The following is a 280,481-nucleotide window of genomic DNA, read 5'->3' on the forward strand; positions in this document are numbered from 1 at the left end:
AGCTCGAAATTCGCCGTCCAACCACGATGAGCAGCAAGCCAGCAGCAGCCTTGGACAGCCTCGGGCCGACGACGTAGAAGTCCAGCGAGGGCCGTAAGTGGCGCGAGCTCGGGCAGGCAAGGCGACGTACAAGGAGCGGCGCCTTCTCGGCGGCTGCGATGGCTTTTCCCCCCGATATCGGACATTTGTAGCTGCTGCGAGGGCCAAAATTCGAGTGTCGCTCGCACTTGCAGCCACTGCCGCTAGCGCCTACGAAGAGTACAGCTCGAATGAATTGCGGCGGCGTCGGCGGCGGCGGCGGACAAACAAAGCTAGCCTCGGCGGTTGCAGTAGCGACGCGTGTGCCCCACCACTGGACCGCTCGTAAGGCATGCGCTCGCTCTCATCTATGCACAACGGCGTGGCGGAAAATCCAATAGGGAAAGAAGCCCCTATGCAAACATCGACGCTAACGCCGTCGGCCTACACCGCTTCGCTCGTAGCAACACTTAACTGCATCGGTGCAGCCCGGACTAGTGCAAACGAGACCCATGCGCGCCTCTCTGTTCATCGAGTACGCCTAAGTTTCGGCATCGCATATTTTAATCCGAGAAGTCCGAATTGGCGTCTTCGCGTCGTTTCCGATAAAATGACAGTTTATGGCAGGCAGGAAACCATAAGAAACGGCAAAACGGCAAAAACATGTCCTTAACACTCTCCTCGTGGAACTCCCTTTATATTGCAACAATTCGCACGAAAGTTAGCTGGCGCAACAATAATTGAAGCAATTTGGCGCGCATATCACTCTACTCGCTTCGTTCGGTGCTTATCACGTCAGTCGACTTGCCAGCAGCAGTGCCTAAATGCCTAGCGACACGTCTAACTCGGCAAGATTTCTCGTCGGCGCTGGCGCCAAGTTGAGCACGTCGGAAACCCGATTTCGTTCAGTGGCGCTACGCTGATCAGACTTTCACTTGGCTGAAATCTCCCTCTGCGCGCGTAACTTTGCGCCCGCCAACTCGAGCTCCGCCGGGCCGCGCGTTTAGTCTTTAGATACAGCTGGCGAAAAGCACGCAACACACCTGCAGGGGATCCAGCCGCGAACACGTGTCGCGGAAAGCCGGTGCTACGAGCGTCGTCGCCTCGAAACATTGAAACTAGCCGCCGAGTGGCAAATCGCAGCAGAGCTCGAGAGCAGGTATTTCGGCGCGGCGGGCTCGACTATTCAATCCGCTTCGCGACGCTCCATCGGGTGGCTGCGGAACGCGCAACCGGCTTTCAACAAGCACCGAAAGCACCTAACGGCAGCGAGGCACTGCCGCCGCTTGACTGCGATTAATCGCGCGAGGAGGCGTCTCCAGTTCAGGCCGCAAAGCGCATTACTCACCCCAATCCTCGGCTACCATCAGTCGTTGAGCAAGCTTCCCCTCGAGACGCGCCCCTCTCTCCGAGATGATCCTCTGTTGGAGTTCGATCGGAACGGCATCCCGCGGGCGCCTCCGATATCCGTGTAGCCCGCTGCGCCGACGTCTTTCCGTCGCAGACGCGAAACAGCGAGTCTCCGGACGCTCGAAAATGCCCTTGCGCCCCTTGCGGCCCTCCCGCCGCGTCGAGCTTTTCGCTGTCCGCGTTGGCGCGTCGTCCTCGGACGACCGCGATTGGACTTGTGCTCAGTGGTGGTCGTGACCACGAGACTCTTTTCACGAGCCTACCGAGGCGCCGCTATCCCGTTGCTCGTCCGAGCTGTCCTTTTCAGCGAGCAACGATGTTTTCAAAGTGACTCTTCTGTGGCGAATCGAGCGCGCGGGAGCTTCGGAGTGTCGCAAATTGGATTCAATGGAAATACTCGACCCGACTGATCGGTAGTCCGACAGCCCGAGCAGCTGCTGCTTACTTTGCGACGCTCAGCGTACTTTGCTCTTCTCTCACGCTTGCCTGGGCTACACCGCTGAAGGACGAGGAGGGACGAGGAGGGACGCGGAGGCGTTCGCGCCTGATGCTCGTTTATGCATGCTCGTGCGGCTTCGTTTCGTAGAGGGCGAGTAGAGCTTGCAGCGAAAATATCGACTCGAACGAAAAGCATCTCGACTCGCCGAGCGTTTGTTCCACGTTTAAACGGCGAGATATCGACTGGAAGGCCGAGGATGCGCCTGGTGCTCCGTAAGCCCAATTTAATCAATTGCAGTAACGAGCTGTAACGGCTGCCAGTACTAAAACCAACGACGCCCGTAAAAGCCGTAAAAGCGATTGCCGTTTGCCGGGAATCGTCGTTCGGTAGCCGTGCAGTCTTTCCTGCTCCGCGTTTCGACAACGAGCGCCAGCGATACGGCAACTACGGTAACGTCGCGTTTCCGCGCCAACGAACGCACACGCGCCACTGTCGACTCTCGAACTTGTCCTCGCGTCGAGATGCGCGCAGTACGAGAAAACTGGGCGGCTTTCTTGCTGCGTGTCTTTTCGATCTGCTGGATTTGGAGAACGCTTTCTTCCGGAATCGCCATCCATCGTTCGATTCGGCCCGAGAAGCCAGCCGATTTGCAGTCGTAAGCTGCGAGCTCGCGGTGCCCTGTACAGGAACGATACGTCGACGCTCTGATCCACGGCGAAATCGGCCAAGCGAGAATAACAAGCCAGTCGAGCGGTCCTTCGCGCGCGTCCCAGTCCTAAGCTGGAAAAGGCGTCGCGCGTACGTTCCCTTGCTGGCAAGTGGAAGCTACCCGAGCCTATGGAATATCGGACGAGGATAGTCCCACGGATCGCTTTTTTCTCCATTCTTCCGTTTTCGCGCAAGATGAAGAAAAAGTGTAAACAGCATCGGAAGCCAATTGGAAAATCGGATTGGCGCGTGCCGCTCTGGAGTCGCGAGGTTTCGTCCGCCACCTGTCAACGAATCTCTCGAGGCGCTTGCTTTCCAGACGCTCCGCCGTGCGCGTGGTCGTTGCAAGCTTGCTGCTAGTGGAGCCCGCGCTGCAAAGACGCTACTCCAAAACAGGCGGATGCTCGCGGGCGCGCGTGCCGCGCTGGCTGGCTTGCGGCCGGTTATCGTGGTCGTGGCTGGACTTACCGGAGGGGAGCGCGCGTGCGAGCAGAACAGCGAATCCGGTGGCGAGCAGCATGATGGCACCGGGACTTGCAGCAGGGCACTGGCGGCTGTCGAGTTTGCGCGCAGCAGCTGCGCCGCGCCGCGAGTCGAGCTTTCGGCTGCGCGAACGCCGCGGCGCCGCGTCGCTACGGCGGCTAGGTGCGCCTGCTCGTTGGCCACCGCACGGCCACGCTCTTCTCCGGCGTCTCTGTCGTCGCTGACGGCAAATTTTCGACGGAGTACGGCGCGGCGAGAAAGAGGACAATCTCGCCAGTTACCGCCAATTCCACGCGATGCACAGCTCGTGCGGATGTTCAGCCGCCACGCAATGCCCAATGCCAGTAACCTCCGTCTAGCAATCAAGTTCGAGACGTAGTCTATGTCTCTTTGCGAAGAGCAGCTGCTCGCTCGCGGCTGGAGATTGCGCTTGAACGACTCGTCGCCATTCGGTTTTCACGTTCGACACTGGAGCCAATCCCCACTGTGACAGCCTCGCTCGCAGTGAAAAGAGCTTCCGAGCTCCAAACGATGGGTTTGTTTCGGCTAGCTTGGAAGAAGAAAGAGCGGCCCGGCAATGATACACCGTTATCGACTCGAGCTGTCGATGACGAAAGTCGAAGAGAGATCGCTACAATAACAGCGGCACGGCACGAGTGATAAGTGCCTGACCTATCCATCCGACCCCTGGCCTCTGTTTACGTTTACGCGTGCCGTCGCAAGTGCAGCGGTGCGAGCTCGAGCCCGCAGTGCACAACCGACGGCTGGATTGCCCTTGCATTTACTTTCCTTTTCCGAAAGGAGGCGTGGATAAGAGAGACGAGGCCAGGCTTAGCGGCGGTCGAGCGGCAGCCGCCGCGCAACGCCATTAGATTCCATCCTCCAGTTTCGTACCGGCGAATCAGTCGGTCGGTCAGTCAGTCAGTCAGTCAGTCAGAGCACGAGAAGATCGACGATGATGGGCCCAGCCAACAGCAGGCAGCAGCCGCTGAGCAACTCGTCTCCCGACCAGGTAGTGCTTCTTTCTTCTTCCCTCGGTCCGCGTCCTGACTCCGCTGACCTGCACTCCGCCATCGACGACTCGTTGGGTTGTTGCATATGTGCTCTACCCCAAAGCCATCGACGATCGCTTGCTTTTGTTGTCAGCTCGTCGCGTGAGTTAACGATTATCGGCGTTATCAACGCCAGATAAACGGCGCGCAGCTTCCGAAAGAATTTGATCGTTGCGGGTTCGCTATTAGCTCGCGTGCCGATTTGAGCACGCTCGTCTGCGAAGGGGCTTCATTATCATAGCTTTCGAGATTCTTCCAATAGCGCGTTGCTTACGTACCGCGAAAACCAGTTTGCACGGCGCGTGCAGCGTGTTTGTCAGAAAAATCTGAAGCCGGTTCGAAAATGGAAAAACTTCGGCTGGCTAAGAGGAGACTTCTTTATCGAGTTATTTTTAGAGGCTACAGCGACGATCGCTTTGTTATTGGAAACGCGAAAGACCAATAATTTTTATCAAGCTCGCGTTTGCGTAATTACTCGTGATAGATGGATTGTATAATAATGAGGAGAAAACGTTGCACGCACGTACATTACACAAATGCCACTGGCAAATAAAAAAGAAAATATCCGATGGACGAAGCCAACGGCGGACGAATTGCCCAAGAGCGAGAGTGTTTGCGTACAAGATTCGATTCCTGAGGCGCTTCGATCCTTCGATTCAATTTCCGTGTTCTCGAGCGTCGTCCTCGCCGCGGCCCCCTTTCCGCCTGCTACGTGCCGCCCTTTGCCTGCTGCGTTACTCTCGACCAAGCGGACAGGCAGGATTTCATCGGTCAGCTGTTCGCGCGCCTTCGGCGACGCACTCCCGGGCGCCGATCGATCGTTCAATCTGCCTGCCTCTTCGGCCTCTTTCCTCCTAGATGAAAGAAAGCCTGTCATCCTTGACGGCGTTACTCTCGAACGCTGCTTTGCAGCTGGCAATGCTCTTCGGCTAGCGCTCTCGACATTTTTGACGCGTCGTTAGGACAATCGCTGTTTTTCACAGTCCGCCGACTTAGATGCTTGCTTGCCGACTCTTGGCAGAGATAACAGAGATGCAATTGCAAAAACGCAACGAATCATCGAAGGAGAACAACAAGCGAGAAAGTCAGTCGAGGCGCGAGGTAGCGATCGGCCGGATCAGGCGAGCGCTCTGATGCTGCGGGAACGCTGGCGCTGCCGGAGGAAGGAGAAGGCCGGAAGGGAAGGGCGCGGAGCGCCAGAGTGGCTTCAAGTATGTATAAGAACTCGAGCTGCCTCGATAACCTCTTCGTAATCAGTGCGATTTACGAGAGCCGAACCGAGCGCCCGATTCAACGCATCGCCACGATTTTCCGTTTTCCCATGACATTGCTCCGAGACATCAGACCGTCAGTCTGTTCGGTGCTCCCGTATCAAGACTATCAAGACTATCAAGACTATCAAGACTTTCACGCAAATTAGACGAGATGATGAGCCTCGACGTGAGAGATCTGCTTCGCGAGTTAAAAGTGAGCAACTCTTACGGGATTTTTCTTCCTTGACTTTTGCAGCCAAAACTCATGAGCGGCGGCAATTACATCAAAGAGGGCACGGATTCGTCCAAGAGCACCTGCTTGATTTTCTCTCCCAAGGAGCAGGACGAAATTGGCGCGCTCACGCGTTACCTCCTACTCTTCGCCGTGAGTATTCAGCGATTGAGCGGTCACTCCATAACTCGGGCTAACGACGGTAGAACGCTAGCGAACCACTCTGATCGCAGAAATACGACATTAACCTGCTGCACATCGAGTCGAGAAGCAGCTTGCGCCAAGCCGACGGCTACGAGTTTTTCGTGGAATGCGCTCCTGGAGGCGACTTGGGCTCTGCTATCAAAGAACTGCAACGGCAGTGCGGCTACTTCTCGATAATCTCGAGGTCGGTGCGGTTGCCGGTTGCAATGATTAATTGCGATTGAGTCGCGACTAGAGCGGGGGACGACGACTGTTGCAGAAATTACCGGGACAATCTGGGAACAGTGCCGTGGTTTCCCCGCAGGATCCGCGACCTCGACAAGTTCGCCAACCAGATCCTGTCGTACGGCGCCGAGCTGGACGCGGACCATCCGGGCTTCACCGACCCGACTTACCGCGCAAGGCGCAAGTATTTCGCGGACATCGCTTACCACTACAAATAGTAATGACGCTCCCTCGTGTCTCGTGTCCGCGCCTCGCTCGGTCTGAGAACTCCGCGTGTTGCAGCGGCCAGCCGATCCCCAGAGTGGAGTACACCGAGGAGGAGACGAGAACCTGGGGCGCGGTGTTCGACAAGCTGACCGAGCTGTACCCCAGGTACGCCTGCAGGGAGCACAACCACGTGTTCCCGCTGCTCATCGAGAACTGCGGCTACAGGCGGGACAACGTACCGCAGCTCGAGGACATTTCCAACTTCCTGAAAGGTAGCGCACGATGCACGCGAGCGGGCGCGTACGCTATCTTTCGGGAGCCGAGCCGCTGAGGCACTGGCCGACGTTGCAGACTGCACGGGCTTCACGCTGCGCCCGGTGGCCGGGCTGCTGTCGTCGCGCGACTTCCTGGCCGGGCTGGCCTTCCGCGTGTTCCACAGCACGCAGTACATCAGGCACAGCAGCAGGCCCCTGTACACGCCGGAGCCCGACGTCTGCCACGAGGTGCTCGGCCACGTGCCGCTGTTCGCCGACCCGGCGTTCGCGCAGTTCTCGCAGGTCATAGGCCTGGCCTCGCTCGGCGCGCCCGACGAGTACATCGAGAAGCTCGCCACGGTGAGTCTCGCCCGTGAGTGTCTCGCCCCCCCTCGCCCCCCGCTCTGACAGCAGCCTCTCGCTCGGCACAGTGCTTCTGGTTCACCGTGGAGTTCGGCCTGTGTCGGCAGAACGGCGAGCTCAAGGCTTACGGCGCGGGCCTGCTCTCGTCCTTCGGCGAGCTCGAGTACAGTCTCAGCGGCAAGCCCGAGCTGCGACCCTTCGAGCCGGCCACCACGGCTCTGCAGAAGTACCCGATCACCGAGTACCAGCCGGTCTACTTCGTCGCGGAGGACTTTGAGGATGCCAAGGAAAAGATGATGTGAGTTCAGCTGAGGCCCTCTGGCCGCTCGGACCCGGTCTCGGCTAGTTCCTCGTTCCTTGTTCTTTCGCGATAGGTCGTTCCACCGATCCATCGTGCATCGCTATCCACTTTCCTCTTGCTCCAACATCTCCATTATTCACTCGTTTGTCCCTCTTTCAGAAAATTCGCCGAAACTATACCACGAAACTTTGGCGTGAGATACGACCCCTATACCCAATCAATCAGCATTATCGACAGTAAATATCAGATTGAAGAACTCGTAACAAATGTCAATCGAGAGGTGCAAATCTTAATGGACGCCTTGAAGAAGCTGAAAAATTGAGGCAGTGCTATAACATTGATGAAAAGTCTTGTCCAAAAATTACCTCTAATCTTTCAACTCATTATCGTTACTTTTAAGCCTTTTCTGGGATTACATGTGTCATGTTTCTCGCAACACTCATGCCAATATTTTCAAAGCTCCGCTGCTTTCTCAGCGAGATTGTCGTATTTATACGACTATTCGAAGAAAAGTGGGCTAATGATCGATCCATTTTATTTAGACAGCATTTTTATTCAGAATAATTACAAATAAACAATTTGGAGATACGCTCTTTTTGCATTTTTAATATGATAAATAAAGTAATATTAACATCTATCGTTGACTCGAATTGCAATGACGTTTTCTTAATAAGACGCATATTCAGAACCTCATAACCCGATCGTTAAAAATTAAAGCCTTACGGATTAACCGTACTCACTATATACCTTAGTCTACGATATTATATACATATCATCAGTGACATTCACGCATGTTCAAGTACGTTAAAATATTTTATTTTAATTTATATATCATGTGAATAACAAAATATATTATACATTTGGACTGTTTAAAAGTAAATTTACCCTGTGTAGCTTACAATTTTACACTTTTTACAATTTTTCATCGATTGGGCATTGAACTATTGCAATCGAAACGCTGATTAGGTTTTATTTCTGAGAATTTCATTACGTGATTGGATAGTTGATACCCTGCTCTTAACGTGTCAAATATAAAATTGCTATTTCATTATCCAACTAATTTTATGCATTCATACAAAGCGATATTTTGGTACAATCAGTATGCTTTTACTAGTTTTATAAGGAATATCTTTATACTTTACGTTACTTCGCGGTATTTTCTTGGTAAACATAATCTTCTCTTATTTATTCCTGTAAAACATAATACATTTTGCGCAGCTTGTCTTCAAACAGTCTATTTACTTAAGATCTCACCAGCGAAAGACTATTCCTCAAAATTTCATTTGAAGACGTAATAAAGCCAAAAGCTTTGTAACCATTAAAGTCGTGGATGGTTCTCAAATTATTCAGATGACCAATTTTTTTCTAGATATATTCATTCAAAATATAGAAAAAGAATTTTTGTTTGCGTTTTCTTATCGATTATCCAAAAATATAAAATTTTATATTATCTTAAAATAAAAAACAGTTGAAAAATTAATTCTACTACATTTTATCGGTAATTTTTAGACTGAAATCCTCTGAAATGCCAATTATATCATTAGTATACACCAGTCGTACTTAGATAAGTTATACTTAAAAATCTGTTACTTTTGAATCATGAAAGGCACTGCGATATCATCGTATTTGCTAGAGTTCAAATGTGAGTAGTAAAATATGTTCATGTAACCGGCTTCTCGCTCTGCACTTGGACTTGAATCAATTATGAGTAAGATCTGTCAATCAAATCTTACAGTGCCTTCATTCGGGAAAAACTTAATTTTTAAATTTGATCTTGAGTATGGTATCGATAACAATCGCACAGTGCATTCAAAGAATAAATTGGCATGGGTCAATTAATTTACTTTAATTCACATAGAAAAACTATATCAATATGCTTAAGAATAGTTCTTTTGTCTACACTCCTCATGTACACTATTAAGCTCGATCAAAATCAATTATCACAATTATTATAATTACTAATATTTCTTTGTTTTATTCTTATCCAAAGTATCCAAATTTTCGTAACTTGAATTACAGAAAATTTTCCTTTAATTCGATTTATTTGTTTTCCTTCAACTACGTCAATAGATAGGTAATATACGTTTATAATTCGACGAAAGTATATTATGAAGTTCATGATATTTTAATGACATTCTCGAAAGAGATGATAAATCACGAGAAAATCACAAAATCTCAAGCACCGTCCATTGATTCTGTCCACTCCATTTCGAATTGAAAATGTCAGTTTGTAGAACTTGCAACACGGCATGATTTAAATGCCTTCTGTTGCGTCTTTAGGATAGGTGTGTTATTTAAAACGTTTTTTGAAATGAAAAGAATTGTATGATGTAATATAAACTTAAACTTAAAATTTATTATTTCAAGACTAATTTATGAGTGATTTAATAATGTAATAAGGGATGAGTGGATTCGTCAATAATAAAAAACGTTATTTGTATAAGAAATTATTTTATTTTATTTCTCAATAATTGGAAACATTACAAAAGATAGAATTTTTATTATTCTTGGTATCCATATTAATAGAATTTGATTGTTGCAATTGATGATCGACTAACCAATCCTATGAAATGAAATGCTTGCATATTTTTTTTAAGAGTATAGCTTATTACATACACGTTTTATTTTTTCATCATATAAATTTTTATAAAGGTCAAGTTTAGGTAGAGACTCATTTTAATTTACTTCAGTTGTGAAGAATATTTATAGAAATACTTTTTCACAGCTGTAATTAATGTTTAATGAAACAAACCCATTGAAGTCATGAATACTGATGACGTTTTATCGATCGCACATAGTTTCAAAAGACTTGTTAATCAAGCCTTATAATTTCAGCTATCAAAAAATTTTTATGGAATCTAACTCAATTGTTGGTCACTGTTTCAGTTGATGTAGATGCAAATGCTATGTCATATTTATGCATAGTAATTATGTTTTGTCATGTAGATTGGGCAAGTGGAACTTCGAAAAAACAGCATTTCTATCTACCTTCACTGAGACAGTGATAGCTGTGATTAATGCTCAATGAGAAAGTCTTTTCAAGCCAATTCCACCATCTAATAATTTGTTTATTTCCTCTTCTTTACTTACTTCATTGAGTCCAAACTTCTACATCCGCATAGATAATATCCTAAAAACAACCACAAATTATGAAATTCTTTTAGTAACTTCAAATGTGATAAAATAAATAACACTTATCTGAATACAGTATTGCAGTGATGATTCATAATTGAATTTCTTTTTTATTTATTTTATTTAATTTGTTCTTATACTGACTTGATTTAACACAATGCAGTACACTATTGAAAACTTGGTTGTGTTAACATACCTACGCAGGAAAAGACATATTTACAAGCTGATATTTTCAATTTGAAATGGGGTGGACAGAATCAATCTCTAGAAACTGTATGAGCGAATTTGATGTGCGACGAGCCTAATCGAATGTCGCCATGCGCACTCGACCAGTTGTCGAGCATTCCGGGAGATTTGAAGGGAAAAGCGATTAAAAGAAGGCGAAGGCGCGTAGTTAAAACTTGTCATTTAATGATATTTACAAAAGTTTACAAGTACAGTTCGGGCCGCCAGAGATTAGGGCAAAGAACATGTATTTGAGATTACTTTTACAGAAAAAGGCGCGAAGCGAAACCGTTAGCCAGCAAGGCTTGCTGACTTAGAAATGACTTTTGAAAATAGAGGAATAATTGAAGTCGAATGTCTTATTTATACATGTCTTGGGACTACAGCCTGCTTCCTAGCTCGTTTGCAAGATGACTGAGGAGTGGCGCCGTCTGGTGCTGGCTGCACACATCGAGGTGGTGCTGCCATGTAATTTAAAACACACGCAATATGAACACGAACCATGGAGACGTATACAGTCTCCATATACGAACACACGAACACGAACACACACACACACATACACACACACACACACTCGCGCGCGCGCATGAGCATATACAGTTTAATCGATAAAAACATAAAACTCACACACGTGTTATGTGCACTGTTATTTGCACGTATGTTTAAATTTTACACACTTTTCTTACATTGGTAACTTGATAATCTAACCAACTAACTAAACCTATAATTAAATTCTATTCTGCACTGTAGTTTCGTTTGATTTTTACCTGTGAGTGTTAATGACAAAAGACATCTATTACCATCACTCAAAAGTTTTTAAATCTTATTTTGAGTGACGTAAGCATTTGCTTAATCATGTATATACGATTCAAAATCCTCCATAGTTTCTAAAGTTTCACACTGATATCCATGTTTCTTATTAGTATTTCTTTTTGCAACTGTGTAACTATATTAATATAATTTAGTTCACGAGTGAAAGAACTGTGATTATAAATTAAAATATTAGGGAACATTCATACTTTGGAATCAATTGCTACTTGATCTTTGCTGTTGGTTGGGAGGTTCGATGTTTGTGTAAAGTAGATCATTCGGTTGGCACATTTGGAAAGTGATTAAATCTGAAGTTTGCTCTTCAGGTTGTTGCTGATTTTGCTGTTGAGTTAGCTGCGGATGATTTTGGAATTGCTGTTGAGGAGTCATCATCTGAACAACATTACCGTGAGACGCCATTGGAGGTGCTGTAACGGTGTTGACCGGCAATGGGTGGGGAAAAAGTTCCGAGGATACAATGTTGACGGGGAGCGTAATTGGAACTGGAAATGTACTAACTCCTGGAACGCTCTGGTGAGAAGTATTTAGGCATCGTGTTGTTTGTTGACATAAATTAGCATTGTATGAAACCCCTACCTGAAAACCAAATTTATATCATTTAATACAAATGATCTTTTGAAAAGTAATGTAGATTAAAAATTAAATGATTTTGTTTACATTTAATAGTGGAGAAAAAATGCCATATCTTGCTATCAGCAATTGCTCTGATACTCTTCGCAATTCTTCCTGCTGATGGACGATTAGTTGCTGCAATTCTTCATGTTTACGTTGAAGCTCATCTTGAATCTGATTCTGGGTTGGAGTCATTACCAATGTTTGCTGATGAAGTAGCTACAACAGAATTATTCTCGTTCTTATAACTATTTCACTTAAACGTATAATATGCCATAAGAAATTGTGATATGCTCAATGCAAGTATGATTATTACATGTATTTGATGCAAAATCGAATATTAAATTTTACATTTGCAGTATTGAATACCTAAATAAATTAACTGTTTATCGTTGCAATTATAAGAATTTGTTGATATTAAACGTGTATTCATTGAATTATTTGAGTTTTGAAAGGCAATAGAATTAAGTCAACTATTAGCTTCAAATTACTAAATAAAACATACACGGGACCGATTAAAGTGGATATTATATGCAAAAAACTGGATTAGGAAAAATCAAAAAGAATTAACCAGTGATGGAGGAATTGAGTTTTTATTCCCACTTTCAAGTCAATGAATATAGTCTTTATACTCTTCAGTTGTAAGTAAAATAAATTATGTTACAAATAAAAAAAAAAATCCGGAACCCAAATTACTTGCTTGGCGGAAAATGTGCGCTCAAAGTCGCGCTTTTCACACCTTCTTTCGAAAAATACGATAACTGATATGTTCGGGAAAGAGATTCTCGTCTTGTATGCATTTCCACCATTGTTTTGCTCGAGCTTAAACCTCACACAAGACAACAATCTACTTTCCCGTACTAGTCAGTTAATGTACTATTTTCTCACAATTTGATCGTACATATCATTTACTTAAAATAAGTCCAGCCCAATGTCAACCTACTATGCGCAAACTGCTGTAATTTTTGTTAAGAATGAGTTTATTAATGTACAAGGACTCATTCGATAGTCAAACTGAAAAATAAGAGTACAGTTGATTTAATGGTAGCCAGTCTAAGCCAGTCTAAGCCAGTCTATATTTAGAAATTTTTGGATAGTTTGAAAACTGATATTTACCTACAAAACATTTGATGAACTGAAAAATTCGCTCGTTTATGTGCAAATAGATTACTGTACAATGAATCCGGCTGTCAGAAATTATTTAATGGACAGAAAGATTACCGTTTAATATCACAAACATAATACCACAGCGCTGTACTGTAATATCACACGTGAATTCAAAATTCAAGCATAGTCTCTTATAGGGTATTAAGTCCCTACCTTAAAGAAAGTTAAATTATCTCAATAAATTCTTTGACTAATAAAATTGTAAGCTTCAAATAGCGATGAATATAATAACGATGTATTGTTTAATGAGAGACTTGAAGAGGGGTTTTCAGCATGATATGTGGAAAATAGTAATTAAGTTGAGAGTCGCTAAATGAGAAAAAACTATTAGTAGTGTAATACAAGAAAAAATAATTAATTTTACTCCCTTAATGCATGATTTACTATTATGTTGTGTGGATCAAGTGAATTATGTACTAAATAGATAGGAGAAAATGTAAATAAATTGACGGTTCAAACCTCTGTAGTCTGCAATGGGGATATCAATGCTGGATCAGTGGTTCCTGTATAGGCTCCAGCAACAATTGTTTCCATGGGCACAGTTGAATATTGCGTAGGTTCCAGAAAGTCTGTACAATGCTGTTGTTCAACCTTCATTTTTTGGGACATTCGTTGTTGTTGCGGCGACTGCTGTTGTTGTTGTTGTTGTGATTGTGGCTGCTGCTGTGGCTGAGGTTGGTAAGGTGACTGTGTTTGTTGTTGTTGCTGCGAGTCTACAGATCTACCGTTGCTATTTGATATAATTGGTTTCGAACTTGTTGAGCTATTGGCCGATGCGGCCTTATTCCCTGTAGCTAACAGTGGCGTTTGCTGAAATGAACGCGAGCTCTGAGAGCAAGCAGATACGGACGTTGTATCCGATTCATTACCGTGGCGAAGACGGGATCGCGCTTGCACTGATCGTGACGTTTTTGATGATTTTGATGACCAAGAAGGCGTTCTAATGTGAATCGACGTGTTCTATAATTACATATTTTTCTTTAAAAAACTTATCGTTAAATTTGGTATTTTGATAAGCAAATATAATCAAGCAATTCTTACCTGTGGTTTCTTATTCGATGACATTACGTCGTCTTGTGTTTTTGAATTTGAGAATTCATCATCACCACTTCTCATCTGTTTCACTACATCAACATAACTTACTACGTGATGCGTGCAAACAATAAATTCTGGTTTCGAGTTCCACTGATTGTACGTTATATAAAAGCGGGTCTGCAACCAAATCCATTGCTGACCTTTGGTTAGAAACCTATAGTGGCAAGATGTACCTTCTCCCTTTTTCATCACTGCAATATTTGTTAAGAAAATAATACAGTAATCAAGTATGGTTATCAATTTATTGTTCAGATAACAAAAACTTACAAGATTCATGGCACGTTACAACTTTATCGAGATCGTCTACGTGATAGTAGTCATATCCAGATGTGCCTAAAACTTCAAAGGGTAAGTATCCTATTATTGGTGGAGCCCTATGGTCCAAAAACAAAAATTTCCATTCCAAGCTGTGCCTAGATGTGAATTCTGTCTTTGTATTATCCACAACAGACATTTCTCGTATTAATTGCGGCATTTGCAATCGTCCCGTGCACACGAAAACCGTTCTAGAAATCGTAAAATTAGTATTACCAATTCATTAATGTCTTGAGAAAAATTGATATACGATTTAAGTAGTTTACTTAGTTTCACCAGAGATACCACTGCTGAATCTATTTGAAATAATACTATCGGTATCTGTGTCATTGTCTGTTCCTAACAATCCGAAACAGGTAATTTTCAATAATAACATCGTTACTAAATAAAGTCAACGTTGAGTATATTTAAAAAATCGCAAAATAATCAACTGTAAACTTACGGAAATAACCAACAAATTGGACAAGTTCGTAAATTGGCTCCTCTCGGAAATCGAAACCACCTCTTTTAATATGGCATGTGAATGATACTTGGTGCTCTATAAAAATAATCAAGTCATTATTGAAATCGATTGATATAATCATGTTTGAAAGTTTGTAGAAAAATGATTTTTCAACTTTGAAAGAATTTTGTTATTAAAAAAGGAATACGATCTGATTCAAAAATACATTTCTTCTTTATCAAGAGAACATCTATCTATATATACCAAAAAGACTTATTACAAAATAAATCTTTTTATATACAAACCTTTATTAATACTATTTTGATCTCTGGTATTATTTGAATTCGCTAAAATATTATATAATTGGGACTGATCTTCTTGAAAGGCAATTTCATAAATAGTAGAATTCATTAGTTCACTTGGAAGATACCCTAAAAGTGAAGTTACGCTTTCGGAAGCATAATAAATTCGTCCAGACGATGAGAAAACTATGATAAATCCATCCAGTGCCTAAAAGTGAGAAATAAATAAATAGAACATAGGTAGCAATGTTCTACATAAGATATTCTAGCGTTCCTTACTTCTAAAGTTAAGTGGGTAAATTCTTCATTTGATAAAAACGAAGGCTTCCAATCTTCTTGTATTTCGTGAGCTCTTGATCTGATCGCCAGTTCTACAAAGTCAAAATTGATTATTAATATACAATTGGTTAGCTATATATTAACTTTAATAAATAGCACAGACCATTGTGGTTTTTAAGAAAAAGTATGGTTGATTTGAGGACTGTAGATTTATCCATTTTTCTTGTATTTGTGCTAACCATACTGCCCAGTTCATTAACTAACATATTGAATTGGTCTCTTCGTTTCTTTTCACTCAAATTTCGTGATTTCCTGCAAAATAAGTGGATTAATAGATTTTTAACAATGTTACACAAATAAAGCATAAACGAACCTTTTTGTATCATCTTTTTCATCATTGTCGTCATCCATAGTTTCGCTGAAAACCGACAAACTTAATGATTATTATTAAAACTGCTTTGACGAGTGGAAAATAGTCAATGCAATAAAGCCCGTAAGGGAGTGTGAATGTTATTGAGGATCGAACGTTCGTATCGGTAGCACTGGTCAGGTAAAAATGTACTAGGTATTGTGTGAGCATTCTGATTTTGCACAAAAGTACTGATGAACTTTGCGAGACGCTGAGCAAAAAGCCGACAATCGACTGTGTAAAATGTACGTTTGCGCAAGCGAACAAGGTTAAATTGGACAATAGCGAGTAGCACCAGCTGTGATATATCGAAGGTATGTAAGCACGATCGATATGGCAGGTAATCGGGACGGGCCCTGACGGAGATGGGAGTTGGTGTCTGGTACAGGCGAGAGGTCACGGTCAGGGAAGAGTAGAGCGGTTAGCCGGATTGTGGCAAAGACTTACTCGGACTGGCGAGTGGAGCTCCGGTTTCTGATGTAGCTCGCCATTGCGTTGCTGGTTGTGCGTCGAGGAGCGGCTGTGGGCAGTGAGTCGTGGAACGGCTACGATTCGCGGAGGCGCGAGCGAGCGCGACCTCGGACGGGCAGAGAAATGCGCCGCAATGCACTGTTCAACGAGCCGAGGATCAGCAACGAGGACGCACTCACGCTTCACTGCTGATGCTGCTAAGATCGGTCACTCGCTGCCATTTCCAAAGCGGCAAACGGCAGTCGGCGAGCAGTCGACACTGTCGGTAGGTTGTCAAAACGACTACCTGGCAGGGAAGCACTGCATCATGGTACCGCGTTGCGTCTCGCCTCTTCTGCTCCGACTCGTCTGCGCGATACCCGAGCGCGACGCGATCACGTCCACGGGAGCACTGCGCAAGCGCACTCGACCGGATTTACATGCGCGCGCAGTGCAGACGCAAGCGACACGAAGAATCGTAATTGTATTGCCGCCGACTGCGATGACGAAGCGAACGACTGCCAAACCAAAGCTCATACGCTCATACCTGAACGACCTGATCGCGCGTTTGACCGCCACAAGCGCTACCTGTACGAGCTTCCAGCATCGTTCTGTTCGCCTCAGGTTTGGTCGTGGCTAAGCTTACAAAAAGTCTTTGCAATGCATTTGTTTGATCGTTGTATTTCGTGAACTCGTAGAATTTTGTATGAAAGTTGTCAACAAATAGAAAGCGAACAAGTGCTTGTACGAAAGATTTAGATGGCGCAGCGTGCATGCTTATCGGAGCTTTTTGCGGGCCGCTGGCTTGTCGATGCAAGGCGGCGCGTACTTGTGCAGCTTTTTGAGAGGCTTACGATCGCCTATGTCGCTCATGTCCGCTTGTACGCTTGAGCTTTTCGTAGCATTCGCCAGGCGCTGACATTCGGAAAGTTTTCTCGCCACCTCGTTGCTTGCCTCCAGGTATCTTTTCATCAAAAACGACATTCCACTCTCGTCCGAGTCGTCGCTTCTATCGTCATTCCTCGCACTTTTCCAGGCATTGCTCAGGCTTTTGTGGCCTTTGCGCGCCGATTCCGACGCCTTTTTGCCTTTGCCGACTGGACCGAGTGGAGCTTGCGCTTTAACCTTGCTATCGCCAAATGCGTGACTGGAGCGCTTACAGAAGCTACTTTTCGGACTCTCGATCATCATGCTTTTACTTTTCGGTAGCTCGTCCGGGACCTCGTTGTCGTCCAAGTCAGATTGAACAATTGCCGATTTGAAAAATGCCTTGGGTAATAATAATTCTGTTTTCTCTCGATCTTCATTGACGAACTTGTACTTACTCATGGCCTTCGTGTGAGTGTTTGGCTTGTTGGTGGGCGTCTCCTTGATGGACTTGAAACCCCGACAAGCTTGTATAGCAATATTTTTGTCAGCGAACTTTTCACAATTGGCGAAGATCGACGACTTCTCATCGGACATGCTCTTTCCAGACCTTGACAAACTCAATGTTTGCCCTTGCACTTGGCTGCCGGTTTTCGCGAGCGGTTTCAATGGTTGTTGGCCTTTCCTCGGATTGCTGCTCGTGGTCTGTCGTGTTCTCGCCACAGGTGTCACGTGCTCTTGCCTTTGCGTTTGTGCCTCGGTTATAGTAACACTGGCCGAGCGTCTGACTCGATCATTTTTGCTTGTCGTAGTTTGATGACGTTTCGCGCTGCCGTCTATGAATTTGATGCTCTTCTTCGCTGTAGATCTGACCTGATGATCTTGCACGAGCTTCTTGAATCCCCTGTTTGCAGCCACTGCTTTGTCCATCTCGGAAAAGTCGGACGAAGCTTTCGATTGTTTGTACAGTATTTCCCAAATAGGATCTCTGTCGAATACCTGTTGGATTCGCAAAGACGCCCCGATTACTTTCTGTAATGTATTGGACTGTTGGAAACGTTTGTCACACAGCGCACCTGCGAACTAACAGTCGACGTACGCAGTAGTTCACTGATATCTTTGTAATTCAAATACGTTACTAATTTTTCGAGGATTTCTTTGGGAAGGGTCAACAGAGTGCTGGGTCCGCTCGATGCAGCTAGTTCTAGATATCTCAGTACATTGGCGCCTTCAAGTTATTCAAAGAATTCGTTAAAGCATATCGTCAAAATGGTTGCTTACGCCGCTTTACCAAACACATGCTCGATTAGCTCCTTCGCTGTTTTTTCTTTGCTCAACTCGGAAAATTTGATAACGCGCACTATTGGAGATAAGTGTGGTCCATGAGATATTTTCCACTGATACAAAGTAACCTACAATTGCCAAAATTCATGTTTTTCTGGTAGAAACGTCACGATCGATAAAAACAAATGGCCATGGAGAGCAACGTACTTGATTGGCGAACACCTTTATTCCATAGTAATCTCGACTTGGACTAGGGGCAATTGAATATTTTTCAAAGAAAGGCAAATCAGCGCTCATGCTACTCTAATATTGAAAATCCGCCGGGCTGTAATAATAAACGTGAAGTACGCCGAGGGCTCATTGCGACTATTACGACATTTGCAACGAGCAATTTCATCGATAGGGGACAAGGATTTATTAATTTTCAACGACAACTCCAATTTCTCAGTCGATTTCTCAAGTTTATTTGTAATAAATTCGATATGAAGCAATGAGATAAATATAGAAAAGTTAAAGTAAAAATGGAAAATCGAATGTTACATTCGTTATAGAGTCGCGTTCGTAAGAATATTACAAGATAGGCTACACAGTAATATCACAATGTATGATTTACAAACTTTTGTAAAAGGGGATGGAAGAAAATAAAATAGAAAAAGAAAAATCAATGAAAATATGCCTCTAAGTGAAGGCGTTTTTACGAGGCCGCAAAAACTAAAATTTAGCTAGAAAATACAATATAAAAAACAATAATAAACATCGATCATGAACAATCATTCGGCCTTCTTCCAATCGAATTTTCGTAACATAAGTGGTTTTTCGTAGATAATCTAAAAGTAGGAATTACAAGATAATATTTATCTAGCACAATTCAACGTTTCTTATGCAAAAATTATTTTTCAAAATGTTACATTCATTGCGTATGAATATAATCGCGTTTTTCTCTTTTTGTCTCTTGCTTTTCGACGTTAAAGAAATGACAGCAATTTTCAAGAAGCGCAAACACAGCAAATGTTTTACAAAATCTCGATGGTTCAATAAAATGAAGCTCACAATTAAGTCAACAAGTTTAGTATACGATTTGAAGTTACAACGCCGAATGTGCCGCAGATAATAATAATAGTAATAATGATGATGGTAATGATGATGATGATGATGATAAGAATAAGAATAAAAATTATAATAGTTGTGTTAATAATAATAATAATAATAGTAATAATAATAATAATAATAATGATAATGAGGATGACGACGACGACGACGATTGGAAAAAAGCAATTAGAATGGAAATAAGCTTTGAAAACACGTGGCTATCAAAGTCTCTTACGTATTCCTTATTGAATATTTGATTGCACGATTGATATGACATTCTGGGATTTAAAAGTCTCAAGATATTCGATGGGCATGTGAAGTCGAGTGATGGAAATAAATTACTATGCGCTAGCGTATATTGAGTCTTACAGACAATGGAACAACATAAAGAGGTTCGACTTACATTATTTTCTCTTTAATATTAGCGTAAAAAAATATGAGGAGTTGAAGCGATCAAGCTATTCATCTACATATATCTCTCTCGCGATTTCAGTCGAAGAAATGTCCTTATAGAGAAACAGTAGATGGAAAGGAGACGATACAATCACAATTGCAAAGCATTAGCTTGCTTCTCCTTACATCTTGTATCACGAAAATTACAAGAGCGAGTAGAAAAACGAACTAGTTATTATGTATGTATCAAGTTTAAAATGTATAAGCTTGCCTATCGCAGCTCAACGCTCGCAACGCCCGCAACGCCCGCCTTGGGGCACATTTATCGATTGATCAGTCGAATCGCACCATTTTCATGGCCGATCGTCATCTACTTAATTCTGTACAATTTCAATTTACGTGATCATAGATTAACGACCTTCCCGACAATTATTGCAATCCGATGAAAGGTGTTCTACTCTATACAATTGGACCGTGATTCTTGTATTGATTTTCCTTGAAATATAAATGCGCCTCTACTTCTAGATACTTGCAACGAAAATTGATGCATGTAAAAAAATATATGGATCGATATCGGTATGTCTTTGTCGCCACTCTCTCGACTTTTAGACAGAAATGTCTAGAAGAATTTTCATGGAAAAACATAGTACTTAGACAGGCTCGCGCGCACGCATACAGACACATATCTAGTCGCAGGAAAGTACGCTGGGTAAAGGCATGCAGTCTTATTTTCTATACAATCTGCCGAAATATTCGGTCGACGTTTGACAATTACAATGCTAACAAATACAAGGCTGACTGAGCTTTTCACATTGTCGTCAATTTAGCCTGCACTCTCCAACTTTCACCATTGTTAATTTACAAAATCAGGCGATTTTTCTTACAAATATGGAATACCTATAGATGTGGTGCGCCGGGTTGTTCATGTTGACGCTAAAACACCGACGTGAAACAGTTGTGGATTTGTAGCCGAATGGGCTGCGGGGCAACATTACAAGAAAATAGACGTAAGCTCAGCAATCGAGAGTAGTAGAACAAGTAGTTCCAATCGAAACGTTGCGTAAAACACAGCGAACATGTGCAAGAAAAGTTTGCATCAATGGTGGAAGAACCGAGTTGTTTTATTGCGATGATACTCAGGCCTAACGATCAGAGAGTAAGTATTGAGCAAGGCCCATCCGCAGAGCTGGTCTCGGTGCGCTCGGATATGTTTCATTCGGATGGATTCGTCAGCGTCACGTCATGTTATTGCAGTGCCTTCGGTATCCGACTGCCAGCTACGCCTCATCGGCGCACTCTCGAGTCAAAACTCTGCGTCGGCCGAGAATTCACTTGGCATCAGGTATATCCGAACAACGGTGGGCGACTGTACAGTAGACGAGAAAGCAAGGGTGGCTGTTTGCCCGGCACTTGGGAAGAGAAAAGAAGAGGTGTAGAGGGAGGGAGAGAGAGAGAGAGAGAGAGAGAGAGAGAGATAGGCGGACAGGGAACGGAAACGAAGATCGCGAACGTAGCTATGGTCTCGGGCTCAGACTTGTGTCTCACTAGAAGTTGCGCAGCAGCGGCTCGGTGGAGCGCTCGACGGCGCTGGCGCAGCTGCTGGCCCCGCTGGCCGAACCCCCGGCCGACTGGTGCTGGTGGTGGTGGTGATGGTGGTGGTGGTGGTGGTGGTGGTGGTGGCGGTGGTGCTGCTGCTGCTGCTCCTGCTGCTGCTGTTGCTGCGGCGGCTGTTGCTGCTGCTGCTGCTGCTGCCGGCGCTGCTCCATGTGCTCGAGAGTCTTGTCGATGGCGCGCAGCCGCTTCTCCAGACTGGTCGTGCCGAGGATGCCGATCTGCAGCTGCGGGCTGAGCGGCAGTATGGCCAGCAGCCACCAGGCCCACGAGGGTCCGTCCACCAGCCGCAGCCAGTCGTCCTCCAGCTCGGGCATCTCGCCGAAGACGCGTCGGATCTCGGAGCGCTGCGACCAGGCGACCGTCGCCCACCAGCGCCTGCTTTTGGCGCGCACCCTGTTGTGCAGCTCGACCAGGCCGAGCGCGCGCTCCGGCGCGGGCGGGCTGTCGCGCAGCAGCTCCACCCGGGCCGTGTCGTAGCCGTCCCGCTCGCCGCCCGACAGCACCCGGAACCTGCGCGCGCCCACGCTGCTCAGTATGCTGCAGCCGTCCTTGAGCAGCACCCTGTCCCGCACCTCCAGCATGGTGCCGAACTCGGCGTACCTGCGACAAGCGTCGGGCCGCGGTCAGTCGACTGGGCGCGAGCCGCCTGAGCGCGCAACCATCGCGAACCCACCTCTTGTGCCCGACGGCGCCCGGGCTGGTGCTGGCCGCGATGCCGAACTGGCGCACGCCGCTCTCCAGGCAGCGGCGCACCATCAACCGGTACCTGGGCTCGTAGACGAACAGCGGGCAGGCGACGCGGGGGAAGGCCGTCGTGCACACGAACACGGCGACGCTCTCGCCGCCGGGCGGGCCGCCGGCGCCGGCGAGGCCGCCCGCCGGGCCGAGCTCCGGCTGGACGAGCTCGAGCCGGTAGCCGGCCGCGCGAGCCGCGTACTCCTTCGGGGCCGCGTACTTGAGCGCCCGCTCCACGAACTCCGTGACCGTCTTCTGGCTGCTCGCCAGGTACTGCAAGCGGAAGCGCGGGCGCAAGGCCTGTCAGCTGGACCGCCGTCGCGCGGTGGCCGGAGCTACTCACGTCGGCGAGCGAGGTGACGCAGAGCGGGCAGGCCGACGAGTAGTCGAGGCAGCGGTCCAGGCACACCCAGCAGTAGGTGTGCCCGCACGGCGTCGTCACCGGCCTCCAGAGCAGCCGACAGCACAAGATGCACTCCAGGTCGCTGGCCGCCGTGCCGCCGTTCGCCGGGGGCAGCAGCACCTCCGCCGGCCTGGCTTCGAGTCCTTGAACGGCGAGCGGTTCGATCGCGATTAGTAGTTCCGCGAGCGGGCCCCGGGCGCCGAAGCGGTAGGCGGCCAGAGGCCAGTGTCGGTCGAAAATCGAGCTTACTCTTGAGCTTGTCCACCTCCTGGAAGATCCTGTCCAGCGTGGCGTACAGCTTGGAGTTGTCCTGCGGCGCGGCGCTGCACAGCAGCCTCCGGCAGATGGACTAGAAAGCAATGAGTGGCCGTTGCGTTTGACTGCCGTCGGAGCTCGTCGGGCCGCCTGGGAGAACCTTATTACCTGGGAGAAGTCCTCCTCGCCGCCGCTGCTGTTGTCTTCGCAGTCGGAAGTGTTGAACGCGTTGCCGGCGCCGACGGCGCCCACGCCGACCGAGGCGTTCCGGCGCTGGCGCCGGCTCGAGCTCATCAGCGGCAGCAGTATGTGACGCCGGTTCCGCCTCATGCGCGCCTCGGCCAGGTCGTAAGGCGTGCGGAAGCTCGCGCCGCTCTGCCGGCGAACGTTGCTCAGCAGCACGCGGTGCAGCACCTGAATGCAGAGGGCGGGGGTCGGCGTGGCGTGAGAGCGGAGCCGGCACCGGGAAACCGGCGCGGCGGCTCGGCACTCACCCTCGTCAGCTCGTGCCGGACGGCCTGCGGGTTCCTGCCGATGGCCGCGCTCGTGCAGAGCGCCACGAGCGCCTCCTCGCTCCTCATTAGCGCGGACAGAGCCAGGCCCCGCTGGTAGTGGCCCTGTCGGACGAAAGAGGATGCGGGACAGTGCTGAGTGCGCGCGGGCGGCCACGACGCCAGCGACTTACCTTGGCCCAGTCCGGTCGCATGCGCACGGCGTGGTCGGCGTCCGCCAGGGAGGCCTGCGGCCGGTTCAGCAGCAGCAGCGCGTGGGCCCGGCTGCACAGGTGGAGAGGGCTGCTCGGCGCTGCAACATCGACGGCGACGGCGCGCCACGGTGAGCGTTGGCGAGAGCGAGCGCGCGCGCGCACTTGTTGGATTTCGGGGGCGCTCGCGGGTCAGCTTCGCGAGCCGTTGCGCAACGCTGCGAGAGCGCGAGGCCCGCCGGATGGGCTACTGCTGGATGGCGCCCCGGTTCGCGGCGCGTTACGAAATCTGGCGCTATTCCGGGACTGCGGCCGACGGCAGCCGACTCCGCGCCACCGGGCCGAGCCGTGCTGCCGCGGAAAGCGAGCCGTGAATGAACGACTGCGGATCGCCGCGGCGCAATGTCATTGCCTCCGACCGACTTCCCTCGGCCACGCGGAGGCGCCCGACTCGCGTGTTTACGTAACGCGCGGGCTACGCGGGAGCAGGCGGCTTTTCGGCCGATCGATTTCTTCGCCCGCGGAAAGCCCCTCTGCTCCGCGCAGTCGAGGCTCGCGCAGTACTCCGAACGCGCGCGATCGGGCAAAGACGCAGCAGCGTGGCGCTCGGCAGCGGCGAGACGCCCGAGGATCAGCGGCAGTCTCGGCAGTCCGTCGAACGAGCACTGCGATCGTCGGGCGCCGCAGCGGCGACAACCGCGAGCCGAAGAGATCGCGCGGCAACGTCCGGCGTGGCGCGCCGACGCGGCCTCAGGGTGTCAGTAGGCCGGCCGCGGCGGCCCCGTCGACTCGCCGCCCGTGCTCCGTAGCAGGTGGCGCTGAGCCGCGCGACGCCGCCACGGATCGATAGCGCATCCGCGGGCTCGGCTCCGCGCGCACGGGGCTCGGGCGCGACGCGGCCACCGGGCCGGCAGCGGCGAATGGCGGCGCGTGCGGCGGCCGCGACCGCTCGATGCGAGCGTGCGTGGAGGTGCGCGCGCTGGCCGGGTGACCGACCTTTACGTAACTGGCGCGCCGCGCTCGCCGACGTAGACGCATCCGAGCCGCGGGCGGCGTTCTTCTCGGCGCGCTTTCCGGCGAGCGCCGACGAGAGCCCGAGGACCGACGGAAACGCCGCCTCGGCGAAGGGTCGAACGCGTCTAAAAATAATTGGGGCGCAGCTGCGGTCGGCCAGTCGCTCTCGGGCGCTTGCCCTCTCGCGAGGCGCGAGGACCCGAGCGCTCGGCCGAACGACGAGCCGGCCTCGCGTCCGTGCGCGGCGCGCTCGGGCTGAGTCAGCGCTCCTACGTAAGCCCGTGCGCGCCCGATAACGCTTGATTCTTGGCCGCTCGCTCCGCATCGATATCTCGCTTCTTTCTGGTTTCAGGCGCAGATCGCGGCGCTGCTATTTTTAGCTGAAAGCCGCTCATTGTTTGGGGCGTCGCGGAATATTCGATTGGCGCGGAGCGCGAGAAAGCCGAGCGCCCGGAAAAAGCCACGAGAAACGCTGGCGATGCAAAAAATAATCGGAATACTCGCACTCGGCGGGCTATCGCTGGCTTTATTTAATTTCGCCCAGGCCGCAGCACAGCAAGTCTGAGAGGGACTGAGCCTATATTTAAACGCGCGAGGCCAACAACAAATTAATACGTTTTTTTCCGAGAATTCAATTCGCCTCGTATCGTACGCGCGCTGCAGATACGCTGCCGCGCTACTTGTCTGCAGCGTTATCGCAAGTGTTTATTCAGCAATTCGATATTGCTCGCTCCAGCTTGCTCCGTGCGTCGCCATCGCCGCGAGCGCTTCCCGGAAAAGCTCCGGCCTCCTGCTCGTCGCGCGCCGCCTCTTCGCGCAGCCAGCGCGTCTGCTGATCATTTTGCTCTTTGATTACGAATCAATTATCTCCGCAAGAGTTTAGCATCATCGCTGCAATTATCGGAGCGCGGAGTTCGTAAAATATGACGTCGCAGCGGAGACTTATCGGATTGTTGTGATTCTAGGCTGCACGTGACGGCCAGCGAAATTATCTTTGCGTAAACGGTCAGCTTTCGCGCTGCGATAAAGCTCGCCATCTGTCATTGTACACCTCTCGTTGAGCTCTCGTGTACGATCCCCAGATTCTCACCCACTCGTTCGCTCGCGTTGTCTCTTCCTTTGCGCCAGCCGTTCGGCGATTCAGCGACACGGCGACTCGGCAGCGCGGCGGCGCGGCGGCGCGGCGGCGCGGCGGCGCGGCAGCGCGGCGATCTTCTGGAGCCCCAACGACTCGTTACGTAAATATGGATAGCAACTTTCGCTCTATTGGCTGCGTTTAAACCGTTTGCGGCGAGTTTGAAAAATGGCGCCACGTAATACGTGTACGCTGCCCGAGCATTACGTCGACATTATATCATTTGGACGATCGTTAGAGGAGTAAATTGATGGGCAGAGGAGTCGCCAACGGCCGAGCGAACGTGGGAAGCGGCGCGACGCCCACGAGGCACGGCTGGCCGGAGCATGCGCAGCTCGCGATCGCCGGCTGCAACGGCACGAAAGAGCACTCGCTCGAGCGTCGGCCGAGAGGAGCGCTCATCGGCGCTGGCGGCGGCATCGTTCACGGTGCTTTTCACGGTCAAGTACCCCGGCTTCGCAACACGGCACTCGGCTGCGCGCTTCCGTTCGATAGTTTGCTGACCTACTCTCCCCCATCCCCACCCGGGCAGCTCTAGCCTTTTCAGCGAGCGAGCCGCGCCGCGCTCGGCCGCTCCTCTCCTCGCGCCTCCGCCCCTCGGCGGGCCGCGCGCTCGGGTTCCGCCGCTGGTTCCGCCGCGGCGGCGGAAGGACCGAGCTTCTCCGGCGGCGCGCGCTCGGGCGCCTGGTCGCGCCTGGTCGCGACTGGCCGCGACTGGCCGCGACTGGCCGCGTTGCGCAAGCGGAAAAATGCCGCGACGAAAGCCGAGGTCTCGCTCGCTAATCGCGGCCAGACTCGGAGCGTGCGCTCGGCTGGATGGTAATTGCGCGCGCGCGCGCGCGACCGAACGGGGGCACGGCGCGCCGCCGAGCACGCGGAGGCGAAAGAAGCCGTGGGCCAGCGACGAGGACCGAGTGGAGAGGGCGGCGACGCGACGATGGCGACGTTTGCCGCGCGTCCTTACGTAAGCGGCTGCTTATGACGTAACGAGCGGAAAGGTCGGGCGCGAGTCCGCAGCCACAGGCGTCCTGCGATCAGCGAGCGCCACGCTCCTTTGTGCGGCTGCTCGCGCGGCGACGTCGACCTCTCCCGCCGGATTTCGACCGAAAGATTTCAAGTTCGGCTTGCGTAACGGCCGCCTGGCCGCGACTCGCCGCTCCTGCCACTCTCGCGACCGTTGGCGCCCGCGTGCGCCGATTCGCGCGCGATTACGTAAAGCTCGGCCGGCGGCCACTCGCGAAGATGCGGAGATCGCGCGAGGGCGAGCAGTCAGCGGCTAATAAAGCGCTGGCGGCGTTAGATAATGCCGAGCCACTCTCGGGGCTGCCCCCACTCCGCTCCTCCGGCGCGCTCGCTCCGACTGGCGTGTGGCCGTGTGGCGGCGGTGTCAACGTAACCATTTATATAAATGCGCAGTTGCGTAACGGCAAGGCGAGAGGCGCTCGCGCGCCAGCGATCGCGGCGGCCGCTTGGACGCGTGGAACGTGCGGCTGGATCGAGGCCCGGGCTCGCTCGCGCCGCCGTCGCCGCCGCCGTCGCCGCCGCCGCCGCGTGCGCCGGCACACGAGTCGCCGGGCCACGTGGCCGAGCGCGCCGGCCGGCGGCTTTGCCGACCGACCCTGCCTCGACTCTCGCTCCGGAGGCTGCCGCCGGCCGGCAGCTGGTCCGCAACGTGCTCCGGCAGGCCGGAGGGTCCGCGCGAGGGAGAGCCGCGGCTCGGGCTGCAGGGTTCCGGACGCCCGCGGACGGCGGAGAGCGAGAGCCAACCGCTGCGCGCGGAGCGGCCAAGCGAGCCCCGAGCCGTTGCAGGATTGCGCGAGAAGGCGACGTTCGCTCGGCTTCGCGGCTAAGAATCGGCTGCAAGCTTGCCGCTCGCCGCTGTGTCTTTCGCGCGGGCAACGTCGACAGGCCGGCCGTGCACGTGTTGCAGCGAGCGATAATTCGCTTGCCAGAGCCACTGCTCAGAACTACGCTTCGCGTTCGGCTGAGCGACTGATACGATTGTTACATAATGCGCCTAAATATTACGCAACGCTACGCGCCGATCGGTCGGAGCACGTCGTACGAGACTGGAGTAGCGAACGAACCCGAGTAATCCTGCTGAAAGACAGCTGCGCGAAAATGGGCCCTCGGCGAGCGCTGACAACTGCGAAAGTCGAGCGTTGGCGAGCGCGTTCGTCGGGTGCAAAGTCGGCGATACGAAATATTGGCTTCGGTCGAACGGTCGCGGAGAGCTGAAATTTGCACGAGCCGAGTCTGCCACGATAGCAAAACAAAGCGAAAGAAAGCGAAGCGGGCCTTGCGCAAGCGATCTCGCGTTAACTCGGGTCAACGCGCAATGGGAAGGGCGAGCCTCTTGTTGCTCCGTTTCGCAAAGACGAGCGAGCGCGCGCCCGAGCGCCGATGCTCTGGCACCTTGACACCAATCCTCTCCTCCGATCTTCGAGGCTCCCCGAGGCTCCCCGAGGCTCCCCGAGGCTCCCCGAGGCGAGCCGAGGCTCCCCGAGACGAGCCGAGCCGAGCCGCGGATCAATTTCAATTTCGGTTTCGTACGCTGATTACGTAACCGGGGCGTGCCCGCGGCACAGCCGGCCGCCGCGGTATCGCCAGTCAACCGGCCGACCGACTGGTCGTCCGCGGACGATGCGCTCGCGGTCAATGAGCGACTGCGTCGAGGTCCGCGAAGCCACGGGCCGACGCGCGCTCGGCGCATCTTTTGCCCCCAGTCCCCGATCTATTTCGAGATTACAGCCTAGCCGAGATCCTCGCCTTCGCACCGACGCGCGACAATCGAACTGCTTGCCTGCGCGATCGGGACCGCAGTGTCTGTCGCTCGAACCTTCCAGCGAGCATATCTCGCGGCCAAAATATTTACCCGGCCAGCGAGCTACGTAAACACAGAAAAGACTGTTTTCTGTTTATCGAGCAACGCTTCTCGAGCAAACAGCAGCCGGAACGCCTTGTTAGCGTTACGTCATTATTGAGACGACATTCAAAGTCGATGATAGGCACTGATGTCATGGTGACGCTCGAGTGCAAGGTGAAAGTCCACGCGTCCGCGAGCGCGCAGGCTAGAGGCTACAGGTAGTTTGCATACCGTTCGAGCGGCAAGGGGAGCTTTGGCAGCGGAATGTCGCTTTCAGCCAGCGCCGCTCGTCGGAAGAACGGCTCGCTCGGCGACGACGCTTCGACGGTCTTGCTGGCCAGGAAGTGCGCGCGTCCGCTCGGCCGAGCAGCACGCGTGGACAAGCCACTCTCTCTCTCTCTCTCTCTCTCTCTCTCTTCCTCGCCTTGGCCTACACTCGCACTCGCGACTGGCCTTGGCACTTTTCCCGCGCGCACCCGACTCGGGCTCGCTGCGCTTGGTCCTGACTGTCGCCCGGCCACGGCGCGCCTCCTTCCCTCCCGACGCACTGGCCGGTTCGCGCAGCGAGGACGCGGATCTCAGCACCGGCCGGCACGACAAGACCAGAAGACGTTTGCTCGCGACAGCCGAACCGAAAGGTGCCAGCCCGTCGGAGCCGAAGGCCTACTCGACCGCCAGAATTTCGCAGTTAATTAGTTAAACAGCTGTTGTTCTCGGCACTCCACTGACTGCCCGCAACGCCGGTCCCGACACCTTATCGTATTACAAGGGCTAGTCTATGTATCGAGTCGTACTCGACTTGTTGTTTGTCGAGTCCAAGCTGCACGATTAAGGAAAGCTCGAAGCTGCTCAAATGCAACGAATGCACGTCCGAATGACGCTCGGCTGCGAATGGTTGCGAGATCGGCGACTGCAGGCCAGTCGAGCCAGCCGATGGCGCCTCCACGTGACACTGTTGCAGAAGTCAGCCCGAAAGCTCCGCGTATTTACGTAAGGTACAATAGACGGCATCTTGGCTGGCAGGCGTTACGTCACGGAGACGGCCAGGCCGTTTAACCTACAAACTGTAGGTAGCGCAGTTGCAACGCAGGCGCGAAAACAGAGGTACGAGCCCCTGCAACGAGCGGCGATCGTTTACGCAAGTGCAATTTGAGCCAAGTCGCGCGTAAACCTAACATAGAAACTCGGCTAGAACGTATTTATCTAATCGTGGAGTTGCATCACGAAAACTGGCCGAATGAGATTCAGCCGGCACTCGGCCGTGTTCCGTTTGCCCGTAGACTCGTGACGTACGGGCGTCGTCCCAGGAATCCGTCGATCAGTCGCAAAGCCGATCGGAGCGCTCGTCGGCGAACGGAATCTCGACGACCACTTCCACCGGCGGACACCGACAGCCGAGGGATTCCAACGGAGAGCTCGCGAGAGGCCACCAGTCGGCTCTTTGTTGCGAGCGAGTGCAAGAGCCGCCTATCTCGAGAATCTCGCTCCTCGGCTCGAGCCGCGTGCAGGCTGCTCGTTCGGAATAGCAGCCGGTCGTTACGTAACGCGCGCTCGAGCCGACACTCTCTCGCAGACTGGCCGTGAACTTAGCGCGCGCGCGCTCGCTCTCTCTCTCTCTCTCTCTCTCTCTCTCTCGCTCTCCTGCTCTGCTCGGCCTGCCGCGTCCTGTTCTCGAGCCTCTTTGTACGACGGCGGCGCCATTTCCGCGCGGCCGGCGCAGCGGCTTTGGATGCGGCAGTCCGCGCTGCCGCCCGCGGGCTTTGCCCTGGCTTTGCCCTGGCGTCGACCTGTCGCGAGAGGCGGCTCCGCGCGAGGCGCTAATGGCCGGTCGAGCGAGGAGGGCAGAGTGCCGCGCGAGCCCGCCGCTCCGACCTTGAGACTTTTAGCGGCGGAGCAGTTCGTCGACCCGCGCGCTGCGGCTGCGAGGCAAGGTCGCCGGCGGCGCTGGGCCGCCGCGTCGCTCCCGAGCGACGGCCGAGGACTCGGTCCAGCGCTAGGCGGAGAGCGGCGCCGCCGGCGATCGCTTAAAAATAGCGGCCACGGCCGGGAGCTGCCTGCTGCACCCAATAGCGCCGCGCGTCTGGGAATCCGGACAAAGGAGTCGGGCGACGCATCCCGCCGAGCAAAACAAAGGAAGCGGACCAGCGGAGAGCGAGCGAACGCAAACTAACGGCGCCGCGCGACTTTGGGCTCGAAGCCGGCGCTGTGCGATTGGGGCCGAGCGTTCATCGATCGTGCATCTCCGGGCAAAGATGGCGTTTTGAGCCAGTGGCCAGTGCCGGCGACGAGAACGGACGCGGATAAAGCCTCCACCGCCGCAGCGGCAAGCGACGAGCGAATTGGGCGCAGCTGCGCCTCCGCGACAGCTGACGCTCGACGCGCGTTACGAGCGATCGCTTCGTCGTTCCGTGTTGCGGCTTATCGAGCTGCGTCACGTCAGCGAAAACATCGGGCCACGGCGCAGCGCGCATCCGCGCATCCGCGCATCCGCGCGTCCGCGCGCCAGCTAGCTCGAGGCGCCCCGGGCACTCGGCTCGCGAGCAGCCTGTCGCGCTGCCACCGGACGCATGACTTGTTGCATAAGGAAGGCCGGCGCTGGCGCGCTGGCGCGCTCGCGCGGCGCGCCGAGGGGCGAACGGCGGGAAGACCGCAACCACTTGCGCCGACGGGCGTTGCGTAACGGGGCGCACTACTCACCCAGTTGCACGGCCAGGTCGTATCTGTCGAGGGCCTGGCTGAGCAGGCCCTTCTTGAGCAGCGCGTCCGCCTCCTGTCTGGCGGCACTGGCTTCGGCCTCCCTCGGCCACCACTTCTCCACGAGCCTGCGCACCAGCACGTTGCTCTCGGGCGGCGGCTGCTGCTGCTGCTGCTGCTGCTGCTGCTGGTGGTCCCGCTGGCCGCACACCCGGCAGCCGGCGTCCTCGAGGCAGGCCCGGCAGAAGGTGTGGCCGCAGTTGAGCGTGACCGGCAGGCACAGGGCCCCCTCGCAGGCCGGGCAGGCGAACGACTGCCACGGGGGCGGGCTGCGCGCGGCGGGTGCGCCGAGCACGCCGAGCTCCTCGAGCAGCGCGTTGGCGAGGTGGCGCAGCTTGTCGGGCGGGCCGCTGCCGAGGGCCAGGCAGCGCGAGTAGACGTCGACGGCCTCGCGCAGCCGGCCGCAGCGGGCCAGCGAGTCGCCGTAGCCGAACAGCACCTCGAGGTTGGGACTCTGCTGCTTGAGGCAGCGCTCGTACATCTCCACGGCCAGCCGGTAGTTGCGCGAGGCGAAGGCCTCCTTCGCCACGTCCGTCATCTCCGCGGCCTCTGGCTGCGCCGCTCCTGGCTACAGCCGCGACTCGACGTCGAAGTCCGCGCCGTAGAACTCGGTGTTGGACTTGCGGCTGGAGCTGCTAGGCATGTCTCCGAACGTGGGCCATCGAGCGGCGGCCGCGACGAGTCGGGCTCAGCGGCGGCCGGAGCGCGCACAGCTCGCGCACTGCACTGACATCCGACGAACTGCACTGGAGCGTGGAGCGCTGACTGCGCGTGTGCCGAGACGCCGAGGCGTGAAGCACGCGGTGGGGCCGGTGCGCAGCTGTGCGGCGCGGTCCGCTCGCAGCGCTGAGGTTGGCCGTCGACTGACTCGGCGGCCCGAGCGCCGCGAGCGGGAGCGGAGCGCGCTGGCGGCGCGGCCGTGCGCCGTTCGATCGGCGCGCCGCGGCTGCCTCGCCGCGCGCACTACTACGCCGCGCGGCCGAGTTGCCGTGGCGTCGCTGGCTTGGGTCGCGTGTCCGCGAATGCACCAGCCGGCGCTTGGCGCCCCGCGAGCCGCGCTTTCCTCTCCGAAAGCTCGGAGCCGCCCTTCCGACACCCGAGCGAACTCGGGCTCGGGCTGCGCGCTCTCGCGCTCTCGATCGCCGGCCCAGCCACCAGCGGTTCGCTCGAATTTCATCCGTCGACGACCGTTGCTAATAGATCTTGTTCCACAAGGAAGGGTGCGAGCGCTTTTGTCTTACTTTCATTTGACCCGCTAGACGAATACCAAAAGGAATTTCACGTGACTTTGTTAGATTGGGCTTCTACGAGAGAAAAGTACCGAAAGAGGAGATGCATATACGAAATTTTAATTTGCATCGCTGCGAAAAATGAAACAACCGGATGGTCGACGAAGCGTGGTTGGATAATACATTATCAATTCTCTATTTAGGTCCTGTTTGTTAACTGTAGCATGGTTATGCAATTCGAGCGTCTTTGTACTTGAACAGCAGCATGCCTAATTGGTGGATGAAATTATCAGTGAGCATGAAAGAAAGTGAATATGCCGGTGAAGAAAGCAAACGGCGACAGCCTTTGAGGGATTTACATCTGGTTTGGACGGGCCAGATGTGGGACGGATCGCGACCGAAGCAGTGTCGCAGCGTCGAACGATGCGTCGCTACACGCCTGGTCCGCTATACGAAGACGAAGATGGCGAGAGTCCAGCAGGAGTTGGACCGCCGATGCTTTAACGTTGAGCTGTATGCGCATTTATCTGGTGCGCGGTTACATAAACTGTTTGCGCGCAGTCTCGCGAACTGCAAGCGCTACTCGTACGAACTGCGAGCTACGTGCCTATATACGGCTATCTGTGGCTGCTCGTATGAGGCTGGATGAGCGTATGCGCACCGATCGCAAAATACGTACACGCTGTTGATCAGTGCGACGCGCGTCCGGGCAAAAGCGCGTCGTTACGTAAGAGCGCGCAAGCTCGCACAAGTGCGCACTTGCGCCCCGCCGCGCTTCGACTCCTTTTTGGCACTTATTCCATGCTGGCATCGCGCGAGCGCACGCAGACGATGACTATTGGTGAGCTGCTATGGGCCAGTTGACGCGTGCCTCGTAATCCCACCAAATGTTTATAATTGGCTTGGTGGAAGAGAAATAGGGGCAGGGGGGCTACGCTGCACCCGATTTCGCCGATTGGTCCGATCGTCTTTGGTCGATCGAATTTGGTCGAGTGAACGGCTGGATTGCTGGATCGCTGTACGAACATGTTGCCGAGGAACGAAATCGAACGCCCGGCAAAAGAGTGTAGCGATGGATAAAGATTGGTCCGAAGCGGATTCGGCGCCACGAGGAACGAGAAGTCTTCGGCCTCGGAGAGGACCAGAATGCCCAGTAACTCTATTCCAGTCGGAAAGGCGAGACCTTGAGTCCGGTGCCTCAGACGTGGACAAGAGCACGTCACGACGTTATCTCGTTATCAGAACTGGGCTGCTTAAGGCAAAGTTTCACAAAAACGAGGTTGATGTTAGATCGGTATTGGGGGAAAGAGCGAAGGAAAAAAGAGAAGGTAATTGTTGCTGAAATGCGACAACGGTTATGTAACTGTGATTCTGTTCGCCACGAGCCGAGCACTAACCCGTCCGATTTCGCAAGCGCTTACCTGAGGACGAATCCTCGTGGCGCTTGGCGTTCTCGACGGGTCCGTTTGTGCCGCTCGCGGACTGTCGGAGTGCAATTGGGGCGCGCAGTGAGCCCGGGCTAATCGGCCGGCTGGAGGCCAAGTGCGCGGCTCGACGGAGGCTGCCCAGCCGAACGAGCAGCGCGCACATGGCGGTCTATCAAGCGAGCCCGACTCGGGCGGTTGCGTAACGCAGCGTTACAAGATTCGGCCGAATATCGCGCGCGCGGCGGCGGCGGCGGCGGCGACGGCGGCTCGCGGACGCCCGGCCGCTTACGCAACTATTACCGATTCCTGCAAATAAGCCTCGTATCTGGGCTCTGCTCGTGGGCAATCAGCGCGCCTCTCTATACCTACACCGAGACTCGCGTGATCGCTAAAAATAAGGCGGCCCAACGCTAACGCTGTTTAGCAGCACAATGTTGCTCTTCCCCTTCTTAATCTCGGCCTTTATATAATCGAGCAATGCATCGCAGATAGCTACATTCCTTCGCTTTCCGCTCCGCACTCGCTCGGCCTCCTCCAATCTATTTATTGATTTTTACATTGACGCCACCGCCAGTCGACGCTGTCCGCTAATATTCCGATCGATCGACCTGCGCCATCTCCTGCAGATTGTTCAACCCAGTGGGATTCAGTCTCTTGTTTTAGATCGACGAAAATAGCCCAAACCGAACGACTTTCACACGACGAACGCTTAGATAAACTTTATTTCCTTTACACGAACCCAAGAAATGGGCCGTATTTATGTATTTCATGGCACGCATGCTACGACGTTGATAACGTGCCAGTCCACTTGTCTATGTTCATTTGTCACGTTATACCGATGCACACGGCTATACAAACACACGTTACGTACTTATATAATGCATTTTGCAGCGTTCAAGTCATGAGACAAAGTTTAAAGTCAAGCAACTGTAGCGGAGCCAAGATCTATTATGTATTTAGTAGAGATGAGTATATTTGCACAGTTTATGCTTATATAATGTTCGATATTACAAAGCCAATAATTGTAGGAAAAAGTAGGTAAAGATAGAGCCGAGAGAGACGATTCCAAAGCTCATTCGTTTGAAGAACGTTAGATTAGTGGAAAATCGCTGTCCGATTGGAATAGGGCCAGCCGCGATATGCAAAGCGTAAGAGCACAGGAGAGCGTGGGGCATCCCTCGGCGACTGCAGCAGAAGCGTTCAGCGGAAGCACGTTCTCTTTGCTCGAGCGAGGCTCAAGTGCGCATTAATTACTAACGCACTCGCAGAGACCGACTAAACACTATCGATTGCCGGGCTATTGGCTGGAATATGGGGGTGGCTCGGCCAGGAGAACCAACAGACCGAGAGTCTTCTAGTCTGTGCGCGCGCCGCGTTAAGGTGAGCTCGAAGCTCGCAGCGATGAAGCCACTTTAGCATTGTGCTTTTTACATAACGAGTCATTTGCCTCGCTAATTCGCCAGCGACCGACAGAACGCCGACTATCGAGCAGGATCTTTCCTCGACGCCAGAAGGGCCAAACGGAGCGCCCTTTCCAATTCTGGAAGAGTTTCGATTCGACCGTTCGACGAGGCTAATCCGGCGCAATTCAGCTGTCCCCGGTGCTCGCGGGCACCAACCGGGCACCAGCTTCGCTTGGAAGATGTCGAAGGCCGGCTTCCGCGAGAGTAGTCTCGATCGACCAACGAGACCGAAGGTCAGGTTACGTGAAGATCGGCGTACAAGCGGACGCCGTCACGAGTATATCAAGGCAAGACTGACTCGAGCGTAAAAATAGCAATTGTTTCGACATTTGGCTGGCAAATAATTCGGAACGGGCATGGACAGTGCGCCATCGGTGAGCGAGCTCGTGGCCACGTGTGTCGCGGCGGAGGGCCGACTGCAGCGAGGCAGGGGGCATCGCCGGCGCACCGCGAGCACGTGCGCGACCAACTTTACATAAGCGGCGTAAGTGTGCGGTTCGCACTCGTCGATAAGCACAGCTAGGTACAAGACGTTACGACGCGCGACGCCGCCAGCACACGCAGATACGGAGCAGATTGCACGCGCGCACCTTATATAATCGAAGACTACGCACGCTCCGCGAGTCCGCCGCGACGCTCGACGCTCGACGCTCGACGCTCGGCGTTCTCGTACGATCCACCAATTCGAACGTTTCCGCTTTGCGCCTGCTTGATTTCACCCAGTGCTAGGCTCGCATCTCGCACCAGCCATCTCTTCTTCGGCCGAATCACGAGCCCACCCAATGCAGCGCGGCTGGCCTGCTGCAATTAGCCGCGAGTCAGCTTGACATTTGAATCGATACCGAGGACAAACGCTCGATTGCGACGTAAAGAACCAAAGTCAATTCGATTTGCGCAGGTTTCTCCTGCGTCATTCGGGCTTGCGTAATTGACAAGCCTACTTGAATGGGTCCGAGGTGTGACTATCGTTGCGCTTATCTTACAAGTCGTGCGGGCCGACAAATGGGCGCACATCCACGGGTTGCTCGCCGAATCGATGATCCATTAGGCGGCACGTCCACGCGAGCGAGGGGATAGCCATAAGGACGGGCGCGAGTCCCCGTGCGGGTGCGCCCCGGCGGCAGTCCTTTCGGATTCGCAATAGGCTGGAGTGCGCCGTCGGCGGGCTTCGCGGACGATTGCGTGGCTGTTGCGCCAAAGGAAACGAGATTTCGCAATGTGCGCGCCGTTAGTAGCACTCGTCGGCGAGTTTTTGGGTTGCGATAATAGTCGAGTAAGCGCGCGCTCTTGGCGCAACTCTCCTGCGACTCTCCTGTGGCTCTCCTGCGTCTCTCTCCTGGCTGTGGCTGCCTGCAGTCCAATCGTTGTCGGACGCGGGCACGACGGAGACGATGCGGGGCTGCGTGCGCACGGCTGCCGGCAGACTCGGGTTGTGCGTTGCGAAAGGTCGCCGCGGACCGGCAACAGGCGCCCGAGAACAGGACCCGCCTCCAAATTGGACGCTAATAGGCGCCGCGAGCGCTTACGTAACGGCCTGTGTGCGAAATCGAAAGAATCTCGCCGTTGCCAATTCTACGGATCTTGCGGTTCGCCACTCGACTCGCGCCCTTCGACGGCAGGCTGGCGCCTCGTTGCTGTGCACATCCGATGTAGGGCAGACAAGTACCGACGAAGGTACGTAAGTGCAGCGTTGCGCTTGCACGTTCAATGAAAATCCGCGTTACGTCACGAGTAGCAGAGCGACGGCGGCGGCGTAACCAGTTATCACGCGACCAGCAGAGTGTGAGGTCACAGCTATTACTCCACGCAACGAGTGCAGTAACGTGAGATAACAGTGATCTAATCGGATAATTATTATCGCGGAGAGAAGAGACGACGAGTGTCGGATGGATCTGCGCGGAGTGCCGAAAGCACGCAGCCGTCGTGGTCGCCACTCGCGCCAGCTCTACTCGCGGCTCGACCAAAAGAGAAAGAAACAGACCGAGCGGCCCGACTTTGTGCAGACTCGCCGCCGAGAGTGGGAGAGTAAGGCATCGCCGGCTTATGTAATGCAAAGCAGGTCACGGCCATCCGAAAAATCGCGCACGCTTATATACCTTTCCCCCGTCGCGTCGCCGCGTCACTGCGCGTCACTGGCGTCGCAGCTCCGCCGCGCAGCCGCGCAGCCGCGCAGCCGCGCAGCCTCACACGTAGGTACGACGCGTTTATGAAATCTTCGCTCGGGCGACTTGTCTGTAGCCGCACTGCTCGGCGTCCGCTTACCCGGTGAGCCTTACTCAACCACTCTCTCCACATCACCTGCGCTGTCATTCCGCTAACTTGATTCTCCTAGGCAAATAATCGTTTCAGCCATTCACTGCCATTCACTGCCATTCGCTGTCTCGCATCGTCTTATGCTTTGATTTGCAGTCTAACTTTGAAATCTTCGCGAGCACCATTCTCATCGAGTTAAACGCGCGTAACACGTGAACGTGCAATCGCGTCTACTTCGTACGTAACCTTTGATTACCAAATTGGAACCATTCATCGGATGCTACGGTCTTTTTAGATGGTATCAATTATTAATATCTATTGAAAGCAAGTGGAAGAGGCCAATGTATTCAGTGAAAATACATGGTGTGAAGCCGTTTACAACTGAACCTGAAACCAGCTGTCCGTTAGTTGGGCAGATAATGTTCAACCCCTCTCTTTCTCTGCTTTGCCCATCTAAATAAACGTTGCACGGCAATAAGTTGTACTTGAATATTGGAAAGCAATTTCTTTTGGTTTCACGAGCTCACGAGCTATTAAAATGCGTATTATACTTGTCTCGTATCTCAATTTCAGCAGCTGTAGAGCAGCCGCGACTTGAGCAAATTGTCAAGCGTGAAAACCGAGTGATCCGTCTATTGTCCGTCATTTTCTTAAAATGTACAATGATTAAGTTCAAATGATTCGTAAGTTTGCTCGTGTCCTCGCGTACGAGGCTAGAAACGCAACTGGTGCGAAGGCGGCCGCGGCGTTGCTCGCGAATGGAAAGCGAAAATGGAAGTGAAACGGACGAAGAGGCAAGGCGTGCGCAGGTGCAGTGCACGACACGCCGTGAGTCCAACGGATGCGGTAACAGCCGATTAAACAATAAAAAGGTGCAGCTGTTGGTACATTGATCTGCCGAATCGCTCGCACTGCGTATCGTTGCTCGTTGAAGCTTGCGCAAGGCGCGCAGCCAACTCGGCAGCGGCCCGACAGCACGCAAGCTTTCGCGCGAACTTCCAGCGTCGGCCGGGGAGCGAGTGAAGGGGCTGACGAAAGCGCGCACGCGGCCGGCCTGCCGATCGAGCGCCCTTGCGAAACGCGCCAGAGCTGTTGCAGCTACACGCCAAAGAACAATCGCCGGGGAAGCTGCTTGAGCGTAGAGCGTAGCGTTGGACGCGCTCTCTCGCAGCGGCTTTCGCCATCGATGCCGAGTGTCTTTATTCGCCCACTCGCCAACTTGCACCAACTTCGCTCTCGCGCGCAGCCTTTCGTCGGCCCAGCTCCGTTCGCATTTCCACCGGGGCAAGCGGCAAAAAGCGACACGAGCAAGAGACAAGCAGCGGACCGATGCCGAATGGCCAGGGATGAACGGAGTGCTTACGTAATGAGGCTGCTCTCCGTGGCTGACCGTGAATCTATCGATTTCCGACGGCACGCTGCGCCGCCGCGTCGCCGCGCCGCCGCGCCGCCGCTGCCTCTATACGTTCACCGCGAAAGCGCGCGCCTTCCTTCGCAGCCGGCTCCTGTCGGCGCGGCGCCCCGCTGCCTCCTCGACTCGCGGGTCTTTCGGCCAGCGTTCGGCGTTTCCGCCCGGCTGCTCCGCTTACTTGGCATGCAATCCGATCGACTCGCCGCTGTCGCCTAGCTCTATCGCTCTAGCGGATCGATCCGGTGCTGCCATTGTTGCACGTCAGTATAGCCGCAGTGTGACTTGAACGTGTGGCGTTGAAAATCAGCCTTTTCTACGGTAGCAGTGACTGCTCTTTACAATGATAATGGTACATCGCGATAGGCACGGCGTCACATTAGCGCCAGCGAGCGCCAACAATGCCATACTTGACGCTCCGGTCTATCCGTGACCGCAGGTGGATCAGTTCTGCGTCGTCGAAACTGTATGAACTACCGAAGGCACGCGTGATTATTGGCTTTCAGCGAGCCAGCGGTATAATTTTGAGCAAATGGCTCGATCCGAGGCTTCGCGTGGCTCAACAGCCCAACTGGCATTGCACAATACCTACTGTCGCTGCTCAGGTGATTGAGCTGATTCGAAATTTGACAAGTCATCAGGATTGGACCATGTGAAAAAATCCAACTGAGATAAGTTTCAACGATGGAAGTTGGTCCAAGCTACGTTCATTTGGACGGCTCTCATCAGAGTTATGACGACGGCTCATCGTAACTTCAAAGAAAGAGAGCGACTATTGACTTTTGACGAGATGTTAGATAATAGCTTGGATCGCGGGGACAAACTAGCGCCACATGCTTTCTGCATCGTTGCGCAAATGCGATCATTAAACGTATCGGAATTACGTGATCGAGACTTGGCGCGGTACCTGAAATCCGATGGAGACTTTGTCGTCGCTTTGATGAAAATAGTTGCCGCGCAAGAATTGCGCTTACATCTTTGCTTGCCTCATTGCCATTTGCATGTTATGAAGTATCTTGGGCATTTCGAGAAAGCATGAATTCTTACGAGCATCGACTTGACGAAAGACGCGCTGATGCGATCGAATTTCCTAGATCGGCCACGAGTTGCAAGATTGGCATGAAGTTGCCAATTCTGGATTTGCAGCGATCCAGCGCTGCTCAATGATCCATGCTGGCAACGAACGGCTCGAATCTGGCTTGTCTCGATGCCTCCTACGCTATGCATCCGTTGCAGGCGCACCTGGCGAGTGCGAATCGAATGGCAAGTTGATAATGTTGGCGTTGAGCGTGCCATGTGCTGTCGGCGCGTCGCGCGCTCGTGAAATAATAGCAACGATTGAGAAGCATTCTATCGTTTTTGCCTATGACGTTAGTTAGAGCTTATGTAAGTGCGGTTCATAACAATGCGCTGCGAGCTCTGAAAATCAAGCGCGTTTACGTGACGTAGCGGCCACTATTTCTCTTATCCAAGCGTGATTAATTTCATAGGTCAACGATACTTCTTGGACAGAGTGCGAGCAGAGTGGGATGGGAGTCGAGCGGTGCAAAAAAATGCCGCGATTACGTTGGTGCGTTAGCGTGGCGGCTGAACGGCATAGCGGCACAGTTACAAGAGTTTGCGCCATTTCCACCTATATATACCACATAATGCGCGCTCGCTAAAAATCGGCAGCGCGAAATGAAAGTATATCTCGCACAGGGCGCAGCTCGGCGCAGACTCAACGCGTAGCTTACGTAAGGAAGACAAGTAGGAGGCACAAAAGTAGCGTGCTCGAAGCGCGTCGCGCCGTTGTCGCCAAGTCCTCGGATCCGGCGCGCATCCGAGCCGAGCAGGCCGACGAGGCCTCGCCGAGCGCAAAGTCCCGATTTTACCCGAGGAGTTTGCGATGCGCCTGCCGATCGATCGGCTCGATCGGCGCAGTTGTCGACGCGCCAGCGCAGTTGTCGATTGCACAAGCGCTCTCGTAAACATCGCCGCGAACAATGGATCATGAGCGACGCGCCGTAGCCGGTTTCGGAGCTGGGCGTCTCGTCTCTCCCTCTCTCTCTCACAGAGCAGAGGGCCGCCTTCGCGCGTGTGGCCCGGCTGTGTCGTCGCTTCGGCTGCTGCTGCCGCTGCGCTGCTCCTAAGCTTATGCAAGCGTTACATACATTTGGTTACATTACTCTTTGATTACGTAATTCCCTGCCAAGATTATGAGAAGCCGCGAAGCGATGCTACAGCAGCAACTTTGTCTATTGTTGTATATATGTGGCGCCGAACGATGCTACCATGCTGCCGCGATCCGGCGACGTCGTCTTTGTCTCGAGCTTCAATCGACGTTCCAAAAGCTAGCGCTTCGCCAAGACTCGACGGCGGGCGACTCACCGTCGTAAGTGAAAATGCGCTAATTACCTGGCCTCTAATACCAGCCAATCGATCCGATACACGCGCTACTAGCAATGTGCCAAAACATAAACGACATTGCATTGCGTGCAAACGTTCTAGTGCCATCTAACCGTACCCCGTTGTTATTCTCATCTTCACCCGTTTTCGAATCACCACCGGAGTCATTGTCATAAGACTCGGCACAGTTAATCAATTCTATGTATCGACAGTACTAGCTACACCAATTAGTAACGAAATACTATGTAAGCTCGATACAGAAGTATTGTACAAGATTGAATTTCGCTTGCTCAACAGTTAAGTCATTCCGAGTCCTAAAAAAAGTTTACGTCATAGGACACATAACATTCAGTCACATTCACGTCAAGTTCACAATTTACATAATCTAGAAATTTGCGTGTGAATATTGAGTCAATTTATCTAAAAAGCAAGACATATACAGTAAAACTTGGCTCAATGTTTCGTTTGGCTAAACGTTAGCTCAATCCACTCTGCAATAACAATTGTTGTAAATTATAGGAGATATCGTTAAGATTGAAAAAAAATTACCACTCTAATACTATTGTTATGTTCGTATTATAAAAACAGTTGTAAAATATTTTTGTAAAAGAAGTGTGTTTGGAAGGAGCGCCTAGAGGCATAAAGCTTAGTGCTGACGAAATATGAAATTTCGGAGAGGCCAGAGTAAACAGCAAAAACAGCAACTTGCCAATAACAATAAAGATTGAAGAAAATGCTTACGAGACACTTAACACGTCGGAGCTCATACACATGTAATACATCCTCCGTTATGGCCCGAAGCGCGGCGAGTTGCGCCTGAATTACGTAATATATGTAGCATATGCCCTGCCGTTGTATTCCCCCTTCCCCCCACGTCGCGTTTACGTAATATGACGACGAAGTAGCTTGTCCTGCTTTGGCCTATGAGCATCCCTTTTGGCTCGGAAAATTGGAAACTGCCGCTTCTCCATCATCGTTGCTCGCAAATACAAACAAAATGGACTTGAAAAGAAATAAGGAAAAATAAAAATAATAGAAAAAGGGGCAGTCAGAAAGTAATTTCAAAGCTAATGAAAGGCTCATAGGGCTTTCACAGAGACTGCAATTCAATGTCGGTATTCGGAATAAGAGTATAAGTAATGAAGTGCAAGTGCGGAATCACGGAGTGCGGATTGCGGGCAGCCGGCAGGTGGCTGAACCGTTTGAAATTGGTGACTACTGACATCTGGGAACCATATCGCCAACTATTCGTCACTGAAGTTCCGACCGAGATAACGTTGATTTCTATTTGGGTATTCTAGCGTAATAGCGATTTCTCATAATCAGTCGGTGGTGCAGATCGAGCTCGCAAAACTCAACGATTTATAGCCGATACAAGTAGTTTGGCTACCAAAATGCAGCAAGGACCGATAGTATAGCAGGTAAATGACACTTCCAGTGGCTACGCAGAAATATTCGAACTGCTGTGGGAACAGCTGGCTACCGTAAAAATCAAGCAACAGTTGGGGGCGCGCGTAATAGTCAAGTGGTGTGAATTAGGGTCCAAATGTTGCCAGGCTGCGGCCTGCTGAGAATAATCAGTAATCAGTAATCACTAATCACTATCTCTCTGCTGCTGCTGAGTAGCGACTGCCGATAGTGGCCCGTCAGATGGCAGCAGGATCACGGCTCCCTAGCGCCGAGCCGATTCGATTGTGCCGCTCGTGGCTCGTTGTCGTTAGCTCGCTCTCCACCAGACCTCGTCGGATTTGGCTCGCTGGTCCGCAGCTCTGGTGCCGCTACCACTGGCGATTGCTCGGCCAAGTGAGATCCGATGACCGGCAACAGAAGGTCGCGACTGCTATTCCCGTGTGCACCGCGACTATCTGCTGCACAGCTCCGGTCCTGCCAGCGGAGACCAAACGGAGGCAGAAGCGCGCCCCTTTCTCCTGCACGCGCGCGAGAGCGTGCCGCGGGTGTCGGCTTCCGGCGAGCCGCACGCCGCCGCCGGCAGCCGGGGAGAGGGGATCAGGGTAGCGAGAAGTAGGCTGAGCCTCGCCGGCACGAGGTGTGCTCCTGGCTGCGGCCGAGCGGCGCGGCGCATCACCGGAACGAGGCCGCGTCCGCGTCAGTCTGGCCCCCGCGCCGCCCACGCGCACGTCGCCGCGGAGCACGTGCCTCTGGTCAGCCTTCTCGTAGGCAGCGCGGGCAGTGGTGGTGGCGCTAGGGCGCAGCCTCGGCCGCTCGGCGCGCCCCGAGCCCGCGATCGAGCCGGCAGCCGACCAGGCAACCTCTGCCACGGAGATGAGAAGTGTGCCGCGCACGTGTCGAGGGTAGCGAGGCCAAGCTGTTTGCGCTCTCGGCTCGCCGGTTTGTCTGCTGTCTGTGGCGGCGCACGCTCTTCTCCGCTCGAGTTGGTCTCGTTAGCGCCAGTCGTTCGATGTAAGTGTCAAATCTGTTTTGAATGCGCGGAGCGTAGGGACGATCAGCCGGCGTTGGTCGGCTAACCGAATTCTAATAACGGCTCGGCGAGCTCCGACTGTGCTTGGCTTCGAAATTGGCATTGTCGGCGGTCGGAGATAGATGCCCCCAAAGACAGGCGCCATTCGGATCGCTGATAGTCGATAGATAGTCGATAGTCGAGTTGAAGCACGGGCGGCGAACTTGTGCGTTGGCAATCGGCTCGAGTATTTTCGGCCCACTCGGCCTCCTCTTCTTATTGTGCTTTTCCTCCCTTTGCCCCGGTCTGCCGCCGTCCTCATCACCATCTCGACACAACTTTTCCAGACTTTGCTATAACTTGGCGAATCGGGAAAGTTGGCAACTTCGCGCGACAACGCAAATGCTCAATTTCGCATCCACCTTTGCAACGTACACGAACCTTTGAACCGCGACGCTCGAGAAAGCTCAAACGTCGTCTCGGCAATCCACTTAGAAATTTCAACTTGCTGATTTCATTGTGCATTGAGCCACGATTCTCGCTATTTTCACATTTTTCACATTCCACTTGTACACACATTTGACTATGCGAGCAAATTTAGCGGCCCGCGCGTCTTTTTGCAATTTCGGCTTTCGTTATTTTTCATCTGCGAGTTGCAGTAATTGCGCTGATAAGCTAAACACATTATTATCAATGACTTGGTAATTCGACGCTCGAATTTACTGTTTACTTCAATCTTGTCATTTTGAACTTCGTAAGATGTATTAATTTTTTAAATACTCCAACATTTCCTTTACCATTTGTGCGTTTGTATCTGTGGGATCCTCAGATTTTTAATTACTGTTGTTGGTATTTATCAATTGTGAGCGTTTAATTCACGTTCGGAGTACTTTGGAGTATTCAAAGTTATGTGTAAGCATTCTCAAAAATATAACATTATCGAATTTTCACGAAAATTTTGTGAAAATTATAGTGTATCTAAATCGATTTAAAAACTGTACTTCCTTTTGGCTAGAACAATTTAATATGGTTCTCAGCGTTTATGAATTGGATTAATGAATACATTAAATCACGACCTTCTTTAATTCGAGTTGATAGTTGTATTTGGTGAATTCGAAAACTACATATTTATTCGGCTTCGCTTTTTTCAAAAATTCCTATAGGTAGTGGAAAGCTAACATTTTGATAATTCACAAATGCTTTTACTTTTTTTATGCCAGATTTCAATTCTGAAACTAATAGTTGCAACATATGATACATTTCTATATTTTTTTTTTGGAGTGGTAGTTGGTCATCGGCTTACGATCACATATATGTAACAAACAAGAGCTTGGTATTGAATAAAATATAGATCGATAAAAGAATTTGTCTGTTATTTAGCCAAAATTGATGAACATTATTAATTATCAACTATAAGGCAATGACTTCAAATTGCAATTATTTAGATTTTTTCTATAAAAGATGAATTGGCGATCCTTTGATTATCTGAATTGCTCCGTCAACTATCACCGCTCTAAGCAAATTGCGATTTGATGGCCTATTCCTTTAAGATTTACACCCGCGACTTGGAAAATATCAAAAAATATTTACATAAGCAGAGCAATATAAACGTTTGATATAAGTTAACTATTTGTTCATTAGTTGTTGCTACTTAGCTGTGAGAAACAAAATTTTGCAACTTTTGTATCCGAGTTCGTTTCGTACAGATATCGATTCTACACGATTTGATTCCAGAAAAATCTTTTTATTTTGTTCATTTAACATAGCTCTTTGTTTCTTTAACTGAAAAGAGAAAATAATGCTTAGAAAAGAAGATACTATGACGTCGACTTTAACGATACGTTTGATTAGGCTATTATTGGTGTGTACTCTCATGCAGAAAAACCGGGACCAGCGTGGGCTTGTTGTTATTAAAGGATCAGAAAGCCTGACCGGAAAAGTTAGCATAGATGTAGCCCTATCCCAGACACTTACAGAACCAATGTGGCATACAATTAGGATATCAATGGGATAGATTGTTCGTTCGCAAATGAAAGAGCAGAAAAGAGGAAAGGAAGTATCGATAAAAAGAAACTTGCTTTTATTGCGCCAGAGAGGCTGTTCCTTCTTACACGAAGCTTCAAATAAATTATTAGAAGTATCGAAAACTAACGGACTTCCCTTCGAGAATGCGAAAGGTGACATTCCGTAGATTCGGTCAGACAATGCTTGGCCTTTTATTATAGTGCTAGGTCCCATGAAATCATCCTTTCGTTTTTGGTTAAAATAACGGCAATGTTCGGAAATACACGTAGCGGTGAGAAGATCGCTTGATAATTGTCCGAAAGTGCGATCGGCTTCAAGTTATTTCGAACATTTGAAATGTTGCCCATTGACCGATACCAATTAAGCTTCTATCATACGTAAGTAATGTAAAGTGGTTTTAAAATCAATTCAATCTCTGTGATGTTAGTACATCGATTTGAGTCGGACACGGACAATTTGGACTATTCCTCGACAGTTTTCTTCACAAAAAAAAATACTTTAATAAAGAAATCCCAATCTTCTTCGCACTGCGTTATGTTATTTCTCATCACATTTATACTACGGCAGATGGTATTGGTGGTGAACGACATTGATACTTATTATGCTACGAGTCGCTGTAGATTGAAACAATTCATCGGATACGGTCGATCAGACTTTGAGCTAATCGGTACCTATACATCTACTAAATATTAATAAGGGTCAATAAATCGCGGAATTTCATGTTCTGTTTGATATCGGTAGGCTTAAAAACAGTTATAACTTGGATTTGTTCGAAGCAACTTGGCAACCTATTTGAAAGAGTGATACAACAGTTGGTTCGTTATGTAGTTGTGGGCTGCGAACTCGAGGAGCTTGCGCTGCTCAACAGTCTATTGCTACGTGCATTAATGCACAGATTCTGCGATCGATTCTGCGCTAATGCTGAACAATTTATAAAGCATCTCCGACTTTGGGCAATAGCTGCGGCAGCTAGCACTGTTCCCCGAGGGAACAGCCACTGATTGACGGGCACGCGAATAGACTTGCAGACTCTCACTCGATATGTCTATTTGTATTAGCATTGCGCCGGATTAAGGTGGCATCGAGATCGAGAGACAGGGAGCGCGAATCCGCGAGGCAAGTTTCGTTGGTAAAGCGAACGTTTGCTTATTAATAATGCTTATTAATGGCTACAGCCAACGAGAGAATCAGTTTGAAATGAAAGAGAGCAATAAAGGAAGTATGCATATTGCAGGTCTGGCGGAGCAAACTGAGCAATGACAACGGATTCAAGTGGAAGATCCCGCGAAATGTGCAGTTGACAACAATGCCGAGAGCGTGAAGAACACATTGGGCATCCGAGCTTGCCGATGCTGGAAGTGGCTTAGCAAGCAAGCTAACCATGAGCGAGCCGGATCCCTGTCTGCCCATGGTGTTGCCACCGAGGTATCGGCTGCGAGACCTCATCCTCGGCGACTACGCCTTCAATGATGACGGCGAACGGTAAGTACGCTTCGACGTTATGGCTTGCATCGAGCGCGCATAGCTCGCAATAGGCGTGTCAATAAACCCCAAAGCCTTGCCAACAACTAATTAACGCAAATCGTAAAATTTGAAAAGAGCCCAAAAATTAATACTGTCTATTAATTGTCTCGTGAACAAAATGAAAAAGCTCTCTCTCCGATGCTCTCTAGTCTCGGATGCATCGTATGCTCCTCCGGGTTTTTCGCGAAGTAAATGCAGAATGGAGACGAGAGTGCGAGAGCCGAGATTCAAATTGCTTAGTCACGTGTAAGTGGGTCGGACTGCTACTGCATAGATTGTGTCGGCACAAAAAAATTTTGCAGCTTCAAAAGAGGCTTTTCCAATGAAGCTCCTCTATGAATTCAGACACAGGCCTCGATGACGAACCTCTTATATTGATTATCGAATTGCACTTTGCAATCTAATCGCTAAGTACATTTGTTAAACTCGTCGTCCCTAGTAAGTAATAGCGGATTCAACTAGCGCGCACAGATAGTGTTGATTTTCTACTCGATTAGCCGAGACTGCAATGAATAATGAAGCTCGCCCAAGAGGTTTGCGCTATGGAAATGAGCCTCTAGCTGATACCGCCTGTTCTCCGCTTACCGATCGAAGACTCGTGACTCTTGCTCTCGAATATTTTCATCGCCGTAACAAGAACGCAGCCTCGACTCTTTATACTATCTTTCAATACTAGCCAATTGTGCAAGGATATAATTTTCACTGAGAATCCAGTTTGACTGCGCACCTATGTATAGCTTAGCTTCAATTATTAAGTGCCGCAATGGAATGAACGTTGAGAAATTATCAAATATCATTTCCGCATTCGAGCAGCAATAAAACGCATAGTAGTCTAAAATACTGCAGCTTTATATTCGAACAGTAATAATCATTTGCACTATTTGTCTAAGTGTGGACGATAGATGGGAAAACAGAAAAGATGTCGAGGATGTTTCAACGAGTCATCGACGCTACGAAATTTGATAATCAACTCATAGCAAGTCGTATTACTGCCAGCCACTTTGTGCATTGCGCACCGTGGTAAATATGATTTTAATCATAAACTGTCGAACGCAGCTGCTGGCTATCCACTTTTAGATTGTTAACGTCGCGTTATGTAATTTACAAATGTTCTTATCGTCAAGTAGGATGTCGAGGAAAAATCTATAGCGAATATTCGCTGTGACTCAAAGATATTTCATGTTCACTGGAAGCAAAAACTCGGTAGCGCACTCGCATTAAATTTAACGGGTTAAGAAATTGACTAATCAAAGTATTATATTACGAGTAATTTATCCAATGCAAACTAAAGCTACTTTTAGATAGGCCAGCTGATGGAGATGCAGTGTATCGATCAGTTGTATATCAAGCAGACCTCTTCAGACGTGCGTTACAACTTATTGCCAAAAGTTTAGACTGAGCTTATTTGTTATTTTAGGCTGCCGATTAGGCTGCAATATTTATTTACAGCGCTTGAATTAACTTTTATAAATTAACATCCAGGTTTGGTAGGTCGATTAGATTGATTAGATTGGTATTGTATGCAACGGTTTTTTAAAATATCGCGCTTTTCGAAATTCTCGAATGAAACCATGTAACAGTTATTAGTTTTGCTTGTACTGGCAAAAATCATCTCTTCAAATGTATTCGATTATTTTCAATATTGGTAGATTTCTGATAATTGACAAATGTTTCATCGATTCTTAACTAATTCCGTTCAACGGAATCGGAAGCATCGACTATGGATTTCTTTTAATTTGAAGGCCTTTTTTCTTGACTGCAAAAACTTAAAGCCTTACATTGCAAGTGATGGTTTTAAAAGTTAATGAGGGCTTTCTCGAAAATAAAGCTTATTTGATTTTCGAATAAGTTAAAACACAAAACACAAAATAGAGCTGCCTTCAGTTTCAAAATATTCATAACTAAAAGCTTTTGCTCTAATTTCATTTTTATTAGGCGTTTAAGAATAATAAATCGTCTCTTAACGTATATCTCATTGACGTTATGCCAGATTTTCTTTCAAGTATAACTGAACCAAGTCGAGTAATTTAGAATCGTATTTGATATGATTACTGATAACTGAATTTTGCTTGAATATTTAGAAGATCAGTTGACTATCGATGGCAAACAGCATTTATCATGGTCTGAAACTGAACGAGAATTTATAAAATAGTCTCTAAATAAATTTGAAATTCTCATATTGGATTGTATTAATTTAAATAAACACTCTCAATGATACGAAATGAACGGATACTGAAAAGTAAGGATAAGAGTTGAACCTATCAATTCATTCATTGACCACTCGCGCGCAAACTTTGAGGCATATTTTAATGAACGTACAAAGATCACGGAAACATCAACTTAAATATCGACTCGTATTTGAAGAAATCAGCCTGTGCATGCCGTGTACGAAGTATAGGATTATATTTGATTAAGCGATAATTTGGCGACTTTTGGCTAATATCAATTAGAGCCCGGAATGGTAAACTGAAATTTCATTAGCATCATGAAAATGAGCGGAAGAATATTGAAGTGGTTGCTGTATTTAAATGAGAAAACGGAAAATTGGAATTCCGATGCGGTGACGCGCGCTCGCGTGCTCGTCAAACCGTGGCAGTGTTAGTGAACAAGCCTAACGTTTGGTCATACGCAGCTGACGTCCACTTGATAATTCATGCAAGCGGCAGCTTGCACCGTACAATCGGATGGTTTTTACCGAATTGATAAAATTGTCTTTAGGTTGTTTTTCACGCGTGAAAGGACTCACGGAAGGCGGAAGGGGAAGAAGCGCCCCTTGGGCTTGCACTTGACACGAATAATATCGAGCGGTCTTTCTATTTTTGCTCTCGCGCCCAGCACCAGCCGGACAGATTAGACTTAACTCGGGATCGTAGACCAGCTTCAAAGAAGACGAGACGAGGTTCGTGCGATCGATTACTAATGCTGGGAGCGTGCCATTCATTATTCATTAACTGCTCGACTAATTGGTCAATTGGCCTTGCGCTGCATTATTCCACGTCGGCCGTTGCTGCACCACCATTTTAATACATTCTTCGACTCTTCATTACACCTATTACTGCTGATTATCTGACGATTTACTCTCGTACACGATGATGCGACTCTCGAAGGGCAAACGCCAGCTATTTATCACCGTTAAGAGTACGAGTATCGATTGAAGCGTTCAACTGATGTCCCTCAACTTCCCATACGGGCCAAAGTTTGATCGTTTCCACAATCTCTTGCTTGACAGCCCTATCGCTAAATGGTAGTTAGTCTTCAACAAGTATATCCGATCTTCCATTATTCCCGTTCACACGTATCCACGTAAAACCTGTTCTAGCCGGCTTTTATCATACTTTCATATGCAAATTCAAAATGGCAAATGCTGCAAATTGGACTGGTTGTTTGTCGGGCGAGTTTGCGAGGCTAACTTCCAACGTTATTTTCAGTGAGATTAACCATTCATTCAGTAATGCTCAAGAGTTTTGCTTTTTGCATGCGGATACAGCCAGATTATTAGCGAGGTGAACGTAGCTGATTAATTCAAAGAAAATGAAAGAGTCGGAGAATATTGCGGAGAAATTAGAAACAGAGAGAATATAAGGTAAACGAAAATTGGAAAGTCGAAAGTTTACATCTGGTTAACGGCGTTGCGTACTCCGAATAAAGTCTTTCTATTAGCGATAATGAGAAGAAAAGATGAAAAAATGTAGTGAAAGAAGCACGAACGTTTCGATAACGAACTTCATTTCCAGATTACTGTAGTACATGGCTATGCTATTTCACATAGTATTCTCAACGATACCTTGTTGTTCGTGTGATTTTTCTGAGCAATAAATGCGCTACCAGCCAGTTACAGTACTAATTGTCAATTGGCAATATTCAAATAACGGTTGTTGTTAAATAGTTGTCAAATAAATGATCTACTAGCCCCGCCGAGTAGAAAATTCGTGGGACTTCCTCTAATGCGCTCTCGGCCTCACTCCTTTTAGGGGTGGGTTTGCTTACTTGGACCATCGTTATAGCCCCTGTCGAGCGCTCCTTTTCATCGGTAGATTCACCGTCGACAGACTTATTGAATCGTCATCAGCCTTAATAGTGGATTTTAATGTCGTATCACAGGTCAAATCGAGAGCCCACCAAGGGCTATCCTGCTTTCGTTTCTTATTTTGCTGTAGAAATCAGTAACAGATAATCACACTTTACTTTCGCACTAATCGATTATTAAGACAGAGTTTCGTTTTGAAAAATGATAAAAGTGAATCGTTTAACCAGTTTTAATAGCTGTAAAGAATGTATGAAAACCTCTCGCCATTGATTTAGATAAAAAAAGTTGTTCGAGTAACTGTCGAGGTGTGAAAACTCACTTATTTAATTTTCGAAAAGCTCTTGGAAAAAATCTGTGGGTACAATACTTTCGACGGCTGAGTGCTCGATATTGGATAGAGCGATAAAAGCTGTACCGAACGGTAGGTAGTCGTTGAAAAAGCACTCAATACTACCCTAATTTTAGAGTAACAACTTTCGAAAATATTATTCTACAGTGAATAATGGCTAATCTGTAAGTTATGGGATCAACAATATATTCGTATTTTCCCAGAGTCAAGTTTCATTCGAATGCACTTAAAAATAATAAAAATTGGATATTAACTTGATAACGTAATGTCAATCTTTAATTAATATTTATCAGTAAGTATTCCTATTAGCTTATCTAGCATTTATAATAAATACCATGTTGCTTTCTGAAATTTTATTCCGAAACTTTCATCTGCAGGTGATTTAGTAAAAGATAAAGTATGATAGCGTTATGATTACCTAAACTTTTCTTACAGTTAGCGATACTTGATGAATGGAAAGAAACTTAGAATCGAAGGGATCTTCGGTATTGTTTCCTGAAATTTAAGAATAACTATAGAAATAGTACGAAGGACAAGCTGGATTATTAATATTCGAGGCAACCGGGAAGAGCAGCTCGACCGTGACTGTTACTTTTGGAAGTGAGAAGGTGAAAATCAGGAGGAATAAACTTGAAAAATTATCAATGGGGACTTGGAATGGGTTCGAACGAGGAGTGGTGAACGAAGCGTCGAAAGCACTGTTGCAAATCCAAGTTGTCCGACAATCCAATAAGGATATTAGGCTCAAATGCATAATGGAAGTTAGTGATTATAGCGATAAGAAAAGAGCTCTCGGAAGAAGGCTACTGTTACTGATCCGCAAAATGGTTAGGGCGCACAGCTGCGCTGATGAGGTATTTTGGCCAACCGACCGATCGACCGATCGATCGTTGTCCCGTCCACAGCGCAGCATGCTGAGAGCGAAGCTGGCTGCTGACGCTGCATCGCCATCAGTCTGCATTACCGAGCGAGAGGCGGCCTCTCGACTGCCACCTGCCCGCAGATACGCCGTGGCTTGATCTCGGCCGCGGGGCGCCATGCCGCCGACCGCGCGTCTCTCCCGACACTCCCGATCTTCCGCGCGGTGCTGTGCTCCGAGCTCCGGCTCATAGAGCGCGCTCGCCTGCAACTCGGAGCTTGCGGCTCCCTAGCCTGTCGTCTTTCTTTGGCCCTCTCGTTCAGCTCGAGCGCTCTCTTCGAGCACTGCCCTCCGATCGATTTTCATGCTCGCGGCGAAACAGGCCGTGAACGAGTGTCGAGCGGTCGACTCCGATTACCGCGGGCGCACTCGGAGAATTCGGGTTTTGCGCTTGTGCGCGCCGCTAGCAGAGGAGGAGAGGAGGGATGCGCGCTCCTCGCCATCCCGCGAACCAAGCCAGCGTCGGCTGGTCCACGGCTCGGCGAGCAGAGGCCACGCAACAAGCTCCCGGCTTCCGCGCGCCCGTGCGCAGGCTCGCGCTCGCAGGTCGTCCGAGTGGGCGTACGAGCGAGTGCCGCGGCGAGGAGCAGCCCGCGGTCGGTCGCCTTGGCTACGCGTGCAGCCGCGCGCACGTGCCCGCGGGCCGAGGGACGGGGGGCGCGCCTCGGCGCCAAGGCCTGGGCGCGAGCGCGGCAGCGCCAGCGGGAGGGACGGGGAGGGACGGGGAGGGACGGGGAGGGACGGAGAGGGTCGGGGGGCGAGTGCCGCAGTAGGCTACACGGCCCGCAGGCCAGCGCCAGCGCCCTCGCTGCGAAAACCGCGCGCGCGCTCCTACTCTCGCTTCCACTCGACGTACCTGCGCCCTGCTGCAGCCGCTCGCTCTTCCTCTCCTCAGTGCTTTCACGTGTTCGCGCGCGCTCCCGCCTCGACTCCCGCGGAGGACTCGCCCGTGCGTCCAGCCAGCCGTCCAGTTGGCGGCGCAGCGCGGACGAGTCGAGGGAAGACGCCGCTGATCGCCGAGCCAGCCTCGCCTGCTTGCGCGGCGACGGGCGTTTGGCGCGCTGGCGCGCTGGCGCGTTGGCGCGATCGATCGCCTGGCAGCTCCGCTCGACGGGCCCACTGATCGGGCCGGGCGCCGACCGGACGCGAGACCGGCGGACGAGTGCGGACCGACCGACGGCGGCGCGGGGCTGCCCGATGGGCGGGCTCGGCCCCGACCTTCGGCTCCGCGCGATCCGCCTGCGGGCGGTGCGGCGGACGGCGGACCGTCCGCGTTAGCCGGCAGGCACGCGCGTGCCGTGATGCAGTTCGAGCCCCGGGCGTCGCGGCGGCGCGAGGAGGCTCGCGCGCTCGTCGAATCCGCGGAGCGACGCGCGGACGAGTGGGTGCTGGCCGCGGGCCGGCGCCGGAGGCGCGCACCCAGTGTGGCAGGCTGCTCCGCGCACACGCACCGCCGGGCGGCCGCAGTCCTCGCGCGAACGCCTCGCGACGAGTAGCCCTCGAGCCCCGCTCGGCGCTGCGATCCACAGTGATATCGGGCATGCGAACTTGAGTGGCGACGCTGGCGCTCACTTCGCACCGCTGTCCCGGATATCGATTGCTCGCGCCCGGAGTAGCCGGCGCGACACGCGCGGAGCCCGCCGCAGCTCGCAGTCGAAGGTAGCGCGTGTAAAAATAGCTCGCCGTCGCCGCAATGCCAGTCGCAGCCTCGCCGCGGGAATAAGGCCGAGGCCGGGCCGCAGCGAGGCGGCCGCGGACGTCCACGGGCTCGGTCGGCGGGCCGAGCCCGCGGGCGCGGCGGCCCGCGCGCTAGCCATGCGGGCGCCGTAGGCCGGCCAGCCTGGAGCTGTCGGAGCGGGAGCGCCGGCGAGGCGGCTCGTCCGAGCGCCTGCTGGACATGGGCGGCCGCGGGGCCGCCGACTGGCGGTACGAGGCCCTGAGCGCGGCCGGCTCGGCGGCCGCCACGCCCGGCTCGACGCCGCCCTCGAACCTCGAGCGCGTCGTCGCCGCGGTCAGCCAGCAGCTCGAGCGCGAGCGCGAGCGCGAGCTCGGGCCCTGCGGCGCCAAGCCGGCGCGGGTCTACTTCCAGGCGGACAACCTGGCGGCGACGAGGCGCAGGAGCAGCTGCCGGCTGCTCGGGCCCCAGTCGTCCTGCCGGCGCCGCAGCCGCAGCATGAGCGCCTGGAGCGAGCTGTCCCTCAGATCCTCCATGCGCTTGGACGACAGGTAAATGGCCCGCGGCGGAGCTTTTCGGATCCCGCTGCGGTCTCGTCGCAAAGCTCGTTCGTCTACGGCTTGCGATTGCGACCCGTTCGTGAGAGCGAGCGCTGGCGTTGCTCATCGAAATCGCGTCAGCTTATTTTCTCGTCGTTAGATTTACAATCTGCAAGTTCGATAATCAATAGCTTCGGGCAGAGCAAGACGATATCCCTTTTTTCCTTTTAGCTGACTCGGTTGGCCAAAGGACGTCGTAGTTGTAGCTGGCCGCAGCCCGTGTGACGTTCATTTAATATTTCAAAAGCATTCGGTCTGATCAGATTTGCGAGACGGTTTTTCCATTCGTCACTCCCCAGACTCGATTCATTGCTTGTTATTCACGTGCCTGACAAAAGCTGTCAGTCGATGTGGAATAATGATGGCCCGTATTCAATGCCTTCGGTTATTTTTTTGACAATAAAGTGAGCGACCCGTTGCAATGCGATTGTATGGACGCAGCTCCGATGGAATATTCGGATCGTAGCAAGTGCTCCTGTCTGATCGCGTGGTGAGCGGAGCTGCCAAGCAAATGCAAACGCGACTTTTTCTTAGCTAAGCCTCTGCGCGTGTACGACCATGGAAAACTGATACTCGCCTTCCCTTCTCGAGAGTCGCCAATAGCCTGGCTCACTTTTCCCGTCGCTATATTTATCGGCTTCTTTACGTTTCCGTATTTGCTTTTCGAGAAAGTTCACGAGCAGCTCTATCGTTCCATTATCCCGTATATAACAAGCGGTAGCTATTTGCTCCATATTGGCTACTATGTTTTGCGCGCTTTAACCTTATTCGTATGTTTCGTGACTCGTGGTTACTTCCAATTTTTAGCAAATATTTTAATCAGATTCGTATCCAAGTCTTAAGTTGGGATTGTTTAGTAGTCAGGGTTAAAAGTCAGTACAATAATGCAATTTTTTATCGCTAAAATGGTAGCTGTCAAGGTCATTGCACCACGAATATCAATGCAAACGGAAATACCATACGCATACAAGTGCAACACCACGAAAGACAGTTGAGCATCAAATAAGTTAAGTCAACGCGCGCTTATTTCATCTTGAGTATTCTCAGCTGGGAACGTGAACGTCTACTACTTGACAGTTGAGCGCTCCGCAATTCCTATTGTCGAAACGGACAGTTGAAGTCTTGGGTTGGTCAAATGTTTGAGAAAGTTACGTGTGTATAACTTGTCGTGGCTATCTCTTGGCATAAGAAAAGGAAATCTCATCCAGGTCGGCTTTTCAGAGCTTCGTTTATTTTTCTTGACCACCCCCCCCCCCCTACATCCTCCGAACTATGCACGCGAGCACGCCTACAAATTGCCATCAGATGTTCAAGCTGCGCGTGCTATAGCCGTAAATGTATACAGGCACGCTTTGTTGGTCTATAAAAGGAAGATGAGTGGCTCGTAGACGCAGCTTCTTCAACGTTCGCAGAGCCTGCCCTTGAGCAAATGACCCACTGACCTTATACATAGCTGCTTCGCTTTTGCTCAATAATTCTAACAATTTTACGCCTTGCTCCGACCATTCGAAAGAAAAGAACGGCGAAAAAGCTACCTTCTATTTTTTGACTAACAATGAGTCGTTCTCTTGGGCTTTTCCTCCATTTTACTGCTTTTTTTGATCTTACGCTTTCCAGTTATTACTCTCTCTCCAGCCATCTCGTACAGATATTTTTGTTTTTAATTATTACATATGCTACAACAATGAATCTTGCGATAGTCATGTTTTCAGACATTCTTTCGTTTGCTTTTATAAAGATTCAAAAGTAAACTATAGTACAAATAAATAAGTTTGATTTTGAAAATATTCCCGGATAATGTGATGTAGACTTGAGTGCCAGTCAGCATTCACGATGAGTCATCTTTCAAGTGGTCTGATAACGAGTAATTTAATTAACGAGAAGCGACTGAAAAATAATTAAAAATCGGTGAAATACTATCTATCATCCACTTACCGTCGGATTTGTTTTTCCATTATCTAATCCGAAGATAGACAATACTACGGCGCATTTACAGCAAAGTGCGCAAATCTTGGTATAAAAATTGATCAGCCTCTTGAAGGCCTTTCCGATGGTAGTAAAAAAATGACTTGAATTCACTCTGTTTCTTTTTTTGGAATGTTCCAGGTGAGTCTTAATGCTAATAACACTGCTAACTTTTGGAAATCAACTTTTCTTCCAACTGTGTGAGTACGCTAAGAGTAATTAAGGAAATTGGGTGGATCCTGAAAAACCTGATACAATAAGCTGATGCAACTAGCATTTTTTCGTGATAATCGGTGTATCGTCAATATAGATCTTCCATAAAATCAGCGAACATTCATTAGATTCCTTTGTAAAATGGACTTGGCTCGAAGATAACTACATGTAGAAGCGCATATATGAAAGCCAAAACTCACTTCTGCACTACTCAAACAATAAGAATGTCGGCAAAATCTCGCGCTTTTTAGCCAACAATTTGCTATCGCAATATCATTTTCAATGCTCAATAGACTTGTACTTTTGCGATAAACATCGATGTTCTTATGACTTTCTTCAAGATTATGCTACTCAAACGTCCCTCACTTATAACTTATATCTGTTAATGCTTTTATTCAGATCCTACAACACATGCATAATGCCGCAGGCTCACTTTAAATATAATCAGTTATTATTTTGCCCCTTTCGAAAGGAAGCTCTGTTTTTATTTTTCTTCAAGATTTTTAGTTATTCTCATTTGTCCTTGAATCTTCAACTTTTTCTTACATTTAAAGCTCTGGCATAAAGCCGATGACAAATTTTTCCATACATTTTTTATTAAAACCCACGGAAACAACAAAATCATATTTTTATTACGCCCATGCGTGGATATGTCGCTCGTATATTATTTTTAGAAACTTGAAAAAGTTATTGGGAAAATCATTTAAGAATAAATTTATCGATTAAGAAAAATTTTCTAGGAGTCAGTCTGCTAATTACCGACAGTGGAAGGATTTTTAGATTCCGTAAGCTGTATTAAGTTGAATAAACGCATATAGCAGTCTATTCTATAGCATTCTAGAAAGGTTAAACAGGGCAATAAAAAAATTCAATCGCGTTGTCAGTTATTTTTTAAAATTGATAATGAAACCGCTAATGGATGCGTCATTACCTGCATACTTTTTATATCATTCCAGCGATTCTTGCTTATTAATCAGGCACGCTAATTTCTATCACAACTTTTAATAGAAATATTCGACGAAATTGAATCAGTTTTAGTAACTTGTCAATAACGAGCTGGACAATTTTCAAAGGAAGGTTTGAATAATAGATGCTAGGTATCGGGGGCACCGATGGATGACGAGCAACTGGTCAAATAAGATAGGTAGTTTATATGGGACCAATATGTACAAACTCATGTAACTTTTAGTTCAGAAAGACATTTTTAATATGTGATCACGAAAGCATCTTACAAATTAATTCTGTAATATTCAGTCTGAGATATCACACTTCAAAGTAGCCCGCAGTTTTCGAAAAACCAACAAAATGGACTCTATGAGCTACTACTTAGAAAAAAGTCGTATTATTATATTTGCTATTCATACACTTTCTTTTGTTGTTGTTATTGCCTACCTTAGTTTTTATTTTTCATATGATCTATAGATGCCCTACATATAATTAGTCTCTGTCCTTTCGTGCGACAATTTTTGCCTAATATTTTTTTAATAAACTTTCATGACGAAATTTGATAGCACGTTTTCATACTTTTAAACTTTTTTTATTGATTTAATTGTTTTTTTATCACTATTCCATTGGATCGTAATTTTTCTGTCCGAAGGTGTTACACATTATTTATGAATCATTATTTTATATGCTTTTATTTATAAGTCATGGGGAAACGACAAAACTATTTCAATCGATATAGCTGTTAAGTGGACAGAAAAGTGTGTATATACTTCATAGTAGGAAAAAATTTTTTATTTGATATTTTTCGATTTTTAATTACAAGAATAATATAATATTGAAATAATTAAAAAATTCTATCTATATGTTGTTGCTCGTCACGGAAACAGGAAATCAGTGGAAAATAATAATCAAGTGCAATATTTAATTAATTAGTGTTATATATATTTATTTGTTATTTATTACAAGTATCATCAAGCACGCTTCGCGCGCTTAATTTTCATTTGTACTAATATTCAATTTCATGTGCTCGAATCAAATCACAACTATTTATGCACGAAATTAAAAATTCTAAAATACACCACAGACATCAAATAATTCTATGCTTTGAAAATCCATAAATATTAATCGATAAAGAAAAACTTAGTTAATTTATTATATTTATAGACTTAATTGTAATTTCAAATCTAATGTCGTAGCAAATTTCAAGGTGTTTAGCTAGAAATTTGTTACTTTTTTTTTCGTTTTTCAAATAAATCGAACCATCAGCTGTACCCTGCAATTACATTTTCTTCATTGTTTAAAACATTTGTCTTTGATTCAAGACTTTTTGTACAATATCATCATATCAATAGATTTTTATTCGTTGAAAAAAAATTAGGTATTAGTTTCGGTTCATTTACGGCAGTGTTGTTTATAAACTAAATATTAAAATTTCCACTTTCCGTAATCAAGGTTACTCTTATCTTCTATTCATCCGTCACCTTTTTTACTTTATATTAACATTTACAAATTTAATTTCAGGAAATTTTTTTATGAAATTATATACTCTTTATTATTAATTATATTTATTCAAAGCTAAACTTGAAAACATAAATATTCATTAAATCTATATGTGAAGATTATTTTTCCATATTATTTTAAAGTTAGACTATCGGGTGAATGTGAATTTTATTCTTTTTCTGATATATGCAGATTGTCTTATTTTGTATTCATTCAATCAATCGTTAGTAACTCGACCTATTTATTAGTACCGATTTGCTACTTTGGCCACCAATTCGCTTGTATATACACATACATGACGTCACAGATATTAATCCACGTGCCAATCAAATCACGAATAAACTGACTTCACTTTCAAACCTACCTCTTTTTTATATTTATTATTATTATTATTATAAAAGGAAATTTGAGCCTTTTACATGATAACTTTGACATTTCAATGGTATAAACACATAAACAAATGATTCTGTTAAACATACACTACATCCATTGATATTCATTGATGAATAAAAAAAGACTTCGCATCCATTTTTTCACAAAAATTGATGAACTTTTATTCATTTCATAATATGTATCGGAAAAATTATCTAAAAGATGAATTAAACCTATAAAATATGCTGAGCTATTATATTATAATACAATATTAAACTTGACATACTCAACAGTAGTGGTTACGGCCTCAGCCTTATATTAATATGAGTTATAGACTTAACATGGTGTCTTTTTTTTTATTGCCTTGTTAAAAGTACCCGCGAACATTCTCTAAATTTAACGGATTTACTGTTCTAATAAATAGTTTTCGTTGCTCGCATACCTCTTAATTTACAGTGTACAAAAGATGAAAATCTATTTTCCTTCATTTTATTCTATTCATTTTCTCTCTCATTCAAATAAATTTTAAGACAACATTAATTCTAGTATCACAGATGATTATAAAATGATTGATGATTTCAAAATATAACCTCTTTATTCTTAAAACAGTTAATAAACGACATATTCCCGTTCTCGTGGATTAATATCCATATTAAATATTTATGAATTGAATTTAATGTCGAAATATAAATATCACATTCTGAAATACATAATGCAAACATTTCAACGTAAACGAAAATAAAAAATTTGGTGCTATTATTTTGCATGAAGCAACCACAAGGCTGAATGTTAACGACTCGTCTTTTTTTAAGATGAGAAACGTGTAGCATATTTGGTTTGATGTTAGTAATACAGTAAAATACTAATGCAAGAGAGAAATGAGGTGAATTTAATAGTAGGCAGTTGGATGCAGCTAAGTGATGAAAATGAAAATAAGTAGTGTCGCGTGTGGAGGGTTCCTGTTGCTGAATTTGCTTATCGTGAAGGTGGGATACAGATAAAAACGCAATTATCGAAAGAATCTTGTATTTCTAATAAGTAATGAGAGAGAGAGAGAGAGATCTCGCGTCACTGCTACAAACGAATAGCCTCTGGCTAGTACTCACGGTAAAGGGCGAAACAATAAGGTCTCGTGATATCGTGCGTGTCAAATCTGGATAGTGTCCGCACGCGGCTTGCAGTTCAACGTTCATTCGGCCGAGGAAGAGCGTCGGCTTCGCGCTCGCGGAAGTGCTGTGCTGATGTTGCACCTTGAACGATTCAGAGCGAGACGATGGCTTCGTTACTCGATGTAACGGGAATGCCAGCTACTGACGTGCTTGTCGCGAATGTGTTCATCGGAATCGCGGTGAAAGACATGAATAAGGCGCGAACGCTGTTTCCAGGCGGTATTTCGATATTTCGGTATTTCGGTATTTCGGTATTTTCGAGTGAGCACTCAAGAACTAAATGAATGTTTAACCTGTGAAATTGAATGTGATGCACGTTGTTAAAGGACAACATTTGCAAATTAAATATTGACTTCCATGAGGAATGCTTTAATTGTAAGCGTATCTATACGCTGAACTCTTGCATTATTTAGAAGCATCAGCTGTCAAAACAGTTGATCAACATAGCGCTACGAAATATCAATGAATAATTTTCGTTTTTCGCGAGAAAGCACACCGGTCACGTAATTATTTTTTTAAGCAAACACATTTTTTCGCTTGATATGACATTTTTTATGATTTATCGATGTTTCTTTTAATTTTTTCTTATTACATATACGTGAAATGTTTTTGTTGTATGAATATAGATAAAAAACATCTGTCTTTTATCTGCAAGGAAGCCTTCCGCCAGTGCAGCTGGTAGCGTTTCTTTTTTTAATAAATCATTCAATATCTTTCAATTTCAATTTGTTGTAAATTAACGATGATGGCATATGGTTTTAGCATTGAAATTCCAAACTTTGGAACTACATACCTTTTCCTTGAAACTTTCTCCCTTGGCACTAGACCTCCCATTTTTTGTATTTTTTGTGGCGGTGTTCGGGTCAAACTACGTTATCTTCAACTAGGAAGCAGCAACTCAACAGACCAAAATCGACTCTATAGATAAGGTTAGACAAAAAGAGGCTCACACCACGCGATCAAACTATCGATTTCCAACAGTTTGTTCCTTTTCCTATCGTGTTGCGTTGTTGCCCCCTATATTTATTCTTTTAATAATTCGTCTTTGTCTGAACTTACAGTAGTAGCAAAGACTTTGTTTCAAAAAATCTAACTGATGATGTTCATAAACCAGCTACAAATATTCTAAAGGTGAGAATTATTTACATTTAACATTGTAACTTCCTAAAAACTTGTCTAAATTAAACAATCCTCTTTTATTTTTGTCAATTTAAAAAAAACATACAAATTATTCAGAACTCATCTGATAAATTAACTTTATTTGGAAATTACGATTTTCTGTGATTGATATTTACTATTCATAAATAATGATTAATATCCGAAGCAACAAATATTTGAATTATGCCTATTGTAATTAATAGATTTTCTTTAATTCAAAATATAATAAGATTTATGTTACATAAAATTAATTAGATAATCAAGTATAATTTTAATATTGTGAAAAATTCGTGTACAATTATTGGATTATCAATGTCAAGTAGTAAAAGTCAATATTCGGGTAGACAAGCGAAATCAGTTTAAATTGACTATTTGTATGATTGAGGTTACCGTTACAAGTTATAGGTATAAACTTGATACGAGGAATCGATCACCTTTTTATCTTATAATTATAAAAAAGGGATAAATAATCCAAGGTCATATATGTTTGAGAAAGTTCTGGAGCGGAAGAATCTTGGGCACGTGATTATCGCTTGACTCGAACCATTTTATTACGAATACCTGTTTTCATTTCTATCAACCTTTACATTGTTGCAATATGGCAACGTTTTTTTCTATAAAATTAACAAAATTAATCTTGCTTTAGCGAGATATAAAAAATCATCCTTTATAATCTTATTGCCGATACCTTGCGGTATTTCTGATTTATTAAGCTCGTAGCTAACGACAAAACTTGTTTAACGTGAAAAGAAAAAGATTTCATTTGGAAATAAGTACATACCTGTTAAGGTGAATTTAATCATCTATTTATCTATACATGCTGTGGTATTTCATCAGTTGTTCCAGGCAATAAATACTCTTTATAGATGTTACAAGACTCGATTATGGCGATTTAATGTTCTTTTAACGTTTGATTTTCTGTTCATTGCATGAGCACCGTTGTCACCGTAGCTCTAACTTTTTTTCTGTTTGTGTATAAAAACAGTTGGTAAAATAGATTCCTCGTCGAAATTTTGCACTGGAGTAGAGCTCGCAGCGATGACTACATGACCGACCGTACATTGATTTTGAGCTAGAACTTGCTGAACATGCTCCATAGATGCTAGTCCTGGAATTGGACCGAAAGATTACAGTTTTTCCTATTATTACATATGATCACATCCGTAATTATTTAATAGAAAAATTTACTCTTGCTGTGCAAATTATTCCGTGATATTCGATCCAGTCCATATTATTTCAAACTCAAAAACTAAATAGAGTGATTAAAAATGATCTCTTTTCAAACAAAACATCGATGACAAATAGCAACAGTAGTACGTTCAAGCAAACAATAATGTAATTAAATTCTAATTTTAAAACCAACCAAATCAAGGGAAACTATGTGTACAATGAAAGTATTACATTAGGAATAATTTCTAATGTTTTCTAAAAACTATAGTTTTCACCTATTCATTCTTTTAAATATGCACATCTTTTATAATGTCATCTTCATCCTTTATATCTTGTAGCATTTCTTTATTTATGTTTTCATGTATTCGTTTTAATTGGGAGTTGATAGTCAAACTTTGTAAAATTGATTAAATTTAAATTCAAGATTTATCGAAGAAAATAAAATTTTATAGCGTTTTGTTAAGAATTATAACTCATTGAAAATTCGCAACTAAACATTTAATTAAACTAAAAGTTTTAACTTGTTATTTGATCGATAGATTCAAGAAATGTGCAGTTTGTTGTAATATGAAAATATTGAATGATTTATACATTTTTGTTCATAGTATGTTTAAAATAATGACGTTCATATACGTACTATATTCATTAATATTATAAAAAATAACTATATTAATCTATAATTGAAATATAACATATAATCATAATGTTCTTTGCTAATAATCCCATTTGCAGTTTCACAATGGAATATTACAAAAATAAGTTTGGATATTCAATAATTTTTATGATCTGTGATTATACAGTTATTGTAAAGATATTTCTGTTACCTCTATGAAGCATGCGGTTTAAAATCGAATTCAAATTCTGATATTTAGTAGAAGCCATCTTTACTTAGCCTTATCGCGCGCTTCTCGTCGATAATGAAGTTTTCTTTTTTGCTTAACGCCACTCATTAAAAACCAGAAATATCTAATGTTATATATTTTTCTATGAGAATTTATTTTGAAAGTTATGAACGATTATTGAGATAAAAATAAAATACCCGACTAAAATGCTCTATACATACTTTAATCTATAAATTAAAGTACTGAAAAAATTAATTGATGTTCAAGGAGGCTGGTGACGTTGAAGCGATATTTTTGTCGATGGAGCATTTTATATAAAAGTAGTCTTTTCAATTAGAGAATTGCAAGGAACTCAGTTTTGACGTGATAAATCATGACGTATCTAGTGAACAGTAAATAATGTTTGTAAAATATTAGAAGAAATATGGAAAAACATTTGGTTTGAATTGTTGAACAACCTATTTTATTAATATCGTATAGGATCAACATAATTACCAAATAGGCGTATAAAGGTGTACAAATACGAGAGATTGACGAAATACGAAGATTTGATTCTCGCTTACTTTGATATGTGCTGTTGTTCGTTTTAAGGATTTTTTATCAAGGCACAAGAAGTGACAGCTATGAGACTGGTGGCTAGAAAGCCAACGTAAGAAGTTTGATCTTATTTTTTTATCACGCTATGATTTAATTTCCATCGCTCGGTGATCAATATCACTGAAGTGACCTTAGTACAGGAGCAAAGAAAAAGAATTTATCGATGTTGAGCAAATGATACTGCTTGCATATTTCCAGAAATATTAAAAATTTGGCGTACGTACGATGCAAACTGTTTGCTGCGAAGAAAGTCACGAGGTACATGCGAGCGTGGAACAGAAAGAGGATACGAATTATCGAGTTTTTGTGCGAGGTTCACTCGTATATGTTTTGCTCGAGCCCACATCTTTAGCGAATTCCCAACTCGAAGGAGCATCCTTTGAGGCAATGCCGCCTAGCGCGAGATTCTAATCGACAACGAAACGATAGTCTAGCGTCGTTCTGGTATCTTCTGAGCGCTAATTAACGAATAGCGAGTTTGCCCCCTACGCGCTATCGCTTCTTTCGGTAACGCTCGGCATTGCAGCTGCTGCCGGAACAAACAACTGGCCTGTGAAAATTCATAAGTCTGCAATTGTGGTTTATTTTGGATGCTAGTAAACGCGAAAAGTTGGTCAACGGTATCGGTGAGAAAAGTCGATAAGCAAATCGACGGGAGGAAGCGGCCTTTATCCAATCTCATACGGCGACGAGCGACAACAAATCGACAGCGGCTGCCACGGCTGGCTGCTGGCTGTCGCAGAGAGAGCTTTCGTGCAAAAGCTGCTCGGGGAAACCTGCGACCAGTTCAACCGCGAGAGCTAACGGGAGGGGCAGAGGGAGAAAGGAGGGACGAAAGGTGCGAAAGTCAAAAAAGCGGAGCGCGCGCAAAAGCAAGCTGCGTTCAGCGGCGGGCTTGCGGCGCGGAAAGAGGGAGAGAGGCGAGGCCGGCAGTAGGAGCCGCGGCAGTGAGCGGGAGCAGCAGTTGCTTTCGAGCCGTCGGCCCGTCGACGCGCGTCTGCCAGGGGGCCGCGTGGACGAGCCGCTTAGCCGCCATCCATCCGCCACCCATCCGCCACCCATCCGCCACCCATCCGCCACCCATCCGCCACTCATCCGTCACCCATCCGCCACCGCTCGCAGGCTGCTCGCGAGATTTCCTCTTGTTTTCGTTTTCTCGCGCGTCCAGCCACGCCGGAGAGCCAGTCCAGTCGAGTGATAACCGCGCGTCGGAGCTCGGTCGACGCGTGGCGCGCCGCCTGCAAAGCGCGCGATCCTCGAAAAAGGCTCATTGCTTTTGCGCTTCGAGTAGGCTGGCCAGAGTTCGCCAAGCTAAATTACAAATGGCAGGCTGCTCATCGTTAGTGCGAATCGATAGTTGAGCAGCCACGCGCTGCCCGCGACCACATTTACATTGATCTAGTCGTTTCATCCATTTGCGTAGAATTCAATCGATCATTTTAAAAAATAATCAGAGCTGCGTCCTTGGCTGTGGGCGTGACCTAGCCAACGCGTCCGAGGACAATGCAAGCGAGTCGGCTCCTTTGAAAGACAACCTGTCAGCATTTACAAGTCAAATATCGAGATTGGAAAGAGCCAAGTCAAAGCGACGTCGTCTCGTGGCTATTTTTTGCATCCCTGCCGACACTGAACCTTCCTTTCTTCCTCTTTGGGTCGAATAAGATTGCAGCCTCCCCCCTCCGCACACGCACGCAGAGCCATGCATCGAGCACCGAACACCGAGCAGAGCGGGCGTCCTATACCCGGCGTTCACTCGAGTTCACTTTGTGGCACCGATCGCGCGCACCAGCGTGCGTTTTCGAATCTCAGATGTCGCTGCTCGTCTGCGCTTGCCGTGCTCGCCTACGCGCCCATCGCACTCAGTTCATTGGTGAGTTCGAACGTTACTCTCATCTTTTTAAGCTTGATCCGTCAACGGGTTATCAGACGTCGACGTTCCTCCGTGCTTTCGTAATTGTACCTTTCAAACTCGCTATAATCGGAGCATTCTTCAGCATACTGATTGATCAAGCATGTCAGAGTAAGCGATAATTCTTTTGAATATTCACTCACCGCGTACAGAAAGCACACATCTCGTTTGTTCGAAAATAAATGTAGGTTGAAAGCGAAATCTAATTGGTTTGATAATTAGTGTCGAGCGCGTCACGGGCAATGGACACGGAATTGTCCGAGAGAGAGAGAGAATGCGGCCACGACGGGCAAAATTGAAAAGACAAACGGAAAAATGACTGGACATTTATTTGTTTAGGATCTGGCGTAGACTGGTCGTAGGCAAAGACGCGCTACAGAGAGAGAGAGAGAGAGAGAGAGAGAGAGGTAGAGAGCGAATCAGCAACGCGAAGAGGAGCCAGGCGGAAAAGAGCAAATACAATTCGCAAATCGCATTGGCGACTTAAAAGGAGCGTGGAAGAGCAGACCAGAGCTGAGTGAGCGAGGACTTCGTAATCTGCAGAAGGATCAATTATAAGGCTCGACGGAGCACGAGCGTCCAGGCTCAGGCTGCCATCTTGAATTTCGTAGCGAGAGCGAACAAGCATGGCTGTTTATCGTTTGAAACTGCGCGCACGTATACGCGCGCAAAGCTACAGCAACGATAGATGGAAAGCAACATTCCGAACAAGTTCGGCAGTCAGATTACATTCGAGCACGAACAAATACGAGCAAAGCACTGCTCGTCAATGAAGTCAAAAGGAACTTGATGACACCTGTAATCATGGGTACATGCTGATGTCTTGGACCATTTGCAAGGGTGAGGTACGACAGCATATATTTCACCGAAGTGCACAAGAAATAATAATCTGCCCTATAAGAGGCAGCGAACTACCAGCTTATCAATGGAAAATTTAGCTCCACCGGACCAAAGACGATTGCCATTTGAAGGATATTTATACCGCTTGTGTATCTTCGAGAAAGTGCATTAAACGATAAAATGAGAATAGTGCTTTGGCGTACAGGCCGAGCAGATGAAAAAGACGAAATATCTGGATAAAACAGTGCAGTGATCCTCCAGATGGTCGTACGATGACGTAGCGCCAATGGGCATAGTTCAGTAGACTTATAGTTTTTTATATCATATACACGGCCATCCGAATACGAATAAAGTAAGCAACTGAACAGTGTGCAGGTGGATAGAAGCATCGGGTAACCGGAACGAACGACAGAGCGAAGCACTAACGAAATCAATTAGCAGGTGCACGAGAAAACTGCGCCGCAAGCTTAGCAGTGCTCACTCGAGTCGGCTCGCGCTTCCTAATTCACGAGCGCGAGAGGAATCGACGAGCAATCTCAGCGGCGGCCTCCTTCCTACCTACCTACCTACCTACCTACCTACCTACCTAATTACCTCAAGGTATCGTTCATTCTACCATCTCTTTGTCTTATTAATCGCTGTCGTGCCGAAAGCCTGCGCTTGTCGCGGGCAAGTACACTGCTCGGATAGCCTATGCAAAAGTCCCGGCTACTTAATCGATTGGGCTGGGCGTTTCGTAACAGGGACAAGCTTATCCTCGTATATCGATTTGCTCGACCCGACTAGTCAATTAAACTCCGCTTGCCAATCAATTAGCAGCGAGGAAGCTACGAAGCAACAAGAAAACGTCGACAATCCGACGCTCGAGGCTCGTTCTCGGAGCTTAATCGGAGCTCAATCGAAGCTCAATCGGAGCTTGGTCAGCAACATTTCCGGGGCGAAGGTCGGACAGGCGGAGCTGATCCGGTAGGCCGCGGCAGCTGCCGAGGAGCGCAAGAGAGCGCTCAAGGGGGCTGCTCGCGTAGCTCGGAAAGCTCGGAAAGCTCGGAAAGCTCGGAAATCGAAGAAATTAGGACAATCGAGCCTCGTTGGCGCGCCTTTCCAGTAGCGATCGTCGACCGGCCAATCGATCGCGCACTCGGGCGCCCGCAGTCAATGGAACTCGAGCAATCTCCTCGGCCTGCCGGATCATCCGCTATCCGCTTATTAATGGGTCTTTGCCACGAGTGTGCGATATCAATTGCGCTCCAGCGACGTCCCCACGTGAACGCGGCAGCTCGACAGCTAGGCTTCGATAAGTTGGTCGCGTCTGCGGCTAACGCGATTCGAACGTATTGCCGGGCAGCCTGTGCCGCGTAAAACCCAAGGAAAGTCGAGGGATGGACGTACCGGAGATGGGGAGAGCGGCGAAGGTAGGGCCTCTCGGGGATGGGCGCTGGTCAAGTAGGAGAGTCGCCTAGCGACCGAAGCGCGGCGCATCGCGAGACGCTTCCACTGCCGCCGTGCGAACGACGGATAAACGCCGATGTAATATTTATTTATCGGCTGTGCCTCGTGGCAGGCTAACGCCCCTTTTTTCTCGACTCGATTAGTGGCTGCCAGCTTGTGCTTTGCTGTTTGTTTATTGCTTTGCCACTCGACATCTTCAACTTGGCCAGCACCACTGGACTCTCCTCGAGAAGCAAATCTGTAAAAATACCAATCGTCTCTGGAACTATGGATCGAGGCTCTCCGTTTATCGATATATCAGACTCTACGAGTAGAGCGCCTTCTATAACAGAAGACGCTCGCTGAGCAGATTTCGGCAAAATCCAGCGAGCGCTGTGGCGAGTGCGCGAAGATGCGAGCCACAATAGTGTAGAGTTGTAGGTACATGCGAGAGTTTACACTACTCGTTTGTTTTGCGCTACTGTGGGCACTGATAGTTTCAAATTTACCTGCTATATCCAAGCTCTCGCGATCGGCCTTTTCCCGTCGCCATTCGTACAATCTTGTTCCGTTTGTCCACCTGGGATCGGAATCTAGCCTCCTTGCCAATCCCCGAACATAAATCTACCTTTGGCACAAAGCCGTTGGCTGCCCATTCCTATTGAACCGAAGAGCATTCGCACACCAGGCCACTCGTCTTTGGCTCTACTCAAAAGAGTGTTTTGTTGTTTTGTGATGTGCAGAGCTCGACCTCCGAGTCAACAGGTGCGCGAAGGCATGTGGAACGGCCGACACCGATCAATCATTGCGAGCTGAGCAAAAGCACGCGGTATTACGCAAACCAGTTGCACATATGCTGTAACTTAAATTGGCGCGACTCGTTATCGCTTACCGCCTCGTCTAAGCTTGTCTCGCTACTTGTCTTTCATTGACTCGTCGATTCGATGAAGAGTAACAGCTATTCATTGCGCCAAAATAACATTTTGCCAGATATTCCAGAATCCCGTTTATAAATAAACACGTCGCAGTTGTAATGGTCCATCTATTGTTAGATGGAATACTCCGCTTTAAGCTTCAACGCTACATCGCGTAATCAGTGGTCTTCCACTCAAGTCGATACTATGTACATATTCTTTGCGTTACAACCAGAGTCCGCTGAACTTTACCTAAGATAGCGCTTTATTGTTCAGCTTTTTCTTTTCAGAAAACAGAGTCTTTCTTCTCCTTTCTGCTTTTCTTGTAGTTGCTATATTTCAGTGTTCCGTCTGACCTTCGTGGAAAATAAAGGCAAATATGCTGGAAATACGTTGTCTTGATACGCTCAACTCCTCGCCTCCTCGGCCCCATAACAAGGATCAGAGTGACGGTAACGACGTTAATCAACGATTAACTAAAACGAGACGTACAACCTGCTAATTTTCTAATTTTCTTTGACCCTCGGAGGGAAGGACGCAGCTGATTGAAGGAAAATCTGTGTCGGTGGCTGGATCCGTCATGATTTCTAATTTTTATTAGCTGAGACTCGCGACGGCTTGTGCTCCCTTCGTCTTCGATTGAGTTGGTCGGCATCAATCTTAAATCACGGAGAAGAGGATGCCTGATTTCGAGCTTTGCCGATGACAGGCTGATGCACGTCACATTTGCCTCGAGTTAGCAATGCCACGACGGACGAGCAGCTTGATAAAATTAAGCTTAATTCGATAGCTACACCCTACAGCCCGTAGGCTGCAGCCTGCAACCGTATCGTCTTTGTGGACGTTTATTGTCAAAGTATCGCCTCTACTACTCTTAGTCTTCTTTCGCGGTGGCCTAACAAGCAGCGTTCGCTGTATTTTCTTCTATTGTCAGACTCTCGCCCAATTGCCATCACATTGAAAGCTAGCAATTTGCCCAGCCACTGTTTCTGCCACTTTCCTTTTACGTCGGCATAACGTTATTGCCTCACCAAGCCAATGACACGAGGAGTTTTACGAGCGTGTACAAGTATACGAGATATACCTATCCGACTGACGCTCTTCGATTTGATAGTTTCGACCCAAAAGTCACGCGTCTCCATCAAATCTTTCCCTGATCAAATGGTTTTTTTGTACGAACGAATTCAAAAGAATTCTTAGGCATTGCTACTTGGAAAAAGAATGTCATATATACTCGTGCTCAAGCGTATTACTAGACAGACTGGATATCGATCCGCAGATTCAAAAACAACATTTGCATTGGCGCAAAGCTACATAGAAACATGGCTGAACGTCATTGGATAGACTCGGTAACAAGCCGAATAAAGGTCATACGCGTACACATGTATTTTGCATGTTGCACTTGGCAATTATTTTTTCTTGCTATATCTTTCGCCCTGTGGAATATGCCGTCGTTTTGAGCGTTTGAACGTTACATTCCCCGAGTCATTTTTGAATGCCAGGTAAAATTATTCTGACTACATCACTACACATACGTAAGTTTTAATGATTCTAGTCTTGCTCACAACAAATGTGACGATTGAATTAGTCATGATTTTCTCTTTGTCTGTCATCGTCTAATATTATAAGTGTTTTATGCATATATAAATGTACATTTGTTATTGGTATGATTGACTGAAAAAATCTTTATTATTATACTCGTGTGATAACTACTTCCACGCTCTAATTTTAACCAGTTATCTTTGTCTTTAACTATGCATCTCTGTGTTCGATTGCTGGCGCCACTTTTGTGCTTTTGTTTTATCGGTGAAGCGGTTTGTTGTCAAATTGACGAAATCATCGACAACACGACTATATGTCTCTACGGAGCGTTAGCAAAATCAGCGTCAAGTCTGTCGAGCTTTTTTCAGCTATCTCTGTCGGCGAGCTTGATGCAAATGTGCAAGCGAGCTAGTCTCATCGATATTCAGACGCGAGGCTGAGGCTGAAACGGACGTAAGCTTGCGACGCTCCGCACCGCCTCCAAATTTACAGGGATTGGATTTGCCACTCAGCTTGAAGCTAAATTGCCTACGTGCTGTGTCGCAGAGTTCATTTGATTAGTTCTCGGTCTAGGCCAAACTTTCCTTCGTCTTCTTTTTCCTCTTTTCATCGCTATCTTCGGCTTGCTGTCGCCTAGCTGCCTTTTTTTATTACGTATATTGAAACCTCAAGAGGCCTCTTTGTTGCCGACAGACTAGAAGTTTGGGCAGTAAAAATGAGAAACTACGGAGTGTACAGAGTAGGCGCTTATAAATTACGCTGGGAAATAGCGAGATAAGGTCATTAATTTTCAGTTCAAGTAATATTTATCTGGCGTTTTTGCATTTTTACATTATATCGACAAATCCGTTATGTAACATCGCTCACTTTAGTAATCGGCGGTAGGTATTAAATGGATCCTTTATAAACATCAATAGATCTTTGTTGGTGTGCCTAAAAGAAATCGAGATAAGATATGTTGCTTGTTCCTTCAGTTGTTTTATACCGTTATTGTCTTTAATCGTAACACTACCAAAGTTGCATGCGCGCGCCACAGTCGCCAAATTAACAGTTCAGTTAAATTACGGCATATGATGTATATTAAGCAGTGGGCTAATTATGGAACGATTAACGTAGGAATGAATTGGCCGCAAGTCAGCAATCGTTGCCCGTGATACAACCTCGGGACTTTGCTTGTGTATCAAGGCGTCGGATAACTCGGATAGCTTTCTCGAAAATTGAATATTACGCGTGCACGTCTCAACAGGAGAGATCGCTTGCTCACCCATGCACAGCAGTCCGCCCCCCCCTGCGCGACGAGGTTTCTTTTCACATGAATTATCCTATATTTTTTATCGATCGACTGATCCAGAGCAAATATCAAATAATACTGATAACACTGCATATTGTTAGCTCTCTGCTTAAAAAATCATCAAATTCATCGTTTTCATCTGATAATAATTTACCAACTAGCAGGACTGGTAAAAAACCACAACTAATTGTCACTATAAACAGGCAAATTTAATCTGAGGTTTAATAAGTAATCGAAAACAATCCTTTCTTCTTGCTCTTTTTTAAATTATCTTTTTTCACGGAAACTGCGATTTTTCATTCTTCTCTATGGAAACAACTAAATATTTATCCACTTGCTCATTGTGTGATTTGATTGAAATACACTGCAAATCTCGGCTTCCTAAATTTAAACAGCTTCCGCCTGTATGGCATAAGCTTATTGTACTTCGCCCGTATGACATTCTCTTCTTTCTATCTTACAGCATCGTGTAGTTATACTCTATCGATGAAAATACTATTAGTGTATAAAAGATGGTACATTACTGAAGTACGTCAAGTTAAATGAGGTTAAAAGGTCGCTATACAAACTAGATTTGTTATGTGCAGAAAAAGTCAATTTTCAACAACAACAAAATAATCTAGATCAATATTCTCACAATAAATCAAAATTTCAACAACATTAAGTAAATCAAGGGCACTCCATGAATCCAATTGCTCTTTATTTAATTTTAACGAAGCAACGTTTCGACCTTTGTCTTTATGTAATTCACTGTTAGGTAATATGTTTCTAGTCACGTTACATTTGAACCTATGAGTTTTCGGAAAATTTCTTGCTCTAAATTCTAGTACAAACTCACTAAATAAGTTAGAAAAAGGAATATTTATATATGTAAATTATACTTTTGCTCCGATAAATTTCCTAATAAACACTATCACTGAAATAATCAAGTTAGTCTGTAATAGTCCATATTAAAATTAATAAAAGATCGAAATTTTAATTGAAAGATAATATCAAAATAATAGGCTACTCTTATTGTTTCAACAGTCGATTTATTCTTTCCATCGGGTTTTCTTGAAGGTTCGAAATTATAAAAGAAATTGAAATTTTCAATATTCTTTTCCTTCTTGACTTTTAATAATCTATGAAATTTTTGGAAATGTAGTAGAAGCGATAAGTTACTTTATACAATTTTAATTAAAGAAAATGAATGTGCTAGTTTCTTCACTGAATAAACAATATGAAATGATAAGACAAATTGTTTCACGTGATTGGACGCTGTGTTGAGATAATAAGATAATAAGAAGATGAAAAAGATGATTTCCCAAAGCGCTCCGGTCAATATATTGAATGCTGAACAAGCATCGATTGTCAAGGGACACAAGAGATGAGGCGAGACTAGGTATTAATCACTATGACAGGGCTTGAACACTGAACTGTCGAACTTGTAAAATTTTAATTCAGTATGCGAAGACAGCAGTTGAGTTTCAAGCTGCAGTAATGCTTCTTATGTTCTAACGAGTAAGAATATTTTAATTAAACTTTGTTGTTTGAATTTTCCCCACGGCTCACCAGATTGACATTCATCTAAGGATCGTATAAAAAGATTTTATTTTCACTTATTTTACCAGTTACCGTTGACACAAATTACCGTGGTCGGACTATAAAATTTATCAAACATAATAGGAAATTTTACGAAAACCGATGTGCGGATTCATTAGACATAGAAACTATTGTGGACAGAAACATAGCGAAAGAATTGATTCACGCCATATTGCTGTACAGAATAGTTTGCGTGTATAATAAAACCGTGTACAATTGTTTGTACGTCGAAAAATTGTCCGAATAATTGTATATTTTTATAAAAATAATTATATATCAGAGAAATTCCAATGCGGAGCCGTTATATTACTTAGGATTGGGAAAAAATTTATAGCCAATTTGTGATGGTAATTCACGCATTCTTTCGATATCCCAGTTTTACCGTGAGGTCCACTGTAACTTTTACATGATCTTTAACTTCCTGTTTCGATTCAATCAGTGTACGTATAAGTCTTTGATTATAGATTTAACGAAAACCAACATTGCGAAAATTCCTTATCTCGTTTGCGTTCTTTCACGAAGGATGTTTTTTCTTTAACTTTCTCCTTACTTAATTTGCCAAGACGAAAGAAAAATTGCCATCTTTCTTGTCTATCATAACAGCCTTGAGTATTGATCTTATTTTATGACGATAATGTCCCTTTTACGAAACTATGCCCTTGCATTTATTATAAACGGAAATTAGGTAATAAGCAGAAGCTTCGGTGCTCAATGACAATTGCAGGCACGGCAGCGTTGATCTTGCTATTTATTCTGTAGTAACATAACAATTTTCAGATTATTTGAAACTGTGCATATTGTGTGAAGAGACCATGTAGTGATGATATTCTTGGAAGAAAAGAAAATCAAAGCGAAAAGTCAAGTTGCCTAGATAGAGGACCAAATGATACACCGACCAATTTTCAAACAAAGCATCAATAATTATTATGAATATTTACATAAATACTACATCGGTCAACGAAACATACTCGTGAGTGGAAATATTGAAGCAAAAATATTTGTCGAAGGTAAAAAAGAGGTCGCTAAGTGAGAAAGTGAAAAGCGAAAGACAGCTATATCTAAGGCATATAGGACAGTAGTACACTGTAGTCAATTATTGTTCGGGCTAAACTTGAAAGCCTGAATGACTTTTTATAGAAATATTTTAGCAGAAGCTTCAGATTGAACTCTACATATTATTTGCCTTATCGCGAACAAAGACGTTTTGCATCGGAACGCAGAGTGGACACTGTTGCACTTCAGCGAGAGAGAGAGGGAGAGAGAGAGACTGAGAGAGATTGAAACAAGACGGAAATCAGGTACTGGCACGCCAATGTTTTTGAGCCTGCAAGGGAACCTTATTATGTATGTAGGTGTTGCACGCGGTGCTTGCTATGTACCTGTAAGTGGACCTATTCGCGTTTGAGCGTTATTTCAGCATGTCTGTCGTTTAGATGTGGTATTCATTGTTGGTTGTTGTCGTTGGATGCACGGAATGGAGGAAGACGAAAGAATTTCGGAGTTGAAATAAGTAGTCGCTGTCGCGCTTGCGCCTGCATGCCATTTCCATCGCGCAAAAAGCCTTGAGCTCGTACGGTTTGGTCGGTCGCGTGGTCACGCCGAGCATTAGACGGAAGAGGTGGTGGCTCCGTTCGGCCATCCCTTGAAATCCGCAGCATATTGACTATTCCACTTGATGCGCATCAATTATAAGCTCTAAGACGAAAGCTCGCTCAAGTTTCGAGAGCTAACTATTAATTGATATCAGGAATTAATGTTTCGCCTTCAGCTTGTCCGAGCAGACGTACTGCGAGCTTCATTATTGTTTGAAACTCGCTAACGAGGCTCATCTCAGATAAGCAGCTCAGCTGCCGACTGCAGATAAGAGGATTAACAGATAAACGCCATTCGAAGATTGAGCTATTTTGCGCGAACATTTGGATGTTTCGAATTAATTGCTCATTCTTAACTACTTGCCTATGCACGACAAGTCTGCCCGTTGGATCTAGCCAACGAAGCACCGAAGCACGTTAATATTTCGTTTGATTTATCGGCCGAAGCACTGTTTTAGTCAGCGTTAATTTGTCCGCGGAACGGTAGCGAGCGCTCGAGTCGACTAAATCACAAGTCCATGACGAGCAATAAAACTTTACAGGCATCTCCTGCTGGCAGTGGCCGAGCACACCGAGAATACCAGTCCCACTCCAAGGGATAACGATCTCCAGAGACAACGTACACAGCCATGAATCCTCTCTCGCGTTATCCTAATAGGCAGTTGCCTCTCCATTGGACATTCACGAGATTGAGTGTCCAGACCAAAGACGAGCTCGCATACGTGTTTCGTTATTCAAACGCTCGCTCCTAATATCACTTAAATCCCGCTAATCTTTCAATTTCTTTGATTTATCTCTGGAAATTCTACTTGATACCCTGCTGCACCGACGCGCATTATTTATACCTTAATTACCTCTTTTCGATACTCACTGGATAATGTGCAAATTTCAAGTTTTCAAGGCTCACACGTCACGGAAAACGCAGCCAAATCATCGGCATTTGTCTCCAATATTTCTTCAAATTTATTTGAATTTTTCTCATCAAGACAACAAATGAAAACATTCTTGTTAATGAGCATCACTAATTCATGGACAGTGGCAGTCGAGACGCGTATATATATATATATATATATACGTATGTAGTAATAAACTCAGCATGCAGTCTACCGGAGTACAATGTTTCTCAATATTTACTCGAAGAAGCTCTTGAACCGCGTCGACAGAATTGTAGCATTAAATTTTTCCAGTTGGTTGCCCCGCTTGTCGTCATCGTTGGCTTTCACACGGCAATCTCACTCGCAGCTAAGTGTCTCTTCCGTAGCAGCCCTACCCTACGGCCACATAACAGTTTGAGCTGGCGTTATAAACCTGTCTGTTCTCTGATATTTCAATTCGAATTTGCATTTACACTTATAGCACCTGCGCTACTGCAATATCTCTACGTACCTTGTGCAACATTTCAAAAACTTATATATATATATATATATATATATATATATATATATATGGGACGATCCATGTCAACCGGATCACTGCTGTGTCCAAAATTTGATGTGACCAAAAAAATCGTGCAACGACTCATTTTAAAGCTTGGGATATCTACTTTCTGATGCTGTGTGCGCCTTTGCAAAATTCAACATGGCGGCTCCAATATGGCGGCTACAAGAGACAAACTCGTAAACAAAAAATTTTATTTTTCAAATTTTTAGTAATAAATGTTAAAAAAATTAATATTTCATATTTTTTTATGAAAATCTGGCTCATTTCCTACAAAAAAGTAACAGAGATCATTTTCGCTAAAATGAAAAATAAAAAAGTTATAATTTTTTGAAAATTTTCAAAAATAAAAAACTGCGATTTTTTTACTCAGAAGGAAATGACTTTGGAAAAAAATTTAAGGAACAAAATTGCTTGAAATTCATCAAAACACAAGTGTGAATTTTTTCGAATTCCTTTGAGCGATTTTTTGCTTTTTGGATTTATCGGATTGTTTGAAAAATTAAAAAACTTTCCAAGATCTTTTACAAAAATTCATAAAATCGCTCAAAGGAATTCGAAAAAATTCACACTTGTGTTTTGATGAATTTCAAGCAATTTTGTTCCTTAAATTTTTTTTCCAAAGTCATTTCCTTCTGAATAAAAAAATCGCAAAGTTTTTTATTTTTGAAAATTTTCAAAAAATTATAACTTTTTTATTTTTCATTTTAGCGAAAATGGTCTCTGTTACTTTTTTGTAGGAAATGAGCCAGATTTTCATAAAAAAATATGAAATATTAATTTTTTTAACATTTATTACTAAAAATTTGAAAAATAAAATTTTTTGTTTACGAGTTTGTCTCTTGTAGTCGCCATATTGGAGCCGCCATGTTGGATTTTGCAAAGGCGCAAACAGCATCAGAAAGTAGATATCCTAAGCTTTAAAATGAGTCGTTGCACGATTTTTTTGGTCACATCAAATTTTGGACACAGCAGTGATCCGGTTGACATGGATCGTCCCATATATATATATATAGATCATCTCAGATTAAGTTTTCTCAGTCATACTGTGACTCGAATTGAATATCGCATAATTCGTTAACCAATCACAACAATCCTGTGCATGAACAGAGCATTAAAAAATATAATGAGCTTCAAGCAAAAGTAAAGACTTATTTAAATGACTTTAGCCAAGGCTCTGCCAACAGCATTTCGTGGCATTTGGAGATTTCTATTGAAAATAGTAAGCGGGTAGCTTACTCCTTGCAAATATTTTAGTAGTCAATCATTTTCATGATTATTTTTCCATCTGAAATTCGTTTTTCCTGATTATCAACTTCCAATCATAATTACATAATGCAATAGCACTTTTGAGGATTTCTCAAACATTGAGATATTGTACCTTTGTAACATTTGTGTTCATTTTACGAATAATCACAGTAACAATATTTGACTCTATCGTGATTTATTGTCAAAACCGTCAAAACCGATTCCAAAGAAGATTGATGAATGAACCAAAAAAGAAAAGGATGTATTGTATCTATTATAGTTTACTTTTCTAGAGCATCGTCTGTCAATACTATTTTTCCATTGTATACTATCCACATTTCAAGGTTCGATTACCTCTTCGGACCTTTTGCTCGTCGCTGTCTTTTTATATCGGTCAATCTTTCTCCGCATTATTCACGTTAATTCAATAATCTGTCGGCCTTGGTTTACAAATCACCGCATTTTCATATTTTACTTATAATTTTAGGGCCCTCTCAAATAATTTTCCCTATAAAATACAGGTAATCTTTTCGTTTTCAACAAAGCCAAGCCTTAACTTCTTTAAGGTCTATTATTAGGTTCCAGTAAAATCTCAGTCCCTCATATTTGACAGTCCTAATTTTGCTTTATTATGCCATTTGCCGACGAAAATAGATGTTCTGAGTGTTTGGCACTTTAATTTTTCCAATACAGGTTAATTCAGTATCATCGATCTTAACATTTTGCAAATCTTACCATATATGTCTTAGAAGCAATTACAGCGTTCTTCACTTTGCGAGTAAACAGAAATATAGTAGAGAATAACGAATCTCTGCTCTGTTACGGCGCCATTTCAATCTTAACAACGCGAATACGTTAAAATGACGTTTTTACTCGTTTTACCAGCATCATTGACAGAATACATTTTCTAGCCGATGAATAAACAACATTATCTTCATTTGCGAAAAACCTGTTTAGAAAGTCGTTCTTCTAAAAGATAAGCTATACTGAAACGTTCACGCTCTTTACATTGTATTTCCATGTAATTGACAAAAATTCGTTTCATACAAATCTGTGCAAAAATCTATTGCGCGTGAAATACGATCTAAAGGATCGATGAAAGTTTAATTAATAAATACCGATAGAAATTGTAGCAGAGAAAATGTAAAAAAGAATAAAAAGTCAGATTGAACGATCCGAGATGAAATGAAAGAAAGAAAAATGAGACGAGACACGGATGAGCTTCCACTTCTGAAGTTAGAGGCTTACGTGGAATAGGCGCGATTTAAAATAGTGACATCGTGCCCGATGTATATCTTGGTCCCCCGCGTCCCGCGGGATGAAACGCACACTCTGTCCCACAGGCGTTTTCCTCGTGTGACGTCAAAACGAGGGTCGCTTGCTTCCTTATATATCCTCGAACGCGTGTGGCTCCGAACATTTTTCGAGTTTTATTGAGAAAGAAAACAAAAGAAGAAACAAACAAGTCTTTGAACAAACCTCAAGACAAATTTTCGATATCAACTGGATTACAGCTATTAATTCAAGAACTTCACTTTTAGTGCCTTCATATTCAGACTTATACCTTCAGAGGGCTTTCATTTCGTTCTATCATTTTCATCAATATCTCATATCATCTTTCGATTAATATCTGTTCGTCTTTCATTCCTTTTCGAAATTCCGTCCTTATTCGCCTTCACAATGTCAAGGAAAGCTTTCACTTGCAAACGTTTATCATTATCAGTGTGATTATTACAAACAAGTAATTCGAAATAATTACAAATATTGTATCCGAACTTATCGAATTTTCTCTAAATATAATAACCAAGTTTTACTATGAAAATAATGGTTAACTATGGCTTCATCAGAAAAATAAAGATAATCTTGAAAGAAGAATGAAACTTGTAAAGGGCTGAAAATGTTTTTATATCTTCCATTATACTGAATTCAACAACTCAAGCTCATTCGAAAAAAAAAATTATTCATTGCTTTTGTATTTGTTTATTATAACTTTTATTTGTAGCATACATTCTTGAATAATATTCTATTCGTGCGTCAAGTTTTCTATTATCGAACAAAGTATTTATAAAAAGTATTGATCTAAAAATCTCATACATTATAATAGCATTAGTGTGAAATCTGAATATAGATCTTACGAATAAATTGAGTTGTAAAAGGAACTGAAACTCGAACTCGCGAAGTCAGATTTGCAATTCTGACGTGTACGTCGGCTACCGCGCTACTACACTAGTCACCTGATGTTCACTTTGAACATTATTTTTCTTGGCACCTATAAAAATATATCCGTCGATACGATTAGAAAAACCTAACTTTGTTTTCTATTCTTCATTTTTTGAAATTCATTGAAAATTGAAGATTTTTCTAAAAAATGCGACTATAAAGCAGAGGAAACGGTAATTTTTGAGATAAGAAATCCTTTTTTTTGACAAAAATCAGCCCTTAACGATTTTTCAATGGAGGGGGAGGATTGAAATATCAGTGATTAGTAACGGCTTCCCTCCTTTAGATAACTCTTATATATACGTAGATTATGATTATCCGGATATTAAAAATGACAGGTGTTACGAGTGGTAGATCGATGTTAAAAGAGAAGCTACCACAGATAAAGAGAAGGTCGAAGGGTGAAAAGATAAAAAAAGCGAGGAAGAAAGCGGAGCCGTGATATGTATGCAGAAGCTTGTAACGAGGTCAGCATCTTCAGTTTGGAGCTGTACTCTGGCAATTTAATCACCCACGGCCGGCGTTGCATGGGCGCACGTCTGCATAATGACGCAGACGCGGCTTCATTGCCGAGCACCTAACTCTTGCAGACACAGTAAGGCCATTTTCAAAATGCTCTTGGGATCATTTGATCCTTTGAAGAGGTGCTTTTTCGAATACGTGACTTGCTTCTAAACAGGTGCCACGGGCAACTTTAACAAAATGCCAAACGACTTTGCTATATTTTGTAAATGATAAATGACTCGACGGAGGCTGTTAGCTTACCCTCGGTTGGAAACTCATTGAAAAACCAGTTGGTGCTTTGCGCAGAGTTACACAGAGTCAAACTTTCATAGAGTTGGGAGAGCGTCAAGCTCACTAGCCTCATTCGAATAAACGAATCAGCAAATCGAAGCGAAGAAAGAAGATGGCCAACGGAGGAGCAATGGCAGTGGCGCACTCGTCTCTCGGAAGCTTCGAGCGGTGCAGCTAGCCGACGAAAGTCCTTCGACCGACACTGTTCGCGAGAGATGGTTGGCGTTGCTTGCGGCAGTAGCGGAAAGAAGCGTAACTTGACGGAAACGAGCCGAGCCTATCACGGCATTAGAGTCGATGGACGACTGGCTCTGCAGCGCAAACTGCTTTGATCCGAGCACTCGATAGCCGAGCTGGCGCCGGCACTCCACCTGGCAATCGGACGGATCAGCAGCCGGCGGAATTCCGTGGCGGCGGCCGTGCCGGATGACTGGCTGCAGACTCGAGCCGCGCACTCGAGCCGCACGAGCACCAAGGCATCCGCGACGACGAGCACTCGGGATGGATGCAGGCCAGTAGAGGGCGCCAACACGGAGCTCTTTCGATTATTAGCCACTTGTTCTTTCTCTTGTTTCTCTCCGATCACGGTCGTGCCACTGTACTAGCTTTCACGCCTGCCCGCGGTTTGTGCATCAAAATCCCCGGGCTGTCCGTCTTCGAGGAGATTCCAGGAGAGGAGGCGCAACGACGATCGCGCTCGTTCAGCCTGCCATTGGCTGCTTCAAAGCAAATAGACGTACCGTAACTCGGCCGGCAAGAGCTTGGCAAGAGATTGGCGCTTCCTTGCAAAATCGATTGTCCTCCCATTTCGACCGACGGATAATAGCAGCAAGCAATTTCTCGTGACGCCTGTGCAGTCATAAGGGGATATACTTATGCGCGACAGTTATCAGTGAAGTTTTGGCGATTAATTGCAATTCCGCGAACGGTAGCCGCATCGGTGATGTGCGCAAAGGCGTCTTTTATTATCGGTCAGCAGCAGCAGCAGCAGCAGCAGATATCGGATTGCTCTTGCGTCAAATGTCTCGGCTACTCGTTATTAATCTTCCACGCACGTACAGATCCACTCGAGTTGCAAGTGCTGGGCGGCAATTTGAAACTATTCATTCGAACGTTGCCAGCGCAAAGCATTAAGCTATGCCGCTCATAGGGACGCGCTTCTCTTCTTTATTTATATTATCATTAATATTCGACGCGTTCGAGCACGAGCCGGTCCAAGCGCTCAATCTCATTTTTATATATATTGCCCGATGAATTCTTTCCGATTCGTCCTCCGGTTGCTCCGGTTGCGCGCTGTCGCGAGATTCAGAGCCCGGTAGAAGCGCCGTGGGCTCCTTGGGTTGCAAGTCGCGAGGCGGCGCTCGGTCCGAGCGCAATGTCACGCTGGACAAGATTGGCGCGCGCACTGCGTTGGCCGATCGTTTGCTACTTCTATTGCTTTCATTGCTCGTCCCGGAGTGGACGTTATCACTAGCCAGCCGCACGCTCGATTGAAATTCGCTGCTGGCCCGTTTTCGCCGACCGAACCTAACCACGTGCTGCTTTACGCTTGTGACTGTTCGTTTATCCAGCATTAAGCTCCGAATAGGCTGTTAGTTGCCCACGCGCGCAAACTAATGCATGTATTAACACTAGATGTGCCGCATGTAAATGACATTCCGTTGGTGTTCACGGGCAACTCCAAACAGCAAGTCGCAACGGCACCTGTACGTCGAACGCTGGTGCGTTCGGCTCGCGCGCGCGCGCGCCGCCGCCGCCGCCGCAACAATCCCGACGCGAGTGCCAACTCCGTCTCGCACGCAACTTCCGACTGGTAATTATTAAATGTCAAACGCAAACAGCATCCAAGTGCCCGTAGCGAGTCGAAAGTGGGTCGGCGGAAGACGTTTCGCGAAGCAACGGGCAGCTCGCGCGTCGACGTTTCGTCGTTCGTTTCGAGGCAACGGCCAATTGGGCTCGCAAAGCCCGAGAGCCGCTCGGGGATGGACGTCGCATGCCGGCATGTCCTTTGCGGCGCAGCCCGTCTCGACCAGACTCGACCGTTAGACCAGTCAAGATGTCGTTCTGATTTTGGCGGCGGGCCTGCAACAGCTGCAACATGTCGGTGTTCTTCTTCCGGCTGCACAACCTGCGGCGCCAGGCGGAGGAGGCGCGCAAGAAGCGCCAGCGCCGGGCCGGGCAAGGCGGCCAGCGCAGCCAAGACTGCAGAGACCAGCCGCAACCCACGGCCGGGTCCATGGCCGGCGTGAACCGCGTGCACCGGGGACCCAGCAAGCTCTTCGAGCGCGCTCCCCTGCAGCCCAGCGACTCGCTCGACGAGATCGCCTTCCAGATACCGAGGTAATCTCGCCATTCCCATTCGATTCCAGTGTCCGCTATCTCGGCGTTACGACTGGACGCCCCATCCGCGCTCCCGCGTCCTCGACCTGTCCACCCGTCCGAGCACCGTTTCCCCTTTCCTAAAGATTACCCGCAAACGACTGCCATCCCTGGCAATCCTGCGTTCGGCTTTTCAATCTCCAACCTTGCTTTCAAAACGTTTGCCTTAAATAAGCGCAGCCATTGCTTGCGCTCGTCTCTGCGCTATTCAGCGAGCAGAGGAAACTGCTATAACGTAGTTAGCGAGCCGGAGCACTTGACATCTCGCGTAAAATTATGAAAACTGCGTGCAACAAGCGCGTTAACTTTTCTCGGGCCAATTAGCCACAGTTCCAACGTATTGTGTATTGTTGGCGAGCCTCGCTGCAAGAGAACAAGTTGGCATAACTTACAGAACGAAAATCATTTGGCGATATTGAAACATCTACAACCGCAATTGAAATGCAATCTTAATTCGTCAAAATCTAGGGTTTGTATTGTTTGCCTTGTTTTTTATCAGTTTCATAGAACAATAGGAATATCCTTGTTCGCGCTAAGATGTGCAGTGTATACACGTGCCTGGTGACCTGCGACCATGCACGTACATATGCGCGGCACCCACGACTTTTATAGACGTTCAAGGAAAATCCTATAAAGTTTAATGGCAGACGTGAGGCTGAGTTATATTATATATAAAGCAGATAGGACGGTATTTTCCTTAAGTAATAATGAGAGCACATTGAGTGACGTATGTTTAATGAGCAAGAAGGCAGGAAGGGAGGAAAAGCGAGCAACTAGTGAGACAATGTAAACGGCTATTGCGCGTGTGGTTGATTGCAAGCGAGTCTAACAATAGTTCATAGCGCTGGAGCTCCGCTACGTGACGTTGAATAGGCAATTAATTTGATGCGTTCAGTAATGAAGATACTCTTTCCTTCAACACGCGCTACCTTGTATAATCTACACATAAACCGGCTCACGACTACACAGCGTTCAACATATGTAGATTTATATGCTACTCACTTAACAGCACTCTCCAGCGGATCACTACCTATTTACTTTAGCGACCTATACATCTTAACGTTCTTGTTGCATATTAGCTAATCAATGCTCGAGAACGTTGTAATTTTTATGCAACAACGTTAACTAAATATTTATCCCTGTATCGCTCGGCTTTACAGCCCGTAATCTTAATTCCTAGAGAAAGAAAGGAAGGATCGCGCGGTAAAAATAATAAAAGACAGATCGCGGTTGGGCTCCCAGACCGGCAAACGTTACGCGTGAATCGGTCCACGAGAGGTACGCTGTCGTGGGCTTGCGTTGCCTGTGGGCTTACATTCTAACGCGCTCGGCAAGCAGAGCCGAACATCACCTCTCAACGCATTCGAAAGATTATTTATTTACTTACAAGCCATGGTAATATAGTTCATATTCTACTCATATAGCTCTGGACCTTCAAAAATATCCGAAGCGCATTATTACATTCGATAAAATCATATAATTTTATTAGCCGTCCCTTGCGTTTACAGTTGACAGTTTGATAGTTGATCAAACGAAACTCCGTTCATTTGCTCGTGAACGAAACAGAATGGAAGGGGGATGAGATAGTGAGAAAGTCAAGGTATGGAAAAATACAGACTCATGTTAGATTGGGATGGATTTCGGCAGACACTTCTCTGGCATTTAGTCTTAATCGAAAATAATAGCCGAAACATTTTCGCTCGGTCGCTTACTCTCCCTTCCGAGTTATCGGTGCTCTGATAAGACAGATGAAAAAGTCATTCGTTTTCGTTTATATTGGTCACAGCTGTCTTTTCCCACACACAAACATATAGGAATCAACTTTTTTTAATGAACGAAATTCAAGAAATTCCAATATACTTGTAAGAGGGTACTGATATTTGGCCTACTGTACCACAATCTCAGTCTTATGTTTCCCACAAGTCTTGTCATTTCGATTTTCGAACTGAGGCATGCTCAAAAATAAACAGCTTATTATTTTAGTTGTAGAATTTTTCTTAAACGGAATTGCAGGGCGCGGTTACGTGTTTAACATTTTATAATTATTTGAATCGCAATAGCTAGTATAATATACTAGTAAAATATAGTAGAATATTTTTTAGGAATAGATACGATGCTCACATAACCGATAACTAAAGTAATTGGCAAAGCTTCCAGAAGGACATGAAGCCCTCGTTTGGTGAATTGTTACAAAAATAGCTCGACTAAATTATTTTGTAAAGCTCTTGTCTTTAAAATACATTTTATTTTATGACAAGAAAGTTATAAAAGTTAATGAAGATGGCGCATTAAAAAAATTCTTGAATATTTCTTAAGGGATAATGAGAATGGTTGATTGTTCCCAATCAAATGAAATAACGCTATAACCATTTGATATATTTGGTCTAAGCACGTATATCTGAAAAGCACGTTATCCGAAAAAATATGGCTTTTCACTGTAAAACTAAGATTTTTCCAAAATCTCGTGAATATCATTTGTCGTTTTCTTTGAGAGTGAAATCTTGAATTGGGATAATTTTGAATGATTTTGAAAAAAGGAAAAATATGGGTTTCTAAGATTTTTCAAGAGCAAAGATTAGCGAGTAAAAAAAATATAAAAACAACAAGTTAATGGGTTAATTAGACGGAAGCCACTAGCGTAGTATTTTCCGTTTTCAAAGACTGCTCGCTTTGACTACCGCCAACTTGTCAATTTCCAGTGTAAGTGTAACAGTGAAAAGCGTTTTCATATTAGTTGAAAATAGCAGCTCAACGATTTCCTCGTTTATCTTTCACAGTCCGACGCGTTTCTAGGTTGGAGTATCGTAAATTAGCTTGCAATCGCGTGCAACGCGAACCGAACGCTTTTATCGAAGCCTTGAAAAATGTTTGCAACCGTAAGCTGTAACTGCATTGGTCTTTTTGAAAAACTTTATTCATCAATAGACCACTGGGAATGGGGGAAAGGGGGAACGGGAGTGGTATACAACAATCGTAGCGGATCAATTACTGCGGGCAAATTGATCGCGCTGGCAAGAAACAATTGAGTAGTTTACGCGGAAAACCGCAGAAAAGGTGCGAGAGAGGGATGGTGGGGCGGCTGGCAATTGACGTATATAGGAAGCGAGCGAGCGAGTAGAAAGGAAAGCTCGAGAACAGTAGCGCAGTAGGTAAGCAGGATTTCCGTGCTCGCTCGCTTTCCGAGCTTCTGCCGCGATACGATAGAGAAGCCGATGCAGGGGGCGCCTGTCGTCGCGGAGACGTGGATAAAAGCTCGTTTCTCGGCACGCGCGCTACCAGTACGTGGCGTGGCCAAGCACCGAACTACGCATCGCGCGGCAAACGCTCGTCCACCCTCATTTTTAGTTAGTCGATGACTCGCACCATCGCAGCTCTATTCAAACTAACTTGAACAGAGCTGCGTTTTTTTCAATTTAGACGACCAGTTTGATTCCGCTTAAACTTCATTACATAGTCATTTTGCAGTTTCGGGATGAATAACTGGCGTCGTTAAATCCAGGCAGCGGGGCAGCGGCGCAGCGGCGCATTTATCCAGTTAAAACGCTGTCGCCTCCCGGAGGAAAAAAGTAAAACGAGAAAATAAAGATAAAATAAACAAAAAAGGGAAATATAAAGCTGCAGGCCAAGGTACACCGGCTGGAGCTGAGAGAGAGGCGATGAGCTTCTCTGCGCTCTCTACTCTCTGGGGCTAATGCGGCGGAAGTGGACTTTCAACGATATTACCTTTAATCGCATCGAGCCTTCGAAGCTTCTTGCCTATCTCTTTCTAGAGTCGGCTATGAGAGAAGTGGAAGCGTAATAACTATAGCAAAACTTGCTTAGCTTTTTCCGAAAGTCTTCCGACAATAGCATTGGTATTGACCTTGCGTTATGCACAAATCGCCTCCTCGATTGGACGCTGTATCCGCGCGTCCATTTTTTTTATACGGCTTGTGTTTGCAGTTGCAGTTGAATTATTGCTGTCATTGTCGCTGCTCTGGCTAGGCTGCTAACGGCCGACCAGCAAGTGAGCGGCTGCGGGCGGCTGCGGGCGGCGGTGGGCGTCTCTGTTACATGCTCGGATGCTTCTAATGAATGACGGAGTGCAGAGCTGTATCGGTTGTTGTACCCGAGGGAACGATTTGCTAGGTTGAATGGAAGGAAGCCAGCAAACGGAAGGGCTGTAGCGCCGACATTTGCGTCGAACGCTTGGCTGACTATAACCGAGACGTGATTATTGGCATTCGTGACGTCAGGTCAGTTAACGAATGCACCTGACCAAAGTGCTAGGTAGACATGTATTCGTCGTCGCTACTCCCGCAATGATCCGCAAAGAAACAAGGAGCCACAAACGAATGAGGAGCTGTTTGTTGAAGCGGCACCAGAAGAAACAAAGCTCGAGGCGTCAATTAGCACCGAAATCACGGAAAAGTTGCGCCTGCAAAAGCCAGCGACTCTCCGAGGCTACCGACTGAAGTGATGAGAGTAGGCGGATCTACCGACGGATCGTCGCTCTCTGCTCGCGCCTCGCCCCACTCTTTTCGCCCACTGCAATGCTCACCGCGGCTGAACATCCTTTCGGAGAGAGGACGAGATCCCAGTGAGCGCGGTGGTTCGGCTGGTCGATCAATCGACAAGGCAAGTGCAGTTTTCATGGGCGTCGTCGCAGACGCAAACCCGCCGCGGCTAAATCCACGGCATTCCGCGCGGGGAGCTTTGACAAATTTCGCTGGCTGCTGGCTGATAAACACGAGCGCGAGCGGCGGCGCCGTCGAGAGCGGACTGCAACAATGCCGGGAGAGCCTCATTGTCTCTGCACGAAGACGCTGACGTATTGTGCCGCGACGCGGGTATTTGTTCGTTGCTCTATGGAAATAGCGCGGAGAGGGAGCCAGCGGCCGCTGAGTGCACGCGGATAGGCGGCCTTTGAGCCGGCAAATGCAATTATTGAAGTTTCTCGTGAAAGCTCTCTCCCCCTCATCTGCTCCCTCTCCCTCTCGTCCCTGCTATTTTTTCGATAATTGCCTTGCTCTCGCTGGCATGTGCCGGCTGATTTTTCATTTTTCGGCCCTCGCCTGCTCGCGGGGTCGTCAACATTTTCTAGCTCTGCGCGCCTCATCCTCAACGGATCAGCTGGCGTCTTGGCGATAGACCACGACGACTCTGTCGAATCAACTTTACCAAATCGATTTTAGTTGGAGCTCTGTAGCCGAGGTCGGGTGTCGGTCGCCCATCGTCGATCGCGTGCCAATTCCAATTCCGAATTGACGAAACGCCGCTCGAGTAATCACTAATCTGCGACATCGATATCCATAGCTTCTCCTTGTCAAGTTGCGCACGCACTTTCGCATCCCTCGACGACCTTTTCTCGGTTGTTAGTTTCATATCTGTGTAGAGATTCCTAGTAACAATCGCTGCTCAACAGGGTATCGACGCTGCAAACAAGCTAATGAATAAGTCGGGAAAAGGCCGAAGAAATGAAGAGTTGCACTCGAGGCCGGTTTGCGAATCGAGAAATACAGCAAGTGAAAATATCGCTGGGTATTTCGAGGCAGTCATGCAAGTTGGACGTGCAAGAGTGAAAAGCTGGAACGGCAGAGACACTTACAGGCCGGACGTCGGTCTTGGTAATTGAAAATCGATGCCCGCGGGACGAGTTTACTGAACGTGCATAATACAGCCGAAAAGTAGGGAAAGTCAGTCAGCGGCGACAAAGTGGACCTGAAATTGTCGAGCGCAGCTTTGCCTGCAGCTCGACTCGAATGAGCCTAGCATTATTCGCACTGCCAGCCTCTGTTTTCGTCTGCTGATCTTTTGGCGGAATATTACTGTTTGGTGCTCGTGCGAGCCCGTCATCGCAACTAGACGCTGTTTACAATACATTAACAAGGCGCCGGCATTCCTTTAATCAGGACAAGCGGGAGGGCAGTCGAAGCGCAGTTCGAGCGAGCAAAGAGGAGTCGAGGCGGCGAAAAACGAGCAGACAGCAGCCGCAAAGGGATCAAGCGAGCAAATATTGATATTTTTCAAGATTTTTCGTGTTTCGCGACGACTAATCTGGAAAAGGCTGCGCGTACGGAGGAGGAAGGAGGTGCCGCGCTCGCAGTCGGAGAAGCAGCCGACAAGAAGAAAGCGCAGTCGGGCCAAGAATAAACGAGAGGTCAGATATTCGCTGGAGCGAAAAAGCCAAGTATAACGAGGGCTTGAGTTTGGCGCTCCTCAAGGGGACTTGCGCTTGTTACTCCAAGTTGCGTCGATTGTTTGAAGATTACACGGATCCCTGCGGCAGTCTTATCAATCTTACGATTGCGCGCTCGTGCTCCGATATATGTTCTCCAAGCGAAGAATAATTTACGAATGCAAGAAACTGCTTTGGACTTGGACCGATCGAGCATCGATTTCGCGCAGCGACCCTCTCTCTCGCAAAGCAACAATCGGAACATACGAGTCGCGCAGCGATGCTTCTCCCGACTCTACTCCCCGACGGACGTTACGTCGTGCGTTGTAGAGTTTATGCTGAACCTCATCCTTGCAGCCTCGTCCGTCGGGCAATACCTCGCAATATCTGGCCTGCGCTCTTCCGGTTTTCCGGTTTTCCGTCGACGTTCGTTGCTCTTGAGCACGCACAAGGGCCACCGTTTGTGCGTCGCGCGATCTGCGACGTTTGTTGCTCCTCGGTACATAGCCGGTGCGAATACTAGTGGTCCTTATTCATCTGGGACGCGTACGAGGCAACTTATATCTGACGCCCGTGGGAGCTCGCGTTGGCTGGCACAGCGCGGGCCAACGAGAGCACGAGATGCCGCGCAATTGATTATTTTTCGTCAAGGTCCCATCCCGGCGCAATGCTCAACGTCTACACAGATCGACGAGGTCGCGAAGAGCTGGCGAAGAATCGCAAGCAGCACTCGCGCGGCCCAGTCGATCGATAAATCGATGATACTCCTAGGAATGAAAATTAGCGATTAGCATCAGCCTTCGCCGGAACGACATTTAGCAGCGGACGAGCAGCCGCGGACGCACGCTCGCACGCGTACGAAGCGGAGCAGCAACCGGTTCGACCCGAGCTGGCAGGGCCCTCGCAGTCGCCAGCGGATAATCGTCGAGCTCGCTCGCCGTATTTTCTTGTCGGCCACCACGCTAATTACTTCGTTCGGGCGATAAGGCTGAAACGCCCTGTGCGCGCGCTCGGCCCATCTTCCCAGCCTTTCTTCCCGATGACGCCGCGCGGCGCCAAATTAATCTTCTTTAAGCCGAGCTTCTAACTGTTATGACCTGATTATCGCTGCAAAATATGCGCGCAAGCCACTATTCCGCTTCTGAATATTCTACGACAGATTAATCTGTCGTTACGTCAGCTCTCTATTCAGATCGCGTTATTCAACGCGCTCATTAATTAATGGCCGCCTGCAAGTTAGCATTACTTTAGCCAGTGGATATCCGAGGAAATGCTACAAACGTTAAATTGTTCGTGGATGTCCAACGCACTGGCACCAACTCGTGTTGAACAACCAGTCGACACGCCACAAGTGCAGCGCACACAGGCCGGGCAAGCCGAGAACAATTCAAGCGCCGGAGCGGGCAGCGAGCGAGAAGGCAGCAGCGTGCGTCGAATCGAGTGCCTGCAAAACTTGTGCTCTCGCCGGACTGCACCTGCAATCGCCTCTGGCCGCGAGTTCGCGGCGTCGATCGCAGCCATCGAGATAATGCCTTTGTTGCGTGCCGCGGAAAGGCTTGCCCACGGGACAGTCGACCGAGCGTCTTCTCCACGCAGTAGTGCGCCTCAACGCTACGTCAGCCGCGTCCGCGCCATCGATCTGCTCGGCGGCATCGGCCAACGGCGGCCGCGACGGCCGCGGGCACGCGCGCGGCGCACTGCGAGCCGTCGGGCAGGCGAGCCGCGCGGCCGCGCAACACGTCCGCGGCTCGGCCGCGGGGCGCGGGCCGCGGCGGCGCAGCCCCGCGCGCGTCTGCGCGCGCAGCGCGGCGCACGTTGCTGCGGCCGCGGGCGCCCGCGCGCTTGGCGATGCGACCGCCAGTCGGCGCCTGCTCGCGCGCTCAGGTGCACGTGCGTCGCTGGCGCTGCTGCTGGTGCTGCCGCGCGCCCCAGTCCCCGTCGGATCCGAAGCGCGACGCGGAGGCCGCCTTATGGCCTTCCTCAAGCGCAAGTGCAGGTGCCTGCAGGCGCGCGACTAGTCGGCCGCGCTCGCCGCCGCCCGCGGCGCGCCGTGCGCGCGGACTCGGCGCCCCTCGGCGCCCGGGCACCGACGGCCCACGGACATGAGAATCGGGCGGCGGCGCGGCGGGCGAGGCAGTTTCGAAAAAGCGCGCGCCGGCCGACGACTGCGGCAGCCGTGGTGCCTGCGCAGCCCCGACAATGCCAGCGGCCCGCGGAGGCCGCCGCGCAGCTTAGCTAGTTGCGTGCCCGTGTCGGTCGCGGGCGACTCGTCCCCCCTCGGCTCTCCCGCGGCGAGCGACCCCGGCGACGCGCAGTGATTTCCGCCGGCGCCTCGCCGACGATCGACCAGTCGCCGTTGGCGCGGCCGCGCTCGGCCTCCGCCGAGCCACCCTGACCGTCCACTCTGCTTCGGTTTCGCCGCGGCGCTGCACCGCTGGCCGGCGCGACGGCTCGCAGCCTGCTGGTGGGCGAGTTCGCGGGCTCCGCCGATGCCGGGCCAGCCGGAGACTACTCGCCGAGACGAGCCGCAGCCGTGCACGGCGCGGCACGGACAGCGAGGCAGCTGGGTACGAGGGACGCTGCGCACCGGCGGCCGCTGCTCTGGGCGCTGACGTTTGCCGCCGACGAGCGACCGACAGTGGCCAAGATATCGCGTGCCAGTTTCATCCGACTACGCTCGTCTGCCTTCTGCCTTCCCGTCGTCCATGCGATCATCCGGTCCCTGATCGACGATTGTGTGCTCACTTTTTTACGCGAGAACAGAAGCAACATCGACTAAGTGTTATTTTAATATAAAGATAGGTTTAATGCTCGAAACATCAAGACAGCAACAAGGTAAACAAGACAGAGAGGGAGCAAAAGAAGAAGCTAATAAGGCAACTATATGCTGGTTGGCGGGTCCAAAAACGTAGGCTATTTCTAAGCGACTGTCTCCGGCTATCGATTGTCGAGTCAGAGATCAACAATCCATTTACCTGTATAGACAAACTACACTTTAAGTATCAATATATCTGTATACCACACTTCACAATATACGGCGGTCCAATCGTTTTCTCAACAACTCTCATCAAGTGGTCCAATTTTTTCCTTTGTTTACCCAAGAACAATCTGTTCTCCGATCAAAGTGTCCTGTGGTCCAACATACAGTGTCTTAGATCCTTTTTAAGTACCAGTATACACGGAACCTAATCTTAAGCAAAAAGACAATTGAAGTGGCAGTGGGAGCTTTTCAAGAAAATAAAGGAAAAATACAACAAGAAGCAAATCCCACGAAATCTCTATATTCATATGGATTGGTATATACAAACATACATACATACACAACATACATACATATATATTTATCGTGCGTGTATTTTTTACGAATATTTATGTAAAACTCTGCCAAGTGACAGGTGAACAAGTAGTCAAAGTAGTGTAGTCAGTGATATGCCGATCAGCGAACAAGCGGCGGCGGAGCCTGGCTGATGAGATATGGCGTCTTCGAGTCGTTACAGCAGCTACAACTGTCTTACCAGCTGGGACAGCTATGATCGCATTCCAAGGTACTTTTCTGCGTCTTCCTTTCTTAATATTAATAACTTATATTAATAACTTATTAATAAATAAGTGCTAATATTTACGCTGCGTACTAATTTTATGCTGAGGATTCATTAAAATCAGTGGCGTTCCCGCAGAGCCGCTCAAGTCTATCTCATGATTTTCAGATATTCAGGTTTAAAGTTCCAATGAATACATTAGATCGGTTAATTACTTTTAAAATTATTATTGTACTAATAAGATATAGTAAATTTTTTCCGAAACTTTACGTAGAGTTAACTTAAGATTAAGCTTTTGGTTCGATTTAAGTCAACTTATATCACAGTTTATTTGGCACACTTGACTGAGATATTTGCCATGGCTATACAGCGTGACTTTGCATTGAATCTTGTTAAAGTTTCAGAACTCGTCCAGCTTTTCTATTTTCGAAACAAGATATTCACTGTGTCACGCGAATGTAGAATCAGCCGAGTTGATTGTTCCGTTAGGCAGGATGTTTACGAAAAACAAGTTCAACTACACAATGTATCTGAAGTTTGAGGGACTCCAATGAAGGTTTGAGCTTGGAAAAGAGCTACTCGAGCCATAAGAATTCAGTGTCAACTCAATTGTCATAACGCTCGAACTTGGCCGGTTCTGTTAGGATGATATGCTTTCGATCAATTTAATTTGTCGATAAATGAAAAAAGTACTCTGACTCGACGTGCATTCCTATTGGATTAATTTGCTCTGGAATAAAGTTATTATCGAATGAACTTGGCACTACGAAGCAATAGAAAAGCTCTGACAAGCTCTTCGGTGACTAATAAAATAACGGGGATTTCGAAGGGGAGAGAGCGGCGTGGCTTTGGAAAGTAACGAAGGAGGCGAACGGAGAGCGAAGGCTGCAGGTTGGAAACGCGCGATAGTTTTTCGCTGCGGCTACAGTGGAGTATGACGGATTGGTAGAAAGCCGTGTCAAACGGACGGCTCGTGCGTAGCTGTGGTGAGATAGATGATCGATCGTTTGTCCGAGGTCCGCTAAATAATGCTTGAATGATCCGCGACGAGCAGCGGCCAAGCCAGCCAATGTTTGTCATCCATTTTCATCGCAGTTATTTACCGAGGCTACGCGCTCTCCGAGCTACCGTCTAAATTAGGACGCGACAAATAGGCTATTAGGTGCGCGCGCGATCGTATCACCCGGAAGCGCTCCAATCAGCAGAACGAGAGAGAGAGAGAGAGAGAGAGACGCTTAATCTGTGTTTACGGCAGGCAACGGAAAGAGCGAAGGGCGCCAGCCCACGAGCCCACGAGCCCACGAGGAGGGAAGAAAGGAAGCAGGCGGCGAACTGGCGAACTGGCGAACTGGCGGCCGCGCGTGAGCCGAATCCACCGCAAACAATTATCGCGGCGTGCGGCCCTCCGACAATAATAATCTCGATGATGCGGCAATCGAGTGCGTGGCCACGGCTGGAAAGAAGCAACTGCAATTGTCGCTCGTTACTCGCGTGCTTCCATTACCGCGGCTAGCCGCAGCTCCGACTCGCGCCTCGAGGCTCAACGACACCAATTAGACGCGGCGGCCGAGGACCAGCCAGCTCGATCGATCCTTATTCTCCGTATGCGAGCTCTGTAATCGCACTCCTTTCGGGAAGAGGTGCATCGAAAGAGATAGAGGGCGCAAGCCATCCGGCGAGCAGGGCCGCTCCACGGCAAACGAAAGATCGCGAGCAAGCGCTGTCGGATTCCAGCTCGATCCAGTTGGACCCAGTTGAATGGTTCGCCGATCGGACGCTAACAAACGCGACGACGAGGAACGAGGCAGCCGGGAATCGGGGGAATCAACGGTCAATTCTGTGCTGATTAGGCGCGGCTTGCTGGCTGCTCTTCTCGATTGCTCGGGTATCTTTCGCGACTCGCGAAGGACAACGACGCGATCGCAGAGATTGGCACGTAGGGGGCTTTCCGCCTCGAATGCAGGCCAAAGTCATCGAGCCAATTCGACGAATAACCGGTGCTGTTAGGCGCGCGCTCTTAGAGACCGCGAAAAGGTCGATTGCGGACAAGTTAGGCGCTCGGAGCTTATCCGAGTGGAGCGAAAGAATGACGAGGTTCGATCGTCTCGGGGCACGAAGGCAGGAAGGTATGATTTTGTCATTTCAAACTCGGCATAGCCTATATTCCGTGCCTCGTGTTGAAATTCTGCTCGGAGATTCCCCGAAAGAAGCTCTACGTCAGAGTGAACTTTCGGAAGTAGGATGCAAATACCTTTCCACCTCCAGAAATGGTCGGCATTCGACTGCTTTAATACCGAGATTTTCACGGAATTTTCTTATTTCCTTGAAATGCCCTTCGACAAACACCATGGCGCCACGGCGCCACGGCAGGGGACGATTTTCGCAAATAATGAGCCGCGAGGAAGGCTCGAGGGAGAGTACGGGAAAAAAGAAGCAGACGTTGCTAGCGCAAACAAAGTGATCGACGGCTGCATAGACATTTCAGGCGGATGCGATAGTTGAGCTTGCGCAAAATCGAACGCGTTCCGCGCCGTATTAAATCGTCCTTCCGCGCGTCACTAAGCGCAACCGACGTGCAGACTCGCATACTACGTGAATTAGGAACGTCGCGTAAATGAAAATCCACCTGGGACTGGAACCGAATAGAGTCTCTAGGCGAGACAACGCGCTCAATTATTAACGTTCGCACTCAATTATTACGTTGGCAATGGTCAAGTGTACGCGTCGCTGCAGCGCACTCTTTGATTTATCATGCTTTCCGGTAGCTTGCCTTGCGCAAATTGCGGTGTAATTTTCTTGCCCACTTTTTCCCTGTGGTAGACTTTCTCTTGAAATTGAAATTTTATTACAAGATCCAAGACGCTCTCTATGCGGAAAACAGCGTCCTACCAGCTATAGGCACTGGCGGTGCTCCAGATTTTCCGTGTTTCATCTCTCGCCTAGGCGTTTACAAACCTTCCCTCCGTTAAACCAGCCGCGATGCTAACCAAATTGTCCATGACTTTTCAATATTTGTCCTTTCGCACTCTTTTAATCGACTAATGCTTACGATTATTTTATGTTTCAGGTGAGTTTCAGGCCGATAACTAAAGCGCTAACCGTGAGTTATTTGGGAGCACTATCGAGATTGAAAAATTTCAACGGAACCCTGTTTCTGACCTGTTAAACTTGCTGTATTCGTAAGGTATGATTCGTCGATAGTAAAGTTTGCAAGAGTGAGCAAGCTCTTAAAATGTGCTAACTCGTATGCTTACTTTGGTAAGTTCGAGTGGGCGTTGGTCATGGGATCGATCGACTGACTGGTGGCTCGATAATCGAGCCGCCAAGCCAGTGACCGACAGCCAGGGTATCGTAGAGGAAACCGACTTTGATGAAACTTTGCAAAAATATTCCCCATGAAGCGTTAAAAAACACACGATTGCCCTGAGAGCGGCTTACCCTTGCTTGCCTCAACTTATCCGAATAGTCTTTGTCGCTCGCTGCAACGACCCGCTCGTATATTAGACTGAGTCGTGCCAAGTGATTTCAGCTGCTCGTTAGGGCGCTTATCGCGTCATCGATCGCCTGCCGCTCGAAATTCAATGGAAGCGTTCGAGCAGCTGTCTACGTGTAACTGCTGTTGTTTGTGTCTGGGTCTGGCTGGCGGCGCTCTGGCCAAGTGAAAATACCAGTAGTGAAAATAGGCGAAGCTCTCCCGGCTAAGCAATAGCAGCTGCGATAACTCTGTGTTGCGGGGCACCGACGAGCAGCTCCCAGGACGCTGATAAATCCAGGCAACAGTGCTGAAAAATAGAGGCGCCGTGAGATCGGCTGCGAATCCAGCGACGCAGCTGTGGGATCCTTCCGAAGAGGAAAAGCTTCGAGAGAACTTCCATTGTCATCGGTAGCCATTTTCTCGATGATCCTCGTCGAAAACCCGTTAGGTGATGAGGTCAATTTGGAAATCCCGCTGGGATCTCGACCAGCTCGCAAGCTACGGCTACATCGATTGGAAATCTGCCTGCCGGCAAGTTGACAAGCTCTTGTCAAAGTACTTTTGAGGTACTGGAAGACGCAACAAGCTTTGTTTCGTCTTGTCGCTCACGCTTGCTTGGCAAGCTACCTAACCGTGGACCGGAAAGTTTGGCGCCGCCAAGCAACGACGACCAACCGAGGCTGAAAGCTTGCCTACGACTTGCGCACGCCAGCGCACACAGCCCCGGCAATTTTGCTTGCTGCAACCGCGAAAGCTCGAACGCTGGGCAATCCAACTGTTTTTCACGGGGCACCGGCAGTGCCGTCATCGAGCGCCACAAGTGAGCGCGCCGGCCAAAGAGAAAGAACGACCAAGAGGAAAAGCGGGAAAAGCGGGAAAAGCGAACAAAGGAGCGAGGCGAACGGCCACGAAAAAATAGACTTTATAGAAAGTGCCAGTAGTCGATTTTGCCTGGCCAGTGACTAAACTCTTGTCGTTCGGCGGTGCTGCGGCGCTGCGGCGCTGCGGCGTTGCGGCGCTGCTGCCAACGACAGCACTATCGGACCAAACTCCCACTCCTCTTCCTTTCTCTCTTTCTCTCTTTCTCTCTTTCTCTCTTTCTCTCTTTCTTTCTCTCTTTCTTTCTCTCTTTCTTTCTCTCTTTCTTTCTCTGCCCGCCTGATTTTCTCAGCTCAGCTCTATTTTTCACCAATGCCATTCTGCCTGGCATTCGCTTCGCTCTTCGCCTTTGTGCATTATTTATTTGGTATGATCCGCGCTCAGGCTCGATTTTTAAGATTACAAGCCAGAGCCCGCCATTAGTCCGCGCAAACCTGGCTCTCTTTCTTCGCGATGTTCTTTACGTTGAACCGACTTGGATACAACTTGCCATTTACGCACACGCGACTGCGTATCTCTTCAGAGGAGTCTTGCCGCTGCTTCTTGCGGCTCTTGTAGCCAAATATTTTCATCCGACTTTATTCCGTACAGTGGCTCTGAGAGTAACTTTCTATAGAATTTTGGTGCCAGACGCAAAAACTGTTTTTCCAATCGCGCGTTTCCTATTCTCGGCTTATCGATTCGTACGACTTGTTGCTGAAGCTTTCGGTTGGTTTTTATCGATTGCACTAGATAAAGATACACATCATTGATACTGATTTCGGTACTTTTTTTTTCAGGGTAATAAAGCCTTGATTATTGTATTCCAATTGTATCCTTTTCCTTTATTTCGTTTGATATTTATTATTTTTACTAGTTTTATTATTCTTTTTCAAGTTGTGGCGCTTATTGAAATATTGATTTCCCAAAGAAATGAGGTCAACAGCCTAGCACAGTGGACTAACAGCAGCGGCGCGGAGTGTAAATGTTTAAGCAGTGGCGAGGTTCGGGTGACGGTGACTAAAGACGGCTGACATACATACCGCGACACCGCTATGGACAAGATTTTCAGATATTATCCCCGATTATCTGACTTTCTCAGCCAGGTCCGTCGTTGACTAAAAGTAGTAACCGTACGAGAGTTCGGCTCGTTTGTTTGGTGAATCTGGCTTGCATTTCCATCCAATCGATCGCTTCTGCCCCACCAACAATAAGCGTCTAACTCGCTAAGGGTTAGCTCGTGCATCAGGCGTCGAATATCATCCGTATTTCCCCATTTTCCGATTCTCCGATTTTCCGACTTTCCGACAATCCCAAGATAAACTTTGAGCTAGTTCGAACAAAGCGTTGGCTGCCGGCTGCGGTCGCGGCTGCATTCGTCCACGAGGACAGGTGGGCTTGAAAAAAAACAGGCGCTGGAAAAGCTCGTTGACGGCGTTTCAGGGACCGGCAGAGCCTACCAAAGTCGGGTTCTCGGGGCCCTGCAACGATACTCGACCTGCAAGCCTACGCAGCCGGCAGCCGCAGCTGTTCGCCTCGGGCACCGTTGGCCGCAGAAAGTCGGGCAAGGACTGTCGGACAGGTTGGAGCAAGAGGAGAGTCGCTTGCTTGTTTTATTAAAGCTTCATTTTTAATTGAATGTTGACGTCAATCAAGTACAAAGAGCGCTTGCAACGTTACGCGGAGAGAAATGAACTAACGCGGTGCGCGACGTTGACGAGGTTCCAGCTCGGGCTCCGGGATCATCCGAACACTTTCCCGTGTCCTCTCGCGTCGTCGGCGTACGACGACGGGGGCGACTTGGGCACAAACTTTCGCCTTCGCTCGTGGCTCGCTGAGTGACCTCGGGACAGCCCTTGCGTGCCCTTGAGCTAACCCCAACCGTGCGACCTTCCACTGCTCGGAATTGGTCGTGGCAGCCTCGAGGCTCCAAATTCCCTGGAGTACGTCGCATTAGGCGTGTACGTCGAACGAACGAAACCACGAAGAGGACGTCTTGGACGTGATCTTGGTCGCACCGCGAACAACGTGTCGACTATAGTTGCAACTCTCACCACAACAACGATCATCTCAAAGCGACGCCCAACAAGAGACACCACGCGATGTTGATCTTTTGCGAACACGCACGCCCAAAAAGTGTTGTTGATCTTTCGATCTGACTTGAATTTGGTGTGAAAATGGCTTAGTAGTGGCGCGGCGATGCGAACGAGACTGCACGCTCGCCGAGCTTTATTCGCGGCGTTTATTTGCGGAAAATTGCGGAACGAGCGAGGCAGAAGACAAGGAAAGGAAAGGGAAGGCATCGACGTGGGCAGAGCCGGCGAGCGAGCAAAGTTGGTCGCGTGCGGCCGACGTCCCACGACCGACGACCGAATCATTCAACTGGAGACTCGAGCGCGTTTCTCCGCTCCATCCTCCGGCACACCCGCGCACCCGCGCTTACCTGTTCGCTCTTCAGCAGCACGCAACTGACTGGCGAGCGGGCCCGTGCTTCGCTCGGCCGACAGTCGTGACGCCTCCAGTTTGGCGTCGCGAACACCGGGAGAACGCGGCTCCATTGGAATGCCCGTGAAGGCTGTACGGTGGCGAAGTAAACGCAGCCGTTCCGCAGTGCTCGCTCCGTATGACTCCATTCGCCGGCGCAAACTAGCGACCGCGGAGCCGGCCCGTGAAATGGCGAGGTCGCGGACCGCGGGCGCGTCGCTTACGAGCGGCCGAGCGTGCCGCGCGGAGCTGTCGTCGAGGGCTGTACTACCGTACTACATCTGGGCCGCCGGCCTGTCTGCTAACCGTCTGCTAGTAACCGCGCCGCCGCGTCTTCGTCTCGGCTCTCTCGGCGCTCTTGGCCGGTCGCCAGTTGCCAAGACTGGGCCGCGAGTCGTCGCCCATCGAATGCAGCTTGGTCGCTCGGTCGGATAAACGAGTGAAAAGCGCGCGACGAGACCAAAGCCTAGCCAGGGCTCGGTGGCTGCAACTCAAGTAGCGCCCCGATACGCGCATCGCTGCTCGCAAGTCGAGTCGCCTAGACGTCGCGTTGACTCTGGCTATCGATCGCGCGCGGCTGGCGTCGTGCAGGCCAAGTGCGCTAACGAGGAAGCGTCGACTAAATGGTGCACGCGAAAGTACAGCGATCGCGACGCTACGCGGTATTCCGTCGGCACTCCAGCGACGGGCGCGATGGCAACGTAGCTCGGACCGTCCGTCAGCTGCATGCCAACCGAACGCCGTATCCATGACTGTCGAATAATCTCGATCGTGCATTCGTTTAGCTTCTAGGCGCCGATTCGAGCCGCACGAGCCACGAACGAATACGACGATCGTACGAAAGCGCTCGCCCAGGTCGATTTCTGGTTACTTCGACGACCAAACTACAGCCGAACGAAGCAGGCGGTAGGCAACAAGTTGCTGAAATACTTGAAGAGCAATTAGCAAAATGTACGAGGCTGCGGCGGAGCTGCGAGTGGGCGGAAACGATCGGTAGAACGCGAGTGTGAAATCGCCGCTTTATCGGTCGCTTTGTCGGCGCTGATCCGGCATTGCGACTCGACTAGCGAACGAACGCCGTGCCGGATTGGATTTGTCGCTGCTCCGCAACGCACTCGGTGTTATTACTTGGATCGGAGACACCGACGAGCGAAATAAATCCTCGCGTGGTTGTGTAGACAGAGCAAGCGACGCGCTGATTCCATTGGCGAACCAATTGCGACGAGAGAAACTTGTCGATCGGCGATGGAACGTTCGAAAGGTTTGAAAGGTTCGAGCAGCGTGGAGCCTCGACGAGAGGAGCTTTGCTGTCGGTCGAGCGTAAAGCCGAACGAAGCGCACGCGCACGCGCAAGCGAGGCGGGTATCAACGAAAGCCAGTGCAGTGCACTGACAGAGTTGAACGGCTAACAAACGAAATGGCTGGCTTATGAGTCTTGGGCTGCAGCCAATGAGAGCGCCGGATGATTTGGTTGGAGCCGATAAAAATCATTGTCGCGGAAAATTCAATTTGCAAATTAAGCGCAGCCTCTCGTCGCCGCCGGCCTGTGCGCTTTATTTGGCACTTTTCATCGAGTGTAATTCGAGTACAGCCGTGTGCAGCGAAAGCTCGCGCACAGCCGGGCTTCCGCGCCCGTCGCCGAATATCACGCTCTATTGCGCTCCGCTCTGTGCACGCCTCGGCCGCGCTTGCTCCGACACGCGGCGGTACTCGTCGCTAGCCTCCTGGCCTCCTCGCCTCCTCGCCTCCTCTCCACGCTGCTCGACGTGCTCAACTTGGCTTGGATTTTCATTTTCTTTCTCTCGGACGAGCCCAGTTACTTCGAGCGCTGTCCAATTCATTGGCCGCATTCAGAGCCTGGCACTTGTGCATCTTCCTCCTCCGCAATCTTCGACAGTGAGCGGTCCGACGAAATCCCAGCGCATCAATGACGACGGTGATGATGGAAGCGACGCCAGCCAACGCAGAGGTGCGCCTAGGAGAGTACACGATTGATCGAGGCTTTAAGCGTCGTGTTGTCGATGCGTGCCTGCCGTCTGCCGTTGATCTCCAGTGAACATCAAGTTGGACGGCTTGGCGCTTGGCAATTTCGCGGGAGGAAGTGCCAATGGTGAAAGGGATCCGAAGGCGAAAGTCGAAGCATCGGCTCGACCCGATCACGGAGCAATATCTGCCCGTCGTTCGGGGACGTTGACTGCGGCCCGACAGCCGACTGACGAGTCAAACAAGGGCCAAGAGCAGGACAGCACGGAGCGGGCAAGGGGCAAGGGGCGCGAGGGGTCGCCGCCGTGCTCTATGCGCCAGAGAGGAAAAGCAGCTAGCTGCATAATTCATAGCTTGACGCCGAGGTAGCTTCGTCTCTCTCTCTGTCTGTGTTTGCAAGCAGTCCGAGCGAGAGAGAACGATTCCGTCGCTAGGCTGTGCCCGAGGGACAAGGCGTTTATAGGATTTGCAGACCCGGAGACAGATTGATTTATTAAGCGTTTGATCAACTGCTGCCAAACGACTCGAGCCTCGAGAGCTTTCGTTCTTTTGCTATTACTCATTTGGCAGCTATCGCTGATTACGCCGTAGCTCTTACGACTGCTAACCAAATGTACGCAGCGTCTGCGTAAATATTTGCTCGCGTGCGAATTGGCCAGGCGCCCGAGTCAGCTGCGAACGAGCGGTACAACGTAACGAATTTGCAGAGCGAGCTCCAAGGTGGTCGGCGCTGGCCCATTACGGATCGCGATCGATCTCGAGGGCCACGACAATCTCATTAGGACGCTCGTACAACTTGAAACAGAGGAACTTTGTATAATTGCCGAGTGGCAAGTTTGATGGCGGACGAGCCAGCCGAGTGGCACGTGACGCGTGCGTCGATACCAAGTGAAATGGACGACGGAGTGCGCGGAGCGGCGGACAGCAGGGCCGGGGCCGGGGCCGGGACCAAATCGGACCAAAGTAGACAGGAGAGCAGCTCCGTCTTCGCTCGTCGTCCGTCAGTGGCAGTCGGCTCTTCGTTCGCGCGTGTTTGCTTGTGTCGGGCGTCGCGCGACTCCACTCCATTCCACTGCGCTAGATTCGGCTGACATATTGCCTCTGTTTATCGGTCTCTGGTCGACGAGTTTATCGGCTGCGGGCCAGAAGGCCCGAAATTGATCTTCGTGAACGGTCCTCTTGTACTCCCTCTGCGAGCTCTGGAAAAGCGCTCCAGAAATCAGGAGAAATGACGCGTCTGACGAGTACAACGAGAGCAGGCGCGTCGAGCGCAACAAGAGAAAACTTGTTTGGGATTCTTGAATATTTGCAACTTGGAAATCGTATAAAACTCTGAGCGAGGAAAAATTGTACGCTCAACTTGGCAAATTTAACTTGGACGATGCAGGCTGAGATTCACACGAGACTGCTATTATCCGAGTTTTCTCTCAAAGCACTTGATAACATCCTAATAGAACGATAACAGAATCCGATTGGACTAGGACTAGTCGGTGGTGCAAGTTGACCTGGCACGGAAAAACTACGGACCTACTCGGCGACTCTAGTCGGCAAAGCGAACTTGAGTCAAGTCTGTGTCGGCGCAGCCCTGTAGATGAGCTGGTTTGATGCATGCACCGCAGACCATTCGACGCGTGTTGGCCCCGCCAATTCGGTACGGAGAATGGCTGTCAAGTTGTTTTGACAAGAATTTTACGAGAGGGCAACAGCTTTGCAGCTGCGAAACAATAAAAATGCATGCATCGGCCTTTTCAACGTCGGCGGCATTTATGCTTTCAGCGCCATCGGGTAATAAAGCCAATACCTGTTTGTTCGTCGTTTTTTGCCCTCCGTTCTGGATCTCCGCTTTAGCTCTGTGCTTTTACGAGCGACTCGTAAAGCATATGGATTTTTTATGCGCCGCGTTGGAAATACGCCAATCGCGCCGAACAATGTTCAGATAAATTAGTCTGATATTGCTTTGATCAATGGGCACAGCGCTATGCTAAATCATTATTCAGATGGAACATTGAAAACGTAAGTTTTATCAGGCCACAGGCCCGATCGATCGGGTATATCAGGTATCGGCCGCTGCCAGCACTGACATTCAACAACGATGAATATTTGTTTTTAATTAATACGTTTCAGCTGTTCGGTTGGTCGATCATTTCACTGTCGAATCGCGCGGGCAGCCGCGGAGTGGCTATCGACTGGAACGATCGATATTCGATGGAAATAAAGCAACTTGCGGCACCGGCAATAGCCGGCTGTTATTTGACGCGTCGAATCGGAGCGCGAACTGGGAGCCGATGCGAACAAAGCTGAAAATGAAGCAGACAGCGGAGCACCAAGTTCTTAACGAATTATAACTGGCGAGCGAGCGCCCGGCGGGCAGCGTCGGCAATCGTTTGGAGTTTGCGCGTCGGTCGGCGTCGGTCGATGTCTCCTGTCTCGGCGAATTCACGTCCGCGCGGGGACGGCCGGCGCCCCTTTCGCATCGCGCCTGGCAAGCCGGCCGCGCTGCCGAGCCGCAAACGCCAGAATAGAGAGTCTCGATCGGAGGGTATATTTGGCAGCGCCGTTCTCCGTTCTTGCTCTCGGCGTAGCTCGCGCGGCCGCGTCTCTCCGGATAAACGCATCGATTAATCTCCCGGCGAGGCTTCTTTCGCTCGATTGATCCGCCCCGTCGAGAGATTAATCGTTGTAGTGCCAGTCCGTGGCTGAGAAGCGCTTCTTGCAGCTCGACCGCCTTGCTCCTCCCGCCAACCGCCTCCTGCGAAACCGCCAACTTCCTAATGAGCTGCCTAATTATTTCGGCCCAATTATTATTTCGCCCCGCTCCCGTCGCTCCAGGACCACCTATCGATAAACAGCCAGACAAACGCTCCTGGGCATTCGGTCGGCATTCGTCGGACGCCTTCAAAGTCCTCTTCCACTCGGTGCGTGACCTGTTGCAGTCGCGTCTTAATCCTTGCGTAAATCGAGATCCTATCGCTCTTCCGACGAACGCGGTATCACGCTATCGCCCGACTGACCTTCCTGCTCGTGCTAGCTCGGCACACAGTCCGGCAACTGTCCGATCGAAAAGACAGATCAACTCGGCTGCAAAATATTCGTTGACGAACGTTCAATTGGGACGAATTTCTCAGAGGTATATCGGCCAGCAGGAGTTTTTAACCGCAAAAAAGAAGCGAGTGCACGAGCAGCCAGTACGCTAATATAGTTGTGCACGATATGAACTGGCAACAAACTTGACTCGTGCAGTGCCGTGCGGGCGTCCTTGCCACGCGAGTACGACCGCGCGTCAGCTGTCTATTTTTAGCGATCGTCGTCGTCGTCGTCGTCGTCGTCGGAAAGCCCACGATGACGTCACGGACCCGTAAGACTCGACATCGGCAAACTAGTTTGGCTAGTTCGGCGACCTACATGATCCTTATGTGCTATTCTCTGAGCACGCACGGGAGCAGTTTGCCAATTAACAAGTGCAAATTTCACGACTTCCGACGGGCGGCGAGCCACTACATTAAGTCGACACCGTGTTTTCATTATCAACGATCTTGAGAGCTGCCGCGGATACTCAGAGCGGACAGGTCTTGAGTCTAGCTGCACTGTTTTTCGGGCATTTCGGCCAGAGTGAAGCGCTAACGCGAGCTCGCAGATTGCTTATACTCAAGCGAGCGTCTGCTGCTTTGACTTCCAAATCTTTTTTATTCGCGTGAGCTGTTTGAAAGCTCGAGATGTAAACACAGGCCATTCCAATATTTTCAATTCAAAGTTAGCTCAGCGCCCTGTACCACAGCTCTCTTCTTTGCTTTTCATGTTGGTGCTGCTGCTGCTGCTGGCGCTGCCATGCTGTTATCAAAAGGGGACCTATTCCTTTTCCTTTTCCACCAATACCTTTTTACCTTGCAGCTTATCGCGGGGCTTCCGTTGCTTTGTATATTACCATGTGCACCCAAGTAAATCCTTGCCATTTGGATTCCCCAGAAAGTCATACACGCGGAACTGCCTCTCCCTTAAAAGCTTCTCCGAGCAGTTCAGCGCCAAACCATCCTATTTGTCTTGCTCCACGCTCTGATATTTCAAAACTTGGATAATTTTAACATTTCAATTCAATGACAACTCGAACAAGTGTATGATTTTAACGAAAGACGCGCGATCGAAAGATGATCCTCGTTCTTTCTGTTACAGAGTTCGCGTGGAGTACTATGTGAACGAGAACACATTCAAGGAACGGCTTCAGCTCTACTTCATCAAGAACCAACGCTCGAGTAAGTTAATTACTTTCAAGCGCCACCCCACCCTCTCTCTCTTTCCCTCTCTCTCTCTCGCACACACAGCCTGTCGGCTCCCACCCCCTTTGCTTCGCAGCTTCTACTCGACTGCTTCGTAGGCAAGAGCTTGCGCGCGCCAAATTCCGTGAGCTACTAAGGAAAGGCGTCGCAACACCAACTCATTTGAACGGCGACAAGTTGCGTTTAACCAGTTTGCAAAGGGAAGATAATTTTTCTGGAGCGGCGTGTACAATGTGCCGTAAAAAGTGGCGCTCTACCGAGCGTTAGCCTGGCCGCAATGCCGCGAGCTTAAACTGCAACGAGGCCGTTCCGCGCGCGCAACTCCTGCTTTATGCGCGTGTACCCGAACGTATTGGGATCGTGCGTCCGCGGAGCGACATACGAGCGGAGCCGAGTCGACGGCGGTGGCGCGTAATCTCGCTCATAAAACAAGGCTCCTACCGATAAATGGCCCCCCGAAGATTTCCTAAGCCGAGGCCCTGCCGTACGTGGTCGAGCACGCAGCGTACAGTACAGCATCGCGGACGCAACGCGCACGCGCCAGCCTGACGCCGGTCATCGCTTGCTTTCTCTTGTTCTCGCATCCGTTGGGCTCGGCCACTCGACGCAAGCCGTTCGCGTCGTTCTCGCGCGCACGAGATTCGTCTTATCCGTCGTGAGACCCGTCGATCGATCAGAATTAGGCAAGTCGGCCGGGCGGTACACTGCCGGTACAAGCCCGAGACGGAGGCGATCGCGCCAGCGTGTCCGCAACGGCGCTCGAGACGAATGGTCGCGGCTGGCGATGTACACGGCTCGCAGGCCCTTGCACCGATCCAATGGCTCGGACATTGCGCGGGGCTGCTTTGGCGCTCGCCGGCCGCGGCCGAAGCAGCGCGAACAAAGTGAAACTCCGACACGGCGCACGCCAGCAGCAGCGGCAGTCCCTCTGTTTCGTCGGCCGGCCCCGCCTCTGTCTAGCGCAGCCTTCTACCGGAGCGCGACCGCAAACCCGGCAAACGTTTGCCGAGTCGATATTAGCCTTACGCGCCAAATTTACCTCGCAGCCGCCTTTCATCTGTCGATCGCGTCGACTGTTGCTTGCCGCGGCTTTCGCCTTTCTCCACCACTCTCCACTCTGATTTCGCTCTGCTTTCAGGTCTGCGGATACGACTGGCCAACCTCTTTTTCAAACTGCTGACATGCTTTCTGTACATATTCCGCGTGGTCACCGACAACGATCCCACATACGCCGCCTGGTAAGACATCGCGTGGACTTGACCGATTATCGATTTGCGAGCGAGCGAGCGAGCCAGCCATAATACCGGAGGACATATTATTGCTGCCGGGGGACGCCAGCAGCGCCAACGATAGCTTCCTCCGGACCGTTTTCACGGAGCACTGCTTGTTTCGCGCCGTTTTCCAGTTAATTAATTGTTACCTGCTCCACCGGAGCACCTCCAGTCGAGTTTCGCAGACGTCGACGCCTCTCGTCTCGCTGCGAGTGAAATTCGGTTTTGCGCAACTATCGGAATCTGTAGAGACGCAGAAAGGGGCGGACTAGTTGGAAGCGAAATAAAGCGCGGCACTGTAAACAATCCACGCCTTGCACTCCGTGTTCGGGGGCAGAGAGAGGAGAACAGGAAAAAAGCAGCGACGCGCGCGACAAGGAAAACGCAATCTGGGCGGAAGTGCGGAAATGCGGAAATGCGGAAATGCGAAAATGCGAAAATGCGTTTGATACAGACGCGTGGCCGAGACTATTACGCGGCAGCGCGTCTCCTCTCCGGCGATAAAGCTGTTGCCGCGAGATAAGCTTGGGGCTCGAATTTTGCAGTTACGGCTGTACGCCCGGCAACAAGAGCGAATACCTGCTCTCGCAGAACCTCACCGAGGAGGAGTTCCAGGAGCACCCGACCATCAATTGGGACGCCATACTGTGGGTGCACAGGCCCTTCGAGCTCTGGATCATTCAAGTGGTGCTGGCCATGGTCTCGCTGACCGAGGCGCTGCTCCTCGCCTACCTCGGATACAAGGTATTGCTCTACAGGTCCGCTGGTCCACTGGTCCACGTGTGCCGTCGATATCTCCGGCTCGGCGAATCGATCGGCGGAGCGCCGTGCGCGTAAGAGGAAGGCAGGGAGCGCCCATTCAGCGGAATGCTTCTTGCTTGTTTTACAGCGCCGCTACGGCGGCATGCCCGCTCTCCGGTTGTCGGATAAATATTTGCAAGCTGCCGCCGCTAGACAGCCCTAGCTCGAATGTGTTTACAAGCGATGGCGCACTCCAAATAATCGCCGATAAAAATTTTCATTTGGCTGGGTGCGCGCGGCAACGACGGCAACGACGGCAACGACGGCAACGGCCATCCCGAATCGGATACTTGCCAGATCTGAAAAGCTCGGCGAATATTCGTCGTAGAGCCGTTGCGGCGAATTACACGTAGGTAAATGCTCGGCAGCTCCCTCGAGGCCTTCGAGCCGATCCTGTAGCCGTCGTCTTGGCGCTGATAACGGCCACAACCAGAGATCTCTCCTTGGCCTCAGCCTTTCTCGCAACGGTTTTACGAGCTTTCGTGTTTTCACCTGCTGGCTCGCTTCTCGCTTTATCGTCACGAGCATCTTTTCAGATTTCACGCCTCAGCCTGCGCGACGACTCCTCGCGGGCTTGCCGTGTTTAAAGAGCGCCTCCATTATCCCGGCTGTCGGGCGTCAAACTATCCTCGCCGACGATATCCATAAGCGATCAAAGCTTCCACTATTGGACTGTTTTCGCGTTTTCGCATTTTCGCGTTTTCGCATTCGGTCGCCCGGAAGCCCGGGAAAATTCTCATTTTCGTCGATCGCGCGAGCATTGCAGTCCTTTCCGCGATCATCCGTAAGTGTGCTCGGCGAAGGAAAAAGGGATGCGGGCTGCTCGTAAAAATCATGACAGAATTACTTATACAATCCGACAGCCTGGAGAGTGAGGCGAGTCAAGCCGTGAAATGAGAAATTAAAGTTAAATGAATTGGTGGCTTTTCCGAGCGAAGATTCCACCGAGATAAAGCCATAAACACTCGACACAATGCGAATTTCTTAGCGTTGCAAGCTCTGGAGAGCGCCACTCGTAAATAAAACTTTAAGAGTTCCATTCCTCGACTCCTTCGCTTCTTTTCTTTGTGTGTGGCTGTATAGGCGTGTACAGATGTATGCGTCATTTGTATTCGCGCGTCTTTCATCGCAGGTCGTTGCAAAAGTTTGCTTTCTCTCTGGCGCGGCGCGGACGCGGACGCGGACGCGCGCCATGTAATAGCCCCCGTCATTTCATAAACTTGCAGCGGCGGCAGCGGCGGCAGCGGCGGCAGCCGGCTAAAAGTGGCCTTTGCATAGCCTCTGCGCTGCTTTTGCCTTTTGCGACAAGTTGCAGGAAATTTTTATCGCGCTCCAGCCAGTCAACTTTTCCCTCCCAAGTGAATCATCGAAGCGACAACTCGGCTCGTCCGCGCACTTTATTCATTTTGAAGTTGGCTCAAAGCTCGGACCGGGACTGATTATCGACCGAACAGCCGATCCGAGCCTGCTGATCGGTCGACCGGGCGCGACAGGGCTTCTCGAGCAATCGGGCCTCCTCACCGACAACACAAATCAGTCTATTCTCTCGCTAAGAAATTGTTGCGAGCGAGCGCCTGAAAGAAAAAGCGCCGGCCAAGTGGAGCGCGGCTCTGGGCTGCTTCCGCTTCGATTTGTTTCGTCGTTGACGCGAGAGCGTCGAATCGAATTACCTCTTTATTTGCTCTTCTCGAGACGGCAGAGCAGCGAGCGCGAGGAGTGACGGCAGCGGAGAAACACTTTTCGTTTGTTTCTAGCTGCTCGAGGGCAAAGCGCCGTCGAGCGCCAGTGGCGGAATTCCGCTTCGAGACAAATCAATTTTTTCACCAAGTCAACTCGATAAGCGTCGCCCCCCCCCCCTCCTCCCCCCTCCTCCTCCCTCCTCCGACTCACCAGTCTCCAGTCTGCAGGCGGCCGCCAGCTGCAGTCAGCTAGACCTATACATCTCCGCCGGCAGATCTCATTAATGAAAAGGCTTGGCTGCTCTTCTGCGGGTGTGCTTTGTCAATTCCGTTACGTTCCATGGCCGACGTGCCTTCTGCTCCTCTTCCTCTTGTATGTTTGGCTTTTTACCGGTGGCACGGCAGGCTCTCGGTAAACAAGCGATCATATCGTCGAAGCAGCGTAGACGTAACGAGGCGCTCAAAGCCATTTCCTCGACAAAGCTCGCTCGCGCTTTTCGAGATCCGATCCCGTTATAGGCCAAGCACTAATTCCGCACCGATTGCCGATCGAGAGATTTGGATTGTCATCGATCTGACTGACGCCATCAGCCAAAAAATAGGTATTACACGAATCGCGTAAATCGCACAAGCTTCTTCGGTTGTTTTCGGTCACTTGGTTAGTATCCTGGCCTCGAGCTCGTTTACACGGGCCAGTCAAAGTCAACAAGCACCTTTGCATGTTGGAGCGAACCGCCGCCGGCTGTATTGCATATTCTCTTGGTCGCTTTCAAATGGCTTTCGTCTAAAATGCTAAAATCAAACAGCTCGTGAAAATTCCGAGTGGAGGATTAGGCAAGCGAGCGCCGCGTCTACTTTGTTCCTCAGCCTCTCGAGCTCAGCGGAGTTCGGCTTACGCTTGTCCTGCCATGCGCAAAACTTCCGTGCAACTTGAGCTTCGAGGCTTTCGTAGGTTTCTTCAAAATGTCCCAATATTCGTGACGTGATATTTGTCATTGGAGGGGCGATGATCGTTCGGTCGCTAAATGAAAATTGTCGGCGACGAAAGCCCTGAGCATTCCATAAAGCTGTGAGCACAAACTCAAGCTTGTCGGCGGCACGGTAAATGAGTGCGGCGCTAGTCGCTCTTCGCTACTGAAACTCCTCGAGCTTCAGCCATAAACTCTCACTGAAGAGACTTAGCTTAGACGTAGAAATGCACAATAAAGCTATATCTGGCTGATGGCGCCTTCTCTCGTCGATTTCACGAGATTAGCAGAATAACGGAATGCCTCGGAAATATTTTTCAACGGCTCGTGCGAAGCATCTTTAAAGCTCTGTTCGACGGTCTGTGGAAGAGGATTGCTGGCAAGCGAGAGTGAAAGTTAGGACAATGTAATAACCGTGGGGTAAAATGCTCGAGATGTAGAAATATTTAAAGTGCAAAGTCTGGCTGGGCTGTTGAATAGGTAAGGGACCTCGACTAGCAACGATTTCCAACTATTTTCGTGCATTATTTCATGTATCCGTGGAAAGTTTTGCAACTGGCCGTCTATTTCAGACTGCAGTTCTTGAAATATTTGGTGGAGCGCGCGCGAGAGCGAGCGTATATAGACTCGAACGGCAGCGGCGTAACCGGCTGAATGGAAGGCGGCTTTGCGCCCGAAATCCATAGTAATTGAAAAGTTAAAAGTCAGATAAGCCGTGGTTAGTGGGGCGAGCGCAATCGAGCCGTGAAATCAGAGCTATAACGACGCTCCGCCATGGCCTTATGAAGTAATCAGCGGCGAATCGGTCTTGGCAGCTTGAATTCTAATTCGGCAAGAAAAAGCCAAGCCGAACCCGGGACCCGGCTGAGACGCCGCGGGGCTTTGCGCGCACCAAGCCGTGTCGAATGATCTCGAGGTGCACAAGGAGACCAAATCTTCTCCGCTCCGTTAACGTAACCCACTCCCCCACTCCCCCACTCCCCGCCTCAAAGCAAGAGCACGCGTATTTTACGCACCGGAAGCAGCCCAACGCAGCTGCTCGGCTGCTCCTCTCGACCGACATACGCCACTGTGATCTCCTGGCAAAACAATCGAGCCCACCGCAGAGACTCTCCGAGCCTGCAATTTTTCACACTTTTCAAGTGTCACCGAGAAGTCAGCGGCAAGCTCCTTGCTCGAGCCTCCATTAAAATCGATCTGACGAGCTGGCTGCTGCAAGTAGAACGCAAAAGAACCAAATCGAAAATGAACGAAGCTGTCGTCGGGCCGTGGCCTCGCTCGTTTTTTCCCATTTACTGCCGCAAAAATGAGCAGCGCCGCCCTGTACGTAGGACGTTTAATTACCAGCGCCCGTCTCAACTTCGCTCGCGCCCTCCTAGCAATCTAGGTCTCAAAAATTTCGGCCTCTTTGCTCCTCTTTACTCGCGCACTCGATGCAGAAACCAAATTAATGCGCATAATTAAAAAGCCGAGTGTGCGCGTCGTCAAAGCAGGCCACTGCTCTGTGATACAAGTCAGGCTAAAGGGAAAGACTATTACTCACTCGGTGCGCGGGCATCACCGGGAAATTTTATCGATCCACCGACAGCTAATTTTCAGCTTAAACCTGCCCATTTCACCTGGAATGCTCGTAAATGATTCAACTACGAGGCGTTACCCCGAGTAGCGTCCGTGATAAATAAAGTGGTCCTCGCAGAAGCTCGTCGACTCCATATTTCCCGGTTATTTTTCTCTTCTTGCGCATGCAAGCCAGTCGTCACGGGATAGCTCCATTGGATTTGCCCTGCGTGGCCCTGCTCGTCAACGTTTATCTACTATCAGATCTACCGGCGTTTCTTTTCCAAAACTTTTCCGACTCTCCAAACAGCGATGCGACAATTCCCTCGACAACATCGGTATCGATGGAAACGGCAAGCAGATATCGATGGCACTGCATAAAAGGACCAAAAGAACTGCCTCGCGTCTAGCTCAATTATTATTATTATTATTGTGCCACTAAATTGTTGTTGCATTGTCCGCAGGGCAACATCTGGCAGCAGCTGCTGTCCTTCCACTTCATTCTGGAATTGGTCAACACGATACCATACACCATTACGGTGAGTGTGCATCCGCGCGTATAACTCTGCGGGTCGCAGGTGCACGCGTGCCTAACCACGCGATCGTTAATAATGTTAGGCGCTCGCGTGTGTCGTGATTCAGCGATTCGGCGATTCGGCGATTCGGCGATCGAGCGCGCCCAAAAATTACGACAAAAATCACGGCAAAAGCACAAAAATTACCGAGACCCATGCCGTCGTCGTCCTGCTTCTCAGCCGAATCCGCGCGACTTTGGAGTCATCGCATACGTCAACGGCAAAGCTTATCGTCGTCGATGAGTATTGTTAGCAGTGCGCTCTCAATGCGCATCGGCTATTGGCATGGCAGTGCTCGCGCAATTACCGAGGTTATTTGCTCGAGCGCCCTTTGACAGGTTACCGTCAAAGGGCGCCGAAAATCAGAGACAACGCCGCTGGGCGCGCCAAACCAGTACTGAACGCCAATTGGTGCGCATCCACGCGGCCACGCGGATGTTTACGCCGTCGACATCCAGCCGCAGGCGCATTAGCCACGCGTCGTTTACCCGCTGACGGGCCGGCCGCGCGCATTAGCCGCTTTTTCTCCGATTTCCTCTCGCTTGGCGAGCGGCTCGTCGCCTCGTCGCCTCGTCGGCTCCATTGTTTGCACCTTTGTCGCGGCGCCTCCGACGCGACTCAACTGGCCATTTTTCAGCTGCTGTACCCGCCCATGAGGAACCTCTTCATACCGGTGTTCCTGAACTGCTGGCTGGCCAAGCACTCCCTCGAGAATATGTTCGTAAGTAAGCTCGACTGCACTCGGGCCGCTCTCTTCCTGCGAGCGTCTCACCTGCCGTTCTCCGTTGCAGAACGATCTTCACCGGGCAATGCAAAAGTCCCAGTCGGCCTTGAGTCAGCAGCTCATGATACTCAGCGCCACTCTGCTCTGCCTCGTCTTCACAAGGTCAGTTGATTCGATGCTGTTGCGCTACGGCGAGCCAATTAAAGTCTGACGGGATGACAAAACCGGCGAATGCTCTGACGGCAAACCGCTTGAGCTTGCGCGCGCGACCAATGCAATTAACCGCCTTCGAGGAGCTTCTCGCCTAACAAAGCGTTTTCAACTTGCTCCCTAATGCAATTACCAATTACCTTAATTTGCGAGTATATTTCGCGGCAAGAGTATACCTCCAAGTTGACGAGCTTTATGCCTCCAAGTTGCTCGCGCTCGTGGCTGCGAACGTTCGCCTAGTCTTCGTCGCTTCGCTCGAGCACCAACCAGTCGAACGCGTGAGCTGCGCCAGGGCTTTGATAAGCTTAGACAAACAAGACAAGTTGGCATTTTGCGCAATTCAGCCGACGGCTCAGCCCGGATTGTTCAAATACGTACGTTCGAGCTGACCGTCGACGGCCATGTGTGCCTTGTCTTTGCCATGCCAAACTCAATTTGCATTGTACAGTCCGGCCGACCGGGCAGCTTCGATCGACAACTTTCCAGAGTAATTATGCGACCGTGAATCGTTCAAATTTGCTGCACGTTGTAAAAGCTCGGCACGATATAGCGCTCCTTGATTGAACGCTTTTATTTTAGCCTTCGCGGGTTATTTCCGTCGGTTCCATAATAACAACGCTCAAAGAAGACTGCATTAGATATGAAAGCACGGCCACTTTATAAAAAGCCAGCGGCAAATGACGGTGCTATTTTTCAATCTGCTTGGCTATGCGCCTGACTTGGATGCGAATGCCGATGTTCTATGCCTCTTTTAATTCCGTCGAATCAAGCCCACTCAGTTTTTGTACCAACAACGATGCGCTTTAGGCGAAAATAGTCGTTGCATGGAAAAATAGCAAGCATTGCTATTTTCCTCTACGGCAGCACATTCCACTGGACGAATCGATTTCCTTGATGACGACGATCGCCCCCCCCCCCCTCCTCCATCCCCCGATCTTGACAAATGACGTCTTTCTCTTGCTACAACTTCGCCACGGCATTTCAACTCGAATAGTCGCTGCCTCCGATAATCGAATTATTTTCTCGGAACTTTCTAGCCACTAAGGCTTTGCCCCGGTTTTCGACAGCCTATATTGGAATCATATCTCCAGCTGTTCGAGATCATTCGTAAATGGTCTGCTACAACAGCGATCATGCTGTTCGCGATAATAAGTTGATGAGCACAGCAGCGAGCCTCGAAATGCCGAGCGGTCAAGTTGAGCGCAAAAGAGCGATAAATATGATTTGATTAAAAACTCGCAAAGGGACACACGTCTGACTATTTTGTGAGCTTTCAAAGTAAATCCTCGAAACGTCGATGGGTCAGCAGAGCCCTTCTCGCGGACTGGCGGACTATTGAAAGCGATCCCAAAACGCGCGAACAAGAGGCGTGCACGCGGGAGCTCGAGGGGGAAGGGATAAAAAACGAGCGGTTGATTGGAAAAGAGGACGCGCGAGACTAGTTCGCCCGGCTCAAAAGGCACGATTTCATTTGCGAGTCATTTCCTGTGCGCGCAATACGTGAGCCGCGCCAGCCGTGGCGCGGAAGTGGAAAAGCGAGCGAACGAGAGCAGACAGAGGAGGCGCATATTTTAACGCAGCTATTGCATCTGCATGCCGATGTAAATGCCACGCGTTTCGCGCCGCCACCGAATGAATGCGACGCCGACGCCGACGCCGAGGCCGAAGCCGAAGCCGCGCCAAGTGCAACTCTTCTCGGCGACCTTATCATCTTTCAAGCTCTGCTTGTGCTCCGTCCCTACTCCTGTGCATTTTCGCTTTTCCGCTCATTGTTGCCACTACCGGGGGTGGGGGGCGTCTCAGAGCCCGATATTAAGTCTTTGATCTCTTGATGGCCAACTAAACGATAGCTCGAGATGAATCGCGCGATACGCCGTACGTGCAGCGTCTCCTTGGCCGCGTTCCAAGCTTAAAAGCTCGTTTGACTCGACTTCATAACGCGAGCTCGGCGGTACGTCATGTCATTAGAAAACTGTTAGTCTAATCTTCCTTGCGCCCGGAGAAAATGCAAGGATGACTTTAGGGTGCTACAGGCGTCGACGAAAGTTGGAGGCTGCATATAGCAGAAGGGTGGCAAGCAGGTAAGACCTCACTGCTTGGGCGTTTGATATCTGGCGGGGCTCCGTCGACTCGACTCGCTGTATTCGCGACGGAAACTTGAAACGAGCAAGCAAGGCGGCAAGCTCCCCCGGTACAAAGTGCTGGGCTAGTTGCCGCCGCCGCCGCCGCCGCCGCCGCCGCCGCCGCCGCCGCCGCCGCCGCCGCCAAGTCGGCTGAACTTGCAACGACTGGACACCCGATCTCCAAATGAAATACTCGCGCATCTCCCTCTGCCCCGCGAGGGCTTGACTCAATTACGTAGGAGTTTAGTCACTGAGGAAATCAAGCTGTCGGCCGCCATTACCAGACCGTTCGCTATAACTTGCTTTTTTGGATTTCGACGTCTGACCAAAACGCACTTGTTCTACTTGGACTGTTCAATGGGCATAATGTGCCCCTGCTATTGGCATCGGCAACATTGTATTTGACGATCGATCGAAGCAGCACGAGGAACAATGAGGAGTAGAACGAAAGCACGCGCGCTCGAATGTATAAGTATAGCGAGTACGAGCTAGCGAATCAGTTGGCGAGCAAGTAAGGCAACAAGTAGGATAGCTAGTAGTTAGAGAGGCAGTTTTTACGAGGGCGAACTTGCAGTCAGTCGATACGAGGTGTACACGCAAATACACGTGTACTGCGTGCGCGCGTCGAATCGATCCGAGCGATTTATTATTTAGCGGCTTGAGCTGGGTGCCGTACGTCGCGCCGGCAAGCGGCTCGTAATAAATGCGTCCTTGACATACGGAAAGTAATATGCGACGCAATGAGGACTCCTGGATTCTACATGCTCTGTCGCTGCTTTTAACCGTCGTAACTTGGATTTATTGCGCTGTCCATAGCGAGCTTTTAACGTCGACTGCTTATTGCACTGCCGTTAGTCATTGCTATCGACAACTGTTGCCGCGCTCATTTGTCCAAAGCCTTTCTTCGAAATGCCCCCAACCAGACTTTCTGCTACGCTACTTCCGGGCTGCTCCCAACCAACCACCAAACCAAATTCACCCAGCGATCTCGATGAACGATCTATTTGCGCGCAAAAGAGAACGTTGCGGAATGGCTCCCGCGCGAAGCATCGTAAACCGGCAAGACATTGTCGAAAACATCGCGAAGCAATATGCGGATCCGAGGTATTATCCTTATCCAGACAAACGCTAAAAATAAAAGGGAAAAACGAAGAGACCGAAGTTACGGCGTTGCGCTTGGTGCAGCTAAAGACGAGTCAATCGAGCGAAATAGCGTGTACTCGTGGAACATAACAAATGGAGGCTTTGCCGGGGAGGACGGTCGATTAAACGATCGCTTGATTTACAGGCCGAGAAACGGATTGCGAGCGTGGCGCTGGTGGGTTTGCTCTTCGGTAAACGAGGCGCGACGGCCACGTTACCTTCTCTCGGCAGTACAAGTCAATGCGATTTGAATAAAGCTCCCAAGTGCACTCGAAGAACGCAGAGTCCGTGTATTCCCGTAATTATGCAAGCCCCGAGTGTTGATGCGGTCGAGCACCAGTGACAAAGATTCGCCGAAATGGCAATCACGAAAGTGGCGGGGCTCTGCAGTGCTCATCGTCAAACACAAATTTTAACGATGCATGCACGCCGCGCAAGTCTGTATGCATAATGAATGGACGTCCCAGCTTGGCGACCGTTCGATCGGTCGGCAAGACGTTCAAGGCTGCGCCGCTAACGGCGGCCCACGACTCGCCCGATGGCCATATTTTCAAAGGGAACTCGCCGATTGTTGCCAATTGGCTCGGACGTGTGTTGCAGCGTCTGCGGGATCCAGCACTTCCAGCGAGCCGGCCACCGACACCTCAACCTCTTCCAGAGCACGTACTACGTGGTGGTGACCTTCTCGACCGTGGGCTACGGCGACTTTGTGCCCGACATCTGGCCCTCCCAACTCTACATGGTCATCATGATATGCGTCGCCCTCATAGTCTTACCGACGCAGGTGAGTGCCGAGCCAAGCTGCCTCCTTTCGATTCTCTCCGCGGACTTTGGCGACGCCAGCCTCCGTGTCGCGAGAGAGCGCGTAACGATCGGCCGTCGGTGAAACGAGAAGCGTTTCATCGCCGGCTCGCGCTCCCGTCATTTTCAATTATTGCCGAGCTCTTTTACGGGCTCGTTAATTCGCGTTGCACCGAGCGCACCAATTCGGCCGGCACTGATTGTCGAGCGCTTGCCGAGCGTGTGCGCCGTGCGTGTGCGAGCACTGAAACCGAGATGACGGCGCCTGCTCGGCGCTGTCCAGCGGCTTTTATAGATTTTTTATGAGCTCGCAAAGAGTCGTTTCGAGCCAACTGCATTGCCAGCTTGTCTCGCTATCGTGAACTTCACTTTTTCCAAGTCCGTTGTCTATCGTCGCTAACAGACGCAACTACGCGTCGCGAACCGTGCTCTTCGAATTAGGCGTTCATAGTCGGCAATAAAGCTAGATAATCGAAATTGATGAAGCGGCAGCGCGCAGAGAAGCAAGCGGAATTATGCAGGGCTGGGGCGTGTGTGCGCGCGTGTGCGTGTGGTGGTGTGGTGCGAGTGTACGAGAGGATGGGGCGTGACTTGCTGCCAAATTCAATCTCCGACATAATTAATCGGATTTCGCGCGCTACATCGGGCCACTGAAAATCAGTGAGCTCTCTCTCTCTCTCTCTCTCGCGCGCGCGCGACACTTGTTGCCTGGCTGACTGCCTTGCCGCTTGACGGATGGCTGGCAGCTCTCTCACTCTCGCCACCGACGCCACCGCCTCGCTACTGCGACAGCTACTAGCCTGTCAACTGCAACCTATCTGAACGCCTCGCATGTTGACAGCACTTTCCCCGCGTACAGCCTCTTTGCTCCTCCTATTTATTTGAGCTTTTTCATGCTTTTAACCCCCCGCCTAAATTAACTATTTTAATGAAAATATCGGAATATTCTTTCGGCTCTTCTTTTCAGAGCAATTTTCAGTTTTCTCGCGTGCCTATTTCATATTGTTTCAAGCATTCCTCAACGGTCGACTTATTGATGAACTTAATAAGACTACAAAGTCCCGCCATGCTTTTATTGGTCCCTGGAAAAGTGTGCTATCAAGTGGAATAATGCGAATACAGTGAGACGATGAGGTTCTTTAACGTTTTAGCATATTAAAACGAGTAATGAAAGCGAACTACAAAAAGGAACGCAAAGAAAAGCCAACGATGAGATTTAAAAAATTTGATCCTCTTTCGACGTTCGGTGTACTGGATTGCTAGATATATAGATATAATGACTACAAAATGCAAAATATAACCCAATTGGCCATTGTCTGTGAGCGTGTGATATGCCTGATCTTTTATCGTCATTGTTTCCTAGTTTTTTTTCTTTTTTCCTTTCCTTTTTTTCCCCAGCGTACTCTTCATTGCTTTAGCCTTTTTGTGGGCTCGCGTATCCATGCATATTGAGCTTAAGCTCGAACGATTAATATTTGTCGCTCTTCGCCTGCTTTCGAGCTTCCCTGTCAAAGTTGCTCTCAATCTGAAAGTCCATCCAAGAGCCGATATTTTTATGATTTTCGACGAGTAAAGTCTTTGAGAAGCGAATTGATGGCAACTGAGAGAGATTGACGGCGGCATTGGCTAGGTTCAATCGGAAACACGGCAAACGAGCCGAACGGATAATTATGCGAGGAGAGGCTGGGAGAATGTAAATAAGCGCGATGATGGAAAAGCCGCGAAGAGGAAAGGAGGCGTAGAGGCGAATAAAAATCGATAGCCGCGTAGGCAACGGCTGCGCGGCGGTGCTCTGCCGGTACAAAATCCAAATGATATGCATGTCGTTTGCCTAGTTCGAGCAGCTCGCGTTCACGTGGATGGAAAGGCAAAAGCTCGGCGGCTCCTACTCGTCTCACCGGGCGCAGAGCGAGAAGCACGTCGTGGTCTGCAGCACGACCCTGCAAGCCGATACCATTATGGATTTCCTGAACGAATTCTACGCGCATCCGCTGCTACAGGTGAGCCGAACGAGAGGCTTCGCTCGCCGCTCGGTCGGACGGCGCGCCGATCGGGCCGCGAACGGAAGCCGACCCGACGGCCATGCCCACCGCAATTCCCTTGACAGGACTACTACGTGGTGCTGCTGTCGCCGATGGAGCTGGACACGACGATGCGCATGATCCTGCAGGTGCCGATATGGGCGCAGCGGGTGATCTACATCCAGGGCTCGTGCCTGAAGGACGGCGACCTGGCGCGAGCGCGCATGAACGAGGCCGAGGCCTGCTTCGTGCTGGCCGCGCGCAACTACGCCGACAAGACTGCCGCCGACGAGCACACTATCCTGAGGTAAGCCCCGTCGCTGGCGCGAGCCGAGCCGTCGGCAGGCCCGGCCTCAACGCTGCTGCGCTCGTCTGCCCGCGACAGGTCCTGGGCCGTCAAGGACTTCGCGCCGAACGTGCCGCAGTACGTGCAGATCTTCCGCCCGGAGAACAAGCTGCACGTGAAATTTGCCGAGCACGTGGTCTGCGAGGACGAGTTCAAGTACGCCCTCCTGGCGAACAACTGCACGTGCCCCGGCGCCTCCACCCTGGTCACGCTGCTGCTGCACACCTCTCGGGGACAGTGAGTAGCGCCGCCCGACCGGCCCGACCGAGCTAACCGACGCGCGTCGCTCGCAGGGAGGGCCAGCAGTCGCAGGAGGAGTGGCACCGGCTCTACGGCAAGTGCTCGGGCAACGAGATCTATCACATAACCCTCGGCGACTCGCGCTTCTTCGGCGAGTACGAGGGCAAGTCGTTCACCTACGCCTCGTTCCACAGCCACCGCAAGTACGGGGTGGCCTTGGTGGCCGTGAGGCCCGCCGAGCTGCCCGAGTTCTACGAGGACACGATACTGCTCAATCCAGGTAGGTAGGGCCGCGCCGGTCAGCCGGCCTGCGCCGAGCGTCTCACGCCTGCGCGCGCTTCCAGGTCCGCGGCACATCATGAAGAAGACGGACACGTGCTACTACATGAGCATCACCAAGGAGGAGAACTCGGCGTTCGTGGTGGCCAACAGCCAGGCCGCGGGGGCGGAGCCGAGCCAGGTGCTGGTGGCCGAGGGGGGCAAGCCGGCGGCGCCCGGCGCGCCGACCACGCCGGGAACCACGAGCACGCTGGCGACGGCGGCCAGCCTGGCGACCGCCGCGACCGCCACGACCGCCACGACCGCGTGCAGCGGCGGCCTGCAGCCGGGCGTCGGCGCGGGCGGCGGCAACGGTACGGCGAGCGCCGGTGGCGCGGCCGCGGCGGTCACTCTAAGCGTTAGCACGCCGACGGACGACGAGCTTGGGCGCGACGGCGGCCCGAGCGAGGACGAGCCGAACTCGAGACCGGGTACACCCGCGAGCTCCGCAGCGGTTGCTCGCTTGCAACCCACACCCCCTCAAGTTGTCTTGCAGCTCCTCCCTAGCACTTCCACACTACTCCAACGCCACAACCTGCTACTCGCATCCGATGCCCAGCGTGAGTGTCGCATGCGCAACGCCATCTCTCGTCTCTTGCCCGTCTTCTTCTTCTTCTTCTTCTTCTTCTCCTCCTCCTCTTCTGCGTAGGCCACGCTTTTAGTTGTCTAGGGGCGCTCCACTACCTCCTCTCTCCCTCTCTCCCTCCGTCTTCGTCTACTCGCTGTCTCTTCTATTTTTACTTGGTTTCCATCGTATGCTGTCCTCGCAACCGCTTGCTCGCTTGCCTATCTCCCTTTGTCCCTCTGTCTGCACCGGTGCTTCTCGCGTTGTGGCATCCCTTGGAGCAGCGATCGCCGCCGCGCAAACGCCAGACGCGCCACTCGACCGCGCTTTCGTGGACAGCACGCAAGCTCATTGGCATCGCGCTCGTGTACGCAACGAGGTGCAGTGGCCCGTCAGATTTCCATAGTCGCGAGCGATGAAAAGCACCCGAAAGCGACCGAAAGCGACCGAGAGCGACCGAGAGCAGCAACGTGGGGCAGAGGGCAATCTACTAAAATGACTGACGGTCGTGCGAATGAACATCGGGCGGCGAGGTGTGCACGGAGCCGCCGTCAACCTCGCGCACCGTCTAATTTCTAGGTCGCTGATGCTGCTGCAGCTGCCTACGTCGCTTTCCCCGGTTACATTCTCTCCGTTGTCGAGATTTTTATTCATTCCACGCGGCGCTTCTCTCTCTAAAAGGAGTGACGCTATTGCAATCGAGTATTTGGCCAAAGTCAGTGCAGTCTTAACTCCGCTAGTCGCGGTTCTCGGCAGCTTTCATAACTGCTCGTATGCATCAAGTTCGTTCTCCGGTTCACACGTCGTATTATTTGAATTTAGATCGATGCGTCGACAATAGCAAGTAGATCACTATTGCGCATGTGAAATAGCTGGAGCCGGATCTCCAGTCGTCATTGCGTCTTACCAAACTGGCCCTCGGCCGTCAATACGTGCGACGGTACAGCGTAGTGCGATAGCTCCCCTTCGAGAACTATACCAGTTCACTTGACATATCGTAGTAACTGAACAGATGTATTTTATGAATTTTTTTAAAAGGATTACCCTGTAGACGCATATACTCTAATTATTTTCCTATTTTCTGTAAATACTGTTACTGGAATGCGAGCGCACAAGAGCACGTTAGTACATTAGTTGATGACATTGACAATCTTGATTTGTTTTTTCAATTCCTCATGAATGATCTAGCGTGCAATGTAAGTAGAGTGCATCAGAGAGCGATGCATCGAGGCGCATTGATTTTGGAAAATGGCACAGTCGACGAACCGTTTCGTCCCGAGCTACAACTAATGAATCGATAGGTTCATTGTTGGAGCTCTCTTCTACTTATTATTTCAATGAGGCTGTTTTGCCGATCGAACAGCTACTTTGGAGCGATTTTCAGGCTGTTTTCGGATGCCACTTGAGAATGCACAGACGTTAACGTATAGAACTTGATTCTGTCTGGTCCATCAGAAACGTTCGCCACTTTTGATCTGGTCGGCTTAGCAATACATACAATATATGAATTGTCAGCACGGCAATCGCGAGGATAGATTGATACTTGGCTCGTAGCTGCGACGTTTAACAAAGAAGTTGAAATAGAAAGTGGGAGATAGCCAGTGCGAGCGCTCGAAAAGCAAGCGAAGAGAGTGCGCAAAACTAACGCAATGTCGTGTGTTTACACTGTAGCAACTTATCTGGACCCGGGAGGATTAGGCGACTCGCGGCAGTGTTTAAAGGACGGAAGTTTGTCGCCGCAAACGCCGATGACCGGAAATCACCTCGATGTGCCACGCTCGCTCGAGCCAAATCCTAATCTTCTCAGTCCCGAAATTCTCACTCAGAGGAGAGGTAATCCATTTGGCATTTGCCGGATGCGGCCAGGCCTGAGCTTAGCTTTATCAAGCTTATTGTGGCATTAGCGCCTGCCACTCCGACGTCGCCGCGCGCGAGCGTGCCCGGGCCGGTTCGGGTTTCACGAGCGGCTGCCCGCCGGCCGCTCGCGAGGCGACGCCACCGCGGAGTCTTCTCCGAAACAATCTGCCAACAACCCGATGACCCGACTCGCCGTCGGCTTTTTCAAACGTTGCGCTTGCTGGCCGATTGACGGGGGAGCATAAATAGCCGCTGCTCACGGACGTCTCAACTGTCGCTCTGCCGTAGGGAGCCGAAGACCTAGCATCCTGCCGGTGCCGGACATGCTGACGAGCTCGACGCTGCAGCTGCCGGGCCAGGAGTCGCTGGACCACGAGGCCGACGAGTCCGAAGACGAGATGGAGGACGACGTGCCTTGGCGATCGCCCAGCGAGAAGATAGCGTAAGTTCACCGAGTGATTTGCTCGTGGTGCGATCAGCTGCCGCCTCGGGCTGCTAGACAGTCGTTTTTGCTCTTCTCGCGCACGCCTGCAACGTTCATCGAGCTTCCAGGCGGCCGCTCGCCTGCGCGCCTACTCGCTCCGGCTTCTTTCCTCTTCTTTGCTTTAGAACGCGAAAGAATCGACGCCGCGTTGGCTTGGAAGCCTCGGAGCTCCCCGCTCTATCGCCGCGCGCTCGCGATGAATAATCAAGGGGGCAGACTCGAAGCGAGCGGCGCAGTGCGAGGCTTCCCGTGGCACGACGACCATCGCGATTAGTTGGCCTATGCGACGTGCACTCGCTTGCCATGCACCTCTGGTCGCGCACTGCTCGAATGACGGATCGACACACGCACGCGCGACACACGCTTTCGATATCACTCTTGCGAGTCTTTATATTTGCCAACTTGCCACTCCTCGTTCTTACCTTTACAGTCCGAAATCTTACGAGCTCTTTCGGATATAACGCTCACGTACCAAGCCACCCTCCTTGCAGATCAATTCAGCCGGTGAACTAAATATCCGAAGAAATTATTTCATTCAATTAGTTTTCACGCAAACATTGACCTACCGCCGTACTTCAAGCAGTCAACAATTTCATATTGCCGGCTTTTATTACAGCACCAATCAACCAAATAGCGATCATTCGTTTTTTTACTTATTTGCCTATCATCGCGTAATGCGACTACTCTGCCAGTAAACTGATATGTTGATATAAAACGTCACGTGATACGATCGCACTCAACGTGTCCCATGCCTGTTCGGCATCCCCGAGCTCCGATCTCAGTGAAATTACAAGAAAACAAACCCGTATGGATGTTTTTTATGTCCTCCTTATATCTTTGTGCACTCCTCGTCCTCTTGCCGCACGTGATGCGACGCCAACCGTGTTCGGCCCCCGCAGCTTCAAAGGGTGAGTTTCACGCAATTTTTACTTCTTTCCTATTGACTTTATGCCAAGTCGCGATTATACTAGCGAAATCTGCCGAAAATTGCTTCATCTCTGCTTGAAAATTCTGAGCTTTAATATGTATATATATATATATATGTGTGTATTTACGTAGACACGCAAGTTGTGCTTCCGTACGCTTTGATAACGAAGTAGAAGCGATTTGCAAGATTGCACGATCGATAAGCTGCCCAAACGAACAATCCAAGTAGACAAACGACGAAAGGAGTAGAGCACGTTGACGGTTCACGGAACGCATCTTCGGAGGTTCACGTGAAAAAATAAGCTTAGACGTGGCAATATATTGAGTCTGCTCGAGATAATGGAGTCAGTACAGATCGTAATTCAATAGTTGATGACAACGCCGTTGTCCAACTCGGTCTGCATCTGCAGCAAACTCGTTGGCGCGGTCTCCGGCAACGCGGCGACGACGAAGGGTAGAGCAATCGAGCCCAACATGGCGAAGCATGCAAAGGCGAAACACGAACTGGTGTACTGGTTGAGAGCCTCGTAAGAGCGTCGCGTGCAGAAGGCGACGAAATAGAGAAGAGAGGTACAGATGCCCACTGCCGCTGCCTTTGCCCGACACGGAAATATCTCGGCGGTGACGATCGGCAAGACGGGCGTCAGGCCCAGCGCGTAAATCCCGTAGTAAACGCAGAGCACGACCGTCGGAAGCGTTCGGTGGTCCGCGGCCAAGAGCTGCAACAGAAACGAGAGAGACGAGCGATCACGAGCCGCGGCACGGCGCTGCGGGGCCGCGTCGGGGATCGGGGATGGACCTCTTGCGCGTAGCACTGCTCGCCTCGCGTCAAGTGGTAGAGCGCGAGAGCGAGGCAGCACAAGCCGCAGCCGACGACGGTGAAGAACAGCAGGGCCCTGCGACCGAACCGCTCGATGGCGAAGACGCAGAGCACGCTGGACGCCACGTCGACGAAGGAGGTCAGCAGGCCTCTGCTGTACGGGCAGATGGACTCGACGAGCTGCTCCGCGTAGTCGGTCAGCGCCACCAGCCCGAGCATCTGGCTGACGCAGAGCACCGGCACGGCAGCGAGGCCGAGGGGCCGCGTGCTTCCGGGACACAGCGACTCCAGCAGTCGCCGGCGGCCCGTGCCCTTGGAGAAGCTCCTGTTGAACATGGCTTCCATGGAGCGGAACTCCTCGTCGACTTCCAGAAGGCTGTGGCGGGCCCGCAGGTGCGTCAGCGACGTTTTGGCCTGGAGAACCTGCGCGACTCGATAGTGCTTCTCATTCGAGAGTCAGCGGCCACGGCCAGCTTACGCATTTTACGCAGCTCGAACGTACGGCGCCCTTCTGGAACAGATAGAACGGCGACTCGATGACGAGCAAGCGAACGCTCGCCAGGAAACAGAGAGGCGGAGCGGCCATCAGACCGATGGCGATGCCCGTGTCGAAGAAACGCCCGAGCAGATTGATGGCGAAGATGCCGAGGCAGCCGGAGAGCATGACGCTCGTTCCCACGACGCCGCGGCTCTTCAAGGTGGAAATCTCGGCGACGTAAAGTACCGCGGTTGCCGAGAACGTGCCGACGCCGAGCCCCGCGACTGCCGCTGCGGAAATAATCAACTGATAAGGCGCCACCTTTGACTGATGGCTCGTCGGCGAAGAATCGCGCGAGCGGGCACGACTCACGACTTTGTCGCCGCCCGAGAAGCCAAGGAACAGCCAGAAGGCGGCGAGGATGGCGCCCGATAAGCAGAAGGATGTCCGCCGCCCGTAAAAGCCGCTGATGAAAATGGAGGCGAGGCTGCCGAGACTGGCGCCCGCGTTGATTATCGACTCGACCCAGGCCTCGTCGACGAACGGCAGCTGCGGGTGCGCCGCCTCGTGCGCGTAGGCGAGCGAGGGCTTCGGCCAAGCCATCGCCAGGCCGACGCAGAGCGCGCCCAAGTTCACTGTCGATCGTTCGGCAGCGTCAGAGTCGGACGCTCGGACGCTCGGACGCTCGGACGCTCGGACGCTCGGACGCTCGCGCTACTCACCCGAGCCGACGCTCGCGCAAAAGCGTTTGTGCTTGCGAAGCCTCTCTACGATGCTCATGCTGCGCAGACTTTTACGCGGCTGAGAGCTGGAGCCAGGCAGCAACCCGAGCCGTGGCGCGACTGCTCTGCAAAATTGTCCAATTAACCGAAAGCAGATAAGAGCCAGCTTTAGCGCCAGCTTTAGCGCCAGCTTTAGCGCCAGCTTTATCGCCAGCTTTATCGCCAGCTCATTTTAGATATTTGGTTGAATAACCACGAGCGACCGCGTTCTCCTTCGGTTCTCGAGCGAGCAGGCGTAGTTCGTCGGTTCGCGAGACGACAGGGCGAAAACCGAAAAGAGGTCGGCTCGGGGGCGTCGACGAGCCGCCAAAGAGAAAGCCAAAGACATGCAGATGCAGTGACGTATGCAAACGATGTTGCAGGATCGTCAAGGGATTCCCGCCGGTCTCGCCGTTCATCGGCGTTTCGCCGACGCTGTGCTACTTGCTCAAAGAGAAGAAGCCGCTCTGCTGCCTGCAGCTGGCGCAGGTACACGGCCGGGACGTCGGTGGGGCTCGGCTCGACTGTATACCGCCTCGCTGCGCTACTGGTTTCAGGTCTGCGAGCACTGCACCTACAGAAACGCCAAGGAGTACAACTGGCAGAACAAGACGATCATCCTGGCGGCCGATTACGCGAGCAACGGCATCTACAATTTCATCATCCCGCTGAGGGCCCACTTCAGGTAGGTGGTGGTGCTAGGTCGTCCGAACGGCCCGTGCAATGACAGCTCGGTGTTTCGGCTCGCGGACAGATCCAAGACCTCGTTGAACCCGATAATCCTGCTGCTGGAGCGTCGCCCGGAGATCCCCTTCCTGGACGCCGTCTCGTACTTCCCGCTGATCTACTGGATGATGGGCTCGATAGACAACATGGACGACCTGCTGCGCGCGGGCATCACGCTCGCCGAGAACGTGGTCGTGGTGAACAAGGAGCTGAGCAACTCGGCCGAGGAGGACACGCTCGCCGACTGCAACACCATCGTGGCCGTGCAAACGATGTTCAAGTGAGGGGTCGCGCGCCGAGCGGCCGACTGACTCTCAAAGCTCAATGGCGCTGGGTCGCGCACTGACCGCTCGGTCCGCTTTGCTTGCAGGTTCTTTCCCAGCATCAAGAGCATCACCGAGCTCTCGCAGTCGAGCAACATGCGCTTCATGCAGTTCCGCGCGCACGACAAGTATGCCCTACACCTCAGCAAAATGGAAAAGGTACTGCTCAGTACTACTACTGCTGAGAACTACCCCGCTGAGCCTTCGCTGGGCTCCCCGGTAACATGACATCACTCACTCTCTGATCTCTGATATATTATGACGATGTGTGACTGATACTGGATCGATCGATCAAGCCCTCTCGTTGATTTATCGATTTCAATCACCTTGGACCGGCGCCCTCCCATCTTCGCGGTCGTGCCGCTCGGCCGCTCGGCCGCTCGGCCGCTCACCTGCCGACGAGACGCGTTCGAAAAACACTGATACGCGAAATGGCTCGAAGCGCCAGCAGCGGACCGGCATTACGAGTACGCGCGCGCTCTACCTACTCGTGATCGAAATCCATTTTATCTTAAGTGTTTCTTCGAGCCTGCACTTTGGCTGCAGCTTATCGACTTTGCGAATAACTCCTTTTACGCGCTCGTAAAACGTCCGAGTCGTCTCGCGGCGCCGCCTCTGTCGTCGCTGCCTTTGCTGCCTTTGCCGCCGCGCCTAACGGTCGCCGCCGACCGCGCGCGCCGCTGCTCCGTTAGCGTGCTTCTTTGATCCGAGCCCAAAATAAATGGCTCTCGTGCGGACGCGCGAGGATGGGAAGGTCGCTGTCGACAAGCACCTTTAGATTGTTTCAGTGATTTGCTTGATAATTCATTAGTTGAGTCTTGCTTTTCTTGTCCTGGGCATGACCTTCTCCCGACGTTTTCAGTCAACAATCGAGTCTTTCCGACTCGTCAACTAATTGGCACTTGAACCTCCACTGCCAAGGATCAGCGAGAACGAAGGTCTACTCACGGGTGAACGGTTACGTTGTTGAGACAAACAGAGAAATACCCGTATGATAACGACACGATTGCCAGGCGCTCGCAGATCCTTGAAATCCAAATTTTTTCAAATTTCACCGTTTCTCATGCCTAGAAATTGTCGATTTGCTTGCTGAAAGAACGTGCTAGTAGTAGTAGTAGTAGTAGTAGTAGTAGTAGTAGTAGTAGTAGTAGTAGTAGTAGTAGTAGTAGGCAGTAGTGCTGTCGCATATCACAACGTAGATTCCAGTAGATCTCTATAAAGAATGAGGAGGCTTCTGTCGTAGCGCCTCGACAGCATGACCAAATTTATCGGTATCCTTGCAGAGTGGAGACTCACGGTACGGCACTCAATTTGCCATTCCCGAAGTATAAAAATATTGTAGAAGCGTAGTGCAGCATAGAAAATAAAAGAAAAAAGCAAAAGTAGCAAAAGTTGAACTTGACGATGTGTGCCGCTGGCGCACAGCATGATTCCGCTTCGTATGAAAGGTTGAACGTTTCTTAGGCCGTACAATCGATATCTGTACATATGCAAATCTGTCTGTTATATATTATGTATTTTAGCAAGATTTTCAAGTGAGTCAAGTAGATGCAGAATAAAGATGACATTTGCCGAGAGTTGGCTGCAAGATGCTAATTGGAATTGCTTGTCTGTTTGACATGGCTGGCGACGAGCAGAGGGAGAAAGAGCGAGGCTCTCACATATCGTACATGTTCCGACTGCCCTTCGCCGCTGGCAGTGTATTCAGCGCCTCGATGTTGGACACTCTGCTCTACCAGGCCTTCGTCAAGGACTACGTGATAACTTTCGTCAGACTGTTGCTGGGCGTTGACCAAGCGCCCGGCTCTGGATTCCTCACCTCGGTCGGTTTCTCTTTTGTTGGCTTGCGCCTTCTTCGAAGCGATGTCCTAGCGATTTAAACGCGAGATCTCTCTCTTTCCGGGTTACAGATGAAGATAACCAAGGACGACATGTGGATAAGGACTTACGGTCGACTGTATCAGAAGTTGTGCTCGACTACCTGCGAAATTCCCATCGGTATTTACAGGACACAGGACACGTCGTTAGTCGACACCTCTCACGTAAGTATCCGACGACCGGCAAAGCGCTATAGCTGCGAACCCTTACCGCCCGTGTCCGTCCAGCCACACAAACACGCGCAAACACACTACCCACGTACATAGCCAAGTATACGGCTGTCGAGCACACGGAATTCGATTCCTGTCTCTTCCTAAGGCGTTTGAACGGACTTGTCGGGCAATCCTTTGAATGATCCTCAGTTGTGTGAGTAGCGCATGATTGCCATCTCGCTCGTTCACTCTCTTTCTCTCTCTCTCTCTTTCTCTTTTTCTTATTCTTACATTGACTTACTTATCCATCCGCCACTTTACTAGCCCCTTGCGTTGGTTCTGTTACTTGCTCGCCTAATGAGTTTGCTCCCACTTGTACAAGACGATGAAGCGCTAAAGACCAATGAGATCGGCGTTGTTCGGCACTACCGATCAGCCGTAGTGCGTAGTTGATCTGTGCCAAGACAATAAAAGTCGATTGCTCGTATTTCTGCATCGTGCCATTATAGAGATGACTGATTAAAGCGCACTCGCGAATGTTTTGAATGCAATGCAAGCGAAGCAAGCTGAAAGTGAGTGTGAAAATGATGTATTAAGAGTGGAAGACAGAGCGAGAAGCGTACAAACAGGAAGAGTCGCGGAGACCAACGAGAGGGAAAGTGAGATGACGCGCGAGCAGGTTTGATTGAGCGAAAAAGTAAGTGTAGATAGACTGTGCTTGCTTTTGGTTCTGTTTTCTCTAGGGCGACTCGGACGCTGAAAGCGACGCCGGCGTCGGCGTCACATACAAGATGCGCCACTCGGCGGCCGCGTCCTGTTTAGCCACTTGCGCGCCTCGCGACAAGGCCACCTCTGCTGTGAGTACGCTCGGCCCACGGGCATTCACCCATCCTATCTTACTTTTTATCTCTCTCTCTCTCTCTCTCTCTCTCTCCCAATTCAATATCTCTTGCCTCCTTCTCATTGTTTACATATACTCAATTACTCAACTTGTACTGTTTGTCTTTTTCCTGTGATGGCAATCTCTGTCTCTCTGTCTCTCTCTCTCTCTCTCTCTCTGCATCCAGCACAACTACTACTATATGGCCGGCTGCGATCGACTCTCTTTCTCTGTACTTGGATATTTTTACTGTTACCTTTAAACGTTTTCTATGTGAGCATGTGGTGTTTGTTTTCATATCGTTGTGCGCGCGTGTTCACGTACGAGTATGCCCACACCTTTTTCTTTACGATCGCTTTTACAAAGGCTTAGCCGTTGCTAGTAGATAGCTGTCAGAACGCCGACACACGTAGTTCTTCACCAAATCGAACAGTTTGAAAATTAGAAGTGATAAAACTGTTGGTAAATGATCGAGTTGGCAATGAACTAGTCATTGCGACGTCGTACTCCCTGGTAACGTTGCATGCAACAGAAACTGGTTTTCTCAGACACATTAGAGATGTAGTTCCTTATAGCAGCATTGCAGCTGTGCATTAGTAAGACCAATTTGTTATTCGAAAAACAAGTACAACGAGCGCCAATGAAAACTAGTATCCACTGACGTCAACTGATTGTCAGTCGTAGGTACGGTGAACGTGACGATTGAATAGTACTGCTAGAACAATCAAAGGTGTGACACTGGAATAAATGCTCGTTTGTTCGCTTTCTTTTTTCTATTTTTTTCTACTTTATGCATTCTGTGCTTCTGCTACTTTGCCTATTCGTCGTGTGCGTAAATGAACAAAGTGTGACATCGCGGTCCGCGGAGCTTTCACAGCGACAATGGAGTGCAGGTACAAAGCGCTTGTGCCGTTGGGGCCGAGTAACGAGTGGGAAGAGCAAAAGGCGAAAAATGAGCCGGCAAAGGAAGTCGCGGATCGGAAAACAATGTAGCTATGTCGTGCCTACGCTCTGAAAGAGGTCCTCCTCACCGAACGTGCCGCCGCCAGCTCTCCGTGCTCTCCGAACGCGTCCGTCGTTGTCCTGCTCGTGCTCTTTTGCACACTCGTCGAGGTGGCGGACTGCTCATTTTGCCAAGGCAGAAAGTTCGCTCGCAGATTTGCTCCTGCTCGGAGAAATGGAGAAATCGACTCCGACGAAACGGAGCATTGGCTCGTTTTTCTTTGCACGTCGTGCGGAGCGTCCGCGCGCTCGGCTGACCCTTCGACGGGAGCGATCGTGACCCTGGCTTTGTTCATTACGCTCGGACATTTCGGTAATTCGCTACGGTGCTCGCGCGAAAGTCAGAGTCAAGTAGAATTTCACAGAAATAGCTCGACGGCCTTTGGATCGTGGCAGCTTAGAGTCTAGAGTAGCACCGGTGGTGTGCATGCACTGTTTAACCAGCACCTTTCGGAGCAAACGTGCCGCGTGCTTAGTGGAAAATCCTGCTTCAATACCGCAAAGCAGACCAGCTGCACGTCTGTCCGGCTATCGAAGCAGTAGAATCGTCGCAACGCTCGGCGACGAGCCAAGGCACGCACGAATTTTCGCTGTTATTACACGAAAGTCCGTTTGTTTGATGGCTGACGCAGCGTGTAAAACGGTACCTTCAGAATTAATCGCTCCACGACGAAACGATCAAATGAGAGCAGCGACAATTCTGGAGGCTCGCGAAGCACGCCAATTTTTCCACGCGGGGGAAGCGTGCCGAAGGACTACTAACCGAAGTGGTTACTTTCGATCGGCAGTACTCGATGAGCATGGGCGACGAGGCGCGCGACAATCACGCCCAGCAGATCGAGCGCGCGGAGATCGCCAACCTGGTGCGCTCTCGGATGGAGTCGCTGAACCTGCCGATCGCCGACTACGACGACGTCTCGGAGAAGCGCAACAGCCTGTCGTACGTGATAATCAATCCGTCGTGCGACCTGAAGCTCGAGGAGGGCGACATCGTCTACCTGGTGCGCCCGTCGCCGTTCTCCGCGCAGAAGACCTTCGAGCGCCACAACTCTCGGCGCAAGAGCAACATCAGCTTCTGCTCGGCCCAGCTGGCGGCGCAGATGAGCGCCGCGGTGGCCTCGGGCGCCGGGGCCGGCGGGCCTGGTGCGCCGGCCAGCCGACGCGGCTCCGGCATCGGGGTCACCAGGGCCCCGCCCCTCGGCAACACCAAGTCCAACTCGCTCTCGCTGCCCGACAGCCCCACCGTGGCGGGCAGCCTCAGGGGCCGCTCCAACTCGCTGCGCGTCGTCGACGACATCCTCCTCAGGCGCAGCAATTCCTTGAGGTGGGTCGCGCGCTCTCCTTGCCCACACTTCTGACCTTCTACAGCCCATTCCCCACTCTCGCAGTCCGGAGTCACCGTACTAGGGAGTGCGAAGGGCGGCGACGGTCGCGAGGCCAAGTGCGATACGGTAGGTCATGTCCGCTCTGATCGATTTCACTAAAACCAAAGCGAACTAACGGCATGTAATGCTGCTGCTGCTGCTGCTGCTGCTGCTGATGCTGCTGCTGCCGCTGCTGCCGCTGCTGCTGACCTGCTTGCCAGGGGTGGGGGCGGGGGGCTCGAGCGAAAGCAGTCAGTGGGAAAGGCACTAACGGTGGCTCGCGCTTGCAGGCAGGGCCTGAGCACCCCGGCGAGGCGCAAGAGCAGTCTGGAGGATATCGGGCTGGGGGCGCTGCCGTACCCGTCCAACCACAACCCCATAAAGATCGCGCTGAACGGGTCGATCGGGCTGGAGGTGACGCCGCCGGAGGAGGGCGACTCGCAGGCCGGCAGCTCGGCCAGCAACACCGGCATCCTGGACGTGGGCCTGCCGTCGATGCCGCCGCTGCCGCCGCTTCAGCCGCTGCTGGGCTCGGGCCTGGGGCCCGGCCTCGGGGGCTCGATGGGCGGCCTCTACGACCCGCCGCCCTCCTTTCCGGGGCCCGCGGCTGCGGCCGGCCCACGGGAGCCGCTGCAGGACCCGCAGCACATACAGGGCACCATCGTATGATACAACCTCATGTGGGGACGCAGGCTGTCCAGCGTTGTGCGGAACAAGCGGCCGTAGCGTGCCCCACTACACGGGCTGCCCGTCGAGCCCACGAGCAGCTCCCGCTACTCGAATCCGAGACAACGACGCTGATGCGAGAGCAAGCCACACACTGTCCCTGCGAGTCTCTACTGCAGTTCGATGTGTATTATATCGAATAATTCGTGTCCTAATGGCACTGTGCCGGTGCAAACACCAGGCAGAACCTCAAAGACTCTTCGAGCTGCATGCTTTCCGTGAGCTTCGAATGCCAATTGTAGGCCACTTCACCGACGAGTATACATCAATTATTTTTACTGAATTCTATTATACGTAAATTTCACAAGAATTTGTATAAAAATAAGAGTGATATGTGATCCAAGCGTTACTAAGACGGTTCATAAGAACATTGGTCAAACGTATTCCTTCAAGTGTAGACGATATGACAACGATTATCGTTTCGTACGTATAACATGATATTATTAATATTATTATATATAAAAGAATTTCGACAAAAAGGAATTTAAACATAAAGGATTCTGAAAATAATGAAATTTACTACAGATACAAAATATACATACACGCGTGTGTGTGTGTGTGTGTATGATTAGCGCCTTTGAGTGCCCTTCGAAATGTATATGACGTCATTGTGAATAATTTTGTACTAGAAAACGATTATATACTTATATATACTAACGTGCTAACTAGTATTATCACTACCGGTCAGAATTATCCATTAAAGAAAGAGTGAACCTTTAATAAATATACAAATTGACCATTCTAACTCATATCACAAAAGGATCATTTATAAAGTAAGTTTTATTCGGAACAAAGGCGAATAAAGATTTAGAAACTAAAAGAAGGCACGTTATAACTGTAGATTCATAGTAGAATTTTGCGTGCAAAGTTAACTTGATCCTATTACCTATGTGATTCTTAACATTATACTTTATAGATTGTATTTTTCTTTCTAGTCTCTCATGCGCGTAAACAGTTGAGATTTTTAATATCCGCATCAAATTCTTATAGTCATTCAAATCATAGATATTCGTATGAGGCTTTACACTAATACTCTTCACTAGGAACTGTCATTAGTGTTCAGATGACAATTTTTAATTTTTTAACAGCTTTATACAACGTGATGGTAATTATATCGTTATCAAGGATTTTCCTTGTATTTTTGTGATTAACCGTCAAATTTAAATTTTTAAGTATAATAAGCGAACAACCAAATAAAATTACAAGAGGGACCTTACTAAACAACTTAGTCATTAAAGCAATCATTAAGATCTAATTGGTAACATAATTAATGCAAAGCGCGATTATTCGATTATTCATATTTTCGTTAAATTCAAGAACTAAACAATTAGTATATAGTTATTACAATTTTGTACATTAAAATATCAGCAACTAACGAATATAATGATTGAGTTGTTCCATTTAAATTATTCTCACTATATTGAAGTCTCAAAGTAAATAACTGTAGATTTGTAATTTAGACAAGTGAACCGTTCTAGTCTAAAAATAGTCATTTATTTCGGACCAACGTGCGTACCTGAATTTCTGAGTAGATAAACATGTTATGAATAGTAAATACGGTAGGTTACATTTTTAAAACAAAGTTTATAATTGAATTTAATCAAATTCGACATACTCTTCGAATTTCAATTAATTCTCATCTTTTTCCAGACGTGAATTTGTTATCGAGTTATTCAGATATTTTCATACAATTAATACACATTGCTGTACTATTTTCAATATAATAGTTCATAAACAATCATTACAAGAGCATTTAAGTATTCACTATATAATCATTTCAAAGGACAATTATTTATGAGAATATAAATAATGATTTATCAAAAGATATATAATAATTTATTGCAAAAATAAAATATATATAGTTCTTATTGAATAGTGCAGTAAAATTTTACAAACGTACTAACAATAAATTTCTTAGACTATAAATAACCGACACATAGAAAAACTATTTTGTTGAACGTTCAATTCTTTCTTAATATTTTTTCATAATCTACTTAACGTAACTTTATTATGCAAAAACAACGAGTCTAATTTCTCTCATCAAAGCATTTTTTGACCTCCAAAAAATAACCAGTACAAATAGAAAATTGTGCATACAACTAAAGTAGTTATATTTGAAAATTATTATGTTATTATTGCTGTTGTTGTTATTATTATTGTCATCATCATCATCATCATTATTATTATTATTAGCGTTGTTGTAATGAAGTGCATGGAATGATGCAAAATATGCTGAAGGCCCGGTAAGGGTCATGGTCTAAAATAAGAATGATCAAAAGTAGTTTGAGAAAGATAATTTCAAAATAAACTATACATTATCATGAAAGGATCTTGAAATACTTGGTTTCTAATATACAGTTCAAACTTCTATTTGTATTAATGAAATAAGCATTATAAAACGTTATTATCAATATTCCACCGTTTGACTTCTAATTTCAAGTCAACAATTTTTTGAGAAATACATAAATTTATTGAAAATTAATGTAGTTGACCATCTACGCATAAACTACCATACTCTGTATTCTTCATTGCACTGTAAATAAGTACAACACAATATAGGCTGCCTGTGGTTTCGGTTTGAACGTAATAATGTCGATACATGTAATGTTATATTAACTTTAATGTAATATGAAAAATACAATAATGTTTATACACGCTATCGTTTTTTTACATTTACGTTTATTGATTCTGCAATGAAAATAGAGCATAATTTTTTCTCTCCGCTATATTGCATTTTAAACTTTTAATAAAGGCAGTAAAAACGTACACACACGGAAATTTACTTCACTATGTTAATTTTTTAGAGTAAGTAAAATTTTGTAGAATAAGTAAAATAAATATTCACAGAGTGTATGGATGTAAAAATGTAAAAAGAAAAATGTTACTGCAATGAAAACTACGAAGAATTCATCGTTTACACTTATATCATTTTAAACTGATATAAAAAGAAGACTATATAAAAAACCATTTTCCTCATTAAATAATATGATTTTATGTATCTTTCAGAGAGTTTCGAAACAATATCCGGTACAGTAACATTATTCTTTCTCGATTCAACAATTAGAAAATTAGTCATCATGAAAAAATATAGTGACGTAATTAAAAAACTTTGGCCAATAATTATTTTTATTAATAACTTGGAAGGATTTAAGTTATTAATGAACGTGAAAACATTTGTTTCCGTAAAGTGATTATTACGTTACGTTAAGGTGACATTGCGACACATTGGAAGTTATACACGAAATAATAAACAAGTACGTAAAATATATGTAACTACTCTCAAAGAATTACAATAAAATGCAGTACATTTAAAAGATAAAGTTTTTATAGAAATGATCAATAGTCACCTTTTTTGAGTGCTACGTTTGCATGAATGGTACTGGTTTTATTAAAAGAGTAATCGACGTGATTCAATTTCTCTTTAAACTTTATGTAGACTTTAAAATCATATTGAACAAGTATTTTTAGGAAAATCTCAATAAAGATGCTCAAGAAAAACCGAAAATAAATGAATAGAAAAGCGGAAATATAGATATTTAAACAGCTGTACGTTGTGTATATTACCAAGAGTAAAAAAGCAAACAGTCTAAGTAAATGATGTGTGCAACGTTGCGGCACGATAGTTCGCATGTACACAAAGTTTATTATGAATTAAAAAAATTGATACAAAGACAATTAATTAGTAAATGATTTCATACCATAGAAACCTATACTACTTAGATCTAGCATCAGTTGGAAACGGGTACGGCTGAAAAAATATATCCACCAACTAATCAATATAAACAATCGTTTATTTTATGTATACTTAATACATAAATAAATAATAGGTTAACGAAAATTAATAGAACTATCGAATTACATTTTTTTGGTGATAATAAAATATTAAGTCATACTACTTATATTTTATTCCACATTCACTTTTATATTCGGCATTTCCGTATATATATGTTCATATTCAAAATACGCGGAATGTATGAATTATCGACGTGTTAAACACGTATACATACGTAGTCGCATTTACAAAGTACGCTTATTATGCGTCGCTAGTATTCAGTGTATTCAGAGAGAGAACTAGTCTCACTATTGCGAATTTTGTTTCAATTTATCATTCATCGTGAGAAACGTGAAAAATTCTATTTACTTTATCCTAAGGTCTGTGCTTCCAATTGAGGTAAGGGAAAAACTTTTGTTCGTAATTCGTGCTACTTATATAATATTATAATATTGACAGTAGATCAGGATTTACTTTGCAGTGGACGTTTGTTTTTACAGCATCGCTTGAAATAATACAAACTTGGTAGTAACAGTAACGAAGGCGCAAATAATAAACGTAACCTTCACTTTGTTTGTGCGTTATTGTTTAGCCAATACTCGAATGGGTCTTTTTCATCATTATACATAACTATAAGAATGAAATTGCGATAGTGCATTGAAATAAGAAAAGTGGAATGAGAACGACGATAATAATAATAGTGGTAAATCTTGGATCGTGGCTGTCGGCTGGAGTTGGAAAAAGCAAGAAGAGTCAACTGTTAGACGACAGCCAGCGTGTGTACATGCGTCAGTAAAAAAGAAGAAAAGTTTGCTTAACGTTTACCGTCGCTGTATACGAGCGAGCATTTGGCTGAGTCAATATGGACAGGCGTGGGAGGGAGCTTTGACTTACACATCTATGCATACGGTAGGCAATGAAATATACATGTATAGCTTGTGATGTAATGCCTTGGTTGAGAGGAACGATCGATGCGGACGACGGGTGGGCGAGTCGTTGCCTCGCTTATCGGCAGCCAAGCAAGTAGTTTGCCGTGACTGGTCGGCCTTTGGACTAGGTAAGCGGCTTGGGCGTCGGTCATGAGGACGCGCTCTTGACCGGCTTCGGCACGTTCTCCGTGAACTGACCGACGATGTTGCCGCGCGGGTAGTAGCAGGCCACCACCACGCAGCTGCCGTCGCGCTTGGCCATCGCAATGCCCATCTCGCTGGTGGTCCGCCAGACGATCTGCGTGAAATGGCCTGAAACGCGCGAGGCGCACTCGCTCAGCACTCGGCTACTCGCACAGACGCACAGGAAAGCGACTCTTACATGTGTTGAGGACCTTGGGCTCGGTACCGAACTTGTGCTCCTTCCGCTCCGAGTACCACTTGGAGACAACCTCCCGGGGCGAGACGAGCAGCTTGGGGTCCGAGCACTGCATCGAGTATATGTTTTCGCCGTACGGCGAGGACGACTGCGGTATCAGCTTGTTGGTGTTAAGCAGCGTGCAGGCCCAGGTCTGCCGATCGGATGACAAGGCGCATGGTCAGACGACGTCGAGCGCAACGCTCAGTGCTCACCTTGGCGGCCGCGCAGAGGTCGGAGCTGAGCCTGAGCTCGGGCACCCGGTGCCTCCTGCGGTACTCGTTGTGCACTTGCAGAGCCTGCTCCTGCCAGGCGCGCTCGCTGAGGATCTTGGGGATGTCGGGGCCGAGGGGCTTGTCGGGCTGGGGCGAGGCCGAGGCGGAGGCGCACGCCGAGGTCGGGACGGAGGCCGGGGTGGAGGCCGGAGCGGAGGCCGGAGCGGAGGCCGGAGCGGAGGCCGCGTCCAGCGTCGGCGGCACGTTCTCCACGAAGCTGCCGAGGAAGTTGCCCGCGGGGTTGTAGTTGGCCACCACGTAGACCTCGCCGTTGCGGTTGCGGGCCACGCCGACGCCCAGCTCGCTGCTGTCGCGCCACACGACCTGCGTGAAGTGGCCGGTCTTGAGGGTCGTCGGCTCCTTGCAGTACTGGTGCTGCGCCTCCTCCGCGTACCTGCGCACATCCACGCACGGGCGCTCAGACGGGAGCCTCTCTAGCGGCACTGTCGAGCAAACAAATACCATTCGTGCACCGGCTCCTCGCCTCCGACGACGGTCTTGGGGTTGGAGCTCCACATGCAGTAGAGGTTCTCGCCGTAGTCGATGTTGGCCCGGTGCTCCAGCCTCCCCCGCGTGGCCAGCACGTTCGCCCACTCCTGACTAGCTTTGCACAACTGAACACGCAACGCGACAATTAGCTTCGGAGCCGAGCGAGCGGCGAGCGGCGAGCAGCGAGAATACTTAACCTGTCTGCTGAGCCGCAGGGGTGGCACCCCGTGTCGAGATCGGTAAAAGTTGTGCGCCTCGAGACACGCGCTCGCGAATTCCTTGGATGGGCCAGATCTGCGCACAGACGGTTTACGTGGTTCAGTCTTTGTTATCTACAACATGCACCAACAAAGTTCCTTCGTCAGAGATAGCGTGGTTAAGCCTTAAGATTAAGCTGGCATCTTTGGCGCGCTCACGAGCGGTCTATGCTAATGGGCACTTGCGCACTTGCGCACGGACGAACTGAAAAGCGAGCGAGGAAAGCTGACCGACTATTGCACCAATTTCCCATCATCGCGGCGTCACTGAAATCCTCGTCTCAACGCGCTGCACGTCTATCCTTGATCTCGCGCGGCACGCGTTCACGTAAATACTGCACCTAATGGAAATCGCCGATCACCGAGCGCTCACTTCCGTGCACTTCGCGATAGGCACACGCGCTTGCCGTGCATCTGCCTATACATTCACTATTAACGGCTCCCGATAGCAACGATCATTCAACGGGAAATCCGTCTCCACGCAATTTATTTTATTATGGCCTGCCTCGTGCTTTCTAACTATTATTATCTGTTCCAACGAATGCAATTACATGGAAATTAGCTATTAATTAGTAGATTAACCGAAGGCTCACGATTCGTTGGATTAACGTGTTGATCTCTGTGAATCTTTTGATACCTGAGAAGATGAGTAGCGAGCGGAGTCGGGTGAGGCCGAGGAAGACCTGGCGCTGCTACAGGACATTCCATCACTGCCCAAACTACTGTGAAAACTGCCGTGAAACGAGTTGGACAGAGGACCAGGCGAAGCGGGCGATGCTGTCAGTGGCGACTTGGACCTTACCGATTCGGCACGTGACCTAAGAACAATATCGTTGTCATCAATTTACTCAGAAAATCGTCAAAAAAGTAGTAACTTTTCACGACTTTCGTCAATAGCTGCTAGGTCAATAAGCAACGAATCATTTTTAACAACGCCAATTATATTGATTACCTATCAATCAATTAAAATGAGAAGCTTAGAGGCGTGAAAAATCGATTACGTATAAATATCTGAATGTATTAACGATCTCGAGGGAGAATCTATGGATGCGATGTCTTTATTTCGAATACCCGATGGACTGGCAATCTAATGATGTATATCTAGCAAACGTCCGACGAAAGTAGAGGGGGGTGGGGGGAGTCGGAAAGTGAAACGTTCAACGAAAAATAGAAGATAAGCCAAGTGGTGGAGATGAGAAACCGCTAGAAAGCAATTTGCGGTCTTTCCGCTAAATAGAGTTGAAGTAGCGATTGTTTGTCGCCAAGAGCAACAACAAACGACAAGCGATCTCGTCGTTATGCAGAAAGTGTTTTGAGTACTCGTCAAACTACTTTAAACGATTTTGCACCGATCGTGTGGCGAAAGTCGAACAGATTAGATTATAACGTTCGATACGCTATACACAGCCAAGCAGATGCTTTATTGGTTTTTCATGTTCCGCGCAGACAAGACAAAAATCTATACCGAACAAAGAGCAGCGCTACGTTAATCGTACTGTTTTCTCATTGCGTATTGCTTTGTTTTCTTTTTCTACTGGCATATGCAATATTCAGGCGATATATAATTGATTTTGAGATAACAAGCGGTAAATGTGTCAAGGTATGGTAGCGTAAGATCAATAGCAAATCAATATATTTCGCTTTGGCTAGGAGGCTTTGCAGGGCAATACACTCATTATGCTGACTATTGAACGAGGAAAGCATGCAAGAATATTGAAAGAAATGAAACGGGCGAACGAGTGTTCCAACTCCAAGCAGATAAGAGTTGAAACATATATGTACGTACAATATGTGTTTGCAAGTACGCAAGGTACGTAAGCCGATGAGCCTTGACAAGTTATCTGACATGAATCGGTTCCTAAAGTAAGCAATACCGACGGCCTTTAAAAAATTAACAAATAACAGTGATACTGTTGCAACATCGCAGTCGCTGTTATGCTAATGTGGCTTCGATTACACGACAATAGACGAACAGCGTATCATTCACAAAACTAGTTCATGTTTGCACGTGGCTTGTGGACACGAATCATTTAACAGAGAGTGATTGCGTCTGTAAATAAACGTTTTCCATCTCTGCGAAAATACACGTGTCATTTGTATTTCGCCGCCGACTTGATTTATTGTTGCGCATCTGACGAAACTAGGCGGCAAACCAAGGCGTTGAACCTGACCTGCTAGTATAGACGTTGAAGCTGCGTGCCGTTCAGTATATTGATGCGAGTGGTTTGATGTGTGTCAGATAACGAGAGAGATAACGATTTTTACAGGTGATCGCAGGTTTTTCACACCTTAATCAAGCCGATTGCCACATTATTACTTAATTCCACGATATTACTTACTTCCAGGCGTATACGTGACTCGTGCCTTCATTGAGAAACAATTTCTCCGTATCTATCGTTTTGATAAATCAAAGCGATGACAGTTCGCCGATTTGACTCGAGCATTTTTTCAACTACTTCGAACAATTAATATTCAGCATTTATTCACTTTGCAAAATTTATCCGTCGATAAAATATTAAGAATGCAGCTATGATTAGCTTATTCGCAGACTCACAATAGTTTAGTTTTCGATTTTGTTTCTCTATGGCTGGCACAACTGAAGAAGAAGAAATACCGATGTTATAATGTATAAGCTAGGCCACAGGTGATTCAATCAACTTCCGCAAAGTGGATACGCGTACATACACGAGTAGAATTCTACGCTTTACTTTTGTACCTTTCGGGTGAGACTTGGTCGACGAAGGCGACGGCCTTTTTTTTTGTTCCGTTTACATCGAGCAAGGACACACTACAAGGGGAACCATAATAAACATTCTGAAACTTTCGTCGAAGTAACTGTTGTAGCTTGACTTTCCGAGTTTCAAGCGCAAAGCATTCGCTTTGTTAATCGTCAGATTCATCTTGCATCAACTTTATAACAATTTCACTTAATACGGTTTATTAAGAAAATTCCATCCAAGTGAAATGGCAAAGTAATTAGATACAGATCTAAATCCGATCTAAAGTCGGTTCGATGTAAGATAGATTTCTAACTCTATAAACTGTAAAGATAGCGGGTCTAGACAGCGAGGGTTGAGCAAGAACTTGATAAAATAGTGCACCTGTTCGACTTGGGCGTGACAATGTCCCTCGTCTCGGAGGTGTATTTTCTCTCGGCTCGGCCGCCGCTGAAAAGTTCGACGGTTTCGCGAGTGACAGTCTCGAGCACAGGCTCGCCCCCTCGGCGTCCTTTACTGAAGGTCCGCTGGTCAGTTTTGCGCACCATCACTACCCGTGACAGGGGCTGGTTGAACTCATGGCCGTGCATCGTTGGCGGTATCATTGCCAGCGATTGCGAGAGAGGGCCACCGATCCTTGGCGACCTGTAAAATAACATCATGCATTTGTACAAACGATTCTCGTCCATATACCATTCGTTTGGCAATTTACCGTAAATTTCTTTAATCAATTATGAGGCATAGAGCTACTACCTAATCACTTGAAAGCTGCTCGGTTACAATCTTTTCAATGGATTCATATGACTCGCATTCATGCGTTCATCTGACTACGATCATTCTACTTGTTCTAGGGCAAAGAAGCCAAACAAGCTGGGCATTCCAAGCACACTTTCGAATGGTCAGGTCGTGTTCAAAGTCAGCTGCTGCCTCCCGCTTCACAGTACATTATGCACCAAGGGAGCTCAGTGAGCAATGGACGCACCGCGCGACATTGCCGACCGAGCGAAACGAGCTCGACATTTCACGCAGTGCCTCGTTTGCCTGCTGTACTCCAGTGGTGCATACATGATTTTCCCGCGCATCCCCCTAAAGGCGCAATGCTGCGCTCTCGGCAGTCGACACAGAAGTCACAGAACCGCATAGACGGTTCAAAAGTGAAGTACGTTGTGTTTGTGCGATGCGCCATGTTTACAGCTCGGAAGGCGCATCACGCATGCGCGCAGCACTTTGCTTTCAGGATGTCCATGTGTTCTATGCTCCTTGCTAGGACGCACAGCGTGCGAAAAAATCTATTTGCAGCTTTGATTTTTTAATCTTTCTGGGCCTGTAAGTAGAGAGCATAGTCTGCCGATAGCGCTAAAGCAAATCGAAACGCGTATCCGAAACGATACGAACTTTGACGAATTTCGAGTGCAATTAATTTAGTGTCGGAGGGGAGACTGCACAACTCGGCGAGTGGCCGACTGAGAACGTCGACTCATCAAGAGTTGTGCAATTCTAAATAAGCCTGCACATGGTCATTGGCCCTGGCGCATGCGAAATCAGCCTCTAACAGTTTGCACGACTCGCAAAGAGCGATGCCGCTCGTATTGCAGCCGCGACGTGATCTACATTATTCGGGCGACCCATCGCACGCAGAGTATCAGAACACGAACTGCTAGTGCTGTTAGTATATAAATTGTTTTGTGTTGATTTGCGTTGATGTGTTTTAGTAGTTTGTCCTAATGTTTCTCTGCTTTCACGATACATGAGATTCCGAAGCGGTTAACGAATCGATTAACGAAACGTCAAAAGTTGTTTTCTTCCCGTATCGTCTGCACAGATCGAGCATAGCTTCGACAAAGATAAAACAATGGCAGTCGAGAAGAGCAATCAAAGGACAGTTATCAGAACAATTTCCGAGGAGTCACGGCTATACACTTTCTAAGCACTGAGAAAGAGTGTATCCTCCAGCGAGCAAGTTCACTGGTTTCTTGGTTACAGTACACTGAGCAAATCGTAGAGAGAAAAGGCAGAGCGTTTCCGACACGGTCTTCGAATTTTAATTTAAATCTTGCTTAACGTATTCCGCGCGACTGGACAAAACATCACACAGCTCGTAGCCTTCTTGAGAGGCGTAAATGATGAACATGGTCATGTTGTCAGACACCAAGCACGAGCTGGCATCGGTTTGCCAAGCGCAAGAGCTTCGCGTCAGTGGGAAAACTTACTCTGCGGTGCAGTGGGCCGAGGGGAGCTTGGCCGCCGAACACATTCTCGAGTGGAGGAGTTGGCAGGAGAGCGGCGCCGAGGATCACGGAGAAACGAGGACAGTCGGGCGGAGCGTCGTCCGGCACACGATCATTTCGCCAGCGGACTGGCCTCGAGCGCGCGTCGCGAGCTGCACTGAGACTCGATACTAGAGAGCCGACTGGCGCGCACTGAGGAGGCGCCGCGACTGGCCGCGGCTGGCCGCGACGCAGCTGGCCGCCGAGGCGAGCAGACGGCGGCAGAGGAGGAGGAGGGAAGAGCCGTTCTTTCGCCGACGGTGCGCAGAGCCGGCCGGCCAATTAGCCGTTATAGAGCAGCAACACACGAGCGGAGCCGCGAGCACCTTATCGCCTCGACACGCCCCGGCCACTCGCGCTCCTCGTCCCCTGTCCTGGTCGTTCGCTGGCATCCAGACGAGCGAGCCGCCCGAACGAGACTGCTCCCGCGCGGCTGGAGCTCTGCGACTTGTCTCGCGCAAGCGAAGGAGTGCGCTCGCTCTTGGCGTTCGACGAGCCGTTAGGCGCGCGTGTGTCGCTCGGCGCCTCGTTAAAGCGTACGCGCTTGCTGGCCACTGTGCAGAGGCAAGTCCAGGCATCGCGATACGCTGGCTTCCTTGATCCGCGGCGCAGATGGCGCTACTCCGGCTGACCGGAAAGCAGCGACAGCCTCGGTCGACCGGCCGCGAAGGCGAGGGGGCAAAATACTCGCTTCTCGCCGCTGCAGGCCAAGCAACGAAGGCAGCTTGTAACGCCATTCGAGCTTCGCGAGCTACACTGGGCGTAGACATGAGTCGAGCCGCCACATTTGACGCTTCTGAGCTCGTTTCCTCTCGCGTACGCGCGCATTCAATTCCATCTCTCCCAAGTCAATACGCGCTCCTGCGCTGTCCCAACTCCCGATTCTGGTCGGATACGAGCGACCTATTATTCAAACGAGTGCACGATGAGCCAGATTAGTCCAGATTAGGCAGAGAGAGTGGGGGGCGGAGCTCACTTTCAAAATATGAAAGTTGCGCTGCTGACTGCCGCGACGCGCTGCTTTCTCTATGAAAACCAATTAATTGGACTTTTGCCTCGAAGCAGTAACTGGGCTAGCCCGTCAAATGCATCGCTGGCACGTGCGTCCATTTACAATGCAAATCTTGAATAATGCGCGTGAGCTGTCGATGAAATGTACTTGTGTCGGAGGCGATTGCAGGCGATTGCAGGCGATTGCAGGCGATTGTGCGCTGGCCGAAGAGAGTTAGCTAACGCTCAATTTCAAGCTGCGCTCGTCGGCAGGTGTTCCGCGCGCGCGGCTACCATTAGCGGCAAGCCGGCGAGCACTCGGAACGTTCGGCGCATCGGCAGCTCGGCGGCAACGCTAAAATGTTGGTCGCTCGTTAACGATGTATTACATTACGTAAGCACATTTCTAAGCCGAGTTGTCGTTGACGCGTCGCGGTCGGGCATAGCCGCGAGAAGCAGGCGTCTTACGTAAGGCTGCGCTCGCTCGCAGGTACGCTCGACGCGCTTTGGAGGAGCTTTTGCGAGCGCCCGTTTGTCGACGAACTCGCTGCTGATCCATCTCTCTCTCTCTCTCTCTCTCTTTCTCTCTCGCAAGGCACGTTTTGCAGCCGAAGCAAATACAAGCGAGGTTGTGCGCCTCGGAAAGCTTGCGTACCGTTATGCCGATGAATTCGTAGCCATCGGCGGCCGACTATTATTATTATTATTATTATTGCTTCCCGAGACTCGCGGAAGCCTGAGCTTTCGTTGTGCGCGAGTGACTCGCCGTTGCGTGGATTCGCTCGGTCTTCCGATGGCTGGGCATCGAAAGAGGAAAACGAGCCTCTCGCGGCAATCAAAGCGGATCGATTGCCGCGGCGTGGCTCAGCGGCAAATGGATTTCAGCTCCGCGGCACGGCAAATGAAAAGTAAAAGAAAAGAAGAAAGCGAGCAACAATTGGAGCTTGAACGATGGAGCAGCGGGTACAGCTGCTGGCGCGAAGCGTTCAACTACGATTTTAGCGTGCTAGCCCAGAGAGGAGAACTGCGGAACAGTGGATGTATCGCAATGTGCCCGTAATGACCGATAATTAGTCGGACAGCCGTGCTCTTGTGCTGTACCTCGCCGTGCTATCTTTCTCGCATTGTGTCCGCGAGCGAACGACCTGGTGATGTGCATCTATGTCTATAACCTACTTCGCTCTACTTTTCTTCAATACTGTTATCGCGGCAGGCCCGCTTTGTTGGATTTCGTTTTCCAAAACGTCATTCGCGTTTTATGCTTTGTACGCGCTTGGGAAGTGCTTGGCCGTCGTGTTCATTATCAACCAGTTTTTCACGATTATTGCCTACCGGCAACTTTTACTCCTGACCTGTCCGTGAGAATCCTTTCGGTTATTGAAGAGCTTCGTATCTGATGCCTCGGATCGATACCCCTTTCCGCAAAAGTATCGCATCGGAGGTGCCAAGCGCAGATTTGCGTCACCGAACATCTCCGCAATACGCTCAGCTCGAATGGTACAATGTTGAGATTTGAGATTTTGCTCCCCAAACATATAAATACGCAAAATAATGTGTTGTTTAATGAGAACATCGTACATTTTGCCGCTTGCTCTAAGGCTTCATTCAGTGTTCGGAGCCAAATGACGTACAGTCGGATATAATACGGCATGTGTATTATACTAACTGAATTTACACCTGTGAGTGACAAAAGATTTAATTGTTATATCTATTTTTAATTTACTTAACCTCATTCTCAGAAGGACTTTTATTCTCCGTACAGCGAACAAGTTTATGATTGATTAACGTTCGCCCAAAGCTACATGCTTCACTAGCTTTCCGATCTATAGCCTATGGTAGTTTCTCTTTGTAGGATATTTTTCAGGAGAATTTTGTAAAATGTGCAAAGAAGGAAATAGCAACGTTTACCGGTGCAACCAGAAAAGGCACAGTTGAGAAAAATAAGGAAACGTTTTTAAAAGCAATTGTAAGCAGAAATAGGCATTTAATCAGACTGTTATAAAAAATGAGCGCTGGTTTTATGGAGTGAAAATTGCGGAAAACCAGCGGAGGAACGAGCAGCAGCTGTCGCCGGCAAGCGAAGCCGGCGCTCGTTAAAATTCCACTTACGCTGGGATAGCGTAGTGTGGAAGTAGGGAGCCATCTAGAGAACGGAGAGGAAGAGCAGTGCGGCCGCGCGATTTCATTATGAATGGTGCGTGCGCGCGGTTCGAGTGGCGACGCGCGCGTACGACGGAAGAGCAGTCGCAGACTGCCGACGAGAGAGGTGCGGGCGGATGCGTGCAACGGCTAGAACGGAACGACAGCCAGCGGCCGCTTTGCGTTACGCGAATGCACGCCAAGTTCACGGTGGCCCGTCAAGGACACTGCTAACGTTCTTCGCGGTTCTGCTGGACTGGCGACGCGACGCGCTCGCTCACCTTAACGTGACAATGCACGGCCAAAACCAAAATTACGCCTCGCTTGTGCCGTGCAAAGACAAACTCCTCGATTGTAGTACTCCCACGACCAAGCCTCGCGCGTCCGGGTCTTTGCGTTGCCGGTAGAGCTGCGGCGCCAAGCTTCTTCTTTTTGCGAGCTCGGCACGCGATAACGCTAAGATAATAAAAGAGTGGAAACTCACGTTTGATGCTAAAGGCGAGGCGTTATCGCTCACGAGTATTTGCAATGGCCTGACACTTTGTGTTAACCGCGCCTAATCACGTCTACTCGCGAAAAGATATTTGCATCAACGGCGCTCACCAGTCCACCTGAACCACTTGAACATCTTGTTTAAGGAGCATTTCACTCGCGGCCTTCAGCCAACTCGATAACTTTAAGAATGAAAAAACCAGCTCGGAGCGAGTCTCCGGGGAGCCGTGTCGATCGATCAAGACATAAGCGGACTTTACGACACTGTATACAACACCACTGCAACTGCACATGCAACTGCCATGTCGCATCAAGTTCATGGCTTTGAACAATGCGCGCACGAGGGAGAGAGAGAGAGAGAGAGAGAGAGAGAGAGAGAGAGAGAGAGAGGAGTCGCTGGTGTGAGAGCGCCGAAAGGCGCACGACGCACAATGGCAGTAAAGCAGAACTTTGATGCTGTATACAGGTAGCTTAAATATAGATGGACTGCGCGACTAGTGACCGTGCAGTGCACCACGACGACTCTGTAGTTTCCTCTGAAAAGAAGCGCAAAGCGCAAGCGAAGGAGGAAAGGAGGCAACTGGGCGAGTTGTACTTTGGTCTGCTCGTTGGCTTCCTTTAATTGCACGTCGAGAGAGCACGCACAAGCTGATTAGCCGCCGACGGAACGCGGCATCCGGTCAGCCTTTTTGTTTCGACAGAGTGCAGCGAAATTGCTGATGCTAGCTCGGCGTTACGTGCACGCGCAGCGCGAACAAAGAGGACAGAAATGAGATGTTTCGTCAATGCAGCCGGCAGCCGGCAGCCGGCAGCCCGCCACTTAAGAGTGCTAAGCCACGTGCTCGTTGCGAAAGTTCGGGGCCAGGCATCCGCGAGCTGCGCATGTGAAATCGTGCAGAGAAGGCATGGAGAAGGAACGAGAAGCGAGCTTACCTGGTGGCACAGGCGCTCGCCGACTGTTTGGAGGCCATTGCTCCTGTCGGTGCTGCCGTCGGTGCGCTGGGCGCAGCCAGCCGGCTTCGATCGATTCCGGCGTGTCGCGCGCGCTCTCGCTCTCGCTCACTCGTCCTCGCGAGAGCCGACAGCCTCGCTCCGGTTGCGCTCCAGCAGCCTATTCCTGCACCGAGCCCTGGAGCCACGTGCCGCGCCTCGGCTGCGCTGGCGGCATCCTGGGCGCAGGCTGCACGCGACGCGCTCGTTAATGCCTTCGGTCACGATCGGACCTCGCTTGCCCTCGGGCCTGCACTTTTATAGATTCGTTAACGCGCCCTCGTTCGATCTTCGCTCTGCAATTTATCCACGCCGCAGCGTTCGAGTGCGGCTTGGATCATCCGGCGCCTCTCCCCGCGCACTTTGCGAAGCTCCGAAAATCAATAAAGCGCACTAGTGCACAAAAGAAGCTCCCCTCTACTGCGGCCAGACCAGTCTCGCAGAGCTTGCGCTTGGCTGGCTGCTGCTGCTGCTGCTGCTGCTGCTGCTGCTGCTGCCGAGGTTGCAGCGTGGAACGCGCGACGTGGAGCAGCACCAGTGCCAGCGATTCATGATCCTCGCTCTCCTCTCCCTCTTGCCGCGCTCTGTAGCGTAATGGCGGATAGTGGCTCTGCCCGGTGGCTGCAGCGACGATGCTCCGCTTTGCAGTAACTAGCTGCCCTCTTTAATTCTTTCATTCGTCCAGCAGATGGGTGGACGTCTTAACTTGTCTGGCTCGTGGTTTTTGCCGCGACGATGACTCTTTGATTGTCCGTGTTGTCACTTTATTCGAAGCTTCTCCGCCGATTGGCCCGCGGACTCTTTTTTGCTGCAGCTCATTCCGATACTTTGTTCAGTGCATTAACTTTGGCTCTCTTACTTTTTCTTTGGTGTTCCACTTACGCTTGGCTGCTCTCTGATCTGGAGGAGAAACAGAACAAGACCTGACTATTATTCGAGACTATCGATCGTTGGCCAAAGCTGGGCCGCGGAGCGTGGGCATATACCGCTAATGAGCGATGGTCAACGCGTCGGAGGGCTCGCGAGGCGCAGCTTCGACGAAGGCCGCGGGCGCGCTGCTCTCACCTGCTCGCTGCCACTTGGTGCACTCATCGATTTTTCACGTGGCGCTCCGAATCGAAGCGAGTGCGTCGATAATGTTGCGCCAGTCAACCACTTCGTTGTCACGTTTGTCTGCCCGTTATCTCACGGCGCCTAGCAAGGCAAAACAAACAAGCGCATCGCGCTGGCTCGCAAAATCTCGACGATAGCGAGCCGCAAATTGAAAGGAGACTGAAAAGACGAGCCGCGGATATCGCGGCGATGCACTGTCGGACAAGTGTCGCGGAGGTTTATCGCTGGAAGCACTGCGCGCACCGCGCGAGCGAAAAACAGCGAAAGAACGTGTCAGAGAGCGAGGGGACAGGAGAGCGTACGCGCGAGCTTACAAGCTCGCGAGATAACCTCGCCGTCGAGCTGTGGTCGTGAGTGCGAGCGGACGGGGACGGGAGTGCGCGAGCGCGGACGGCCCGAGATGCGCCGTCAGCGGGATGGAAGTGCACACACCTTGCTGTCGATGCCAGAGCGCAGTAACGGCGATCGGCTGGCGCAACCTCGCAGGCTCTAACGAAGATAAGACTGGCACAATGATCCAAGTGGCAACTGGCCGACGCTCGCGACGCCCAGAGCTGGAGTAAGTGAGCCGGGCGGAGCAGCGCGCGCATGTACGCTGCGCCGAGGGTGAGTGAGCGAGAGAGAGAGAGAGAGAGAGAGAGAGAGAGAGAGAGAGAGAGAGAGAGAGCACGCGCGCGACGCCAGCAGGCCGGCAGGCGGTCGAGGAGCGCCCCTCCCCCGCCCTGGCTCGCCGTTAGACCTCCCCTGATTCTCTGCTTTCCACCCGCGCATACGAAACGCGCCTAGAGTGCGTACTGTAGGTGCTGCTAGTACCGAGGGTGTTTGCCGTTCGCGCGCCTACTATTTTTAACTCTCGCCACGGATAATTAAGACTCGCGGCCGTTGACATCTGCACTCGAATCGCAGTGGGATGTATCTCGATCGCGCTGCCTCTTCGAAAGTCGGCTCCGGCCAGCGCGACAACGGCTGCCGTTATGGTCGTTACGTATGCCCAGCTCTATCGTCGCACGATTCTCATTGTTTCAGTCGTCATTCGATACCGAGCCGAATAAATACGACGCTCGGCACCATTTCTACCTGCGCGTTGCTTCGCGTCCTTACGCGCATCTATATCCACCGCTTCGTGCGTTCATCGTGGAAAAACAGCCAACGATACGATATCGCGTGGCGCGTTTGCCTGATTTACCTGATTTCCTGCCTCCAGATCGTTCCTTCTCTTCTTTTCTTGTTTCAGTCTAATCTCATTGACGGTCGTACATTAAGTAAGAGCAAAAACACTGACGCACATTACCACATACGTGTACGTAGACACGGCACTTCTCCCGGCAGATTTACGAGCTTGTCGGAAAATCTTTTATGTAAGCAAACTACTCTAGGAGCAACGCAATTGAGTAGCGAGCGAGTGATTTCAAATACTCAAATGCTTTGCCAAAGTTTTGTAGAAAGTCCAAGAGAAACGAAGCTCTCACAGCTGTTATCTAGAGCGCAAGCAATCGAACTGACTGCGAGTGGCGGAGCGTAAACGTGGCCAGTAAGCGCTGCAGATTTTCCGCGCGGCGTGGTGCGGAGGCGGCGGCGTGGCAGCGCGGCGGCGGCGTGGCGGCGGCGTGGCGGCGGCGGCGGCGGCGACAGCAACGACGACGACGACGACGATGACGACGACGACGACAAGCCGTGTGGCGCGGCGCTGTATGGAAATATATGGAGACTTGCCTGCTGTACGTACTGGCATAGAAATGTGCTTTGAACCGCGCTAAAACAAACGAAAACAAAGAAAGCACGTACGAATCCCGAGTCGCTCGAGTTTATCAATGACAGTCGAGTCGAAAGCTTGGCTACACGAGCGGTCGTCCCATGCGGAATAAAAATTTGCGGCTCTCCGACATCCTTATCTCGGAATTTTTCAGAAATGCCGTCGATGCAATAACCGTTGTTCTTTCATCGAACAGTTTACAAACAGGCATTGGCTTACATAGCGGCAATATTCGCTTATCGTTGTGGGCTTGTCATAAAGCGTAATCAGCGCATAAATCACGAAAAACTTGTAGCTCGCTATGTTCTCTCGGTTCGCCTCGATACTTCGGCAAGATACGTCCGCTGATGGTAAATCAGCGTCGGAGACGGCTTCTAAGTAGGCGTAATGACGGTAGACCAATTGCCCGGACGAAATCGCGCTCGTGTCTTCCAGCAAGGAGAGCCCAGCCGGACTGATCGCGGAAAACGGACGATCGGCCGTCGCGCCGTGCGCGTGCTCTAACAATGCGTTCGGCCTGCTCGAACGAAAACTGTGAACGAGTGCTCCATAGCCCTGCTGAGGCGCGTGCTGGCACCAACTATGAGAAATTTCAGAGAATGATTCAACGCGAGTCCGAGCAGCCGAATAGAAAGGGGGCATATGTGGAGCGTACGAGATTAATTGCTGCTGGCAGAAAAGGAAAACTCGACTAAGCTGCGTAAAGTTATGATGGCGCGCGCCGCACTTTTCTTCCTCGAAAGGTTCCCAGCGGCCGAAAAGGCCTGGGACGCCCCTCGGTCTTCCGCTCTTTCTCTCTCTTTCTCTCTCGCCACATTCACTACGCGGCAATACCGTTGCACAAGCGCTCATATAACGATGTTAAATGCAGCCGATATGCGTGAAAAGCCGCACGTGAGCATGCCGAGTCTCCAATTTTTTTTCACTTTCCTTTTCAATCGCTCAATGGCTCCAACGAGTTTTTGCGCATTATCTTGCTGACGAAGCGCGAAGCGAAGCCTGCAATTATGTAATTCAAAGTCTAGGCCGATAAAAGCACGAGATACTCTCTGGAAAGCTTACTGCAGTGTTAATTGCAAAATAAATTCTTGACAGTTTACAGATGAGCCAGCTGCTCTTGGAATGATCTTCTGGAACTCTATGTCCGAGCACTTGTCGGGTGACCGTAGCTAAAGAAGAAACAAAGTATCCTCGAGAAGGTTCACGCTGATTGCAGAGTCAGCATCATCATCATCATCATCATCATCATCATCATCATCATCATCATCATCATCATCACGCCCGAGGAATTCCGTGCGCGAGCGTATACATTGAAGATCGGGCGTACACGAAAGTGTGGGCGTCCTCAAACCATGCACCGAAGGCGTATGCGTTTGACTGTGGGCAAGACTCCAGACGTTCCTCCTGTAGGTCAGCGCGGCCGCTTCGATTTATTATCCACGTACTCGCTTTCTTTGCATCACGGCCCGCTCACACCCACAATATTCATATCGATCCAATTTTTTATTTTTCATTTCTCAGCCACAGCTCCTCCCTACCCACTACTCTTGCCCTTATAATCTCTGTACTCGATCGCTACTCCTACTAAACTTTTATCGTCTCTGCGACTTCATTCAGAAAATTTATGCACGCAATTACATTCTTACTTAAACAAAGAGAACAGTTAAAATGATGAAATGTGTTACAACTTTCGTTCCGCGCATTGACTATAGTCGAAGCGATCGAGAAACACTCCCTGTGAAAGTAATCTTCATCCGCATAAATGCTGCGCAAAACTACCGATGTGATTACTACGCACGAGATTCATAAAGCGAAAAAACCCTGACCTTTACAACTCAAAACTCAAATGAATTTCGTCCAAATTTCATCGTGGGAATTGTTTACTTGTGCAGTTCGTGCCTCGCAACAAAGCCTCCTGATAACCTTCGTCATTCTCAATGCTATGGTTTGCGTCAAAACAAAAAAACTCCAAAACCAATTAACTTTGATTATTTCGATATATGCTACTGATTACCTAACAATATTAAACGATCATTTTCATCGTGTTCTTAAAGCACTTATTTCATTTTTCAAATCCGTTGCAGTGAATAATTTGAATTGATATGTGAAAAGTATTATTGAAAATTGTTATTGAAAGATTAGAGAAGTGGGAATGTATGAGAGCATTGAAAATTTTAGGGGCAATCCCGCAAGTGACCTTAATGGATCTCAATACAGGCCGCATTAGCATTCATTACCACTACTTGTCTCTCATAAGTAAGGAACTTTTCCATAGTGGCATATCATTTAGTGGAACTGCTTTCGATCCTTGAGCGCGATAATTGTCTGAGATTCTAGTTGGTTATCTGGCCAACCAACAATCTTCAGGATATGCTTCGCTGTATGAATTGAGTAGACCAGCTGAAGCCTTCTTATGGCAAGAAAGAACATTTACAAGCAATATATCACATTTGCAATGTCCTTTTTGATCCAGTAGTAGAAAAGCAGGGACTGAATCCCTTGATCGATTCACCCATTAGTCCACCCATCGAAACAAATAATAAGCTAGCTAGGTTGCTCAAGATCTCTGCCTTTGATCATTGGTATTGTCAGTGAGGAAAGATTTTTTCCCGTGGCTGATAACCACGTTTGTCAAATGTATAATATATAAAGCGATATTTTTCTTGCTAATTCATTGTAAAGTTAATTAGTGTTGAAAACGTAAATGTAGGAGCAAACAGCGCGCAATGCGGGATTTTCTTTGATTCATGCTATACGAATTTTCATTAGAAATACAGTTTACACTGTCTTATGTAACATTTAATAAATAAAGTGCAATTCATATTTCAAATTCACATACTTGATTTCCTTTCGATCCTACCCTTTACAATTATAATTGGCGCTTAAAAAGAACATACTTAAAGAAGTATAACCGATCTATCGTCCTTCATGCGTTGGACTATTACTATACACAATCCCAAAATGCTGTCGCGCTGATGTCGCCTAAAACTAATAGGGATTACTATTTCTCTATTGAAACTATTGACAAAAAGAGTTGATTGACTTTAATTCAGCTCCGGCGAGATAAATTCTTCGTAATAGATGCAACGAAAGCCGATAACTTTCAAGCTAAATTTTATAAAAATTCTGTTTGGAGGAGGTGCTAGCGTTCATTACCACGAGTAGAGGCCTATTTCAAAACCGTACGCCGTTCTCTCTCCCTCTCTCTCAGTAGTGGAGCAACTTTAAGATCGCGGCTAATCAAAACGGAAATGCTGGCGTGAAAGCACAATAATAGCTAGGTGCGTTAATTGTCTGCGGTGAACTGACAATATTTCTGAAATCATAAAATATCTCAGATGTAAAAAAATACTTGATGGTACAACGCAAATCATTCTTCATTGTGATATCTACAAGATAAGCGAGATAACTTATATTTTTGACGCGGTCGTTGAAAAAGTTGGAGATGTGCCATTTAGTTCGAGTGATTTTTGTCACTATTAGAGTAAAGCTTGCAAAAGGATTAGGATTGTACAAATATTATAAGCGAATAAGGAATTTATAAACTCACAGATTATTCAGTGATAGCCTTCTTTTTGCGAAACTATTTCTTTGGTTTCGTTGTAAACTTCATTGTTAACGATACACTCCCTGGAAGTTGAAAGAAATTGCCGATTACCATTCAGATTACAATTATGTTTCAGAGGAGCACGCCACATTCACGCGACAAATTAAAACTAATTATTTAAAAATGAAGTAATAAGTTGAAATACCGCGAAAGAAATCGTCAATTGAATAGGAGACAGATTATGCGTCATCCAGCGGTGGGAATTAGGCCACAAGAGCCCGCTGTTAGTTTGGCGCAACAGCTACGGAGCTCACACTAGCTTTAGTAAACAATCCCGTGACTAATTATAAAATTTATAAACAATTTTTCGATCCAATCAATTATTTCATTTATGGCGAGCCGGTGTTGCCTATGCCAATGGTATCTCTATTCATTTTTTAAAAATCAACTCATCTAGCCATCGCGTTGAGTATCTAGCCATGCATATTATTGTATAATAAATCGTTACGAAGTAATCGATCGGAAAAAACAACATAACATAATTTTTTGTAGATTACCTACGCTAAATCTAAGACCATTAAATATTAAAATGGCTACTCATCACAATACTGGACAAAAGAATTTCTGGTCGATCATACGTTTTGTAATAAAGTACTTAGTTTATCATCTGAAATATCACCGTGAATAGCAAACAACCGCGATAAAAATCGATGATGTTCGCATCTTATGCACCATTTAAACTAACTTCCTCCATTTTCATGGATTCACAATTAATGTCTTCTCTCCAAGTATAGCGCGTGATGCTTCCGCTAATAAGCCAGGTGGAACGACTAATGCCACCAGCACAAGGTAATATTGTACGGCCAGTAAACGCACACGAGTCACGTGTTCTTGTCATATCTTTACGTCCAGAACTATAAAGATCCTGAGACTTTTTCTAATTTTAGCCAGAATACTTTTAAATTTAATGATGGACTTTATTAAAACGCCATATATTTGAACAAAAATAAATATATAAACGCATAAATATCAATTCAAGTAAAACAGTACGTCAAATTGATATTCCCTTCTGCAAATCGAGTAAACAGTATCTATGTGAATGCGGGAAAGTCATACCTTAAACTATAAGTAGTCTGAAAATACGACTACTTCGACAGTTGAATTGATTGCGCCAGCTACATAAGAACTCTGCACTTTCTTCGACATGCTTGATTTATCGCTCATTGTCTACCCAATTATTTAAGTTTGCTTGGAGAACCGATAGTTAGTAAACTCGAGCGTCAGCTCTTAGCTATCACACTGATGATCGTTAAATAAATAAATGAACATTTTAAATCATTTTCTTTTTCTTTAAAATCTGTTATATCCACAGATATAACATGAGATATAACAGTTCCAAGTCACAAAAAATACAGTTTTCAATTGACTACAGATAAAGTATAACTGCTACTGAATATTATCGTTCCCGTTATTTTTTTTCTCTTTCCTCAAACTTCCCATGCACAATCGCTCGAAAGCTGTAATTTTGATGTCGCAAAAGAAGACGATAAATATAAAGTTAGAGCTAAAAGTATTTATTTTGTAAGCGGACGCAGCGAAAGAAATATTTCTATCGTTCCAAAAATGTAGAACACCAAAGAAGCACCGCGTACGTCCTCAATTTTTTAGCGAGGCGCGTGATGTTTTACTATGCTTCCAGGCGGGCACGGCGGCGGCAATCTGGTTATCAGTGAAAGTGCGCGGTCACCCGAGGTTGAAAATGTCAGAGCTGCTGTCTTGGTGTGGCTTTTCAGTTTCGAAGGCAGCGTATATATCACGTGAATACCAAATATATGTAAATCGATTTGTTTCACGCTTCATGGCAACAGATTAAATCACTTTTTGCTAATTTCAACTTAATTTTTTTATCTCTTTCTCAAGGATGAAGTAGAAATAATAAGCATCATACTAGTCGATAATTTCGTTACTTAAAATAATTTATTGGTAGGTAAAATGCATGTTTGTCTTATGTTTATAGTGTATATGTATAATTATTTATAGTAATAAGCGTTTGTATGAATGTTTTATTAATATTCACATAAATTATCACTTTATAAATAAAGTGGCTTTAAGATTTGGTAACTGCATACTGCAAAATAACTGAGTGAATGATTTTAAATTAATAATTATTACAAGCTAAATTTTACATTTTTATACCACGTACCGATAAAGTAGTAAGCTTCAGATAAAGTAAAGGAACATATTTAGCGCTATAATCGGCCCTAGTGTTACTTTCTAAAACTTCCAAAAATGTTTTTCATACACATTATACTGGCACGTGGTGCTGGGTTAGAGTGACTCGGTTTACTTATTAAATTAAGTTATTACGTTTACACGAACAGCATTTAACAATCGCAGTAAGTTGATTGTAATTAATTTATACTTAACAATAATTATATAGAAATTATAATACTCCAAGATAAATGCACGTATTATGCTTTGTAGAGGTTACGTTTACGTGACATTTGTGTAATAATGCAATCTAAAATTATTATAACAAGTTTAAAACAAGTTCATTGATATTATTTTAAAATTCACAAAATTTTTTCATATTTCAGAATGGCAAAATCATTGAGGAGTAAATGGAAAAGAAAGTGTAGAGCAATCAAAAGAGTTCGTTATGGCGAGAAAGAGTTGACCAGGTTGAAAAAAACACTGGGGATTGATGAAAATGCACCAATAGATACTGAGATGAAAGAAATCCAGGATATTGCCACTGGTACGACTTTGATATAACTAATTTACTTGCAAAATGGTCTATTCAATATCTAGTTTTGTAATCTATTTTTATTTTTAAAAATATTTTAATTTTATTAATAATTTTATTTATAAGAATTTTTAGCTAAGTTTTCAAAACTTTATAATAGAGTACAAAAATGTTAATTTCATTCATAAAATTCGTTTTTTCATCACAGCTTGAAGGCATACTTTAGTATCAATGATACACTTGGAAAATATTTGCAACTTTTAACCTTGTTCAATTAAAAGTGTGCAACAATGATGACAACTTATATATTTTTTAGTAACAAGTGCAGCAGCAATCAAAGAAAGCAAAAATGTTAAAGAAAATGAAACTGAAAATGTTGAGAATGAGAAGATGGATGATGGTACTGCCCGTATTTATAATAAAAAAACCATGCGAGATCAGTATGGAAACTATCCAGTTTGGATGAATCACAGAAAAATTGTAAAACACAAAAAAGGCAGAGCAAAAACTCAAAAAGCTACTACAAAGAAAGACAAAAGGTTAACAAGGAAAGACAAAAAAAAAATCAAAGACTAGGAGTTATTAGGATTACGTATAAGTAGAAATTTGTGTTATACAAACGCTATTTTTCATGTGAGTTGTTCTAAGTAAAAAATAACAACTCCACTAGTTATTTAAAAAAATGGTTTATCATAAATCACCACCTTATGGATGAAATTTGAAAATTATTACTTTTTATAATAAAGTACAAAAAATAAATGCACATTGGTATTAAAACACTCATTCCAAAAATAGTTTCCAGTTCTTTTTCTTTCATTCAAAATGCATTTGATTCTTCTTTAAAAAATACGATGGAGTTTTGTTTATATCACTTTGCAATACCCTAGTAAGGACTACCGTTATTTAAAAATATGTTAGATCTACATCTTAACCTTATTCTGTTTTCAAGATCAATAACTTTATTCGCCAAATGTTGAATTCTTCTTGTCTCAAATTCGTACAATTTGACTTGATTTTGTAACTCGTAAACGTCTTGCTGCATGATTTGCTACAAAAAAACGATTTTTGTAAGGTTATATGAAAGTAAATTGATATTTAAAGCTAAAAAGTTCTTTAAAATTATTACCATGTTTCGCAGACTATTTCTTATTTCATTAATACTATCTATAGCTGACGATATTTTCGTTGCAATCTCATTAGTTTCGATTTCTCTCTTCCAGCCTTTTGCTATTTGCTATAAAATATAATAAATCAATTTAATTCACAATTATATCATTGTGTAAGTATGTCTTGTTAAAATAATCTAATAAATCAAAAGTAAAGTTATTATTGGCGACGAGAAATAAACTTAATTTAAAAAACGTACCTTTTCTAACTTTATAAGTCTTTGAAGTAGTTCTTCTTGACTATTTACGCGCTCGACATTGTTAACATCATTTTGTTCTGGATCTGATAAAATATAAGTATAATGATTTATAATTTCTCATTTGTTTCTGAATTGATGTTTGCAAAAACGAAATATTTAGAGAAATGCCAAAAATCATTCTAAGTGTTATAATAGTATACATTATACATAATATGTATTGTTGACACTAGAATAAAGGGGTTTCATATAATTTAAAAAATGACCAGTTTAAACTGCTGCATTTCCACAAATTTAATTGTGCATTACATTACTAACCATGCAGTATGGGTCGTCTTGTACTCGACGTAGGTGTCGTGGCCTCTTCAATGTCATCTATCAAGTCTCTGGCTTCAAATGCTGTGCCATCGCTGCCTAAAAAAGAAAATGGAAAATTTAGAAATGTTTAATTCTGTATGGATTCCTCTTAAATACATGCAAATGTTGTGAAATGACCATTTTTCCGACATGACTGTCGATCGGATTGAAGTACGTATCCATTTCTACAATAGCACTCGTACGAACCAGGTACATTTCTGCAGATTTGGTCACATGGCTTCTCGGTTACGCATTCGTCCTCGTCTGCCAAAGAATTTTACTTTTAGTGTAAACATTTTCATATCATTTACGTAAATATCATCTTAGGCTAACGCAAAGAAATGAAAGATTCTTAATGTTTCATGCTGCTAGCTGCTCCATTTAAATAATACATCATGAGTACAACCGTTTTTAAATCGCTGTCAAGAAGTCCCTTCGCAATTGATAGATTTCTAATGATATATTTGCCAATTGAAGATGACATGCATCAGCTACAGCCTGTCGTTACAGTTTTTTATAGTTAAGCTACTGATGCTCAAGTTTGAGAACAATAATCGAGTCTATTGAATGGCAAGTCTGTACATACGCACGAGATATGATGCGCAGCAATGAGGCATATTGCACGCTTAACGATTTAGGGCGGGAAAGGGCTGATGTGGGTGAGCATAATGATCAGAAGATATATGCCTCGGACATTTTGCTAGCATCAATAAAATTAATAAATTCATTGATAATCCCATTGACAATTATACATTGCAGAGCAACACGCTTCGAGCTGGACTCTATTATTCCAGAATTTCCTCGCGGGATTCTCTAGCGCAGCAAGAAATTGTATACTTATTAGATGTACTCGAAAACCGAAGAGCGACGCTACGATTAGAGAAGTACTCAGCGAGGTGATGTGCATTGTGGGTCGGAAGGTAGCTACAGTTGTATGGTAAGCGCGTCGAACAGGAAGAGGCTTGCCCTTTGCCTGCCAGTGCGCGATCAATGTCGACCATTCTACCTCACCTGTTTGGCAATAGTTGCCGGTGAAACCCTTGGGACAGGTGCATCTACCGGGCGACGAGCAAACTCCTCCGTTCTGGCAAGGCAATGGACACACGGCTGAAAGCACGACGAGACGAATGGCTCTTGCATCTATTTATAATTAACTGGCAAATATGGCTTACGTTTGTTGCAGCCGGAGCTCCACCTGGTTACCTGCGTCCAGCCGGGGCAACAGTAAAACTTACTGGCCTGCGCGTCCGTGTACACGAGCCTGTGCGTTAAAATCAATTATTACGTCGATATTACGTCGGACGACGCTTGCAACGGTGTCCGTGCAGAGAAAAGTACATGCATAACGATGTTTCACCTTGCTTGGCGATCCTCTTGGTGGTGCGCCAGCGCCCGGGAAGTCGTATCCGTGATGACACTCGAGCACAACCGTCTCCTGCAACGCAAAGCCTCGTCAATTGTTTAGTTGCTCGTAGAATTTAACCGACGACAGGTTTGAAGCGCGGAAGAGCCTACTTTTATATGGTAACGACTAAGTTATGGTATACTTTTATATGGTAACGACGATGCACATCAGGCAGAATTCGGGCGAAATGAGATTGCGACACGCGTGAATCTGTATTGCGTCCGTAGTCGACAGATTTTACAAAACAAGATGATAGGCTTAATCTAGCTCAGCCCAATGGCCGCCTCGCGCAGCCTGCGACTAAATTAACAACGACCGGAGCATCTGATCGAATTACTCGGCTGGCTTTCGCTTGTCTTTCGATAGGTTTCCATTTGGCTGACGGCTCGTGGCTTTGACTCAGCCGCGCGAAACAGACACGAGCAGCTCACTGGCCACTGGCACATGCTCGCTCGGCCTTTGCCCGCCTCGCTGCTCTCCTCGTTGCTCTCCTCGATCCGGTGCCGACGGATTCGAACTGGCTTTTTTTATCGCACTTGCATCGAAGAAGCGCGCGAACGAAGCCAATCTAACGATGACATGTTTTACCGCTTAAAACTGAGAGCTGCCTCGATCGATTATTCGCGATCGGCGCACCGTTCAGCTAGTAACCTAGACTTACTTGCGCACATGCGTCAACAACAATATAAAAATGCACTTTGGGGACTTTTAGCAAGCTCGAGCTTTACTAATGGTAGGCTCTGCGAGCAAGAAATGGAGCGAACAATTGCTCTAATTTATTCTATCTCGCTGGATCTCGTCAGGTTTTATTCCTTGGCGGCAGTTCGTTCTGCGGAGGCCAATCCAAGCGTTGCTCAGAACTGTTCGCGTGAAAAATTGATTAATCGCGAAGGCGGAATGTTCTTTGCGTCATTGCGAAAAATCTGAATCTCTTGCAGGTTTGTTAACGAGATTGAAAGTCGGTATATGAAATTGAACAGAAACGAAAGCTGCGAATGCTCGGCTGATGGGGACAGGTTGTTCCGTGATTTCGTGGACTGACGGATCGCGCGATGCGATGTGGCCCGCAGATAGCGAATGTGCCTGAGATGCTGTAAACCTTTACACTGCTCTGTCGGCAGATATTTATCGGTGCTATTATTCCCCGTAAAAATATCTTGCACAATGTATGCTATGTACACTCGAGCAATTCTCGCTCGTAGCATCGATTTACGCTCGAACGTAGGATGGAGCTTTGATTTCAGACATACTCAAACGTGGCGAGAGTCGTCCTTGTAATTAGATGCCTCAAATATGTATTTGCAACGCGAGTTTCGTTCTTTCGATATTAATAATAATAATAATAATAATAATAATAATAATAATAATAATAATAATAATAAAGAATGAATGACGCTACAGCAGCTTTAAACAGGTATTTCAATTTGGCCTTGTTGATGCTGCAGCAGACGGCAATCTTGAAAATTTGTCATGCTTTTAGAGCGCAATTTATATATAGCAAGCTCGTGGCTTGAATCGTCAGCGGAACATTAAAAGCGACGTAGCGGCGCATTGTTTGGCGGAGCAGTGCGCGGCAGCATTAAGTAAAAGGCGCGCCGTGTCGCTTGAAAGAGACGCCGAGAGAAAGAAATAGAGAGATGTAAGCAAGCTGCGGGCAGCGAGCGAAGAACGAGAAAAGAGAGGTCTTACAGGCGTTTCTCGCGTATATATGCGTATAACGTATAACGTCCACGTTTGTATCCACGCGCGGAGTCACTCGCGGCGCTCGAGCTTGCGTGCTTCTATTCTTGCGGGCCAAATGGCCATTGATCGACTCGTAGGCTTTGTCTCGGTCAGCTGATTCGAGGCGAAGGAAGGAAGAAGGGAAAGGCGCCGAAGCAGGATGTCGCGGTAGTCGACGAAGGTGAGCGAAGGTGAGCGACATTCTGCAACCTGCGTCGAGAACTTTCCTCGGATTTGGCGAACAACAGGAATGCGCAAGTGGCAGGCAATCGACCGATCAATTGTAGAGGCAACTTATCGAGCCGCGGAGGCCGCTCATTACTTTCCATTTAACCGTATATTCGCGCTGCCTATACTTGCCGCAAGTATTCGATCACGATAACGAGACGATATGAAAATGCCACTCAAGTTTCCAAGAGAGGAGAGGTCGAGAGGCGAGCTAGCGAGATAGCGAGAAGGCCAATCAAACGGAGCCCAGGCTTACGCGTAGGCCTAGCCCTGGCCTTTCTTGGCTCGCTCGTTCGCACGGGATTTCCGCTTTGCCGCCGGTTTCTAGCGCATCCACTCGGTGAATGGGCATACAAGGGCGCGCAAGGGCGCGCAAGGCCACCGAGGCACGAGGTCGTTTGCTCCGTGAGAGCGCGGAGTGCACGTGCCAAGCTCGTTCTGGCGTTTCACGTTTAACGTAGATGGTTTGCCTGGGGCAAGCGATGCGCAGCCCTGTCGGATTGTCCCAATCCATTATATGGCCCGGCGTCTCCCGGCAGTCAACTGCCGCTCCTATCGCAACCCTGAGCCGCGCGACGAAGCCGAGCCATGGAGTCGGCGCCATCGGAAAAATTGGACTGCGCGCGGTTTGCGAAACGCTCTCCTATCCTATTCGGTCGTAACAACTGCACCGCAGTCCTTTCGTCGTGGTTGCGCCGAGCTACGCCGACCTCGCGCGCGTCGCTCGCCATTCGCTCCTTGTCCTACGGCAAGCATCCTTGCGCTCGGCAGTGACGCGATGGCGCGTGCAGCTGTGCAAGGGTTGAACGTCCCAAGTGCCCGACGACGAGATCGGGAGAATCCAAGCTATTTCAAGCAGTCTCCTCCGCTGTTTATAACTGGTGTCTCGGAAGTTTACGTACTTACTTACTTACGTTATTTCGGGTCTCGTGCTAAAATAAGAATAAGCTTCGCGCGCGTTTTCTCGTGGCGTGCATGCACTCGAGACGAGTAGCCGCTGGGGGCAAGTAAAGTCCCTCGAAAGCTCAAAACCATGGGATTTAGAAGTTGTCCGCGTGATTCGCCAGCCGACGTTCATCTAACGCGTACTGGTTTTCGTCGTACAACCGCAAATCGTTCGACGGTAAATTTAATCGTTGCCGACAAAACAGCCGATAAAGCTAGAGCTAGCTTTAAAAATAAGAAGGATAGGTCGCTCGCTCGTTGAAAGATAATCGGAATTTATAGGAAAAATTTATGGGCACGTAACTGCGGCAATAAGTCAACGAATTGCCACAGGCTTACGAAGCACGAGAGCCTCGCTCGAGAAGTATGTCTTTATAGGCAGCTGTGAGATAAGGTCTGTAATAACGCAAAGAGCGCGTGTCTCGCGGCTGCACTTGGGCTAATGCCGTTGCATCGAGCGACGCCTTCGAGAGCCAGCGCTTGCGCAAGGCCGCGCATGCCGCGCGTGCCGCGCGCATTTGCAGCCTCTGCTCGCGCGACAATCGGAGACGAGTCGCGGCGCGAGCTTGCGATGCTTGCGACCTAGCGAGAGTTGGTCTGTTAGTCAATGCTATTGCCGATCGATCGTGCACTCGCCGCGATAACGATCGCGCTTGCTTGCATCACGGCGTCCGACGCGTTCCCTCGCGCAGACTTGGACTGTCTTCCCACGGACTCGAATGACTCCGTCATTTCTCGTGTCATCCGGCTAAATCACATAAGTGCTGCATTCGCAAGCCACTCGCTGCCGCAGTCACGAGCTGTCCAAATGCGGCGAGAGACAGCGATCACCGGGATTCGGAAAGGTCGTTAGCGCTCTCGCCGCGTCGCTTCCCCGGGGCATGGACGAACCCACGCGCGCGTTCGTCCACTCGACGCCGGCCGGCATCGACGACGCGGCGGCGAGCAGAGTGTGAGAAACGTACCCAGACTGACGGAGGCCGTGACCAGTCGGTGGCGTGGCGGTAACGCTTGCAGCCGGATAAAAGAAGGCGTAGTTGTGCCTCTGCTTGTGCTCGGCGGCACTGCGAGCGGCGCTTTCCGAGGCGTTTGCCGCGAGCGCAAGTGCGTCCACCAGTCGGCGGCTGCCGGCAGTCGCGCTGGCCGGGCTGCCGTGCACGGCGTGGTGGCGCGAGTCGCGAGGCAGGCTGGACGAGTGCTCGTGGCGGACGTGCGGATGGCGCTGGACCGCTCCGTGCCGGCCGCTCTGCAAGCAAACGCGCCAACGATGCAGCCGGCCGTCCGACGCGCGTGCCGACGCGCGCGGCGGCGCCCGCTGCGATTACCCGGTGCTGCTGCTGCTGCTGCTGCTGCTGCTGCTGCCGCTGCTGCTGCCGCTGGTGAGCCGCCGCGCCGCCGAGCGAGGCCGACGGCAGGCCGAGCAGCAGCCACAGGAGGACACAGCGAAGCGGAGCCATCGCTCGGTCTGTGCGTCGTCGCTGCTCGCCCGCACCTGGTCACATGTTTCGCGCGCCGCGAGCGGCTCGCTCGCGGAGGAACGGCCGGAAGACGGCGCTGAGCGGCGGCCGGGGCGCGGACCGACCGGCAAGGTGAACGATCGAGGCAGCAGCGGCGCGTGCGTGCGCGCAGCCGTTGACCAGCGCGCGTTCACTGGGCAAGAGAGACGAGCAGCGGCCGAGCGGAGCAGATACACGAGTATCCGGCGCGCGAGCGCCTGCAGCCGCAGTCGCGAGGTGGAGAGAGAGAGAGAGCAGCGCGCCGCCGTCGCCGCCGCCGTCGCCGCCGCCGTGCGCTGCTTCCTCTGCTCCCTCTCCGCGCGCAGTCTGCCCTCCTGCTCCTCCTGCTCCTCCGGCAGTCCTTCTTCTCCACGAACGTCGCTCCGCTCCCAGCGACCGACTAGATCGGCGCGGCGGCTCCGGCTGCTGCGCTCCAGCTAATGACTCGTCGGAGAAGCTCGCGCGAAGAGTCTTCTTTGGCACCTAACGGCGCGTTCGGCGCTTTATCGACAGCCAGCCACCGGACGATGCGCTGCTGTAGCGACGATCAGCCGCTACTTCCCCAGCAGAACCAATGAGCACTGCTCGGCGTGCGCGAATTCGATTCCGTTGCCGCGGCCAACTCTGTGCGCTGCACCGCTCCACTGGTCCAGCGCGAGCTCCCCGACGCAAGCCCCCCGACGCAAGCCCCCCGACGCAAGCTACACGCCTCAATGTCTCGTCCTGTTGAGCTATCGCAAGCGGACCTCGCGGTTCACGATAGGACCAGTGCAATCAAGATCTTTCTATTACTGGCTCGACTATGGTTTTCGCGCCTGCCCTATGGCGCTGAGTAACAATCACGTGCACTTTGCAACAGCTTCGCTATTCTTGTTGGAACTCAGTCCTGTGAAAATTAGGAGATCTGACAATGCTGTTCTTCGCAGTTGTTTCTCTTAATCGTAAGTTTTCGTTGATGCGAACAGTACCGTCTCGGCCGATCCTCGGCACAATACTGTCGAGGGATCCTCCATTGTGTGTAAATTTAAAAAAATCACCCGATGGCCAAGCTGATATCTTGGCTATATTATCTTCGCGAGAATCGGCTGATTCCCCTGAACAAAGAGAATGAAAATAGCAATTTGTCGGCGTCATTGATTTGTATATGGAACAATTAGAACGAAATCGAGGGAGAAAAAGAAACGACGTCCTTTGCGGCCGGTTTGCGCGTATTCCTTGGAAACCGACACATCCGAGCGCGGATTCATGGCACGACGAGCCTCCCCGCGGTTACACGTGTCAACTCTGCCCCTACGCAGCTGTGCAGCTGTCTGTTCATTTTTATTACTTGATTTGTGCCGATTATGCAAATGCGCTTTTGTCGCGTATGGCTGATTTCCATGGGTGACTCAAGCTAGTAAATATTTGCGGGCCGCGCTAAGTCTCGCGAGGTGAATCACGGCCATCCGCTAAAACTTACTATCCCCTCGAGTGAATCAACGATCGCCGGTTTCCCGTGCTCTTCTATTGATAAAAGCAAATTGGCAAATTGATATTTTGAAGGAACGTCGTCGTTTAATTGAATTTCCCTGGACCAGCCAGTCACGGCCTTCTCCATCTGAATCGGCTCGAAATCTCTCTCTCGATCGCAAAAACTCATTTCAATATTCTCCTTTCGGCATTCGACTCCAAATGTCTTCCTGCTCTGCAGCTCTTTCCCTCGTAAGCCTCTTATTCCCTTACTCTTGCATGCATGCATTACTCCTTAATCTGTTTGATCTCTGCTGTTGATCTCTGGTTTTAGATCAAGCAAGCTTAAATGTCTCAAACAACGAGTATTGCAAAACTCTTAATGCAACGTTTTAATTGAACTGCAAATGCAATGAAGACAAGATTTTGTCGGTGGATTTGCGATGTTTTCATAAATGACAGGATGGTGCAGTTTACGTTGGAGAAACTAATTGTCGAGCAAACGTGAGCTATGAGTGTCGGTAATCCGAGCGTCACTTCCTCGAGTGCGTTTATTTGTTGTCTCACTCGAATGCAACGTCACAACTGCAGCCTCTTGGCTCTCTTTCTGTGTCTCAACTTGGCTCTTGTTCTTACTGTCTTACTGTCTTGTTCCACCTCGATGATACACTACATTGACTGATCGAAGCAATCGTTGATAGCGAATGCACACGTATTTCGTGAATTTTCCATTTGACCGTTGACCGAAAACCGCAAGACAAAGATTTGATGAAACGAAGTGAACTGGAATTAGGAAGAAGTAGGTTAGGAGTGAAGTCCGGAAGAAAGAACCGGAAGAAAAACCATTGGAGCAGAGGGCGTACTCGGAGAAAATGGACAAACGACAAAAGTTCTTAATAGTCTGAATTGGCTGGGAACTGGGAAGAGTTCGAAAAGCAATTTTCCTTTGGCAGAGCTCTGGTAGAGCCTCGGTAGAGTCCAGTTGAGAGCAGGTGAAACGTGTTGAAAATTGAAAACTAAGTACACTCGCACTGGTAACCGTAGAGAACTACGGCGACATAGGTGCCGATTGGGGGGGGGGGGGGGGGCGTCAGCGTCGCAGAGCCAAAGCCCAGAGTTGAGAGCACAAGCGGAGCCAGAGTCGGTGGCCTAGTGCACGGCCGACGCGCACAATGCACGGGCACAACGAACGAGAGCGAGAGAGCGCAGGTGAGCGAAGGGGTCGGGTCGGAGGGTGGCCGCGCCAAGGCCGCGCGACTTTGCATTTGGCACTCGTTACGTCGATCAAACTTGCCTTCTCCTTCACTCCGGGGTCACGGGCTCCGCTTATTGCCCTTCGCCCGCAACCCCCGGCACGCTCCACTTGTCCTACATGCAGTTTTGCAGACAACGACTCCCTTTGCTTCGCTTTGCTCTGCTTTGCTTTGCTTTGGACGTCTCGCGTTTGCGAATAAACGTTGCGCGATCGATCACTCGATCAGCCAGCTAGTTCTGCCTACCGATTTTCCTCCTGCCTCCCCACTCACCCACTATTCGACGTACTCGCGACCATTGTGTTGCTCACTTCTCTCACGCTTCTCTACGCCGCCTTTCCAGTTTCCCTTTCTCTTCCAGATAAGAGCACCGCCGAGTGCCGCCGTACGCTCGACGAATTCCTCCAAAGACCCATTTTAAAGCGGCATTTCGAGCTCCGATCGCACTTTGAGCTCTCGCGGCACGTCCCCCTCGTTAAAGCTCCCAAGAATCAAGCTCGATAAAGAACTCGAAGCGCTAGTCGTACTGTCCACTCGGATTAGCAGGTTAATGCTGTCTGCTCGAGAAAAATATACGAGTAGGCCAACGTGCGAATGGTGTGCGTGCGCAGCATCGATCTCCAACAAGCCAACAACAGGTACGAGAGGACGCTGTGCTTCTGAAAATTCTGTCGAAAGTATCTCGAAAAGCATCGCCTCGATGAACGGTGAGAAGTACGCGATAAATGGCAAAAGTAGTCAGTTGGGAGTAAAGCCGATGAGAAGATTAATAGAAAAAGAGAGGGTTTGCAATTGATACTGAAAAAGCAATTTTAGAACGATGAAAGGAACTCGGTCTCGACATGTTTATCGCGAATACGCTTAGACTCCCAGTCGAGCTATTCTAAGGCCAAACACGAACATGACCGGTCGGATAATTAGCTCGAATTGGATTGTTCATAGCCGAAGCCCCTGGTCACCTCATGCCCAGTTCGTTCTCTGCCTCTGACGGTCTTTAATCGAACTTTCACGAGCCCAAGCCTGTCGCGAGAATTGATCGAACGTAGCCTTGACGAGCGCACGCCGTTGGCGCACTCGGCGGCTTGGCGTCAGCTGTGGAACGAAGAATGCACGTTGGTCCCGATGTTTTGCGCGAGCGTCCGCGGGCTTGTCGGGGTTGCCGGGAGAGAAATGAAAACGAACGAAAGAGAGCCAGGCGGCAGCGCTGTAGGTGCGCTGCGGGCTGATGGGTCGCGCATGTGTATAGGTGGCACGAAAGCCATGAAGGGAGCGCGGTGGGGCGGCCGGAGAGAGTTGGGAGTGCTGAATATACGATGGCAAGGCTGATTCTGGACCGCATTGCGGAGCTCTCACGCCCGCGTCCAAGGTCAACACCACCGAGCCAGCGAACAACAGCAGTCGGCAACCAACAGAGCCGCGCTTGCTCGCTCCTTCTTATTCGCTGCGCGCACACGCATTGTCGCTCGACTCGGTCGAACCTCTTCGGAATATCGCCTTGCCATCTAGTCGATATATTGCGTCGGCCTGGTATTTCAGTCGTGCGAGTGTCGCGCGCAGACGAGGGGGAAGATCGGATGGCCGCGACAATAGGTATCGCGTGTTTCATCAGTTTTACGGGGATCCTTGGCGCGCTGCTGCTGCTGCTGCTGCTGCTGCTGCCGCCGCGTCATCGCTGGCTGTGTACCCGAGAGAGGGGCGACGAGGAGGGGGAAGGCAACGGGAGGGCCGGGAGGGGGCAGAAAACCAAGCAACGCGTGCCGCCGCCGGGCTGCCCGCGTAACACATGATAAATTAAGGCTGTCGCAGCGCCACTTTCCTCGAGGATCCTCGCAAGCTACTGCCAGCTACAAGATCGGCCGGTGTATCCCCGGACGCTGCTTTTCCAAATTGCCAGATTGCCAGTGAGTTCTTTCACCTCAGCGTCTCGTTGCGCCCAACTCGAGCCCACTCCGAAGCGTACGAACGAGCGTTTTGACTGATTGCCATTGCGCGCTGCACGCAGACCAGAGCGTATCGAGCCTATCGATCGCCAGCCGGCAGTATCAAAAATGTCCTTCCCCCGGATTCGATCCCCTCACCCGTCGCGTGTCCTTCGGAGGAAATTTTGGCTGGCGGCCACTTTGAAAATCGCTCTTTCTCTCTCTCTCTCTCTCTCTCTCTCTCTCGCGCGCGCGCGCGAGGTTTGCCGCCTTTCGAACTGCGCTTTCCCAGAGCTCCAGTGAAGGCACGTGACGGCCACCATCTAGGCGTAATTCGGCGAAAGCTTGCGGAATATCGACGTCTGTACGTGGGCAGCGCGGCGTTGCAAGCGAGCACGCAGAGGCTACGAGTGCCACAGGCCAGAGAGCGAGAAGCCTTTCTCCGGAGCAAAATTAATTTAGCAGCGTGTGCGGTGGGAAAGCCAACGCGTAATATAAGCAAGCCTATCGCGCGCCGAGTTGCGTAATGCACGCGTGGTGGAGCGGCCGTGCCGACGTGCTCGGCGCTGCCGGTCTAAAGACAAAGGACTCGCCGAGCTAATTAGCGCTCCACTCTGCTGGCGTGCACGCGATCGATTCGATGGCTCCTCATCCGCGCGTATTCGCCGAGAAGCTGCTGTTATTTACGGACAAAGCCGCGGCCTGCAACGTCATTGAAGAGCCTCGTTGGCACCTCGTTGGCACACCCGTGGCAATCCGTGCCTCGGATTCGATTGGCATTTTCAGCCGAGTTCCACGACGCCGAAGCGCTGCAGCCTCTCGAATTCTCGTTCGCAGCTGGATGTGCGCAAACCACAAGCCGTTTCATTCGATAATGATGCCCCCCTCAAAGGGACATCGCTTCTCTCTTAGTCATTTGCAGTTGGTATCTGACTCAGCGTTGCCGCCGACCTTCCAAGCTCTCTTCTCTTCCCTTCCCTTCCCTTCCCTCCCCGAACGGTAGGCTGTGCAAAGGCCTTCAGCCACTGTAAAGAAGGGAACCCTTGGCCAAGTAAACAACAGCCACGCTCATTTTTTACAGACTTTACGCCGCTGCCAATTTATTGCTTCGACTGCAAACAATCTAAAAACCCTTATTTGCACGTCAATCTTCCTGTCAATCTTCTTGTCAATTTCATAGCAATTAATTTTCACACTATAATAAAAGTCGTCATTTTCGAATCAAGTTTCATTCGCGATCAACAACGTAATGCCAATATAGAATTCATTGACGTTTAGTTCGTCAAGTACAAGGTGCACTGTTATTTCTACGTTGAACAGAAAAGATTCGCGATCAATAGACGAAAACACCGAATATTTCTCGAATATTTCTCGCTATGTAACTAGCAGTTCGCTTGATGCGATTCATGTGTTTGCAAAGAGGTCGTTAAAAGTGAATAACTTATGCAAATGAACAATTTTTTTGCCGCTCCTCGAGTTTCTTTAGCTTACCTACTCATTACCAAAAGCAAATGAAAAACTATTTGTTTAATAGCAACGTTATATTTGAGTTGGAGCTGACTTAATAATTGCTCGTGAAATAGTGAGGATTTTTATAGATGAAACGATTGTACTCGCAATATTATGAGCCATGAATTTCGCAATTGATAAAAATTTTAATTGCTCGCAAGGAACATTGAGATGTATACGAGTGAAAGTGTATAATTTAATCTAGCGGTGATGCTTCATGCAGAGTTATGAAACTACAATTTTTTTCCGTTTGGCTTTAAATCAGCAGTCAAGCCACTCAACGATTTCCCATTAATATTTACAATCCACCATGGTGACGTAAGTATGAATAGTTAAATCTGAAATTGTATTTGAACAGCCGTCGATAGAACATAAATATTTATAATAGCACTGCTATCCGGACAAAATTGTCTGTCGGCTATTCGATGGTTTCTTGCGTGGTGATAATTATCGAGTAGGGTAGATCAGATATGATTAGGCGTTATTCGATAAGATCTGGAATGTTTGGTCTATAAAAGTTCTTGGAGCTTCTCTACGTTTGTCGGTAAACATAAAGATGAATTTTTGGATGCAATTCAGTCGTTAATTTGACGGTTGCTTTGAATAACAAAGAAAAGCGAATATGTTTAAGAGCTGCGATACGACTCGTAGAGTCGAGCGTAAAAAGCTCATTCGCGTTATCTTGACAAAAGCGAGAATATGCCGCAAGACACAAATAGTTATAATTGCTTATTCCTCGCACACGTTCTCTTCCGCGTAACATTGATCATCCTGACGTTTCAAAGAATCTTGTCGCTCGGTTGAACGCCAGCCTTTGTAGGCATCGATTTTCATTACAATGTGCAACACTATAGATCTAAAAGTCTGTGTTGTAGCCGCAAAAAATACGAACATTGCCAGGAGCGTTGTCAGAGCTAACAAAACAAGTTTGCGCGCTGGCCGCTCAATTCGGAAGTTTACGAGGATTCTACGCTCGCGACTGACTTCGGTTGAATCGGCGTGGCGCAATCCAGCGCAAAACAACCGAGCCGGAAGGCATCCGGATTCGATGGGCTCGCGCGCCAAGAGCCGAGCGAACAAGGAGGTAGTCCAAATCAGGAAAGATCCAGGCTCGCGCGAGCGGCCGCATCGTCGCGTGCGCGTGCCGCGATCGATCGCGGATATCGACTTTCGAAATGGGTTAATTGCCGCGACGACGACTCGCGTCGAGCTCGCGCTGGCGCTGCCGTGACGCAGCGTGCCGCAAAAACGAAAAGACAAAGAGCGCCGGCTGGCAGAGCAGCGAGCATAGGCGAGAAGTCACAGGAGTGAGGAGGAGGGAGCGCCACGCTCCTTTCGCGCTCGCCGGGGCTCGTGATTGCCGATAGGCGCAGACCGCGGTGGCCGCCGGCCGCCTTGCGATTCACGCGACGAATTCGTTTACCGCCACTCGTCCGACGCTCGGCAGCGCTGGCTGGCCGTTGTCACAGCGGGAGCAGCGAAGGCGTTGTGGATGCAGCCGCAGCGCTGGAAGATGGAGCGCCGACACGCCGCTGCGGTGACCTACTGACACGGGGTCCCGTGACGTCACGGGAAGCCCGCTGGCGTAGGTGCGCGTCTGCCCCACCCCCGATCCACCCCCGATCCACCCCCGAGCAGCGACAGCGAAGGAGAGGGATGACCTACCCCACTGCCAAATATACCGCTCACGCACACCAAGCCAGCCGACCTCTCCACTCTGATTCTGCGATTCGCCGATTCGCCGCCAGCGAAATTCCTGCAAATGTTCTAGCCACGTAGTCTGGCGGACTCACCGCCAGTCCCCATTCCGTCGATTAATTCACGTCGATGACACTTGGCTTGCACGCGCCTCGCAAATTCACAGCTAATCCGGCAAGTTTCTCTTGCGCCAGCTCAGACCCAAACACTGTGCGCATTGCGGCGTCGTTTTTGCTTTTGCCTCCAAAAGACAAAGATGTAATTGGCGTAGCCGCTTCCACAGCGACGGCGGAAAATCCAGCGCCGAGGAGAGCTGCATTGGATAGGGGATGAGAGCGCTGCTTTACACCGAGATCCGCTAGCTGAAGCTCCACTCTCTCAACGTTAATCAACTTGATGAATGCAGGTTTACCGACTGGATTCTAAAGCGAGAGGACGCTAAACTGAGCGCTCCATCAAAGCCCCCTTTTTAAAATTCATTAAAAATTTATTCGCTCGCCACTCCGAACACTTTTCAGACATTGCCAGTCGAGTATTTTTAAGATTTCAGTGAACAGCTTCGCCGGCCACTCAACAAACTCCTCTCAGTGCGTGTAGCTTCACGTTAATGCAGCATGCGCTCACGTGCAATTCATTGCAACAAATGCAAAGTCAGAAAAAACTTGCTTTATCAGAAATCAGATGCCTATTCATTTATAAATGGGTTATAAATGTGTGGCCACCCCCGCAGTCATTTCTCGACGATCAGCAGTTATCCAAGTATGGCTTGGTATAGAGCTTACAGACAGTCAGACTCGCTACAAAAAGCTTTTGGATTAAGAAGACGCCGAGCGAGCAAACAGAGAACTAATCCGGGGTAGCTAGAAAACGAACCAATGGAAAAGTCGGATGCAAGCACAGCTCGGATCGGATCAGCAAAGTCAGATTTCTTCATGAAAATGACCAACTTCACGTGTATGTACAAAAGATTTTTTTTCTAACTAGCCAAGTAAAAAACTAACCTAGAGTGTCGCCTCGCGTCAGCACGTATTCACCGTAGACAATAACGGACGCTAGCCTGCGGCTTGCACACACGCGCGCGCGCCCGCATATACACATACACACGCGCACACTCACCTACACTCCCACTCGATCGTCGGATAAAATCAAACTTAAGAAAAGACGCTCCGGGACCGTACTGGTTTTTCGGCGTTGCCCTTCCCCCTCCCCCCACCCCGTGCATCAGTGAGAAAATTGCTCAAGTTGAAAAAGTGCCAATGATGCGGCGGTACAGGGGCCTGCAGGCTGACGTCTTTCACTGGAGAGCCAGATAACACGGGCATCGATCGAGCCGTCGTCTACCAGGCCAACGCGTCTGTCTCCGAGAGGCGCGCTCGCCCTGTTCTCCGATTCGAGTGGCAGCAGGCGCACGACCGACGAGCACAGCCAGGACTGCCACCAGCGAGCCGGCCTACGGACGCGCGAGCGGCCCAAATATTGCGACGCTGGCTCGCGTTTGGCTATCGGTAAGAATGTGCACCGAATAAGTTGCTCGCGACGGAGGGGAGCTCCCTTCGACGAGCTGGCCGTCGCTTGCGCCGAGTGCCGATAATCGGCGATCCGGCTGACGTCGCTTCCGACGGTACTTTCAGAGCAAGAGGCAACTGCCGAGTGAGGTCTATCGGTGGGACGGATAAGCCCGAGAACGGCGCCGGAAGTGCTGGCTGGCCGCGGCGCTTTCGCAGTCCTATGAGCCGCAGGCTCGCGCGGCCACGTTCCACCGACTGGATTGCCAAGGTTCCAAACTTGCGCGGCAAAATACTTTGACGTACTCGGCGAAATGCGGAACGAACAAGGAGCGCGTGTCGGAAAAGTGGGCGCCAAGGTCGCGCGAGCCAGACTACCCTTGCACGCGATTGTCTAACACCGGGGCTTACGTAAAAGCCGAAAGCTCGGCTGAGCGAGATATCGCAGGTGCGCGAACGCATAGGGCGCTCGGCCTCGAATCGCGCTCGACATTAACCTTGCGAGCCGCGAGCCGCGAGCCGCGAGCCGCGACGCGCGTCCCCGATTCCAAGTAGATTACGCGCCAAGGCTCGCCCAGCCTTCGTCCGGCTCGAGTCGCGCTTCGCCTAATCGACCGAACGCCGAGGTCGGCAGATGCTGTTCCTGTGGTCGCGAGAGCCCAGCGCGTCCTCGAGCGGCCCGCGCGCCGGGCCCTGGTTCGCCTGGTTCGCCACGGTCGTGCTGCTCTGGCGCTGGCGACGCCACGCGGCCCGCGCCCTGGCCGGCGCCGGCTCGGCGCTGCGGCTGGGCCTGCCGCGGCGCCGCGGACAGCCGCAGCGCGGCGCCAGCCTGGCCCTGCCCGGGGCCCCGCAGCCCAAGCAGCCCAAGCAGCCCAAGCAGCCCAAGCAGCCCCAGCAGTCCAAGCAGCCCAAGCAGCCCAAGCAGCCGAAGCAACACAAGCAGCGCCGGGGTCGGCGCCGCCCGCCGCCGTCGCCGCCGCCGCCGCCCCCCGGCCCGCGGCCGCTCCGCTCGGCGCAGCAGCTCGCGAGCCGCACGGCCCCGGCCGAGGCGCCCCGGCGGCTCGGAGCGAGCGCCAGCTGCGTGCAGATCAGCCAGCAGCTCTACTGCCGAGTGACCAGGAGCGGTCGCGTCTACGGCAGGTACCCCAGCAGGCCGCCGCCCGTCAAATGACCGTCGGTCCGCTGGCTCGGAGCGTCCCACCGCGGAACGGATGGCTCGTGTCGGATCGCACGCCGGCTGGCCACAGCCTTCCGTCTCCGGGCGCGATCTTCATTAGCACTCGGTCGTTGGCTCGTAAATTCCAGTCGTCGTGGAGGCCGACTGTTATTTCATTCCGAATAAGCTCCAGCCTTACCGCTGGCACGACGTCCACCTTAGCGAGCTTCCCCAAATCGCTTTATTCCGAGCTTTCGATTGCTTACGTCGTTTCTGTAGCCGAGCTCAAGCTGCACTCGAGCTAAACCCCTTCGCGACTGCGTACTAGAAACCTAAACCTGTGAAGTAGTGTTTGATAGATAGCAATGAATAAAGAAGGCTTTTCGAACAAATGCTATCGCCAAGTGCGCAATAGTGTTATCTGTGTTGCATTGCGTCGGCGAAGCTGCGGAACTGCGAAACAGAACGAGCGAGCGAACGGTCGAGACGGGGAAAGGGAGGCAGCCCCTTTTTGCAATTCGACTAGGAGCCTTCGCGCGAAACGACACGTCTTGCCGCAAAAAGTGCGACGGAAGTGCGACAGCCAGTTAAAGTCCGATCGCAGGCCTCAACCCACTTTAAACTGCAATCGCAGATTGGAACTGCAACTGCACCGTGGAAGGTCACGCCCACTGGCAATGCTCTCTGGCGACGCAAAGTCGAGGCGGCTGCAGCGTAGAGCACTCCATCAATCCGTCCTGCTTTTCGGCAAGCACCCAAGATCGATACGCCATTTTCACGGTCTCGGGCACACTGCCCGTTTATATCCAACCAACCGAGGCTGCGAACTCCAAGCAACGCCGAACGATCTGGTTTCCTAGCTCGACGAACATCTCGGCGAACGTCGATGGAGAACACCGGCCGGAATTCAGGGAGAAATAGCAGAGCCAAAGGAGGTCGTGCTGATAAGCGGATGCTCGCTGTTGTCTGTTCGGCCAAGAAAATCAAGACTTTGGGAGATTGCGCTCGAAGGATCTAGGACGACTCGCCGCGGCTGTCGCTTGTTCACTCATCCTGTCGACGTACGCGTGGGCCGACTGATTATCCATTTACCTGTTGCTGTTCTGCTGTAAAATCCGATCCCCACAGAAGCACGAAGCTCTCGATCGCGCGCACCAGGTGTAGCCAAGCTTTCAACGTAGCCCATGAAAAAACGCACTGCTAGATTTTGCGAAGGATGCCCGTCTAAAATGGTCTCTCGGTTCAGTCAAGACCGCCGCAGCGAAGTGGCCTGGCGCGTAACTTTCGTATCTGTGATGTACCAATTTTCACGCTCGTGCGTGTAGCGTATATCGGACGAAACCAGACTGCCGCTGCCGAGCAAACTGTGCCAAATTTAAAAGGGAGTTTGCACTGTATGTGCTTCTGTGCCATGCACCCATTGCACGTAATGCACGTATGCGACACGTAAAGAGAAAGCTCACGCTGTTGATTTTTCTCATCGACAACTTTGGCCTTGTTCCGCGCTCGTGCCATACACATCCAAACCCACTTTCTTTCCGAACCTGCAAGCTCTGTGTTTGACGCTTTTGTTGGCAATAATCCACTACAAGCGTTCGACAATAATAGCAAATCCGAAAACACGAAAGCTTCCCGGAATCGCATTACGCGAGTGCAAGTTTTTTCCTCGTGCGATTTCTCTCATAACTACTAGAGTGATGATTACACTAATCGTATCGAACATATCAGTAGATTTTGGTACATAACAAGTGTATGAAGATCGCCAATGATAGTGTGATAACGCTTGCTTTCTTGTTAAAGATAATGAGCACTCTTATGGATTAGCAGACATCGAAATCTCTTGTAAAAGGTCTACGTTTTACGAGTAGGTTTCAACTTTTTTCCAATCAATGCCGCTTCCAATTTCACATCATGTATGCTTGACGGGATCTTGCAAATCAAAGCAGCTCGATGATCGAACGTCCAATTTAGTATGATCAGCGACATCAAGTTACTGTCGTTTTTCTCCTGGCCAACCGGCTACGCCAGTAATTGCGAACCTACACCAGACTTACATTATCAAATCCAGTGTCGGATTTTCGATTTAACGCCGCTACTCTTTATTATGTATGCAATGTAGCTGCCGTAAATCAGCCTGAAATTCGTTCAAATTTCCATTTACGACGCTGACATGCCGACTAATCAAGTTCAAGATTAAATTGCTTGTCACCCGTCGCGTTGGTCACTGAATTTAAGTTACTTTTCAATAGTCGTCATTAAACACTATTTTACACTAAAGTTTCATACAGTCGCTTGGAAACTTGAAAACTTTTCAAAACCCTAAGCTATGACATTTTAATGCGAAGCTATTTACTAATAAAAAATATGTTACTGTAAAATTATTAAGTGTGTGGTTGTAATTTAATGGAAATACATAATGAGTGCATGTCTGACCCCCGGAGCTTGTTTCATCAAATCGATTATTTCCAAGTAATCTGATCGTAAAAAAACTGTATTCTTATACTGTGAAATAAGTTGCTAGATTTGAGTGGATGCAGTGCAGTACAAAAGGTTTATCGAATAAAAAGTAAGAGGAAAAAATTGTTCTGTAGCGGAGAAGAAAAATGAGTATCCGGGATTGTTATTTCGATAAGAGGGCATAGTAAAATGGCTGACAAGCAAAAGTTTTGTTGAATTGGAGGTTGGGTATCGAATGGAAGCGCTATTCGTACACGAGTATACGTAATGCTACTGGCGTGTAGTAGATTGATCTATGGGAGTGAGACGAAGAGGAGATCTTGGGCACGCCCGCTGAACAAACGTCGTTAATCACGATCTCGCTGAAAAAGCCGCTTATCATCTGGCGTAGAGTCAAGCTTTAGCCACTACTTATGCGCCGTACACATCTTGGACGTATAATCACTGTATAAAAGGCTAGTCAGTCGCAGGTCGAGCCGCCTGAGCTATTGGCTTTGAGCGTACTATTGATTTTGGCACGGGGAGCCATTGTCAAGTGAGGCTTTCTTAACTGCCTTCGATTCGATTCCTCATGCCAAAAGCCGCAATTAAGCCAATGATCCAATAGTTGCATTCTCTAGGCCACTTTAGTTTCCGTACTATCTGCAGGAGAAACATGGACAAAAGATCTGTAACGAGCAGAGTTGAAAGCTAAACGCTGGCCCTCTTCGGCACAGTCGGCTAGCAGCTCCGTGCTAAGAAACCTTTAGGAAAGGACGTACATATCGGATTAGAAATTGAAGTTGAACCGACGCGCGACGAACCGACGAGGACTATAGAGCCCGCGAAAAAGTCGCCAGAAGTCGCTGTTATCCATCCAGCGGAGCCATGTTCCGAAGTGCAGCTGCACTCGAGCACTTATAATCGCGATTGGCTCCAAGTGATTCATAGCTGGCAAGCAAGTCCAAGTGCAAGTGGAACTGTAGCTGGGAACAAGGACGATGTTTATCGGCTGATTTTTGGCGAGGAGCTTTCTTCGTTGCAAACTCGCTCTGCTTAGCCTTGCTGTTTCAACAAATTCAATGCTCAGCCTTGGTCCAACCAAGGCAGCTGCAAAGTAAACGAGACAAATTGACCGAGTAACAAGTGACAGTGAGTTTGCCGGCATTGGTCATTCACGCAGACGTACGACACGACCGGCAGAAGATTTCTCGAGTTCGGCTGGAAGCCGAGCAAACAACGCTGTGCATTAGCCCTTGTAATGTAAGCGGTAAGCCGATAGACCGCAGCGCGCCGCCAGTACAGCTTATATCGACAGCTCTCTTTCCTCGTTCTCGTTCACTTGTGCAGTTCGGTCTGAGCGCATATCAGTCAGAATCAGAGCCTCGTCGACTGCCGAGTCGCGGCTCCAACGCGCTTATTTATTCCTGCCGAGCTCGATTGCAATCGAATCGGTTCGGTCAGAGCGAAGCTCGGCAAAACAGCTCGAGAAAAAATGCCGTGCGTTGGCTGAATCGTTCGTATTAATACGGCAGTCGAGCGGGATCGCAGTCACCTTGACCGATTGGGCGCAACTCAAATAAAAATATCATCTCGAGATGCTCTTTTGCTCTCTTCCACTTTTTCTCTCTTCTCTTAGTATCTTTGTCAATAATTCAAGCGGCTTTTGGAAAGTCTTTCCACACCGTGTCTATATTTATCTCGTGGTGTACGTAAATATCAATATTTAGCGTAGCATTGATCTTTATAGCCAAGCGCTAAAACTGTTGTTTATTTGTCTTGAAGACATTGCCACTATCAGAAATAAAGCGGCCAGTGTCGTTGTCGTTGCGCACAAGTCCACTAGCGACGGCTCGGCGATAAGCTGCTCTTTTCGAGTACTTTAAGGAGCTCGGATTCGGCATTTGTCCGCTGGAACGAGCGGCAACGCGTGCCAAATAATTGCAATGACCAGAGGCGCTCGCGAAAGCAAGGGCCAAAAGTCGAGTAACGGGGTAGGACGCGTGGCCGCCGCCGAGCGCCACTGGCCGAATGCTGGTAGATATGCTGCTGGAGGCTCGGAGGGGAAGCGGCGGCGGCGACAGCGACAGCGACAGCGACAGCGACAGCGACACCGAGGTAGCGACAGGTGTAGCGCGGGAGGGGGCCGGCGGAGGGAGAGGTCGGCGGGTGCTGGCGGCGCAGGCGCCCTCGAGCGGGCTATCGACGAGCAGCCCGGGCTGCACCGAGCTGCACGCCTGTGTGAGTGCAGCCGCGCACGTACGTACACGCGTCGTCTGCACGGGAACGAAGCTCGGCTTGCGCGCGCGCTGGAAAGCAACGCCGAGGGAGGGAAAGGGAGAGAGCGCGCGAGAGAGAAAGAGGGCGAGTGAGGGCTCAGTAGTAAAGCCCCCGCCTGGTCAGCCGGGAGCCCGCGCTCGCCGCCAGCTCCAGTCCGTCGTGTCGTGTCTCGCGAGCCTCGCGTGTCTCTCCGCTGTGTTTCTTCCTCTCGCTCGCGCTCTCGCCTGTCTCTCTCTCTCTCTTTCTCTCTCTCTCTCTCTCTCTCTCTCTCTCTCTCTCTCTCTCTCTCGTCCTCTCTCGCTCTCTCTCGCTCTCCCCTCGTTCTCCCCTCGCTCTCCCGTCCTCTCTCGCGCTCTGTCCGAAGCTCCCCGACTGTCCGCGACAGTACGGCACGCTCGTGCTCACTCGAGAGGCCCGCGCCACAGCCAGCGGCAACACACTAGCCGAAGCGGAGGCGGCGGCGACAGCAGCAGCTGCCGCGAGGAGGCCGCGCCGAGGCTGCCAGGCCACGATGAGAGCCAGCACAAGGTGAGGCAAAGCAGCCCTCGAGCACGCTGCCCGTCCTTCCCAGCCGCGGGCTCTCTCTCTTTCTCTTCGGCGCAATCGAGAAGGAGAGCGCGCGAGTTGAAGCCCACCTGTCCGCCTGCCTGCCTGTGCCTGCCTGCCTGCCTGCCTGCCTGCCTGCATGCACGGACTGCCGCCAGCAGCGCCTCCCCCTCCCCCTCGCGCTTGCTTACGGCTCCTTGAATATTCATCGCTTGAGAGCAATTGCAATTTTCAAGCATGTTCGAGGCTTCGACTGAGTGCGCGGGGTCGTTGTGCTCTCAGAATTTTCCAACGGCAATCATTCGCAACAGCCAACTCGCCGCACTATCCGACGCAGCCTCCGCGAATCCATTTACATTCACTTCGTCTCGCCTACGTCGCCTGTTCGCGTGCAGCTTCTACCGTCGCTCACACTTGTACGGGCTACATCTGCCGCTCGCTCTGGCACCTCGCTTACTTGTTTGCAACTGCTTGATTAACTGTGGAACGCATTCCAAATCGCAACTCGTGTCCACCTGTCGATGGCATCATCACCGAAAACGTCTGACAACGAGCGTATCGGCAATTGGCTCGTCGCTGGCTGATCTTCGGGCGAGGCCCGTATCGTTTGCACAACTTGTTAATCGTTCGGAGAGTATAGTTGTGCGCGGCACTGCTTACAAATAGGAATTGCGGCTGCGACGACAGTGACTGTTATCAGCGGTGGCTTTGCCGCGGCAATAGCTGTGCAAACGTGCGCTCGATCAAAGCTCCAAGATGAAAACGCAGGCGGCTTAGAGTCGTCGTCGTCGTCGTCGTCGTCGTCGTCGTCGTCGTCGTCGTCGTCGTCGTCGTCGTCGTCGTCGTCGTCGTCGTCGTCGTCGTCGTCGTCGTCGTCGTCGTCGTCGTCGTCGTCGTCGTCGTCGTCGTCGTCGTCGTCGTCGTCGTCGTCGTCGTCGTCGTCGTCGTCGTCGTCGTCGTCGTCGTCGTCGTCGTCGTCGTCGTCGTCGTCGTCGTCGTCGTCGTCGTCGTCGTCGTCGTCGTCGTCGTCGTCGTCGTCGTCGTCGTCGTCGTCGTCGTCGTCGTCGTCGTCGTCGTCGTCGTCGTCGTCGTCGTCGTCGTCGTCGTCGTCGTCGTCGTCGTCGAATTGTCGCTCGAAGGAATCGACGAAGGCGTAATGCGCGATAACTATAACGGCGTGCTGCCCGTAATGGCCGCGTGCATCGGTTCTGCGTTCGTCGCAGGGCTCGAGCGCAGACAGACCGACGGCACGGGGGGTTGTGGCATATGAATCGGGAGCACGGGAAGACGGGAACAGGTAGCCGTACGTGGAGCGCATATTTTTAGAAGGCAGAACGTGTCGCGTGGAAACGGCCGATATTTTCCTTTGACCTTTCTTTTTATACTTTACTGCACTCGCGTGCAAGCGCGTACGAGCTGCAAGCTAGCCGATGCTGAGCGAGCATCCGCAATAGTACCAGTGCATTTTTCTTCTCTTGTCTTCTGGCTCGCTGAAATCTGTGCCAGCGAACTGACACAAGTGGCTGCATTATCCAGCAACGCGAAAGCCTGGCTTATCGGTCGCTCGTCCTCGAAGTTGCCACGGCAATTCACATTTGCCAGATGCCAGACGCTGTCGCTGACGAACGATTGGCGATCGGCTCTGCCCGCGGCCCGCAATCGTTGTTGGCTAAACGAACTCTCGACTCTCCTTCCTGTCGTAACCGTCGTAGAGCTGTCGTAACGAGCGTGCAACTGCATTTTTCAGGCCGTATCGATCGAATCTCCGAGCTTTCTGGCGAAGCCCAGTAGAAAGCAGGCGCGCATGGGAAACGCGTTAATCGAGCCAAGTTTCCGTCGATAGGTGTGATCCGTGATCGAGTCTCGAACAGGTCGGGTAGATTAGGCGAGCGATCGTCCGACGAAATCAGTCGCGTTCCACAGCGGCAGGCCCGGAAGCCACCGGAAGCTCGCGCATTCGACGGACAGCTACGCCGACGCGAGTCAGGATGCGGTCGCTTCAATTATTTTCCACCTTCGAGCAGACTTCCTTGGACGTGGCCTGATTCCTACGACTCCTTGGACTGGAGCCCCTGACATCCACTTCCTCGAATCGGTCCACCCGCGCTCGTAAGTAAGTACGCGGCTTGCACTGGTCTCTCGCGCTCTTGCGCCTGCTGCGACACCTCGAGTAGTAGTAGTAAGAGGCCACATTAGTCAGGCATTAGCCGTCTCGCATCGATCGACCGTTCCGCGAAGCAGCTGCCAATCGATATCGCGAAAACCAGCCAGTTGCTCGTGCTATTAACACGTGCTGTCGACACTCGGAAGCCACTGCACGCTACTCGCGCCGGCAAAGGCTTCGTACCCGAGCGCGAGCTCTCTTCCAAAGTCAGTCGACGACTCTGCCCTTCGTCCGATTCACGAGTGCGCTCGCGTCCAGGTCTAGCGTCTTTGGCTGTGCGCGCCGGGCTGCTGGGCGCCTCTCGGCTCCGCGGACGGAAAGCGCAATTGGTCGGCCGGACGACGTCGGAGGCCGGCGGGAGGGGAGGTCGTCGCGTCGCTCGGGCCAAACTAGCGCAAGGCCTGTGCGGCGCGCGTAGGAGTGGGCGCAGGTGCACCCCACGGCCTATTCACCGAATCGACTGGCGTGAAATATGAATGGCGGTCGATACGCGACGTGAGCGCTTCGCGCGCTCGCTGCCAGCACGGGCGGCCGGCCGAGCGCGCGTAGGCTCCATCGAGTCTTTGCTTCGCAGATGCAGACGTGAGGCCAGCACCGGCGGCACCGGCAGCGCGATCGGGATGCGCGCTGCGCCCAGCGGAAGGACGCAGCTGACGGTGCGAGCGACACTTGGCGCCGGCGGGCGCTAAGGCAGCGCAAGCAGGCAGGCAGGCAGGCAGGCAGGCAGGCAGGCAGGCAGGGAGGCAGGCAGGCAGGCAGGCAGACAAGCAGACAGGCAGCCGAGGCGAGGCGAGGCGAGGCGAGGCGGCGGACCGGGCGGCGCAGGAAGCGAGGCAGCGGCGCCCGAGCGAGCCTCGAGGGGTGCGGGCCAGCCAAGCGAGGGGGCCTCGCGAGGGGATGCAGCGCGAGGGGGCGGCGGCATGGAGGAGCCCTCGCTGGAGGCCCTCATGCAGGCGGGCTTCATCTTCGTCGTCGGCGTTGCCATCATCCTCTCGAATCTGCTCATCATCGCTACGTATCTCAACTTCCGGGGTAAGCGAGCGAGCCTTGCGCCGCCACCGAGCGCCGCCACCGACCGCCGCCAACGAGGTCCGTCTTGATCCGAAGGTCCGAGCGAGGTGATAAACATATACTTGCTGTCACTGGCGACGGCGGACCTGCTCTGCGGTCTGCTGGTGGTGCCGCTGTCGGTGTACCCGGCGCTCGCGCGCCGATGGGTGTACGGGGACATCGTGTGCCGGCTGGCCGGCTACCTGGAGGTCACGCTGTGGGCCGTCTCGGTGTACACCTTCATGTGGATCTCGGTGGACCGCTACCTGGCGATCCGCAAGCCCCTGCGCTACGAGACCGTGCAGACCAAGACGCGCTGCCAGTGCTGGATGGTCTTCACCTGGATCAGCGTGGCGATGATGTGCTGCCCGCCGCTGCTCGGCTTCAACAAGCCCATCTTCGATCGCGAGGCCTTCATCTGCATGCTCGACTGGGGCAACATGGCCGCCTACACCATCACCCTGTCGATCCTCGTGCTCGGCCCCTCCGTGATCACCATCGTCTACACGTACTCCTACATCTTCTCCATGATGAGGAAGCTGCGATCGGGCGTGCCCATACACGACAAGGAGTACGCGACCGCGCTGTCCGAGAACCTGAGCAATCCCAGCCACATCATGTCCTTCGTCCTGGTGATGGCCTTCTGGATCTCCTGGGCGCCGTACGCCGGGCTGAGGATCTGGTCCTCGATTAACGGCCCCCCGCAGGTGAGCGCTCGCGATGACGGCGCCCGAGACCGCGCGCGCTAACCCTGTCCTGCCGCAGGTGCCTTTCCTGCACTTTGCCGTCGTCTGGTTTGGCATCACCAACAGCTTCTGGAAGGCGATCATTCTCGGCACGCTCAGCCCGCAATTCCGTCTGGCGGCGCGCGTCCTCTGCTTGACGCTGTGCTGCCGCCACAGGAGGCTGCCGCCGGAGCTCCTCGGCCTCGACGACGACGACTAGAGCCGCTGAGGCGAACCAGCGCGGCGGCCGTCTCGCCCCGGGGCCCCGGGGCTTGCGAAGCTCAACTTCGATCCACCATCAAGACGCGTTCCATATAAGTATATATATATGCACGCAGACACACGCATAGAGTTTTTCATCCAAGCATCTGACGCGCGTTTATTATAGCTATAGCGGAAGAAGCGAGCGGAGAACTGAGATCTCGAAACGACAAAATACAACTAAATCGATAGTTATATTGCTAAAGAGCTGCCGCCACGCGATACAGGCGCCATTCGAATCGAATTTTCGTAAGCTAATCAAACTTTTTAGCAACAAGTAAGCTAAGCATCAAAGTTGTCAACGCCAATAACAAAGCATTCTCGATTTTTCGCTGATTAATTGACCTTCGTCTGTGTGCTTCAACACACACTTGTCGCACTCAACAAACTTTTTTATATTTACCGTCAAGATCTCGCATTTGACTGCATTATTTTGTGTATTTTTATTGCACAAAGAAACGTTGCTCAATGCCGTGCATATTTTTTCAAATAGCGCCGGCTGATCAACTTTGTACGTTCGTATTGTACTTTGTATTTTTTGCAACGTCTGATGTTAATCGCTTCTAGCCAATGCAAATGCCGACTGAACAAAGTCCCTAATAGTTTTTGCTGCTATAGGCACACCTTGATTTGCAATTTGGCGCAAAGCTCATGTAAAACTACTTGACAAATCAATTTTATTCCTATATATCGAATGAACTGGCTTTTCTTGAACGAACTGGAGCACGAAAGTTTCTTTTCCTCGATGCAAAGCAATTAAACAAACGTCTAAGATAACGGAAAGGCAGTGAAGTTTCTTACGAATTATAAGATGTACCACTTCGAATACCGAAGGACAAAATCGATGTAATCTGTAAGACAACGCAAATACAAATACATCATGGAAAAAACTGATGGAAGAAAACCAAATGAAAAAAGTGATTATTTTTACTAATCTCACCTGTCAACTCTACTGTTATTTTAAGAACGACAGGGCTACGGTTAAATCGATTTCGCTCCGTCTCTTATCGTCTCGCTTCGCTCGGTAACTGGGAGTCGCTAATTACGAATGAAATGAAACAATTTGCTGGATAATCCCGATACAAAAATCTAAGGATGTTGTAAAGTGATTGTAGCAGAACTTTCATTCATCTATGATGAAAGGTGTAAAATTAAACGAAACTCTTATATCAGCTGTTGTTACCTTTCAAGCAAATTGAAAAATCGACTACTAATCGTGAAATTCAACCGAGTACTCAAAGGAGGTACGAGTCAAAATTATTTACAAACGAAAAATGAAAATTATTTCAATGGAGTTGCTCCTAAAATCACTATTGTTCATTTCAAGTTCGACAAAATAAAGAATTGCTGTTGCAGGAAGTGTACAAAGTAAATAATATTGACAAAAGCATTGTAGTCAATTAATATCAGTAAATGAAATATAAATGCATACAGAAAATTATGAGTCGACTTTAGGAAAGCTCATGAAAAAATCTACACTTACTTTATTTTCACTTATAGGACGACTGGGCTTCTATTTCTCGTAGAAAGCTGTTGATCCATTCGATAACAAAGAAAGTTTTTCAAGGGTCACTGAACACTACGATTCATCTATGTGCGTATACGTTTTTCGAACTGCTGATACCATTTGCAAATAAAGCTTGAAACACGTAATAAACTAAAACACTGTGTGTAGCATGAAAATGCAAGACGAATTTAAGAGCTTGTGAAGTTATAACTTCTCGAATATCAATAAAAATTTGCAGATCGTTACATTTTTTATTACTGTACAGTCTTCTATTCATTGTTAATCATTATATTGTTGAATCTATAAAATAAATCATGTAGAATCAATAAACACTTTTACAAATTAACGTTCCTGTATATACTTACTTAATAACATTAAAACAAATGGGATCAGAATTTGTTGAATTGCATTCAGTTAAAAATTAAATAGTTCTCATTATGACATTTTTTTGCCAATCTGCTATCATTATCATAATAATTATATTTTCAATTCGTAAAAATTACAGTACTTATATATAATATTATTGCACTTCAAATAACATTTTTATGCCATATTCTGCATTTTCAATCATCTCATAATTATTTTCATAATATTAAAACAAGTTTTACGAAGGTTTTACGAACATATGTCGAGACAATTTGATTACATATATAAAAAAATTTTCAGAAAATAGACAAATCATTGGAAACTACAAATTTAATATTATAAATCGATAGTTCAATACTATACTGTAATTACTTTAGATACAGTACAACTAATACATTTCAATGTTTACTTCAAAAACAGTGTTTTCAAGTATTTTCGAAAATTATCTACAACTTCAACTTTATATATACATAAATTGTATAAGCTTTACGTTTAACTGAAAATTTAAAAAGTTACAGCTAATAACTATAAAAAATACTTTACGGATTACTTTAATCAAGTATTCAAAGTCAATATCAACGTAAAATAACGAGAGTTGTTCGTTGAAGAAAAAATTATAAATTTAAGCGGAAAATGCAAAATGACATCACATGAAATAAACATACAAAAAAGCGAAGCAGAGCGAATGAAAGAAGCAAAAAGATTAGTTGTGAATGTAGAAAATCAGAATATCTTGGGTTTTAGAGATTTTGGTATATTTCTTATTGAATGAATAAAAGTATTTAAAAAATACCTTTTTGTACCTAGTTGCTAGTTTTTTACTAGTTTTATAACGTACCTCACTGTGAGTGTGCTGTTAATAAATTTAAAAAATAGACTAACAGTAGAGTAGCATGTTAAAGTAAAACATACGGAGCAAAAAGTGAAACGAGAGTGTAGAATAAGTGAATTATTAAACTAATGGATATAATATTACAATGAATGCGAAAAACGAAAGATACATTTCAGAGGTGTAATTGCTAAATGAAAATATATTCATTCACATTGTAGAGCTTTCATGTTCATTTCATTTTGATAAATATATTATCTTAGTCGCTTTAATATTCATGTCTGACAGGAAATATCATTAATCTCTGATTGGAAAGATACATATATTCAGTAAAGCGAATATTATAATTGATGTCACAGAAGGAGAAAGTCATATTCTTTATTTATGCTTAAAAAGAAAGCACCTCACTTTGTATCTGCAAGATTCTTAAAAATAGAGGTGATACTCGGAAAATTATATTCAAGATAATCAATTTCAAACTTCTATGAAACTATGCAGTGATGAATACTGAATTGTGTAATTATAAAATATATTTTAAAAAACAGCCAAAGCAGGTAGCTTAGATATCTTAAAACATAACAACTAATTTTTTCTAACCACTTTAGTTAAATACACTAAATAAAACAAATAATTCTCGATATTTGTAATCATAAATATTACTAATTTTATTTTCCAACAAAGATTTCGACATTTTTATGGTTTTCATTACTGACGAGTGCTCATGAATATTTATAATCTAAATTATAATTACTACATAAATAAAATATTATGAAATAAAATAAACTTGGAGAGCTAAGTTTTTGTTTAAGATGTAAAACTATATAATATGATATGGTCTTGTCTATTCGTAAAAGCTTCTGAAAATATGCATTTTATTTAATCGCATTGAACTTATATGTAAAATGTTTAGAGTAAAATATTTATTTTTGTTAACAAATTTATATAAAATAGAGAGAAATATTTTTTAAAAAATGTTCAATCTTATAGAATACTCAATCGTGTGATTGGAAATATTAACTATGATCTATTTTGCACTATTTAAATTATGTACACAAACTTTTAGTAAATTTAGGTTAATCGACTATCAAAGTTTTTCTTATTCGTATATAATTTATACATATCAAATATTTCATATCCAAGGTAAACCAAGTGTAGTCTCCATTGGTATTATTTATTCTATGTATATCGTTGTATACGGAAATTAAATCAAATTTCGCGGTTCTATTTTTATAAATCGCATAAGTACCATTGGAATAAATTTTTCAATGATCCCGTATATTTCTACTGATACAAAAATCTTAATCGCGTGTATATATATACACACACACACACACTCAACTTTTTGGTTTATAACAGAAGCGCACTTACATAGAAAGTTTGCTAAGAAGATGTATATTCAGGTCATTTTAAATAACTACTCAGCTCTGCTAATATGAAGTATTTGATTAAATAAAAGACGAAATTGGTTCAATTCTCTTTTTATTGAGAAACATCATCAGAACACTACTGCTACTTTACTCAAATTTCATATTCTTACAAAGAATCAAATTAATTTTAATTTTTCAATTATATTATGCGATGAAATTTAATTTAAACAGAAAAATATTTATAAGTGAGACTTAACTCGAAAACTACGTGACTAAAATTGATGAAAATGTTATAAATCTATAACTGTTATACCTATATAAAAAATGAATCGTTTTTCTTAAAATAAATCAATTCATACATGTAGATTTAATTAAATAGCAGAAGGAGAAAAAAATTTTCAGCTAAATTTTTATAGACAATTAGACAATTGGATTTGATATCTATTAAATTAGTAACCATTTATAGACAGATGGTCGCTTGTGGCGCATTTTCTTCAGCTTTTTGTTATTAAACAACGATTGCACTGTAGTATGAAATAAGATTTTAATCGGTTCATTGAAATATTTATTATTCTATGCAATAATTAATATAAACGAATTAATAATACTGGAATCATCTATTCTATTGAAATAAAAATGAGTTTTTTTATAAAAATAAATAATACATGAGGCGTTTATCAGGGGAAGAATGGTTATATCGATTTTTCATATGCAACGGTGCCAAAATACTTATAAATTTAATAAATGCGTATTTGCACTTGAAATCATTCAATCTTGAATCCAAAGATCTGCTTTGTAGCCTTAAAAATAATTTTTAAGAGTCACTATTGTTAACTTTAGAGGATATGTACAAACATCATGTTTGCATTTAAGCGACTATTACAATCGAAAAGAAATGAGTGGAAGTGTCAACGGTTACAACAGAAATATAGATATAAGATGAATTGGATAAATTTGTTCGATGATAACGATCAAGATATTGTATTACACAAACAACTATTATTGTCTTAGAGCTTAGAGTAGCATGATATTGCATGTACATAGATAATACAATTTCTCACTACGATATAAAAATTGTGTAATTATTCTTACCTGAACTTTTTATGAAATAAAATCCAACGGTACGCCTTGTTATTTTTCCAAGTTTTTAACGATACAGTAATGCTCACCTTATGTATGTAACTCGAACAATTAATTAAAAATTATTTTACAAGAGAAATTTCTTCATAAAATCAGTCATCTCAAAGACATTGATAGAGCAATTTAGTACTATTCGATTGAAAGAATGTAATTCTTGCAGTAAAAATAAGAATGACAATAATGATGATTTGACATTTGACTTGTACCAAAGTAAATATTGATAAATTATGATAAAATAGACGTAATAAAGAGATGAACGAAGCATACTTGAAGAAACCAAGATAATTGCCGTATTGAAGCTTATGCACGTATCCAACTAGAATGTGATTTAATGCTCGCTCAACGCACAGACATATCGTCTGAGCAATCCCGGCCGTAAAAAAAGTTTTGAACGCTTGCCAAGTTTTGGTATTCCGAGTGTTATCATCCAAGTTTTATGCAAGTCTTTTTAAGAAAATAAAATATTTGAATGATAATTAGCATTTGTAATTTATAAGTCAATCATACCTAAAGTGGTTGGGGAGGTAAGTCTACATGGTAATGACAACATAATAATACGCACAGGTAAGCCACTAAAAAGAAGATGAAAACATAGCGAAGACGTACTACGGAGGTAACATAAAAATAGCTCGAGCAAAAAGGTCGAGAACCTACCGTGACACTACACAGTATCGTGCATTAAGCTAAACGACAATCGAGTGCAGCTCACTAAAAGCTCGCGAAAGGAACGGCAAGGAACGAATGAGAGCCAAAGCGGAATGACAAAGAAGGAGATCGTTGAAAGTTGGAGGACTGTGCAGCCTAGCCATTTGAAACTTAATTTAGCATCGTGTGCAGTCAGACTGCGGGAGTGCGTGGATCTGCAAGCAAGTTAGTCCTCAACGGTGACATCGCTGCTGAGACCGAGTGTGCTTTCAGGCATTATGCAGGAAACTCAAGAGGAGGCTAAAGTAAGAAAGCCCTCGAATCGCTGCTCGAATCCAATGACGTTTTCACGTTTGACCGACTCCACGATAAATGGACTTTGCCGCGCTATTGCAATCGCAAAGATAGTCGCTAATCGGGCAAAGGTATTTCGGCAGTTACGCGAGCCAGCAGCTTCTCGACTGGTGTGTGTCTCATTCGCATGCGATTCTGCGTTCAATTCGAAAATATCGATTGTTCGGTATTTATCGGCTGCTAAGCAAAGTTGCGAGGCGTCGGATGCCGGTGCCAGTCACGGACTCGCTCTAGCTATCTCTTTCTCGCCGCAACGCTGCTTACCTGTGAAAATTCGCTTTCTCTCCTCTATTTCTCGCCCTCGCTCGCTTTCTCACGTACTATTCGGCTTCTCTGCCCTTCTCTTCTCGCTTGTTCGCTTTGCAATGTTTTCTCAACAGTTTGGCCGAGCATAGTAACGTTCCAACGGCTCAGCACTGAGCAACTCCGTGAAAATGCCTGTCTCTTCGTTTTGTCAGTTCATTTTTCACTTGATCGACAAATCCCGTTGAAATCATGTTCGTTCACGGCCCGAAAATTGTCCATCAAAGATCCGAAAATTCAGAGGAGGCCAGCGATGAAGAGCAAACAGGAGACGTTCTCCAGGTTTATCACTTATCGTATTACAGTCAAATCTTATCCATGTTTATCTTGCAAACTAAATAACTACATCTTTCTCCCTAACTGTTACCTCTATATAAATATAATTCATTGAGCAAGCTGGCGAAAATAATGTCTTTGCAATCAGGGACCAAACTTACATAATTAAAGCGCCTAGGAAGCCATACAAATTTCAACTCACTAGCTTAATAGTTTTTTCGAAAGAACAAGCAGGATTTAACTTGAGATTGCGCTATTTATAGCATTATAGCATTTTTCAGATATAATCGATAATTTGACAAGAATGAGTTGCGCTTTGCAGAGGAGGCGAGAAGAATGTGAGCGCAAAGCAAGACGAGGGGAGATGGATCCGCGGCTGGAATTTGCTTTCCAACTTTTGATGGATGCAACGGGCTTGCCTAGACACCAAGTCATGGATCACGTATTCGAGGGTGACATGCTCGACGAGATTAATCAATTGTTTTTGCCACACATGAAGGCCACCCTAATGTGGTTTTATCAGGAGATGGAGGAGCCTGAAATACAACGATCTACCGAAATAGTTGAGTATAGATCTACGCATCGCTTGTTCGGTTGACGCTGTTCTTGCCAATTGCCAAGTGTCATTGTCGACAGGGGCCTACGAAAGCAACTAATGCGCGAGTCCAAGCAAACGCAGCCGTGACCAAGGTCAAGGAAGTCAAAGAACCGAAGGAACCACCAAAGAAAAAATTGTTTCTCACCGATGGTTGGCAGATGGCCTGCACGGGAATCTGCATCTACATGTTTCGGTAATTGCCGCGAAAGCTGATTATCACACCGATGACACCAACTGCTAATGTCGCTGTGGTCGTGCAGGATCAACATTTCGAAGCAGTTGCCAGAGGAAGGTTTTCAAAAAGATCTGTATACCGGTGTGATCGACGCGACAAAGGTTGGCATCATACCTTACATCCAGCGCGTCATCGAGAGAGTGTTTATGGATGCTCTTGCCCATCCTGGTGCCGAAGACGAAGACGACTGTCCAATGATCAAGAGCATCCTCCTACCAGGATTGAGATCATTCTGCAGTGCGCTCAAAGGTCAGTTGACGCCTCCTATAAGCTACCCAAGATACGATTACTATCATAATATTAGCAGTCGTGCTTAGTTTGCGAGGAGGTGGCACACGACGACAGCATATTCGACGATGGTCAGGTGCTGATGGAAGAGGTGCACAATGCTGAAGCTGCAAGAAGTTACGTAGCAAAGATCGGTAATGTCGAGACTGTGGAGAAGCGCGTGCGTGCTTGGATAAAAAAACTCAAGGACTTTATGCTAGAAAGTAAGCAAGTTAGAAGGGAAAACGACAGCTCGGGACCACAGCAAGAGCTTGAGTACTGGAAGAGGAGGGGTGCGCAATTCAGTCAACTTGTGGCGAGACTTCAGGTTCGATACCTCGACCAACCCTTGTTACTTTTACTTGTCAATGTTTGCTTACTCTTCGAGTGTAATAGAACATTGTCCTATTGTACAGGACAATGAGGTGAAAATGTCTTTGCTCTGCCTACAAGTTTCCAAATCAAAATTACTTAAAGACTGGGATGACGTCAATGAAGAGGTAACTTACTGTTTCAATGAAGCCAAAGATAACGCCAAATTTATTCAAGCACTAGAAAAGTGCTGCCACTGTCTCTATTTAGATAATCCAGTGGGTGCTTCTTTTTATTGCATGATTTCAGTTTACGGTGGTCACTTTAATCTTTACTTTTGTCGACACTGCAGGTTAGGATGCGAGACTCTCTGGTATCTCTGTTGCAAACTGTTAGGTTAATTTACAGTGTCTCTAGATATTACAACACTTCGGAAAGGACAAGTTCTCTCATGGTAAAAATCACTAATCAAATGATAGCAGCCTGCAGAGATTACGTAACTATGCGCGGACGTGAAACCGTCTGGGGACAAGATCGATCAGTCGCTAGGCAAAAACTCAAACATTGTCTCAAACTCAACAAGTAAAATACTTTATTTACTAATAGATGAACATCATACTAATACTCAGCAGGCTACCTCTACTACCATCACTCAACAATAATAATGCATATTTCTCAGGGCCTACAGAGAAACTTATCGGTTGGTTCGCTGTTCTCCTGCTATTACAGAAGAAGAATTTTCATTTTCAGAAACGCACGTATTCGGTCGATTTGATTCATTTTGCGCAAGAATACGCAAAATATTAACAATGTTCGATTTGATAGAAGATTATCAGAAACTGTTTGAAAGGAGAATGGAAGGCTTACTTTTGGGAGAAGGTACGCAAATCAACTTCCCTTAAAATTTTATTTTTTATAGAAGCCAATAATCATGTTTTTTATGATCGATTGACTGTGAAGCTCTTGACGAAACAATCAAAACGTTCGAGGAAGCAAAGAAACTCGCTACAAGCAAAGGATATGACTATTTAGATCCTCGCAATGCTGACTTTGATCGAGATTACGATGTTTTCATGTCAAGGATTGATGCCTTAAAGAAAAATATTGGCAATACCATTGAGAAAAATTATGTGGACGTATGGGAAACGCCACAAGGAATTCGTTTCTTAACTCGTTTTGAAAAGGTAAGCTCCTTAATTTCTACAAGAAGGCGGTGAAATCCGGTTGAAAAAAAATTTACCATCCATGCACGTTTGAGTAGTCTTTAGCCATGCTATTTTGTCAACCTTTTGGGAATAAAAAACATTCCCGTCATCAGGAATAGTGGTAAAAATACAAAATTTTATATGAAATATATATCAACAATACTGTCAATAAGTCGAGCTATAATTTTAAAACCAGTCAGATTTAAGAGGAAGCGTATGTCAATATTAAACTGTATTTGACATCTCGTGCATCTGGATACGTGTACGAACATAGTTTTTGCTATTGTTTTCTCGACTTGTATTCATTATGTAGAAATAATCTAATAATATCTGCAGTATATTCATAAAACTATTCAAGTTTTATTGAATCGGACTGCTTATTCATATTATTATGTGTATTGTAAGTATGTAACATTTCTGCAAATTCACGCTCTTTCTTTGATTTTGCGGTATCTGAAATTATAGCTTTATCAAAGCTTATAAAATGATTGTAAGTTGTAACGTGTTCAACTACAGCTAAACGTGTATCATTATTACATATACTAAGCTTATGTTCACATAGTCTATTATGTTAGTTATCATAGTTGCTATACAATCAACCTTATATAGAACTTCACTCTTATGTTTTTTTATTAACCACACCCAGTATAGTAATGTTCGTAAATTTGTTCATAAGTCCTTGTATTATTCTGTAGTAGGTATTTAAGAAATTGTTTACTGTTGAAACGCCTGGTATACGAAACCGCAATGTGCCTCTATGTAATTAATATTACTATTTTTTAATCTTATTCTCTATAAAATCGACTGAGTAACAGTTTTTTTTTTTTCAATCGGTTCCCACTACCTTCTTGTAGGTATTAATTACACAGTGAAATCCAAAACGATAATACGTCTCAAATTGAAGTTCCTTAATTACTTATAAAAGAAATCTCTTAATGTATAAACAAGACTTTTGTTGCCAACTTTCATCAGGTTAACGAGAAAATTCCTTTGACGAAATTGGACGAAAAATATAATTTAGTCGTGAAATACTGTGACAAGGAAATAGATCGCACGCTGAGATTATTTAAAAAGCAAAGAGATGATCCTCCTTTGCCCAGACACTTGCCGCCGATTGCAGGAAGATTAAGTTGGACTAAATCATTAAAGTATGTACATATGACAAGAGCCATAATTAAAAGTCTCTTGCATTTTGAAAGTATAAAAATGAATAAATTAAAAAAAAAATTGTTTTTTTACAGAATACATTTAGATGAATTGGCGACTTCAGTTTCAAATCATCCCATATTAAAGACATTACCTGCAACTGTCGATTTGGTGAAAAGATATAATCATGCAATAACTGTGATTATTCAATATCAAGGTGATATTGTTGAAGTCTGGACACATCAGAATTCTTGGGTTGTCGAAGACTGTTTGAAAAAGTAGGTTCCAATGAAATGGCTTATGATAAAAGACTTCATAGAATAACTCTTTAAATATAATAGAAACTAATAAAAAGGAATTTCAGGAATTTACTAACGATAGCAGAATCGAACAGAAAGATAAAAGTGAACTTGCAAAAGCGCATAGTACTTCTATTGCGCGAAGCTGATTGTTTAGCAAAACTAGAACTAGAAATACCGATAGTTGCTAAAACAATACTAGCCAAAAAGGAACACTTTACTTTAGTTAAAGATTCATTACAATTGGTTATAGAAGACTTTGTCCAAACAGCAAGGCGTGTAAAATTGGAAGTACGACCTCTGTTGTTGCCTCATCTAGTGCGAGTTGCTTCGTTATTCAAACCTGCATTGGTTTCACTTACGTGGATAAAACCTGACTGGAAAGATTTTTGCCAAAATACTCATGAGCAAATAAAAACCTTTAATATTTTAATAACCAGAGTGCATGACGTTTACACTAACCGGTCAGTAAAAAATTTTTAGTAGGCTCATAAAATTAGTTTCGATTAAACAAAATTTCGATAATATGTTGACTTAGAATTCTCCAAGTATTAGCAAGTATGCAGAAGACAACACTTCACGCTTTACCAGAGGCTGAGCCTTGGAGTGTTGAGGGTTTTTTGGAGAAAACCGAAGAAGCGTGTAGAACTGCTGCCGTAGATTTGCATAGAAAGAGCCTGATGGTGGAGGAAGCAGTAGAGGAAGTTCTTGAACTCGTAAAAAATGCCGCGGAAAATTTCAAAGGTATCCTCGACACTGATCAATTTAGCTTCCTCGATGAAGGTAAAAAATATACCAACTTTTAGTATTACCAGAAGATAAATCGATTTCAAGTTATCACATCATTTTATCTGTTTGCTCTTAATAGATGTAACTGGACAAGAATCAAGTGAAGTATCGCAACAACAACAACAGGATTGGTCTATTGTGTGGGCATACTTCGATGATCCGCATCAACTTTTAGCTACGCCAGAAGGAAGCCTTTCTAAAGGAATGCAGGAAATGGTGAGAAATGCCGTCTCTGAAATGAGAAGCTATTATTCAAGAAAAGTTGTCGACGTATTAATAAAAGTCACAAAAACCTCACTTGATTTGATAAGACGACGATTCTCTCGAGAAATCGATGAAGGTAACCATCTGGCAATTCATGAGATAGATCATGACTTATTTAATCTTTTTTTACTTTAATCCATTCTCATAGACGATGTATCATGTCCTGTATTTCTATTGAATGCTACCCTCATGATACCGTCAGTATTAGTCAAACCTAGCCTTGATGATGTCCAAGAAGCTTTAATGATTATTGGAAAGACTATTGCCGGAGTTGCCAAAGGCGTTGCTCAGTGGGACGCTAGTCGTAAAGATAAAAATGACAAGGTAGTCAGCATTTACTGAGTAAATCGTTATAAATAAGATTTCACGAAAAATAATATTGTAACGTTATTTATCGTTGAAGCCCTCTTGGCGCTCATTACCCTGGGCTCCTAAAAGAAATTTATTGGATGTAGTTAACAAAGCTCAAGATGAAAAACGAAATCTGGAAAGTCAGGAAGATGCAAAAATGCGTCGAAGAAGGTTATACAAAATTGTATCTGAAGAGAAGCCATCGTTTCCAATTCAAAAGCGCAATTTCCACTCTGTAATTATGGAAAACAAAGAAATCGTCAAAATGTTTTCAATGTTAAGCACTTGTACTCAAGAACTTCGACAAGTAATCATTAAGAAAACCATGTTATATTAAGGAAGTACTTCACAAATTTCAAGTCATAAATGCTATGTTTTATTTCTCTAGGATTTGGCAGACTTCTTGAATCGGTGGAAACCATATAACTTTCTTTGGAAAAGTGAAAAGAGTATGCGAGAGCTTTTGCAGATATCGTTAACAGAATTCGAAAGCACTTTGAGAAAACATGGAGAGCTTGAAGACAAATTAGCTACAGAGCCTGATTTGATAGTATTTGGATCTTCTATTGCCGTTTCGACTGAAAAGTTGAAATATGCTTTACTCACTGAGATAAAAAGTGGGTAAAAATTATATTTCTTGATGAAAGTAGAGAACTTTTATACTATATTCTGTTCCTGATCATTTTTTAGACTCTACACATAAAATTGGGCAAGCAATTAAAAAGAAATACAGAAGAGAAATGGAATACGTGTATGCTGTAATGAACGAAATGGATAGAAAATTAGACAGGCAAATTCGTGACCTCGACGATGTCCGTTTGATTATGGATACATTGAGAAAAATTCGAGAGCAAGAAGTTGACATGGAACTGAGAATTGATCCCATTGAAGAAGCTTTCAATATTGTAACTAGATACGAAGTCCCCGTAGATCGTGAATGTCTTGAACAAGTAGATAATCTTAGGTAACTAGTTTTGAAAATTTTTCCTTTAACCTGATAGGTATTATCACGATTAACGGTATTTGCTATAGGTACACTTGGCAGCAATTGCAAGCACGAGCCTTAGACATTCACGTGCAGCTTCTAGCCCTTCAACCGCAATTCGAGGAAGAGTTGCGTAACAATCTTGACAAATTCCGTACAGATAATGGAGACTACTGCGAAGAATATCGCTTATCTGGACCAATGCAGCCAGGATTGACGCCCCGCGAAGCCTCTGACAGACAAATACTTTTCCAAAATCGATTCGACGGTATGTGGCGCAAGCTACTTACTTATCAAAGTGGTGAAGAATTGTTTGGTTTGCCTATTACCGATTATCCGGAACTATCGCAAATCAGAAAGGAACTTAATCTTTTACAAAAATTGTACAAGCTTTATAATGACGTGATTGACCGAGTTAGCAGTTACTATGACATTCCTTGGGGCGAGGTGAAATTTCATGTGATTCACTCTCACGAATAGTTCATAAGTTCAATCTAATTTTCATAAGAGCACATTTTACATATTATTTACAAACATTTTGAATATTCATATCATCTATGTCGTAAGAATTTCTGTAGCGATGCACATAATATTATAAATTGTAGTACGTAGAATTGATAGCTGAAATATAATTTTGGTGTTCACTTTCACATCGTACTTTCATTCACACCAGATATATTTAATTCTAGTTATTCAAATATAGCTTATGATTTTAAATAATCGAAGGAACAATTGAAATAGAATATTTAAACCTTATTTCAAAAAAGTTTTATTCACCTTTTAAAAGCATTTCATGAAACTCTAAATCTAAAAGTGATAACAAGTATTCTATTTGAAATTTTTATTGCCAAGGTTAACATTGAAGAAATAAACAATGAGTTGATGGAATTTCAAAATCGCTGCAGAAAATTACCAAAGGGTCTAAAAGAGTGGCCAGCTTTCTTTGCTTTGAAAAAAACAATCGATGACTTCAACGATATGTGTCCATTACTTGAATTAATGGCTAACAAAGCAATGAAACCTCGACACTGGCAGCGAATTGTCGAGGTAACTAATCACGTGTTTGATCTCGAGAGCGAGGGATTTTGCTTAAAAAATATACTCGAAGCACCTTTATTGAAACATAAAGAAGACATTGAAGATATTTGCATCTCGGCAATGAAAGAAAAAGATATTGAAGCTAAATTAAGACAGGTTGTGAACGAATGGTCTGCAGCAGAGTTGTCTTTCCAAGTTTTCAATAACAGAGGCGAACTACTGCTTCGTGGTGATTCGACTGCAGAGATCATCGGGCAATTAGGTAATTATCCTAAGACTTTTTGTTGTTTTTCGAGTAATTATTCAAATTGTTATTGAAATTCACAGAAGACAGCCTTATGATTTTGAGCTCTTTAATGTCAAATCGATACAATGCTCCTTTCCGCAAGCAGATTCAACAGTGGTTAGGTGATCTATCTAATACCAACGAGATTCTCGAACGCTGGCTTCTTGTGCAAAATATGTGGGTATATTTGGAAGCAGTATTTGTCGGTGGTGATATTGCCAAGCAACTTCCAAAAGAAGCAAAGCGATTTAGTAAAATTGATAAGAGCTGGCAAAAAATAATGCAAAGAGCACATGAAACTCCAGGAGTAGTCCCTTGCTGTGTAGGTGATGATTTATTAAAGCAACTGTTACCTCATCTGCAGGAGCAACTGGAATTATGTCAGAAATCTCTAAGTGGATATCTAGAGAAAAAACGAATGATGTTCCCTAGATTTTTCTTTGTCTCCGACCCAGCTTTATTGGAAATTTTAGGCCAAGCGTCCGATTCGCATACCATACAAAATCATTTATTATCCATTTTTGACAATACAAGACATGTGAAATTTCATGATATTGAATACAATAAAATAACTGCAATTATTTCATCGGAAGGAGAAATTATTCAAGTAACTTAATACAGCTTAATTTTTTCTTTCTAAAACAAGCACTTACATGTTCATTACGCCTTATGACTAACTATTCCAGCTGGAAAGAGCTGTTCGAGCTGAAGGTTCTGTCGAAACTTGGCTTACACAACTGCTACAAACTTCTCAACAATCTTTACATTCCATCATTCGTCAAGCATATACGATGATTAATGATCCCAATTTCAATCTTCTTGGTTTTCTTGACAAAATGCCTGCTCAAGTTGGTTTATTGGGTATACAAATGATATGGACTAGAGATGCTGAGGTAGCTCTCATGCAAGCTCGTGCTGACAAAAAAATCATGGGAGAAACCAATAATCGCTTTTTGGAGCTGCTAAATACGCTTATTGACCAGACAACAAGAGATTTGACGAAAATTGATAGAATTAAATTTGAAACCCTTATAACGATTCACGTTCATCAACGTGATATTTTCGACATTTTAGTAAGCTAATTCCTTTGATAGAACAAACTTTATATTTTATTATATATTTATAATCTCACTTCATCTCTAATTGTACATTGATAACAGTGCCGTCTGAATGTCCGCTCGGTAAATGACTTCGAGTGGCTGAAACAGTGTAGATTTTATTTCAAAGAGGATTTGGACAAAACTTCTATATCAATAACCGACGTGGTCTTTGTCTATCAAAATGAGTATCTAGGTTGTACTGAACGTTTGGTTATCACTCCTCTTACCGATAGGTTAGTATTGTTAACATTAGATCAAATTTTTATCAACGTGTGGACTTGAAAAATTGCCAATTCCGCATTCATTGTGCAGATGCTACATAACATTAGCACAAGCATTGTCAATGTCTATGGGTGGTTCGCCTTGCGGACCCGCTGGCACGGGTAAAACGGAGACTGTAAAAGATATGGGTAAAACTCTAGCTAAATACGTTGTTGTATTTAACTGCTCAGACCAGATGGACTATCGAGGACTCGGGCGCATTTACAAAGGACTAGCACAAAGTGGCTCTTGGGGATGTTTCGATGAATTTAATCGAATAGAATTGCCTGTGCTTTCAGTGGCAGCTCAGCAGATTGCTGTGGTTTTATCAGCTAGAAAGGAGAAGAAGAAACAATTTTTTTTTACTGATGGAGATGAGGTAGACTTGTGCCCAGAGTTTGGAATTTTCATCACAATGGTATCTATTTAAATTAAGAATTTCCAAAGTTTTCACACAGCGATTAATAAAAAAAAATAAGAGGATACTATGTGGTTTTCTAGAATCCTGGCTACGCGGGAAGAAAGGAATTGCCCGAGAATCTCAAAATACAGTTTCGTACAGTGGCAATGATGGTACCTGACAGACAAATCATAATAAGAGTCAAATTAGCCAGTTGTGGCTTTTTAGAAAATATAACGTTGGCTCGAAAATTCTATACTCTATACAAACTTTGCGAGGAGCAGCTTACAAAACAAGTACATTATGATTTTGGGTTGAGAAATATATTGTCTGTATTACGATCATTAGGAGCTGCTAAAAGAACTAATTCAAAAGATTCAGAAAGTACAATTGTAATGAGAGTTTTAAGAGACATGAACCTATCAAAATTAATAGGTATGTTCTTTCAATAAAATAATATTTTATCAGTTATAATACGGTATAAAATTTACATTTTAGATGAAGATGAGCCATTATTTATATCTTTGGTGGCTGATTTATTTCCAAATCAAGTTCTCGAAAAAACAGCCTATCCAGAACTTGAAGCCGCTATTGAAAAACAAGTTGAAGAAGATGGATTAATATATCATCCTCCTTGGGTATTAAAACTCATTCAATTATATGAAACTCAAAGAGTCAGGCATGGCATCATGACATTAGGCCCTACTGGTGCAGGAAAAACCACTTGCATTCATACACTAATGAAAGTTCTCACTGAATGCGAAGAACCACATCGGTATATATAACAGATGAACCCTTTGATTTGTACTTTGTTATAAATATACAATATTAAATAAATAACATGATATTTCAGGGAGATGAGAATGAACCCAAAAAGTATAACTGCGGCACAAATGTTTGGGCGATTAGACGTTGCCACAAATGACTGGACGGATGGTATCTTTTCGGCTCTTTGGCGAAAGACTTTAAAACCGAAACAAGATGAACATATTTGGCTCGTTCTTGATGGACCAGTTGACAGTATATGGATCGAAAATCTTAATTCGGTGCTCGATGATAATAAAACATTAACGCTGGCCAATGGTGATCGACTACCGATGTCTCCATCGTGTAAAATTATATTTGAGCCGCACAACATTGACAATGCTAGTCCAGCAACTGTTTCGAGAAATGGTATGGTCTATATGAGTTCATCTGGATTGGACTGGGATCCTGTTGTGACTGCTTGGCTTAAAAGAAGAACAGCGTTAGAAAAAGAAGTTTTCGAACAATGCTTTCATGAAACTTTTCCACAGGTAAGAAAGAGTAAGATGTTGAAACTAATGTCATATTGCTTTTAACGTTCGTTGAAAGTGTTATTTCACAAAATTACAGATTTACTCATGGAGTACTCAAACTTTAGTGTTTGCAATAAACGTATTGCAGTGTAATATCGTTCGACAGATACTATATTTACTAGAAGGATTAATACCTGCAGAAGTAATAGTCGAAGAAGAAGAAAAAGAGCTCGAAGAAGAATTTGAACACCTTAAAACCACGCCGATGACCGCTGAACAACTTTGTCGCTTTTATTCATTTGCTTTGGTGTGGAGTATTGGTGGTTTACTGGAGAAAGATGATAGACAAAAATACGATGATTATCTTCGACAAAACATGCAATCTCTTGACTTGCCTTATTCACAGAAGAACTCCAAAGCTACTGTTTTTGATTACTATGTTAACGAAAAAGGTAAATGGGACTCTTGGACAAGCATGTTAACAAATTATGTGTATCCAGAGTACGCAACGCCTGACTTTAGTAGCATATTGGTACCTATACCCGATAATGTAAGGATAGAATATTTAATAGATTTGATTGGTAAGCAGGATAGAGCAGTATTGTTAACAGGCGAGCAAGGCTCTGCCAAAACAGTAATGATGAAAGCGTACATGAAAAAAGCTAATCCGGATACGACGCTCAGCCGATCATTCAATTTTAGCTCAGCCACAAGTCCCCATCAGTTTCAGAAAACAATTGAAAGTTACGTTGAGAAAAGAATGGGCATGACTTTTGGTCCTTCAAGTGGTAAAAAGATGATTGTTTTTATTGATGATATTAATTTACCAGAAATCAATGAATGGGGTGATCAGGTTACCAATGAAATAGTTCGTCAAACAATGGATATGAAAGGATTTTACTCGCTTGAAAAGCCAGGAGATTTCACAACAATTGTGGACGTTACGTTTATGGCAGCAATGGGTCAACCAGGTGGTGGAAGAAACGATATACCGTCAAGACTGAAGAGACAGTTTTGCATATTTAATTGCACATTGCCTGATAACGCAGCAATAGATCGTATATTTGGAGTTTTAGGCGAAGGTCATTACAATTCAAAGCGAGGTTTCAGTGCAGAGATTAGAAGTCTAGTCAAAAAAATAGTACCTCTCACTAGAGTCTTGTGGCAGAATACAAGAGCAAAGCTTTTACCAACACCAGCAAAGTTTCATTACGTATTTAATTTGAGAGATCTATCAAGAATTTGGCAAGGAATGCTGGGAACGTTGTGCACGGTCATTGATAGGGAACAAGTACTTATGTTGCTTTGGAAACACGAGTGCGAAAGAGTTTTCAGCGATAGATTTACACTCCAAGCAGACAAAGATTGGTTTAGCAAACAATTGATTACAGTTGTAACGGAGATGCTTGGAGTATCTTACGTGAATACGATCAAAGAAAATCCAGCTTTTGTCGATTTCATGAGGTAGTACATGTAGACTGATGTTTGCGTTTATAACATATTTATTCTTAATACATTGATCATCCTGTGCAAATTTATTATAGAGACGCTCCTGAGCCAACGGGTGAAGAAGGCGAGGATGCTGATATGGAACTGCCTAAAGTGTACGAGCCTGTGTTTGAGTATCAGATCCTTCGCGATCGTTTAGAAATGTTTTTATCTCAATTCAACGAAATGCAACGTGGTGCAGGCATGGATCTCGTATTTTTTCCAGACGCAATGTTACATTTAGTCAAAATATCGCGTGTAATAAGACATCCTAGAGGTAATGTTATGCTGGTGGGCGTTGGAGGATCTGGAAAGCAAAGTTTGACGAAACTCTCATCATTCATTGCTGGTTACAAAACTCATCAAATAACTCTCACAAGATCGTACAATGCAACCAATTTTTTGGACGATCTTAGATTTTTATATCGAACTTGTGGTGGCCAAGGAAAAGGTACCACATTTATTTTCACAGATCTTGATATCAAAGAAGAGGGATTTCTTGAATATTTGAATAATATATTAAGTTCAGGAGTAATTAGTAACTTATTCAGTAAAGATGACTGGGCTGAAATAATAGCCGAGTTGACTCCAGTACTTAAACGCGAAAATCCAAAGAAAACTCTAAACAACGAGGTAGTAATGGAACATTTTCTGCAGAGGACTTGTCAAAACTTACATGTAGTATTTTGTTTTTCTCCCGTTGGAGAAAAATTCAGGAGCCGAGCACAACGTTTTCCAGCACTTATATCTGGCTGCACCATAAATTGGTTGATTACTTTGTTAATTATTAGCTAAAATTTTTTTAGAACAATAATAAATATTTCTTAACTTTTAAGGTTTCAACCATGGCCTAGAGATGCTTTAGTTCTTGTGGCTCATCACTTTTTACACAATTTTGAAATAGCCTGCAGTTCCGAGGTAAAAACTGAACTAGTTACTGCACTTGGCTCAATTCAAGATATTGTTTCAGAAACATCCAGCGAATATTTTCAACGTTTTCGGCGAGCAACACATGTGACTCCAAAATCATACCTTAATTTTATTGGCGGTTATAAAAATATTTACAAAATGAAACAACATGAACTCGGCGAAGGAGCACGACGAATGGACACTGGTTTGGCAAAACTCGAGGAGGCTTCAATATCGGTAGAGATATTGAAACGAGATCTAGCCGAAATGGAAAAAGATTTGGCTCAAGCTTCTCAGACAGCAGAAACAGTATTATTGGAAGTTACGGAACGAGCTATGCAGGCTGAGACCTTTAAAAATCAGGTGCAGAAGGTTAAAGAAAAGGCCGAGCAATTGGTGGCATGTATAGCCGAAGAGAAAGCTTTGGCAGAACAGAAGCTGGAAGCTGCAAAGCCTGCTCTGGAAGAAGCTGAAGCAGCGCTTAATACTATCAAACCAGCCCATATTGCAACTGTGCGAAAACTGGGCAGACCACCACACCTTATTATGAGAATTATGGACTGCGTGCTAATTTTATTTCAAAGGAGATTGGGTGATTTCATATTATTACACATATTCCATTGAGTTGATAAAACAGTTGATTAATTTCTCGTACTAAACCATTGTGTTAAAACTGTAGGTCCCGTGGTGCCAGATACAGCTGCGCCATGTCCCAAACCATCATGGGTTGAGTCGTTGAAGATGATGGCCAGTACAACTTTCCTTTTACAGCTGCAAAACTATCCAAAAGACATGATTAACGATGAGATGATTGAACTTTTGCAACCATACTTCAAGATGGAAGATTACAACATGGAAATGGCGAGAAGAGTGTGCGGTGACGTCGCTGGTTTGTTGTCGTGGACAAAGGCTATGGCTTTCTTCCATTCCGTTAATAAAGAAGTTCTGCCGCTGAAAGCTAATTTAACGCTGCAAGAAGCAAGATTAAAAGTTGCGATGGAAGATCTCGCTGATGCGGAAATAGAGTTATCCGAAAGGGAAATGGCTTTGCAGGCAGTTAAAGGTATGATCAAACAGGCATCGTGTGAAATGTCCTAATCAATCATTTACAGATAGTTGATAAAACTTAAAAATTTCTTTCTAACATGCAGCTCAGTACGATGCTGCTGTGTCAGAGAAGCAGAGATTGACGGACGATGCAAACGTTTGCTTGCGAAAAATGACAGCTGCTACGGCACTGATTAATGGCTTAGGTGGCGAAAAAATTCGATGGACAGAACAAAGCAAAGAGTTCAAAGTGCAACTGGGTAAACTGGTCGGTGATGTTCTACTAGCTACGGGCTTTCTTTCCTATTGCGGTCCTTACAATCAACAATTCCGTGCTGGTCTTATAACTTCGTGGATGAACATTCTGACTTCAAGAACAATTCCATTTACTCAAGATTTGAATATTACAAATATGCTAGTAGATACGGCTACGGTCTCAGAATGGACTCTTCAAGGCCTTCCGAATGACGAACTATCGGTACAAAATGCCTTGATCGTTACTAAATCTTCATCTTATCCACTTTTAATAGATCCTCAAAACCAAGGAAAGATGTGGATTAAGAATAAAGAAATGACAAATGAGCTTCAAATTACCTCTTTAAATCATAAATACTTTAGAACTCACTTGGAAGATAGCTTGTCATTGGGTAAGATTTGCAAAATATTGGTAACGAATCAGCGAGACAAGGAGTTGATATTATAGTAAATTTTATTTTTCAATCAACAGGCCGACCACTGCTCATTGAAGATGTCGCAGAAGAGTTGGATCCCGTGATTGACAACGTGCTTGAAAAGAATTTTATTAAATCAGGCTCGATAGAAAAAGTAATCGTTGGCGACAAAGAATGCGATGTTATGCCAGGCTTCATGTTATACATCACTACGAAATTGCCTAATCCGGCCTATAGCCCAGAAATATCCGCTAAAACGTCGATAATTGACTTCACAGTAACTATGCTAGGACTCGAGGATCAATTACTCGGTCGAGTCATTCTTATGGAGAAGGCAGATTTGGAAGCTGAAAGAGTAGCGCTTTTTGAGTCGGTCATGACTAATCAAAGGTCTATGAAAGAACTCGAAAGTACACTGTTGCACAGATTAACATCGTCTGAAGGCTCATTAGTCGACGATGAAGCACTGATCGGTATGTTTTAATTATCTATCTAAAATTTCTTGGAAATACACATGACGCGATAAGAGATTATTGGTATTGCATTAGGGGTCTTGAGAGAGACTAAATCAACTTCCGAATCCGTCAAGGAAAAGCTTCAAGTCGCAGCTCTAACGGAAAAGAAAATCACCGTAGCGAGAGAAGAATTTCGAGCAGTCGCCGCAAGAGGATCAATATTGTATTTCTTAATTGTCGAAATGAGCAACGTGAACGTTATGTACCAAAACTCTCTCAAGCAATTCCTTACTATTTTTGACAATTCTATAACCAAGTCGGAAAAGAGTGCGATAACAAATGAGAGAATCAATATTATTTTGAGACATTTGACCTACGAAGTCTGGAGTTTTACTTTGCGCAGCTTGTACGAAAAACACAAGCCTCTATTCACACTGATGCTCGCCATGAAAATTGACTGTCAGCGAGGTCTCATAACTTACGACGAATTCATGTCTTTCATCAAAGGTGGAGCATCTCTCGACTTGAACGCTGTTGCGCCCAAGCCATTCCGATGGATCCTTGACATCACCTGGCTGAATCTCATTGAAATAAATAAGCTAGAGGTCTTCTCCGAACTATTGACGAAAATCGAGTACAGGTAAAATATTGTGACATGTAAGTGATAATTAACCTTTTTATGAAAAATGACTTTGAGCTGTTTGGCAGTGAACGAGAGTGGCGAGTATGGTACGAAAAAGAGAAGCCCGAAGAGGAAGACTTACCGTGTGGATATCAAAAGAGCTTGGATGTTTTTCGAAAACTATTGTTGATTAGATCTTGGAGCCCTGATCGAACGCTCTCTCAGGCCAGAAAGTACATAGTTGAATCGTTGGGAAAGGAATACGGCGAGGCTAAAATTTTGGATCTAGAAGTGACGTGGGGAGAATCGGAGCCGAGAACTCCGCTCATATGCATCTTATCTATTGGCTCGGATCCGAGCCCGCTTATCACTGCTCTAGCCAAAGCCAAGTCTATCCGTATGGTTGATCTTTACACCCGTCGCATTTGATAGTGTAACGATAAAACGAGAACTTGATTGACCTATTTCTTATAGAACTTAGGTCGGTGTCCATGGGCCAAGGTCAAGAATTCCATGCAAGGAAGATGATCAACGATGCAATGCTCACTGGTGGATGGGTTCTTTTACAAAATATTCATCTGTCATTGCCGTTTTGTACGGAATTGATGGACGCCTTGGTCGAGACCGATCAAATTCACGAGTCGTTTAGACTGTGGATGACCACTGAAGTTCACGCCCAATTTCCGATTGGTCTGCTGCAGGTAACTTAAATCAAGTGATTTCAATGTAAAGCATCGATCCGATCAACAGTCCGGACAATCCGTGATATTTCATTAAAGATGGCTATAAAGTTCACCAACGAGCCACCCCAAGGGATACGCGCGAGCTTGAAGCGGACGTATCAGGGCGTCACGCAAGACACCTTAGACTACAGTACTCAGTCACAGTGGCCCCCGCTGTTATACGCAGTCGCGTTTCTACATACGGTCGTGCAAGAACGACGCAAGTTTGGCCCGCTCGGCTGGAATATACCCTATGAATTCAATCAAGCCGACTTTGCTGCGTCTGTACAGTTCATTCAAAATCATCTCGATGATATGGATCCAAAGAAGGGAGTGTCTTGGCCGACCGTCTGCTACATGCTCGGAGAGGTAGCTTTTATTCATTACCAGTCGTTTGTCCCGGTACGTTTCGTTCGATCGCAATCACTGAACCGAAACCAAACGTAGGTCCAATACGGAGGTCGGGTAACCGATGACTTTGACAAGCGGCTACTTACAACATTCACTCACGTTTGGTTCTGCGATGTTCTTCTGCGAGCTGGTTTCGAGTTTTATAAGGGGTACAGAGTTCCTCAAACTCGAAACCTGCAAGGCTACGTGGATTACATCAATAGTCTTCCCGAAGCCGATACACCTGAAGTATTTGGCTTGCACTCCAACGCCGACATCACCTATCAAATCAACACCGCGAAGGGCATTCTGGATACGATATTAAGTGTGCAACCTAAAGAAGGTGGCTCGCAAGGTGGCGAGACCAGAGAGAACATTGTCTACAGACTAGCCGAGGACATGCTTACCAAACTGCCAAAAGATTACAACGCCTTTGAAGTGAAAGAAGCCATTCAAAAGCTTGGACCCCTGCAGCCTATGACCATATTTTTACGTCAAGAAATCGACAGGTATTCTAGTTCTTCCTTTGCCCTTGCCACTCCTATTGCTTTATACCTATTCCGTTCGGTTCATTTCAATTTTTTTAAGAATGTCGCGAGTAATCAAGGAAGTGCGGACCACCTTGACGAATCTTAAGTTAGCCATTGACGGCACCATAGTTATGAGCCAAGCTTTGCGCGATTCGTTGGATGCAATGTACGACGCTCGATTACCGGAAAAGTGGCTGAAAATTTCATGGGAATCAGCAACACTTGGTTTCTGGTTTACCGAGCTACTCGAGAGAGATGCTCAGTTCCGACTCTGGTGCAAAACTACTAGACCTACCGTTTACTGGATGACGGGATTTTTCAATCCGCAAGGATTTTTAACAGCGATGCGTCAGGTTAGATAACGAATAACAATAATTGCATAATTTACATCCGAACAAATTTAGCATAAGAATATTTCGTAGGAAGTCACACGAAATCACAAAGGGTGGGCTTTGGATTCCGTGGTATTACAAAATTTGATTACGCGTTACAACAAAGAGGAAATCAAGGAGTCGCCACAGGAAGGAGTTTATGTGCACGGCTTATTTTTAGAGGGTGCTTCTCTTGATCGCAAAACTGGTAAACTCGTTGAAAGCAAACCGAAAGTTTTGTATGAACAGATGCCCGTCATTTACATATATGCTATCAATACTACTGCGGGCAAGGATCCCAAGTTATATGAATGTCCAATTTATAGAAAGCCTCAAAGAACGGATCAAAAATACGTTGGTTCCATTGACTTTGAAACTGATCACAATCCTAGACATTGGACGCTTCGTGGAGTAGCTTTGTTATGTGACATCAAGTAAACGCGATCGACTTTGTTACTACAAGATTACTTTATAAATGAATGTTGTTTTGTTTTACATTTTCAACTGTGCAAATAATTTATTATAAAAAAAATATTGTAACAATTGTTTTTCAACACTTAATAAGTTATCGATATTGATACACCAACTATTTTATAGTTAATGGGTTACAGTATTTTTACAGAATAACTTTAATACTTTGTAAGCAATATATTAAAAGTAGAAATAAAAAGTATGATCACAATTTTGCATAAAATATAATATTTTTCACAGGTTAACTTTGTTTCCAAAAAAATAAATGTTTTTATGTATTAAAAACAAAAATCGCAAATTTCGGACTGTAATTATTCTTCACTTAGTTTTTTTTAGTTTACAAAAAATTGTAAAGCATCAATAATTTTTTTTATGGCATTTACTTCTGCTTCAATTGCAGATTTACCTGAACCAATTTCAGAAATATCTGGAGCAGTGCTGAGTTGCATACCTATGATATAACCAATATGGGCACTTGCAAAACTTGTATAATAAAACTGTATATTCGAAGATATCAATGTACTCTCCAATTCTTGCTTTAAATTTGAATATAATTCTTCATTATTATTGTTATTATACTTATTCACTAAATTTGATAAAACTTCTAATTTATCCTGAAAGATTTTGAGATTCTCTTCATTAAAGCTTTCTTTCAATCTTTTATGAAAGTTTAACACTTTGAGCCCCCAATTTACTTTGGATTTCATTACTTCATGATTTACAGTCAACTCGGGATACCTAGCTATTGCTATTTCACTTGCCATTTGCTCCTTTTTCGTATTTCTATCTTTCATGTGATCACTGCCCTCATCTGAGACAACTGCAATTATCCGGTCTATCATTTTTTGAGCAGCCTGATGCTTTGCTTGTTTCTTAGTTGTGGCTATTCCTTTTTCTACAAAAGTTGATACCAAACATTGCACAGTAAAAACTCGTGCATGAGGAGGTCCAACATCACTTATTTCTTCATACACTGGATCATCTAAATTATTAGTTGAACACAAATCCTTAAAATATACAGATTATTAATTTTTCTTTAAAAATTGTTTTCGAGTCATTGATTATTATGTATGAAGCAGAACATGATAATACCTGCAGTTCACCAATTGTGTTACGAAAGGGAACATTGGCTGGTGACTTTGGAGGAGCAGGTACAATTATTGGCAAAGGTGTTCTGACAGGTGATTCACTAGGGGATGCTGGTAATTGAGGCAAAGAAATATGTTTAGCTATTGCTTCCAGCATTGCTTTTGCAGCTTCGTGTTTAGCATCTTTTTTGCATCTGCCTGTACCAGTTGCTGTTAGACCATCACATGATACTTGATATGTGAAAGTATTTTGATGTGTTCCACCTCCATTGTGGATCAACTCATAGTTAGGAGTTATACTCTTCTTAACCATCATTTCTTGTAAAATTGAAACTGGTGTTTTTGGTAGTATATTCATATTGATTCATTAAAAATAAGTTAATAGTGTCTATATCAATTAACTTTGTTGTAGAGGAGATACAGCCCAACAGAATATAGCTTTAAATTTAAAAAGATTAGTCAGTATTGTTTGTAGCTGTCTTACTAATAAAGTTATTTACTGATAGAGCAAAAAAAAAAAAACTATTATTGCTAATTTTTAGATAAGTTCTATAAATATATAGAAGAGATGTAAGCAATAAAAAACTGTACTTTAACTTTAAAATAACAATTGTTATTGTGCAAGTTATGAAAAATAAATCAGTGTACTTGCAATATCAAAGACTACTAAATACCGTCACGTTTTCAAAAATATGGTTAAAATTCGGTAACTACTATTTGTTAAAAAATATATCACAAAATGATAACGCAAATCATGCAATTGTCGATAGACGTATAATTATGTCAATTTTTATGATCTTGTTTATCTCATTCGCGAACAAATGCAGTATAATAAACATTCTATAAATCTAACCAACCGACTGAACTGACACACACACACACACACACACACACACACACACACACACACACACACACACACACACACACACACACACACACACACATATCTCGAGTCAGAGTCAACACCGAGCTGGACTGCTATGCAAATTAATTCAGCCGATAGTACAGATATCTTACTTTGTATATTATCATCGGTAACAATGAATCCATTTATAGCAGTTGAACTTTCAAATAGCTTATTAGGTTGTTGAAAATTTAATTTAATAACAAATTTAGATGTACATAAATATTCATAGTTGTCAATTAAACATATTGCATCTGTGACAATTACGATTCGTAGAAAAATATTTATTATTTATACACAAGGCTACTGAAAGTGAAATTTCATTTAATTTAAATTAACCTCTTTGCTTCAAATATAAATTTTATTTTAATTTGAACAGAAATTGTTATGAATATGAAAATTGTTAAAGATATTTTACGTTTTTTTAACGTTAATAATAGTACCCGTACTCTTTCTATTCTTAGAAACAGTGATTGTTTTCATTATTCTTATGAAAAATGTTTATCAGTGCGAAATAATAATTCTTTGAATCTACAATTTCAAAAATTTAAATCAGAGAAATATTTATTATTAGAGAAAGAAATTCTCTCCAGAAACATCCATACATCGATAGTTTCTAGAAAATCTAAAGACCGTGGTGGAAAAGAGAAAAAAAAACCCAAGGCCTCAAAAATTGATTTAAATGTTATTAGTGAATTATTTGATACCGAGAGTCTTATAAATGATATGAATCAAGTTATTGAAAATCTCAAAGCTGATTTTATTAAAAATCTTACATTGCGTTCAACAAGTGGTTCTCTTGAACAGATTCCTGTCTTGTTAGATGGGAAAGAATATCAACTACAAGAACTTGCACAAATTGCACGTAAACCAAAAATTATAGTGCTGAACATTGCATCTTTTCCTACTGCTATACCTCATATCCTGAAGGCTATCGAAAAGAGTGGACTAAATCTTAATCCTCAGCAGGATGGAACGACAATATTCTTACCAATTCCCAAGTAAATTGCATAATGTTATAATATTTAAAATTTTCAGATATAAACTTTCATAAATAAATCTGCTTTAGGGTAACAAAAGAACATAGAGAAAATTTAGCCAAAAACGCCAAGGCAATATTTATTAGACACAGAGATTCAATTAAAGATATTAGAAATAAAGTGGTAAAAACTTTGAGGAAAAGAAAAGATGTAAGTGAGGATACAGTTCGAAGTGTACAAGGACAAGTAGAAGCGATTCATGATAAGTATATTAAAGAAGCAGAAAATATTTTAAAAACTAAACAAGATGAATTACTAGGATAATGAGAATAGAATCAATTATTTTTAGTAATGATGTTGTGAGATATTTAATTTTTTAAGTGTTATAGTTATGCTTAATACATTTTTCAAAATGAACTGAAATCTTTGAAATGTTATTATCCTTGACGACATATAGAATTTACATAAACTTTGACTCAGCTACCATGAATTGAAATTCATTTGCCTTTCCTTTCTGTGTTATTCTTATAAGATCATTATTGAATTTTGATCCTTGAATGGCAATAATTATAAAGCTGATTAAATTTCGAGAATTACAAATGTTCTTTGAAAAAATTCTTTGAAAATGTAATATTTACAAAAGTAGTAAAATAATAATTGAGTAAATAGAGAATTTTGGAAAAAATACTGAATTTTTTACAATATCAATGTATAACAGTGGTATAAAAATTGAAATATAAAATGAATGAAAAGATGCAAAAATTAGAATATGTCTCCTAGTATCATAACTTCACAGGCTACTTTTAACTTTTGCATATTCTGTGATGGCATTGCAGAGTAATAGAGCTGCTTTTCTGATGTTTTCAACGTTGTGAAATGCAATACTGACTCTTATATAGTTTTTTGACTTGCCATGATTTGAAAACCTGGCCCCAGGTATAGCCGAAACTTTGTGTACTTCTTGACACCATTTCATAAACGGTAGAGAATCCAGCTCTGTAATTGAAAAAAATAATTAGTAATGGAATAATTATGCAAAAGAAGTAATTTAAAGATACCTTCAGGAAGCTTGATCCAGACGAAATATCCGCCTTGAGGGTGTCGGTAAGAACAATTGCGAGGTAAATTACGGTCGAGTACATCACACAGAGCTGTCATACGTTCCTGGGCGTTTAGAAATAAAAATATGAAAATTATTTAAATAGATTGCTGTAAAAAGGTAACGTATTGAAAAAGAGATTTTGCCTTGTATATCTTGATCAGATTATCCAAGTATTCATCTTCGAGTTTAAGATGCAAAATACTGGCGATTAATCCGGAAACGTAATGGTTGACAGCTCCTCCACTTTTTAAAACTCCTCTGCAAAGTAATAATCCAAGTTGAGAAATGAAATAAGTATAAAGCGTTATCTGCGTGAAAGAGGGAATTTCTTACGATTCCTTCAAGATATTGACAACTCGTGGACCACACTCGAGCCAACCGACACGAATCGCTGGCGAAAGAATTTTCGAGAACGATCCATTCGAAATAACATTGCCTCCACAGTAATCTAGATCTTTTGGATTATCGTAATTGAAAAGTCTGTGGGGGGGATATTCAGCTTGATAATGTAAAAGATTATAAACATCATCACAGACTACGGTAAACGAATTTTCTCGTGCCATTTTCACTAGTCGCTGACACATGTCTGAAATAAAAGTACGTCGGTAGACAATTGATCAGCTGGTGGATCGTTTGTAGGTCCGCTTACCAGGAGATATGCTCATCCCAGTGGGATTGTGGAATGTCGGCACCGTGTAGTACATAGCCCAAAATATCTTGTCATTTCCCAAAGAATATGTTTTCAGCGTTTCTTGCTTCACCAATATTTCAAGAGCGTCCAAGTCGACCACATCATTTTTCATCGGAACTGTTAATCACACAAGCATAAACAACGGACGTCCGTGTGATTTTCACAGTAGCTAAAATTCGGTGAGTTGCAACAAAGCAAACCTGATATAACGCGTTTCAAGGGAAATTGTTTGAAAGCCTCGAGTGCTATCATATAAGTGACGTCGTCCACGAAAATGACAGCATCGGGTGCCAGAATGCTGGTCAATATCAACTGAAGTCCATGGGTAGCTCCGCAAGTTAGTATTAAATTTTCACGGGCAACTGGATCGCCGTAACGCCGGGTCAAAAACTTAGCTAGCTCTTCGCGACATTCCCACAAGCCGGGTGTTGCTCCGTATTGAAATAGATAATATTTTCCCTCTTTCTCCTCTTCTTCCTGTTATCATTTTCAATGATATTCATTCTAATTTCATCCATCATATATTATTTCTTTGCTTGGTTTATTCAGTTTATTAATCTATTATTAATTATTAATTTATTAATTAAAGTTTATTAAACGATAATCCAATTAAATAAAAACATTCAGTGTATTTGCCCTGCTTCATTGTTAGCCGCGTGCACCTTATATTTTCATTTTCAGAAAACATTGTACAATAAGAATAATCTGCCATTATACGTTGCAATCAGTTGGCATGAATAAATGAAAAGAAGAAAGTTTGGACGTCTACCACACTTATCTTTGTGTAATTATATATTACGCAGACAGATAACAAGTTCAGCTCATGTTTGATCGAGGAAAGCCAATTATTTATCAAATAAAATGAAATCGGAGGCTTTTTCTGATCGATACGTAATCTAATGAAAACATTGCACACGATGCGACATGGTTTTTTAACTGACACAAATGGATTCGAGACATCGTCAAAATGTCTTTTAAAGTCTGCTAGAATTGCACGTTTTTCCTTTGCAAATTATTCCGAATAATCGAGGATATGCATTGCAAAAGCATACTTTAATAAACATCTTACCAGTCTATGTTTGGTTGCTTTGGCTAGTAGGCTAGTGCACTTCTGCAGCAGATCAGGGCCTGGCGCACCCACTGAAAGGTTGATCACGCCTTTACTGTAGACATTCCAAGCAGGGTCACCGTCAAATAGATGCCGCAGGTACGGGTCCTTCATTTGAGTTGACATTGTTCTTAAGTTACGTCTGCGCAACAAGCTGTTACACGAGGCGACGCTCTCTTAGCACACAAATATAATTACAAACATGGAGTCGCATACTCTCGACTTATATAGTACGCGATTGCCGGCTAAGTACGTAGGTATGTACAATTTCATCAAAAGCAACATTGCAAGCAGAAAATTCAACCCGCAACTTTCACTCTGATCTCTGATAACAGTGATAACAATTTATTGCGTCTTTACCACTAGATGTCGCGTCGGACAATTTACATAATAAAAATACTTGTAACGCTGCAAAGTATGCACCGTATGCTTTCCGACAAGCTCAATGCAGTCAAATTTTAATCCAACTTTTTCACTCGCGATAAATCCATCAATTATTTGCCCTCCTTTTCAAGTAAACCATTTTGCTCGTCGACTTTTTCATTGCGATCGTTGTACTGCTGTTAAGCGAACGATACGTGTTACAAACAAATTAAACAAGTTAAACCCAGTCGTTCAAAGCGCGTAACAATATCAGTAACATCGGTAACATCGGTATGTTCGTTGTTTTCTGTCTTGCGCGAATATTAATAAAATCATACATCTATATGAATGAATTTCCTTAATATCATTTCTACTTTCGAAACTAACTGAAAATTCAAATTTGGTATTTATCTAAAATGTTTCAAATATGAACGAAAGATAAGATTGAGGAGAGGAAAACGATTGATTCAATTGATTCGCGCAGTATTGAAATAGATTGGCGTAACGATGAAAAAGTAATAAAGATAGACAGAATTGATACTATACCTCGGTTCGTTATCGAGCTTAAAGGGCCCGTGAGACGTAAAAATGTGAGTGGCAAAGGAGTATTTGTGTGATGTAGCTACAATTTTGGGACTAGCAAGGCTTCTCTGTAAAAAGCGCCTTAATAAATGTTCGATGCGAGCCATGAATATTAGCTGTACTTGATGAACGTCGATCGGCAAGTGACAAGAGGCCAAACTATGGAGCCGTGATCTCTGCTAAGCAACTCAGTTTTAATTGAGATACAGTTGAGTGCTCGAGGCATTGTCAAAGTGCAGCATCTCTTGTCGACAAGTTGTCGCCGTCGTTTTGTACGCACAACTGCACAGACGATTATTTTGTCCGTTTCTTGTTTTAGCGCTGATAAGTAGGAATTTTTACGAGTCGCAAGCACATTCGCGCGCCGATACTGACGTTTTGCCGATTAAACAACAGCATTGTAATTCAATGTCTGGATGTTTTATTTATGCGTGAACGGCAACATTGTGCGAAGACTACTACTACTACTACTACTCATCATCTTCTCATTGTCAGCACTCAGTCGACGGACGAGCCACTGATGGAGGCGTGGCGCGCTTTCTCGTGCCAAGGGTCTTTCGTTATTCATCAATTATTATCAGACACATTTATCGTGTTTGCTATCAAGCAAGCTTTTTACTGGCGTACAGTGAGAGCAGACAAGCTGCAAAAAGCCACTCTAAAATCTTGAGAGTAGGTGAACAATTGAGACACTGATTTAAAATATTGATTTTTTTCATTTATTTATAATTTTATAACGATATATGATATAATATGCATAAAGATCTATCAAGTCTATGTCCACAACCGCATGATAAATACATCGATTCTTTAATTATAGTCTTTTGCTACAGTTGCTCGAAACAGTCCTAGCAGCTATGAAAATACTGTAGTTGGAAGAATGACGTATATCCATTGGCCACGGACAAAACCTGAACTTAACCATTTCTCCTCATTTTACCGCAAGACTAAAATATATGTTTAGTTATCTACTTATATGCTCGCTTCCGCACTTTATAAGTGAAAATATACTAAACAATAATAACTGTTATACGATAAAAATTAAATACGTTACATTAAATTTTAATAATATTCAACATAATGTACACAGTAGGTATTGACTTATTGAAGGCAATTTGCATTTGTGACTTTGAAAAAACTTGATTCGTTCGACATTGATGTGTGAAATTGGAAAATATTACATTGCAATTATCACGCAAATTCACTCAAACTCTGATTCATGATTCTCATTTTTCTGTAGAAACTGATTGTTCCATCGCTTGTTGTCTTTACAACATGGCACGTCCTATCCAGTAATCATTTAAGCAGAGTGTATTACGTACTGTCTTGTAGTACGTATTTTTGCCTCATAATTATTTTAATGATTGAAGTACTTTCATTCTACAGAGTAGAAGGCATTTTTACATAAACACTAGTATTGTATTGATATATACATTGAACTTCAATAATAATTATAAAACGTTATAAGTTTGAAATTTTTCCTCGTCAAAATGCGCTCAGGTCCAATTTCATTGGCCACAATATTATGTTGCGACAAGACACCATCGTCTCTGTTTACTACGAATTTAAGCAAACGGAATACTAACCAGATATTGCATAATCGACATTTGAAATGGAGAAAGCCAGCTTGCGGTACACCTTCTTAACGATAAGTATGTTCCCTTACGAATTTGTACTTTACTTTTGACAAATCTTGAATTAATCAATAGTTATTTTACTGAATCGAATCATTATTTCATAAGTGTTTCAATTTCAATATTCTGCACAATGAACAAAAGTTTCTATCATTTATGTTTAGCGTCAAAACAACTCCCAATTAATGTAGGATTGCGTAGTTTTAAAAATTGTTAAGGCTTAAATATTTTTTTTATCACAGTCATCAGTGACAACGAAGTTTTTTTCGAATTCGTTCGACCGAATATTAAAATTTATATTGTTAAAACTTCATTTCCTTCAAAACTAGATTGACAATGCAAAATCGATCAATGTATAAAAAATCGCACAAGTATTTGTCATTCCACATGTAAAAATAGATTTTTTCGCTTGAACGGCTTATAGATGCTAGTTCTTTTCAATCGGGCTTACGCACAACATAATAATGAACATGCACGCTGATTTGTAAATTACATTTATAAGTTACAATTATTTACAAGCCACATTAACAATGGCACATTAAGAATATATTTGCACTACATTTTATCGTAATTGCTGATATTACTGGTATATCGAAATATTTATTTGTAAAAATGTGTTCGATATAGCACTAGATACAGCAAAGATGCATGTCATATTCATATATCACCCTCGCAATTTCTCTCTTTCACACTGTTTGTATACATAAAATATTAAGTTATGATCACAATCAAACACGGTACACGTTATTATTTAGGAAACTTCTAAGTACTACAAATCGCATTCGAAAGTCGTCGCATGAATAGTTTGTAAATTTTATAAAAATGCTTGAAGCAGTAATTTGCTAATTAGAATACTAAACATCATGGATCACCGTCGAGCAACAATTTTCAAATAGAAAATTTATGGATAAAGATTTTTGCCGATTTACAGTTATCTATAAGCTTGTTAAACATTTAATCGATTTATAAATTTTAAAAGTACGAATACGTTAAAAAAATGGATATGTACGAAAACGTTTCGTGAGGTAAATCCATTGGTAAAATTGTATCAAATATTTTCAATATCAAAACTTTTGTTAAACATCTCGATAATCAACATGTTTTGATCAAACTGCATTGATATACACAGTTGAAAAAATACTTCTAGTAACAACAAATTGCAACTTTTGCGCGAGTATCAAATTTGATCGACTGATAACGTTAGCTTTATACAATGTTAAAAATCTTTTAGTAACTGGTCACGCCGACCTCGCGTTACCTGTGCACGTTACTCTATAATTTTCGAGATCTGAAATAACGATTAAGAGAGCCAAGTATTTCGTCTCACCGCTTCGAATTAGTTCTGGTAAACCAATATTTTGTACACTGTTTCTTTTCTCGGAAAAGAATGGAAATGTTTATTGACGAACTTGACTCTTCAACTGTCAAACTTTCAACAGACTGTCTGCTCAAAAAAAAAAAAAAAAAAATAAATAAATAAAATTAGACGGTAGTTTCGTTCTTCCTCAAAGGTTTAAGAGGTTGAAGCTCGCGATCAGTAACGAAGTCGTTGTAATACTCGTGATCGTCCAACTCCTCTTCGGAAGTTCGCTGACGTAGAGGAGCAACACTACCAAACGCACCGTTCGTCAATGCTTGGTCCAATTGAGTGGGCGTCGTAGGAATGCCGAGAGTTTGTGGCGTCAACGGGCCATCATCCTGAGACATTATATACTCCGGATTGTCGAGCGAAGTCTTGCCGGGAATCGTCAAGAATTTAGGATACTGGCGGAAGCCGTTGTTCAGACGCTTCGACTCGGTTTCTAGGTAGAATAACGACCGTGGTGATTGATTGAACGGAGCTCGAGCAACGAACCGCTTTGTAATTGAGCTGTAGCAGAGCTTCATCTTACCAGTCGGACTCGTTTCGGCAATAATGTCCATGTACTGCGTTTTTGAAGATATGGGCTGCGTTGACGGCATTAAGTAGTCGTCTTCGTCAACGGGGAGATCCAGCTTGACACCGCCAACCTGGGCCTGTTGATGCACCGTGGTAGCTTCGGGAAGGAATCCGTCATCTGTCACGTCACAATCTGATGTGAATTGTGGAGTTTTAGTTGGTTAATAGAAAGAATAAGCACTCTGAGTGGTTAAGACGGTTAAGAGGGGCGGTCAAGGAGCAATCAAATGAAACAGCAATGAAACAGCAACGAAGCATCTACGAAAGAGCAGCGGGCTGAGAATAGTTACCTCTGACTCCGATCATCTTGAGAGGGTCCGAACAGTATCTCGAGCTGCCGGCGTCCGAATGAGCGGCGCCGAGGTGCTGCGCGCAGTGACCATTGGGACGACTGTAGTGGGACCTCTGAAGCGAGTTGGTCGGATCCTGAACACTGACTTGGGCGTCGGCAAGCGACGAGTGGCTGGCGGGGCCGTGGCTGAGCGGCCCGAGGGCACCGGGTCCGACGGTCGGGTGCATGAGCGCGGCGGCTCCGTACCTGAGCAGCTCGCGATCCCAGTTCTGCTGATTCTGCGGGATCGGCGAGTCGGCTGCGCCTAGGGACAAACCGTTGGGCCAGCAACTCTTGATGGGCGTGCTCGGCGGCGAGGAGTCGGAGGTGCTGTTGGACAGGAGGTTCGGCGGTAGTGGCGCGCGGCACTTGGGCTGCAGGTACTCGTCGTCCTCGACCAGCGTCTCCGGGGGGCCGCCGTCCATCGCAGAGGCCAGGTTGCGGATCATCTCCTTCTCGTCCTGCAGCGAGTACGAGGGCAGCCGCATGTACTTGTCGCCCCTGATGGCCAGGTAACGGCCGGGGTCCCGCGACATCTTGGCGAAGTCGCTAGCCAGCTCCTTGAAGCTGGGTCGCGTGTCGGCGTCCAGCATCCAACACTTGATCATGATCATGTAGACGTCGATGGAGCAGATGACCGGTTGAGGCAGCCGGTCACCCTTCTCCAGCAGCTCGGGCACGTTGCGCGCGGGCACGTTCTCGTAAGGCCGCTGGCCGTAGGTCAGCACCTCCCAGATGGTCACACCGAACGCCCAGACGTCGCTCTTGTGGGTGAATATGCGGTGCTGGATGCACTCGAGGGCAAGCCATTTGATGGGCATCTTGCCGCCTGCGGCTTTGTACTGCTCCTCGTTGATGTCGAGCAGCTTGGCCAGGCCGAAGTCGGTGATCTTGACGCAGTTACCCGTCTGCACGAGGACGTTGCGCGCAGCGAGGTCTCGGTGCACCAGGCGGCGCTCCTCCAGATAGGCCATGCCACGCGCGATCTGCGTGCACCAGTTAAGCATCGGCTTCGAGCCGATCTTGTCCCGGTTATTGCGCACGAACTCCAGCAGGCTACCCAGCGGCATCAGCTGCGTCACCAGCATCATCTGCGAGGTCAGGCAGACGGCCAGCAGTTGCAGCAGGTTGGGGTGCTCCACCGACGCCATGATGTAGGCCTCGTCGAGGAACTCCTTGGAGGTGTTGGCGCCCGTGTTCTCGTGCAGCACTTTGATCGCCACCGGGATCTTGTTGTTCTCGCCCTCGGGCACCCACACGCCCTTGTACACGTTGCCGAAGGCACCGCGGCCCAGAATTCCGCCTTTGCGCATGTCCTCCTCCTTGATGATGCGCAGCTTGGCCAAATTGGGCTTGATGCCCGTCGGCCTCAGCGGCTCGTTGTCGTCCAGCCCGGTCATGGCCATCGTCATTTTCACGGCGCTCTCCTTCACCTTCACTTTCATTCGGCAATGGTAGAACAGTCCCGCCAAGATGCAGAACACGATGAACATGGCGATCCCGGCGCCGCCAATAAGTGCGGGTTGCAGATCCGAGTCGTAAGTGAGTCCGAAGCCGACCGGATTTTCCGAGCAGTACAAATCACTGTCTTCCTGCGTGAACACCTTGTGGGGGTACTCGGGCGGACAGGCCTCCGTGCAGTTAAAAGCCGTGGTATTGTCGAACGGATTGCCGCCCTCCTGCGGATCAGCAAGGACACTTAGAAAAATATGAGAATAAGAGTGAAACGAAGTGTAAGTGTAAGGTAGCGAGACTGACCGCGAACAGCTTGAGATTCCGACAGCTGTAGCACTCGTGGGGCCCCGGTCCGTAGCACTCGCGACACTCCTTGTAGCAGGGAACGCAGTTATTGGTGTCGGCCTCGACGAAGTGATCGTCCGGACAAACTTCGTCGCAGTGCTCGCCGCGTTTGTACTTGACGCACTGCTGACAGACCTGCTGGTGGGTACCGAAGTTGGTGCACCTTTTGCAATTGGCGTGGCACTTGCGGCAAACTGCCTTTCCGGCCAGTGGCTTCAGCGCTCCCTGCTCTTGCGGGCTTATCCATTCAAAGTAATGGCCTAGCGAGATAACAGGACCGATCGTAGCTCAGCCTATGCACCAGAGTATGCACCGCTCTGCCAAACGAATATCCAAGACAAGACGTACCGTCTGGACAAGGGTCCTTCTTCTGCAAGCATCCGTCGGGCACGTGTTTGCCGTTCATGATGGCCTTCTCGCAGCTGTGGCAGCCGTTTTCACCGATGTTGTTTTCGGGCCCCTCGCAGCCACCGACGCAGTTTTCGTGGCAGGGTCTGCATTGTCCGTCGTCGTTGTATTTCGAGGTGGGACATTGGGGAACGCAGTAGGGCCCGTCGCGGACGTTCTTGCAGGCGACGCAGTGCTCGGGATTGGGACCGGTGCAGGTGCCGTTGCACTCCTCGTGGCAGGGCTTGCATTTGTTGTCCTCGGCCTGGTAGATTCTGGAGAGCAAAAGGCGCAGACAAATCGTCAGAGGGGTTGCTCGGTCGAAGTGACGACGCGCGGTGCAGTGCTCAAAATCGTATTCCCGCGCGCGGACTCACCCAGGCGAATTGCAGTCCTTGACGCAGACGTTTCCGAGCATGAAGTTTTTGCAGGACAGGCACTGGTCAGCGCCAGGGCCCCAGCAGCCGCTCGCGGAGCACTGCTCGTCGCAGACGAGGCCCTCGATGACTGTTGGGAGAGAGTGAGAGAGTGAGAGAGTGAGAGAGCGAGAGAGCGAGAGAGCGAGAGAGAGAGAGACTGGTGTCGCGGGGCTGCGGTCTACTTACGACACTCGGTTTCGTTCCTGTTGTTCGAAAAGAGGGTGCCGTGCTCGACGGACCTCCTAATGGTGTCCCACTTAATGGAGTCGGCGTAGCAGAGGTGCTTGTTCTCGAGAATCGAGACGGAGCCGGAGCTGATGGTCTTGAGCGAGCGCAAGTCCAGCGAGACGAGCGAAGTCCTGACGATGTACAGGGTGGAGAAGTACTCGGTGAGGGTGCGCCCGCCGATGATCTCGAGGTTGCGGAAGTAGGAGAGGTTGCGGAAGTCGGGGTGGTCGGCCTGGACGTTGAGGTAGCCGGTGATCTCCTTGAGGGTGCTGAAGACCTCGAGGCGGTCGGGGTGCATGGGCTCGATGCGCGGCCCGAACGTGAAGTTGGAGTAGACCTGGTAGCCCTTGAAGCTGGTGTCGAGGATGCTGAGCGAGCCCTCGATTATGGTGCAGTCCTTGAACATGTCGATGTTGAGCGAGTTGACGCCCTCGACGGCGCCGGGGCAGGTCTTGGGGCAGGGCCCCTCGCAGGGCACGCACTCGCCCTTGAGCGCCTTCTTCTTGGGCGGGCAGGAGCGCACGCACGCCCCGTTGTCCTTGAGCAGGTGCTCCGGGCACTTGCGCACGCAGGTCGCCCCGTAGGCGTACTTGCCGTCGGGGTTAGGCTCCCACGAGTAGCTCGTCGGGTTGTACTTCTGCATGGGCGGGCACTCCTGCGTGCAGACGCCGTCGTCGTAGAAGTTGCGGCAGGCCAGGCAGTCGCTCTGCTTGGGGCCGGTGCAGCCGCCCGCGCAGAACAGGTGGCAGCACTCGCGGGGGTTCGGCCCGAAGCACCGTCCCTGCCAGCACTGCGGCGAGCAGTTGGTCTTGCTGAAGCGCTGGCAGTTTTGCGGGCCGTCGCCCCAGCAGCCCTGCTCGCAGCTCTGGTCGCACTCCGGACAGACGCGCTCCGGAGACGTGAAGTTGTACTTGAAGGTGTACTTGCGACCCTGGCCCGTGATTATCTCGTCCCAGTTGATCGTCTTTATATGGCACAGATTGTAGTTGTTGTAGACGCCCACGCTGCCGTTCAGGATGTCTGCGGCCGGATACAACGCGGTTACGACGGAGTTACGCGGCCCCCCGGGACTTCCGAGCACTCGCACTCACCTCGCAGGGCGGGCATCTCTAGGTTGAACATCTGGCACATGGTGACGAACAGGGCGAACTCGTCGTTGTGGATTTGCAGCTTGAACAGGGTGCGGCCGCGAATGATCTGGAGCCTGGGCAGCACGATCTTGGGCACGTCCACGTGGGTGATGAGCACGTAACCCGTGACCTCGCGGATGTTACGCAGGAAGCTCAGGTCGAACGTGTCGCTCTGCAGCCAGGTGATCTCCAGGTTGCCGTCCACGTAGGTACAGTTGGTGTACCTGTCGCGAAGGTTGCGATAGTGGTGCTCCTTGTTGGACGGCACCGACAGTCGTCCATTGGTTCCAATGCATACTGCAACACAACGACACCTTTCGATTACAGCATCTATCGTACGCAAGTCCAAGTAATTGGAACAATCGCTTCAACGATACCTCATCGCGATAGACGAAAGACAGCTATCCAACAATGTGAAATTAATATTAAAGTCTGATGGCGATAAATCTACAGGTACCACGAAGCTCATGGATAAAGTCATAAATAGAAAGCCAACGCTCTCCGTAGATGTAATACAAGCGCAAGCGCACGCGACTACATAGTCACATGGCTATAGCTTCACAATGTCTATGATTCAGGTGGGCGAACCACTTCCATAAGAGCTGCTCTCGCAACGAATCGTAATTGACAAATAACGACTGCGATGTTTATTACAAACTGTTTTTTACCAAACTGGTGGTTTGTGTCGATAGGTGAGCAAGTTGTTAACATAAAATGTATTGAAATTCATTCGCAGATGTATTTCGCAGGGACAATGAAAGCAAGAGGCTTTATGGGAATCGGTGTGCTGGGCGGGGGGGGGGGGGGGCGAAGGAGACTAGAACGCGATTTCGGTAGTGCTGGAATGCGTCAGGCCGGTTGTCGTCGCTAGGGGCTTTGGTCAAGAATCGCTATCCATTTTTTGGCTGATGGCGTTGTTGAATTGTTGAAATGGGCAGTCGCAAGAGAACTGATAACCGAGATCCAAATCGCCCATTGATAAAGGCCTCTTTAAGGAGAAAAACAACTAGCCACGTTTTATTCGTGACTGCTTGTGCGTGCCATCAGAAGCTGGCTGTCGTGGAGTAGGTCCTCTTTTCCTTCGGTGCTCGGTCATCGCTGCTATTAGTGTAAGTGACGGGCCAGAAGAGTGGCGGTAAGCTGTCGTCCTTACAGATCGCTACAGCCATCTCTCGGCTATGTCATTAAAGACATTCCAGCTTTACGGATTAAAAGCATTTTTGTCTTAAAAATTGCTCCTCGAAAACAACGAATGTTAATTTGTGACTTTAGCGGGTACCGACAGAGTTGAATTATGCCAATAATTAAAATGTCGAGACTCGAGGAGATTTGATGTGCAGAGGAGGAGTTTGCTGTATCCAGTGTCCAGTTAACGGCGCCTACGTGTTTATCGAAAAAACCAAGTAAAATGTCAGTGAAAAGTGATTTCACAAGGTTCGTTGAAAAGAAGAAGGATGAACCGTTAGATTGGCAGCTGAGGAGTGTATATGTGAAACTCGTTTGGGATAAAGTGCATCTCGGCGGGCAAATACGGTCGTAAAGCTGAATGATTAAGACTGGAAAAAGCTCAATCATCATTATAGACGGACATCGCGCAGGCTCACAATATCCTCATAAAGCGAAGACAAAATGGCCCGTGGAAGAGAGAGAGAGAGAGAGAGCAAAAAGAAAGGTGAGCGAGCAAAAAGGGCCGAATGTTCCATAATTCCAGCGTGAGCAATTTTTCTCTCCGGCGCGTATTGCCGAGCTGAGCGTAAAAAAGGAGCGGCTGTTTACACGTTTCGGCAGGCGCGCGGCTGGCCGCGGCTCGCAGCAGTCGATTCGGGCGTTGCTCGCCGAATCACCGCGCAATTAGCCACGCTCCGCGGCATAATCACACGGTTCTCCGCGGACCCGCGGGCCTCAGAGAGCCGTATATTCTTCAGACGTCAGCGCGCGGCTCGCCACGTCTGCCGGCATGTGCCAGTGCCGTGTTCGACCGAGAAAACAGGTCGCTCCACGCCGGCCCCGAGTCATTTCGATTTTTTCCATTTCGAGTGTTGGCTAAGTGGCCCATTGTCTTTTGCCTGGCTCGGATCCGACGACAGCGAGCCGATCCACCTCAATTTTGATATTAAACCATCTGCAGTTCTACGTAGTCTCGTAAAAGCCTCGCCGACACTGCCGTCAATCCTCTTATTTATGCGAACCCATAAGACTGTCATAAAATTTTCGGTGCGAAACCCGTCAAAGTAGATATAGCACCTCTTTCGCGCGCAGCCGACCGCCAAAGGCGCCGTGACTTCTCCAGAGAAAGAAAAAATATACCGACTAATTGTTGAAACCGGCCGGTCTCTTTGCTAAAACATTTTCTCTCGCGTGATCGGCCTTTCAATTTCATGTGGCACTTTAAGGCCCTATTAGCAGGCGCGAGCATTGCAATATCCCATTTTATCGATACAACCAGACCAGTCAAATCCGTCGCATGGCTCTGCAGCATGCTCTTCGGCTAAAATCTAGTTCCGAGAGCTTGTAGGTGCTTATTTCAGTTCCGTGCTCCGAGCTGACCTCAAAGCACGCGTAGCGAGAGAGAGGGGGCGGGGGGGGGGGGGGCAGCGAACCCATTAAATGAGAGGTTTCGCGTCGTAAAGGCGCGAAATAAACGTTGGGTATAGGTGTATCATCGTCGCCGTTCAAAAAAGGATCGGTCGGTCGAAACGAAAGAAAAAAAGGAAGAAGCCGAGCGAGCAGGAAAAAGAAATTGAGGAACGACGGAGGAGGCAAAAACAATAATTGAAGGAAGAGCTCGCGAGTGGGAAACAATAAAAGTGTCAGTTTTCCGGATTAGGTGGCCCTGCATATTTGAAAGGAGCGCGGCCATCGGCAGCCGCCAATGATAGCACACGGCGCGACGTAATAAGCCGACAAAGCCGAGGCTCTTTGCAATCTTGTAGGAGAGTTTGAGTGCGAGACAAGATTCACCGTCGGCCTTGACTAGTCAAGTAAACGGTGACTGGCCGTGCATCAAGCGGGTACAACAGAGCCGCGTCGCGTGCAGGTGAAGCGTCGGCGAGTCGTACGAGTCTTAGGAGTCTCGCGAGACGAGCAAAGGGCCAAGGGAGCTGCTGCAAGGGACAAATGACGCCTGGCGGAATGCGCTTTGTTCCCTCCTTTTTTCTCGCTGCTCGCGCGATTCGCGTGGCTTCGCTCTCCTCCTGCCAGCTACTCGTTTCGTCCTTCAGCCTTCTTTCTCCGGCTCACTTTTCAAGCCTAACACTTGATTGCGACGGCCTCTACTTTCAGATTGAATATAATTCGACTCGACTCGGAATGGTTGAGCTGATGAGACGCGGCGGGAGAGAGGACTAGAGGCGATCCCAAAGGTTTAAAAGCGCTCTCAAATCGAGAAAGGCAATTGACCGTTTGGCTCGCTCGAGCTGCCGCAAGCGCTCGCGTATAAGGGCGGCGCGCGCGATTATAAAGCGCAACCCCAAGGCCGTCCTTCGTCGTTTTGCGTCGCCTCGCTCGCCTCCTCGTGGGTGTAAATTGACGGACCGACCCAGCGATTACGCGGACAAGAAAATTGAATGCACACGTTCTGTTCTCTCTGCTCGGCTCCATTATTCCAGTCTCCAAAGCCGGCCTTTTCAAAATTCACCTCTACGCGCAATCGGCGCTCGAAACATCATTGCTATTCAGCTCCTCGCTGTCTGCCTGCAAATTGGCCGACTTCATGAATGTAGATGAATTTCGAGCGAGAGCCGAGTGCAATTAGCTCGCGTTGCCTCGCTATGGATCGCGCTAGGAGCACTTCGCAGAGCTTATCAACGAATTAATAGAAATGACTTGGCGAATGATGCTGCGAGGATAAAGCTGAAGAGTGACGGCGCGCATCGTTGCACGTGTGAAATTGCCGAGGGAAAAACCGCACGACGTTGGGCTATCGGACTTAATGATCTCGATAAGAAATGAGAAGAGAGAGGCGGAGTGGAGAAGAGTGCAGCCAAGCCGACCGAAGGAACGAAAGCAGGAATGCAGCCGAAGAACTTGGTAAGAATCTCGTTAAGCGCTGCCGCTGCTCCTCGGGCGCACCAGCTGCGCAGGCGCGAACGCGAAAAGAGAGAAAGAAAAGAGGCAACAGCGAAAGCCGCCTTTTGTCGAGCTTGGCCCTATTGTCCGTCTAGTCCATCGATAGCCATAGGCGAAAGGCCCTGTTCCGCCAGACGTTCGCCGCCGCTGGCTTTTCCACGTAAACGCTCAAACGGTCCACGGCTCGCTGGCCCTCGAGACGAGTGGCGTGGCAGCTTCCGAGTCGGGGATGACCCGTCGATCGACCGATTGGAGCGCAAGCGAGCAAAGTCCATCGGAAGCTTCGCTGAAATCGGAATCGACCGAGCTGCTGCTGCTGCTGCTGCTGCTGCTGCTGCTGCTGGTGGTGGTGGTGGTGGTGGTGCTGCTGCTGCTGGCGGTGCGCGGCCGAACGATCGCGGAATCACGGCACGATCAAGCCCGCAAGCGTGCGCGTTCGAGCGCTCCTTCTTCTGCTTCTCCTTTTTCTCAGCTTTATTCCAAAGAAGAAGCATGCGCCCGAGACATTGCTCGGCTCGTTCCCACGTGGGCGCGTGCTTTCATGCGATTAACTTTTTGCATTTGTCGTCCGCGAGCAACGGAACACCCGTCGAAAACTTTCATTTGCAAAACCAATCAGCAATGGGCTTTCGAAACTGCTCGCGATCTCTTGCCGCCGACTTGTTGAAAAACGGAAGAAACGAAAAGCCCGTGCACAAAAGCGAGACGAGGGAGTATACGATTCTCAGATTCTCAAATTCTCAGCAATCCGGAAGAGGCCAGCTGTCGATTGAGCCGCGCCGGCGCGGCGTGAGAAAAATATCGACTCGCTGTCGCCGGCTAAACTCATTCTTTCCTTGGCGTCTCTCACCTTGCAGAAGCAAGCAAGCTACCACCGGCGATGCATAATGAAAGTGGCGATCTACACCGTAGACCGCGTAGACAATGCTGCATAATGGCCAGATTACGCAGACATGCGTCGGAGAATCGGTCAAATCCATCGGTCGACTGCCGCAATGGAAGGATTCCTGAAGGCCAATCATGACTCTCTACTGTTCAGTTGTATCGCTGCTAGACCAGCGAAGATGCGTGGACCTCGCGCACGTGACTATTGTCCCCTTTCGACCGAGCTATCAATTAAAAGGGATTGTATTCCAGCGATTCCAACGCAACTGGCCAATCTTGCGAGCTGCTTTCGTTCAAGAGCTACGTTGCTCTACAGCGCGTCGCGTGCGTCATCTTACTCCGCGCGCAAAGGGTCAGCGATGGCAACCGAGGGCCAAAAAAGTGGATCTCCGTGGAATATGGTATTGGCGTGCAAAGCGAGAAACGAGCAAGTAGCCGCGAGTACGCCAGGAAAGAATGCCAGAGCAAACAGTCCGATAAAGCTTTCGATAAGTCGGTGAAACAGCGAGAGAGAGAGAGAGAGAGAGAGAGAGAGAGAGAGAGAGAGAGAGAGAGAGAGAGAGAGAGAGAGAGAGAGAGAGAGATAAGTAGGCGCGGCGAGCACACAGCGCAGAGATAAAGGCGCGTCCATAGGTGTGAATAGCAGGCCGAGCGCAGGACGCGCGATAAAGTTGTGGGATCAGCCGAGATTAGTCGTGCAGGCTAGGTGTGGACGGAACGGCGCTTTTTCGTCGACGGTTTAGGCGCAATAAATGGCCGGCCTATGCGACAGTCACGCGCGCGCGGCGTGCCACCCAAGGCGCGATCGGTCACGGTTGTTTTCAGCCTAATTGAAAAGTCGACTCGGTCTCGTTACGGCTGGCGGTGGATCGATCGACCCGTTCGCGCTCCGCTGAGTCCTGCACAATTAATTACAGCTGCGAAGAATCGGCTTGGCGCCTCGTCCGTCTGCCCGGCAACGCGAGCGCGAGCATCCACGATCCTAGCGGTCGGCTGTGTGTTTTTGCAACTGTCGCCGCAAAAAGGTCCGGGCTGCGGATCGATGGATGGTCGGTAATAAAGTAACTCGCGTGCGAGCGCTAATCAGAGGCAGCCCGAAGCTGCTTTCCGCAATAGATTCCCGGATTCTGACGCAGCGCTCGCCCAGAGCACCCCAATCGACGAGACTGCTCGACGAGGTTCTTCCGTCAATGTCCTCGACACGGCTGGCAGCAAGCCGGCAGACCAACTTCGCCAGGTGGCAGGCTTCGAGTCCCTTGGCTCGCGTTGGGAGCTGGATTTTCACCAAGAGATTTCGGCGTGGCTCAAAGCGCGTACTGCGACTGAGATAAGGAGTTCCTTGAGCCACTCCTATTAGTTTGGGCGCGCTAGCCTTGCGATTCTTCGCTCGGCTTACAGCCGCTTGATTAACGTCATCCGATAACTTGACGTTGAACTTACAACGGCAAATTTTATTCTCGAGCATTCGCGACCTGCAGACCAAGACGATTTCGCCGATGTACAGTTCAGCGGTCATTCGGCCATTGTACGATCTAGCTCGAGGCATCATTCGCGCACAGCTTATGCAAATAGCATTTGAAAAAAACGTTCCCATAGCTTTCAAAAGGTAAATTAACAGGTGCCGCGCTTAAAGTCAATCAATGGAAGCTTATGCCTCCTAGAGTCAACGAAATACGAGCACGTGCACTGGCAGTTGTAGCGCAAGTGATGCAAGTGTGCAAAGCAGCTGGGCACCATGGGAGTGGCAAACGGTAAGTTGGAACGAACTGTCGTTCAGGCCTGAGTCCGAGTGGCGAGTGCTGCTCGTCGTTTGCCAGCAGTCGCGCCACTTGTGCTCTCTCTCTCTCTCTCTCGCGTGCTCCTTCAGTCCAACCGAGCTGAAAATCTTGGTGCACTGAAAAGCTTGGTGCACTTGCAGCCACTGGTATCGGCCCACAAACACGATACAAATACGCTAGATCGACATCGGAGTAGACTGCAGTAGGTCCCCAACTTATTGCGACAGACAAGTCGTTCGCGTACGCTCGGTATAAGCCGAGCTGACTTTCTAAAGGCCAAAGTGTCAGAAGCGACGACGCAACGAGCAACGATCGTCACGGCTGAAAGAGAGAAGAAGAAAATGAGCGAGCGAGGAGGAGAGTTCAGCTTTTGAGAAAAGAACCACCCACGTCCCCGCGCGTGTGAATACGTATTATTATGATGCGTGCGAGCAACGTGAGGTACCCGCAGGAAAAATCCTTTGGCTCCCTTCTCCTCTTCGCCCCTTTGCCCCTTATCCCCTTCTCCGGGGCTCAGTGCCGTCGTGTTGCGTAGCTTGACCAACATCGACAATACAAAGAAGAAGGCCACAAACCTCAGTCGTGGCTTTCTCATGGTCCGAGCTGCTTTCCGTCGAGCGTCGAGTAAGTCTCGGACGAATTGCAGCCGTTAATTGGATCGGAAGCAAACAATACGTAATTGCGCACGCTTGACTCACGCCGATGTTCCCAAAGTAGACTAGCTTAATAAATGTACATTGAAATAAAGTCAAACCTGTTGGGAGATCTCCAAAACTTACTTTTGCCCTTGACAAACTCGGAGTTGAGGTCGGCCTGGACATGGCTGGCGCTCGACAGCAGGACCACCGCGAGAACGAGCAGCGAGCAGCTAAAGCTTACGGCGGCGTTCGTGTGGCGGAGCAGTGTATCGAGTTTGAGTTGCAGCTCGAACATGTTGGTTTCATGCCCATCTGCGCTTCCAGTCTGCCCACTCGGTCGACTCACGAGCTCGCGCTCCAAGTCCTCGACCTCCTGACCAGCGGCTCCTGCAGCCTCCTGGCCATCGCTCTGCCGACTCCGCCCTATGCTTCACCGCGACTCGACCATTCTCGCGCCGAGCGCTGCTCTTTCCTGAAAACAAACCGACCAGCGTCAACACGGACGATCCATCGACGGCGGCAAGAGACGATCGTCGCAGGGGACAGGAATGTGGCGCTGGCGCTGCCGACAATGGCAGCGACAACGGCAACGACAGCGGCCGGACACGGGCCGTAGGACCCGTCGACGAGAGAGAAGGGAGCCGGGCGAGACAATGGCGCGCGCGCCCGGCGACAGGTGTTGCCGCGAGAGCGACGAGCAGCCTGGCGCGAAAGCGCAACATGCGCACGAGCCGCGCTGGTCAGAGTTGAGCAGTCCGCTGCTCCGGGACGCGATGGGCAGCCCGGATAAAAGTGGCTGTTCGAGTCGAGATTAATCCGACGAGTGGACCGGGAGAGCGGGCCGGCCGGCCGAGCACGCCGTGGCCCCCGAGGGCTCTGCGCCAAGTGCAAACTGCAGCACCGAGAACTGATCGATCGCCGACTCGTCCGTTCTCAAAAATCAGCAACCGGTTTACTACTTTACGCATTCCGCTGAGGCTGAGGCTGCGGCTGCGGCTGCGGCTGCGGCTGCGGTGTCGAGCCGCGCTCACGCTATCTCGCCGAGGCGCCGCACTCTGCGCCCACTCTATTCAGCTTAGCGTCGCAGCCAATTAGCAGCTCGACAACTCGCAATTAGCGATTGCTCGGACAATGCCGCGCAGCTGGATCCTGAATCCGTCGCGGGCCCCGATTTTCCGGCTAGCGCTACCGCCTTCGCTCGATTGCCGGCGCACTTGACATTCTCGCCGGTAGATTCGAATCTCTAAGAAGGATGCTTGTCCGTCGTTGTGTCCCCTGCGCAGCCGACGATTCGCTCGGAATTCGCCGCAGGCAGGCAGCCCCAGCGCGCTCGCAGCTCGATGACTCCTTCTCGGCAATCGACGCAAGCTTGCTCGCGGCCTGCACCGCCAATTCTCTGTGCTCTTTTGCTCTTTCTGCAAAGCAACCCCGAGCAGAGCAGCTAGTTCTCTTTGCATTCGGACAAGGCACGTCTGTCACGACTAGCCAGTTGAGAAATGGCCGAATAGCCGTATGCAGCCGACTCGGTTTCATGGAGGAAAGCAGCCAGGTGAGGTGGCCTGATGATTTGCACGAGGTGCTTCGATTTATAATTAAATCTGCACGTGCGTTTGATTGTTCGGCGAGCGGCGAGAACGCGCGGCCGAAAGAAAGCCACGGTGGGCTCACGAGAGGGAGGGGGGGCAGCGGGCCGCGTTGCAGCGGCATCGCGATAAAGAAGCTCGTGACTGGCGCCCGCGAGGCAAAATCTCCATCTCCGGGACGAGCCGCACGAGGAGAAAGGAGCTCGGAGCGCTGCGCGTGTATGCCGACAGCGACATTTATAACGCGCGCACAGAGCAAAACTCGAACGAGCCGAGTCGAATAAAAGAGCCGAAGAAGGGGAGCAGGCCGAATGTGCGAGGATGGCTATCGAAAAGCTACGAGCTACACGATCGGACCTGTTCGGCATGAAGTCGAGTGCACGATTGCCGATCGTGACCGGGGCCCGATACCCGCTACCCTCCTCCTCTCGCGCAACGGCCCTCCGATGCGTCCTCTATGATTTGCGCGAGCTCGTGCCGCTCTTCTCTGCTCTTATCGCCACTCCGGACGCCGATTGCAAGTTCGGCTGGTCGCCGACGTCGGTCGAGTGGCCGACGCAGTTATTAACAATCGATTGTTGCAAACTTCAGTCGACTGACAAGTTCTGTTAGTTCCATCCTAAATTCGACGTCTTCGCTCCTGGGTTTCGTGGCCCGACCTGTTTTTCGATTTCAAATCTCCCATCGCAAATCACTAAGTCATTAAATCATTAAAGAGTTGCTAAATGCACGATGAACCAGTTGAAGAAGGTCGTTCGTTCGCTCCCTCGACTCGCAGCACCGTTCAGTAAGTTCAACAGCTAACACAACCTCCAAAGGTATTCCTGAGAGCAGCGCGAGCGCAGCCGAATACCAATTGTCTACTTCCGTAGATGCAATCAGCGCCGTTTCTTCCGGCTACCAAACTAGCGCTCGAAGCATCTTTCGACGTGGCTCCGACATTCTTCGAGTAAACCTTCCGAATAGCCGGCCTTCGCCTTGCCAGAATGTTCCCGGACACGGACAGGTAGAGAAACTCTTACTTCTAATTTGGCAATTTGACGTTTCAAATTCATCGTGTGCGAGTAAACAAAATCTGTGTTCTAGACGTCGTTGCGCGCAAAGCCTAGCATTCGAAACGCGTCGACGGCTCGCGTTGGACGCGGAATCGTTGCCCGCGGTAATAAGAACAGCGACGACGGAAAAAGGGCTTCGAAAGCTGCAGTGCCTTATGAGAACGAGAAGCGAATTGAACAACTGGTGCTCATCTCAGAGCCTCGAAATTATGCCAAACTTATTGCCAAGTACAGTAAGGCAATGGATAAACGAAATCCCAAATCCATGCGTAAAGGATTGTCACCAGGTCTGCTCAGTAGGTTGCCCGTGGAGTCGCTAGTCTCGGCTTTGAGCGCCTTTCAAAAAAGTGCCAAGATTTTGAAAAAAACAAAGCGTGCTGGTGTTTGGACAGCGGCGAAGCCGAACAACAAGCAGCTGAGCCACGCGCTGACGAACGATCTTTCGAAAAGTGAAACCAAGGAGAAATTGACGGCGATAAAAAGTGCATCGCAACACCGTCGCTACCTTACTAAAATTACCGATGCAGACGGCTTGGGCTTGGAAGAAAACACGAGCGATGCCTACGATCAATCTGCAAGGAGCGTGCTCGTGGGAGGCGCTTGGATCCCAAATAATTCTCATGTTATTTCCGATCCGAGGGAGAGACGCAACCAACAGAGAAATCACAATAACGCGGAGCGAAATCACGCACGAGGAACAGACATCGCAGACCACAAAGTAAAAGGTCTACGCGACGTTGTTGCCGACTTGGACCTGTCGGATTCAACTGCAAACAACAATCAATGCCAATTGCGCATCGTAGCCACGGACGCACCAATAAACTCCAAGCGCGCTTCTTACTCGGATCCGCAAATCCACGTGACTTACAACGAAGAAATGTTAAACCCAAAGAAATGTCAAACAGCAAAGAGGAAAGAAGAAGCTCCGCCTTCGCAACGCAATCCAAAATTAAATCAGTGGCAGAAGCTGGCCAATCTTTCGAAAACTAAGCAATTTATCAAAGAAGAGCTCGAGAGGTATCGAAACGAACGGAGAAGAAAAGGCTCGGATAAGCCGACGAACGACGATGGAAAGCAGATGGAAAGGGGTGAAGGAAGGTCGACCAATGGGAGATCGAGCGATAAAAGTGCAAGCTCGAGTAAGACGATCGAGCGGCAAATCGAGGGGGTGGTGCAGCCAGCCGTTTCAAATGATGTCGTTCGCGAACCAATCAACGAGTCCAATGAAAAGAATACGAATGCTAGTCCGGAAGCAGGTAGATGGCGGCTAAGCCAGGCGGCCAGCGGCTTGATCGATCAGGAGTACCGCGTGAAAAGAGTGTCGGAGCCGCTGAAACCTCTGGAAAAGAAGAAGGACGGTACTTTGATCGATTACGGACTGAAAGTGCCGACGCGCCGGCCAAAGAAGAGGCCGCCAGTGGCGGGCGAGCGGAATCCGGAGAAGAAAAACTCGGCGTCTCGGCATCGGCACGAGGCGGAGCACGGCATCCCACGGCAAATGAGTGCCAGCAGCCAATGGCAGTGGTCGATTCCCGGGAAATCCGGCGAAAACGAAACGGCGAGAACGAACGACAAGTCGAAGAGGCGCAGCCCGGATTTAAGCAGCAATGATCGCAGCGGCCAAGCCATTACCGACAGTTTAGTTAACAGCTTGCCACAGCAGTGCAGATCCGAGCGGATGTCTGGTAGTCGCTCCAATTGGCGCTCGAATTTTCTTTAGCGCCGCGCATCCGCCTCTGTACGGCCGAGAAGCACCGTGAATATTGCAACATCGTCAAATCCGTCTCGAGTCCTTTGATTACGGCGAAAACGCAAGTTTTCGCAATTATTCATTAATTAGTTGATTCCTCCAGTGATTGATCTGAGCGGCAAATCTCGCTGCCTGGATTAATCCGAAACTCAAGACTGACGGCTGATCCATCCCACTCCAATCCACCCGACTACGAGGAATTCCAAGTCATGTCTATAGGTGTTTTTCCATCTGGGCTATTGAGCGGACAAGAGGACAAGAGGACAAGAACCCACGAAAGGACGGCGTTCAGCTCTCGTCTTTTCTCTCTCTTTCTCTCCCTCGCGAGCCGCGTAGGCATTCCTTCGGCCTGTCTCCCCGTGTTGTTTCACTCCCTGCCTCCTCTGTTTCTCGGGCTCGTTCTACTTGTTTTAATAATTCGAGGAGCGCGCTACAATGGAAGAACCAAGGCGACAGATAGCGCGGTACTCGCCTCCACTTTATAAGCGAGTTGGCGTAGGCGCAGGTGAAAATCCGAAGAAAACGAGTCGATAGCGATACGCGAAAAGCCGGCCGCAAACGTCCGTCGACGTGCGCGGCAAAGAAGGACGTGTCCCCTCCCCTTCTGCTCGCGCGCTCGCCTGCCCGCTTGTTCTTGCTCCACCGCTTTTTGCCCACTCTCTCGCGTGCGCGAGTCCGACCAAGGATCGCCACAGTCTTGTTTGTTTTAATTACCAAGATCGCACGTGCCGTGAGTGCAGCACAACGCGACCGAGCCAAGATGCGCTCTGACGCTATTCGCTCCGCCCGCATTACCAATGCTAGCCTCTGCCGGCCGCGTCCGTAGCCGATTATGATCATGGATAGCCGTACGGCGTCTCCGCTGAAAGGCCCATAAATCAAAGGTATCGTTGCGATTGCCCAGGACACTGCGACATTTCGTGCCGGAGTGGAGAGGATGGACTCGAAGCCTCGAAAATAATCTGGCGTGTACAGTCGTAATTGGGGACAAGGGCAGCGATCGACAGGAGCTCGAGTTGCGGAGAAATATTAGCGCGGCGCCGCTGGGCCGATCGGGTGGCTGCGACTCGCGGAGAAAGCTCGCCGGCTCGTCGAGGGACGACGGAGTATAACGTCGGCTTGTTATCCGTGCGCCTGCTCTTTGCCCAAGCGCTAACGATTAGAAAAGAGAGCGAGCGACTGCGGCCATTTACGTTTTTCTGTTGATTTTCGTCGCTGCTTTTTTCAGCAAATATTTGCGTCCCTGTCCCCAAACAGATCGATACGTCGCGCGATAGATAAGGCGGCGTGCAAAAATAAGGCTGGCAGGAAATGTGGCCGGCCAACTGGCAGCTCGGCAACTCGGGGCCGAGCGCGATAAGCGGAAAGCGAGCGCCGCCGGGAGCCTGCGATTTCGCTTGCAACGCGCTTCTGTCGCCAGCTCGCTCTCGAGCCTTTTGCGGCGTCGCTGCAAGTCGCCCAAGTCGCCACGAATGACCGATCAGCGCGATTCGACGGTTCGAGGCCGAAAGCAGCGAGCTCCGATCGACTCGGTACATCTGTAACGAGGATCGAGCTCTTTTTGTCTAGCTTATGGCTTGGTTGGCGAGCGCGCGTGCGCGTGCGTGTCGCAACGGAAAAACACGGCCGAGCTGGCGATCGGGAAAGCCGCGGAGGCTCTTTCGCTCCATCTAAGTCTCCTCGGACAGCTGACTGCGGCCGACGACGAAAGCGCGCGATGATGTCAGCTGCCACGAGAGAAAGGTAGTCGGCACCCACTCGGCATATAGTATGCGTGGGCGATTCAGCGCCGACCACGAGAACCCACCTACGTCAGAGTCTGCTTCCTCTGTCCGTTGCGCACGTGAGTCTAACGCCAATTGGTAGCTGCAAACGGCCAGCAGCAGCAACACCGCGATGCAACTACTCGTTTCGCCTGCTGAAACCGCCCGTGCTCATTCCGCCTTGTTGCTCGACGCTTGGCTAAAGAAAGGTGGCGTCGCTTATCTAAAGCCGGCCGTTCTCCGTGCCGTGTCGTGCCGCGCCGTGCCGCGCCGTGCCGTACTGCGCTGCGCTGTGCTGCGCTATGCTGCGCTGTACTGTACTGTGCTATACTGCACTGTACTGTACTGTACTAGCCCCGATGAGTTCGCGTCGTAAACAAGCTCTGCTTGGCCGTGCGGCGCGGGCGCGTCCGCCTGCCTCACTCTATGATTCGCGACGCGTGCTGCCAGCAGTGTCAGTCGCTAGTCCCGCCAGGAAGATGAGGTTTCTTTGTTTCTCTCTCGCTCTCTCGTCATTTCTCCCACGCACTTCGCAGTGAAATCGACGCCTGCACACGCGAGACGCCACGCGCTTCCTCGCCGACTTGCAGCGCGCGCGACACTCATTGTCTTGCCTCTTGCCTCTTGCCTCTTGCCTCTTGTCGAGTGGAAGCCAGTAGCCACCTATTTTTACCCTTCCCTCGCCCCCTCTCCTAGCCTACATCCTCGAGCTTGAGCTTATGATTATGCATCTCGCTTCTTGCTTTCAATGCAGATAATTGGGTCGCGACCGGAAGTCCGCGACAGGAAGCCCAACCATTTCGAATAAACATCGAATTGCTATTCCGAAAAGAAAGTGACGTTCGAAGATACGAAAATAAGCCGCCTCGTCGACGTCGCGGATAGCCTTGGAGCGTCGCTCTTTCACTAGCGAACATGCTGGGCCTACGACGGAGCCAGCAACAAATCGAAAATGCATCGAGGCAGTACGTACCGTCAACTGATTGGCTGGCTGGCTGGCTGGCTGGCTGGCTGGCTGGCTGGCTGGCTGGCTGGCTGGCTGGCTGGCTGGCTGGCTGGCTGGCTGGCTAGCTGGCTGGCTGGCCAAATTTGCAAGCGGAAACAGTACTGAAATCAGAGAACACTCCACTGAAAATGCGGCCCGATCTGATCGGCACAATATGGAACATCGATAAAAAGTGTCTCTCGCGCAGCATGGAATGCAGGCTCGGGGAGCGCTCGAAGAAGCGCACTCTGTTATTCGAGATTTTTTCGCAGCGGCGAACATAAAAGCGTGCAGATTTCGCCGCGAAATCGCGGGCGCATGGGCAGAGAGGACGGAAGGAATTCGACGGATATGGCTTGCCGGGCGCCAACAGTCGCGGCAAATTCATATTATTATTGGCATAAATGCGTCGAATCAGCGGAAACGCGCATAAACGCGCCCTCCCCGTAGCCTCGATGACCGATTACAGGATTACAAAGTCCGCCCGCGCTTGTTAGGCCCCGCCAGCAGTACGAGTCTCAACGCTAGGCTCCACATGTCTTCCAACTGCGGAACAGTCGCATGTTTGCTTGAAAGAGCGCCCGAGCGAGCAAACAAAGCTGACTCGCGTGGCCTTTTTTTCGCTCAAGTCTCGTCTGGACGATGAAGAGTCGACGGAACAAACTGGTCTTGGCGCCAGTTTCCCTCCCTTGCTGATTAGCACAGTCGTCGGCGAAGTCGGTCGAGACATACTCGCCGAGGGCACGCCAGATCGAGCGTTTCTGGCCTGTCGCAGTTGGCGTCGTTCGCGAGAGCTAGCTGACGAAGGAAGGCAGGAAGGCAGGAAGGCAGGACGGAAGGAAGGAAGGAAGCAAGCAAGCAAGCAAGCGAGCAAGCAAGCAAGCAAGAGTCCGCAGAAGGGGGGCGGGGTTCAGCGATCGGTGCGTGTCCGGCGAGCGGCCAGATATGGCGTCTGGCGGGGTCGCGGGGATAAGCAGCGCGCGAGTCCTTGACGCCCACCCTGCGTTGCGATCTCTCGCGCGACAGCGGACACGCGAGAGCTGCAATTGGAAGTGGAAGCCGATCGTCCGCCAGTGGAAAGCGCGAGAAAGGCCGAGCTCGAGCGTCCGTCAATTTGAACGAGGCGTTCCGGGAGCTCAGCGAGAGCGCTTCTCCGAAAGGGAGGCGAAAGCGCACATGGCCAGCAGCTCGAGCTTGCCTTATAACGAGTACGGCGCAGAAAGAGAAAGAGTCGGGGGGAGTGGCGGCTCCGGTCGGCTTGGGTCGGCTTGGGTCGGTAAGGAGATCGGAGCGCGATACATCCAAAAGCAGCCGTTCTTTCGCCGCACGGAAAGCTGCGCGGCTCGGTTCGCGCCCGAGAGATTCCGTATTTTGGCTGGGCCAAGGTGCCGCGTAACCGCTCGCGAGCGCGCGCTGATTCGAGCCCGAGATGCGAGCAGGAGTTTCGACGAGCGGACGTAGGCCCGCAGAAATGCAAGGGGATGCAAATCCCGAGAATGTAGCGGCGTCGCAGCGACCACCGCCTCCTCTCTGTTGGCTCTACTGTGGCGATAAACGCTGCCGCTGTCGGTGCCAAGCGTCAGGCTCGGAAAGTCTGCTCATTGGATTGCGTAATTCGTTCGGAGGAATTCGCGTAAGGACGGTAGGCGTCGATCGATCAACACGGCGGCGAGATGAAAGACGAACGAGGAGGGGGGAAACGCGCGAAAGCGCGGAGCCGGTGACTTGGAGAGGACGAAGCTAAACGAGGCGCACCGTTACGTAGCAGGCGAATTTGCATATTTTGCCACGGGCAGGCGGCCTTCCGTTTCGGGGAGCTAGCGCCATTGGCCGTCGCAAGGAAGATCGGTAAGCGCACAGCAGCGGCCGGCCGTCTGGAGCGACTGCAGCGCGGCGGCCACTCGAGTGCAAGTCGAAAGAGAAATCGTCGCGTCGACTGGAAAGCCTCGCGCGAGTTTCGCCAACGGACAGCCATCGCCGCGATGCCGCCAGTCTCCGGAAAACGGTCGAGCCCCTCGTCGTTCCCGATGGCTGCAGGCCGGCTGCGCACGCGAGAATGCGGCGAGAATGCGGCGAGAATGCGGCGAGAATGCGGCGAGAAGGAGCGACTCGGCGGGAAAGCCGCCGTGCTCGCCGAGAAGCAAACGCGAAGCTGTACGTGCGCCGCGGTCGACGGCTGCAGCGGCTGCTGGCGCACGTGCTCGGCAGATAGCCGACAATCTGCGAGTCGGCTCGGTTTCAGCGCACGCGGCCGCTCCACCGCGCTCGGCTCAGCGAAAATCTAACGCCTGTTGACATTATCTCTCCCTTCTCTCCCCTTCTCTCGGCGAGCCACTCGCAGCTATTTTTTGTGCGCACACGCGATTTATAACGCCACACAGCGCTGGCACTGCGTGTTTTGCTTTTCTGCCTTTTACGATCTTTCACGTTGGGTTTCGTGGCGTACGTGCCTTATTTCGATATTACGCATGAACAGCGCGAGTCATAGCGATAAAAACTGTTCTTGGCGGCGGCAGCAGCAGCCGCAGCGCCAGCCGCGCTCGAGCCAGATTGTCGAGAACAATGGATGCACGGCCAACGTTCCTCTCGCTCGGTCGACGCAATTGCGCAGGATGCACATGGTCCCGGAGTGCGCGGGCCCGCGTTGTACGTGCTGCTGCGAGCCACCGGCATAGGAAAGGAAGCGAGCGCCGCCGTTCTTTCGGGCGGTCCCGATGTTCGGCCGGTGGACAGGATGTGCGGTCGTGACGGTCGCCGAGGGCGACGCCAGCCGCCGAGAGTGCAACGCCTCGAGGAGAATAGAAAGAGGACGGCCGAAAGTTGACGCGATTCATTATTCATAGCTCGAGCCTCCCGCAGTCCTCGACATCTCGGCAATCTCGCGGAGCCATCTTTTTTCGCGGAAAGTTGGCGAGTAGCCGTGCGCGGCATCGTCGCAGGGGATGAAGGCCTCGAAGGCGCCCGGTGCAAAGCAAAAACGGAGCCTCCGAGCGGCGCTGCCTGTGCGTGCCGGCATGCCAAGCAAAGATCAAGCGAGAGAGCAAAGCCGAGAAAGATCGGAGGTGAGCAGAGTAGAGGTGGTTGGTTCTCGGCTGCACGTTTCCGAGACGGACAATAGTTGGCGGCAGAGCGCTTAGCCGGGCATTCAAGTTACCGGGCCTGCGGGGCCTACTAACCACGCCAACAACGTTGCCTGCTCTCGCGCTCCGCCGTATACTCTTACTCGTAACCTGTGTGTGCCGAGAGAGCGAGAGCCGCTCGCGCGCGCTCCTACGAGTGCTCCGTAGCCGTATTAGTCGACCTAACATTCCTCGGTTGCGTAATTCCTCGCCGTTGCCGACTGGCCCTCGGTCCCCCGAAACGAGCTGTCACCCTGCTCGCGTGCGCAACGCGAGTGCGGCCGCCCCCGACCGATCCCACCGCGAAAAAGCTGTTCTGCCACCGGTTGCGCAACCTCCTGCCAGCCTCGACCGACGACTTTGACGAAGCTCCGGCAGCTGCTCCCGTTCCCTGCGGACGAACCTCGACGAGGTCGCGTTCGTTCGCCTCGTCGATGGACCGCCCAAAATTCAAGGCTGTAGAGAGGTGCGCGGTTGCGCTGGGGATCCGCGATGAGTAACGGCGACGATGACCTACATCGGTGCGGACGCACGTCGCAGAGTCGCAGAACACTGGCGAACGCGTCGGAGGCCGAGTGCACGACCGGTTGGCTTGCTACGCGCCTGTACAGATTACGGGTAGGTGGAGCAGCCTCAACGGCAGGGAAGCAGCAGTCGAGGAATGTCGCGCGAGTTGTCGCGCCGAGGAAACAGCTGATTAAATCGCGCGGCGCCGTGTCCGCGCGTATGCTGCACGCTCGCACGAGTGCCGTGGACATTCGACTAGTCGTCGGCGCGGCCTGGCTGGCCAGCGGGCAACCGAACGGGAGTAGCGGAGCGTCGTCGCCGGCCACGCAGACGACGCTCCGAGAGCGTAGCGTTGCGAGACGCCGCAATCGGGAATACGTACATGCTCAGCGACTGGACGAGGCGACTGCAGACTCGACGCACACACACGGCAAACACACGGTAAGCACAGAGCAACAACAATAACAACGACGAGAGCGAGCCGGCCGGCTCGCCACTCGGGGCACTTGTCGGATGTAGAACGAGTCCAACTGCAGCGGAACACTCGAGCGACGACAACAACGCTTTCAGAGCAGCAGGAATGTTAGGCGAGTCGGAGAGCGAGCGAGCGAGCGAGCGAGCCAGCGAACGCGCGCGTGTGCCGTCTCCTCTGCGTGCTCTCTCTCTCTCTCTCTCTCTCTCACCTTGCGCAGCGAGTCTCCGGCACTCCGGCTCTCTGCTGACGGCTAAGGCGCGCACAGGTCCAAGCGGCGGCGGCGGCGACGGCAGCAGCAGCACGCGAGCCGCCGTCGCCGCCGATTCCCCTTCCTCTCTCTCTCTCGAGCGCCGGGCTCCCCTCTGCACGGCTTACCTCCGCTCACCTTCTTTTCTCCGCCGACACTCACCTCCGCCGCTGCGCACGGTTTTCTTCGCGCTCTCTCGCACTCCGGCCCGCGCACGAACGCAGCCACGTCGCGGCTCTCTCTCTCGCTCTCTGTTTCTCGGTCGCGGCCTTCTCCGAGATCACGGCCCCCTCTCCCGTCGACACCACTACAAGTGTGCGCGTGCCCGTGTAGCGCCTTCTCTCTCGCCTCCAGTCCAGTAGAACGCACACACTCGCACATGCCCGCGCTCGCCGTGAGCGCCATACCTGCCCGACTTGTCCGTCCCGCTCTGGCTCCGCGCTGGAGCATTAGAAGCGCTTTCTCCGAGTGCGCCTGGCACCGTGAAAACGTACGAGAACGGTGCAGCTGCGCGCGGCCCGCGAGAAGTCCGAGGAAAGCAGCACCCGCAGCAGCGGTAGCTCGAAAGGAAGCGCCAGGAACGGAGAAACGCGCGTTTCGCTCTCGCTCTCGACGACATTCCGGAGAATGCACGTGTCCGCCTAATTTCCGCGGAGCTGGTGTCTGCAAAAAAGGAAAGGAGCGAGTGCAGGCCGGCAGGCAGGCGGCCAGTCGGACAATCGGCGAGAACGAACGCGAGATTACGCGTGTTTTGGACGCCCCCTCCGGGCCGAGTGTAGCTACACGCGCGCGGCCGAGGCCCCCCTTCCGAAAAGTCAAAAAGGACCCGCAGGAGGACTTGCAGCGCCGGCCGCCGAATTAACGATCCACGCGCCGCCAGCGAACAACCGCATAACGAGCCTCTCGACAAGCCTCGCCAGCCCCGATTGATTTCGATTCCATTTGTTCCTTCCTGCGCCCCCGCTCTCTCTCTCTCTCTCTCTCTCTCTCTCTCTCTCTCTCTCTCTCTCACTCTCTCTCTCTCTCTCTCTCTCTCTCTCTCTCTCTCTCTCTCTCTCTGCAAACAAGCGCGTCCGATGCCGCATTGTCATAATAACAGAGTGCCGCTGTGCGGATGTTTGCACTCGCGCCGCGCCAACACTTTTTCTCTATTCCCTTTTCCCTTTGCATCCGGCATCGAATCCTCGAGCGCTCGAAAGCTGCCAGCCGACCAACTTTGCTCCCGCTCCCGGCAGCTCGATCATTGCCCGCGAAATCGCTCGAGTAGGTGGCGAGCGCCACCGACACCCGTTGGCTCCTTGCTTTCGTCTTGCCGCGGGCTCGTCCGACAATCCGATTGCCCTTTTCCACGGAAAGGCTGCGGAGTCGGATCGTAAGACGAACGATCGAGACACGATGAGTAGGAGAACGAACGCGCAAGCACGTAGCCGCAGCCATTGCAGCGTAGCAGGTGTCGGCCGACGCGAATCCCCAGGGCTCGCGAAGAGGCGCTCTCGAGTGGCCTGGCCATTGTCTCCGTCTCTCGCGGCGCAGCGGGACACCCCAGCTACTCATCGGCTGAGCATCAGCCCCACTCGACTGCTGCGCGTGTCGACCTACCTGCCCGGCCTGCGCACCGTGCACACCGTGCGTGCGAGCCGCGCCCGCCGTTCTTCACAATATTATATTTATTTGCTTTCCATTGGCGTGCCGCAAAAGTGGCCGATGCTCAGTTTCGGAAATTTCGGGAAAAGCCGAGGCCCGGCGCCAAACGCGGTACACGCCCATGAACCGACCGCCGACGTCGATCGACCCGTAGTCGAATTTAAAATTCTCTTTCTCTCGCCGTTGGCCGCCAGGTATAGACGCATACATGCCCGTGGGGGCGCGCGAAGCGCTCTTTTCTCGCTCTCCTCTGACCTACGGGCAAACCATCGGATTAATAGCTGTAGCTAAACGATTCAAGTCGCATTCCATATCTGACTGTCGTTGCGGAATCGCCTCACTGTCGGTCGAACGGCTTCGAAACGATCAATCGACGACAAATGGCCAGCGCCGCGCCGCCGCCGCCTGCCCGCTCTGTAGCCGCGCGTCCTTGCTGGCGATATCTGGGCCGAGCACGTCAATTGCAGTTTACGAGTGCGCGCGTACGAAGCTAAGCCCGACCAAGTCTCGGCCGTCGCTGGCTATGGCATTAGCATTATAATTTCAGCGTGCTCTCTCGAAGCCACCTCCTGACAATGCATCGGATGCGATCGCTGGCTCTTGCCGCTCGCTCGAGCCGTGCGATCGGTCGTTCGATCCAAGTCGCCAAGTGAAATATGAAAAGCATTCCGGGAAGAAAAATCGTCAGTCGGCTCGGGGAGCAACAAATTTCTGGAAAGTCGGTGCAGCAGCCAGAACTGCGCGATAAAAATCTCGGGGCTTGAGGGCTGGCGCGGCAATTCCGTGCCCTCGAGGCGGTAAAAATAGCTGACTGTGACTGCATCTCTCTCCTCTCTCTTACCTGCACTACACGCGTGGTGGTGGCTTGGTCACTCGCACGAGCAGTAGACTTGCAACTCGATCGTCGACAAGATTTCTGTGCTCGTAAAAGTTATCACTGAGACGGCCAGTTGCGCGCCTCGCATTACAAGAGCATCAAGCTGGAATGCGAGCGTGCGATCCAAGTTGAATCGCCAGTTGCTCGTCTGGATTTCGGCTGGACGTTTGCCCTTTGCCGTGAGAGAACAATCGAGTGCAGATCGAGTGCGTGGAATCGGAGTGGGTAATGACGATGGATCCCCCGCAGAGCAGCAGCGAGCCACGACTCGCTTGCGCGATCGAATCGGCCGATCGAGAAAGGAAGCGAACGAGCGCGGCTTCGATGGTGGGCTCTCGCTCTCTCTCTCTCTCTCTCTCTCTCTCTCTCTCTCTCTCTCTCTCTCTCTCTCTCTCTCCAACATGCAAAACGTTGCTCGGCCAGCAGCCGGATGCGAGAAAGCCAGCATCGGACTACAACGGACTCGCGGCTCCAATAAAGTCGGATAGCCGGCGTACTTTCCATCGAATGCCGCCACCTTGATCGACGAGTCAGAGACGCTTTGGGGGATGCAGCCGCGCAGCCTGATAACGAATTCAGCGCTTAGCATCGTCACCAGTAGAGAGATACGCGCGGCTGGGATGAGCACGCGACTCGCATACTCGTGTGTAGCTGTAGACCCTCTCTCCTTTTCACCCAAAACACTTGCAGCGCGCCTTCTCTGCTCCCGAGCTCGCTCGGTTTTTTCGTCGATGCGATTATACTATTCACCTAGCGTACTCGCCTACGTGCTGGGAACGGACCCAACTCCACGCATTTTCTATGAAACCTAGCTGCGCTGTAAGACCCAAAGGCCTACACGGGCTAACCGATGGAATGCAAGTCCACAGTGTGCCGCGATAAACATTGCATATTTATAAATACGCGGCTCGGCCGAGATTTGCCTGGAGTCTGGCACGTGAGCTTTCCAACGAATAAACTGACGAGTGCCAAGCGGGCTCGAGGAAGGAAATGATTACTGAAACAAAAGGCACGAGCAGCTAGAACGTAATTGAGAAGAGAGAGAGAGAGAGAGAGAGAGAGAGAGAGAGAGAGAGAGAGCGAAGAGGGCCGCTCGAAGCCAGGCAGTAAGAAAGGAAAGAAATAGAGAAAAGGAAATGAATGATTAATGGATAGTCGAAGCCAGCGGATGACAAGCTTTGCACTTGATGGATTCGATGCTTCGATGTCTTGTTTCTTCTTCTGCTCTCCTGCTTTTGCCTTACGATCAACATGATTAACATCGTTCCCCGATACTTGCTTCAAAGTGGCTTGGCTGGCGAGCCGCAGCGGGCGCTCTCTGAATATTCCGGTCGACTTCGATGGGCAGAGCGTTTACGCGCGACACGATCGACCGATGCGCGATCGAGTCGAAGCACTGTCAGCAGACCTGCGGCTTCGCCCCCGATGTCGCGAGCTAATTGTTGGTCGCTCGAGTCGAGCGCGCGTCCGACGTCCTGCTATCCTGCACCGTCCTCCCACGCCCTCGCGCCCTCGCGCCCTCGCTCATACGATCCCGTCAATATTTGATCAAGTGGAAGAAATAAGCGCGCGATGTCTGCGTCGTGGCCGTTTCACGAACGCACGTATGCGCCTTTTTCAACGATCTTCCATTTCCTTTTTTTCCTATGCAGCCAAGCCAACAGAGTGCCTGCAGTGGCTACGTGTTCCTACGTTTTCCCTCGTTGCTGCTCTCGCTCTTTGTTTATTTGTTTGTTGGTTGGTTGGTTGGTTGTTTGGTTGGTTGGTTGGTTGGTTGGTTGGTTTGTCGTCCAGACGCTCTGGATCTGCAGTGCATGCTTGCATGTGCTCGCTTTATTTTGTCGGTCACGTCGTCCAACCACCGCTCCACACACACCTTTACGAGCTGCCTGTAATTGCTTTCCAACTGACGTTTTTTCTTCCGAACCAGTTCTTTCTTTCCTCTCCTTTTTGTAAGAGCTCTTAGGCAATGACCACGACGCCCGAGTGTCCGAGTTGACGCCACGCCAATTCGCCGACTTGTACCAAGTCCCGACGACGTCGAGCAGGCCAACAGTCAACAAAACTGTCCACGTACGAGTAAATATTAAAAATTCACAGATGACATTCGGTCGTGGAAAAAGCGACAAAGAGACAATCTAAGAGAAGTACAGCGTTTGCATTCTCGGCATTCTTAGGCGCGCGCTCGCCTGCCGTTGCCAATAACAGCCAAGGTAAACGAGCGCAAAAGCAATGCGTCAAACGATCGTCTGCGGCGAGCTGATGTCTTGGGCTGGCTAGGCACTCGGTCACTCTGGCGTTCTTTCAGAAGATGAAAAGCGCCAATAAAAAGGTACGAGCCGAATGATACGATTCCGTGCAGTTTCCCCAGGACGACTCTCCCATAATACCAGCCAGCTAGCTACCAGTTGTATCCTCGATCGATGCTAATTTCATCGGTATTATTATGTTGCTCGTTAAAATCATTGATTGCGAGCGACTCGCATAGCTATATGGTGCACAGCGGAGCAAACAAAAGGAGAACGAGTTACGAGTTTTGGCGCAAAATGAATAATTCATTGCTAGAGCCGATACGTCAAACAAAGTCGCGGAGCAATGCCGCGCATTTGCAATGATAATGAAAAATAACAGCGAGGACGTTTGTGGGAAAAAGCGAAAAGCGAAAAGCGAGAAGCGAGAACGAGAATCTAGTGCACGTAAACATGGCCGTGCAATTGGTCGCCGATGTTCGAGAAGCGCTAGTGTGCTGGTACGCTACTCGTCCAGAGAGACTGGCAAATCCTTTGGATAACATTGTTGCTCGGGGAGCGGAGGAAGGAAGCAAAATATAACGCGCCGAGTGCGCAGAGGGCGAGGAATAAGAATCTGGAGATCCGGAGGCAAGGATGCTACGTCGGCGCGGGCTGTTTACTCGCGGCGGAGCTAGGCTCGCCATAACCGGTTTCTCTCCTCCTCCTCCTCCTCCTTCTCCTCCGCCTCCTTTCATGCCGTTCCTTCTCTTTTCTTTTCGTTGCGTTGCATTGCGTTTCGTTTCGTTTCGTTTAGTTTGGCTCGGCCGATCTCACACCTCTCAGTCGACGCTGGCTGGCACGGTCCGACTCGTTTCTCGCTCTCTCTCTCTCTCTCTCTCTCTCTCTCTCTCTCTCTCTCCGCTCCATTGCTGCTGCTGCTGCTGCTGCTGCTGCTGCTGCTGCGATCTCTCGCTGCTCGTTTTTCTTCCTTCTCTTCTCCAGCGCCGTGCAGAGCTCTGCTCTCAAATTTCCAGGTGCCGCGCTCTCCTGCCTCCACTCTCTGCTGCAGTTGTACACGTGCATGTATTTTCATGTTAGCCTGCTCTCTTCTCTCCTCTGCTCTTGTCCCGCGTGCAGTCCGAGCACTTTTGCCACACGCCTGCCCTTCCGCTTTCCTTCCTCGGCCTTCCAGCCTCCATCCTCCGATCGACGTATACACGCGTATTTGTAAGAACAGCTCGACAGCCTGAAAGCTGTGACAGCGCGCAGCCACTGCTCTGTACGAATCGATTCCTCGCTCCTCTCAACATTCGCCAAGTTTGCTCTGCCCCAAGAAAGCATCTTCGCGTCGCCGCGATCGGCACTGCTGGCTCTTCATCTAGTTGGCGTGCTAAGACATACTGCTCGTCTTTTCGTCTTACGTGACGCTGCGCTTCTCTGCGGGAAACCTTATTTCCAATTCAGATCTCAACGATGAAAGCGTGTTTCGTGGGAATTCGCGCAAATTTACGTGTGTCGAGCTCATTATTCCCAGCTACGCGAAACATTGTCAGCCACTCTTCGATTGGCTTTAATGTGAATGTGTACGTAGACGGTGCAATTCCGAGAACTGTGCGAGCTCATGAATCGGCGAATAGGTGACTTTCCGAGAGACGCGAGAGGATGGATGGAAAAGATGAAGCCATCGAAATAAATGAAAAAAAAAAACGAAGAATAGAGCGACAAGAGCTCGAGAGCAGAGGAGAGGAAGAAATGTGTGAAAAACTAGGCGACGCGAAATCGATCTCCATTGTCGCGTCTCAGCTCGCACAAAGCAGAGTCAACAGAGTCAAAAGATGAAGCGAGGGTGGAGTGAGTATCTGTGAAAAGCGGCAGGAGGCCAACCATTGGAAAGTCCTTTAAAATTCGTTGGGCTTTTGATTTACTGAAGCGCTCACTTTCCGCATTGTTTGCTCCACTGTGGGATTTTCCGCAAAGCGCGGATTTTCTTGTTTGTTCTTTTTTCCAGCCACGCTGGTCCCCTTCGAATATCGAACGATGCGGGCGCAGCACCAACGTGTCTCAAACATTTGGCTTGTCTATACGGAAGCTTTTGCTCGGCAAGCAAGTAAACCAGAAAGCTACAACGTATGAATTTGAATTTCATGCGAGGCCGTGGCCAATGGCTGACTAGACTCACTCGACGACGGTTGTTGCGCACAACTAGTCGAAAATAACAAATCACTCACATTTTTTGCCACATCTAGAAGGAAAAACATAATAAAATTGCGCTGAGTTTGCATGGGCAGTCGAAGCAGTCAAGACAACAGTTCAAAGCAAGTCAGAGATGTCGGCCGACGTAGTCACTATAAACAAGTCAAGGTTGAAGAATTATTCAGTCGATCGGTCAGTCGGTTGCGCAACGCGTGAGGACATTCACTTTTGGCGAACAATCGATCGGACAATGGCTCCGCGCGATACGCGCACGTGTGGCGACCAAATGCACACGCGACTCAGACGACAAGCAGTGATTTTACACAAAAAGTCGCTGGTAATCGAGTCGACCGGGTAGATTACCTTAATTTACGACGAGGTATGTTTAATTGCATTGTCTGCTATGATGATTTATGCGCGCCACTCGACGGACCCGCGACACGCGTACGACAACTGGCAGTCGGCGCTGTCTGCGCGTGGCCACCGCCTCGTTCGCCGCACAGTTGCACAAACGACGATTGTTTCGCGGCTGTGGCTCGCAGTCGGACGAAAAGTCTGCCGCGACCGTCGACAGCAATTGCGGCGCGCAATCGATTGGGCAACGCGACTTTCCCGTCGTTTCCGCTTCAGTTTCGACGAGCGAACGAGTTTGCCTCCTAGCGCCAGTGCTTCTTTGCAGAGGATGCAAATATTGCGAATAGCCGCGCGATATCGCGCAGGCCAAGCAGGAGGGAGAGGAGCACGGCATTCCCACGCGGTATGCACGCTAATCGTAATTTCCCGATCGAGCGCCGATTCCTCTTGGGATGGCAGCGGCGCCGGTGGATCTTGCGGTATTTCCACGCCGAGGAATGCAGCTCGAGCGGCGCATTTTTGCGGGCTCGCAAGGTCCTGCCGCAGGTTTGCGCGCCACGCATCCTCGGACGGAAGCTGCGGACGATTGTACAACGAACGAGGGCGCTCCTCGCGTGCTCAACGCGTGCTCACCCCAAGCTGGCCGACCTATGCTCCAAAAGCTCCGTTCCGAAAGTTCTCCTCGGTCTGCACTCAAGTTTGCTTGCTCGAACATTCCTTTGCCGTGTCGCACTCGCATACTTGTATTTGACTCGTACAATTTAGGAAGCTCGAACAGCGCGACCTTCTGCCCCCTTCGCGGGCGCAGGCGTTTCATTCCTGCTACTATGATTATTGATATTATTCGGCAGAAAGCCGCAGTTCGACAGCCGGATCTAGCGCTCATTCGAAATCGGCAGTTGACTTGATTGCGCGACGTTCCGACATTTGGGAATATAGAGGGGGAGGGAGAAGAGAGAAGGCGCTTATCCTTGCAGTCGAGTCGGCCACTCACGGACGCACCTACGTACATTAGCCCGCGCAACCACAACATCCACCATGTTACAGCGTATTTATTGGCCGTCCGTAAAGCCGCTTGCGCGCTTACGTCTTACGCACGGAGCGTCAACTATTTACCCAGCTAGGCGTTTGCACTTGCTTCTGTCGTTGTAGCAATGCGGTAACCATGGATCGATGAAAGTCGACGACGACGGCTAATAAAAATGAGCCGGTTGGTCCTCGAAACTATCTATTCTGCGCATCTCGCTTCTCTCACCTTGAGCGCGAGCCTCCGTCGGTCGACTCTCGAGACAGCTAAAATTTACAGTTACAAGTAGGTCCATAGCGGAGCTACGAGAGTCGCTTGAGTCGCTTGCTTAGGCTGCGTGCCCGGCAGCAATGCAGGCGAGCTCGAGTAATCCCATTTCTCCGCGTGACTCGGCGAATAAACCGTCGAGCGCGCGATCAAAGCCACGGGGCCCAGTCGATCGATAAATCGCCGAGCACGGCTTATCGGCTTTTTCTTGCCTCGCTGCTCGACTCTCCTCGCTGCTTTATCAGCGTATAACACGTACTGTATGCGCAAGTTCAACTGCAGTACCACTGCTAATAATCCTTATCGCCGAGCGCGCCGCATTATTTCTCACCTCGCGCCACTCTCGCCGTATCACTTGCACGCTCCGGCATCTCTGGCAGCCGACGACAACTTTGTGTCTCCCTGTTGGTCGCTCTTGCAACGACAAATAGTCGTTTGAAAAAAGCCCGGAATCAAGTGTTGCGGGGAATGTGGAGAATAACAAAGGCTTTGACAAGCGCTAATCGGTTTTCTACGCGTCGATAGGCGATAAGTGCAACGACAAATCCAACAAATCCAACAAATCCATTTATAGAAAGCGGCCGCATCAGCCTCAAGTCGGCTTCATTTGAATACACCTTTAAATAACCTTATTCGACAAATTACGGCTATAGTCGGTTAGCCTTGCAAACGTCAGACTTTCGAGAACAGAGGATGAAGATTCTCCAGTGACGTTCGGCTTAGCCAATCGCTGGGAGCCAGAAAGCTTACTCAGCGCGGATCGCCGTGTACGTGGTGGTAGGCCTGCTTTTTAGCGCTCGCCGACAGTCTAATTGTCAATCCGCGAAAATCTAACCCCCTAAGGAGAGCGATTTGATCGCTGGAAGGGGCTGATTGGCAAGGGCAAGGGGACAAGCGCCAAATCAAGGGTCAGCCAAGCTAAGCCGGCAGCTGGCCGCGATGGCAACCGAGCCAATTGTCATACGCGACGGACGAAACTTTGCAGCAAAACAATCGGTCGGTGGCGACCGATTCACGGAAGCGGCAATTGCGTCAGATTTTTTCAAGAGCTCGAGGCGTCACGAGGTACAGTTAAGGCACGTTCTCGCTCGAAGAGAGTTCAAGTAGAGGCGACAAAACAAGGATTCTGCCGCTCGACAAAACTCGCTATTGTCGCGCGCCTACGAGAGAACGAGCGCTACGCTAATAACCGCGGCAATGCTAATTCGAGCGGTCGAGCAAACAATGGCGCAGGAGCTAGTCCCGATTAGCTAGTGCTAATTGCTGGAGATGTGGCAGCGCGGAGGTTCATCGGCAAGGCTTCGGTCCGCTGGCTGCTGTGCTGAAAATTCAAGGAAAGGGCTTTCGCGGAGATGGAGCGAAGCGGGCAATTTGCAACGAGCTGCCAACTTGCGTCACAGGCAGCTCGTTAGCGTCGGAAGCGAATAAAATGAGCTGCAGTTACGGCCTCGGCAGAGACGCGAGTGGCGAGCGGCGCAGGATGTAAATTCTTTTCTTGTTTGTGGCCGCGCCAATAGTTCGATAGTCGCGCAGGCGCGCGGATTCCGGAGCGCCGCGAACAAAAGGAATCGGCATCGGGCAAATTCTTGTAGGCCGGACACCTCGGTGCAGGCCAGCCTGCAATTACCGAGGAATCCTCGCCTCGGTTAAGTAGCCCCCCGCTGATAAGCGCCACTTTCAGTCCGCTTCTTCGTTTTCCCTTTTGCCGACTCTCCTGCAGAGGCCACCTGTCCGGCCGCTTCCGCACGCAACTCCCAACTCCCAACTTTTATCTCATTTTACCACTGCGCTCAGCGTTGCTGGTGCACGCGCACCTGTCCGCCCGACACTCTCCTCCCGCTCGCTCCCTTCCCAACTTGTTTATCACTTTTTACCATTTCACGACTAACGCGCTCGAGAAATGCATTGCGCAGGCTGTTGCCACGCGTGACAAGTGACAATCGTTGCACGGCTCTCGCGCGATCCATTGAACGTTGCCCGTATCAGAATCGCCCGGTTCGCCCCTTCGAAAGAGCCACCGCAATTTTCGAGCGCGGCTCGCGGTGCCACGTAGCCACCCAACCAGAGATGAAAGAGACCAAAACGGCGAAGGTCCGAGCAGCAGCCAGTGAAAAGGTATGAATTGGGCAATCGCGCGCCTCGATCAATCGTAAATCACAGCCGCGGACCTCCACGCTCTGCCGTCTGCCGTCTGCCGTCTGCTTTCGAACGATCGCAAGCTAGATTAGTTTGCCATTTTGTTTCAATGCTAATTTGCTGTATCTCATAAATATGCGTTTCGGCCGATTACAACAAAGGCGCAGTCCTGTTTTTTACGCAAATTGCACGAGTGCAACATTGCTAAAGGCCTTGCGATCGACCGAACGAACCATTCTTCTTCGCCGACGAGAGACACTTTCCAAACGCTCAAACCGCACGATAAAATGCTCGAAACAGACTTACCTCCATCCGAGCGATCGTCCATCCGTGGTCGACGGTTTCCTCGTGTTGGTGCTCGTTTGCTCGCGAGCACACCCCGGCACATGCCCCAGCCGATTGGACGAAATGACGTTTAATAATTTGGCGCGGCCTTGAATCACCCGGTCATACTAATCCACTAGCAAGTGTGCAATCATAAAAAATCACAGGACAACGGAGATAATTCGCGTGTTGCGCGAGAAGAGTCGTGCCATTACGGACTGTTTCCAAGAAGAAGCCACGTTGCACTTGCAGTATCAAAGGCTACGCTCGCCGAGTGCCATTTACCGAGTCGTTTTAAAATGTTTTGCCGTGAAAAAGATTCTTTTACAACGAGGCGTGGACACTCCGAAATCTCCCTCCGAAGCACCTTGAGGTGATGCAAACTTCAGTTGGCAGTCGATCGGCGCCCACTGCATATCTATAAGCAATACAGAATGTACTAATTTCTCTTGGTAAGTTCGCCCTCGGGCCTTTGGCCTTCAATAAAATAGTCGTGCTTCTTGGAGAAGAAACTGACTAACTATTGCTAACTGCAGCTGTGAACAGCTTTGTCAACAATGACTGATTAATCGAAAAATGCAGGATGCGATGAAACGCTGTCATCGGACATTAATATCAGCCTTGATGTATGTCGAAGCATGAAAGCTTCCGATAATGTCAGCTTTCAGCCGTGACGCCATTCGACGTTAATTCCAGTATACCTGCACGCACACGACCAAGTTGCATTCTTCGAAATGTCGATGATTTAAATTGTAATGCTAGTCCGAACGAACGAAGAGTCGGAATGGAGTCGGGCCGAGCGGGTGCGGATCGAGAGAACGTCGGAGAAAATTGTTCACGGAGCCTCGTTCCTTCTGGCCGGCGCGTAAGCACGCGAACGGCGAACGGCGAACGGCGAACGGCGAAGGGCGAAATTCCGCGCGCGATAAAGCGAAAATCCTCGCGGACAGATTTGTTGGGCGAGCGGCTAAAAAGGACGGCCGGGCAAGGCGCGCGTCCGTAGGATAATTATTTATGCCAGATAGCATCTTTGGCTCTCTCCGAGTCTCTCCATCGCCGGCTCCCTCGCGAGCGGCGAACAAAGCATTCCGAAAATCACACGCGGCGGCCACTCGCGAGCTCGCCCTTGCAAACTCGTTTATTCTTGCCCTCCGGTTGTCCGGCCGCTCTGCGTTTTTCATCGACGAGCCTCTCAAATTCATATCGTCCGTCCACGCTAACGGAGACGAAGCAAGTTGTCGTCGAAATCAAATCAATTCCGTATCGAAGGTATTGAAGGTTCGAATCGGTATCGGCCCTGGGAACCTCGTGTCCTATCGCGCCTTTGAATCTCTGCATTTTTTCCGGTTCTCGTACCGGCCGAACTCCCCTTTAACTTTTACGTGCTTCATTAATTTACATGAGTAAGCCGTTGCGCCTCCTTCCATTCCCATTCCATCGAGTTTTCCATTTTTCAAGTAGCGATCGATATCCACGCGAGAGCCAGACCCGAACGAGCATTAGTCCTTGAGGGCAGCTCGATATACTGGAATCGTATCGATCGAATGGCATCCTTCATTTTTCCTACGTCATCTCCGTGCCAACGCGGGCTAATAGAGCCTTTTGATTGTACTCTTACATTGGCAAAGCGATGAGCACGCGTTGGCAACGATCGCTGCGAACTTACGAAAAATAAGTAACAATTAGTTGCAGTGCTACTTTAGGAACATCAACGTAATCGTAATGATGATATTGTCGATGCCGATTAAGCATGCGCGTGAGTTTTCGTCGATCACACCAAGGCAGGGCCAAGTGGGGGCCGACGAATCACACAGAGCTCAATATCGTCGCTGCGTCCGTTGGATCGTACTCGAGCGGTTGGGCCGTGCAGTGCAGAGGAGAGCAACGAGGTGGCCGGCCGGGTGCAAAGTGCGCGAAAGCAGGAAGAGGAAGAAGAAAACGAACGTGCGATCAGCGGCGAGGGGGCAGCGAAATCACGAGAAAGGGGACGGACCGCAACGAGGGGCAGGATATTTCATGAATGCGCGCCGTGAAAGCTAAGCAGCAGCGAGCGCAAGCCGAATGTGGAGCAGCGCACGGCTGCTGCGTCCGGTGTCGCGTTATCGCGTCCGTCGTCGACGCTCGCTCATCGCTCATTGACGCTCATCGACGGCACGGCTTGCGCGAGCCTCGTGCCGTCGAAGCCGACGCCTCGGCTGCGCCACCGATTGGCAACCCTCGCTCTTCTCTCGCCGGACCTTCCCTGCCCGGCGCTCGCGTATCGAGCTAATCTTCGAGCAGCGTGAGCCGCGCGCAGTCCAACTTTACTTTTAGATTTCGGCTTGCGCCAAACGACAACGGTTTATCAACGGTTAATCTGAAAATCGAGACCACCTTCCCTTTTCGCTGACACCTCCTGCCTCGTGCTTTATTTCCAAGTGTCGGGTTTCTGCCAAGACGAAACTTTTTCAGGAGGACCAGCTTCCGTGGAGCGATATTGACAACATTTGCAACATTTGCACGCGAACCACTCGAAATAGCGAACAACGACGCATGATTAAAGTTGCAATGAAGCTCTATGTGATTCACTTGCGCTGTTTACAAATGGACTAACCAGTAAACAGCTAGTCTCATTTGTGTTTCTGTTCGTCTCAAAAAATCTCAAAAAAGAAACGAATGCGTTACGTCAGGGAGTTAATAAAGGTGAGCCGTGTAGTCACATAACACGTGTTTTGTCGCAAATCGAGGCGCACGATCTAGAATCTCGTCTAAAGCAAACAAAAACAAAAAGGAAAAAAGGTAAAACCGAAAACCGAAAAGGTCTGCTCTCCCGCTGTCCCGAAAAGAAGTCTGCCCATCTACCTGCGAATCAGCGCTCGACTTCCATCGCTCCTTCTCCTTCTCTGTCGACTTTTTCTTCTCTTTCGCCGCCTGTTCCCACAGATCCTATAGATTTTATGCGGCCGACTAGGACCAATTTATGCACTAATTAAATTTCCTTCATTGATAAATAAATATCGAGGATACCCTCGCCACAAATTATTGTCCCAGCATGAAATCTAATAAACCAACGATTTTCAGAAATTCGCGACCAAATCACAGGAACGGATTATTCAAATGAGTATAGAAATGTATTATTGACATTAAATTTTTCTAGTATGTTCTATAAAATAGGAAAAATCCAAATGACTTGCATCCAAAACATGGAAGAGTTTTTGGACTAAAGAGAAACCAAGAAAAAACAGCTGAATGCGCTAATTTGCAGGCTGATCTTCGGAGCGTTGTTTTTTCATGTTTCGAGGCAGCTTCCAGTTCCTACCTGGCGATACGCCAATTCTAGAACTTGTACTGCATTATCGCTGCAGTGCCAAGTGTGCGCCGCAATAGCCACCTTGAATAACTCACCTGTAACAAAATTAAAAAGACTGGTTAAAAAAGAGCGTTCATTTGAGATTAGACTTGAAAGACGAATAAAATAACGCCAAGTGAATAGCGAAGCAACGTTACCAATCGGATAAGAGAAATTGGACAATTGAACGGGCGCGCGAGCAATATCTTCGAGTCACTACAACTTCGAGCGAAGAGCGCAACATTCCATTGCTTAACAAGATTATCTCGAAAAAAAAGAAAAAAATAGATAGCTATAAGTCGATTACTTGGTCCATCGGCGAATCAAGCCACAGTTAAAAGTGCGTAAGCCGCTGAGCAAAGCAAGGAGTAAAAAATAAAAAACGCAGGACAAAATGCTGAGGAATGCTCGCATAATTTTACGGCTCGAATAAAATGGCATAAATTTGAATTGTGAAAATGTCGCGGTAGTGGGCTGCGCTGTTGAGGGGCTTTATCGGGTGTCGCGGATGAAATATTCTGGCATTAAGCCTCTTGGCGCTGGATGCGTTTGGGGCCCGAAGAAGAAACCGCGCGAAGCAACAGGAGGAACAAGACTCTCGCCCTTGCTATCTTGCACTCGCGCTAATGGATCCCTGCAGCTCACTCGCCAACTCACTCTTACATCGTTTTACTCTCCTCGTTCTCTCGCCAAGCTCCCCCCCCCCCCGCCTTTTAACAGCTTTCCTCGCTCGCTATCGTTCTTTCGGCCCGCGGCTTTTTGCATTTTTCTCGTGCTCCTACATCGAAAGTCCAAAGGCGCGAACAACGCAACTATGCTCGCACTGATATTCATGATTGGCCTTTGGCAAATGGGATTTTGTACGCTCGACTGTTGGGAAAAAGTGAAGGACGGTGGCGCCGCGGCGTGGCTTGTCGTGGCCCTCGTCTCGACTATTACCGCACGGTTCTCCTCGACCGAGAGACAGCTGCAAGCACAATTAGGATGATGATGATTGGAGAAAGAAGGTATGGCTTGGATTTGTTTGGTCGATATCAGAGATTCGAAGCCAGTAGTCGCGATAATCGTGCGAGCGGAAATCCTGTATTTACATGGCTAATCATTGGTCGCTATAGCTCTTCCACGATAGCTGCCTACAAATTGAGCTGGCGAGCTTCCTAAAAAAGAAGACAAGTCGAAAGCGGTGGCAGCAGCAGTCGCTCGTATAACGTTCAACGTATGAAAAACCAGGGCCAGGGGGCTGTGGAAGGAAACATGTCAACGTGTCATCCGCTCGTATTGCAGTCCGAGACGTGGAAATGGAGGAAGTTTTGAGAGACGGAGCGAAGCGTGTTGTGATCGGCAGATGAGCGCGAGGCCCGAAGCACGTCCACGTACCGACGTCGAGGCTGAATGGAAAACAGCCGCAGGAGGAAGAAAAAAATGAAATAAAAGAAATGAGCCTCGGCTGTCTGCCGAAGCGGGTGCCGAGCGATAGAGTTGTGCAGCACCTGATCGACTCGCGTCTAGTTTCTCGGATTTTCAGCTGCGGCTCACTTGACAAAGAGGTCCACCACTTGTTCATTCGCATCTGACCGCGGATATAAAGCTTTCGCACTTTATGTATTTCCAGCAATCGACTCGACAAGTGTTGAACCGTGAAAACCGTGAAAATCGTGAAATGCAATGATCTCACGACTGCTAGTTCGTCGTGCATGCTAGCCTAGCTCGCAGATTTTCGATCGGCGAAGGAACCAGTTATTCGTATGCTCGGCCGCATTATCGATGCTTTTTCTGCCTAAAGAACTGACTTTCAATCGAATAAAAACAGGCAAACGTTCCACGACGTCGTCAAGAAGTCGTTCATTCGGAACGTTTGATTTTCTCGGATATTTTCGTTGTAACGTTAGTTAGCGAAGCCAAGTGGGAAGGCAGAATTGGCGCTTGCATAATAAACGAGTGGTCTCGCAGTCGAACTCGAACTACAGCATCGATTGTTGAACGCAAGAGTTGATCGATGTAGACGGGACGGCAGTCGGCTCTCCGGGAGCAAGGAGGATGTTCGGGCTGGGCAAAACACTTGTGACAACAGTGCATTTGGACATTTGGAAGACGAAGGAACAAGGGGGCGCTCGCTTCCAGCTAACATCTCTTGTTTCGCGGCTCGACCGGTAGGTGATGCTGGACACGACTCTCTCGCTTTGCTCTTTTTCTCGGCTGAGATCCTTGCTGTTGGGAGGAAGGGGCCGACGACCCCAAGAGAGCACGACAGAGTCGCTTTCTACTCTTTCTCTCTCTACATGTATATACCCGCTTCGCTGGCACACGATTCGCAGCCTCTCATTGTCGTACATTCCCAATCATGCGACTTTACACGAGTCCGGATAGACAACAAATTTCGCTTCCACGTTCGCTTATTCGCTTTACGGATGTTTTCAGGACGTCATTAGTATTACAACCTTGTCCCATCCGTGTCGCCTCTCTTCTGCTCCGCGTAGGAGCAGTAGCTCGCCTTGAAAAAAAGAAAAAAGAACCGAACAGGTGCCATGTTTCTTCGAATAATCAAACAAACATTCCACCAGAGGCTTCTAATAGCAAAAGCCTTTTGCAACACGCTGTACAGTCCGACAGTCGCTGCTATTCATATATATTTCCATTTCAAGCTCTGCGAAAGATGTCTTTTTAAGAGTCATTTGTAGCAGCCTGGCTTAAGCACTGCCAGAGTGTCCCAGAATCGATTTCCGGTTATTCGCCGTTTGTTCTGCCTCGACTAATTCCCTCTTTTTCATCTAGTCAAACAAACACCGCTTTCAAGTACGTAAAATATAGTTTAGTGGTCTAGTGAAAGTAATAACAAACCTATTCAGATGTAAATACTCGATAATCTTATATGTAACAAGTAAATAAAAGTGAAACTTGGATCCTTTTTTCTTGGCGTTATCGCTATCCGCCTAACGCAGCCACACAAAACTCCGGGACTTCCGGTTTCGCATCATTGCTTGCATTTGAAAGGACGAAACTGCTTTAGGCAAGTGCAGTTTATTCTAAAAATCAATAACTCAATATTTGTCCGAAGGCCCTGATAATTCTTACTTCCGTCTACCCCTTTAATCTTTCTCTATTTTTTTTTATTTAGTAGCTTTAATTTTTTGCTTCTTTAAAAAAAAGTCTTTATCTATACGCATCCGCTGAAACATCGTTGTCGCGAATAACTATATTTCTTTGAAAGTCCAGTTCCATGTTTCGATAATTTTTCACTGTATTCAAAAATTAGAATTTAGCTAAAATTAAATACGATACGATTTCTCATTATTCTGAACTTATAGTTTTTTAGCACGTGCAATATTCAAACCAAAGCCCGCTGGTGAGTTCTATGCGTACAAGAAGAATATTTTTAATTTCTCAGTCCTATTTTTAAGTCCTGAAAAATCGTCAAATTATTGTAATTGTTCGTGATACTAATTGGATAGCCCCTCGCTATGTGCCTTATTCTACGAATAAACTATGCATATATGCGCTAATTAAACGAATACTGACATCATTGCTCGCAACGAGCCTCATCTAGGCTAACTTTTTTAAAGCGTTTTATATAAGCAAACGAAATATGCCGAGTTCACATTTTTCTCTATCTAATGGCGGGATATATTTATAGGATGGGCATTTTTTGGCCCTCTTTACATTTTTCGGCCATTAACCGAGAAAATATCAACTCGTCCGGTTTGGATGGTTTAGCTTTATGTTAATTAGATTTCAGTACAAAGCGACGACACATCTTGATTGACGATGTTATTTTTCGTTTTTTTTTTCAAAATGACATCGTAATCATTGTGTATAATGAGTTAATTTCGTCGTTTGATAGAACCTGGAACCAATCAAAATTATCGATCTAACAATTGTGATCCACGTACAATTTTCCCGTTATTTAAGAAGGAAAATATTATCTTACGTCAAAGTTGATGTATCTAAAGCATATTTTTAAATATCCTGTTTGACTAGGTATACAAAAGTCAGAGTTTCTTCAAAGTAAAGTCCGTTAAAAATATATATCGTTAATTAATAATGCAACTAAGATCGATTGGTTGGTCAATGGTCATCGTTATAGCATTGAGCGCCAAGAAAGGTCAGTGTTTTACACATGCCCGAGTAAACAGAGCCGCATGTTTTTGTTTCTTTCCTCCCGATTTTTTTGCACTCGGAAACCTGAAACGGTCGACCTGCAGCGCCGCGCCACCAAAGTGGTTTGACGTTTAGTGGCCATAGGCAATTGCTCGTCAGAAACGGATCCGTCTTTACCGACAGTTGACTCAGCTTTACCTTCTCAAGGTATTGAATTATTGATTACAGATCATTGGAAAGAATCATCGACTTTGGATACTGTCGAAAATTGCCCTTCGGCACTTTGTTTCCGTCCAGTCCGATCGTGACAAAGTGACGAAGCTACGTGACATTGCAGAAATGAAAGCAATCAAAGATGAAATTAGTTGGTGTCGCTGGCTATAGTGCGAAGGAGATATTGTAGAAGACACTTTAAAAGTTGATGTGAGAGAACGCGAGTCGATAAAGATGGAGTCTGCGCTCGAAGGTGAAGGTAAGAAGAGGGTGGTCGAGCAGATGGAGAATCGCCGATTACGCCGGTGCAAAGATCGTCCGTTACCGGTCGAGCGGCCTCTTCGACTCTATTTCGAAATTCAGCGTTGCACACGTAGAAACAAAGAAATTACCGAAAGCGAAAGTTAGACGCGGGCACTTGATAGATTGCACGTAAGAAGCTCTTTGGCTCGCTAGTTATTAGCGTATTGCTCAAGGAACGTCGAAGCTTGGATTGCAGCGATTTTCGCAAATGTTCCTCATCTCTCGCGATGCCCGTCTTTTATGGAATAATCAGGATTGATCTAGAAAGAGGTGGAGCTTGAAACGACGTAAGTAACAATAAGAATACGAGTACACGCGATCGGGAGCTCATTGCGCGTCGAGTCGCCAGGAAATCTATACAAAGACATGATTCAAGCTTCAAATTGAAGATGACGTTTACGGACAATGCGCATTGTTCGCACACGTGTTTCTCATATTTGATCTCATTCGGCTAGTTGGCATGCCGTCAGCCGCATGCAGTTATCAACAGTTTTCGAGGCCAGCAGCTGAGCGCGAGCTTGACGAATATTCAGTGCGCGCATACGCGACGAGAGCGTGCCGTTGACTCATCTGTCGATTGGACACTGCAGACGTGCAGAGCATTGGACGGCGCGCAGATTACGGCCGAGTGTGCAGTTTGTCGCGGCACACCCGAGGAAGGGCGTCACGCTCGAGGAGTCGGTCGACGCGCTGACACAGGCAGGCAACGGCGACTGCTTTTCTTGGCGATAAGGCGGACCGGTAGCCAAGTTGTCTGCCGGCTCAACTTCGAACTGTCCGTCACTGAACGCGATGCGCGCACACTTGGATCGAGATGTCAGACTTGCGGACGGTGCCGCGTCCTGCCGCTCGCCAAGGTGCTAATGCTCCTCCTTCTTTTCCGTTGCCCTTTGCCGCCGGCTCCTGTCGAGCCGAGTCGGCGTTGCGTCGTTGTCGCAAAGTTGAAAATTCATCAGCGACGAAGACGACGCTTGTTCGATGTTTTCGCCATTGTATCCCAGACAGACGCCTGCACGTGTACCGGTGCACGTCAAGTTCCAGTGGGCATTCAACTTATCCGATAGGTCGGTGAACGACAGCGCCGTCGCAGTATTCGCGGACAAGAGCGCAATGCAAAGACGCCTGCTGCGTTTGCCCCTCGACACACGTGGTCGCGGAGCGTGTTTGCGCAGAACAATGTCTTATTTACGAGAAGCAATCACTTCTGGCTAAGCGCTTTGTGTTGAGACAAGTGCGCTGTATTGTCTTCGGAGGCTACGATTCACTTGATCGCAGATGCGCGCGACGAAGCTTCTCCTCGGGTTGAACCTGACGTAGAAGCCAGTGGGGGTCGAGAGCTGCCGATCAAGTGCGCGGCGAGGACAGGTGCCGTGGGGCCAGTGCAGATGGAATGGACGTGCGTTAGACGAGAAGGGACAGGCGCAGGGGCAGGGGCAGGGCGGAAGAGTAGCCGAACTCTTAGAAAAGCAGGAACCGCCGAGAGACGAGCGAACGGAGTCGGCTGACCTCGGAAGCAGTCCAGCAAGGTCGGAGGCTACCCGCGCGGCGACACACGACTGGAGCTTCTGGCGCAGAAGAGCAGCAGCTGTTTTCGTCGAGTGGCTGGCTGCGTCACGTGCCCGAAAGCCATCTGCCGCGTCTGCGAGCGAGCCCGGAGCCCTCGCACGCTCGTATGCGTTTCCACGCGCGCGTAAAACAGGTTACTCGTATGCCGCGCGGGTAGGCGTCTCCGCGTGGTAATGCGCACTCAGCCTCCCGAGCATCGCGCGCCGTTTCCCCCCTCTGCCGCGAGCAGCGCCTTGGCGATCCTCTTGGACTGGTCGGTCGCGCAACGAGCCCCTTTCTGGTTGGGCATGCTTTCGCCGGAGACGCTTTCCCAGCGCTCTCGATGGGAACGCTTCGGGGCAGCCAGCGGCCGTCGCGCCGCAGGACGAGCCACTTGATCCCAGCTGCGCTTCCACGTCGCGCGTTTCTCACAGCCCACCGGCTCAACCCTTGCCGTCTGCAGCCTCGGTCTCCTTCGTTTTTCCAACCGGATACTTTGGATCCATGATTTCTCAGCTGCGCTCGTGTACCTTTTATTGCGCTGTTTTTCACGTTCAACGAAAACATTAACGGCATCGTGTCTCTGCACTGCGAACGAGGTTCTCGGATGTACGAGTGTGTCGTGCGCGCGACGAGGCCTAGCTGCGGTCAAACGCTTGCCTCGACAAGCGAACGCTTTATTTGCTGACTCGATCGGACATAGGCATTCTCCGAGCAAGTTAACAAACTCGACACCGGTCTTTCCACCAAATTTATATTTGTCGCAACCGTGTGCAAAGCTGTTGGTCGTCATTTGGCCGTTATCTTGTTCACGAATGTTTGGCCAATGGAGACATCCGTGCGCAGCCGTGCAAAATGAAAGCCGACCTCGCGAGACTAGTGATTCTAGTAACAGCTAGAAAATAGGTAATTTCAAAAATAATAGATAACTTTCTGAAAACGAATGAAAGATTCATTGTTAGAAAGTCACAAAAGCGACGGCCCACCAGCTCGTAGAGTAGCCCCAAGGTTCTATGTCAGCATAAGTACCGACTTGTGTACATACGAGCAATATCTGCATCAGTTATTGTCATATCTGCCTGGCAAACCTGGCAGTCCTGTGCGCGAGGCTCGTTAGATGTCACGAAAGTACTCAAATTTGGTGTACAACAAGGTTTGTAACTTGCATTCTGGGAGCCAGAAGACAGTTTATAAGTATAGATTTAGGTTCCTTAAGGACATCTGCGATAACGGTCAACCGTCGTTGGCACGGCTGCGATTCGAATTTCGGTCGAGTTCGACATTTCCCTTTGCTTTGAAAATTCAACAGGAAATTGTGATAAATAAAATCGAACTCGACCAAGCGAATAAGCAGTAAGCGCCAATGTTAGACTGCGGAGAGCCCAGACGAACAGAAACGTAATCGACACTGATATCTATGATGACAGCTTGTGCTAAATATAAGTGTAGACTTGTGTAGGATTTTCCCATGAGCATGCATTTTCCAACGAATATCTGACAAAGAAATATTCCGATGGATTTTCGTTGGCAATACATACGTTCGAGCAACATTTTGAAATATGGTAAAGTCGCTCGACAGATTCGGATTTGGAGGCAAGTAAAATTAAGCGGAAATTTAATACAATAAGCAGGAAGTCAACAAAGCTATATGCATTTCAATTGGTCCGATGCACAATCGACTGCACAATTTGGACAATTGGAGCGAGCCCTCGATCGAACGAGCAATGCAGCGGAGAAGCGAAAGTAAAGTTTCTAAAAGAACATACGAATACGTGGAAAGTAAATGCAAGGTCGAATTGCTAGAGAGAGAGAGAGAGAGAGAGAGAGAGAGAGAGAGAGAGAGAGAGAGAGAGCAGTTACTTGCGAAAATTGTTCAATTAGGGATCTTTTGAGAAAGTTGTCGAAGCGATTGCCGGTCGAGAGGAACGAGCAGCATGCGACGAATAATAATGCAGACAGCGGGGCTTGGACACGTGCGCCCGCGTGCGTCCCGATGCGCGCGCGCAGCGATATATAAAAGCTATCGTTGAAACGGTCTGGTGCTGCTGCTGCTGCTGCTACTGCCGCCACTGCCGCCGCCGTGGTCGCGCGTGGTGGCATCGAGGCGTGTATCAACGGCGCGGCGTGACGGAATTCGCGAACGATGCACGATTCTGATTTCGAGCGGCCATTTCGGACAACGCTCCTTCGTCTGCGTTTGCACAATGCACGACTGCGCACGCGCTTCCAGAAAATCTGAAAAAATGAGTGACGCGGCCGAGGCGGAATATTTGCCGAGTGGGATCTCTTAAGCGAATCGAAGAATCGTAATGGTCGTCGATGGAATGCTTTCACCAATCATTCCGATAAGATCAGACACGTAGACGCTCGATATACACGGAGACAATCGGACACGATTGCGGATCGTACGTATCGAATCAAGTGTCGCGCTGGCTATAAGCAGAAGCGAGGCAGATAAGCCTTGGAAATTGGAAATATATATTTTGTTGCCATCAGAAAAATAAGACCTTTGTCATTCAAAACCAAATGAATTGCCAACATCCAGTTTATTACTAAATTAAAAACAGATGGCAATTACTAACAAATTAATAAAAATTATAGTTATTGTAGATTTAAATTTTAAGAACCTATGATTTTTATACAAATGAATTGTGGCTTTCGTAATAATATTTTTGTATTAAAAAGATCATATTCAGATTTCTCTCAATAAGTAGTATACAATTAAAAAAAAAATGAATCAATTATCTTCTTTAGATTGGGAGAAAAGTTATGTTAAAGTCGCGCTATGCGTTTTGAAAACACTTAACGAATTTTTGAGCGGTCCAAATAGCGGCGGTCGACTTCCCCCACCACTCCGCGGCGCTAAAAGATTGAAAAAATCATTGATTCTGTTTACGTTCGATCGCGAATTTAATGTATGTACAATCGAAGCAAAGTCTAGATATGTCACAGTTAAAAGAACCTAGGCTTTCCGCTTCGGATCGCTTAAAAAATTTTTCGGTATCTATATTAATCTTTTAACAACAGGTCGAAAACTTTAACAACCTGTAACTTTTTTATTAATTGACGAATTTTCGTGTGGTTTTTTCCAAATTGAAGCTCTTTTGACCATCTACCGATATACATTGTAAAACACCAGAAATGTCTTATAATACGCGGTTAATTTCATTTTGCAATTAAACAATATTTTAGAAAAAATTCCCTGAGTCGTAAATTAAATTTTTGTTTGTTTAAATTGCAGTCTCACACTTTTGGCTTCCGCCCGGAAACCGAGGCGAGATAACGGCCGCTACTATCGGCCGGTCCACATCGGCTGCGGCTTTGCCACTAGGCCGTGCGTCCGGCCAATCCAGCATACGTCTATCCTCCGTGCTCAAGACGCAATAACGTTCGATAAGGCTCTCGCCACATAAACGTATCATAACCTTCAATAATATAGCGTTATGATACGTTTGTTCCGGGAGTGTGTGTTCGTTTGGGGTATGCGAGAAATAGTAGTAACTTCCTGTTGTCGGCACTATCAAAATTTTTAGCGACTTGTACGCGTTTGTACGCCGTTGTACGCACGCGTATGCGCATATGTAGCGAGGGCCTTATCGAACGTTATTGCGTCTTGAGCACGGAGGATAGGCGTACGCTGGACTGGCCGGGGGCTCGGTCAAGTGGCAAAATCGCAGCCGATGTGGACCGGCCGATAGTAGCGGCCGTTATCTTGCCTCGGTTTCCGAGCGGAAGCCAAAAGTGTGAAGAGTTCAAAAAAACGAACAGGAGTAGCGCGAAAAAACGAATAGGAGCGAAACAAGAAGGAAAGGGGTGGCGAATAAGCGCACAGCTGTCCTCCGGACGACTCTTCCGCGCCGCTTGTGCCTAGATCGAGAATGCTCGGAGAGGCGAACCGCTGGTACAGGTCCTGAGAAAAGCCGAGCGCAGGAGCCGGAAAATGTGTACTTCCGCGCGAGGGGACCGTCGTGTAGGGTTGTGACGTTCCCATGCCCGGATTTCCATGGCACCTGTGCCTCTGATCGCGACCGCGATATATGCGATATACGCTGTAATGTAGGTCGGCCCTAAGCATATCCCCGGCCGTTCGCTTCATGCCTGCCTGCACCTCGCTCCACGCCCGAAATTCCGTTGCTCGTTACCGCGCGCATCCAGCCGTACTTGCATCTCGTAAAACACGAGGACAAAGAATCCAACGACCGCCGCAAAAGTGCTGATACATCACCGAGTCACTTTCCCGTTGCACGAACAGCCTGCACCGTTTGCCAAAAATCCGTAACTGCCTGTTGCACGACTGGTTGTATTCCGTAGCGACGAGTCGATTGCTGCGCCCGAGTGGGACAAAAGCGACTCGTTTCGGTTGTACTGCAAAATGCACAAGCGTCCAACTAAAGATTGCACGCCAATTGCCGAAGCTTGCGTGGAGGCGAATTAAAAGCACACCAGCAGTGGTCTTTAGAACGGCGTGCAAACTCGCGGCGATTACTGGCAATGGCGCCCTCTCCGCGCTCACTGCTATAATTGGGAGTTTATTGTTTCTCCGTTTTGCCCGAGTTATGTTTGTGCGCCGTTAGAGCTGGCATTTCCGCTGGCTCTGAGATCAGCTGAAAAAGCCTCGGAGCGTCGGCGCTGGTTTTCAAGTTTTGGAGTTTTGGAGTTTTGGAGCCGGTCGCGATTCGACAGCTGGTCAGTTGCTCAGCGGCGAGAGGTGGGCAGAACCGGAGAAACGCGGCCGATGGCGCGGAGGAGCCAAGGGAGGCAGAGCGCGCATACTAATAAAAGTGCGGGCATGTCGGCACGTCCGAGCTAGCTGCTGCTTATGCGCGCCGAGCGCTTTTCGTCCTCGATGAAGAACAATTGGCCGTGTGAACGATGCCACGACGTTCGTAGAAGCACTTCCGATCGCAGCAGCCGCAGCCGATGTGGAAGCCACAAGTGCGAATGCGAGCTTCCGTGGAGATGGCCCGCAATAATACGGCAGTAATACAGCGACGCTTATAAATTTCTCTCGTCGCCATCGCTCTTCTCTGGGACTGGAACTCTGGAACTGTGGAACTGCAAGGCAAGCGCTAATTGCCGCAGCGCGATCGCTCTCATGCGTCTACATCCTCGCGACTTGCGCAACCTCCGCTCCACGCAGTCAAATCCAAATTGCGATTGCGTTGGCCCAAGGTGACGAGCGCTAGCTCGATCGGCCTTCCTCGCTCTACAATACACCGATGCACGTGCTCCCATTTCTCTTCCGTACTTATCGTTTGTTTTAACTGCGAAGGCCAGCGCAACAGTCGACGGCCTTCCCCATCTTCTACGATTCCACGTTGCATCTAATTCCATTGTCAAACTGTCGGGTCTCGCCCGTATTGGTCCGGAGGCGAGCCTCTCGGATGAGAATTTATAGATTCCCCTCCAATTAAAAACCAACTTGCTCCTCGTATCTTCACACTTGGTGGCTCCAACATACGAACGCTCGTAGCGCCCTCTTACTTTCCTTCGGAAGGGAAATACCCGCATTTTTTCACCACCCAGACAGTCAGTCATTTCATTAGTTTCATTTTCTATACATCTGGCTAAACCAGCATCGCGCGGCCTTTCTAACTATGCTTAAAGTGCGTTTTTAAATTAGCCTACAAAACTCTGAATGTACCCACTTGGTATCCAACCCAACTCGGATGCGCCTGATTGATGAAGTGCAGTACTAGTTTAAGTGCAAAAACATTAAGGTATCGTTATTATTAAAAACAGAATTACGCGTCGAAATGCGTACTCGAGGGTATAAAAATATTTGAGACGAATGTTAGTGGCGACAACTGATTTCTCGTTTGAAAGCAGTGTATTCGCGGTGCGATTGTATTGCCAATAATAACGAGACCAGGCAAAGGAGACGCGATCGAGCGAAAATTTTTCTGGCTTGATCGACGCGACGAAAAGAGGCAGGACCGGGTTCGTTCGGAAAACGTCGGAGGTTCGGTCACGAGGATTCGAGACTCAGAAGTGCAGGCGCGTTCTTTGTTGACATGTGTAGTGCACGAGCACTCGCTCTGCATGGCAATGAGTCGACGACAGCGGTGACAAGAACAGGACAGCTGCGATGTTAGCAAGCGATAGAGGCATCGATCAAGACGAACAACTTGGTGCGAGCGCGAGCATCGCCGAGTGGCCATCCGCACGCACGGCTCTTTTTTCGGAGGCTCGTATCCGCGCGTACGTGCGCAGGCAGCGAGCAGGCGAGTGGAAGAGAGCAAGCGAGAGACGCGCAGCTCGGCAGGCCGTAAGGCTTCTCGGATTCGCGTTCCCATAGAGCAGAAGCGGCGGCGGCGGCGGCGGCGCGAGCGGGACGTGGGAAGCGAAAGGGAGGCATCGCAGCAGACGCCTCGAAGAAAGCACTGCTCTGCTCTGCTCTGCTCTGCTGCCTGTGCCCCGACGCGCACATGTGCTACTGCTGGGTCGCAGGGAAAAGCCGGCAGCCCTCTATCGCATTCCGCGCCTCTGTTCTCGTGCGCTCCTCGATCGCTCGTCGCTTCTGACGTCCTGCCAAGATCCACGAGAGGTGACGGGGAAACGGTTCGTCGATCGATAGCTGCACTGGCCAAATCCAGTCGAGCAGCTTCTGGCGCTGCGAGTAGCGCGCGTCGGCACGGTTCGTTGTCTCTGGCGGCTGGCTGGCTGCAACTCTGGAACGCTGGAACGCTAGAACCCTGGAACGCTGGAATGGCCTCGCGATAAGAGCGAGTGCATGGACGAATCGTAAAGCTCGTCCGTCGCGGCTGGTATACGGCAACTGCTGGCAGGTCCCCGCTCCGGTCGTCGGACGAAGCCGTATCAAACTGATTTGTGCCGAGGCTCGCGTAAACTGCCGCGTGCGTCAGTTGGAGCGAGGCTTGCTTCCGAGAAGAAAAACACTGGGCAGTGGCGCTTGAGTCATTAATGAAGCGATTCATTACCGTTAACAGAGCATTGCTCATGCTCTCGCGCTGCTACGCCTAATGCACGCTGATCTCGCCCGATGATCCGCCCGTGACGGCGTGCCGGGCTGCGGTACCACGGAAACTAGTGCCCGTACGGACCGATAGACCGGAGGCGCTCGGAGCCTAGGCCGCGCCGATCAATTGGTCGCCTCGCGTGCGCTCGCGCGGCTGAAAACAAGTCGTCGGGCAGCCAATTCTCGTCCGGCTGTAGCACGCAAACAAAGAGCGAAGAGCGACGACGACGACGACGACGACGACGACCAGCACGTGCCTCGGCTCCGGCTTGACGTGGCCGTAGCCCGCGGCTCCACAGCCGTCGGACAAAAGCCTCGCCGGAAGAGCAGCCCATTTCGCCGACGAACGTAACAGTCCACTACTCGACCTTTTCCCTGGCGGCGAATCAACCTTTATTCGCTGAGCGTCGTTACGATCCTGCCGCTTGCTCGATCCTCGCTACGATGCTCTGCTTTGCCTCTTTGTCTTTCCTTTCTTATGTCTATTCGCGTTACAAAACAACAATTGCCTGGGCTTACTCACGACAACGTTGCCACTTACTTTCCGCCATCAAGCCAAGCAGCATTAACAAGTTAACAACAAGCGCTGCAACGCGATAACAATAACGTAACGTAAACGAGGCACTTTGAACGTAAATTCGGCATAATGCGACTTGAAAAACAGACGCCAGACGTACAGGCTCTAAGACGGAGCAGGTGGGCTCGCGGAAGGAAGCGAACTCACACGAGTGGGAGGAAGTACTCGAGGTGTGAAAAACAGCGAGGAGATTGAAACGCAGGCGTCGAGGCTGCGAAGAAAAAAAGATCGGAAGATTGTTTATTATTGAAGAAGGCCATAGGAGCAGCAGCCCGGCCACCTGTCCAGAAATCGACGCGCGTGGGAGGATCGGAGCATGATGGACGAGGGAACGCATGGCAGGAGGGTATAGCTGCAGCGAGCGCAGGTATACGAGAGAACGCCACATACGGCGACGGAAGATCCTGCGAGAATAATGAGAGAGAGAGAGAGAGAGAGAGAGAGAGAGAGAGAGAGAGAGAGCGCGGCAGCTATTATTAAATTCATAATAGACAGAGAAAGAGAGAGAGAGCGCGCGAGACGGGAGCATGTGAAATTTGGTGGCTCAGGCCGTCTCCTCTGCCTAGGAGCGCTCTCACAGGCCCGCGCGCAGAGTGAATGCACGGTGGACGCGCCAGCGCTCATCGAGCCCCTTGGTCTTCGGCTCCGAGATACGTAATTAACGAGGCTCGGGGAAAAAGGAGATAAGAGGACAGAAATTGATCGCTGGACCACTCAATCGAGCGTTGGAAAGCAGGATCCAGACGTATCCGGTACATCACGAGCCGCTGCTGTATGTGGGCTTAGCGCGCAGGCCCGCAGCTCCGATTTCACATCGGATACTCTCTAAAGCTCTACAGTACCCAACAGATTTTTTGCCGTGCGCACATGTGAGTTTCCTTAAAACAAGCGCTACCGAAAGACGAGAGCTTCGAGCTAAAGAGGGCCAGGGCCCTTTGCTCTTTCCGGGTTCGCCGGGCCTTCCGCACTTTTCTCGCGCTTTGCCTGGCCGTTCGTCGGTAATTGCCGCTGAACCAGGCGGAGACGGCTCGAGTGCGCGGGCTGCTCTTTTCGGAGAGCGGTTGGTGCAGCATAGGGGTTAGCACCCGCAGCAGCGCGTCAGCTCCTTCGGGCCCCGCGAATTGGAGCTGACGGGATGCCGGCCGCGCGCTCGTTCTCCGAATCGATTCGCAGGCATCTCCTCCGCGACGAGAAGGCCAGCGGCTTCGAACGGCGCGCTCGTTGTCGGTGCGGCGTTGCGCGACGGCATTACGCGACGCGAGTGCACTGGCTCGCTCGCTCGGCATGCAAATAATTATACTCCGCCGGGAGTCTCATGACGGGACGGGCCGCGACGAGGCGCAGAGTGTGACGCTACAGTCCGACTCGGCTGTCCCTCGCTCTTCGCCCTCGCCGAATCTACAGTCGATGCACTTGAGCGGCAACGCGAGGCGTCGCACGCCAGGCGCAGAAAGAACACGACCACGAGCTCCGTGGCTTTGGCTTTTTCAACAAACTCGCGGACGGCATTCGCGCTTGTTTTTGCCGGCTGCGCGTTCGAGTATATGGTTCCGTTTGCCTTCCTCCTCTTCGTCGACGATTGCTCGGCGTCACTGGTGGCTCGGGCTGTTTGCGGCACGCTCGACGTCAACGTGAAACCAGCGCCGAGATGCGCTGGCGAGATAAGATAAGGCCTCGCACGGAGACAAAAGCATTTTTGCGCCGGCGTCGCGCGATCAATTCCAGCAGTTTGGCAACGGAGCAGCGAGCCGCTGACGGATTGCACGCGCCGAAGGAGGCCTGCCCACGATTTATTAAGGCAACCATTGGCGTTTGACTCTGTCCAAGGCACGCGGATCGACGCTGGCTGCACGGGGGACGAGGCAGCAGCTATAAAGAACGAGCCGGGAATCGAGGCGGCTCGAGGAATCCGTGAACACTGGAAAGACGCTGGCCGATCGAATGCGAGCTACCGACGGCTCTTCCTGAAAAACCTCGCCTCGCTTTTTTTCGCCTCGACTCTCGGAATTCTCGCGGACTTGAAGAGGTCCTCGCTCGGCTTTAAAGCGTCATTGTTTGCACCCCGACGCTCCGACGAGCTGCTTTCATTGGCGTTCCGAGCGAGAGAGCGAGAGAGAGAGAGAGAGAGAGAGAAGCCGACCGATCGCGCACAAAGACGCCAACGGCCATGCTCACAATGACGACTCGCAGCATCGCAATTTTTCAACTCAACTCTAGCAGACGCGTATTATCAGTTTTTTCTTCCTCGGCACTTTGTTGCGGCCCAGCCACAGACAAGGCGACAATGTCAGCAGCGAAGAGCGTGGCCAAGCGAAGAAAACAAACGAATGAGAAAAGGCGAAGTGCGTCTTTCTGTCGCCGAGTGAATTTAAATGACAGCCTGACGAGGATGGTCGAGAGAAGAAAGGAGGGGAAGAAGAAAAAAATTTGGCGTTGGGCGTTTTTCTGAAAATCGCGAGGCGACAGTGCAGCTCGAGCCAATGCAATTGCGATTCAGCAAAGGCCGCTCGCGTCGATCGCTTGGAATTGCGAAATTATGCGAGACTCGGCTCGCGCTCGGCTCGCGCTCGGCACTTTCTTCGCTGCGAATGCTTCGACGGCAGCACTTGTATGACGATTGATGTTCACTACGTTTCAATAGTTGTCCATTAAACGGTCAGCCGATGCATGCCTGGCGCAGCACAATCAGCCAAGAGCACTGAGCGGCGGCGGCGGCGGCGGCGGCGGCGGCGGCGACGGCGGCGGAGCCCCGAGATTCAGTAAACGTAACGTGAGAAATGGCGCGCACTGCGCAATAAGAAAAAGGAAGAAGAAATTGAAGGAGAAAAAAAGAAGCGGTGTCAATGAGCAAAGCCACATGTGCGCTGCACTACGCACGCAAACAACCTGTTCCCATGCTTCTTTCAAAACTTTTTTCATTTCGCTCGCTTGACTCGTTCTCTCTGTCTTTTCATGAAAAATTGCCGTCCGATCGGTCTGCTCAATGGAATAATCGGGCCGGCAGCGGCCAGTACGATTTCTCGGGCAAATGCTAATGATTAGAGAAGAGGGAAGAGAATTCGAGAGCGCGAAAGGAGCGCGCTAGGCTTGATGGTAGCTGACCGTGTACGCGGCGGCGCAGGGAGGCTATAGTTAGGCGAGCATCGGCGCACTCGCGTGGTACAACTCGCTCGAGTGCTCCTCCCTCGGCAGGAAAAAGTTGCGAGCAAAAGACGCTGGTAAAAAGCAGCGGGAGAAAACGAAGAAGGACGGCGCTGGAAGGAGGAGAGACAGAGTTGTTCGGCGCAGTGACAAGTCCGGTTCACAGAGCGAGAGGCGCGTGTACGCGGGCAGGCGCGTTCCCACAGGCGCGCGCCGTAGCGCGGGCTCGCGTACGCGTATACGCGAGCAGCCGGCCCGAGCGGAGAGAGCCGAGAGAGCCGAGAGAGCCGAGGGAAAAAAAGAGGGCATGCGGTGCGCGCGCCAGCGCTCGGCGACCGTCGCAGCTGGCTGCTGGCTGCTGGCTGCTGGCTCGCTCGCCGACGGCACCGCGCCTGGCCGTTCACCTTTCCCGCCGCGGCGCGCGCTCCGCCGTTTTTCCAGCCGGACAACTGCACTTCTGGCGGCGTCGCGGTCGTGCGCCGCACCGGTTTCCCTGCGCGGCTCTACGAGGAATTACCGCAAGAGCGTCGGCGAGTGCAACTCGGAGCACCGCGCGCCGTACAGCGGAGCAGAAGAAAGGAAGGAAGGAAGGAAGGAAGGCGACGCGCAATCTTGGCGGCTTCTGGCGGGCAGCCGCACCGAAGTGCGCTGGCGCTGGGAAAGTGCGCCGAGCCATTATGCCGGGCTGCGGCCACTCACGCGAGCGCGAGTTTCGGACCGCGCTCGGGCCGCGAGGCAGGATATGCCGACACTCGCCGATGGATCATCCATTGAGCCGCAACAAAAGTCTCGTCTGGTGCGCGCATTCACTGTGGAATGTGAGCGCACTTAAGCGACGGCAGTCGCACGGACGTCGCCGCTCGGAGAAAGAGACACCACCTTGGCGCGGACTCTCGCGGCGTCGATAAGAGAGGCAAAAAATACAATTGGTGCCAATTGCAGCAGCCAAACGATTATTGATTCAATTGCTGGCTGCTAGCTAATCTTTCGTAAGAACGCGGCCGCGCGGCCGATTCTTCTCTCGCTTGTCTTGCTGCTTGACAATCGCAGCATCGTCAGCCTCAATTAAACTCTCTGCCGCTTCTCGCGCGAGGCGCGACACTGGCGGGGCGAGAGCGCGCGTCCTCTTCGCAGAATCCCCGGGAATGACCATTTGTTCACCGCGCGCGCCGCGTCGCCAATTGCCGGCGAGGCGTCGAGGCGTTCGGCTGACTTTGCAACTGCGAAGTGACCGACCGCGGAAAGCTGCGCGGGCCAGCCAGCTTTCAGAGGCGAACGCCTCAAGTTCAAGAGCCACGGCGCGCCGGGGCTGGCTGAATAGCGTAGCTGAGCTGCCGAGAGAGAGCGCGCGGCCGCGCGATACTATGTGACCGGGCAGATGGCCCGAGGATTATCAAATGGCCGCTGAACTTGGATGTATATACGAGAGATCGTTGAACTTGCGGCTGGACTCTTGTGCAAGGAGGAAAAAGGGTCGAAGTGTTATTCGTCGCTGAACGCAACGCGACGCAACTTCCGGAGCTGGCAGCAGCTGCCAAACGAGACCGGGAGCAGGACGTTAAGCTTACGTCCGGCTTACGTCCCTCGCTCTGCTCGTGTGCACTGCGCGCATAGACAATCGCACGTCCCTACTTGATCACTTGTTTACAGGCTTTTCGCTTAAGCCCACTCGATCTCTCGCTCCGTGCCGCTCATCGATTACCTCTCGCTCTCTCTCTCTCTCCTCTTCTCGCCCTATCAGCTACCTTGCAACTTTGTCTCATCTCCCTGCGCTACGATACCTCCATCAGTCAGCAAACTTTTTACACTCGCCTTATTGCTATTATTAGCCATACTGTACTTTCAGTCACATTTACTACGAAACATTGTCACACTGGGATGTACTCCTGTCATTATAACATCTATTCATTTCTTCTACTGTATTATTTTTATATGACCTAGTTCTTCAACATTCGTTATAACAATAATCAAAATTATTATCACCCGTACAATTTTTACAATGAATATAGTAAACACATCACTGGAGCGTTTTCGGAACATTGTTTCAGTAAATACCAATCAATTGTTTGGCAGCGAAGCAAATGAGTTTTTAATAAATTTCAAACCAAAATAATCTGTACAGTCACGATAATTTCATGATTAATTTTATTACAGTCGATTCAATTACCAGAAAAAATGACTGATTCAGCAACAAAGAATACATTTAAGGCATTTGTTACATTGGCAATTGCTGAGAAATGAAAAATCAATATAATCTGTAAATAAAAGTATGGACTGAACGAAATCTTCCACAAAAACATAAACATAACATCACCAGCGTTGAGCAGCACGATCTACGTGACGTCCATATCAATACGCTGTGGCCAACTAGTTAGTGGTAGCTTACTGAAGTAAATTTGCGAAAACGCTCCTGGTCCCCAAGATCGCACTCGAATCTAGTACATCCCTAAATTGATCATTTGCAGGAGCTAATTGTAGATGGCGGTTCAAGCCTCGGAACCTCGCAAGTGGCAGAATAAACATTTGTCAGTCTGAATCATCATCATGAGGCGGCCATATTCAGTCGGTTGGTATCGATTTGCGATTGAACGTTGGAAATTGAGCATCCCAACGTTTTCCATTTATGAAAGAGAGCTAGAACTTCGGGCGCGATCACATTGGCTCTTGGGGGCGGCTATATTGAGTCGGTCGGTTTTGATTTGCGATTGGATGTTGGAATTCGAGCATCTCATCGTTTTGAGAAAAAGATTTTTTTATTTCCATTTTATTGACAATTCCGATCGGACCATATTATTAAACGCGAAACATTAAGTTCCACGCCCGCTCGTATACTCCCAATGCATATGGGCGTGTGCAAATAAATATAGGCTCTGCGCCAAAGATGAATTTCAACATCAATATAATTCGAATGAAATATATATATAATTAAGTTTTCCGCAGTAGTAAAAATAGTAACATTCACTAAGCTAATCGCCTGTATTGTGTTTATAGTAATAGTAGTAGTAATTATTATGGGTCCTAGAAATTTCACATAGTAAAACTTCCAACAATTTATAGCCATTTTTATTACATTCAGAGTATATCTCATGTTAACGGTGTTTTGTAGTAATTTTAACTATATACAGATCACAACAAATGTTATATCAGTTATGTCTGTACGAAGCGACAGTCGTGTTCGACTCTGAGCCACTCCGAAATGCATTTTCTCGCCGGTAATGATTTGCCGCAACAATGTTTCCGGATCAG

At 48.4% G+C, this 280,481-nt stretch overlaps 15 protein-coding genes and 1 long non-coding RNA gene across 42 annotated transcripts in view; 7 read left to right on the forward strand and 9 right to left on the reverse strand.

The window, feature by feature from the left end:
• Positions 1-3,691: 3,691 nt before the first annotated feature.
• LOC131664790 (protein henna) lies at positions 3,692-11,783 on the forward strand. 3 transcript variants are annotated; one of them, XM_058936158.1, is made up of 8 exons: positions 3,692-4,070; positions 5,620-5,748; positions 5,829-5,983; positions 6,059-6,241; positions 6,307-6,503; positions 6,583-6,845; positions 6,917-7,146; positions 11,646-11,783. In XM_058936158.1, exons 1-8 carry the CDS (start codon positions 4,014-4,016, stop codon positions 11,671-11,673), a joined length of 1,242 nt encoding a protein of 413 aa, XP_058792141.1. In that variant the 5' UTR covers positions 3,692-4,013; the 3' UTR covers positions 11,674-11,783. The 3 variants fall into 3 exon arrangements, with proteins under 3 accessions (XP_058792141.1, XP_058792139.1, XP_058792140.1); XM_058936156.1 differs by lacking the exon at positions 11,646-11,783 and adding an exon at positions 7,309-11,308 and having other exon boundaries at positions 3,698-4,070; XM_058936157.1 differs by lacking the exons at positions 3,692-4,070; positions 11,646-11,783 and adding exons at positions 5,213-5,550; positions 7,309-11,308.
• LOC131664788 (circadian locomoter output cycles protein kaput) lies at positions 10,671-16,836 on the reverse strand. 2 transcript variants are annotated; one of them, XM_058936152.1, is made up of 12 exons: positions 16,409-16,836; positions 15,926-15,985; positions 15,716-15,864; positions 15,553-15,644; positions 15,277-15,481; positions 14,972-15,067; positions 14,796-14,868; positions 14,482-14,720; positions 14,161-14,405; positions 13,579-14,079; positions 11,998-12,171; positions 10,671-11,916 (listed from the first exon to the last, which is right to left on the reverse strand). In XM_058936152.1, the coding sequence occupies exons 1-12, from the start codon at positions 16,450-16,452 to the stop codon at positions 11,536-11,538; spliced, it is 2,259 nt and encodes a 752-aa protein (XP_058792135.1). In that variant the 5' UTR covers positions 16,453-16,836; the 3' UTR covers positions 10,671-11,535. The 2 variants fall into 2 exon arrangements, with proteins under 2 accessions (XP_058792135.1, XP_058792136.1); XM_058936153.1 differs by having other exon boundaries at positions 15,926-15,970; positions 16,409-16,835.
• A 205-nt stretch (positions 16,837-17,041) lies between these two features.
• On the reverse strand, positions 17,042-18,859 carry LOC131664789 (uncharacterized). The gene is made up of 4 exons (XM_058936154.1): positions 18,770-18,859; positions 18,570-18,690; positions 18,355-18,506; positions 17,042-18,277 (listed from the first exon to the last, which is right to left on the reverse strand). Exons 1-4 carry the CDS (start codon positions 18,857-18,859, stop codon positions 17,189-17,191), a joined length of 1,452 nt encoding a protein of 483 aa, XP_058792137.1. The 3' UTR covers positions 17,042-17,188.
• Positions 18,860-21,444: 2,585 nt separating this feature from the next.
• LOC131664715 (LON peptidase N-terminal domain and RING finger protein 3) lies at positions 21,445-32,398 on the reverse strand. Its single transcript, XM_058936016.1, has 8 exons — positions 31,467-32,398; positions 23,737-23,855; positions 23,546-23,668; positions 23,220-23,465; positions 23,046-23,145; positions 22,737-22,939; positions 22,332-22,666; positions 21,445-22,258 (listed from the first exon to the last, which is right to left on the reverse strand). The coding sequence occupies exons 1-8, from the start codon at positions 32,059-32,061 to the stop codon at positions 21,589-21,591; spliced, it is 2,391 nt and encodes a 796-aa protein (XP_058791999.1). The 5' UTR covers positions 32,062-32,398; the 3' UTR covers positions 21,445-21,588.
• An 11,591-nt stretch (positions 32,399-43,989) lies between these two features.
• On the forward strand, positions 43,990-138,495 carry LOC131664760 (potassium channel subfamily T member 2). 8 transcript variants are annotated; one of them, XM_058936101.1, is made up of 26 exons: positions 43,990-44,112; positions 47,370-47,617; positions 106,999-107,078; positions 108,241-108,340; positions 108,919-109,117; positions 113,843-113,917; positions 114,591-114,674; positions 114,745-114,839; positions 118,754-118,937; positions 120,790-120,954; positions 121,062-121,282; positions 121,361-121,558; positions 121,615-121,841; positions 121,906-122,193; positions 124,116-124,277; positions 124,590-124,743; positions 128,155-128,260; positions 128,329-128,456; positions 128,526-128,777; positions 128,868-129,039; positions 130,458-130,643; positions 130,731-130,862; positions 131,594-131,707; positions 131,918-131,962; positions 133,521-134,056; positions 134,387-138,491. In XM_058936101.1, exons 2-26 carry the CDS (start codon positions 47,517-47,519, stop codon positions 134,763-134,765), a joined length of 4,383 nt encoding a protein of 1,460 aa, XP_058792084.1. In that variant the 5' UTR covers positions 43,990-44,112; positions 47,370-47,516; the 3' UTR covers positions 134,766-138,491. The 8 variants fall into 8 exon arrangements, with proteins under 8 accessions (XP_058792084.1, XP_058792080.1, XP_058792082.1 ...); XM_058936097.1 differs by lacking the exons at positions 43,990-44,112; positions 47,370-47,617 and adding an exon at positions 53,768-55,180; XM_058936099.1 differs by lacking the exons at positions 43,990-44,112; positions 47,370-47,617 and adding an exon at positions 53,789-55,180 and having other exon boundaries at positions 128,868-128,979.
• On the reverse strand, positions 126,038-127,921 carry LOC131664762 (uncharacterized). Of its 2 annotated transcripts, XM_058936109.1 has the most exons (5): positions 127,733-127,921; positions 127,383-127,645; positions 127,035-127,316; positions 126,512-126,955; positions 126,038-126,431 (listed from the first exon to the last, which is right to left on the reverse strand). In XM_058936109.1, the coding sequence occupies exons 1-5, from the start codon at positions 127,788-127,790 to the stop codon at positions 126,075-126,077; spliced, it is 1,404 nt and encodes a 467-aa protein (XP_058792092.1). In that variant the 5' UTR covers positions 127,791-127,921; the 3' UTR covers positions 126,038-126,074. The 2 variants fall into 2 exon arrangements, with proteins under 2 accessions (XP_058792092.1, XP_058792091.1); XM_058936108.1 differs by having other exon boundaries at positions 127,035-127,645.
• Positions 138,496-138,649: 154 nt separating the features above from the next.
• LOC131664761 (uncharacterized) lies at positions 138,650-146,534 on the reverse strand. Of its 2 annotated transcripts, XM_058936106.1 has the most exons (8): positions 145,890-146,534; positions 144,064-144,324; positions 141,600-141,780; positions 140,903-141,037; positions 140,679-140,830; positions 140,157-140,610; positions 139,906-140,095; positions 138,650-139,835 (listed from the first exon to the last, which is right to left on the reverse strand). In XM_058936106.1, the coding sequence occupies exons 1-8, from the start codon at positions 145,931-145,933 to the stop codon at positions 139,672-139,674; spliced, it is 1,581 nt and encodes a 526-aa protein (XP_058792089.1). In that variant the 5' UTR covers positions 145,934-146,534; the 3' UTR covers positions 138,650-139,671. The 2 variants fall into 2 exon arrangements, with proteins under 2 accessions (XP_058792089.1, XP_058792090.1); XM_058936107.1 differs by lacking the exon at positions 145,890-146,534 and having other exon boundaries at positions 140,903-140,999; positions 144,064-144,202.
• A 5,095-nt stretch (positions 146,535-151,629) lies between these two features.
• LOC131664763 (uncharacterized) lies at positions 151,630-156,220 on the forward strand. Of its 2 annotated transcripts, XR_009301967.1 has the most exons (4): positions 151,630-152,276; positions 152,905-153,028; positions 153,105-153,388; positions 154,519-156,220. It is a non-coding gene; the product is annotated as an uncharacterized LOC131664763 (long non-coding RNA). The 2 variants fall into 2 exon arrangements; XR_009301966.1 differs by having other exon boundaries at positions 152,905-153,388.
• A 3,022-nt stretch (positions 156,221-159,242) lies between these two features.
• LOC131664745 (protein LLP homolog) lies at positions 159,243-160,503 on the forward strand. Its single transcript, XM_058936073.1, has 3 exons — positions 159,243-159,366; positions 159,568-159,728; positions 160,033-160,503. The coding sequence occupies exons 2-3, from the start codon at positions 159,569-159,571 to the stop codon at positions 160,290-160,292; spliced, it is 420 nt and encodes a 139-aa protein (XP_058792056.1). The 5' UTR covers positions 159,243-159,366; position 159,568; the 3' UTR covers positions 160,293-160,503.
• An 80-nt stretch (positions 160,504-160,583) lies between these two features.
• On the reverse strand, positions 160,584-167,626 carry LOC131664744 (uncharacterized). The gene is made up of 10 exons (XM_058936072.1): positions 167,062-167,626; positions 166,702-166,982; positions 162,794-162,871; positions 162,609-162,697; positions 162,448-162,543; positions 161,575-161,700; positions 161,398-161,493; positions 161,083-161,165; positions 160,843-160,950; positions 160,584-160,764 (listed from the first exon to the last, which is right to left on the reverse strand). Exons 1-10 carry the CDS (start codon positions 167,191-167,193, stop codon positions 160,600-160,602), a joined length of 1,254 nt encoding a protein of 417 aa, XP_058792055.1. The 5' UTR covers positions 167,194-167,626; the 3' UTR covers positions 160,584-160,599.
• Positions 167,627-182,823: 15,197 nt separating this feature from the next.
• Positions 182,824-192,822, forward strand: LOC131664784 (G-protein coupled receptor 52). 2 transcript variants are annotated; one of them, XR_009301968.1, is made up of 5 exons: positions 182,824-182,965; positions 185,722-186,179; positions 186,255-186,904; positions 186,963-187,240; positions 187,311-192,822. XR_009301968.1 is itself a non-coding variant. In XM_058936149.1 (4 exons), the coding sequence occupies exons 2-4, from the start codon at positions 186,068-186,070 to the stop codon at positions 187,140-187,142; spliced, it is 942 nt and encodes a 313-aa protein (XP_058792132.1). In that variant the 5' UTR covers positions 182,824-182,965; positions 185,722-186,067; the 3' UTR covers positions 187,143-192,821. The 2 variants fall into 2 exon arrangements, 1 of the variants encoding a protein (XP_058792132.1); XM_058936149.1 differs by having other exon boundaries at positions 186,963-192,821.
• Positions 192,823-193,886: 1,064 nt separating this feature from the next.
• On the forward strand, positions 193,887-212,473 carry LOC131664781 (dynein axonemal heavy chain 5). Its single transcript, XM_058936138.1, has 40 exons — positions 193,887-193,976; positions 194,293-194,532; positions 194,607-194,761; positions 194,829-195,052; positions 195,121-195,398; positions 195,487-195,660; positions 195,735-195,964; positions 196,062-196,261; positions 196,343-196,566; positions 197,560-197,735; positions 197,829-198,011; positions 198,098-198,496; positions 198,571-198,815; positions 198,916-199,161; positions 199,234-199,409; positions 199,489-199,743; positions 199,825-200,053; positions 200,127-200,400; positions 200,469-200,868; positions 201,274-201,721; positions 201,787-202,352; positions 202,432-202,818; positions 202,906-203,078; positions 203,158-203,524; positions 203,608-203,941; positions 204,005-204,281; positions 204,360-204,801; positions 204,881-206,247; positions 206,328-207,038; positions 207,108-207,772; positions 207,860-208,243; positions 208,332-208,874; positions 208,955-209,371; positions 209,447-209,993; positions 210,062-210,372; positions 210,450-210,676; positions 210,755-211,066; positions 211,145-211,596; positions 211,676-211,970; positions 212,040-212,473. The coding sequence occupies exons 1-40, from the start codon at positions 193,887-193,889 to the stop codon at positions 212,424-212,426; spliced, it is 14,010 nt and encodes a 4,669-aa protein (XP_058792121.1). The 3' UTR covers positions 212,427-212,473.
• Positions 212,474-212,571: 98 nt separating this feature from the next.
• On the reverse strand, positions 212,572-214,407 carry LOC131664783 (RISC-loading complex subunit TARBP2-like). Of its 6 annotated transcripts, none has more exons than XM_058936148.1 (3): positions 214,262-214,407; positions 213,552-213,985; positions 212,572-213,466 (listed from the first exon to the last, which is right to left on the reverse strand). In XM_058936148.1, the coding sequence occupies exons 2-3, from the start codon at positions 213,903-213,905 to the stop codon at positions 212,792-212,794; spliced, it is 1,029 nt and encodes a 342-aa protein (XP_058792131.1). In that variant the 5' UTR covers positions 213,906-213,985; positions 214,262-214,407; the 3' UTR covers positions 212,572-212,791. The 6 variants fall into 6 exon arrangements, with proteins under 6 accessions (XP_058792131.1, XP_058792130.1, XP_058792129.1 ...); XM_058936147.1 differs by having other exon boundaries at positions 214,222-214,407; XM_058936146.1 differs by having other exon boundaries at positions 214,200-214,407.
• A 209-nt stretch (positions 214,408-214,616) lies between these two features.
• Positions 214,617-215,758, forward strand: LOC131664785 (ribosome-recycling factor, mitochondrial). Its single transcript, XM_058936150.1, has 2 exons — positions 214,617-215,455; positions 215,524-215,758. Exons 1-2 carry the CDS (start codon positions 214,842-214,844, stop codon positions 215,756-215,758), a joined length of 849 nt encoding a protein of 282 aa, XP_058792133.1. The 5' UTR covers positions 214,617-214,841.
• A 439-nt stretch (positions 215,759-216,197) lies between these two features.
• LOC131664782 (2-aminoadipate transaminase-like) lies at positions 216,198-219,536 on the reverse strand. 3 transcript variants are annotated; one of them, XM_058936140.1, is made up of 8 exons: positions 219,245-219,536; positions 218,297-218,390; positions 217,428-217,704; positions 217,186-217,344; positions 216,870-217,122; positions 216,680-216,794; positions 216,493-216,598; positions 216,198-216,430 (listed from the first exon to the last, which is right to left on the reverse strand). In XM_058936140.1, the coding sequence occupies exons 1-8, from the start codon at positions 219,385-219,387 to the stop codon at positions 216,225-216,227; spliced, it is 1,353 nt and encodes a 450-aa protein (XP_058792123.1). In that variant the 5' UTR covers positions 219,388-219,536; the 3' UTR covers positions 216,198-216,224. The 3 variants fall into 3 exon arrangements, with proteins under 3 accessions (XP_058792123.1, XP_058792122.1, XP_058792124.1); XM_058936139.1 differs by having other exon boundaries at positions 218,297-218,489; XM_058936141.1 differs by having other exon boundaries at positions 218,297-218,511; positions 219,245-219,365.
• Positions 219,537-220,006: 470 nt separating this feature from the next.
• The window catches only part of LOC131664818 (epidermal growth factor receptor), a 63,028-nt gene continuing 2,553 nt past the window's right edge, over positions 220,007-280,481 (reverse strand). Inside the window, exons 1-11 of one of the 6 annotated variants that reach the window (XM_058936215.1) lie at positions 257,037-257,085; positions 241,642-241,775; positions 234,659-234,989; positions 227,110-227,445; positions 225,977-227,038; positions 225,749-225,878; positions 225,333-225,646; positions 224,943-225,244; positions 223,144-224,863; positions 222,807-222,986; positions 220,007-222,716 (exon numbers count right to left, since the gene is read on the reverse strand). In XM_058936215.1, coding sequence (XP_058792198.1) covers positions 222,397-222,716; positions 222,807-222,986; positions 223,144-224,863; positions 224,943-225,244; positions 225,333-225,646; positions 225,749-225,878; positions 225,977-227,038; positions 227,110-227,445; positions 234,659-234,812 — 4,518 coding nt within the window. In that variant the 5' untranslated portion in view covers positions 234,813-234,989; positions 241,642-241,775; positions 257,037-257,085 and the 3' untranslated portion in view covers positions 220,007-222,396. Of the gene's footprint in view, positions 222,717-222,806; positions 222,987-223,143; positions 224,864-224,942; positions 225,245-225,332; positions 225,647-225,748; positions 225,879-225,976; positions 227,039-227,109; positions 227,446-234,658; positions 234,990-241,641; positions 241,776-245,661; positions 245,938-245,962; positions 246,045-257,036; positions 257,086-280,481 lie in introns of those variants that run through there. The other 5 variants (XM_058936213.1, XM_058936212.1, XM_058936214.1 and 2 more) reach the window with 5 other exon arrangements.

Source organism: Phymastichus coffea, unplaced genomic scaffold (assembly GCF_024137745.1).
Source record: "Phymastichus coffea isolate CEN01 unplaced genomic scaffold, Cenicafe_Pcof_1.1 PCOF00045, whole genome shotgun sequence".
Taxonomy (NCBI): Eukaryota; Metazoa; Arthropoda; class Insecta; order Hymenoptera; family Eulophidae; genus Phymastichus; species Phymastichus coffea.

Bases quoted from the DNA above. Each gene is read 5' to 3' on its own strand.
- LOC131664781 (XM_058936138.1), top strand. From the start codon at position 193,887: ATGTTCGTTCACGGCCCGAAAATTGTCCATCAAAGATCCGAAAATTCA. The intron at 208,875-208,954 runs GTAAGATTTGCA...TTCAATCAACAG, and splicing joins GGAAGATAGCTTGTCATTGG to GCCGACCACTGCTCATTGAA. The intron at 211,597-211,675 runs GTATTCTAGTTC...AATTTTTTTAAG, and splicing joins TTACGTCAAGAAATCGACAG to AATGTCGCGAGTAATCAAGG.
- LOC131664784 (XM_058936149.1), top strand. From the start codon at position 186,068: ATGGAGGAGCCCTCGCTGGAGGCCCTCATGCAGGCGGGCTTCATCTTC. The intron at 186,180-186,254 runs GTAAGCGAGCGA...CTTGATCCGAAG, and splicing joins TACGTATCTCAACTTCCGGG to GTCCGAGCGAGGTGATAAAC. The intron at 186,905-186,962 runs GTGAGCGCTCGC...GTCCTGCCGCAG, and splicing joins CGATTAACGGCCCCCCGCAG to GTGCCTTTCCTGCACTTTGC.
- LOC131664785 (XM_058936150.1), top strand. From the start codon at position 214,842: ATGAATATGAAAATTGTTAAAGATATTTTACGTTTTTTTAACGTTAAT. The intron at 215,456-215,523 runs GTAAATTGCATA...AATCTGCTTTAG, and splicing joins ATATTCTTACCAATTCCCAA to GGTAACAAAAGAACATAGAG.
- LOC131664782 (XM_058936139.1), bottom strand. From the start codon at position 219,387: ATGGCTCGCATCGAACATTTATTAAGGCGCTTTTTACAGAGAAGCCTT. The intron at 217,705-218,296 runs GTAAGATGTTTA...AAATGATAACAG, and splicing joins AAGCAACCAAACATAGACTG to GAAGAAGAGGAGAAAGAGGG. The intron at 216,795-216,869 runs GTAAGAAATTCC...ATTACTTTGCAG, and splicing joins GTCAATATCTTGAAGGAATC to AGGAGTTTTAAAAAGTGGAG.
- LOC131664789 (XM_058936154.1), bottom strand. From the start codon at position 18,859: ATGAGCGCTGATTTGCCTTTCTTTGAAAAATATTCAATTGCCCCTAGT. The intron at 18,507-18,569 runs GTAAAGCGGCGT...AATAACTTGAAG, and splicing joins GCTAATCGAGCATGTGTTTG to GCGCCAATGTACTGAGATAT. The intron at 18,278-18,354 runs GTGCGCTGTGTG...CGAATCCAACAG, and splicing joins CGTCGACTGTTAGTTCGCAG to GTATTCGACAGAGATCCTAT.
- LOC131664788 (XM_058936152.1), bottom strand. From the start codon at position 16,452: ATGGCGAGCTACATCAGAAACCGGAGCTCCACTCGCCAGTCCGA. The intron at 14,080-14,160 runs GTAAGAATTGCT...ATGTAATTATAG, and splicing joins CATCGAATAAGAAACCACAG to AACACGTCGATTCACATTAG. The intron at 11,917-11,997 runs GTAAACAAAATC...TTTGGTTTTCAG, and splicing joins TTTTTTCTCCACTATTAAAT to GTAGGGGTTTCATACAATGC.
- LOC131664761 (XM_058936106.1), bottom strand. From the start codon at position 145,933: ATGTGTTCGGCGGCCAAGCTCCCCTCGGCCCACTGCACCGCAGA. The intron at 141,038-141,599 runs GTATCAAAAGAT...TGCATGTTGTAG, and splicing joins CTCGCTACTCATCTTCTCAG to ATAACAAAGACTGAACCACG. The intron at 140,096-140,156 runs GTGAGCACTGAG...TCCGATCGGCAG, and splicing joins ACCTCTGCGCGGCCGCCAAG to ACCTGGGCCTGCACGCTGCT.
- LOC131664745 (XM_058936073.1), top strand. From the start codon at position 159,569: ATGGCAAAATCATTGAGGAGTAAATGGAAAAGAAAGTGTAGAGCAATC. The intron at 159,729-160,032 runs GTACGACTTTGA...TATATTTTTTAG, and splicing joins AATCCAGGATATTGCCACTG to TAACAAGTGCAGCAGCAATC.
- LOC131664715 (XM_058936016.1), bottom strand. From the start codon at position 32,061: ATGACGGACGTGGCGAAGGAGGCCTTCGCCTCGCGCAACTACCGGCTG. The intron at 23,466-23,545 runs GTGAGTGCCGAG...CTCTGCATTCAG, and splicing joins TCCGGCACGAGCTGACGAGG to GTGCTGCACCGCGTGCTGCT. The intron at 23,146-23,219 runs GTAATAAGGTTC...ATTGCTTTCTAG, and splicing joins GCGAGGAGGACTTCTCCCAG to TCCATCTGCCGGAGGCTGCT.
- LOC131664783 (XM_058936148.1), bottom strand. From the start codon at position 213,905: ATGAATATACTACCAAAAACACCAGTTTCAATTTTACAAGAAATGATG. The intron at 213,467-213,551 runs GTATTATCATGT...GTATATTTTAAG, and splicing joins ACACAATTGGTGAACTGCAG to GATTTGTGTTCAACTAATAA.
- LOC131664744 (XM_058936072.1), bottom strand. From the start codon at position 167,193: ATGGCTCCGCTTCGCTGTGTCCTCCTGTGGCTGCTGCTCGGCCTGCCG. The intron at 162,698-162,793 runs GTGAAACATCGT...TTTAACGCACAG, and splicing joins CAAGAGGATCGCCAAGCAAG to GCTCGTGTACACGGACGCGC. The intron at 161,701-162,447 runs GTGAGGTAGAAT...ATTCTTTGGCAG, and splicing joins CGGCAACTATTGCCAAACAG to ACGAGGACGAATGCGTAACC.
- LOC131664762 (XM_058936108.1), bottom strand. From the start codon at position 127,790: ATGAGCATCGTAGAGAGGCTTCGCAAGCACAAACGCTTTTGCGCGAGC. The intron at 126,956-127,034 runs GTACGTTCGAGC...CGAGTCGCGCAG, and splicing joins ATCTGTTCCAGAAGGGCGCC to GTTCTCCAGGCCAAAACGTC. The intron at 126,432-126,511 runs GTCCATCCCCGA...TTTCTGTTGCAG, and splicing joins AGCAGTGCTACGCGCAAGAG to CTCTTGGCCGCGGACCACCG.
- LOC131664790 (XM_058936156.1), top strand. From the start codon at position 4,014: ATGATGGGCCCAGCCAACAGCAGGCAGCAGCCGCTGAGCAACTCGTCT. The intron at 6,504-6,582 runs GTAGCGCACGAT...CCGACGTTGCAG, and splicing joins CATTTCCAACTTCCTGAAAG to ACTGCACGGGCTTCACGCTG. The intron at 7,147-7,308 runs GTGAGTTCAGCT...TCCCTCTTTCAG, and splicing joins GATGCCAAGGAAAAGATGAT to AAAATTCGCCGAAACTATAC.
- LOC131664760 (XM_058936097.1), top strand. From the start codon at position 54,852: ATGGGCGGCCGCGGGGCCGCCGACTGGCGGTACGAGGCCCTGAGCGCG. The intron at 121,842-121,905 runs GTAGGTAGGGCC...GCGCGCTTCCAG, and splicing joins CACGATACTGCTCAATCCAG to GTCCGCGGCACATCATGAAG. The intron at 131,708-131,917 runs GTGAGTACGCTC...CTCTGCATCCAG, and splicing joins GCGACAAGGCCACCTCTGCT to CACAACTACTACTATATGGC.